This window comes from Urocitellus parryii, chromosome 6 (assembly GCF_045843805.1).
Source record: "Urocitellus parryii isolate mUroPar1 chromosome 6, mUroPar1.hap1, whole genome shotgun sequence".
Lineage (NCBI taxonomy): Eukaryota > Metazoa > Chordata > Mammalia > Rodentia > Sciuridae > Urocitellus > Urocitellus parryii.
In genome coordinates, this window is record NC_135536.1 from 173,897,705 (window position 1) to 174,185,057 (window position 287,353).

The window sequence follows — 287,353 nt, forward strand, 5'->3', positions numbered from 1 at the left end:
GTTTATTGATCTTTTTTTAAAAAAATAATGAATGTTGACAGTGGTACCATGAACATGTTCCTCTTTCAATTTTTAAAATCCGCACAGGGTAGGGGCAAGTCGCATAAGAGGGAGCACCACAGAGAGGAGGAGAGGGGAGGAGAGGGGAGGGGAGGGGAGGGGAGGAGAGGGGAGGGGAGGGGAGGGGAGGAGAGGGGAGGGGAGGGGAGGGGAGGAGAGGGGAGGAGAGGGGAGGAGCTGAAGGATTAAAGACAAATGTCAGAACAAAATAGGAAAGTGTAGGAAAGAGGGGAGTCATGCCCCTCAGAGAAATGCAATGGGATTCCTGAGCAGCCTGAGTGTTCATCCTAAGAGTGACATGTGACTCTAACGGGGACCTCACGGGCTCTGTGGTTCCATCGTTCATCAAGCACAAGACAGAGTCATCCCGCTCCAGCCAACTGCCCAGGGTACCTGGACTCAAAGGTTCTAGCAGAGGAAAGAGCTAAGCAAGGGTTCAAGGTGGGGTGGGGACAGCAAGTGATTTTCAAAACAGCCTTGCTGGCAGGTAATACAATCATTACCCAGGTGGCCCTTATTAAGCTCACAATGATTTGATTCATATTTCTTCCCCTGGGAAATAAATGGTCATCCAACTTCCTCAATTATCTATTTTAATCTTTGCTATTTTTACCGGCTCCCTTTTATCTTGCACTTCATGGAATTTTCTGGAAGTTTCCAGTCTAGACCTTCCATCTCTTTCTTCCGGGACAAGCATTAACCTTGCTTCTTCATTTCTTGCTGCTATGAAAATGTTATCTTTTGCCTTCTTCCCGAATAATTGGGACAGTCAGGGACCTACTTCCCAGGAGAAGCAAGACCCCTTCAAATTAAAAAAAAAAAAATCCAAGTCAGCCCTAGTCTTATACAGGGTGTAGAGATGCACCCGAAAATCAGGAGTCCAAAGTAGACCAGTCTTCAAGGATCTCAAATGAAGTAACACACCAGGAGATGGGGGGTTGAAGAGGCCATCTGTGTGGTCTGCAGAAGTGCCCAGGAGCCACAGCCAGACAGGACACGGTCTCAAAAATCAAACCCACCGATACAGAACCATAGTTTGCCCTGTTCCGAAAACAACATTAGGGACTTTCCCAGTTGATAAGGGGCAAATTCCAGGTGGCGAAGGACAAACTCATGCATAGAACAGTCGCTAAAGTAGCCTGTGGTTATCTTCATCAGCAGAGTAGCAAAATCTCACCCAGAGTGGGGACTTGAAATGGCAGTGAGGCTAGCATCCCATGAAGAAGCTTGACACAGGACACAGGCCAGCTGAACTCCAGCTCTACAGGAGAGGACATACTCCACGATGCCATCTGTCCTTTGTTTGAGTCAGCCTGGGATTTCTGGGCCCCAGTGCTGTCTCCCTTGTGCTTAAGCACAAGAATGAAAAGCCTTATTTCCCCCCAAGTTGTGCCTTTATTTGATTCCTCTGGTGGTGGCCACCAGAACTCAGTGGGGACAACCCTGTGCTTGCAATCTCAGTCACCTGATTTCTTCTGTGCCCTTCTCACACTCTGTCGATTCTTCTGGCCTTCGTTGCTGTCCACCTCTTTTGAATGATTCCCTCCAGATTTGCAGTCCAGGATTCAGCCACACGCTCAACAAAGTTGTTGTTGTTGTCTTTCTTTTTGGTACTGGAGGTTGAACCCAGGGGCCCTTAACCACTGAGCCACGTCCACAGCCCTATTTTGTGTTTTGTTTAGAGACAAGGTCTCACTGAGTAGTTGCTTAGCGCCTTGCTGCTGCTGAGGCTGGCTTTGAACTCGCGATCCTCCTGCCTCAGCCTCCTGAGTTGCTGGGATTACAGGTGTGAGCCACCGCGCCCGGCTTGATGCAGCTTATTCAACAGGAGGTAGCACTGGTCTCTGTGGCAAGGTGACAGTTCAGCAACTTGAAGAAGGTGAGGGGATTAGTCACACAGGGATGTGGAGCAAGTGCATTCCAAGCAAAGGATGCAGACCTCCATGGGTGGAGCAGGTTTGAGGACTAAACTAGGATTACAGTAGTAGAAGATGAGGTGTGAGAGGTCCCGGGCTCTGGACACTGCTGTGCATGAAGAAGGGACCATCTCAGAATTAGGGGCAGAAAAAGTACATGATCTGATGTCCATGTAAGCAGGTCCCATATGATGCTATCTTGACAATAGATGTGGTGAGTAAGGGTAGGACAGAGACCCACGAGGAAGTTGCAGCAGTCACACAGGTAAGAGATGCTGGCGACCGAGTCAGTGTGATACCTGTGCAGGGGGAGGAGCCGCTGGACTTGGGATGTCCTTTGTAGATTAGGCTGCTTGGTAGAAAAGGGTGGTGTAGCAATAGAAATATCAAAGATAAATCAAGAGTTTGGCTCCATCCACAAAAAGATAGTAATTAGGAGTAATCCCTAACTTACTGGATTTTTCCCCCTAGATTGACAGTTGTCAGTTTTTCAAAACTCTGCAACAACCTGGCACTACTATGTTTTTAGGACAGGGGATCTTTATCACCCATATCTCAAAACCCAAATATTAGAAAATATGAATGATGATGGTCTATTTTCAGACAGGGAAATCATCTGGCCAAAGCATAATCAGGTATAGAATCAGCCAGCATCAACTGAAATACATTTATTGATAGATATCCAATGATTGACAGGTTAGCTTGGTAAAAAATTTGCTTCAGAAACCACTCAATGCTATATCACCTAAAAACATATCATGCAGCTCAGAGAGACTAAATCATTAAATTTCAAAGCAAGACCTAGAAAGAAAAATAAAAATGAAACTATATAAATCAAGAGGAATTCAAACAGATCCTCCAAAATAAAATGGCAAAATAGGCAGAAACAGACTATTTATAGAAAAGTTGAAATATATAGTGAGTTGTATTGGAAGTTTGACTTCTCTATCTCTCAAATATATAAATGAAAATTAAATAATCCAATATAATCTTTCACTCATGGGATTTGCAAATATTTTAAATTTGATAGTACATTAAAGCAGACAGGAAGAATGTCTTTCTAGGAATTTTATGTTGATTGATTTATGGACAAGAAAGTTTTTATTATCTACCCTAGTATTTTAAACTTATTTATGCAGAAATACTTGGGATATATAACTTACACAGCATCCATTTTATGAAATTTTATATAATCATTAAAATACAGTTTTTTGAAAAATATTTGGTAAATGGGAAAATACCTCCGATGCAATGGGAAATTTATAAATAAGCTATACATTTTTATTCAAATGATAAACAGAGAAACTAAAGGAGGGCCACGGCTCAAAACTTTATTCTTCCTTCCTGACAAATTCCAAAGTTTCCAAAGTTTCAGCAAATAGTTCATAATCAGAAATGAATTGTCGATATGAATTGTTTAGTTCACTCACTACAATAACGTGCGCACAAGATAGCTCATTTATAATCACTTCATGGAAGTGAAAAACATCTTTCTAAGCAAATTATAACCCCGTTAAGATTTAAAAATCAATGAGAAGGAGTTCAGAAATCTTGTGGGATAGATGTTTAAAGTCATTCACAATTAAGGGGCCAAGAAGACGACACCATTTTCACCTATCAGACTATAAAACTTGGAAGCATATAATAGAAAAAACCCCGATAACCTGGTAAGTTTCTGGAAGCTGACCCTCTCACAACAGCTGACAGGAGTCAGTCTGTAGCTTTTCATTTGACAGTTTGGCAGTGTGTGTGTGTGTGTGTATGTGAGTATGCGTGCATGTATGGTCCACTTATGGGTCAAAAGACATATTTGTTTATGAATTTTCTGGCAGAATTGTTTGTAAAAATAAAAAAATCTGCTTTACAATAGTAGTGAAGCAATTAAATAAAGAGATCCACTCCTCTTCTCAAAATTTCATCTGATAATTAAAAATAACAAGCTAGGCTTATTATTAAGAAATCACTAAGACAATGTTGCTTGTACATTTCAGAACAACCCACGTGGTTCATTTACAACTGAATTTTTTAAAACTCCGAAGGGTATAAACATGTTCAGACAGATGCACATACACCACCACCCGACCATGCATATCTGCTAGGACCTCCAAGAAATTATTCACATTGATTGATTCTGGAAAAAAAAGAGACCACTCAATGCTCTATCACCTAAAAACACATAATAAAGTATTCTTCCTTGGATGTTTGTTTTTTAGTTGTAGTTGAACACAATACCTTTATTGTATCTATTTATTTTTATTTGGTGCTGAGGATTGAACCTAGGGCCTTGCACATGCTAGGCGAGCGCTCTACCTCTGAGCCACAACCCCAGCCCCCAGGAGTTAGTATTCTTGAGTAGAAGAGTACCTTCATTTCCTTACATTTACATAATCCTATCAATTGCCTGATGCAAGAATCAATTGCAAGTATTATTTTTCAATAAAATAGGTCATTTTCAAAAGTAGAGTTATTAACAAGAGGGAATAAGCTCCTCATTGGCCACTTGGCCCTCCACCCTGTCTTCACTCCTCTCATTCCTGCTTCTCCCCCCAAACTGAAATGTTGTCTCTTCCACGTGCAGAATCTAGAGTGTCCGTGGACTTGGCTACCATATCTAACATGAAAATGAGGGCCTGCCTCTGAGGTATTTTTAGGTCCAAGACGAATTCAAGATGGTAGGACGCATTGGACAAAGGGGACACAGGAAAGAAACAGAAGTGAAGTGGGGGGCAGCTAACACCAGATGGTCGTATAGACGGCGAGGACAGCTCAGGGCATTCTTGGCGTTTGGAGAGCTCTCTGTAGGCTTCCACCAGTTCTCAGGGGGCAGGGGCACGGGGCAGCTGACACAAGGCCACTTCTCTTCTTCTCGATCGCTCCAAGGCTTTTTCTGTGGGACTCTCTTTCCCCCTCAAGACACTAGGAGAGCCTCGGTGCAGCAGCTCTCCTAACTCCACAATTGCTACTTTATAGGGTCCCATTACCTGTGGTCACCTGAATGAGCAATCCACACACAAGGAAGATGGGCATCAGGAAGCGCATAGCTCTGGTGGAGAGGAGGCTCTGTGTCCTGAGGAAGCCGAGCACTCTTTGAGCAGCTGGGACTCCAAGTGGTTATCTTTACTGGCTTATCATGGGTGATGAACCAGAGAGGGCAAGCATGTCATGCCACCCAGATCACCAGACCATTGATTTACATCATGGAACCTGCGTGACACGGTGATGCCTCAACTGAAGCCCTCTGAGATGAGAGATGAGATAAGGTCACACAGAACGGCAGGGTCTGAAGCAAAGAACCCTCACAAGGAAGCATTGAAACCAAAGCTGGGTCCAGGGCTTCTGCTCTGTTCACATGCTGCGCCTGATACATACCAAGTGATAGCAGAAGAGTGTGTGATGACCACTGGCAGCAGACCAAGAGTTTACAATATCCAGGAAAGTAGCGTGTTTTCTTCTGGGAGTTAGCCCATTATGAATCCTCTTGAAATAAGGAAGACATTTTTTTTAACTGCTAAGTTCTTAAGACTCTACTACTGATGATGAGGGGAAGGAATCTGGAATGAGGAGTGAAAATAGGAAAATAGATTAAAAAATTATTTTAGTTGTAGATGGACATACCATATCTTTATTTATTTTTATGTGGTGCTGAGGATCGAACCCAGTGCCTCACACATGCGAGGCAGGCACTTACCCCTGAGCTACAGCCCCAGCCCTAGGAAAACAGACTTTATTTAAGCTGCTCAGCTCCGGGCAGCCAGGAAGGAGAGAGAAGGGAAGGGGCCAAGTAGAAGATAAATTCTTCCAGGACATGCCCCTGTTACCGACTCCCTTCAACTAGGTCCCACCACCCAGGAGTCTATTCAGCTGTCAATGCACCAATCTACCAAGTGGATTGATCCACTGATAAGGTCAGAGTCTCCTGAGCTGATCGTTGACCAGAGCCCACCTCTAAACCTTGCTGCATTGGGGACCAGGCTTTTAACACAGCTTTTGGGGACATTCTAGATCCAAACCATAAGACCCTCATTCAGAAATACCTACTGAAAAGACATTGGGAGAGAGGAAACATTTAAATTCAATGATTTAAAATTCTACATTAAGAGATAAGAGAAATAAAGGAAATTTAAACCCAAAACAAACAGAAGAAGTTAAATATTAAAAGTCAGAGCAGAAATCGTGACACTGTATAGACACAGTGACAATATTTAGTAAGTCTACTCAAGAATAGCCTTCTTCCTTTTATATCTCTCTATATATTTATAATTTCTTTATAGCTATCAAAATAAAATATTGATTTTTTTTAATGGTAAAAAATTTAGTGTGTGTGTATGTGTGTGTGTGTGCGTGTGTGTATAATGATTGAACCCAGGGGTGCCTAACCACTGAGCAATACCCCCAGCCTTTTTTATTTTTTATTTTGAGACAGAGCCTTGCTAAGTTGCTGAGGCTGGTCTTGAACTTGGATCCTCCTACCTTAGCCTCCTGAGTTGCTAGGAATATATGTGTGTGCCACCATGTCCAAATAATAATTTTAACAAATATAGAAATATACTGTGCTCAGAACCAGATCTTTAAGTTTATATATTATAAAGTCTCAAACCAAAAAATTTTAAAATGAAGCATTTTCAATCACATATTGAAATATTATAACATATTATTAATGTTGATGTTTTCTTTTATATCAAGATAGTTTGAGAGGGCAAATTATTATGTTATAGTAATAAAATGGTGTTTAAAATGTTTGATTATATTTTTACTTACAAAAAGATATAATGGCATTGAAAATAGGAAAACCATAGAGAAAAGCCAATAAAACCAAAAGCTGGCTCATTGAAAAGACACACTTGATAAATCTCTAGTCATGCTAAGCAATAACAAAAAAAAAAAAAAAAGAAGATTCAAATTACCATTACCAAGATTGAAAGATTTTCACCACCTATCCCTGGGACATTAAAAGAGAAACAATGAATACAATGAATTATATATCCATGTTACTTATTAAACAGATGAAATAAACCAATGTCTTGAAAGATACCCAAACACTGAAATAGATAACCAGAATAATTTTATGCATAATGAAAGAAGACAACGCAATAGTCAAAATCTCCCAAAAAGAAAACTTCAAGGCCCAGATGACTTCACTCTTGAATTACAATAGTAATGATACCAACTCTACACAATATCTTCCAGAAACCATGAGAAAGAACTTTCCCAACTCATTTTTTTGAGATCGGCATTACCCTAATAACAAAACTGGACTAAGTCTTTACAAGAAAATGAACTGCAGACCAGTATCTCTCATGAACACAGGGGTGAGAACACTTAACAAGACATTATCAAAAGAATCCTGTAGCATATAAAAAGCAATTTAGATTCATCTCAGGATTGCTGCACTGGCTCAATGTTCATAGTCAATATAATCCACCATACTAACAGACCAAAGAAAAAACAACTTTGTGAGCATGTTAATAGATTCAGAAAAATAAAATTCAACAAGTGTTAATGCTCATTCAAAATAAAAACTTTTAAAAGCCCCCAAAATCTAAGGCTAGAGGGACATTTCACTAACCTAATACATAATACGAAAAAATATTTCAGAGATGGCATCATCTTAAGGGAAAGGGACTAAACATTTGCCATCTAAACACCAAGAACAAGGAGCTGGGCTGTGGTGCATGTCTGTAATCCCAGCGGCTCGAGAGGTTGCAGGATTGCGAGTTCAAAGCCTGCCTCAGCAATTTAGCGAGGTGCTAAGCAACTCAGTGAGACCCTGTCTCTAAATAAAATACAAAAAAATGGGGCTGGGGATGTGGCTTAGTGGTGGAGTGCCCTTGAGTTCGATCCCCTGTACAAATAAATAAATAAATAAATAAAATAATAAGTGCTGTATCAGAAGCCTTAGCTAGTTCAGTAAGAAAAGAAAAATTAAAAATTGGAAAGGAAGAAATAACATTAATTTTATTGACAGATAAAATGATTGTGTATGCCCCCAAAGAATCTGAAAAATAACATAAAACAAAAATTCCTGGAATCAGTTAGCAAGGTCCCAGGTTCCAAATCAAAATTCAAAAGTGAATTGTTAGCCAGGTGTGGTGGTACATTCCGGTAACTCCAGACACTCAAGAGATTAAGGTAGGAGGAGCACAAGTTTGAGGCCAGTCTGGGCAACTTAATGAGACCCTGTCTTAAAAAAAAAAAAAAAAAAAAAAAACAGGGCTTGGGAATACAGCTTAGTGGTAAAGTGCACTTACCTAGTATGCACAAGGCCCTGGGTTGACCCCCAGTACTGCTACATAAATAGAATAAATAAATAAATAGAATTGCTAGAAAGATATCCCCTGTTCATAGACTGTAAGGCTTAAAAAAATCTTGTTAAAATATAAATACTACCAAATTATCTACAGATTCAATGCCATTTGATCAAAATCCCCACAATTTTTTGCAGAAATAGGGAAAAATCCTTAAAATTCCCATGGAATCCAAGGGAACTGATTAGCCATAAATTTTTGAAAAAGAAAAACAAAGTTGGAGGTTTCCTACTTTCTGATTTCAAAACTTAATATAAAACTAAGGAATTCAAATCTTAATACAAAGTTAAAATGCTCAATGTAATAAAAAAAGCATAAAGTATTCAATATGGAGCTAACATAAAGAGAAGTATAGATCAATGGAATAAAATAAGGAGCCGATAAGGAATCCTCACATAAATGGTTAAATGATTTTTGACAAGGGTGCCAAAACTCTAAAAGAAAACATGGGAGAAAATCTTCATGAAGTTGGATCTGGCAAAGATTTCTTTAGTTAAACAAAAAGCACAGGAACAACCAAAAGAGAGATTGGGAGATTCAAGATGGCTGAGGAGAGGGGCCCAGCACTCATCTCCTCTACAAAGAAGAATCCAAGCAATGGTCGTGTAGCTGCATTTTGAGGTGGGTGCCCATGGTAGAATACTGGAAATCAGCCAGGGAGAGACTAGAAACTTGAAAGGTTTAGAGACCTTAGACAACAGCATAAGAAAAACAAAACTTCCCAGCAGCTGTCACCCCAGATCCACAGTCAGGGGAGGGGGAGTCTCCCCTTCTCAGGGGCAAGGGTGAAAGATAAAGCCCCAGCATACTCTGTCAATGTGGATCCAGCATTCTGAGCTACAGTTCTCACAGTCTTGCTGCCCAAGTGGCTAAGTGATGTGAAATCCACTTTGAAAAAGAATCTCACGTCAAGTCCCAGCAACCCCCAAGGGGTGGTACCCAGGAGCCATCTTGAACCAGGACACCACTGTCTGAGTTTGGCTGCTCTAGAGGTCAGAAACCCTTGCATATTGCCATCTCCGGGACCCCACAGGCATCCCACTGTGCAGGCTTGAGAAAGGCTACTTTGGGAACCCAACTTGTCCCGGCAGAGAGATAATGACCTAAGCCCACTGGGTGCCCTGCTGGTTGGGGACACAGAGGAGAATGGAAAGATCTGCCCTGGAGAACCAAGAGATCAGGGTCTTGCCTTCTGAGGCCAAGACTGTGGCCAGCTGCATGTGGACTTGAACCAGTGCTAGGACTGAAGGCAGGCGCCACACAGTTCCCGCCGCCCTTCCCTCTGCCTGGCTGCCTGTTACCAACAGGATGAGGAGCAAACACCATGACTTTCATTTCAGTTCATGCTCAAGCAGCCTCGAGCACCTCTGTGATTCCAGCCAGCCACCTGCCTCCAGGGATGCATGACCAAAGGTGCCTCACCCCTTGAAAAACTTTGCTCAGCTCTGGTTGTGCTCATTCTTGCCAGTAGGCATTGTCACCAAAGTGGCAGGGAAGAGCACCATGGCTCCTGCCACCCCTCAGACATGGTTCCTACTGCTGCCCTGCCCCCACACCTGGTCAATCACACACTGCTGTCAAGACTGGTTGTGACGGTGCTGTGGTTACTGTCACTGCATTTCCTGGTGTAGCACCTGGGCCTGTCCCCTGGCCTGGCTAGAGGACTAGGGCTTCAGGTGTCTCACCACTGCTGGGGCTGCCAGTGCCAGAGGCCCTTGCTAGGAGCAGAACTAGCATCAGTGGTGCCCAGGAACCCTCATTGCCTGAGAGGGTCCAGTACTCCTATTATCAGAGCTACACAGTGAGCTCCTCTTACAATAGCAGCTCCCCATACCGTTTCTGTCTGCGTCACAGCTGCCTGAACAGCTAGAGTGTCCCCACTCTTGTGTGGTCTGTAGAGGCAGTGGGCCTCTCTGATTCTGCCATGGCACACACCGGGGCCAAAGTCATCAGCCACAACTGAAGAAGATATAGGGAGGAGACACTATGGTGCCCAGCTGGAAATAAAGCCAATTGCATAACGAGCTGACAGCCAAGATACGTCTCCAGGTAAAGGATAGTTACTCAGAAGGCTGCCCCATAAAAGTGATAGACATCCAGCAAATAGGGAAATCTGAATATAGGAGCAGAAAAAATATGAAAAAAAGGTAATATGGTACCTCCAAAAGAACATAATAGCAACAGATTTCCGACAACAGATTCCAAAGAAACTGAAACACTGGAATGCCTGATAAATAATTATATAAAAAGTTCAACAGGGTCCAAGAGAATACAGACACATAATTAAGTGAAATTAGGAGGCAGGATATGAGTGAGAAATTCAACAAAGAGATGGAGATTTTGAAAAAGAATCAGACAGAAATTTTGGAAGCGAAGAACTCAGTAAGTCAAACATACAGTCAAAACACACCCAAGAACAGACCAGATTGAGTGGAAGAGAGGATATTTGAACTTGAAGGTCAGTCTCTTGAGGAATCCCAGGTGAATAGAAAAGAAAAAAATTTAAAAAGAAAAAAAATGACGTATGGGATGTCATTAAATAAGCAAACACCTGTATGTTTTGAACAACCAAAGGCAAGAAGAAAAAAATTAAGGGCACAGAAAAATTACTGAATTAAGTAAGCAAATGGCAGAAAACCTTCCTAATCTTGGGAAACATATGGACAACCAAGTCAGAAGGCTTCTAGGACCCCAGATAGAAGCTACCAGAAAATATCTTCAACACCATATATTCTAATCAAACTGTCGGTCAAAAATATGAGACAAACAAAAATTTCTAAAATCTGCAAGAGAAAGGGGCCAAGTCACATATAAGGGCATCACCATTAGACCAACAGCACATTTTTCAACAGAAACCCTACAAGCTAGGAAGGAATGGTAGGACCTAGTCCAGGACCTGAAAAACATAAACTACCAGCAAATATTAAGACTATTCTTCAGAAATGCAGAAGAAATATAGACCTTCCAAGACAGGCAAAAACCCAGGGATTTCATGACCACCAGACCAGCCCGAACAAAAGATGTGTAAAGGAATCTTACACTCAGAAGTGAAAGACAGGTAACAGGTGAAATGTAACTTCCACTAAAAGAGTAGATACACAAAAGGGAAATAGAAAATAATCGAACATTATCAGAGCAATAAACCATCAAACCACAGAGATGAACCAGAGAGGAAGAAAAGAACCAAGAATATGTAAAAACAATTGGAAAAAATAAACAAGATGACAAAAGTTAAGTCTTTACCTATCATTTATAAACTTGCCCGTAAACAGACTTCTCTAATGAAAACAGACTGGCTGGATGTATTAAAAAAATGGTCCAAATTCTACACTGACTATATGATACTCACCTTGCTATCCCACTCCTCAGTTTATACCCAAAGGACTTAAAATCAGCATACTACAGTGACGCAGCCGCATCAGTGTTTATAGCAGCTCAATTCACAATAGCTAAGCCATGGAACCAACCTAGGTGCCCTTCAACAGATGAATGGATAAAGAAACTGTGGTACATATATACAATGGAATATTACTCAGCCTTAAAGGAGAATGAAATCATAGCATTTGCACGTAAATGTATGGAACTAGAGAATATCATGCTAAGTGAAATCAGCCAAACCCAAAATACCAAAAGCTGAATATTTTCTCTGATAAGTGGATGCTGATCCATAGTAGGGCAGAGGGAAGAATAAAGGAAATTTGGTTTGTATAGAGGGGAGTGAGGGAAGGGGTGGGGTTTGGGGGATGGGAAGGACGATAGAATGAGACAGACATTCTTACCTCATATACATGTATGACTCCTGGGGTGTCTCTGCACCATGTACAGCCAGAGGAATGAGAAGTTGTGTTCCATTTGTGTACAATATGTCAAAATGTATCCTACTATAAAATTAAAAACAGAAAAAGAAAGAAGATACTCACTTCACCAGTAAACAGACCTAAAATGAACGGATGAAAATGACAGTCCAAGCCAATGAAATCCCAGAATGAGCCGGAGGGCCTGTGCTTGTATCTAATAAAATCGACTCAGAGACAAGGAAGGTCACTGTGCAATGATCCAGGGATCAATTTAACGAGAAGATCTGACTGCGAATCTCTATGCACCTAATGTGAGAGCCCCCCATTTTATAAAATAAATACCACTAAACCTCATGGGAGCAATAGGCTCCAACACAGCAGCAGTAGGGATTCCAACACTCCACTTTCACTGGTGAAAAGATCATCCAAACAAAACAAAACAAAACAAATCAATAAGCATCCAGCCATGCTCTAGTCCAAACAGACCTAATAGACATTCATTCAACAGCTGCAGAAGGTTCATCCTTTTAAGCAGAGTGTGGAATTCTGTCTGGAATAGACCATATGTCAAACTACAAAACAAGTCTTTTTTTTTTTTCATTTTGTAAATGAGGTTTACTTAACACACTTATTTCTCCATATTACATATTTGGAATATATTTGGAAGCTTTTACAAATTTAAGATGTTCTCTTCCCCCCCCCCTTTTATTGGCACGTTATGAAAAAAACAAGTCTAAGCACGTTTAAAAAAAAATCAAAATCGTATCTTGTATCTTTTCTGATCACCATGGAATAAAACTAGAAGTCAACAACAAAGACAATTTTAGAAATATACAAATGCATGGAAACCAAACAAGACACTTTTGAAAGAACAGTAGGTCACTGAGGGAAAGGGAAGGATGGGAAATTGAAAAATTTATTGAAACAAATGAAAATGGAAATACAACATGACTCAAAAAACTACTACACAATAGCAGAAAAAGAAACAGAAACCCAAGGAACAAATGTCAAAAGGACCTGAATAGACATTTTACCAAAGAAGACATGTACAGGTAGAGAAAAATGGTGTTCAACCTACCAATCATCGGGCTGGGCTACAGCTCAGAGGTAGAGTACTTGTCTAGCATGTATCAGGCCCTGGGTTCAATCCCTAGACACACACACACACACACACACACACACACACACACATACACACACACACACACTAATAATAATAATTCCAACTCACCGATCATTAAGGGAATGCAAGATAACCAGCATTGGAGGTGATAATAGAGCAAAGGAAACCTTTGTATATTGGTGGAAATGAGAAATGGTGCAGTCACTATGAAAGCTCTTAAAAAATAGATTTATCGTCTGATCCAGCAATCCCACTTCTGAGTATCTATTCAAAAGAATTCAAGTCAGGACCTAGCATATGTGCATTCTTACATACATTGCGTCAGTATTTATATTAGCCAGGATTTGAAAGCAGCCCAATGCCCATCCAGAGTCAAATGGATTTTTAAAAATATGATCTACACATACAGTAAAACAGTATTCATTCTTAACAAAGGATGAAAAATCTGTCATTTGCAACAACACAGATGACTCTGAAAGTCATTATGTGAAGCAAATATGTCAGTTACAGGACAGGGCTGTATGATTCCACTCATATGAAGTATCTAAACTAGCGATGCTTACGGGCACAGAAGAAGGAATAGTGTTTGCCAAAGGCTGGAGCAGGTAGAAGGGGTAGTTGTCGTGCAGTGGGTTTAAAGCTGCATTTCAACATGATACGTAAGCTCTGGCAACCCGCTGCAGCAGTGCCTATAGTTAAGCGTATGGTATTGTGCACTGAAAATTTCTGGACAATAAATATTATCTTAAAGGTTCTTACCTCCACAAAAGTAAAGAGACCCAAAGAAGTTTTGGGAGGTGATGGATGCATTTATTACCTTGACTTTGTTGATCATCTCACAGGAATATACATATTTCAAACTCATGCGTATGCTGTCTCTGCAGTTATTTGCATATAATCTGCATCTCAAAGCTGTGAAACAGAGAAAAAGGGAAGCATCAGAATACAGAGACAGACAAAAACTTCACCACTCCAACCAAATACACACTGCATCCTAACCACCCCACCTGCCAGCAGAGAACCTCCTGTTATATGCCAGATAGTCTGTGCTAACAGTGGGATGGATGGTGGATGCTTTGGCTCAGAGCAGCTTGTGTGGGAACCACATTCCCAGACGCCAGTGGAGATCTTGTGAACATCCCGGACTTTTAACCTGTGCCCCGCACACCACTCCTGCTTCTTGCTAAATCAGAGTCAGAGAGGCCTGGTGGACAGTCAGAACGTTAATCATCACCGAGCAGAGAGGATGGCATTCCTACCTTTGTGTCAGAAGAGACCATCCCAGGGTGGGAGCAGTGAAGGTCCAGTGGAATCCCAACCTCTGCCGCTCAGTATCTACGAGTGTCCCCCATTCCCAGCTGTCGGCAGAGGCTGAGTAAAGAATCTATAGTCCACCTGACCTGGCATCAAAAATGCAGTGGCCCTTTCCTCTAAAAAGCACTGGACAGAGACTTGCTAAGACATAGTTCAATAAAATCCAGACTATCATAACATGCTACCCAAAGGTCTGCATTTCAATAATTTAAAAAAAATCACTAGAAATTCTAAGAACAAGGAAAACCGCAAATTGAATGAGAAAGGACAATCAAAATATCAATACAAAGACAAGATGTTATAATTACTCAACAGGATTTAAAAAATTACCATCACCAAAAATGCTTCAACAAGTAGTCATGAATACATGTGAAACAAATGAACAAACAGATTCAGAAATTTTTATTTAACATAATGCTGGAATTTCTTGCTAGTGTGGGAGGACAGAAAAGGACATAAGAGCCATATAGATGAGGAAAAATAACACCCCTATTTACAGATGACAAAATGGTCTCTACAATAAAAACCTAAGGAATCGAAAAGAAAATTCCTAGAACAAGTGAATTCAGCAACATTGCAGAATGCAAGATGAACATACTGAAATAAAAGCTATTTACTTAGCAACAAATGTAAGAAGACTCAAATTAAAGATAAAATACTATTTATAATCACTACAATGAAAATTAAATACCTAGGTGTATACCTAAAAATCACGCACAAAACTTATGGGATGAAAATGACAAAACACTAATGAAAGAAATCAAAGATGATCTAAAGAAATAGACGAACATATTATGTTCATAGATTGGGAGATTATTTACTGTCAAAATGTCAGTTCTTCCCCAACTGATATACAAGATTAATGTAATTCTTTTCAAAATCCCAGCAAGGTGTTTTTTAATGCATAAAACCTTATCCTGAAGATATATGGAAAATTACTAAAACTAGAATAGCCCAAATCAATCTGAAAATGAAGTGGGAGGAATCACTCTTCCCATAGTGAGGCTTACCTTGGAGTGAGAGTCAGGAGGATGCGGTATTGGAGGAGGCCTAAATACTGAGCAGTACCTCCCCCAGAGAGAGGTTTTGTGCCTCAGCTTGTGGAGGCCACCCTTGAGCCCTAGACTCTCCTTCCTGAGAAGAGCACCTTTGTTTTCCTGGGAACCTCGGCACACGCTGGGTAGTCTCTGCTAACCCTGTGATCGATGGTGGGATGCTCTGGGCCATTTGGTCGCAGTCTGACCCCTGGGGAGCTGGGGCCTAAGGTCAGCCATGCGTGGTGGTCAACCACATTTCTGTAAACATGTCCTGGACTCGAGGCCTGGGTGAGCGCCCCGGCTGGCAATGCCTACTGTGCTGGCACGTGGCTGTGGGAAACAGGTCTTGCCTGCTCAGCTCGGCTGGGAGAGAGCCGGCCGTTGGAGGCTCTGCCCCCTGCTTTCTGCATCCTGCCCCAAGTGTCTTCCCGCTGCTGATGTTTATCTGTGTTTTTCTCTGTTATAAATGATAACCATAAGTAGAAGGGCCTTTCTGGGTTCTGCGAGTCCTACTGGTGGATTAACCAATAAGCCCTGGGGCAATCTTGGGACCCGTAAACCAGTGAGGGGGATCTTGGAGATCTCTGAACTTGCAGACACGCAGATCAATGAAATAGAAGAGAGGATGCAGAAATAGGTCTCCCGAATACAACCAAGGGACTGATTTTGATCAAAGTACAAAATCAATTCAATAAAAGAAAGATGGTCTTTTTAACAGCGTCAGAACAACTGGACACCTAGAGACAAAAAAAAAAACACACACACACACACACACACCTCAGTCTAACTCAATCTAAAACCTTGCACCTTAAAAATTAATTTGAAATAAACCATGGGTGTAAATTTTGAACCTAAAGCTTTGTGAAGAGTTCTCATACATAACACCAAGAACATGATTCTTAAAGAACAAACACTAAATTGTACTTCACCACAATTAAAAACTTTAATAAGTAAAACTGTCATTAAAAACCCTGTGAAGAGAATTGAAAGGAAGGCTGAGATAAAGAGATAATTAGCAAAACACATATCCATCAAAGAACTCAGACCTTAAGGAAAGAGCTCTCAAAATTCAGTAATTAAAAACAACCCATTTAGGGCTGGGGATGTGGCTCAAGCGGTAGCGCGCTCGCCTGGCATGCGTGCCGCCCAGGTTCGACCCTCAGCACCACCTACCAACAAAGATGTTGTGTCCGCCGAAAACTGAAAAATAAATATTAAAACAATTCTCTTTCTCTTAAAAAAATGAAAAAAAAAAACCATTTAGAACCTGGATGAAGAGAATAACAGACATTTAGCCAAAGAGGATAAATTGATACCTAAGTTTATGCAAAGATCCTCAGCCTCAGGGATAGACACAATAATCTCAAAAGGCTACATACTGTAAGAGTCCACTTAAATAACATTCTCCAAATTGGGAACTTGTAAAGATGGAGAACAAAATAGTAGTTTCCAGGGGTTACAGGAGGTGGAGAGGTAAGGAGTTGAATATGACCATAAAGGGGCCTAAAAGGAGCTTACTGGCTCTGTGCCTTCATGAAGGTCAATTGACCTCTCTGAACTTTAGTTTTCTATTCCACAGAATACTCCGTATCAATTCTCTAGCACAGACTTTAGCCATTTGTACGTGAATTACACACTTTTATTTTTGCCATATCATCTATAGCCTGTCATATTACTTAATTTTTTAATAGAGATCAACACAGACCATTTCATTAAATCTGAATCAGCCCAAACCTAAGTGACATTACTAAAAAGTCACTAGATCAAGAGCTAGGGTTTTGGGGTGTGGTGTTGGGATGAATCCTGGGGCACTTTACCACTGAGCTACATTTCCAGGCCTCTCCTGCCTTTTTTTTTTTTGAGTCAAGTTCTCACCAAGTTGCTGAGGCTGGCCTCAAACTTGTTATCCTCCTGTCTGAGCCTCCTGAGCATACCACCACACCCCACTAGGAGCTAGTGATGTTTTTTCCTCAAATGAGCATTAAAATAAACATTCAGAACCATATACTTTGTGCCACCTAAGTAATCACACATGCTGCCAGTGACTTGGGCCACACATTTCAGGAAACACTGGTTTAGCCCCAAGTGCTTTACTTTTCAGATAGGTACAGTGACATGTCCTAGACGGAAATGAACTTTCAGATTTGAAAGATCCCTTTCAACTCTTCATCACATTCTGAATAAGTTCCAGAGCCTTGGATGAGGCCCCATAATCCCTGACACGGGCGCTCTGCCTGCCTGGGGGTTCGGTAGCTCTGATTCATCCTCTCCCTTACTCCCTCCAGCCCCCCTCGATTTCTTGTTCTTCAGGATGCCTGGCACTGACTTGCCTTGGGGCTTTGCGCTTCTTGTCCTTTCTGCATGGAAGATTCTAGATACCTAGGCGGCTCAGTTCCTCAGTACATTCAGGTTCTCCTTAATGTCATTTCCTCATAGAGTCCTCCTTGACGACCCTGCTCAAAACAGCACCCCCGTGTAGGTGTGCCTTGCTATTCTCACCCCCCCGACTGTGTATCTTCCTTTAGAGCGTTTCTCCCTGGTCTTAGGTGTTTGTTGTCGCTCTCCCCAGCTAGAATGGCAGGTGCCTAGAACTGTGCTTAGTGTGTAGCCCCACATCCGTTCCATCCAGCAGTCCAGCTCAGAGGAGCTAAGGAGAATGGTCAGTAGCTCCGTTTGCAGAGCGCTGGGACCCTGGCGGCCACCACCTCCCCAGGAAGTCCCACCATTTTCCAGAGGTGCCCATCATCTGAGGTCTTTCCGGTGAGATTAAACCTGCCCCCTGCCCACCCAAGCAGGGCTTCGAGTTCCGCTCTCTGGGCCTCTGCAGAACGTGCCCTTCAGCTACTTCTAGACAGAGGCCTCGATGGCGCTCAGCGGGTGGCTGCTTCTCAGGGTAAAGAGGCCCCTCCTTCTGTCATTATCCAGAATCCTCGGGGACACATGTTCTTTCTGTTTACCTCTGGGGACAGGCCAACCAGATCTGGGTTGGACCCCACCCCTCCCCTGGCCCTGCACAACCCTGAGCAAAGCTCAGCAGCCTACCAGGGGTCTCAGGAGGGTCCCGGGGGCCCTGTACACACAGCACCTAGAATCGTTGCTGACAGGACAAATTCAGTCCCTGCCAAGGTCCTGCCCCAGATCCTGGGGACAAAACAAGGACTCATACCTTCAGGAAAGAGACGTCAGACAGCCCCTGCCACCTGTTTATAAGGAGAGGAGAGTTGAACAGAATTCTGACCCATGAAGAGGCATAAAAAGACCAGGAGACAAGACCAAGGACCCCCAGAAGAAAGCCCAGCAGCCTACAGACAGCTCTCCTAAAGGAGCCCAGGAAGTGGCCTCTTCTCCACCGTCTTGCTCTTTGGGGATGGAGTCCATGAAAGGCCCCCAAATGGCCAACATTAAGAATCTGGGGTCGGACATCAGGAGGGAAACGCAGAGTCACAAAGAACTGAGCTGCATGTTGGTTGGGTGATGGGGGCTTCCGCTGGCCTGTTTCTCTCTTGTTCACCGTGTGACCTTGGGGGGTGCTTTTTCACCCCGGGAGCCAGCCCTGAGACCTATGGGGGTACCGTGGGAATGGTGCCCATGTGCACCCCTCAGTGTTCCAGCCCTCGCCCGTTGCCTGCTCAGGACCGACAGGAGTGACAGCCAGTCCCAGGCTGCCAGGGCCTCACTGTTGAAAGCTGCCCTTGAAGTTGTCCGCCGGATAGGAGAACGCACTAGAAAATACTTTGGTGCCTCAGGAAAAACACTGTGCAGAAAGAAAGAAGCAGCCAGGCTAGAGCTTAGGAGGGGGCCGAGCTCCCCGGCAGAGGGCAGGACAGTGTGGATCCGTGGCCTCCACCAAGCCGCGGCCTCCCCTGGCGCCTTCCCCTTCCCAGAGGAGGTCCAGAGCAGGACCCTGGACACCGGGTGACCGACTGCAGCTCTGGCCTGCAGGCTACCATCTGGGTGGTGGAACACTGCATTTCTCTGGTTTATTGTCTGTGACTCAGCCCTACCTAGGCCAATAAAACCCTGAGCGACACCCCTGGTCCCCAGCAGGCTCAGCATGCTGCCGGACCGCTCCTCCACTCCCTCAGGAAGCATCAAACTCTTGTTCCTGGCCCTAGCTGTCCTCGTGGTCCTGGCTCAGACTTCCCCAGGTAACCAGCTCCGAGGAGAAAAGGGAAAAGAGAGGAAGAGTGGGATCCTGGGGGAATCACGGGGAAACCCAGGGTGCGTGGGAGGAAGGACGGCCCACACGACGGCTGCCATCGGGTGAAGGGCTGAGGATGGACGTGGCCCTGGGATGGGCGGTGCAGTCAGTAGAAGAGGGTTTGCCCATCACACAGGGGCCCTGGGTTCAATCTCCAGAGCAACAGCAACAACAAAGAATATTCCTCCCAAGGGAAGCGCCAGGCCATACTCCATCAGGAAGCCTGGAGAACCCAGCAGACAGTAGGCGTCTCCTGTGAGGTCCCTTCATATGCAGACACTCCCTGATGTCCTGACTGCCTCTGCTCCAAGTGCCAATAGTCTCATCCCACCTGTCTGTTGCTTTAATCCCACTTCAGCTGATGACATTTCTTGCAATAACCCATGTCTTCATTTCGCTTCTCCATTCTGGTTTGGCCTTGCAAGCTCCTTTATTTATTTTCTGTGTTTTTTCTTTTTCTTTTTCCTCTCTCCCCTGACCCCCCAACTGGTTGAGCCCAGGGGTGGCCTTCCTATTTTTTTTTTTTTTTTGGGACAGAGTCTTGCCAATTTGTCCAGGCTGGCCTTGAACTTGCAGTAAGCCTGTCTCAGCCTCCTGAGTCACTGGCTTGAATGCTCCTTTCAAGCCAGCAGAGGAAGTCTCTTGTTCTTCTCTTAGAATGAGTGGTGAAGGGATATGGTTCCGTGGTAGAGCACTTGCCCCTCATGGGCGAGGCTCTGAGTTTGGTCTCTGGCATTGCAAAAAAAAAATAAATAAATAAGTGGTAAAAAACTTTAGGTTGATATTGGGTATCCACAGGTTTCTACAAATAGTCTCAAGATGTGCATCTGGGGGTTGCAGCAGGAGGGTCTGCATTCCAGATTGAATGTGGTCAGAGCGCTCCAGCAAGAAAGCAGGCTTCACTGCTGGGTGGTAAATAACTTTCTAATGGAAATGTTTCCCCATAGGTTTCCCTGTGACTTTTAATTCTGTGATATCCTTTGGCTCACTGCTGTTGGAAATCCCAGCCTATCCTGGATGAGCTGGGGCTGAGTTTGAGTTGGTTTCAGCTTGCCTTAAACTCTGATGATGGAAATTGCAATAGAGCAGGAATTATGGATGTGAGATTATTAGATTTTGGAGAAAGAATCAAGATAGTGGCTCACGGATTATTGAAACAGAAAAGCCAGTCAATCTGATGGTTTTTTCCAGTCTGAATGTCTTAGTGAGAGAGAATGGGGATTATGTCTTAGGAGAAGATTTGGTGAAAGGGTAAGTGGAGAGAATCTGTCGTTGAAACGAACATACCATGATTTCTCAGCTGATCTCCCAACAGGCTGGGTGAGCTGAGTCTGCACTTAGAATTTTATTGATCTAGCTAGGGCTAAGTCCTAGATCAGAAATCAGAGAAAGACAGAGTGTTACACTCCCCAGGATGTCAGCCTGAAGGTCAGCTCTGTCATCTCCTCAGTAGCAAGCTCCTAGAACTGTGACTGGCATGTAGTAGATGCTCAACAAACTGCTGTTGAATTAAGAAAGAATGGAGAGGGAAAAACAGATCATTGGAAGCTCAGGGCTCCTCCTTGGCAAGCTCCTAGATTTAGAAAGGAAGTGGAACTAGATAGTAAGTCTGTGAATAATGACAGAGAAGGAAACATCATTGGCAGGGGAATAAAATTCATTGTTAGTTGAGGGATGGGAAATAATGACTCACATCCAACCCATGCAAAGACCAGCACTGTGTCTTCTCCATGCAGAGAATCAGAGCGTCCCAAGATGCTAGTAGATGTCAAGATCAGTGTTCCCCCCGACGGTCACCACTGTTGCTATTACCAATGTCTTTAGCATCCTATTATTTGCCTTTTTTGTGTGTACTTATATATTCATCTCTTTGTTTATTTTGATAGATGGATGGCTTAAAAAGTGCTATTATGGCCTGGGAAGATGCAGGAAATCATGTAAAGAAGAAGAGAAGAAGAGAGAAAAATGTGGGAAAACTCTGACTTGCTGCCTCCTATCAAAAAATGCCAAATTATCACATTTCTCCCCAAGACCTGTAACAGGTGAGGCTCTATATCTATTGGAGATTTCTGAATGCAGAAGACTCATTATATATATTTATATTTTAAGAATCATTGTGTAGATGCATATTTTCATATATAAATTTTTAGAGTCATTATAATGAGTCAAGAAATGGGTGTCCAGGATCCTTAAATCCCTGGTGGGTCTCCACAGATCCATTAAAATACATTCATTTCGGCTGTCAATGTGCCTCTTTAGTGGCCTATGGCCCAACAACTTTCACGGGTGTCCCAGGATATGACTGACAATATTAATCCTCACGTTAAGAGAATGTTAGAGGATCTGGATCCTGGATTTCAGGGGCTTCCTTTCTCCTTCTTTTTCTCTTTTGGTACCAGGGATCAAACCCAGGATGCTTAACCACGGAGCCACATCCCCAGCCCATATTTTATATTTTATTTAGAGACACAGTCTTGTGAGTTGTTTAGGGGCTCACTAAGTTGCTGAGGCTGGCTTTGAACTTGTAATCCTCCTGCCTCAGCCTCCCAAGCCTCTGGGTTTACAGGGGTGCGCCTCTGTGACCGGCTTCCTGAGCCTTTGACTGGGTCCTTGAATGTAGAATCTTTCCAGGTTAGTGTGAATTGCACCTTGGTCACAAACTGTCATTGTCATATTTCATCCTGGAAAGTTGAGATAGGCCCATGGGACCCAGAAGGTCTCCCCTCACCTCTTTATCTTGAGGTTTGGCTCTGGGCTCTACGTTATGGCCCCAGTCTTGGAATTTATCCCTTACAACCCAGGTCCCTCATTCCAGCTGACTTTCCAAAGATGGCCTGTCCACTGACCAGAAGGGAACCATCCTCCCAAAACCAAACAGAAGAGAAAAAGAGTAAAAAGGAAAAAGTCTCAACTTTTATTGAAGACATTAGGTACAAGATCTTGTCCTGGGCACTTCACAGACAGAAACTCACTTTGTTCCAGCAGATCTATGAGATAGGACTAGTATTATGTCCCTTTGCCAAGAGAGGCTACTCAGTTGCAGAGAGTGGCAGAGAGAGAGCTAGTTCAGCCACAGGCCTTGGAACCTTCATGCCTGAATCCCGGCACAGCACTTCTCAGAAACAGCTGAAGTAAGAACCTCACTTCACTCTTCCCACCCAGAACCCACCTTAAAGCAGAGAGTGTGGCGAATGAAGAACCTCTGGTACTCTGACAGCTAAATGTGTAGCAAACTCAGCCCTAACTGATCTACGCAGGCACCCAGGAGGCCACCCCGGGGTGGCAGTGCAGGGGGAAGTGGGTCCGTTCAGAGGCCAGGATCCATCAGGTCGTGTATATCCTCTTGGCTGGAGGACTTAGGCCCACAGATGAACCCCGGAGGCTTACAGAGTTGTGTCAACGTGACTCCAGGTCCATGACCCCAAAGAAGTGAGAAGGGTGCAGAGGACATTCAGATGCATTCAGAGGATATGACTAAGTCACAGACACCACTCTGAGCCTCGGTTTGACCATCTCCAAAATGGAAGTGTCGGACCGCCTTTCAGTCCTAAGACCTTCCTCGTTCTTTAAATTAGGGTAGAAATCCATTTCCTTGACTTCAGAAGGTGGCATCTGAGAGAGTCAAGGCATGGGGGATGGAGAGAGAGGGAGAAGAGGAGAGAGAGAGAGGAAAGAGAGGAGAGAGGGAGAGAGGGCGGGGAAATAAGAAATGACCTTCAATCTAAGTACTCATGACCTTCAGACACACACAGAGCCTTCCTGTTCCCCACTGCCCAGCCCCCTGAACACCCCAGGTCAGCCTCAGAGGCCTCCACGTCTACCTCCATAGCACCTGCTCTCCCTCCCGTCTCCACTGCGGTCGTTCAGCTAATCTTTCCTTGACCATCACAGTGGACGGGACCTCGTTGCCCTACTCCCCAAATGGATATGTTAAAGCCCCCAATCCCCAGCCCCTCAAGATGTGAGTGCACTTGGAGACAGGGTCTTTAAAGAGGTCAAGAGGTTAAAATGAGGTCCTGTAAGAAGGGATGACAGCACATAATCATTCTCGAATCATTTTGGCACACAGGAAATTGTTAAAATCCAAAAAGATGATGGCGTCTGCGAGCCAAGGAGAGGAGCCTGGGAAGAAACCAACACCACTGACATTTTGATCTCGGACTGTGAGACTCCAGAATTGTGAGAAAATAAATTCCTGTTGTTCAAGCCACCCACTCTGTGAGACTTTGTTACGACGGCCCTGGCAAATGAATTTGCGAACGTGCCAGAACATTTGTATCTTAAATGTTATCCTGAAATTCAGGTATTTTCCATGTTTTGGAAATATTTCTCAGTCAATCCTATTTTTCTTTTCCAACTCTTCAAAAGCTGTACAGCTCACACCAGAACTGATTCTGAACAACTCTCTCCAGAATAACCCCCAGTCCACCTCTGCTTCTCACCTGTAGCCCCTTCTCCCTGAGCTCCCACCATGAATCTCACGCCCAGCTTGTGATCCTGGGAGATATTCATCCAATTTCTCTCCATTCTTTTTCTAGGCTGTTCCTTCTGCCTGGAGGGTTCTTCTTGCCAATCGGCCCATCCCAGCCCCTCTGATAAGAGGTGACCCAGGGAAGAAAAGCCATATTGATAGGATATTATTCAAGCAAACACTTATGAGCAATGGTACCCCATCCCCAAACACCCCACTCCTTAATGACCTTATTACATTATTACTCTCTCCAAATCCAGCAGATCCATGTCTTCCCTGGGCTGACTGTGAAAATCCAAAACATGGTCTGCAAATTATCACAAAGTGACATTCAGACATAGCTCCATAGGCAAGGCTTTTTTCCAGATGTTGATGGTCATGTTAGAAAATCGCTCTGATCACATACAAAGCCATCGATAAACGAGGGCCATCAGAATTATAGCAGTTTTACATCGGAGAAAATTGGCAAGAATGACAATACACTAGGTACTTTGAAAACATTGCTCGACTAACAAAACGTAAGTGAAAACCTTTATTTTAATGAGAACACATTGGAAGTTAGAATTTTTTTCCCCCAAATAATCAGGATTATGCAACAAAAAGGTAAACCTATGGGGAAGTGTCTCATGACAGGCTACCATAGAGATTTTTGGAAAATTAAAAATACACAAATGAACAACTCCATTCCGTAGAGGTTTAACTATTTTAAAATAAAATACACATACACAAAACTCAAATGTAAGTTTCTATGAAATTTGATCATCTCACACCCCTGCAGGCAAGAAAAAGAATATCACTAGCAGTCTGATGATCCCCCCACACTTCATACCTAGGCGGTAACTATGATCCCGACTTCTTCTTCTTCTTAAGCTCTTTCCTTTTATTTTGGGTGAACAGATATTAATTGAACCGTCCATTGTGCTATTTCTGGTCCATTGTGATATTTCCATACATGCATGTGCACGGATCAAATCCAAGCTCTCTTTGTTCTCCTCCCTGCTCCTTCTAATCCCAAGTAAGTACTATTCTACATTCAGGTTGACAGTTATTTTAGCTTTCACATATGAGAGAGAACGCATAGTACTTGTCTTTCATATTTCACCTGACGTACTATCATCCAGTTCCATTTTCCTACCAAGGATAGCATTTCATTCCTCTTCCTGGCTGAATGATACTCCACTGTGTATATGTACCACATTTTCTTTATTCATTCATCTGTTGATGGGTTCCTTGGCTGATTCAAATCTTAGTTCTTGTGAATGTTACACTAAATACGGGCATGCAAAAAACTCTTTATGATACCTATTTAATTTCCTTTGGGTACACACCCAGAAGTGGGATAAGTAGGTCTCATGGCAGACCTACTTTTAGTCTTTTGAGAATCCTCTGAACTGTTCCCTACAAAGGCTACATTAACAGCCACACTAACCATGGATCAGCCTTCCTTTCCCCCCACAGCTTTGCTTTTTTGCTAGTAGCTGTTCTAACTGGGGGAAGATGATGTCTCCTTGCCGTTTTGGCTTTTATTTCCCTGATGGCTAATAACAGGAGCATTTTTCCATGTATTTTTGGCCTCTTTTACTTCTTCTTTGGAGATGCGTCTCTTCAGATCATTTGCCTATTTTTTAATGGATTTTTTTTTAATGGACACAACACAATGCCTTTTTTGTGTGTGGTGCTGAGGATCGAACCCGGGTCCCACCCGTGCTAGGCGAGTGCTCTACCGCTAAGCCACAGTCCCAGCCCTTTAAATGGATTTTTAAATTGTTGTTTTTTGTTGTTGTCCTTAAGGGTTTTTTTTTTTTTTTTTTTTTTTTTTTTTTTTTTTTACCTATTCTGTCTTTTAGTTCCATCACATGAAGTGGCGGACACTGTGCCCACTGTCATGTTGTCTCTTCACCCTGCCGATGGCTTCCTTGGCGGTGAGATGCTTTGTCATTTGATTTCATTCCAGTTGTCAATTTTGCTTTTGTCTTCGGTGCTGTTGGGCTTCCAGCTGGAAAGCCATTGCCTGTCCCAGTGTCTGGAAGGGTGGCCCCTGTTTTCTTCTCGCCGTCTCAGACCTTACATCCGGGTCTTCCATCCATGTCTAGTTAGCATTTGTACAGATTAGTCAAGTTGCAAGTGGGTGTCCACTCTTCCTAGCACCATTTCAAGAGACCGTCCTTTCTGTCATGTCTGTCTTTGGCCCCTTTGTCAAGACTCAGTTGGCTGAAGACACAGGGGCTTATTTCTGGATTTTTGCTCTGTTTCATTTCTCTGTTTTATTTTTTCTAGTTGTAGTTGGACACAATACCTTTATTTCACTTATTTATTGTTATGTGGTGCTGAGGATTGAACCCAGGGTCTCACATGTGCGAGGCGAGTGCTCTACCGCTGAGCCACAACCCCAGCCCCTCTCTGTCTGTTTTTATGCCAACGTCGTGATGGGTTTTTTAAAAAAATATTTAGTTTTTAGTTGTGGGTGCACACAATACCTAGATCTTATTTATCTGTATGAGGTGCTGAGGATGGAACCCAGGGCCTCGCACTTGCTAGGTGAGCGCTCTCCCACTCAGCCCCAGCCCACCACCTGCCGCCATGCTGTTTTGGCTCCTGTGGTTTTGTGGTGTCCACCTGTAGTTTGGATGTCCTTCCCTGCCCACAGGAGCTTGCTGAAGGGGACCTGAGCACCTCTTGCGGATCTCGCTGTCCCTCTGTCCTGGGGCATGCATGGTGAGGTGGCGGACAGCCACTTTGTCCTCCTCTGACTAGTTCTGGTCTCACTCCAGCTGGGCATTACAGCTGAAGGAGTCGGGGGAGAAAAGTCCCTGCCTTTGGCCCACCTCCAGATAAGCACAGAAGGCCTCAGCACAGGAACCGTGCCAGGCTCTGGCTGAGGTCGCGATCCTGGGGAGGGTTGCTACTGAAGCAGCAGAGAGGAGCACCCGGTTCCTGGTGCTCCCCCACCTCTGTGGGTCCCGCCACTGCCCTCACTCTCTGAGTCTGGCTTATTTCACTTCACATAATGCTCTCAAGTCCCTCCATTTTCCTGCAAATGACATAATTTCATTCTTCTTTATAGATGAAGAAAAATCATGGTGAATATATATCACATTTTCTTTATCCATTTATCTGTTGATGGATACCTGGGCTGATTCATAACTTGGCTCTTGTGAATTGCACTGCTATAAACATGGGTAGGCATGTATCACTCTAGTACGCTGGCTTCAGTTCTTTTGGAAAAAGACTGACAAGTGGTACAGCTGGACCATAGAGTGGGTCCATACTGATTTCCATAATAGTTGTGCTAATTTACAGTCCCACCAACAGTGTATGTGTTCCCTTTACTCCACCTCCTCTCCAGCATTTGTTACTCAAATTCTTGATGATTGCCATTCTAAATGGGGTGCAATGAATTTTCAGCTTAGTCCCCCCCCCCCAAGTACTGGTAAGCAAACCCAGTGAGCTCTCTTCCAAGCCCTTTTTATTTTTTCTTTTGGCACAGGGTCTCACGATGTTGCTGAGCTGACTTCAAACTTGTGATCCTCCTGTCTCAGCCTCCTAAATCACTGAGGATTACAGGGGTTCACTGTGATTTTGATTTGCATTTCCCTGATGGCTAAGGATGATGGACATTTTTAAAAAATTTGTTTGTTGGCCATTTTTATTTCTTCTTTTGAGAAGTTGGTTCATTTGTGCATTTATTTGGCTGGATTATTTGTGGGGGTTTTGGTACTAAGCTTTTTGAATTCTTTAAACATTCTGAATATTAATCGTCTGTCAGAAAAGTAGCTGGCAAAGATTTCCTCCCATCTTAGAGGCTCTCTTCATGCTCCTAATTATTTCCTTTGCTGTACAGAAGCTTTTTAAGTTTAATTACTGGTTTTATCTCCTGAGCTTTAGAAGTACCATTGAGGAAATCACTGCCTGTGCCTACATGTTGAGGTAATGACCCTGTGTTTTCTTCTAGCAGTTGCAAAGTTTCCATTATAATTCCTAGGTCTTTGATCCGTCTTGAGTTGGCTTTTGTGCAGGGTGAGGGATGGGGATCATTATGGTTTAGATGCGAGGTGTCCCCAAGAGTTCATGTGAGAGACAATGCAGGAAGGTTTAGAGGTGAAAGATGGTTATGAGAGCCTTATCCCAATCACTGAATGAATCCTCCAATGGGGACTAACCGGGTGGTAAATGAAGGCAAGTGGGGTGTAGCTAGAAGAGCTGGGTCCCTGGGGATGTGCCTGTGGGGTATATATTTTGTATCTGGAAAGTGGAGTCTCTCTGCTTCCTGATCATGTCCGGAGCCACTTCCTTCCACCATACTCTTCCGCCATGATGTCTTGCCTCACCTTGAGCCCCAAGGAATGGAGACCTCTGAAACTTTGGGCTCCCAGATAAACATTTTCCTCTAAGACTGTTCCTATCAGGTCTTTTGGTCAAGCAGTGAAAAGGCTGACTAAAACAGGGATTTAGTTTTATTCTTCTACATATGAATATCCAGTTTCCCCAGCACCATTTGATAAAAGGCTGCCTTTTCTCTAATGTGTGTTTTTGGAAACTTTGTCAAAATCAGATGACTATTTGTGTGGGTTTATCTCTGTCTTTTTTTTTTTTCCTGCTTCCTCTTATCTACTGTTAAAGTTGTCAATTGCATTTTTTATTTCATTTATTGAATTCTTCAGCTCCAAGATTTCTTTCTTTCTTTTCTATGGTATTTACCTCTTTGTTAAATTTCTCTTTTCATTCATGAGTAGTGTTTCTGGTTCCACAGTTTATCTGCATTCTTTCATCTCTCTCTTAGTGTCCTTAAGATCATTATTTAGAATGCGTTTTCTGGCACTTTGTAAATTCCCTTTTTTTCTTGCAGTCTGTGCTGGGGCATTGTTGGGTTCCTCTAAAGGTGTCAGGTTGCCTTGCTTTTTCATGTTTCTTATGTCCCTGTGTTGGGATTTGTGCATCTGATGGAACACATCATCTTTACTGATTTTATAGAGTAGCGTTTGTCTTCTTTGTTTTTGCTTTTTGTTGGTGGTGGGTTTTCCTGTACATGGGTGCCAGGATGTTGGCTGGGCCAGGTGCAATGGCTTGGGTTCTGGGTGGAGGCCGCATTGTGGTTTCTGTGCTGTGTCTTCATCTGTAACTCATGTCAGTGATGTCTGGGTGTCAGTGGCCTAGATTCCAGGAATTTGGGGCAGTTTGTTGAACATGAGGAACTGGGCTAGTTCTTGGGCTCAGAGGATACACACAGGGCAGGTCTTCTGACCTGTGAACTCACCGGGGGTAGGGTCACCAGCCTAGCTCTTGCACTAGTGTCACATGTGCACAGTAGGTCAGCTGATCAGGGTTGCTTCCCTCTATGCAGGATCTTCTTTTCTTTGGATGACTTGGAAACTGGGGTCCTGGTCATTCTGCTGGGCATAGACTTTGAGTATCTGGGGTCATAGCATTGCACCCACCTGTGTAAGTGTGCTGGAATAGTGGGGTGACTGTAGAGACGCAGAGTTTCTGTGGCTCGTGGCTCCCAGAGTGGATGCATTCTGTCAGTGGCTCTGGTTTCAAGGTGGTGCCATGCCATAGCATCTTGGATCATGGGAACTGCACGACGGGGCTCCTTCTCTGGAGAAAAACAACCACATGAACTCAGGCAATTCCCCAAACTGAGCTCAAAGCTTTTAAGGGCTGCAGGATTTTCCTGTAGCAAAGACTAAAGATATCTTCTGTGGTAATGGGGCTGCCAGGAGCCTCACACTTAGCTTTTCCTTGTAAGGAAAAGGTCCTGGCTCTGGGCCCCTCCTGGCAGGAGAGGTGGGTGGCAGAGGCAGGGTGCAGTGCTCCCCTCTCGGTGCTGCCGTCCTGGTTTGGCACGCTGCAGGGATTCCACCCTCCTTTGCTGTATTCCAGCACTCTTCTTCAGTCCCTCCTGTTGCAAGATGGTTGTTTATTCGGGGTTTGGGTCCTTCTCTCTGGGGAGTGCCGGGCTCCTCCTGTCAGTCATTTGCTCTGCCCTCACATTCATCTTGCTCAACAGTTTCTTCTTTATAGCATCACAGACCTTGTGGATTTCTGGAAGCCTTTCTCTCAAGCCACGAGCCAGGGGTTATGATCTCTTGGCGTCGTGTGACTCCAACGTCTCAGAAAAATTGACTTGAGTCAGGAAAGAAGCATGGTCTTAAAGAAGCAGGCATCCTTTCTCCCCCTACCCAGGGATCAGGATTCAATGTGTTGCCCCAGCCTGACCACAAAGAGGGAGGAGCATGTTGCCCTCTAGGTACTCGGAATAACGAATGGGATTGGCAAGCACGGTATGTGTCACAGGATATGACCTCATTTCTGCTGCCATTTTCAGGTCACAATGACCCCGATTAAACTCACTAGAGCTTAACCACATCCCACCACCACCTACCTGCATTCAAAGCCAGAGGAATATTTACCTGACACAGATGATATCAAAGTCCTAATAACATCCGTTAGGACTTGTTACCTTTCAAAATATGAAAAGATTACCTATTTTCTCCCTCTCCCCAACACGCTTTATTATTTTCATGCCCCTGCTCTGCCAGAACCCTAATACCATAATGCCCACTGGGCATTCATGCTCTCTTATTTCCATTTGTTCCATCTTTCTATTCAACAAACTTTAGGGAGAGCTAGGATTGGCATCTTCCTGCCTCCTGGGGGAAATATATTATGAGGGTCAGAATCTTGAATTCTTATTTTCTAACCAGAAGCTACTAGGTCCCAGTGTGCATTAGCAACTCCTGCCTACACACACACACACACACACAACACACTTCTACTCCATAAAACTTACAGGCTTGAATCAGTCATTTGATTTAGTTCATGATTCTGTGGTTAACTTGGCAGTTCTTCTGGCCTGAGCACGTCTGGCTAATCTCTCCTGGATTCTCTTGTGCGTTTGTGCTCAGCCAGCAGCTGACGGTTGGTTGGTGGATCCAGGACAGTCTCACTCACAGGCCAGGCATTTAACCAGATGCCGTGCAGGATATCTTAGTCCTCCTTTATACAACTTCTGAACTTTTAACAGACTAGCGTCGATCCATCTATTGGTGGATTCAGGGTCATAGTGCAACAATAGTGGGAGACCCCATGCACGGAACTCTTGAAGCCTGTGTCTGCACTAGCTGCTAAAGTCACCTGGCAAAGCCCCTGTCAAGCAGCGGCAAGAAGGCTTTACCTCTTAATGGATCTGCCAGAGCCCATTTCAAGGTCACTGTGCAGAGAAGGAAAGGATTTATAATCCTTTTATAAAGAATTACTGATCCTCTTACCACCTTCATAGAGTTTTCTCTATAGACCATCTTCACTTTCATTGATAGGCTATTAATATTTATTAATAGGTCATTTTGGGGCCTCAATTCCTGAGGGATCAGCAAACCTTCCATATGTGAATAGATTATGATTTCAATGTCGGTGTCTCAGTGTAGCCTGGATTTGCTAGAAGGTTGCAGGAGTTAGCCACCCCTTCCTGGATAGAATGTCTGACTGACATCCATGCAGAGAAGTATCAGAGACATCATGCACTTGAAGGATAGGACTGTAACAATCAGAGGTCAGTATCCTGGCTACAATGCCCAGCCCCACTCCCTTTTTGAATAATCACATTCATCAAAGTATAACATCTTTAAAAAGTACAAAAATCACGAGGACACAATCATAAAATTCCACAAAATGAAAAAGCCCATGAAACCATTACTCAGGTCAAACAAATAGCACTGTGACAGCCTTATCGAAGTTCATACTGGGGAAGGAGATGGGCCAAGTGACATTATGTGCATGGGTAAATATTGCAGAGTGAATTCCACTGTGATGTGTAACTATAACACACCCATAAAAAATAAATCAATAAAACAGATAAGAAGAGAGAGAAATGTGATTAATGTGATAGAAATTTTTAGACATTTTACCTCATTTCCCTCTGCAGAAGTTACCGCTACCCTGATCTCCAATGCCACATGACTTTTTCTTTTTAATCTTTACATAGAAAGACATTGTGGCTTTCTTCACTCACAATCCTACTTGTGGGATGGATCGATGTCATCCTGTGGAGACACAGTCTTCGTTTTTATTGCCACAGAGGGTAGGTATTCTCTGATACTTCTGCGAAGAACTTGTGCATGCCTTTGGTGAAAATATATACTTGTTCTTTTTTTTTTTTTCTTTTAGTACTGGGGATTGAACTCAGGCACTTGACCACTGAGCCACATCCTGAGCCCTAGTTTGTGTTTTATTTAGAGACCGGGTCTCACTGAGTTGCTTAGTGCCTCACTTTGGCTGAGGCTGGCTTTGAACTACAATCCTCCTGTCTCAGCCTCCAGAGCCGCTGGGATTACAGGCTTGTGCCACCACACCCAGCTCAGACTCATGCTTAATGTACATGCTTACAAGTGGATTTTGTGAATCATATTGAATGCGTGTGTACAATTTTTCATTTAGATAATCACCAGTCGTATGAGCATTCCAATTCCTCCACAGTTCCTGGCAAAGCACGGGACTGTCATGTGTGCAGCCATTTGGGCATACATTGAGAAATATCGTATTGAGGTTCTAATTGGCTTTTCCTTGCTAGCTAATGAGTACTGGCAACCTGTGGTATATTTAGTGGTCAACTAGATACCCAATTTTGTGAAGTGCCCACTCACATCCTTTTTTCTTTGTGCAGACATCAAGGTAAAATAGAAGCTCCCTCCCTCTGTTTGCTCTATATCTCTTGAGATCTCTCAATGTTTTATTTTCTTTGTTGGAGCCTTTAAAAAAAAAATTTTATGGCTCTTGCCCAACTTTTCTCTTTCAATCATGAGTCTTCTTAAAGTAAAAGACAGATAGAGGAAGTGAACACACATTTTATGGTCAAAGTATTTGAGGAGGAAGATTTCCCCAAGAAAGAAAAGGGTTGGGAAACTTCAGAAATAAAATATGCTTGTGGTCTCAATTTTGCTAGCCTCAGTTGTTTGACTAATGGCAGTTGGAAATCCAATCATACAGCACTTTTTGCGGTTCTCACAGTAGTAGTTCAGTTCATTTTCAGGTTTTCTGCATTTCCATCTGCATAATCCTTGGTCTTCGGCACACGAGATCTCATATGCCTTCGGTCTTGGTGGGAATTGCTTCAGGCTTCCTGGGGAAGACATGGCTGTGGTTAGCATCTATCCATTCATGAGAACACAGGCTGTACAAGGTTAAGTGCAAAGAAGTTGGAGTCAAATCATCTGAAACCTGGGTTCTGTTGTTTACTGTGTACATCTCACACTTTGAGCAAGTACCTTCATCCATCTGTTTCTTCACTTGCCTCCTATGTAGGATGGACACAGTAAACCAGATCATGACTATTAAACGAGATAATGTATGTAAAGTGTTTAAAATAATGTCTCACATTTAGTAAGAAGTAACCAAATGACAACCTTTGTTGCTTTTATTCCCACTGTTATTATTATTATTAGTGGGTAATGGAGATGAACTCAGGGGCATTTGACCACTGAGCCACATCCCCAGCCCTATTTTGTATTTTTTATTTAGAGACAGGGTCTCACTGAGTCGCTTCGTGCCTTGCTGTTGCTGAGGCTGGCTTTGAATTCACCATCCTCCTGTCTTAGCCTCCAGAGCTGCTGGGATTACAGGTGTGCGCCACCGCGCCTGGCTACTATTCATGTTATTCAGGGTCTTTTCCTAAGAGTTCAGAACTGCGAGGGTTGCCTCTGTGAGCATTGGCCTGCACAGATGAGTGTTCTTATGTCTGACTCACTGTGTATAGCCAAGATTTGCTCCAAGGAGGGACATACACATATCAGTGCGCCTGCGTGTCAGTGGCTCCATGCTTTGAAGGAATAAACCAGTACCTTATGTGCAACCCCCTGTGCCTTGGATTGCACGAAACAGGTCCATGAGCCACATTTTGGCATGGACAGAGGCACATAAGCACAGCTCAGGTCATTCACAGATCCACAATCACAAAAAACAACTGAAACAGGCATCGGTGCTTACTATGGGTGACTTCATAACAGCGTATCAGGGTACTCACCAACCACCTAGTAACTTAGGCATACGCATGAGCACACAAGACCTTTTGCCCCCAAATACTTCAGTAATTACACTTAGCACCACTTGCTCCAAGAATTTTTATGTGAATGTCGATGAAAACTTACAATAATCTATCATCACCTCCATTTTTCAAATGAGAAATGGAGACACAGCGAGGGACAGAGTTCCTGCAATGGTCCCCAAATTACTGAGGGTGTGATGTAAGATGTCACTTCCGATCTGACATAACTGGAATTCTGCAGTGACATCAGCTCTTGGTGGACCAGGAAACTCTGTCCTCATTTCCCCATGAAAAACACCAACATCCACATCCAGACCAAAGGAGCTTGTGGGGCCTGGTGAGGAGTAGGTGTGACATGTTTAAGATTCTTTTTTTCTATTTTTGTGGAAAAGGTAACTGAAATTTTAATAGTGATTGTCTTGAACCTGTAGATTTCTTTGGATCATAGGGACATTTGGACATATTAATCCTCCCAATCTGTGAACACAGGATGGATTTCCATTTATTGATACCCTTTTCGATTTCTTTCCTGGGTGTTTTTACCTCTCAGCCTACGGGTCTTCCCCCTCCTTGATTAAACTTATTCCTAAGTATTTCAGTTTTTATTTTATTTTTTAAATTTTTTGGAGCTACTTTGGGATCGTTTGCTCGATTTCTTTTCGTGGAAAGTTCATTGTGAGAGTCTAGAAACACTACCGACTTTCTGAAGTTGATTCTGTGTCCTGTCATTCCAGTGAATTCATCTATTAGCTCTGAGTCTCCTGGTGGAGTCTTCAGGGTTTTCTATACGTAACATCATGTTGTCTGAAAACAGGGGCAGTTTTAATTCTGGATGCCTACTCTTGCCTACTTCCTCTGGCTAGGACTTCTGGTTCTCTGAGGAAAGTGGTCATCCTTGACTTGTTTCTGATCTTAGAAGAGACACGTTCAACTTCTCATTACTGAGTGGGATGCTAGCTGGGGCTTATCATATCTGCCTTAGTGTGTCGAGGCACACTGCTTCTACAAATGAATTGTTGAGCATGTTTATAATCAAAGGGTGATGAATTTGTCAGGCGATTTTTCTGCATGACCTATTGAGATGATTGTGTGTTTTGTGTCCTTGATAATGTCAATGTGGTGTATCTTGTGCAGTTTTATGTAGGCTCAACCGTGTTTATGCAAACACGGTTGGGATAAACTGCCTCTTGATTGTGGTGAACAGTCCTTTTAATGTGCTCTTGAACTTGAGGGTGGTTTTCTAATATTTTGTTAAGGATGTCTGCATCAAGGTAATTTGATTTTGGCATATTGTTTACTTATTTATTTATTAATTTATTGGGTAAGGTCTCTGATTGGCCTTCATATCAAGGTAATGCTGGTCTCGAAAAAAGAGTTTGGATGTGTTCTCTCCTCTCAATGTTTTTGAGAAGTTTGAGAAGGATTGGTGTTAGTTTTTCATTAAACCTTTGGTAAATTATGGATCTTTTCAGATTTTCCATTTCTTCACAGTTCAATCTTGATAAGTCTGTGTTCCTAAGAATTTATTTATTTATTCTGTGTTATCTAATTTGTAACTGTATAAATTGTTCATAGGAGACTCTTTTGATCTTTGGCATTTATGTGGTTATCAGTTATAAGATCTCCTCTTTAATTTCTAATTTTATTTATTTGGGTCTTCTTTTTTTACATAGTTAGTCTAGCTATGACAGTGTTTCGTTGATATTTTTTAAAAAACAATTTTTACTTTCATTGATCTTTTCTATTGGGTTTTTCTAGTCTCTATTTCACTGGTTTATTAGACACTGTTTTACTTTTAGTGTCTTTTATTTTAACTGAATTTTGCTTATAATATATCCAAATTCTAATATACCCAAAATATCATTTCAGAATTAACGGACATAAAATTATTGGTGAAATATTCTGCAAGTTTTTAACCTTTTTTATCATCAAAATCCATATGACACTAATACTCACATCTCAAATGCTCAATAGTCACGTATGGCTACAGTCTGTCACACTGGACAACATATTTCTATACTTAAACTTACTTTTGTATTCTGGAAAACTCTAGATGTCAGATGCAGTAATATTTTTAAATAAAAATATGAAATAACGTGTTAAAAACGGCATCCTAAAGGTCCGAAGTTGATTCTGTGTCCTGTCTGGCAACAGGAAAATGCAGACCCTCTCACCAAGTCTGAAAGTCTCCAGATACTGGGTGTGGTTTCAGGCAATGCCACCACATTGGACAACGCCAACCAGAGTCAACCCAACATCCAGCCTGTCTACAAAAAGAGTCTATGCCAATTCCCATCTCTACCTAATCTCACTGCCGGATCCATTCAACCACAAATGTAACCCCCAACTCAGTCTTTCCCAAACCATCAGCCTAGTCTAATTCCAAAATACAGTCCTCCTTTTCCGGCTCATCCCTTTTATTTTTCTACCATTACCCCAACCCAACAGTCAGATTTTTTTCTGCACCATAATTCACTCCCTAATCTCCAAAGTAATTCCTGATTTACCTTCAAAATCCTTGACTTGAGCTCAGTTCCTCATACCTAACCCATATTCCAAACTCTCAACCCAAGGACTTTGCTACCCTGCATTTTTTTATGCAGTCCTCTCTACCACTCTACCTGGAGTGTCAAACGCTTCATTTGATATTGGAAGTACGAAGCCAGTAAGAGATTTAGACACGCTACGAATCTGAGGGTAACATTTCTTAGCTGCTTCATACCAGGTCACCAAAATTACAATACTATGTGCCGATCCCAGAAGCATAGAAAGAGGTTTGAATTACCTGCAGTCTTATGAATGAGGATCAGAGCGATGGCAATTGTTAATACATAGGACTTCATGACTGACGGTCCTGAAGGAAGGAAGGACAGTGCGGGGACTGGGCAGAGGTCTTTGTGGCAGGGAGTGCTTTGCCTTTATGAGCTTCAGGAGTGGGCCAGGGGTGTGGGCAGGAGTGGGGGTGAAGCATATGCTGAGGTCAGCCAGGCAGAAGGATGACATATCTTGTCTCAGTTGGGCACCCGAGCTGAGCGTAGGAGCTTTGCCAGCACCCACACCAAACTGGGCCTTCCTGCCTAGTAAGAAACAGAGCACATTTAGAATATTTGTGTAAGACAAAGAAGAATGAATGAGTGGATCCATCAGTTAAACAATCAACAAACCAGCAAAATAGTCAGAAGAAATGAATAAACGTTAAAAAAAATTATCTTCATCCCCCTGTCAGTAAGATATCCCATAAATCTATAGCATCTTGTACCCAGTTCTTTATTAGTCACATCAATTCTTTTTTTTTTATTGGTACCAGAAATGGAACCCAGGGATGCTTAACCACTGAGCCACATCTGCAATTTTTTTTTTTAATTTTGAGATAGGTATTGCTAAGTTCCTTAGAACCTCGATAAGTTGCTAAGGCTTTGAACTTGCAATCCTCCTGCCTCAGCCTCCCGAGTTGCTGGGATTACAAGTGTGCATCAGTACACTCAGTCGTCATTAGTTTTTTTTTTTTTAAAGAGGGGAAAAAAGGTGGGGGAAATTTAAATGAGGGATGTTGGAATAGAGGGGGAAAGAGGGAAGGTAATAAGCAAAAGTTAAGTCATAGGTACTCTGATTTTATTATAGATCAACCTGTACAAAATGCCACAGAACAAACAATTTAAGTTTCACTAATTCCCTGTTCATTGATGCAGTAGTCTAGATGTTCAAGGAAAAGGAAATTTAGAGGACAAATGGGAATTCAGAGAGGAAATTAACTTTCCTGTAGTCACACAGCTAGTGAAGAGTAGAGCCCAGAGAGAAATGGATCAGCATTTATGCAAATTCTTTTCATAGGCAGAGAAGTAAAGGATCATATAGGTGAGTGGTTGAGGATGTAAATGGGGCAGGGAGGACACAATGAAGCCTCATCCTATAGTACTGAAATCCCATTTTTAAGATTCTCAGGTTCTCCCCCCCAACCCCTCCTGCCCCAGTGCTCCACCCCAGATCAGTGTTCCCTCCAACACTTTCCCTATCGGGATCCTGCCTCTGACATAGGAAACTCATGGATCCTGTGTGCTTAGTGTCCCTTGCTATTATAATCACATCCTCAGCCTGAGTCTCAGTGCAGTCAGTGTCCGTGATCTCTGACTGTGGGAAAAGAGTCTGCTTTAAGCTGCCGGAGAGGACTTCTAGATTTCAGAACAGAATGCGTTTGGGCCATTAGTTGCTTTAAGCCTTTCATTTTCTTTTTTCAAAAGTACGATCCCTGTCACAGCTCCACACCACGATTCTGATTGCCACCCTCCCTGTACTAGTCAAGGAGAGCAGCCGCTTGATCTTGCGAGTGCTTGCATTGGCCTGTACCCCATCCCCATGAACCACAGCTGAAAGGCTCAAAACAGCCCAAGGGCTGTTATCACCCTGCTTGTCACCAACAGTAGGGTTCCTGTCCTTTTCATGGGGGCGGAGGAGTCAGCTCCAATCCCGTCCACTGCTCTGCTTCCCAGGACTGCTCTGGAGACCAATCATCTCACATGGGTTGCCTGAAACCTAGGGTCCTCAGAGCATGCTCCAGTTACGTCAGCATCACCTACAAACGGATTAGAAAGAAATACAAATCCTTCCTCTGTCCCAGATGGACAGCATCAAGAACTCTGGAGGCAGGCCCAGGAATTAGGGTCAAACCAACGACCGAAGGAGCCAAGCAGGAGGCAAGTCCTGTGTCCTACCACTCCCTTGGTAATCCCAGGGCAGAGTGGCCACAGCCAAGCAGAGCAGCACATGGGGAGTGCGACCTACCTGTGCCTCCTCCCCTCAGGTCTCCTGCTCTTCCACCGGCCCCTCAAGCAGCCACTGCAGAAGGTCACCTGATCCCCACCATGGAGCCCTTCTCCAGAAGGCCGGCAGAGGCTCCGGGGATCTGCTCAGGTTGGGCCCTGTGCCAAAGCTGTGTGAAGCAGGCATTGCGTGGGATCCCAGCCCTCATTCCAGAGAGAACGGCTGACATAGGGTGGGGTGAAGGCGGTGGTAGCCAGGCCTCTTCTTGGAGCAAATGACCAAAGGCTGGAGAAACAGACAGGATTGGGGGAATGTGGAGAGACACAAAAAATAAGGTTATTTAACTCAGTCCAGTTACATGCCATGGTATTGTACTATGCCTTGAAACTGTACTGCAACAAAATTGAATACACCAAGGACTCTGACAGCGCCTCACTTCTGACACATCCTTTTCTCTGTATGCCTGCAAAAAAAAAAAAAAAAAGAAAAGAAAAAAATCAGATCTTTTGGAACAATCTCATTCTTAGATATCCTTTCATAATTTAAAATGCATATAAGATAGCTAGGTGCAGTGACACATGCCTGAAAACTCAGTGATTGGGAGGATGAGGCAGGAGGATTGCTGGTTTGAGGCTAGTCTCAGCAATTAGTGAGGCCCCAAGCAACTTAGCAAGACCCTGTCTCAAAATAAAAAATAAAAAGGACTGGGGATGTGGCTCAGTGGTGAAGCACCCCTGGGTTCAATCCCTAGTACTCTAGCACCAAATAAACAAACAACAACAAAACAAAGCAAAATAAATACATAAGACATCATGAAAATATCAAGCTAGAAGGTTTAGCCCTGGCAATTATGCATAGGATCATGTTTTCAAACTGCTTTTAAAATCCTCTATAGTGATCTTGACCTGTTTAACAATTTTGGGATCAACAGTACAATTTCAAAGCATAGTACAATACCATGGCATCAGCTGTATTTCTCAACTTGATTGAGCATATCATTTTCAACTTTTTCTAACATGTGTGGATGAACAAGTCCTCATATATCAGACCCAGGGCTAATAAACAGAATCATATTTATCACACATAGCTGTTGTTAAATTTACAAATGCCTCACATTTATTATTATATTTGTCATGATTGATTGATAATCGCTAACTTTGTTTCAATGGGATTTTCCTTCCTCTTTCTAGAACCTAAAAACTTGCTGGCAGAAATATGGAGACGGCAGAAAATCCTGAAAAGTTAGTGAAGAAAAGAGCATAGGAAAAAGAAAAATTTGTAGCATAGGCCAGTCCACAGGCTGCTCTGAACAACCTCGGGATCTCCCTGAGACTCCACCAGGCACCCATCCAACAGAAAACTCCTTCAGGAAATCGTAAATTAAGATGATCCGACCCCTTCCTCAGAACATGCTTAGAAACCCAGGAATCCCGAGTGGACGTACGAACAGAGAACAGCCCAGGAGAGTCTCTCTGCCCGTTACAGGGATGCAAGGAACAGCCCCGTGGATCACAGAATAATCAATTCTGTTACCGCAACAAACAGTGCCAAAGACCTCATTGGTTCAATGTTTAAAACGCGAACGTCTTGCTCCTGTCACATTCCACCACTGGTCCACTGACTCTTCAAAACTCAGGACAGTGGTGCCGGGTTGTGATCTGCTCTGGGCTCTTTCTGTTTTGTGACTGGGCCACCTTTAAGTGCTGTGCTCCCAGCTGCACAAGTCTGGGATGGGAAGAGCTGATGACTCTGCAGAGCTTCTAAGAGCAGGACCTTCAATGGTGTATTTCATTTTGCTCCTGATCCACCGGCAGAACACTTTCATGGTCTCAAGTTAACGGCAAAGGAGCCTCGGATGTGTGGTCTTAGCAGCTCAGGAAGGAAAAAGAGAATTTTAGATTATCCAGCCACTCTTTGCCAGAGGGCTGAGGGGAGGGAGGAGGGCTGGGAAAAGGGAAGAACGGTGGAATGACTCTAACTGAACTTCCCTAGGTACATGGATGATTATGCACAGTGAACTGCACCTGTATCTTTATCCATAATGCACTAGTTTAATATATATATAAGAGACAGAGAGAGAGAGAGAGAGAGAGAACTTCAGTAGGAGTAGAGGAAAGGGCACAGGGGAGAGAGAAGAGAAGGGAAAGGGACAGTACTGGGGACTGAATGGGAGCAAATTATCTTTCATGCTTGTATAATTATGTGACCCCAAGCCCGGAGCGGTGACACATGCCTGCAATCCCAGCAGCTTTCAAGGTTGAAGCAGGGGGATTGTGAGTTCAAAGCCAGCCTCAGCAACTTAGTGAGGCTAAGCCACTCAGAGACCCTGTCTCTAAATAAAATATAAAAAGGGCTGGGGATGGGGCTCAGTGGTTAAGTATCTGTGGGTTCAAGCCCCAGTACCAAAAAACAAAACAAAACAAAACCAACAATATTAAGTATATCTATAATCTATATCTATAATGAACAAGGGCAGGGTCTCCGGTAATTCGAGTCCCCACCATTGTTCCTGAGTGCACTTCCTCACAGCCTCTCCTCTTAGCCCGGTGGCCTCCAAACCAAAGGCAAGCTCCCCGCCACCCCCAACTGCCCCACTCCTGATTTAAAACAATAGCGACAACCACAGCAAGGACCCCAGTTCAGAAAAGGGGAAAAACAGACACGTCATAGTCATTAAACCAAATTCTACAATCCAAATAGGCACACGGTGAAGGGGGCAGATTTTACTTAGGAAACGCAGGTTCTCGGGGGGAGGGGGGAGAATGTTCTTGTGGTCTCTGGGCCCACCTTCTAGGCACTTCCACCTCGTCTTGTGTTCTTGGCTGAGTCGGAGGTAAGGGAGCTGACCTCCCACCGAGGGGGTGCAGTGAAGGCCTTCCCTGCTCAAACAAGAGGGAGCAGGAGTTGATTTTTAAAAAATTGTTTTAGTCATTGACGGACCTTTATTTACTTGTTTGTATGTGGTGCTGAGAGTGGAACCCAAGGCCTCACAGGTACCAGGCAAGTGCTCTGAGCCACAACCCCAGCCCCACTGAGGTTGATATTTGTGTGTGTGTGTGGTGCTAGGGTTTGAACCCAGGGCCTTGTGCATGTGAGGCAAGTACTCTACCAAATGAGCTACAGCCCCAGCCCAGGAGTGGTACTAATGATCAGAATGTCGAAAAATTTCAGCAGAGGCTTGTGGTTTCTTGGCCATACAATTCCAATCAATGATAAAAGGAGAGAAACGGCAAATAACACTTTTGAGCTTGGCTAATGGCCTACATTCTCTTACCTTTCATAGCCTTGGAAACCCAGAAGCAACCCTTGAGATGGGGGTTCTTCTAGAGGTCATAAAGAAATCCTAAATAAGTGGAGATATAGTCTGCGATCATGGATCTTAAGATATAATTTTGAAAAGATATTACTTTTTCCCAAGTTGCTCTACAGATTTGATGTAGTGCCAATCAAAATTACAACATATTTTTATAAAATGTTTAAAGAATGAATAAAAATTATATCAAGTATAGAAGGCCAAAAATTGACAAGAAAATTCTGAGCACAAATAATGAGGAAGGTGAGTGAGTCTACTAAATATGTGAACTACTTACACGATTATAATTGCTAAGACAGATATCTTGATGCCGGGGGAAATACCAGTGCCACAAAGTAGGAAGCCCAGAAACTGCTCGCTTATATAGGGATTTTTTTTTTTTTTTTTTTGGAGAGGGGGCTACCTGGGATGACCTCAGGGGCACTCAACCACTGAGCCCCATCCCCAGCCCTACTGTGTATTTTATTTAGAGATAGGGTCTCACTGTGTTGCTTAGCACTTCACCCTCAGGATCCTCCTGCCTCAGCCTCCTGAGCCCGTGGGATTACAAGTGGGAGCCACTGCCCCTGCTCGCTTATACAGGGAATTTTGATACTTGATGAATGCAGATAGAGAATCAGCAGGAAAAGAGGGACAGCTGGAAAATTTAGTACAACCTATTGGGAAATGCAATCGTAGTCCTGCTTTTCACAAAAGTAAGATAAATATGCTCCACATAAATAACCTAGTATAAAAACTTAAACTTCTGAAAACAAAACAAAGTGAGAAAATGTTCATTTCTTTTTTACCCACAAAAACATACTGAGGGCCAACGTCTTCTAGGCTTCTGGGAGCAGAGCAGGTGTTAGGATGAACAAGACATCCTAAAATATTCAGAAGATACAGGCTAATATTTTTCTGTCCTTATTGTAGGAAAAGATTTCTTTTTCAAAATGCAGAAAGTGTTACCCTTGAATAAAAGATGGATCAATCTGACTGTATTAATAGCAAAATGACCCATCCTATGAGGGGACCCTGATCTTAGGTTCAAATACTTCAGTGGTTCTTGATCTGTGACTTGCTTGTTTCAGGCCCAAATTATGATCTTACAGGCCCAAATTATGATAAATAGCTTGTATTTATCATTGTTTCTATGATGTGAAGAAAAGCACTAGTCACCTAAAAACAGTTTATATAATCTTTTCAAACTAAGATATTTGCCATTTCTCCACTTTTCTCGCAAAAAAAGTCACGGGATAGAAAATATAAATTCTACACATTTTATGCTTTAATTGTTACGTGTCTTTACTGTGATGAAGTATAAAGTATAAATCATAACATGAAGATGCTAATGTAAAAAAGTGACACATGTGAATATCAAATAAACAAACGGCAATGATTGCATTAAACTCATGAATAATGAAGAAGCCAGTAAGATATTTGGACTGGTTTTCAGAGGAGAAGTGATGATATAAATGATCAAAAGGATTCTGGAACCAATTTGCAAACCGATGTAAACCTATTTGACATCCCAAAGGGCAAGGACATGCAAAGGTACTGTCCTGCCAGATGGAAAACGAGGGGATTCAATGGCATTGATTCCACCGTGTCCCTGAGCAGCGTTAAGTATGGGGACAGTTTGCACGTCCTTCAGATTTTTTTAAGACATCAGTTTTTTAACTTGTAATCTACCTCTAGAAACTTTCAAAATAGCCTAGTGTCAGATTGCTCAAAGGTGTGCAGCCCTAGTGGAATAATATAATCCTAGGAAGATCGCTAGAATTTGTCCAACATTCTATTAAAAAGATACCTATCTTTTTTTTTTTTTTACTTATTTTCAAATTTGGGGTTCTTTTTCTTAGCAATTGTTTGCTAGACTGGTCCCTTTCCAAACATCATTTTAGTTAAAAACTTAGAATGCATATTTAATGCTTTTATTTGGGGATGATGCTTTATTATATAGATAAAGGAATAAATCCCTTTAAATAAATAAGATGTATAAAGATAGATAAAGGGATATATTCTTTTATCTATAGAATAAAGATTATCTGATATGTTAACACAGAATTGCTTAATGTTGCAAGTATTTAATGTTAGAGCTTGTTAGAGATAATAAATAATCAGTCAAAATAAAATAAATTCCTCTTATTTCCTTACCATTTCTAATCCTAAATATAATCTGAGAGGAGAATTCTCTACTGTTCTATTTTATGTTTTGGTCAGCAGAAGAGGTTTTTTTTTTTTTTTTTTTTTTCTGTGCCGTGGATTGAATCCAGAGCCTAGAACAGCTAGGCAAATGCTCTACCACATGCTCTGCTACATCCTCAGACCTTTTAATTTTGAGACAGGGTCTCACTAAGTCTCCGGGGGCTGGCCTTGAACTTGCAATCCTTCTGCCTCCACCTCCTGAGTAGCTGGAATTACCAGTGTGCAAGACAATGCCTGGTTAATTTCTATAAAGTAGAGTTCATTTGGTGAAATATCATTGGTATATTTGACCCAAGTAGAATAGTTTGTATTTATCATTATTTCCAGGGTGTGTTCTTTTATACACTAAGAAATTTTAGAAAGAATGCTTTTAGGACTCACTCTTATATTGAGGCAATTTAATAGACTTTATAAAATCTCCATTTAAAAAATTGGAGGTATACAAACTCTGGGACCAGGTTGGTTTTCAATTGTGAAAACAAAACCAAATGTTTTCCTTCTTTCTCTGTCTCTCTCTTTCTCTGTTCTCCCCTTCCTCCCTTTTGCTCTCCCACCTCCCTCTCCCTCCCTCCCTCTCTTTCTAGTGGGCTTTTACATGTATCTGAAAAGGCTTCGAGAGTCTTTTTTTCCCTTTGAGGTTCATTGATGTTTTTCAGTCTCTCAAAGGCGTACCTGCAAAGGAGAGAGAGAATTTTTATTTTCTTTGTGAGTCTCCTTTTTTCCCTCACAAATATCATGACTGCTTTCTGGCCCAAGAGGTAGACTTCTAGATTTTTCTTTTAAATATTTGGGGACATCCTACCCTCAGGATAAAGCAGGAAATAATACCACTAGTTGGGGGGTTATCGCTGGTCACCAAGTACAAATCTTATCAGGTGATACCACAGGAGTCTAAAATAAGCCAAGCAGATGTGACTTTTTTTTTCTTGACCATTTGACTGAAGATGCCACAGAGTGGGGTGTAACTCAACAAAAGTGACCTGATTTTCCCCAGGTGTAGGTGGTCGGCCTCAGTTACTCATCTCTACTGAGGTGCAATGGGTTGCTGAGCTCGAGGGTGGGGTCAGGCTCTCCCTGGGGAGCAGAAGGTGGCCACAGAAGAGGATCTGAAAGCAAAGCCAGGTGTGAACTCAGTTCACTTCCTGTACTCCACCTCCATCTTCCCAGCCTCTCACAAACTGTGCCGAATCGTTTTGCAAGACTGATCAGACTCAAACTCTGTAAAGACACATTTGCCATTTAGTAGAACTGTTTTTCAGGAAGGAAGGAGAAGATGCCCATCAGCCAGGAACTGAGAACCACCTTATTTCCAGTGCTTCACACACCCAAATCAAAGGATTTTTATGACTTCACATGCCCCCAAATCTCTGTGGAATTTGTACTGAGCCATGCGTGTTGGCACCTGTGACCCAGCAACTCAGGAGGCTAAGGCAGGAGGATCTCAAGTTCAAGGCTAGTCTCAGTAACTTAGCGAGATCCTGAGCAACTTAGCGAGACCCTTTCTCTAAATAAAACATAAAAAGGGCTGAGATGTGGCTCAGCGGTGAAGCACCCCTGGGTTCAGTCCCTGGTGAAAAACAAAAGATTTCTGTTGGATGAGGCATGGAGAAAGTGAACTTGAGTACGAAAAAGTGACGCTACGTTGGAGAGAAGAAGACAGACCTTATGAAATTGCAGACCTCTAATTGGTACAAGTTCTGATAGCCATCAAAATGAAGATAGACAAATGTGTATTTTTTTCAAAAGGGAATCCCATGATTTGTTAAGAATATGTCATCAGCAGGTCCCTAAAGGAACAAAAATGTGCATCTGAGGGAATAAAACAATCAGCTGAGATTTTTCATGTTCTCTGGAGCAAGTCCTCTATTTTTAATCACACAAATGCCAATTGCATCATTAAGTTGAGATTAGTTTAAGAGAAGGGGCTAAAAGCACATTTGATGGTTTTGCCTTGATGACTTGAGATAAGTTGGGGGGACATGAGTGACTTCCAAGTATCTGAACTGAGCCACGGGACAAACTGTAGATGCTAAATACTAGGGAAGAGAAGATGATAAAAGGCTGAGGGAACAGATTTAGGGTTCAGTTGAGGTATTTTGCGTATGAGATGGTAAGACATCCCAGAGAATATATAAATACGTAATTCAATACTTGAGTCTGGACCTCAAAGGTGTGATCTGGACTGAATAGAGGAAGACAGATTCTGCTCAAGATTGCAGAGCTGCTGGGCAGTGATTCAGGAGAGGGACGAATCCTTCCAACTCTGTATTCACGGGTCTTCGTCTGACACGTGGATACCAGGGAAGTGGAATTTGTGCTTTAAACCTGGAGTTCCAGTCATCTTTCCTGACTGCTGTGCAGAACCCAGAACCAATATCTTATTCCCAATATTAAATCATATTTCTTTTTATCATGTGACTTGTGCCAGCAAATTTCTGTGTCCTGCCTTGAAACCCAGCTTCTGCTAAGCCCTCGCCCTCTGTCCCACCGGTGTGTCTGAATGTCAGTGAGTCTCAAAGATGTAAACAGAATTAAACTTTACCACCAGATTGCTAAACCACATGCAAAATAAAAGGCCACTGCGTATTCTGGTACATGTCCTTTGATCCGTTGGCTTGAACTGGGAATGTCCATTGTCTAATAATGAGCAGTGTGAGGGTGAGGAAGGGAGAGAGAGGAACTGAGAGAGAGAAACGACTGTAAATATCATGGAGCAGATGGCAGAATAAATTCTAAAAATAACTAAGAAAGAGCACCCAGAAGTCAAGGCAAATAAGAACTTAAGAAAGGACCAAGAAATGGTAGCAAAGTCAATGTTAAACGCAAAGAATGGGCTTGGGATGTGGCTCAGCGGTAGAGCATTCGCCTCACACGTGCAAGACCCTGGGTTCTATCCTCAGCACCACATAAAAATAAATAAGTGAAATAAAGATATTGTGCCCAACTACTACTAAAAAATAAATATTTAAAAAAAAAACGCAAAGAATGCTTACATTTTTCAACATGGGAGGCAGTGGTAAACGAAACCAAGGCCACTTCAGTGGCGTGGTCAGCACAAAACCCAGATTTCTCTTAGCCGAGGCGGGCTTGGGAATCTAGAACTTTGAGACCTTACTTAAGAACAACAGTTCTAGAAGTTCATAGTCAAAGAGACGGAAAATGCAACATTAGCTACAGAAGAAGAGCCACCTTGACAGTGACATGTCACTCATGCCGGTGTGTGGGTGTGTATACAGGTTCTTTGCTGAAAAATACCCACACAATTCCTGACACTTAACCAGAATTTAACACAGGGTGAATGGGAAAAAACCCATTTATTCTACTTTCTACAGCTGTAGCAGAAAGTTTTACCCTAATTTGCCCAACAGATTCCTGCAGTCAGTTCTATCCATCCATCCCGTTCGGTTCCTCTGGAGATCACTGCAGCGTCCTAAACACACCATGTTAGTTCTCTGGATACCAAAGGCACCTCTCTCCCCAGCTGATGTTTTCTAAGAGGATTTGAATTCATGGCCTATCTGTGCACTAGACTCAGTCCAGATGTCACCTCCCCTCTGCAACCTCAGCAGAGAGGAGACCCCTTTCCTTCTCAGCACTCACTGCAGGGCTCCTTCCTCTCCTCGTGTCTTCCCAGCTCCCAGGCTAACCTCTCCTGTCCTGCCCCAACTGCTCCCAGATGAAAGACACACACGGGAAAGGGAATGCATTTTTATGGGCAGGGGTTGCAGGATGGGGGAGGAATGACGACAACAAGCGGGAGACGTTGTTGATCTTCAACTTGGAGCGGAGCTGGACGTGTTTGCAACTGGCGAGCTGGAGTTGGGGTCAGAATTGGTTAAATACGTGGAGATTTTCAGGCAGCACTTGAGGTCCGGGAGGCAGGAGAGGTACTGAATTTCGTCGTGGCCGCAGGCGGCTCTGCACTTGCCTCCTCGGTAAAGCTCACACGGATTCCAGTGCTCCTTCTTGTTGGTGGATCTGAACAGGCCGCCTGGGAAAGACAGCCACGGTCAGTTTCTGCGAAGCAGTGAGGACAGAGGTGAGGAAACGTGAGCAAGAGAGAACAAGCACATTAAGTCACAGGACCTGGAGTCAAAACCACCTGCATCCAACCAGGGGCTCAGTCACTTACTAGCGCCATCTTTGGTGAGATAATAATAGAGCCAAGTTCCTAAAGCTTTTGTGATGGCTAAATTAGCAGATAGAGAAAGCTCAGAAAGGCCTCTGGCATATAATAATTAGATATTAGGTGGTGCTGATAGGAATGTCTTTCCTGAGGATCCAGCACTTCAGTGACGGTCACTGTGAGCCCATGTGGGACACATTCCAAAGTTCCTATAGGGATGAGATCTCCTTACACACAGCTCCTCAGAGACACCAGGGTCAGCTCAGAGACAGGACACACATATCTGAACCCTTAAGCATGCAGATCTTTACGCTTTGAAACACAGGCACAAACACGGTCCACACACATCTCTTTTTCTATATTGGCCCCAGAGAAACAGGTCCCAGGCAACACGAGCAGGGCAGTAGTGCATACGGGACCCCAGGCACAAGTCAGATCTTTCCACAGATTCACATTCACACATAAATGAAGTGTTTACACATGTGTTCACCCTAAAGACCTCTACCATGTGCCTTCCATATATGGCTAAAGCACCAGGCTTGGTGGTGCACACCTGTAATCCCAGTGGTTCAGAGGGCTGAGGCAGGAGGATCGCGAGTTCAAAGCCAGCCTCAGCAAAGGCAAGGTACTAAGTAACTCATTGAGATCCTGTCTCTAAACAAAATACAAAATAGGGCTTTGGACATGAATCAGTGGTCTAGCGCCCCTGAGTTTGTTAGAGTCTGTAAACAAGTCTGGATGGCGCCTGGCATTTTGCCAGAGGGAGTGGTTTATGAAGTAACGCTAGCGAGCCATTAAGTGTGGAGATTCCTTATTGGTTGACTGCTGTATCTAGTTTATGTTAATTAGATAAGCTGTGTGGAATGTATAAATACCTCTGTTGTCCTACAATAAACGGCTCCCACTCCTGCTGTATCAATGTACACAAGTTGTTCGTCACCCCCCCCCCTGTTATTTTGCTGCAGCAGGACTGCAGCATGAGTTCAAACCCCAGTACCCCCCCCCCAAAAAAAAGGAAAGAAAAAGAAAATCCATATATGGCTAAAGCCCACCCTGACAGCAACATGTCACTCATGCAAGTGTGTGTGTGTGTATACAGTTTCTTTGCTGAAAAATATCCACACAATTCCTGACACTTAACCAGAATTTAATAAATACTAGTCACCAATGGTATTAGTTAGCTCTTCTTTTCCAAAGACAAAGGAGCTATTAGAAAGTGATATTAACCATCCATTACGGTATGATCCAGAATCTACTATGTATCGGGTATTCTACAAATGATATCTCACTAAACCCACATAAAACCCTGCTATAATCTCCACTGTTTAGGTAAAGATCCTAAGGTTCAAAGAGAGACTCTGTTCTGTCCATATTCCCACAGCTCATACTCGACCAAGCCAGTATTCAAGTCCCGGCCCACATGCCATCAAGCCCAGGTCCTTTCCTCTGTGACACATTCCACCATGCGGCCAGCACAATGGTTTCATTAATGAGGTTCTTGGCATAAAAGTTAGCTAGCAGAGATTGAAATAAAACACACAGGCTCAGTTACCTTATTTCTATGACCAGGTCCGAGACGGCTCCCCTCTCTGGTTCCCACCTCTAACCGCCTGGCAGGGCAGCAAGGATTACTCAGGGCTAGCAGGAGAGAGAGAGAGCAAGCACGCCAGGGAGTAGCCTTTTATTGGGGAACAAGAAATTCAGGGGAGAATTCCATCCAATGAAGGTTGAGGGGGGGCCGCACTCCAAGGTCAGGGTCAGGGTCAGTGATTGGGCCCCCGGGGTCAGTGGTCAGTCACACCCCCACACCGATAGGTTCTCTCATCAGGAGAGGGCCGGGAAAGCTCCGACACAGCCAGAGCACCTCAGGCCCAAACCGGGAGTCGCCCAGTCACGTGTGAGAATGGCTCCCCACAACACATTCCTTCTCTATGAGAGGATTTCATGGGTAACGTCTCCCTGCGTCATGTCTGAAAGACCCGGGGCCTTCTACAGCTTGTTCAACAGACAATCCCAAATCCTCAGTTCAGTATTCAAGGACTCTTTCAAACATCCCCCCATCTGTCACCCCCACAGCCATCATCAACACTGACTCTGTGCCAAGCCACCCCATTTCTAACCGCGCTGAGGGCTCCAGTTAATAAATAAATTGATTCACTATTAACTTTAAGAAAAGTGGGACAGAGAAAGTTTGATGTTATGACCTGCATGGAAAGAGGAGCCCTGTGCCAATGTTTTCAAATTCAGGGGAAGCTGGAGAACAGGAAGGGAAATAAAGAAGAAAAGAAAAAATGCCTTGGTGGTGCCTTGACATCTGGGTGCTGGTATATATATATAAACTGCCCCCCAAATCCAGAGGAGGAACTGGACTATTACATCAGCAGCCGCTGGTTAATCAGAGGGAATCAAAAATGGCACCCATCACTTATTCTCCACCATCGGGGTACCTCTGTGTGTCCCACCTTGATCCTCGCCCCCATCATGGGGCCTGCTCTTTGTGTCCCCCTCTCTTTGTTCACAGGAAAAGGCCTGCAGGGGTCCTCCTTAGAGTGACACCCATGTTCTTCTGGCTGCCACCTGACCTGGGGGACTTCCCCATCTCCCAAAGACACAGAATGGAAGTGAGGACACACAAGATCCCCTCTCTGAGGTTACCAGAGGGACAGGTGGGGACACTGAAGATCTGGCAAGCTACCCTTCCCTTAACCCCTCCACATGGCAGCCCCCAGAGGATTATACCTACAGTGGTATGAAAAAAAACTTTGTAAATAAAGTTTTTGTCATAAAATTGTATCACTTCTCACTCCTAGGTCATTTCTAACCCATTTCTACTTTGTCCTGCGTGGCCACAGATTTCAACACCCACGTGGTAGTAACAGCACCTTGGTGTCACAGGAGACCTCTCCTACATCCCAGCATGGTCCCTGCTCCTCTGTCCCATGTTCAGTGTTAGCTCCCTGAACTTAGTATCCCCGTGTGAGGAAGGGGAACGGCGGAGTTCGCACCAGATCAGAAAATCTCAGCTGTGTTTGTGATGGAGGCAGTCAATACTTGATGCTGTGTGATGATCTAGGGAATTTTAAGGATACCCACACGGTGTCTCTAGAATTTCTGATTCAGTCAGCCTTAGAAGAGGCCAGAGTAAGGCTGCTTTGCAAGAGGTCCTCAGAAAACACTCTGGGCTTCTGCTTGAACGAGAACCATGTCCTGCAGGGCCTTCTTATGTTCAGCCATAGACATTGCCCAGTGGAAGTGTTTTAGTAGCAAATTAAACTATCATACACCAACCAAACAAACAAACAACAAAAGATATGCCCTGGGCCTTCCCAACAACTCTGTCTGGGCCCCAGACCAATGGGAGACATCATTTCTGTGCTCCCTGGGCACTCAGACATGATCCTGCCCCATCCATGTATGTCTGTGAAGCCGTCTATATATCCACTCATTTAATAGACATTCATTAAAATCAACTCTATGAAAAGCCCTCCACTCAATATGGGGAATACATCAATTGAAAGACAGAAATTTGGCATTCAATCAATTCAATTTCATAAGCATATGTTTGGGCTGATGAAAGGGGGGAAATGACTTTGATTGCCCTGGTAGAAAAGATTGTCCAGAACAGTGCCTTCCCATAAATTCCGCCAGGTGATAGTCGTATATGTAGTTATTAAGGAAGCGACACCGTGTTCCGCTTTTGAAGCGTGGAACACTGCCTTCATTTTTGTGGTGGTGTTTTTTTTCAAATCCACCTGTGGTTATCTACACTCGTCCAACATGGAACTGAGTCTACTGAGCCTGAGAACAAGAGTCCCTCCATAAGGGGATGGGAGAAGGCGAGACCTGTGTGGGGAGGAGGACACAAAGCAGGAGGAAGCAGGAAGCAGGAAGGAGGAAGGTTGAGGGAGAAGAAAGTGGAGGAGTTTTAAAAAAAAGAAGGAAAGAGAAAGAAAACCTCTGAACTCACTTCAGGAAAGCAGCAGCCTGGGTTTCCCCAGGGCAGGGCGGAGGCTGCTCCCATACCTTCCTCTACATGCCAAGGTTGGAAAGGAGACCTGGAGGACATTGCAGCTACTTGATTTGATTTATCTTCACTTCCTACAGTTGTTCTTCAGTTTCCCCTGGAAATCACACTGGAGAAACTTCCTCAGAATTGGAAAATATTGCTGGATAGTTTCCATCCAGTGTTTACACTTCACATTTCTTTTTTAAAGAAATGTTTTATCGGACGTGGTGGTGCACACCTGTAACCCCAGTCAATCAGGAGGCTGAGGCAGGAGGATCACAAATTCCAGGCCAGCCTCAGCAACTTCGCAAAACCCTATCTCAAAATAGAAATTTAAAATGGCCAGGGATGTGGCTCGGTGGTTAAGTGTCTCTGGGTTCAATCCCTCATGCCAAAAAAAAAAAAAAATTATTGAGGTGCAATTGATATGACAAAAAATACCTGTGCAGATTTAATTTATACATCTTGATGAGTTTGGAGATAAATATTCACCCACAAAATCATCTTCACTATCTATACCATAAACCCATCCATCACTTCCAAATGTGTTCTCTTGTCCTCTTATTTATTATTTTTTGTTCATCAAATCTTGTGTTAAGATCTACTCTCTTGGGAAACTTTAAACATACCATACAGTACTGTCAACTATCAAGCTATGTTGTACAGTAGATTCTGAGCACCTATACACAAAAGCCACCCTCCCCAATGAGTGCTATAGGGTTATCTACGAAATTGGACCCTTATCTTACACCACACACAAAAATTCACTTGAAATATATTAGACTTACAAGACCAGAAACTCTAAGAAGAAAACCTAAAGGAAAAGCTTCCTGACATTGGTCTCAGATGATTTCTTGGATATGACCTTAAAAGCACAGGAAACAAAGATAAACGGGATAAATAGGAGATATATATATGACTTCTGCACACCCAAGGAAATTATCCAAAAAGGAAAAAAAAAAGCAGCCTCAAAATGGGAGAAAATATTTGCAAATTATGTATCTGATAAAGATACATAATATTCTCCCCATTTTGATAGCCATAGACCTGCTAAGATGAATTCAACTTTCTTACTCAAGCTAAACCACCCCAAAACCCAGGATAAGCAGCCCCAACCAAGATCAGCCCCGCAGAGACCCTGCCTAAGACACCCACTTGAGTCAAACACTCAATTTCAATTCCAGCCTCTCTCTTCTGATGACACCCCAGGCCCAATGACACAACATAACACAAACACAGCACCATGAAAACCACTCAATACCAAGCCACTCTCCACTCTCCACCTTCGTCCCTCCCACAGCTCCCCAGCTTGGACCCCATCTCTCACGCCTAGACCACGAATCAAGCTCCATCCCCATGACAGCTCTACCTAAAGTGACCCAAGCTTTGATTCTCCACAGGAACCACCACCTCCTAGATCTGCCTGGGCCGAGAAGAACCAGAGGAGACCTCAACACGTGAGGAGCCTTGGGGACAACACCTGCAACCTGAGGCCAGAGAAGGCTTAAGTGGTACCTACTTCACATGAGTTGGAGTCACCTCAGAGGCCACCAAGATGCCAACACTACAGGCAAGACCCCAGAACCTTTGAGCAGGTCTGAGTTACCTGGAGACTTTTGAACGAGAGTCAGAAGGATGGCCATGGTCATTAAATAGGGCTTCATGACTGACATGTCCCAGGAAAACAGAGGGCAGCGTTGCAGGTGACTGAATAGGAATCACTGAGGCTGGACAGTGTTCTGCCTTTATTAGTTTGGGAAAAGGGCCAGGATTGTGTGCAGTGAACTAAAAGGGATGGAGACAGTCAGTCAGTCAAGCAGAAGGACGACATGGGCCACACATCTCAGCTGCACACTTTTTTTTTTATTAGAGCCTTATATTATACATAGTAGTTGGCTTTATCCCAACAGACTCCTGCAGGCATGGGGTTCCATTTCAGTTCATGACCCTCCCCTTTTCCCTCTCCTTTCCCATTCTCTACTCCACTTGACTTCCTTTTGCTCATCTATTAAATTATATTTGTTTGATTCTTTATATCATCCTATTTTTCCCTCTCCATCTCCTTTATTTTACTCTAACTTGCACAATTGAAAGAAAAGGTTTGACCTTTGATTTTTGTGAGTCTGGCTTATTTCACTTAGCATGATGTCTTTCATTTCCATCCATTTACCAGCAAATGCCATAATTTCATTCTTTTTTATGGTTTAATCCATTAAAAAATAATGAAATCAATCCATTCGTCTATTAATGGGGCATCTGGTTCGAATTCATAATTTAGCTATTGTGAATTGTGCTGCTATAAACATTGAGGTAGTTACATCACTGTAGTATGCTGATTTTAGGTCTTTGGGGAAAATACCAAGGAAGGGGATAGCTGTATCATGTGGTAATTCTATCCATGTTGTTTTGAGGACTCTCCATACTGCTTTCCAGAGTGGTTGGACTAGTCTGCAGTCCCACCAACAATGTACGAGTGCACCTTTTCTCCCACAACCTCTCCAGCATTTATTGTAGTTCATATTCTTGATCATGGCCATATTCTGACTGGAGTGAGATAAAATCTAAGTGTAGTTTTGATTTGCATTTCCCTGGTTGCTTAAGGTGTTGAACTTTTTTTTTTTCATATATGTGTTAGTCACTCGTGTTTCTTCTTTTGAGAAGTTTCTGTATACTTCTTTGTTCACTGATTGAGATTGATTGCGTTATTTGTTTTGGATTTTGTTTCATTTTATTTGTTTGTTTGTTTTTGGTGTTTTTTGAGTTCTTTGTGTATTTTGGATATTAATCTCCTCTCAGAGGAGGAGCTGGCCAAGATTTTTCTCCCGTTCTGTAGACTATTTTCATGCTCTTAATTGTTTCCTTTGCTGTGCAGAAGCTTTTTAGTTTGGTGGCATTTCACTTATTGATTCTTGGGTTTTATTTCTTGCCCTTTGGGGGTCTTGTTAAGAAAGTCTGTGCCTGCACCTTTATAATGGAGTGTTGACCTACATGATGGTTGTTCTTCTAGCAGTTGTAAAGATCCTGGTCTAGCTCCTAAGTCTTTGATCCACTTCTATTTGACTTTTATGCAGGGTGAGAGAGAGGGGTCTAATATCATTTTTCTATACATAGCTATTCAGTTTTCCCAGTCAGCTGCACACTCTGAATTGTGGAGATTTCCCAGCAACACAGGTGCCAAAGTAGGCCTGCCCTCCCAGGGAGAACCAGAGGCAAGTTACAACCAGTTGGCACTTTGTGTGACATAAATCTGAATGAATGCATGATTCAGCAAGCAAGCAATGAGAAAATTAGTGACATAAGGAAAAGGATGACATAAAAACATGAGAAAGTCTAACAATCCTTAGTGGAGCAGACACACAAAAGAAAAAGAAGAAAAGAATCAAGCCTTATCAATATAAACCAAAAAACCACAAAGGTAAACAAAAAGAAAAGAAATAAAGGATACGGGATACAACCAGGAAAATTTTACCAAAATAATAGGAGTAAGACCTTACCTATTAATAATGCCCTTGGGTGTAAATGAATTAAATTCCTCAATTAAAAGATTTACCCTGGCTGAATGTATTTAAGAAAAAATAAGACCCAATATTACAAGGAACTCGTTTCAACAATAAAGACACACAAAGACTTCAGGTGAAAGAATAGAAAGATATTCCACATAAAGAGAAGCCAAAAGTGAGCAAGAGTAGCTACACTTATCTCAGGTCAAATAAGACTTCAGGTCAAACACTGTCAAAAGAGAGGTCATTATATAATGATAAAGAAATCAATTCAACAAGAGGAAGTAACAATTTAAAATATATGTGCACTCAATGCCAGGGCCCCCAATTATATAAAGCAACATTATTAGACCTAAAGGGAGAGATAGACCTCAAAACAAGCCAACTTGGAAATTTAACTGCCCCACTGCCTCAGTCTGGCTGGGCACAATTCAGGAGCCACTTATCAAGCAGAAAGGAACTTTATTTTTAGAACACACACCACAGGAGCTATTCAGAAATTCCTTCACAGCCCAACTGCCACCACCGGCTTCCCACAAGCCTCTCTCCTCCCCCTCTCCTCCTGCTCTTGAGGCCAATTGGCTGGGTCGTGTTGGCGGAGCCAAACAAAGTCCCCCAATGAGCAGCTCCATGGTCTGAAAGGGCAGGGAAACAGCCCAATGAGCATCACTGCAGAGGAGCCAATCAGCTGGCAGCTGGAAGTTTGCTGAGGCCACTGTGAGCCAATCATCAGCTGGCAGCTGGAAGAAGTTTGCTGGGGCCCCTTGGGCTGTGGCTCTCAACATCCCACTTTCAGAAACTGATAGAGAATCCAGACAGAAAATCAACAAAGAAACAGAATTAAACTATACTAGAGGAAATGGACCCTACAGACATTTACAGAACATTTCATCCAACAGTTACAGATTTCACATTCTCATCAGCAAGTGGAACATTCCCCGAGACAGACCATATTGTAGGACATAAATAAGTCTCAGTGAATTTTACAACATAAAAATCATGGCATGCATCTTTTCTGACCACAATGGACTAAAACTAAAAATCAAGAAGAGGAATTTTAGAAACTACAAAAACATAGAGATTAAATGTGGCTGATGACCAATGAGTCAAAGAATAAATCAAAAGGGAAATTAAGGAATTTCTTGAAACAAATGAAATAAAACATGGAAATAAAACATGCTGAAACCTATGGGATAGGGAAAAAGCCATATTTAGAAGGAATTTATAGCAATAAGTACCTACATTTTAAAAAGGAAGAAAGAGAGAAAGAACAGCATTGAATGCCCAGAAATAACTTGACACATCTCTCTCCCCATCTGATTTCTGTCAAAGATGCTAAGAACATTCACTGGAAAAAGGACAGCCTTTAAAACAATTGACTAAGAAGAAAGAGTGTTCATATGCAGAAAAGTAAAACTAGACTGCAATCTCTCACAAATTAAAAAAGTCAAATGGATGAAACACTTAACACCTGAGACTATAAAACTACTAGAAGAAAACAGGGGAAATACTTCAGGATATTAGAATGGGCAAGGATAATATAAAACCCCAAAATCCCTGGAAACAAAGCCAAAAAATAGACAAATGGAATTACATCAAAGGAGACAATCACGAGAGTAGAGCGACACTGTACAGAATGGCAGAGAATACTTTTAGACTATACATTTTTACAGGATTAATATTCAGACTAGATAAGGAACTCAAAAAACAATAGCAAATGAAAAAGAACAAAAGATTAAAAAAACAAAACCACCCAAACCCAATTTAAATATGGGCTAAACAGACATTTCTCAAAAGAAGTCATATAAATGGCAAGAGATAGGTGGAAAAACTGCTGAACATCACTAATCATCAGGGAAATGCAAATTTGAAACCACAATCAGCTATGACATCATTGCAAAAAGAATGGTTGTTATTAAAATCATCAAAGATTGGGGCTGGGGATGTGGCTCAAGCGGTAGAGCGCCCGTCTGGCATGCGTGCAGCCCCGGTTCGATCCTCAGCACCACATACAAACAAAGATGTTGTGTCTGCTGAAAACTAAGAAATAAAATATTAAAATTCTAAAAAAAAATAAATAAAAAAAATAAAATAAAATCATCAAAGATAACAAGTACTGATGAGGATGTGGAGAGAAGGGAACAGTTTCACCCTGTTGGTAGAAATGTACATTAGTACAGTTATTATGGAAAATAATATAGAGGTGCCTCAAAACATTAAAAATAAAACCATTATCCAGGAATCCCACTACTACTGGGCATATATCAAAAAAAAAAGCATAATGCTGAAGAGTCATCGGCACTCCATGTTTATTGCAGCACTAAGTATACTAGCAAAGAAATGGAATCAACCTACGTGTCTACTAACTGATAAATGGATTAAAGAAAATGTGGTCCATATACACAATGGAATACTAGGTAGCCATAAAAAGAAATGAAATCCTCTCAATTGGAACAATGTGGATGGAACTAGAGATCATTACGTTAAGAAAAATAAGCTAGACACACAAAGACAAGTAACATATGATCTCACTTGTACATAGAAGATAGGAAAAAAGTGATCTCAAAGAAGTTGAGAATAGAATGGTGGTTATCTGAGGCAGGAGAGAGTAGTGGGGAGGAAGGGAAGGGGAAAGGATGATCAGTGGATACTAAATTGCAGTTACTTAGGAGTAGGACTCTCTGGTATGGTATTACACAGCAGGGTGACTACAGATAACCATCATGTCCAGCGTCTCAAAAATCTAGAAGAAATGATTTTGAACATTTTCATCATGACAAATTGTTGAGGAGACAGATATGGTTAATCTGATTGAAACATTACACAATGTGGACATGTACTGAAACATTGCATGGTACCCTATGGACATGTATCACTTTTAGATGTCAGTTAAAATCAATAATAAATATATATTTAAAATACTGTATTCTATATTTGAATTTTGCTAAGAGCATAGACTTAAGGGTTCCCACCACCACCCACCCACACACACACACTCACACACACTCACAAAATGATAACCAATGTGAGGGAATGAATATGTTAATTAGCTTGGTTTCAGCGATTATTTATATATATATATATATATATATATATATTATACATATTATATATAATATAGAGAGAAATATATCATATATAATATTTATATATATTATATATATAGCATATATATCAAAGCATCAGTTTAAATGTATTATATATCTTTGTGTCTCCTAAATATTTTCAATTTCTATTACTGAATTATACCTCAAGAAAGCTAGGTATGGAAATGGGCAAAGAACTTGAACAGACATTTCTCCAAAGATAAATACATGAGAAAATCTAACAACTTAATCCTCTACCTGAATAGATGAGAAGACTCCTATGATGACCTCAAATGATACAAACTTAGAGATTTCAAAACCAGTAATAGAATATCTTACTAATTGAGAAAAGAAAAGAACTTAGCAAACACACCAAAATCTTGTGGTGAATGTTACATTTGTTCAAGGAACTTTATATTCCCCTTGAAATTGGAAAGAAGCTCTTTCTTTGGTTTCAAGATGGCAAAATTGGGGCTGGGGCTGGGGCTGGGGCTCAGCGGTAGAGGGCTCGCGCAGCACGTGTGAGTTCCTGGGTTCGATCCTCAGCACCGCATAAAAACAAATAAACGGAATAAAGGTGTTGTGTCCAACTACAACTGAAAAATAAATATTTTTTTTAAAGATGGCAAAATAGAGGAGGTCACTTTCCTACCTGCTTCATGGGGACCTTACTGGGAATTAATCCTGGACATTCAAGACAGAAGGGGACTCAGAAGGTTGGATACTATGCAATAAGGAAGAAATGCCCAGCACCACCGCAGCCAGCACCAGCCAAAGCGTCCCTCCACCAGCAGAGTGGACAGATAAGGGAACCCGCATTTTTAGGAGGCCTGTGGCACGTGTAGGTATGGAGAGATCAGAGGTCCACGACACTGCCCGACTGACCTGAAAGGCGCGCTGCCCACTACCCTTGGGGGGAAGGAAGGCTCGTCTCTCACAGCAGCCGGGAGCGGAGAGGCAGCGACCCTTCTGCAGCTGGGCGTGGCCGCCAGCAGCTGTGGGAGCTGATCCCCGGCCAACCTGAGCAGGGCCCAACACACGGGTCTGACGGACCCACACCGCAGGACAGAGAGTGCCTGAGTGACAAGGAGAGCATCAAAGGCAGAGGCGGGTTTGCCACGTGGTTGTGGAGCCACCTGGCTCCCCGCTTCCCCTTGAGTCTGGTGGCTCCAAGCGCCAGCTGGGAGATACACACATGAAAGGGCGGGGTCGGGAGGGATTGAGTTTTGGAGACAGCCCCACAGATCGGGAAATGTGGGGTGCATGGGTGACAGAGAGGACACAGGATTGTTTCCTCTGCTGCACAAGTGGAACCCATGGCAGATTCCTGGGGTGCAGTCCCCCAGTGTGGACCTGCAAATGCTGGGCCCTGGAGGTGCTCTGATTTAAAATCTTTAGAACAATCCCCATTCAGCAAAGGACCTGGAGCCTATCTAGGCCTAAACCTCCAGGAGCCCTGCTTCCAGGAGCCCCGCCTCCAGAAGCCCCGCCCCCCTCCAGGAGCCCCCCCCTCCAGGAGCCCCGCCCCGCCTCCTCCCATACTCCAGCGACCCCACCCTCAGGGTGGAGGAAGACACTACACTCAAGCCCACCCCAGCAAACACTGCTGAGAAGAGAAGTTTGTGAACTCCAGTAGAAGCAATTCTTTCTTCCCCCTGTTTAATTGTGACCTTAATGGGTCATGGACACTTATATATGTTTGTTTCTTTTTTAATCATTTCTGGCACTTTTTGAAGTCAGTTATTTTTCATGTGTCAGTATTTGAGGGCTTGGGGTTTGATTAGGATATTTTGGTTTGCTTTTATATAATTTTATTATTGTTGTTTATTTTTAAGTTTGTATTTATTTGGTTATTTTTTAATTTTTATTTTACCTATTTTTTCTCTCACTTATTTCCCTTGATTCAAATTCTCTCTTTACTTCTGCTAACAACTAAAGTGTACTGTTCTCTTTTTCACTCTTCATTTAATTTTTTACTTCTATTTTCTCTCCTCCTCCCTCATAATCTTTACACCTTACATCTCTCTGTTCTCTCCTGTAAACCATTCAAGATTATTAACCTTTTGCCAACTTACTGATTTACTTTGGGGAATAACTAAAAACATCATTTCTGTTTATTGTGACAATTAACATTGTATATGTCATAGCAGGAACTACTTGGCTTAATGCTATATATTGTTTGCATTGGTTGTTATTATTTGTCTCCCCCTAAACAATGGGGTGCTAGAAACCCTCAGGGATACTACAAGTACATAGGGTAGAAACACAATTGCTTCAGACCCATTCGGTTAGATGGGTGGACACACAAACAACATGAAAAAGCATAGGAACAATTCACCCCAAACCAAAATACTTCAACAACAGAATCCACCGATACTACAGTGAAGAAATGTCAAAGAAGGTGTTTAGAAAGGGCATGGTTAAACTGATCTGTGAGGTAAAGAATGGTGTAAGGGGTCAAATCAGAAAGAAAATACAGAAAGTGAAAGACACTTCAATAAAGAGAGAGGGATTCTGAAAAAAAAAAACCAAACCCATGAAATGGAAATCTTCAAAATGAAAGAATCAGTAAACCAAATTAATAATTCAATGGAGAGCATCACCAAAAGACTAGAGCAGCTGAAAGATAGAGTTTCAGGCAACAAAGACAAAATATATAATCTTGAAAATAATGTTGACCATGGAGAAAAAATGTTAAAAGACCATAAAGAGAACTTCAAAGAAACAAATATAAGATAACATGAAAAGACCAAATTTAAGATTTATCTAGATAGATGAAGGCATGGAGATACAAACCAAAGGGATGCACAATCTTTTCAATGAAATAATATAGAAAATTTACCAAGCTTTGGGAATGAAATGGAAAATCAAATACAGGAGGCATACAGGACCCCAAATATACAAAATTACAATAGACCCACACTGAGGCACATTATTATGAAAATGCCAACATACAAAATAAAGATATAATTTTAAATGCTGCCAGAGATAAATGACAGGGCAGATTTAGAGGGAAACCAATCAATATCTCAGCTGATTTCTCAACTCAGACCCTAAAAGCTTAGAAGGTCTCAGAATAATATATACTAACCTCTGAAAGAAATGGATGTGAACCATATAGGAAGTGAATACTATATCCAGCAAAATTAAGCTTCAGAATTGATGATGAAATAAAAACCTTCCATGATAAACAAAAGTTGAAAGAATTCACAGCTAGAAAGCCTTTACTTCAAAACATAATCAGTAAAATATTTCATGAAGAAGAAATGAAAAATAAAATTGCAACCAGCAAAGGGAGGAACTATACAGGAAGGATAGTCAATTGAAGGATAAGCTAAGTTAAAAAAATAGAAATAAACCAAAATGACAGGGAATAAAAGTCATTTCTTAATAATAACATTGAATGTAAATGATCTAAACTCATCAATTGAAAGACATAGACTGGCAGATTGGATTAAAAAATAAGACCCAATCATATGCTGTCTCTAAGAGATTCACCTCATAGGCAGAGATATTTACAGAACAAAAATGAAAGGATGAGGAAAAAAACATATTATTCACATGAATCTTATAAACAAGCAGGGATTTCTATTCTCATATCAGATCAAGTGGACTTCAAGCCAAAGTTAATCAGAAGAGACAAAGAAGGTCATTTCATACTGCTCAGGGGAATTATATATCAACAAGATATAAGAATCATAAATATTTATGCTGCAAACAGTGGAGCATCTGTGTACATCAAACTAACTCTTCTCAATTTTAAGAATAAAATAGACCACAACACAATAATACTGGGTGGCTTTAACACACCTCTCTCATCACTGGATAGATCTTCCAAACAAAAACTAAATAAAGAAGCCATAGAACTAAAAAATACAATTAACAATTTAGACTTAACAGACATATATAGAATATTTCATCCATCAATGACTAAATACCGTTTCTTCTAAGCAGTACATGGATCATTTTCTTTTTAAAAAATTTTATGTTATTTATTCTAATTTGTTGTACATGACAGCAGAATGCATTTTGATTCATAGTACACATATAGAGCACAACTTTTCATGTCTCTGGTTGAACACAAAGTAGAGTCACACCATTCGTGTCTTCATACTTGTACTTAGGGTAATGATGTCCTTTTCATTCCATCATCTTTCTACCCCCACACCCCCTCCCCATGGATCATTTCCTAAAATAGGCCACAAAGTAACTCCTAGCAAATAAAAAAATAGAGATAATACTTTGCATTTTATCCAATCATAATGGAATGAAATTAGAAATCAATGATAAAATGAAAAATAGAAATTATTATAACACTTGGGTATTAAGTAATATGCTATTGAGTGGCCAATGGTTAGCAGAAGAAATCAGGAATGAAGTAAAAAAAATAGTTACAGGTAACTGAAAACAGTGACAGAACATATCAAAATCTCTGGGAACTACAAAGGCAGTTATAAGAGGAAAGTTCATAGCATTGAGCTAAATTTCATGACTTTATTTATTTCATGACTTTCTATTCTTTTAATGAAACAAGAATAGAAAGTCATGAAATAAATAACCTAACATTATATCTCAAAGTCCTAGAAAAAAGAAGAACAAATCAATAGCCAAAACAGTAGAAGACAGGAAATAATTAAAATCAGAGCTGAAATCAAGGAAATTGAAACCAAAAAACCGAAAAATCAACCAAAATTTAGTTCTTCGAAAAAAATACATAAAATTGATAAATACCTAGCCAATCTCAAATTACCAACTCAAATAACTCAAATTATTTAACTCAAATTACTAAGAAAACTCAAATTACTAAAACTCAAATTACTAAAATCCATTATGAAAAAGGATATAACCACGATGGACTACTGAAATACAGACAATAATCAGAAGCTATTTTGAAAATTTATACTCTATTAGAAAGTCTTGAAGACATCAACAAATTTCTAGAGACATATGACCTACCCAAATTGAGGTAAGAGGACATAGAAAATTTAAACAGATCAGTTTAAAGCAATGTCCACAAAAGCTGACCAACAAAGAAAAGCCCAGGACCACACAGATTTTCAGCCAAGTTCTACCGGCCTTCAAATGAAAACTAATGCCAATCCTCCTCAAATTATTCTATGAAATAGAAAAGGAGGGAAACCTTCCAAACGCATTCTATGAAGCTAATATCAACCAGATGCCAAAACCGGACAAAGACACATCAAAGAAAGAAAACAACAGACCAATATCCCTGATGAACATACATGCAAGAAGTCTTACTAAAATACTGGCAAATTGTGTATAAAAACATATTAAAGAGACAGTGCACCATGATCAAGTAGGGTTCATTCCATGGATGCAAGCTTGGTTCAACATATGGAGATCAATAAGGTAATTTATTGACTTAAAGATAAGAATCACATGATTATCTCTATAGGTGCAGAAAAAGCATTTGACAAAATACAGCATCCAGCTAGAGAAATCAGACAGACAAAAGAAATTAAAGGGATACAGATAGGAAAAGAAGAATTCAAATTATCACTATTTGCAGATGACATGATTCTATACCTAAAAGATCCAAAATATTCCACCAGAAATCTCCTAGAACTAATAAACGAATTCAGTAAAGTAGCTGAATATAAAATCAACACCCATAAGTCAAAGGCATTTCTGTACATCAGTGACAAATCCACTGAAAGAGAAACTAGGAAAACCACCCATTTCCAATAGCCTCAAAAAAAAAAAAATACTTGGGAATCAACAAAAGAGGTGAAAGACCTCTACACTGAAAAAATACAACACACTTAAGAAAGAAATTATAGAAGACCTTAGAAGATGGAAGGATCTACCTTGTTCTTGGATAGGCAAAATTAATATTGTCAAAATGACCATACTACCAAAAGCACTATACAGATTTAATGCAACCAAATAAAAATCCCAATGACATTACTCATAGAAATAGAAAAGGCAATCATGAAATTCATTTGAAAAAATAAGAGATCCAGAATAGCCAAAGCAATCCTTAGCAAGAAGAGTGAAGCTGGTGGCATTACTATTTCAGACCTTAAATTATACTACAGAGCAATAGTAACAAAAACAGCATGGTATTGGCACCAAAATAGACTTGTAGACAAATGATACAGAATAGAGAACACAGAGTCTAACCCACATAACTACAGTTATCTTATATTTGAAAAAGGCACCAAAAACGTACATTGGAGAAAAGATATCCTCTTCAACAAATGGTGCTGGGAAAACTGGAAATCCATATGTAGGTGAATGAAATTTAATCCCTATTGCTCACCCTGCACAAAACTCAAAGTGGATCAAAGTCCTAGGCATTAGACCAGAGACCCTGCACCCTGTAAAAGAAAATGTAGGACCAACTCTCCATCATGTCATCTTAGGGACTGATTTCCTCAAGAAGACTCCTAAAACACAGAAGTAAAATCAGAATCAATAAGTGGGACAATATCAAACTAAAAAGCTTATTCAGGGCAAAGGTAACAATCAAGAACTTGAAGACAGAGTCTTCAGAATGGGAGAAAAATCTTTGCCACCTGCACCTCAGATAGAGCATTGGTCTCCAGGATATATAAAGAACTCAAAAAACCTAACACCAATAAAACAAATAACCCAATCAATAAATGGGCAAAGAAACTGAACAGGCATTTCACAGAAGAAATATGAATGATCAATCAATGTATAAAAAGTTCAGCATCTCTAGCAATTCGAGAAATGCAAATTAAAACTACACTGAGATTCCATCTCTAGTCAGAATGGCAATTATCAAGGATACAAGTAACAATAGAGGTTGGCGAGGATGTGGGGGGAAAAGATACACTCTACATTGCCGATGTGACTGCAAATTGGTGCAGCCAATATGGAAAGCAGTATGGAGATTCCTTGGAACACTTGGAATGGAACCACCATTGGACCTAGTTATCCCACTCCTTAGTATATACCCAAAGAACTTAAAATCAGCATACTACAGGACCACATCAATGTTCATAGCAGCTCAATTCACAATAGCTAAGCTATGGAACCAACCTAGGTGCATATCAACAGAAGAATGGATGAAGAAAATGTGGTAGGTATATACAATGCTGAGTAATGTTCCATTGTGAATGTGGTATGTATATACATATGCAGCTATAAAGAAAAATCAAATTATGGCATTGCTGATAAATGGATGGACCTGGAGACTATCATGCTAAGTGAAGTAAGCCATTCCCCAAAAAACAAAGGCCAAATGTTCTCTTTGATATGTGGATGTTAACACACACAAGGAGGGAGAGGAAGAACAGAAGTTCATTGGAGTGGACAAAGAGAAATGAAAGGAAGGGAGTGGGTGGGAATAGGATAGACAGTAGAATGAACTGGACTTAACTCGCCTGTGTTAGTGTATGAATACATGACCACTGAAAGCACATTATATATGTACAACCCCAAGAAAGGGACCCTAATTAGAATGTTATACTCCATGAATATTTAATATGTCAAAATACACTCTACTGTCATGTATATCTAAAAAGAACAAATTTTTAAAAGAAAGAAATTGAAGGAAAACGAGGATTCCACTAACTGCAAATATACCCTCTAATATTGCAGTGGAGAGCCTGGCCCGCGCCATTAGCAAAACACAAGTTGGTTTTTTAGCTCTTTCAAAATTGACAAGGTAATGCGAAGATTTATGGAAACAAATGGACAGAGAACAGCCAAGACATTTAAATTTGTTTTTACTTTTCACCTTTTATTGGTGCATTACAGTTATACATAATGGTGGAATTTGTTGTTACATATTCATAGCGCACACAACATAACAATATATTTTGGACACTATCACTCCCCAGCACTTCCACCGGCCCTCCATAACCTCCACCCCCTGCTCCCCATTTTCTATTCTACTGACCACCCTTTGATGCCAAGATCATTTTGAAGAATAAAATTATAGAAGTTAAATTTCTGAAAACTGAGATTTATCAGAAAGTCATAGTGATTAGGAAGATGTGCTTCTGATGCAAAGATCAGTAAACCCAGAGAACAAAATCTTCTGAAAACAGAACTAGTCCTTCATGATTACATGAGACAAGAAGCACATGGAGTAGAAGGAGAAAGAGATTTTTCAATAAATGGTTCTTTGTCAGTTGAGGTACAACAACTGTCTCCTTGAATGACAGGCACCCATCTAGCCTATTTGTTCCATGTCAGTATAGGAGAACACTTATATCCTTCACCCAGTAATACCAATGTTCAGATTTCTTATCTATGCTGGAGTCATCTTTTTAATATATCTTCCTTGAACTTTTTCCTACTACCCTGCCCAACACCTAATTCAGATACAAAGGGCTTGCTTGATTCCCTGGGCTCCTTCCGCCATCGTGTGGCCAGATTATGGAACAACACCCTAAGGAGGCGTCTTACCAGGCTGATATTCAGGCAGTTTCCATAGCAACGGGCTGGGTGGTCATCATGCTGGAATGGCCCTTACTACTCATAACTCACACCAGCATCAAACTGAAGGAGCGGCAATACAGGACACACGCTTCCCACACGGACCAGCACCAGTGACTGATTTTCCTTGTACACAATGAGCTTTACCATTATGGAGAATTTTTTTTTTAATATTTTTTTAGTTGTCAATGGACTTTTATTTATTTATATGCAGTTCTGAGGATCGAACCCAATGCCTCACACATTCTAGGCAAGTGCTCCACCACTGAGCCACAACCCCAGCCCCCCCCCCTTAAGGAGAATTTTTACTGAAGGAACTAGGGTCATGGCTGAACCTACGTTAGGAGGGCTCAGAAACAAGGCTACACGTATTAACTCTTCTGATTTAGAAATGCTGACAGACCATGCTTTAAAGCAATTGCAGAAACATATAATTCATATAAAATCAAAATTAGAATTAGATTGGGGGATAATTTGGAACTAGACACCTAAAAATTTTGTTGTAACAAAATATAGATGAAAAATTGCCATAAGCTGTCACCTCTGTACACTAACAAGAAGTAGCCATTGGACAGGTACAGGATACACTCACTAGTACCAAACCACGGGATGGAACCTAGTTATGGGAGCAATTCAGTACTGGGCATGGAACCATTTATGGAAAAGTTAAAGGCAGTTTTACCTATATGAGGGCCGACTCCACCGTAGCTGTGCAATCTGAACGCTGGTGTTACAGACTGAAACTCCTGGTGACTGGACCCATATAGCAAACTTGACTGAAGGATGGAAGTGTTCTCCCATACCCACATGGAGCAGATAGGCTAGAGGGTGCCTGTCATTCAGGAGACAGGTGTACAGGTCTGCGACTCACCTGACGAAGGACCATCTATTGAGAAACCCCTGTCGTGCCCCTGGTACTCCACTGTGCTCCTTGTCTCCTGTGATCATGCAGAACTAGTTCTGTTTCCAGACTCCCTTTTGTTTTCCTCATTTATTGATCTTTGTATCAGAAGCACATCTTCCTAATCAATATGGTCTTCTAATATTTCTCAGTATTCAGAAATGTAACGTCTATAATTTTGTCCTTCCAAATGATCTTGGCTCTTCTTCACCCACTTGTTTCCATAAACCCTTGAACTAGCGGTCCATCTCCCCTTCACTGGAGATTCAGCTCTGCTAATGTCCCGGGCCAGGCTCTCCTCTGAGATATTAGTGGGACTCCTTGTTGAAAGGGAGCTCCCAGTTCCTTTAATATCTGTAACAGTCACCACAAACTTATGGCATTTAATTTGCAGCATGTGTGGTGAGTTCTTGCCTTTTCTCAATTAGCTATTTGCTATAGCTGGATTTTGAAATTTCTAAGTTTGTCTGTATCATTTGAGGCCACCACAGGCGTCTTTTCATCTGTTCAGGTAGAGAGTTACATTGTTATATTTGATGGTATAATATCTTCGCAGTGTTCTATAATGTATTGTTAGCTTAATCTTATTCATTAGTGTTTCCTGATATCATCTATCAAAATGGCATTTTTAAATCTCCCACTTGAATTGTAGGTTCATCTATTCCTTTGTTTATTTCTGACTCTCTCTCTCTCTCTCTCTCTCTCTCTCTCTCTCTCTATATATATATATATATATATATATATATATATATATATATACACACACATATATACATATATATTTTTTCTATGCTATGTTGTTAGGTATAAAAATATACTTAGAAACATATTTTTGTAATTAGATAAACATTTTATTAAAATAAAAGTAAACGGTTTATTTTTCATCTTGAGCCGGGGTCTTACTAAGTTGCCCAGGATGGCCAGGAACTTGTGCTCCTCCTGCCTCAGGCTCCCAAATAGCTGGGATTACAAGCATGCACCACCAGGTCTAAATGCAATGATTCTTTTTCTCTGAAAGTCTATTTTGTCTGGTATTAAATTAAACAAAGTAAAGAAAATGGTGTAAGCTGATGGGTATGCTAATTACCTTGATTATGATAATCATTCCACTAAATATATATATATATATTTTTTTTTTCAAAACATCAGTTCATGCAACTTAAATATATATTTTGCTAATTACACCTTAGTAAAGCTGAAAAAAATAGATTTCATTATTATTATTCAAAAAAATCCTTTTGTCTTTTTTGTGTGAAACACAAATGGAACAATGGAAAGTTTGGGGGTAATTTACTTTTTAACTGATACATAAAAACATACAAATTGTCCATATTGATGGGTACCATGTGAAGTTCCCATAATGTGTATACCATGTTTAAATCAGGGTGAACATATCTGACTTCTCAAACATTCAACATTTTCTACTGGTGAAAACATTCAAAATCCTTTCTTCTTTTTGAAATATATAGATTATTGTTAAAGAAAAACAGTAAAGGGCTGGGGTAATCATGCTCAAGCCCCAGCACCACATAAAAATAAAATAAAGGTATTGATGTCCACCGACAACTGAAAAAAATAAATGTTTAAAGAACAAAGACAAACTTTAAAAATAATCCACTGCCCCGGTTCTCCTGCGGGGAAGGAGTCAGGAAGAACCTCCCACACCTTCAGCTGCGCCAGGCACTGTTGAGACAGAGAGGCCACAGGTGGGAACAAGAACCGGGGGCAGTGACCTGCGTCCACCTCTATGCTAAGTAACGGCATGTACAGCAATGACAGAGAGAGCGGTAGAAGGGGAGGTTGGAGAAGGAATAGGGCTGACTCTCCCAAGGTCATGCAGCTCCTGAGAACATGGGAGGGAACAGATCTATCTGAAGTCTCGAGCAGAGTCTGTTTTCTTCACAAAGATGGGGTGTAAAAGGATACGGTTGTGTCCATATTTTCTTCATGGCCATCATTAATTCAAAGGAGTCCAACATTTGGATTAGATAACAAACTGCTGGGGTCATTTCACTTGATTAGTTCTTGGGAGGAGTGGAAAGGATCCATGATCCCTTTCTGACTTTCTGATCTTTGAGATGAGATGGAAGTGACTGGTGTAATAGATACGACAACCAATCGCAATCCTACACATCGTGGAAGGGAAGGTTAATTTCACAGGACACCGCAACATTCGTCTTCATGAGAATAGTTTATCACCTGAATAGTATCTGCTTTTCTAACAGACTGCATAGGAGGAGGGAATGTTTTACCACTGTTGAGATTTGTTTCACTCACAGTGAGTAGGATGTATATCTCAAGGAACAATGCTGGGATACCAATGATTACTAAGAGTGGGAGGGAGACACAAGTTTAAAATTTATAATACAGTAGAAAAAAGAGAGAGAGATTTTAACAAATAAAATATAGGGCATGCAATTTCATCAGCATTGCATGTGTTCAGAAAGAGAGCAGCAGAGTCCCATCCTGAGAATCAATTTCTGCCATTAGTCTTCTTCCAGCCTCCCAGACAGCACAAGCTTTGGCCACTCTTGCAGTTTTTCCCGATGTCCACTGGATCAGAGTGCTCAGCATTGGGTGCTTCCAGAAAGGCCTCAGACTGCACATGAGGGTGCACCTCCTGGAAGCCTTCCCCCAGCTGCTGGAACTGCTGGCAATTCCCAGAGGGAATCGTACTAAAAGAGGCTGCTTATGGGAGGAGAGAAAGAAAGAAAGAAAATTAAAAAAAAAAAATAGCAGATAAAGACGCTATTATCAGCCAGGTGCAGTGGTGTGTGCCAGTAATCCCAGCAACTCGGGAGGCTGAGGCAGGAGGATCACAAGTTCAAGGCTAGCCTCGCCAACTTAGTGAGGCCCTAAGTAACTTAGCAAGACCCTGTCTCACAATTAAAAAACAAAAATTGGGCTGGGAATGTGGCTCAGTGGTAAAGCACCTCTGGGTTTCAATCCCCAGTCAAGAAAGAAAGAAAGAAAGAAAGAAAGAAAGAAAGAAAGAAAGAAAGAAAGAAAGAAAGAAAGAAAGAAAGAAAGAATTATCAGTAGAGTTTAACAAAAAATAAAAGAAAAAGACTGCCAGATTCATGTGTCAGCCTTGCCCCAGGAGTAGCCCTGTACCCAGTGTCTGCTCAAAGAAGGGGTGTGAGGTCTGCCTCCTTGCTTCCACTGGGGAGAACCCCAAAGGGCCATCCCAGCTCTAGCTGAGGCTTCTGCTGCAATTGGACTCCAATTTCACTTCTCCCTCTGCCCAATCCTGCTTCCTGTGTGCCCTGTGGATGCCGGATGACCCTCCCTGTGCAGATCTCAGCCTGTTTTCAGAGACACATCTCTTGGGAAAACGTCTCAGTGGTTCAGAAAGTCAAGAAGCAGCTGTCAGAGAAATGTTCTCAAGGCCCAAAGGCAATGGTAAAGGTCAAGGTGATCAATCAGGCAAAGTGGAGAGGAGGGAATAGCCAGGGCATGGGGAGAGGCAAGGAGGGGGTCCTCCAGAACTGGGCCGTGGCACACACCACTGAGATGCTACACTCTTCCGGGAGTTTGGCCAAACTCCTTTGGCTGAATTACATGGTAGGACCTTGTGGGTTGCTAATGGATTCACCAGGCTGTGTTGGGGGATATGTCTCAAGTATGGATTTACTTCCTGATGAGAAAATGAGAAAATTATTAGCAGAAAGTGACTATATAGTTACAGGAGAAGGATGGGAAATTGCAATGTAAATTTTTAGGAACAGACAAGAGAAGTCTAAAGCAAGGTCAACAGGGACACTGAATGCTCTCCCACTGGGAGCTTCAGAAGTTGTTAGAAAACTCTGCCATTTTAGTGGCAAGGGAGTCAAGGGGATGGCGAGTCTGCAGCTGTCCACGTAACTTTTTTTTTCGTACCAGGGATTGAACTCCGGGGCCCCTGACTACTGAGCCACATCCCCAGCTTTATTTAGAGACAGGGTCTTACTGAGTTGCTGAGTGCCTCGCTGTTGCTGAGGCTGGCTTTGAACTCGAGATCCTCCTGCCTCAGCCTCCTGAGCCTCTGGGATTGCAGGGATACGCCGCTGTGCCCAGCTGTCCCGCTAATTTTAAGAGGCTACCGGGAACTTCCTTGAACCGCCATCACTAAGATTTGGGATATTTCTCCCTGTGCCTAAGAGAAGAATGCAAATTAAGAACAAGATGTTGTTAAGTAGATAAAGCACACACTTTCTGACAGTGGGAGGCAGATATCTGAAATAGACCGTCCTGGGCCGGACGCCATAATTAGAATTAGCTCTTGGGGAGGCTCTTGGGGAGGCGCCTCCCAGTTCAGAGCAAAATCCAGTGAGGAAATGATGTGAAATTCACGGCCAGGTGTATCCAATGGCATGCTCTCTCGTGTCCGCTGGAGGGCTTGTGATTGTGAAGAAGCCTGGATATATTTCTTTAGTACTTTGAAATAATTTTGCTCAAGACTCTCTACCACCAGGATTCCTCTTCTCCAGGAGTGGAGAAGTTTAACCACTAATACCTCCTGGGAAAGGCAGGAAAGCATTGTTGGGGGCCAGCTACCTTCAAGAGATGAGAGAATTATGGAAGTCCTTCTGCACACAGCGACTGCACCCATCTGTGCATGAGGGCATGATGCCACCCTTCTGAAGTACACAGAGTCATCCCGACATTTAGCTGGACCACAGTTTACACGTTCAGAGATCTATCTAAGTAGCTACAGAGGGCCTCTCCGTGGAGGTATGGGCCTCTTTCTTCACCTGGACACACTAAAATGAAACTGCTTTTATAATACTGTTGAGTGACACTGAAAGAATCTGAAAGACTCCCAGCAAGCCTAATTATTACTAAGATGGTCTTTCCTTGTTTCTCTGTGTTACATAATCTCTTGATGGCTGTAACTTCTCTAGGTTGGTTTAATTCATTTTAATTAATTTGAAGATCAAAATAGTTTGTATCAATAAGAATACATAAGATAAAGATCTCTAATCTTTGCCATAATGTTGAATTGTTCTGATGATCCAAGAGCAACAATGAGTTTTAGAAAATATATTGGCACTAACTTAAAAGGATAATGAAACCACCGTTCATATACCACACTTTGATAGAGAAACAAGGACATCATATCATATTATGTTCGTATGATATAAATGGTGAAACTAACAATCCATGTCAATGAAATATTGCCTGGAGTTTACAAGAACCAAATTTATAAAACACCATATATTTAAATTATGACTCACTTGAAGAGCTATGTTTATATTTACATGTTTCTGCTATAATTACTAGGAATGTGTAAGGAAGGGTAAGGGATTTTTAACTATTTTATAAAACAATAAATAAAAGCCGTAGACCCATTAAAAATCTCATATTTATATTTTTCTTCCCAATGAGGTAAATTCAGAGAGTACGTGCAGACTTTAGCTCAAAACTTCTTCAAAAAAATGGAAATGAAATGTCTCCCCTGCATGGGAGTATTAATGGGAACATGATATAACTTCAAAAGTTCTTGCTCAACCAAATAATATCAAAAACTTTACAGAGGAGTTAATAAGCCCTTTTTATGGTTACTCTATAAGCCTAGAGATCATTTGCATCTTTTTTCTTCCTCTTATTGTACTCAGCCGGAACTCTGAGGTCATTTAATTTAAAATTAGATTTTCTCTTTTGTCATCCAAAATATATATTTTTTTAATTTTTGGCTGGAAATGGGAAGTCTGAACAATTCTCTAACTATAAGCAAATAAGATGCTGGAAGTCTCAGACTAATAGTCAACTATTCTGTTTTTATACTCATCCCATGTAGTGTCACACTGGTGAATGCCTTTTATAATTGTAATATTTTTAAGTGGAAGGTATTCATAATAGAAAACAGGAACACCATTAAAATGAATTTTAAGATCTTTGTGAATTTGGCAGGTTCTTTATACATTTGTTATTTATGTACATTTTATTTTACTCCCCAAAGAGTATAACATCCCTTCTTCTAATATTTTGGGGTGCCATTTTCAGCTTACTGCATCACCTATATAATTTTTTAGAAATTGTAATATTTACGCAGTACACTGTGATGTCTTGATACATTATACTGAAAGAGTATAATAAGATTTCAAAGATTTTTTTAATTCAGTACTTTAATTTCTTCACTTGCAACGAATCTTTTCAAGTAGAAAGATTATATCTCTGAAACTTATTGAATTTGCATGGTATGTATAAAATTTGATTCCTGGCTCAGTTCCTCAAGTGCTTGCCACTTCCCAGGCTGGAGAATTATATCAATCCCTTTCTTCCAAGAAAAAGAAAGAAAAATAAACTGTTCCGAGAACACACCGGCTGCTCTGAGCTCAGGAATGGAAACTCGACCTCTAGGGGGCAGCAGTTCCCTGACACAGAGCTTGGGTGGTACTTGGAGGCTTTAGTCTCTGGGATCTTTTTGCAGGCCAATACTTGTTCCCATTGAGGCACATTCTGACAGAGGAAGAAAATCTCATCTGCCTTGAAGCAGATAAAATTCGAGACTATTCAACAGTCCAACCCAAAACAGTCATTGCAAGAGGACAGAAACAGATTCCCTTCTCTGACGCCATTACCAGGGCTTCCCAAGTAAAACTCCACCCATACACCTGTGAACGTGCATCAGGCAAAAGGTGCAAATTCACAATCAACAACTACAACAGTAAAATAAAACAACTCAATAACTGTAGATTCCTGGGGAAATTGCTCTTTAGAAGTGTTTGTAAATCCCAAAAGGGAAATAACACCTCTCTCAACAGCTCAGAGTTCTCAGCTCCAAATTCTCTGCTTGGTTTAGCCAGTCTACTGGATGGCATTGTTTAAGAGTTAAAGTCTCTCAACACTTCGTTGAAATAAAAACCAGAAAAATCATCTTATTTGTTTCCTCCATTCGTACGGAAAAATAGAGAAATGCCAATAATTTTCTTCCTCTATAACAAAGAAAAAAAAAACATCAGATTTATATCATTGAGAAAACATTTGTTATTTCAGACATTAGGAAGCCAGCTTCTGAAATTTAATGGAATTGAAACAAAAGGACTCAGGAGCCAGCTCCAAGGGCATATACTATCCAAAGCTATGACAATTTGAGCATCAAAAAAGAATATTGATGCTTTAGGTACCAACCAAACTAAAGAAAATTGACTGCAACCTGTCTCTGCCTCTGATTAAAATCCTTAACTCTGAACAAAATACAAGAAGCTGCTACCTGAGAAACAGAGAAGTGTTAAAAAATATTATTAGGAATGAAAGCCAAAGTCTAAACGATGCCTTTAGAAGGATTTTTCTCAGGATATTTTCCCCCTTTTATCCCCCGGCTTTGATTTAGAGGCAGCCGAAGTACGAATTGGACAGGCAACTGGGGACTTCCACTTTTTCTCTGTTCCTGCCCAACCCCAAAGCAGCCCCAGGTGTGAGGCTGCAGGGCAGCTGTGGTAACAAAGGTGCACTCACCTAAGACCCTAATTCTAAAGGCTCATCTTTCTGGGCAAAAGAACCACAGAAAAGAAGATTCTGTGATCCAATAAATAAGGAAGTTCAGGTATTTTTTCTCACCATGTGGCCCCACAGGTGGCCTAAGTCGTTCATAACTGTGCAGTGGCATAGACAGCTAAAACTTGAAAAACTTTCTAGCCAGAAGACCATCAGGGATCCTTGGGGCACATCTAATAGTAGGAGAAATCCCAGAGTGAAGAAATGTTGCAAGCCATCCATGGGCTGTGTGTGAGCTAGGAGCATTTGAGCTAGGAGGGACTGGTCTGCTGTTGGGCACTGATTGGGCTGTGCACGCCTTTCCTCTCACTCTGCCTGTGATCCCACACAGCACCTGAGATGGTGACTTGCCAAGATGTCAATCAATCTGCTGACCACAAGACATCACCAAACGAGATTCCACCTTTGAAACCCTATTCCCTGGCTTATTTGGTGGAAAACATTACGTGGAACCTCCTTTGTGTGTGTCCCCACTATAAAATAAAAAGAATCTGGGTGCACGCTCTCTTTTCCAGTGCTGCCCAGAGTGGAGCTGACCCTTGGTGTCACTAAGCAGTCCCAATCTCGACTTAGAAACTCATGTTCGCGTCTTGCTGCATCCAGCTCCTTTGAACCCAGCATCTCGCCAGCCCAGCCAGTTGACAACGAAGAAACTTGGATAAGAGGATTTGCCAGCACTGTACACGAATTTGCACAAATCCCAGACTTGCCCACAAGCCAAATATATGCAGAAGAGGCCAACGCAGAATAACAAAGTCTTGAAAAGGGAATTTTCCTATAAAGCACTACTCAGTTCCTAGATTAACCTCCACGAAGTGCAAATGCAGGACAGATGCCCAAAGCAAAGGCTTTGAAAATGGAACTGACATGGAAGCCACCACCCACAGAGGGAAAGACAGGATCTTCGCAGTCGGAACCCAGGCAGGATGGTTGCCTATGAAAACAAAAAAAAAAGATAAAGATTCTCTGGGGAGTTTTAACAGGACCCAGAGTCTCACAATATAATATTTAAATGCCTACCGTGTAATCAAAACTTACCGTCCACACAAAGAACTAGAAAAATGAGAACTATTCTCAAAGGAAAAGAGATTATTCAGATGTTGAAATTCTCAGGCAAATATTTTCAAGTATAACCAGGCTCATAAATCTTACAAATGAATGGAAAGATGAACGTTCTCAGAGAAATAAAAAAAAGTATTTTAAATGTAAAGTTTAGAGATGAAAAAAAATACATCTGAAATTAAACATTCTTTGGATAACGAAAATAGAAGAAGAAAAGGGCAGAGGAAAAAGTCAATGCATTTAAGAACAGAGCAGTAGAAATTGTCCCATCTGTGAAACAAATGAGACAGAGAACCAGGGACAGAGCCGCAGGGAGCTGTGGGACAATAGAAAAAGACCTCACATTCTTGTCGTTGGAGGCCTAGAAGAACAGAAAAAGTTCCAATATATATTTGGAATTTCTCTTTTCCCACCAATGCTAATCAATGTTTACAGTTGTTGTTTGATTTTCCCGCGGTGTGAAATGATTTGCTGTGTAATGTTGTGACGCATAGAGTATCCCCAAAAAAACCTATAAATCCTCACTGAACTAAGAGTCAGGGCTCACTCCTCGGGACCGCTGTGCTGGGAAAGGTGGTGAGTCCAGGCTCGAGCTTGCAATAAAGACTCTTGTGTGATTGCATCGGATTTGGCTCCTGGAGGTCTACTGGGGGTAGAATCTGGCACGAATCTGGCATTTCAGTATGACAGAGACCTTTCCCTTGGAACCAGAGCTGGTTCATTAAGAAGCGAGGTGATCTGTAATCCCAGTAGCTCAAGAGGCTGAGGCAGGAGGATTGGGAGTTCAAAGTCAGCCTGGGGGGGATGGGGGGGGGAGAAAGCAAGGCACGGAGCAACTCAGTGAGACTCTGTCTCTAAATAAAATTTTTTAAAAAATAGGGCTGGGGATGTGGCTCAGTGGTCGAGTGCCCAAGTTCAATTCTCAGTACCACCCGCCCCCCCCCCAAAAAAAAGAAGGGAGTTGGACATGTGCAGAGGGAGTTAGCCATGTTTATGTTCCCCAAACTCACTTGGCTCATTTCCACCTCGGGGTCTTGGTTCTTGACTTTTTCACTCCCCTTTGTCAGATTTTCATGGGAAGAGGAATGGAGATCTACCACCATTCAACACCAGCTTGTTTGCCTTGTGAAAGAAGAATCTCCCGCTCCAGGTGAGGAACCTGCAGCTGCAGCTGATGCCAACGGCAGGCTCAGGAGAGACCACAGCCGGAATCCCCCAGCCCAGCCCTCAACACCTGACCCACAGAAAAAAAAAACAGAGATATGAGTATCCACTGTCACTTTAAGAAACTAAGATATTGGGGTTAGTTATTATGCAGCAGCTAATGATTAATAAGCCTGTCGTACCCTGGATATTAGGAGCCTCCGTTTGGTAAACCTCAAGTGGAAGGAGAAGGTGCTCCCTGGTGACCCACTGCCATGACTCTGAGAGGAACTTGGCAGGGAGCAGTGATCTTTAGACTCTACCCATAAGCTGGAAGTTAGCACCAATGCTCTTGTAACTACGCTTGGTAACTGACCTTTGCCTCCGTAATGGAAAACACTTGTGTTTATGGAGCATTTGGTCATTTATGGAGCCTATGGTCATTTATGGAGCATCTCTTGTGATTAATCCTCACAGTGAAATAATTCTGTGGTTCGGCAAGGAGATGACTGACTCCATGTCACACAGTGGTTGAGGGAAAGTACTCTGGACTCCTCAGAGCCCAGACAAGGACAGTGAGCAGAAAAGGAACTAGCCCTGGGTGGGGGAGGCGGGGGGGGGGGGCACAGTCTCTACTTCAAAAAGTTGAAGGTACAAAGTGGGGAGAGGTGGACCAAGGGCCCAGCAGAAGCAGAAGGTGATGGTGTCAGGAGACTAAGGGGGAATATTGCCTTGGGGAAAAAAATGAATTCTCTCTTTTCTTTAAAAGCATGAGTATTTCACAGAAAGTACATCACAGTGATTAAGACCAAAGTTGATGTCGCACAGACTTGGGTCTGAATCTGGCTCTGCCACTTCTTAACTAAGGATCAGTTGTGGTCATTCATCTGCTTTAGATGCCCCAAATGTGCATCAATTTATGTTTGAGTGACCCCCTGCCTTATGAGACTGAGTAAGAGAGCACATCTCCCTCTCTGAAGACAGAAAGACCATAATTTTGCTTCCCAGACCCACTAGGACAAGGACATGTGACCTGAAGTCCCAGGGTTTTCTCTGCTCAAGATCCCAGTTCCAGAATCAGCTCTCCCACCATGGCTCATGGGCCCTCATCAGTATTTGTGGAGTTATTTTCTGTGGTTTGCAGTTCCCCCAAAGGGTCATGGAGTACAGACAAAAACAATTTACTCCTACTACATCCTCTTTGAAGTGAAACTAATAGAAGAATCAGATGAAAATTTAAATTTTTGTCATAAGACTTTCAAGGACGTAAAATTGGAACACACAAAAAAGTCTTTCTGGAACTCAAAGCAGTGTGATCAGTTTAAAATTGTATTCAGGAAATGAACAAAAGATTATCTGTAATAACAACTAAATTAATGATCAATCAGATGAAATGGAAGAGATATTTCATCACGGGAAAGAAAAGACAATGAAATGAGAACTGTTCTCTAGGAGGCTATTTCCTGCACTTTCCTCACACTTTGATGAGAGGACTTCTGCACACCCCAAGAAGAAAAAGTCTTTTCAAGAATGCTGCCACGCCACCTCTCAAATAATGAGCTCAAGAATTTGAAAAGAAACATGCCATGTTGCAATTAGAGACATACTAGAAGAAAAATTCTCAGAACTGAAAAAAAAAGTGTGAGTGTTTTCGATGGAAAGGATTCACCAAAATCCAGGCATACTCATGAGAAAAAGCACATATCCAGACACCCATTGCTTTTCAAAAAAATTTACATTCCCAGAATAAAAAGGCAATATCAGGATCTTCCAGGAACATAACCAAAGAGGTGAATGATCTCAGCAATGAAAACAATGAAACACTGATGAAAGAAATTGAAGAGGAGACACACACAATGGACTTTTCATGTTCATGGACTGGAAGAATCAATATTGCTAAAATGGATGTGTCGGGGATCTCATAAAGAGGGAAGAGAGACCAAGAGAGTAGAGGAAAGGGCCCGGGGAAGGGAGGGAAAAATTGTTAAAGTGTCTATATTACCCAAAAATCCCTATCAAAATTTCAATGACATTCTTCACAGAAAAAGAAAGAAAAAAATATCTGAAATTTGTATGGAAACACACACACACACACAATCAATCAATCAAAGCAATCTTGAGTAAAAAGAGCCAAGCAGGAGATGTGAAGCTGCCTGACTTGAAAGCATACTACAAATCTACAATAATCAAAACAGCATGACACCACATCAAAACAGTCATATAGACCAAGGGAACAGAACAGAGAGCTCAGGAATAAACCCACCCGCCACACTCAACTGATCCTCCCCAAAGGTGCTATGAACACATGCTGGTTAGGGTCAGTGACGGGAAAAGTGCAGAAGAATTGAAAATAGACCCCTGCAGATCACAAAGTACAAGAGTGTGAACTCCAAATGCATCAAAGGCTTCAATATAAGACCCGAACTCTGAAAGTACTAGAAGAAAATAGGAGAGGAAGAGAGTCTGGAGGTTGAAACTGAAGGACAGAATGTTGTGTGAGTTAACCTGGCACAAAAAGATCTCACTCATATGTGGAGTATAAAATAGTTGATCTCATAGAAGTTAAGAGTAAAATAGTTTCCAGAAGCAGGGGAGCTTAGTGGGCAGGGAGGGATGATGACAGGTTGGTCAAAGGATATTCAGTTACCGTTAGATAAAAAGAAGCAAGTGTTGGTGTTCAGGTGCACAGGAGTGGGGCTACAGATAACCATAATGTACCCTACACTTCAAAAAGGTGAGAAGAAAGGACTTTGAATATTTTTACCACAAAAAGAAATGAAATGGTAAATGAGGAAGTAGATATGCTTACCCTGATTTGAACATTATATATATATATATATATCAAAGCATCATGTGGCACTCCATAAATACATATAATTTTATGTGATTAAAAATATTCCTAAGGCTGAGATTGTGGCTCAGTGGTAGAGAGCTCGCCTAGCAAGTGCGAAGCCCTGGGTTCAATCCTCAGTACCACATAAAAATAAATAAAATAAGATATTGTGTCCAACTACAACTAAGAAAAATTTTTTTAAAATTTTTTTAAATTCCTAAAATATATAAGAAGCATAGAAGAAACTTATAGGCAAAAGATACAAGACACTAATAAAGGAAAGAGGATCCAACCAGCATCAGACTCCTCATCTATAATTCTGACAGATGGAAGTCCAGTACAACAATTTGAATAGACTATTGAAAGGGCTGCCAATGTTGGAACAGATTCGGAGCCAGAGAACAACTCCTCTGTTAACCAACACTGAGAGTGGAAGTGGAATTCAAGGGGGAAGACAAGTGGAATGTTAGGTAAAATCATATGTCAAAATCCACACAGAGGGCTGGGGCTGTAGCTCAGGGGCAGAGCGCTTGCCTAGCATGAGTGAGGCCCTGGGTTTGATCCTCAGTGCCACCTAAAAATAAATAAAATAAAGGCATTCTGTCTATCTACAAGTACAAAAAAAAAAAAAAAAAAAAGATGGCTGGTGTCACCTACATCTAGGTGGTATCACTAAATTAAAAAAAAAATCCACACAGAAACCTCAACAAGTCATAAAAATCATGCACTGCAAAATAAATCAGCAAAATAAGCGTGTAAGTAAAAACTACTAGAAATACAAGGAGAACTGGATTAGCTATGTAATCCTAGCTGGGGAATTTTAACACAGCTCTCTGAATAGTTCATACTTCAAATAAATAGAAAATAAATGATACTATTGGGATTTAATTAAAAGGGTGAAAAAGCTTAATTGAATAGAAGACTTTTGTCCAGATCATATCAAAGATCTAGATTCTTTGATAAAAAGAAAGGATTACTAAATTCCCCAAACTAAAGATGAACAGGTCCTAGTTTTGTGTTGTTGTTGTTATTGTTGTTTGTTTGTTTGTACCAGGGTCATACCCAGGAGCTCTTAACCCCTGAGCCACATCCCCAGCCCTTTCTAACTTTCATTTTAAGACAGGGTCTCACTAAGTTACTTAGGGTCTCACTAGGTTGCTGAGGCTGGCGTTGAACTTGTGATCCTCCTGTCTCAGCCTCCAGAGTTGGGATTACAGGCGTGTGTCACTGTGCCAGCAAGGTCCTAGATTTTGATAGTCATCCATTAATACTAGAAATTAAGCATGAAATGAGAAATCAATTGATCAATCAATCACCTAGAAATTTCTCCAGAACAAGAAAATTGGGCACTTCCTTTACAGCTGTATGGTACTTCCGAGGCCAAGAAGGATGTGGGCATAGGTTGTGTGGCTCCTTCTGCAAGGGCTGATCACAGGGTGAACAGGGAGCCAGGGAGAGGCAAGACTGAGGTAGACCGGAGTGACCTCGGGTCCAGAGTCGATCCTGTGTGGGGATGGCTCCTGGACTGGCTATGCCCTCTCTCTGGATGCTTTTTGTTGAGCAGCAACCCTGGCATACTTCTCTACCCTGGGAGGTGGGCATTTCTGATGGTATCTGTCAGATCAGGCGGGGCGGGCAGCGACCAAAGGAGGCAGATTTAAAAAGGCCGCTGATCGAGGCTTTATTGAGATGTCACGGGCGGAATGCGATCAGACCCACAGAGGGGACAGGAGAAGGGTCTGAGGAGAAACCGAGTGGAAGCTTGACCGGACTGGACTTTTATGGGGCTTACAGCAGGAAGGGAAGGGCTTGGGACAGGAAAAGGTGTTTTTAGGGTCCCTTGCCCCCTTGGAGTTGGTCAGGGGAGTTGGCTGAACTCCAGGATTGGCCAGGGGGTCCTGCTGATTGACAGGCGATAGTCAGGAGATCCCGCTGATTGACAGGCGTTTCCACCGACTTCTGATGGATGTTCTTTTCCCATGCAGGCTGCTTTGTTCTAAATAGCCACGAAGTTGCCACCAAGTCACCACCACCGACCTAACAGTATCTGTCCCCAACTCTCTTGCCTGTGAGTCCTTCCCCTTCTTTCGACCTAGGGTTCTCATCTATAAAACAAGGTCTGACCTACTTAATTTCAAAGACCCTGATTGTAAGAGTCCCCAGGATTATGCATTGTATAAAAAAAAAATGTGTTCATTCTCATCATTGAAATATTTCTTCTTGAGCCCCATAAGTTTAACCCCCTAGCCCTTGAAACAGTTGAGAGACTGTTTCTGCCCCGCTACCCCACCAAGAGTCTTCAGTTGGTCCCAAGGCAGTGTGAGAAGTGTTAGGACAGAGAGGGAGGGGTCTGGAGCAGAATGATCTCAACACACCATGGGGGCAGGGAGGGGGCAGCAAGCCTTCCTGGTGTGCAGGTGCTCCATCCACACTAGGAGAGAGCGAGAACAGCGTGCTGAGCCGTGAATCATCAGTTAGTGCTACTGGCCAAAGGACCCACATTCCTTTATACCTCTCTGCGTTGCTCATCACCCATGGCTACCCTCTGGACTCCACCCCCTAGAGCAAATAAAAACCTAAGTCCAGAGCCCCACTGCAGAACGTTCTAGACTCCTGCATCTGCCACATCCTTCTCCAAGACCATGAAATGCTGGCTGCTGACTCTTATTGTGTTTTTGGTCCTGTTCCAGATGTTCCCAGGTAAACAGAACCAAGGAAGCCAGAAAAGAGAGCAGGTTGGGGAGCTTCATATATTTCCATCTGCTTAGACGGGGTTGGCTGGGGTGGCTGAAGTCGCTGATCATAGCAGAATGCTTTCCTCTCAGGACAGACCCGAGTCCCTCTGTTGGGAGTGTATCCGGCCCACAGCCTGGAGCCATGGAATAGGGCAGTGTTTTCTGAGGAATCCCTTTGGTATCTGACTGCTCCCCTTGGTACTTGGCATCAATCAGTGACCCAACTGAGAGGCTGCTCTACCTCGGCAGGTTTTCCATCTCTACCAGGTGGTGAGCCCTGAGCCTTTCTTAGACATTAAGTTCTGTTATTGCTTCCTACAACCCCCCCCCCTTCTCCTATTCTGGGATGGAAGTATCTTCGGGACAGTCGTGTGGAAGAAAGTACAGACTTTTCTGTTCCTCTCTAATCAAAAAAAGTCTGTGATTTTGTTAATGATTTATAATAAGATTTCATAAACAAATGGTCAGAGCTTTGAAACTATTTATAAAGACCTAAAGACCACTATGATTTTTTAGACAAGGTATTATTCCCCTACTTCTGAAATCTAAAACCTTTTCTTTATGTATATATAAATCCATATAAACTTGTATGCACCTGTAGTTTTAACCAAAAAAAGGTAATTACACATTATGCTCAAAAGGTTTTTAATTCAGCAGTTATGTGCTTGACATCTTCCTTGTCAGTACATAGAAATCTGCCTCATGGCTTCTAGAAGTCATTGGCTATTCTATTAGATAGGTAGATCACAGTTTTTAGATCTAATATCCACTTAAGGTAAAATGGGACCTTTCCAACTTGCACACTTGGGCAAAAATTTCTAAATAAGTTCATAGAAGTCAACTTGTTAGGAAAAGAGTAAGTTTGTAGTTTTGGTTTTCATAAGCATCTTTTCTAAGTGTCCTCTGAGTCATACATACCTGGAAGAAATCATTTGCTTTCCAGAGCAAAAGAGCTTTAGAAAACTCAAATGAACATTTGTTTATACCAACTCAAAACCATCTGGGTGACGTCAACTTCTCAACTATAACATTATTGTGAAAGGGAAAAAAATACTTTGAACGGTGAAGGAAAAGAACTTTGAAGCTAGAATGTTATATCCATCACACTGCTTTTTAAATATAGGGACATAACAAAAATATTCTCAAGCATATAACATCTCTAAGGTTTGTCACACAAAGATCCACTTTGTAAACACTCATGGAGAAAGAACTCAGATCAAAAGAGGAAAAAATCCAGAAGGCTGTTGGAAAAGGTGTAATGGGTAAGAATTATGAATTATTTCTAATTTTATAGTTGACTTTAAAAACTAGGCTAGAGGGCTAGAGATGCAATTTAGTGGTGAAGTAATAGAGGACAAGGGGTAGTGTGGAAGGGCCCAGCACCACAAAAAGAACAAAAAACACAACCAAACAACAACCAAACACACACAAAAAAAAAAACACTAAACTAGACTAGAAAGAAGGAGAAATGATTCCATAATTGCTCATAAGTTTCAGATAATCAACATGGTCAGAAGAGAAGGATCAAGACTCACTGAAGAGAAAGCCAACAATATGACCGCTGCTCAAGTACTTTGTGAAGGGGTGAGATGTAATCATGGAAAAGTTTCAGAAATCAGTCATAGCCCAGGGCTTTGCACAATTGCTTATGGTATAAAAATAAAAATAAAATCAGTACACTTTAAACCAGTCGAGGGAACCCTTATTCAGCTAATTGAAAGTAGTAAACAAGTAAATAAAATTATAATAGAAGATAAAATTACAGAAATAAGTATTTTTAATTTTAATTACAATAAATATAATCGAGTTAAGTTTACTAAATAAAAGCTCACACACACTCTTTAATGAGCTAAAGAAAGCTCAAATTATATGCTGCTTAAAAGACACAGACACATTTGATATTTAAAAACTATGGAAATATTAAAATAGTAAAGTGCCATTCTAGGCAAATATTATCTAATAGAAATCTGGAGTATCATTTCCCAGTGTATTTATTTCACTTTTCTTTAATTAAAGGACACACCTTTACAAAATGTATTCTGTGCAGTTTTGATTTGCATTTCTCTAATTGTTAGAAATGTTGAACATTTTTTCATATATTTGTTGATGAATTATTTCTTCTGTGAAGTGTCTGTTCAGTTCTTCAGCCCCATTTATTGATTCGGTTATTTGGGGTTTTTTGTGTTAAGTTTTTTGAGTTCTTTATGTATTGTGGAGATTAGTGCTCCATCTGAGGTGGCAAAGATTTTCTCCCATTCTGTAGGCTCTCTCTTCACACTCTGGATTGTTTGCTTCTGTGTGTGTGTGTGTGTGTGTGTGTGTGTGTGTTGCTGGGGATTGAACCCAGGGCCTTGTGCATGCGAGGTAAGCACTCTACCAACTGAGCTACATCCCCAGCCCCTGAATTATTTTCTTTGCCATGAAGAAGCTTTTTAGTTTGGTACTATCCCATTTACTGAGTCTTGATTTTATTTCTTGCACTCTAGGAGTCTTGTTAAGGAAGTTGGTTTCTCAGCTGACATGATGGAGAGTTGGCCTACATTTTCTAGTCCTGTATATCTAAGAGAAAAACAAAAACAAAAAAAATTCAGATTCACTTAAAAATCAACAGCCACATTGAGACAGATAGATGGTTGCTGGACACTTAAGTAATGAAGCCTTTAAAAGTAAAACTTGTTGGTTGTCCTGACTCTATCTTATGACTTACTCATATGTTTTCTATAAAATTACCCAAAGGTCTTTCACAAATCTTTCTCAAAAATGAAACAAAACATATCCAGCTAGTCATGGGGATGTTTCCTCCTCAGATTCTTTCAACTAATTGGTTGAGAGTTTATTAAATGAGTAGATATCATCTAAAGATATTCCAGGCTTTATTTATGAGGCACTGATTGTCCCAACCAGCAACATCAGCACCCTCTGGGATCCCATTAGCAATGTTAATTTCCACATCTACTGAATTAGAAACTCTGGGGCTGGAACTCTGATTTGTATTTTAACAAGCTCACCGGAGAGACTCTCATGCTTGTTCAGGGATGAGAACCAGTAAATAATCCACTACAGCTGTGTTTCTGAAGTCTGTAGCTAAAAAACAGGACCAAAAAAAAAAAAAACACTTTTTTTTTTAGAAATATAATTGATACACAAAACACTGTATATAGTTAGTGTATAAGACTGGAAGAGTCTGGAGAAAAGTATTCACACATAACTATTACAAGTTATGCCATCTACCTGTCCATCTCCTTTAGAAGATTCCTCCTGCGCAGACCAATTGCTCTAAGTATATTTTAAGTGAAAATTGTAGGCCCAACTTAAATTGAAATCCCTGGGTCTGTGGTTCAGCAAATGCAAAGAACTCAGCTGAGGTGAAATTGAATGAGCCTATTTTGAACAACTAATTTGACGTGATCATTATCACTTCTCACCCAATAACCCAAGTTCCCTGTTAGCCAGCAAGTTTCTTTCGACAATGATGGTGAGATGTTTGGACATGCGCCAGATCTTCCTTCATCCACATAATCTCCCTTAACCAGCAAGCACAGGGCTTTTGAGAGTATGGTCACCCCCACATCATGACGATGAGCACCAACAGCTTGAGGTAATTGACTGCCTCTGTTTGCTCTTCTCAGTCCACAGGAGCCAAAAATCTTGCTGGGCCATAAAAGGACATTGCAGGAAAAACTGCAGATCTGGTGAACAGGTGAAGAAGCCATGCAAACACGGTAACTATTGCTGCGTTCCCAGCAAGACAGATTCTCAACTGCACAGACCCACCAGGGAGACCCCACCCATGGTGCTGATGATTTCGTAGTAACTATCCAAGATGAGTAGAGAAGGAAGTAAACAACTAGGGTGAGTCTTTCAAACAGTTTGTCTGTGAAAGGAAGAAGAGGGTTGAGATGTCAAAGAGGGCAACGAGTATGCCACCATCTGCATGACTTTGGGTGACTTGAGGAAAGGTGACACGTTTCCAAGGACAAAAAGACTTAAGTGTTGTTAAATTCAGTCCCGTCTAATGCAAATCATCTTTGCACAAGTATCACCACTCCTGTGGACAAATTCTATAAGTAGATTATGAGGGGGCTGCAGAAAGAAGACCAATCATTTAACTGCGTATCTGTGTTGAAAACCTCACGTGGCCCACCTTAACGACCTGTGATAAAAATGAATGAGGAAGAAAAGAACCATCCCTGCTCCCACATCTTGATTCCCAGACCCATGGTTTTTTTTTTTTTTTTTTTTTTTTTACTATGGGAAAAAAAAAAAAAAAAACACCATACTTTAGAATCTAGACCTGAACATATCTTCAGGTTATGCTTATTAAACGTAGCAAAGTCTTGAAATTATTTGGGGATGTAAATTATGTCTTCGTAGGTCTGGCTTTGTAACTGTCACTCTGGGGCATGTTGAAATCCGACTCTAGAGGAATTTAGCAGCAAACTCAGGACAGACCACATTAGGGTCTGCAGGCAACGGAAAGCTACTCAGACATAAGAGACGGGGTCCTAAAAAATAAAGATTCAAAATTCTCAGTTCCATCTGATTCCACACATTTGTCAAGTGTCAGGATCCTAGTCCTTCTTAATCAATACTTTGATTTTGACATGATCAAATATGTAAATCTGTGAACTAACCTGAAGTTGAAATCTACAAACTGCAAAATTAAATGCGGAGTCTGATTTTCAACAAGCCTGATCCTCAAGCTACAAAAATGAAAGTTTTTGATTTTGACTTCTGTTGAGAGATTAAAGCCTTGATCTTGTTGGGTTTATTCTGTGAGTTCTCTCCATTGTTTCCAAACACCATCACACCCCGGGGGCTTGGGAGTCATCTTCCTACCATAACCATCCAGTTCTGGGCTCTGTTTGGTCCCCAAGAACTTGCGTTAGTAACTCAGTCTCAAGCAACAACAATAGTGATTGAATTAATTATGATACCATTGCATGCCATGGATTATCAGTGTATCACTTGTCCATTGGAAGGTTACACAAACCCCACATGTGAGGGTCTAGTCCCATTATCACTCCTGATACCAAGTTATTACACAGTCAGACCGCCGCCCCCCCCCAAGGCATTTTGACCAAGATGTTATACATTGGTTTATCAGCTGTTGGAGGACAAACAGAGAAAAAGAGAACCCCCAGGTAGCCCAAGAAGACAAATGCAGGGAGTAGCTACCACCTCAGAGTTGACAGGAGGAGTTTGAAGTCACCGTGACCTAGGAGCTCAGAGGACGGAGGCTGCAACGGTGGGCCTCCTCTTTCAGACAAGGGGGCGATCCTCGCATGTTACAGATTCTTTTTTAAATATTTATCTTTTAGGTGTAGTTGGACACAATGCCTTTATTTTGTTTATTTACATATGGTGCTGAGCATTGAACCAGGGCCCCACACATGCTAGGCAAGTGCTCCACCGCTGAGCCACAACCCCAGCCCTGTTACAGATTCTTATAAAGAGGCACCAGGGTGGAAATTTATTTGAGTATTAAAAAACAAAAAAAAAAAAAACTAGAGACTAAAAGTATTTGCTGCTCCTGGGGCAAACAGCCACCCTGAGGCAAAGTACCAGTGCTGGAGCGATAGAAAGACACAGGTTATAGGAGGGCAGTGAGCTCTCCCTTCCTGATCCACCCCTGGTGCCTCTCATAGCACAGAAGGCCAGATGGCAGAGTGCCCGGGAGATGTGCGCAGAGTCCTAGCCCCGGAACCCAGAAGGAAGAAGTCGAGAGACGGTAGGTAAATGATCAGCCTATGTGCCCACAAGACAGGGCCACATCTGGAGGAAAGCGTTTGGAATGGAAAAGCCAATTAAACCTGTGCAACTGCTATAGTCTCCATGGTCCCCTGAATTCATGGTCAAATCCCCCCAGTAATGAACAACCATGAAGGCCCTGGGCCAAGAGAAGTTCATTTCACACAGACTGAAGTCCCTACCAGCCACAAAACCTGAACCTTCCGCCAGCTATTGGGCGCCTTCCTTGAGGTGAACCAAGGGTGGCGTTCCATGGAATAAGATCAACCTGCAATTGCAGACTGAATTCACACCTGCGCTGCAGCCCAAGGCAAATTCTGCCAACCACCGACATCCTGTCAGGACAAGGCGTTGTTGTAGTTCTTGGTGGCACACATTAGGGCACTTGTCCATGAAAAGTCTGAGCGATCCTGATTCAAGATGGCAGATCAGAGGCACCCAGCACTTGCCTAAGCAGGTGCCTCTCTTCTCCATGAGATAGAATCTAAACCACTGGAACGTCACACCTGGTTCACCTGAAGCTAGGCACCAATCGCTGAGAATCCCATGCAGTGAGGTCTCCATAAGGGAACAGAGGAAGCTTCCCCTTTGAAAACCTGTGGTTGGGGGAGTCCGCGGTGGGGTCGTGGGGTGGTTGAGCAGTCCTTTGTGATTCTGCCTGGGAGCTCTCAGAACACCAGAGTTGTGGGTGGGGGATTGTGCAGGCCTGTTGCCACCACTGCCACTACCCGCTGCCCCAGCACAGAGAGTCACGACCTCCTAGCCTCTCCCCATCCTCAGAATGAGCAGCACAAAAGACGACAGAATCCTTGACCCATCACAGCTCCCTTTCCCCACGTCAGTGGCCTTAGAGTGCACAGCGCAAAGGGCCCCAGAGGGAGCTCGGGCCACACAAATGCATGCCATGTAGCTTGGTGACACACTGCAGTGTCTGTCTCCTGGGATCTTGGAATGCCCAGCCCAAATAACTGAGCCAATCTTTGCCTGGTGCCATAGTTAGGTTACAAGGTGTCCCCCAAAACCTCCTGTGTGAATGCACAAATGACCAGAGGTGAAAGGATTAGACTGTGAGAGTTGTACCCTATTTAGTGGATTAAACAATTGGATGGATTAACAATTTGAAAGGACAACTGTACTGGGTGGTAACTGTAGGCAGGTGGGGCGTGGCTGGAGGAAGGAGGTCTCAGAGGAGTGTGTCTGTCCACCTGGCTCCTCCTCTGTCTGCTTCCTGGCTGCCAGGAGAGGAGCCGCTCTCCTCCACCATGCCCTCTCCCCACTGCAGGCACAGAGCAATGGAGTCAGCTGACCATGTATAACCTCGGCCTCTGCTCTCGCCAAAAGATGCACTGTCTAAGCAGATATGGAAAGAAGCTCTCATTGGCTTAGGGTGCAAACATCCAGCCTCACCTGCACAATTGAGCACCTTGGCAGTCAGGACGTTTTTATTTCTAATAATACTTTTTTCATTATTGCTGTTTTTATTTGCATATATGTTTCTCCCCCTCCTCCTCCTCTTTCTGCTCCTCCTCCTTTTTATATTTTTTTCTATTAATTGAAAATGACTTTTTTATTAATCAATTGTAATTAATCATCTGTGCAATTTTATTAACCTATGTTTATTTGCTGTTTATTCCAAATTGCTAGGAGTGAATTTTGATTTCCAGGAGAATACTTATGTATATCCAGAAAAAAGGTTATTTTTTGTCTGTTTGTTTTACAAGTTTTATTGAGAGCTGATAAATAAAATTGTGTAACTTTATTTTATTTTATGTTTCTGATTATATTTAATTTTTTTTTCTTTTTTCTTCTTTTTTTCTGCTTTACTTTCTCCTTCTTTCTGCCTTTTTTACTCTTTTCCTAATTTTTGAATTTTTTATTCTTTATTTTTTCTGGTTTTACTTATTTTATTTTGGTATAATAAGGGGCACTTGATCACTGAGCCACACCCCCAGCCCTGTTTTGTATTTTTATTTACAGACAAGGTCTCACTGAGTTGCTTAGCATCTCACTGTTGCTGAGGCTGGCTTTAAACTTACGATCCTCCTGTCTTAGCCTCCAGAACCACTGGGATTACAGATGTGTGCCACCATGCCCAGCTACTCATTTTATTTTTATTATTATCATTTTTTAACTTTTTAGTTTGTCCTGCAATGTTTTTATCCCTTCCTTTTCTGTTATTGATGTTGTGGTAATTGTGTTGTTGTTGTTGTTGTTGAACATGGACACAATACCTTTATTGCACTTATTTATTTATTTTATGTGGTGCTGAGAACTGAACCCAGTGCCTCAGGTGTGCAAGGCAAGCGCTGTACCACTGAGCCACAACCCCTGTGATTGTGGTTTTTATTTGATTTTTTAACATGTTTTTTTTTTAACAAGTTTTAAAGCATTTTTCTATTCTTTTTTAATTTTTTCTTTTTAGTTATACATGACAGTATTTTTGGTTTTTACTTTATTTCTTTATCTGGCTTTGTTGTTGTTGTTGTTGTTGTTGTTGTTGTTGTGTTGTTGCTGCTGCTGTCATTGCCGGTTTTCTTCTTTCTGTGTGGTGATGGGGATGGAGCCCAGCACTTCAAGCATATTGGGTGGGTGCTTTGCCAACGGAGCTCCATTTTCAGAACAGCTCAGAGAAACTGCACCTGATTTCAGCCATAACCAGCACCACTCAAACTTTGGTGGATACTTTGATTTAAAGAATACAGGAGATAAAAGCCTTCAATCACTGACCCTTGCCCAAGTAGGCATGGTTGGAGGGAATCCTGTAGTCCTAATCCTGAACATCCACCCCATAGCACCAACAGAGAGAAATAATAAACTGGTCATGGATACCACATCTCTGAGGACCTCAACATAGGTGTCCCATTCCCTATCAGACTGCACATTACGGACAAGACTGGAGGAGTAATCACAGAGGGTACAGCCCATGTGTCCTGCTGTCTACATCTGCCTGAATTGCCAGAGGGACCCCACTCTCTGAAGACCTGCAGAGAACTCAGGTCCATTAGGTCCAACACAGTATGCATTGTGTCAAAACCTACTAATCACAACCAAAGCAGTCACAGGAAAACATTACGAAGTCCAATTGTAATTAACATCAATAATGCACAACGAACTATGTCCAGGGCACATCAACAAGAGAAGACTGCTTACTAAAAGGCCCTCACGTAAGAGTGGAAAAGCTATCCATCTCAACAGGTGTGAAAATCTCAACAAAGAAATATGAAAAATGAGGCAAATGCTATAAACATTGATGTGGCTATGTCAGTATAGTGTGGTGATTTTAAGTCCTTTGGGTCTATGCTGAGGAGGGTAACAGGGTCAAATGGTGGTTCCATTCCAAGTTTTCTGAGGAATCTCCATACTGCTTTCCATATTGGCTGCACCAATTTGCAGTCCCACCAGCAATGTATGAGTGTGCCTTTTCCCCCACATCCTCGCCAACATTTATTGTTACTTGCATTCTTGATCATTGCCATTCTGACTGGAGCGAGATGAAATCTCCATTTAGTTTTAATTTGCCTTTCTCTAATTGCTAGTGACATTGAACCTTTTCTCATACTATTTGCTGACCTTTTGTATTTCTTCTTCTGTGTCCGTGCCAGCACAGACTACTTTGAAGTAAGCATCAAAGACAGAGTGGGTGAAGAATCTGACAGGAGACTGGGAAATCAAGACCCATCCCAAAAGTTCATCCTCACCCATGACTTCTCAGATGTCACCCACACATCTTCAGAACCACGGACGGTGTCATGTACAGAAGGCACTGAAAACACCAGGTATCCACCCTCAGCCCCACCCATGTGTAATTCCAGATGAACACAGCTGTGCAAAGAAGCTGATCTCTGATTATAAATTCTTCAATATTCTTCTTGAGTTATCGAGTATTTTCCGCAAGAAGATTTAACCCATCTCTAGCGTTTACTACTGGATTATCTATAGCCTTAATCACTTAGTTAAGTTCTGACACTGGTCTTTCCATGTGTCCTTCTGTCCTTCCAACAAGTGTTTTGGGCACATTCCTTGTGTTAGTCCTATCATCCAAAGGGATGATGGCTTAAGTGGTCAGAATTTTTATCAGAATTCTAAGTCTTTACATTTATGAAAACAGCTACCAGGATGCCAAAAGCTTTCTTTACGGAGCAGCAGATATTTCAACATGAAAGCATCCAATTCCTACTAACCTTGGCCTTGAAGCCCTGTTTTATCTCGCTGTAGGAAATTGGCTGCCCTGGGTATAAGCTAAAAGATTTCCTTTATTAGCCCCAGTTGCTTCAAGATTGGAATAGAAGCAATTGAAAGGCTGGCTCCCTGGACCAATCCTTGGTCACACAAGGACATCCAAGGGTACCAAGGGCCCCCAATTGTGGGTGGGAGGGTGGGTGATTTGCCAGCTTGTTATTTAGAGCTTATTTGTCCCCTTCTGATAGCCTACAAATATCCTCCCGTCTGCCCCCTTTCAGAGAGGACCATGCATACAACTACCCAAGTCTCACTGCTACAGATCCTCTAAGCTTGCTCTCTCCAAGTTCCTAGACAACCCTGCCACCCACGTCCTCTCCTGTGAATCAACCACAGAGCCATGCTCAAGTCCTCCCTCCTTCGATGGAAGGATCTCCTCACTGACTCTCGGGGCCACCTCCACACCAGGTTGTCACACAGCACAAATAAACCTGACCTTTTTTTTTTGTGTGTGGGGGTAGTGGGAACCAGGGATTGAACTCAGGGCCACTTAACCACGGAGCCACATCTCCAGCCCTATTTTATATTTTGTTTAGAGACAGGGTCTCCCTGAGTTGCTTAACGCCTCGTCATTGCCGAGACTGGCTTTGAATTTGCAATCCTCCCATCTCAGCCTCCTGAGCCTCTGGGATTACAGGCATGCGCCACATTGCCCAGCTTACTTTTTTTCAGTGTCAACAAACCTGACATTTATTTTCCTCCTCTGTTAGCTAACCCTAGAAATTCCTCATGACGTCATTGGTGGGTGGCAAAGCAGGTACAATTAAAGCAGGAAATGGTTCCATGGGCCACTGAACTGGCCACTTCTGCAGTCCATGTTTTTTCTAGGCCTGGTAAGTCCCGGTTTTGAACATAATATTTCTACCTCACTTGGAGTGCTTCTTTGCAACTCTGACTTTAGTATTCAAGAGGTTAGATAGGAATTCATGATGGAAGACTCAGGTCTCCTGAATTTAGGTTTTTGAACTTGTCTCTTATAACTGGTAATTCTGATACTTGAAAGTCCTTGGAAGTCTCCGTCCCTGGTCTGTGGTTCCTGCTGCCTTAACTCATGGTGCCCTTTCCTTATATGCTTTGTCATTTGGGGTCCTGACCTGTGCATTTTCCCTGGAACTTTGTCCAATTAACTTGATTGAGTCTTGGGTTCAATGTCTACTCTTTCATTTGCTTCTGTAGGACATCTTTGACGCTACGAGTCCTGGGACAAGTTAAGCTAAATTATAAACCACTCAGGTGAAGACTGGGGTTGTGGACAGTGGTCAGCACTTGCAGAGCATGTGTGAGGCGCTCTGCACCACACAAAACAAAATAAAGGTATTTGTCCATTTAAAAAAAATGTTTAGAGATACATGATAATATATCTTGTTTTTAAATTGCTAGATTACAAGAATTACAATTCTTAATTATAATACTCAATTGCTGCCTAAATTTCAACAGATAAATATACTCAAAACTTAATTAGGCATAATTGAACATTTAGTTTACTTCTGATTTTTTTCCTATGATGTTTCTTCTTCTTCTTCTCTTTTGGGGGTGGGTGCTGGGGTCTGAACCCAGGGCCTCACACATGCTACGCATGAGCTCTGCCACTGAGCTACACCCGCAATCCAAATAAGTACATTTTAAAAGTCACTTTTAAACTGGAATTTTCAAGCAGTCTTCAGTATTTAAAAGAAACTGATCACTTCAGGAATTGAATTTTGAAAGTACGTAATTAGGGTACAATTTTCTTTACTAGCCATTATTTATATCTCACTTCTGATGTTATCATTAAGTAGTTCCCCAACTTAGTGGCTCCAAATCCCTAGTAGCTTTCAAAATTGTTGCCATGCCCCCGTGAACAATCACACAGCCACCATGCACAGACTAAAGGATGGATAACCATATGTCCCGTATATCATGTACCTCTAGGCGGCAAACTTCTGAAGATACTATGGTGATTATTAAAATATAAATAACTTGTCACTCTGTAGGTTTTCCACCAATACAAAAAGTACAACTGTTATTGTGTAAACATCAGTTAAAAAGGGTGTGGGGCGCAGGGTAAATAAAAAATACTGCTGATAATGGTGAGAAAAACCAAATGTGGGGAGGTTAAACTTTATTCCCATTTTATTTTATTAACAAAATAATATATTCAGATATAATTCCAATGACAAAAATTTAACTCATTCAAAGTATACAATTCAGTGGTTTTTAGGGTATTCACAAGGATGTACAACCATTACCACAGTCTAATTTTAGAATATTTCATTCCCATAAAAGAAACCCCATTAGCAGTAATTTTATATTCCTTTTCCAATTTGGCCCCTGTCAACCTCTAATCTACTTTCTATACCTATGGATCTGCCTATTCTGGATATTTCACATAAATAGAATCACACAATATGTATTCTTTTGTGACCGGCCTCTTGGCATAACGTTTTCAAGGTTTATCCATGTTACAGCATCTGTCTATCAGTACTTCATTTCTTTTTATGGTTGACTAATATTCTACTGTATGGATATACCACATTTTGTTCATTCATTCACCTCTAATTGTACACTCATTCACCTCTAATTGTACATTTGGCTATTATGAAAGATGCTTTCATAAATACTTCTGTACAGGTGAAAAAAAAATAAACCACTTAAGTACCAAAAATTCTAGCTGAGACTACATGAGGACCAGTTTAAGGTTGTAAATTTTCAATGGAGTTTTCTTTTTTTTAAACTGTATACCCAGCACCAAATTCAGAGCCGGGCAATTTTCCTTGATAACATCTTGTAAAGAAGGACCATGCAGCTGGTTTATCCTTTCACAGCGGATGTAACGCTTTCAGGACTGAGATGTATGTCAGAGTCTCCTACTAGACACAGGTTTTCAAATCCCAGGCACGGTCTCCTTTCCGGTGCCCTCACCTCCCTGCTCAAAGTCCAAACCCCAAGGTCACCTGATGCACCAAATGCCTCCAAGACAAAGTTGGGATTCGGGAACTGCCTTCAGAAGAGTGCCTGCCTTCCCCTGGCCTTAATATTCTTCATCTTGTTTTCTTGCAAGGTCAAGGTGCTCAAGAAGTTTTATTGTATATTTTAACCAGTTTTATTGTATATTTTATTTTATTGTAAGTTTTATCGTATATTTTAAATTGTTTTCAGTGAGAAGTTCAGCCCAGGTTCTTAGACCTACATTCCCCCCCACACACACACAGATTCGGAACTAGCATCTTTCTCCAGATCCTAAGCTTTGTTGGTGAGGTTCTGGGTGGCAGCATCAAAGGAAGGAGAAAAGGAGATAATCCTCAACGGATGAACCCACCACTCAGTGTCTAAACCCAAGATGCTGAAACAGCCACTTCCTTAAATACAGGAGGACCGTGCTGGCCAGGCACAAGCTCTGTATGCAGAGCTCGGTGTTGAGCTTACGTCGCATTTGGAAGGAGCATTTGGAAGACCTGTGTTGGTTATAGATGTGAGAATGGGTTGGTGACGCTGTGTACCCTGAAGCGAGCTCTACTGATTGCAAAGTCATTTCAAAACATAATACTGCCGGGCGCAGGGGACAGGGGCTGGTAGGGGGCACACCTGTAATCCCAGTGGCTTGGGAGGCTGAGGAAGGAGAATTGCGAGTTCAAAGCCAGCCTCAGCAACAGTGAGGCGCTAAGCAACTCAGTGAGACTCTGTCTCTAAAAACAATACAAAATAGGGCAGGGGATGTGGCTCAGTGGTCGAGCGCCCCTGAGTTCAATCCCCAGTACCTCCCCCACCCCCTCCAAAAAAAAAAAGGTGATTATGATGAAGAATCAGAAAAGTAGAGAAAGATAATGAGTGAAGTGTGGCTTTGAAAATGTAGAACTCAACAGGAAGAAAGAAAGAAGATTAGTGGAAGATAAAACATAAAAAACAAAATTAGAACTTTTGGTTGAAACGCTAACATTGGTTGTCGTGGCGGGTAATAGCCTCCTAGATTTTTTAGGACTTAAAGGATTTCCGCAGTCACCAATGACAACCGCATGTAATATTCAAATTCCTCAGTGATAACCAACCAACAAACCCCCAACCTCACAACCTGAAACTTTGACAGGATAGTTTATCCCACATTCATTGGCTCTCTCTTAGTTCCATAAACTGAGCCCAAATTTGTCTACAAGATTTCCACCTACTGCCTTACGACCCATCCCACGAGTCCCAGTCCCCTCTGAGTCCTGGCTCGGCTGCACCCTTCAACCTTCCCTTACTGGTCTCAGCTTCATTCTCCCCCTCCCCCTGCCCATCTTCACTACCTGGTCCAGGTGCTGTCTCACAGGGCTGAGTCCAGAAGGGACAGACAGCTCACCACACAAAGCTCAAGTCCCTTGCTGAGAATTCCCACGGAGGAAAGACAGACCACGGTGGCAGGTGCATGAATTTTAATGAAGGGGAATGATGGCAGGTCTGGGTTTCCAGAGAGTCTGAGGAGGGTGATCACCAACATTCAGGGTATCTTGGGCCAGTGCTTTGCATAGGACAAAACACCAGGTTCGTCTTTGCCAGCCACGTTGATCCTCATGAAGGACTGGAGACAGCACGATTGGTAATTTCTGCAGTAGAAGTAGGTATGCTCTATCTTCCTGCAAGCTGTCCTGCAGACGCCCATGCTGCCCATGCATCGAAGGAGGGAATGTCTTCCTGGACAAAATAGAAAATAACATGACAGTAATAATTAATTTCCACTCAGCAGTGACATAGATCTGATGTGTCCGGGAGCATCATAAAAACCTAAAGGTTGACAGAGACTTCCACTTCCAGAAAAACAGTGCCAAAGTCATTTTCTCTACTTGTCTTCTTAAAACCCTGGCATTATACATAAATATAAGAATCCTCTGAAAGGTAAAGAGAAGTCAAGCCAGGCAGGGAACACAAGACCTGAGGAACGATCTCATAGGTTTGATTTTGCCTCATATATTCCAGGATGGTGCTGGAGAAGCTGGCAATCTGGAAATACATATGGGTGCAGAGATTTTTTAGAAGAAGAAGGAGGAGGAGGAGGAGGAGGAGGAGGAGGAGGAGGAGGAGGAGGAGAAGAAATCCCCAAGAAAATTCTGCTCTTTCTAGTCCAAAGACCAGGAAAAGGACAGCCTAGCAAAACAGAACGTTTTAGACAATAGCCACTTTGCTCCAAAAAAACATAGAAAAGTCTACAGCCCCATTCATACCTCTAGTAAATATGGCCGAGTGGAGAGCTTAGACTTCCGCCCTTTCTAGAGTGAAAAGAAGCGCTGCCTCCAAGGATGGTAGCTGAGAAACCTGAGTGACAGCCTGGACCTTGCCCCCTGCTGGGCAGTAACCACCACCACCAGGTCAACAGAAATCACGTGGGAGTCTCAGCTTCCCCTGCCAAGTGGGAAGAGGGCATCCCATCTTGCCTCAGGCAACAGTTACAGGGCCACCAGCCCCTGCGATGTCACAGGCAGGCCACGTGGGGAACCAGGGTGGTGTCGGAGGAGGCACACCTGGGAGCTGGAACTGGGCGGTGGCAGCCTGCAGTAGTGAGGAGCCCCCTCCCCCCTCCTACCTCCGTGTCAGAGGAAGCCGGGTGCAGACACTGGACTTCTATCCCTCCTGGAATAATGGAGGCCCTCCTGCTCGCCTGGCCACAGCAGTGACAGAGCAGGCGGGCTAGCACTGCTCGGATCCTTGGAACAGGACCCAGAATCCCAGAGCCTAATGCTCAAGGTTTCCATCAGAAATTATTCATTCTACTAAAAACCAGGAGCATCTCAACTAGAATGGACAAAGGACAGTCAACCAAACTGGGCCTCCCTCCAAGGTGTCTACCACTAGTTCCCCCTTTTTAATTCTCAGTAATACTCCATAGTATGCACGGTGCACAGTTTACTACAGAGGGCGTTTTGATTGGTTGCTTCATTTTGGTTTTGTTTGTTGTTTGTCTGTTTGTTTGTTAGCGGTGCAAGGCTTGAGTCCAGGGTCTTATGCCTGCTGGGCAAGCAACTGTTCCTCCAAGGTACCCTCTCCTAGCCTCCAGGTTTTTACTACTAAAAAATAAAACTGCTATGAACATTCGCCTACCAGCTTTGGTGAGAATGTAAATTTTCATTTTTTTTTAAATAAATACCCTAGATTATGTTCATCAAATGGTATGGTCAGAGTTTATTTTATTTTTTTAAGAAATGGCAAGGGACTCAGGATATGGCTCAGTGGTGGAGCATTTACCTAGCATACACGAAGCCCTGGATTCAATCCCCAGCACTGCCAAAAAAATGAGAAACAGCTAGACTATTTTCCAGAGTGTTGGACCATTTAACATTATTACCAGAACTATATGAGAGACACAGTTTCTCTGTAAATCCGATGGCATTTGGTATTATCCCTGTTTTTAATTTTCACTGTTTTATAGTTACGTAGTAGAATCTGTTCCTAGTCTTAATTTGCATTTCCCTAATGGTTAATGAGGTTGAACATCTTTCCATATGCTAATTTGCCATCTGTATAACTTCTGCAGTGACATGACGTTTCGTATTTTTTGTCCATTTTCTTATTAGATTTTTTTTACTGTTCGTTTTGAGACCTGTCTCTGTACTCTAGTATAAATTCATTGTCTAAAACACAGTTTGCCAATATTCTCACCCAAATGTAATTTATCTTTTCCTGAGGTCTTTTGTAGAATGAAGGCTTTAAATTATAAATCCAGTTTATTATTTTTTTTCTTTTATACATTGTGCATTTTTGTATCTAAGAACTCTTCACCAAGACCTAAGTCTGAAGGTTTTTTTCCCATGTATTCTTCTAGAAGTTTTATAGTTTTGTATTTTATGCTGAAAGCTACAATCCATTTTGAGTTCATTTTTATATAAGGTGTAAGACAAGGTTTATGTCAAGGGTTTTTTGTTTGTTTATTTGTTTTATTTTATTTTTTCCCTATATTTTTGGGGTTTTTTTTTTTTCACCTGTAGATGTCCAATTACTCCTGTGCCATTTGTTGAAAAGAACAACTTTCTTCCATTGAGTTACTTATGTACCTTTATTAAAAAATCATTTGTTGCTTTATAGATACACACACAGGGAAATGCACTGTGGTGGATTCATATATATGAACATCACATAATTTGGTTGATTTCATTCATTCAGTTCCTCCCTTTTCCCGTCCCTCCTCCCTCCCCTCTAACCTCTTCCTCTCCTTCCTAATTAGCCCTTGGTTCATGGAATCCCCGACTTTCCCCCTTATTTTCCTCTAGTCTCCAAATATGAGAGAAAACATCCAACCCTTGACTTTCTGAGTCTGGCTTATTTCACTTAGCAAGCATCAATTTTTTAAAAAATCTTACAAATAAATAGAAAGAAAACCAATAGAGTGGAGGAAGGGGGTGCAGGAAGAAGAAACACCGGGGACTGAAGTGGAGGCAATTATATTCCATGTATGTATGATTATGTCAAAAAGAACTTGACTGGGCTGGGGGTATGGCTCGGGCGGTGGCGCGCTCGCCTGGCATGCGTGCAGCCAGTTCGATCCTCAGCACCACATACAAAGATGTTGTGTCCGCCAAGTACTGAAAAATAAATATTAAAAAAATTCTCTCTCTCTCTCTCTTTAAAAAAAAAAAGAACTTGACTATTATGTGCGATTACAATGCACTTATAAAAACATTTCTAAAAATCAGTTGGCAGTACTAGTGTTGGATTTCTGGGTAGGTCCCTGTTCTATTCCATTGATCCATGTGCCCGTCTCCCCACCAAACCACAGCCTTGAGTACTACACATATAGTAAATCTTGAAATCTGATAGAATGATTCTTGTAATTTTAATCTTTTTCAACTTTATTTTAGTTATTCTCATTCCTTTGCAAATTTATCCTCAGACAAAATAACTGAATAATCTTGTCTATGTCTATAAAAACATCTTACTGGAAATGTGATAGGAATTGTGTTAAATGTATGTACCAATTCAAGGAGAATGGACATGTTTGTTAGTTGAATCTTACAACATATAAACACCATCTCTTCATTTATTTTAATCTTTCTTTATTTCTTTTGTCAGAATTCTGTGGTTTTCTGCACACGATTTTTTTTCCCAATATACTCCTAAGCATTTTATTTTTCTGGAGTGATGTATTGTATTTGTGTATTGTTTATAATGATGTTGTATTTCTAATTTCAGTGTCTACATGTTCATTCTATTCTACAGAAATACAATTGATTTTCGTATGTTTATCTTGTATCCTACTACCTTGTTGAACTTTTTTTTTTTTTTTAAAGAGAGAGAGAGAGAATTTTATTTATTTTTTAGTTCTCGGCGGACACAACATCTTTGTTGGTATGTGGTGCTGAGGATCGAACCCGGGTCGCACGCATGCCAGGCTAGCGCGCTACCGCTCGAGCCACATCCCCAGCCCTACCTTGTTGAACTTATTAAAGTTCTACATGTTTTCATTTTGGTAGATTCCTTGAGTCTTTCTACACAAACCATGATGACATCTACAAAATAAACAGTGTTATTTCTTTTTTATTTCTTTCTCTTGCTCCTTTTTGTTTGTTTGTTTTGGAAAGTGCTGGGGATAGAACCCAGGGCCTTGTGCATACTAGGCAAGTACTCTACCATTGAGCTACATCCCCGGCCCTCTCTGCCTTTCCTTATGTTGTTTTGAAACAGGGTCTCACAAAGTTGCTTGGCCTGGCCTCTGAACTCACTGTCCTGCTACTCAGGTTTTTTCCCACAGAAAATGATTTTGTCAAAATCACCAATAAACTCTACATTGCTAAATTCAAAAACCAATTATCATTGGTCATTTACCCCTTCTCAAGTAGCTGACATTACAAGCATGTGCCATCACACTGGGCAAGACAGTTTTATTTCCTAATCTCTATGCCTTTTATTTTCTTTTTTGCTTCTAGAATTTCTCAGAAGTCAAAGGAACAAATTTGATACAGCTTGCTGCATTAAAAAAAAACTCAAAAGTTCACATATGATTCTATTTTACAACAGCTTTAAAAAGATGAAACTATAAAGAGGGGCTGGAGGGTTATCTCAGTGTACACCCCATGCTCTGCATGTGCTGGTCCTGGGTTTGATCCCCAGCACAAAAAGAAAGAAGCAGAAGGAGAAGAAGTGGCGGTAGGGGAATGAGGAGGAAGAAGAGGAGGAGGAGGAGTAGGAGGAGGAGGAGAGAGGAGAAGAAATTCATAGTTACCAGGAGTTAAATTTAGTGGCAGGACCAGGGAGAAAAATCAGTGCAACTACAAAGGAGTATGGGGAGTCCCATGTCTTGATCATGGGCCCAGGGGTGGGGGGGGGGGGGTACATAATCTACACCTGTGACAAAATAGCGTAGAAATTTATACACACATTGTACCAATATCAGATTCTTGGGTTTTATTGTAGTTATATAAAATAGAACTATAAGAGGAAACTGGGTAAAGGGCACACAGGATCTCTCTCTTGCAACTTCCTGCAAATCTATTTCTGTCCCTCTCTCTCTCTCTTACCCTTTTCTCGTCTCTACCATGTAAACTGTAATAGTATTTAACTCCTAGAACCGTCAGGATTAAGGACAGTAAATGGAAAGCAATGAGGGACTAGCACAGAGTAAGAACTAAGCCAGTGTGATGTGTTACTGTTGTTCTTATTAGGAGATGAAGGGTCTTTGCTGGAGGAGTCATCTTTTCCTAGACTTCAACTATGAACAGTTTGAGAGGATTCCCGTGAAGGCTGGGAGTGTAGCTCAGTGGTAGAGCGCTTTGTACAAGACCCCCCACTCAATCCCCAGCACAGGAGAGAAAATATTCAATGACTTTAGACAGACAATAGTCCCTTAGTGATAGCCAGAGATTCTGGGGTGAGACTGAGCCCATGGAAGAAACAGAGACGAGGTTCCTGCTCTGTAGTAGACACTGGAGAAATGTTAGCCATTAGCATTATTATTATACCCCCCTTGGGGTTGAGTCCTCCAAAACACAAATGATCCTTCATCAAAAAGAAAATTGAAATAATGACCATTACCATTTACTGAGCATCTACTATGAGCCACTGGATCTGTGCGAAGTCATTGAATCCCTCCAACAACCTTATGAAGCACACTCCTTCATTTTATTTCCTTGCTTTATGAAATCAAGACTCAGAGAGAGGCGATGTTCTGGCAAAGGCTCCACAGCTCTTAGAAGCAGAGCAAGGACTCCTGTACACAAAGCCCATACTCTAATGCATAGTGCTTCCTGTCTGCATGTTAGGCCCCGGCTGCATTGGTTGGTGACAGCTGAGGTCATGGTTCTGGGTTTCTTCAGTGTCAAAGCCAAACTTCCGAACCTGGTATTCAAGGACCTTTCACTCATTCCACAAACAGTTGTCAGCACCTGGGATTTGCAGGCCTTAAACTTGGCATTAGGCACACAAGGGCCCTATGTCCCAACGGATTTAATACACACAGCAGAGGCTGAGTTGAGCTTCGGTCTCCTTAGCAGGCCTGCTGGTCACTCCCAGGGAGGATCCAATGCAGAGGCCTGGTCTTCCCTGCTTTGAGAAAATCATTCTGGGAATGCCACTAAACCCTCACCCCAGGTGGGCTGGCTCTCTGCTGGCAATGTCCCATCCATCCTTGTCACCCCTCTGCCTACAAGGGAGGCAAAGGGAGATTCAAGGAAGCCTTACAAAAGCAAAGTCGCCTTCTATCACATCCTCTAGAGATAAGGTCCTTCCCTTCTGCCTTGAGGACAAGGTTCCATCTGCATCCAAAGGTGTGGCGAGCAGACCAGCCAGCCTGCTCTGTGATTTCCCTCTGAAGAGAGGCCACGCAGCCCCAAGCAGGGATTTGAGAGTGAAGACGTTGGTCAGGGGCTTTGCCACTGCTGAACACATCCCCACCCTTTGACTCTGTGACTCTTTGGGTCTCTACTCACCAATTACCCACAACTACTGCATGCCACCCTCGATGCGCCTCCCTCTTGCCAGAAGTCGAAGAAGCTGCTTCATTAATCCCAGCATTGTCTCCAACTTACAAAGGAGCGTCAGCCACTTCTCCCCGCCCTCCCCAGGCCTGTGTTCCCATCTGTGAAATGGGAAAATAAGGAAAAGTTGCCTGGGAGCCCCACAGTTTTGAGGGCTATAAAGAATGTAGGAGGTGTAACAGGGGGATTGAGGGGTGACACCTTATCTCCCAAAGGAAGAATCAGAGGGAATTTCTAAAATTCCACATGCCCAAATCCCAAATCCAGACATTCAGGCCCAGGGTTGACTGTCATCTAAAAACTTCCTGGGGCTCGATGGTGACATCTGAGCCTTCTGTCACTCCCTGGGGTCACCTCTGTTTTCCCGGTGTTAAGCTCAGAGGAGGCACCAAGGAATGATTCAATGAATGAATTTGGTGGGGGCTGAATGGCCACACGTGGGCAGGTTACTGCCAGGCCCCAGATATTGAGGAACCTTGTACCGCCCCAGGCCACCTTCCACACTGTGAAGTCTGTGTTTCAAGAGCAAACCAGCTGAGAAATAATACGAAGCCCCAGGAACTCCTCCACGTCCTAACAGTCCTGGCCAGAGTCGTATCTACCTGACGCAGTGGCCCTCTGCCCAACAAGGATCCCAACGGGTTCCTGGAGCCCGACGCCAGCCATTTGTGCTCCCTCCAAACGTGCTCAAGCTTTCGCTTGTAAATTCGCTGTTCGTCTGTTCAGTCTGTCAAGAAACACTCATGATGGCATCCTTGCTGAGCCCTGGGCTGCACGCTAGGTGCAAGTAAGATGTCCCAGCCAAGTTTCAGGGCTTGGTGGGAAGACACAGTGATTCAAATAATTGCACAATAATGGGACACATGCTGTAACTTCTTAAGAGTGGCCATTTGGGAAGCCAATCAGAACTCAATTTGAACCCACCTACAGAGGTGAGATAAAAATCTAGGGTAAGAAGCCTGGAACAAGGCACATGAATGTAATCCCAGCGACTCAGAAGGCTGAGGCAGGAGGATTGCAAGTTCAAATCTCGCCTCAGCAACTTAGCAAGGCACTGAACAACTCAACAAGATCCTGTCTCTAATAAAACATTAAAATAAGGACTGGGGATGTGACTCAGTGGTTAAGCGCCCTTGGGTTTAATCCCTGGTACCAAAAATACGTGTGTGTGTGTATATATATATATATATATATATATATATATATATATATATTAAGAAGACAAATGGAGGCTTTGTATCATATGTCTGAATGCTTCAAAGTTATGAAATGAGTTAATGAAAGAAAAATGAAAAGTATTCTGTCCCCTTTTATGAAATAGTCCTTTGTAATGACCTGAAATGTCAGACTTGGATTTAGATTCTTGGCTTTCTCAGAGTTTCGTGCACACACAAGGCATGAGGGCAGCCCCCACCCCACTTCTACCACATGCCAGCCCTGCTCCCCACCATGAAGAGCCTCACACACGTGGACATGGGGCTCCAGCTGGACCCTCCACACTCTGCCCAGGGCCCCTGCAAACAGGAGTGCATGCTGGCATTCCCTTGCCTGGGCTGCACCTTGGGAACAGGCTCCTGCTGCCCCTGGAAGCAGGCACAAGAGTTCTGCAGGCGCTTGAAGCCCAGTCCAGAAGCAGGGAGGGCAATCGCAAGCTCTGGGCGGACATGTCCCTCTTGCCCCAATAAGTCCTCATCCCACTGGGAGAACCTCATTTGGAAGAAGCCCAGGATAGGACCAGGATCAGAGGAGGGGTCTTTCTTTCCAGGGTCTCAGAACAGAAATATTGAACTAAAGGCAAATGATCTTCCTACACCAGAGTGAATTTCTTCCATCTGTCTCTAGGTGGTGGCCCATGTTTCAGAGCACTCCAGGTCCCAATGTCAGTCAGCAGGGAACCACTGTGTGGATAACTGAGGCCCTGATCATGGAATCTGAGATAATAACATCTGGGAAGACACCCAGGTCTGCTAGGCTCCCAGTCAGGATTCTTAAGGATTCCCCCTGAGAGAGTCTCCCTGGGGCTAAATTATCCATTCGAATGAGTCGGGCTCTGCCTCCCCCAGTCTAACGGCAGTTGAAGAGCAGGCAGCTCGTGTTCCGTGAATGCCTAAATAAATCAAGGAACGATGGCAACAGCTAGCATTTATCAAGGACTCACGATGCATGGGGCCTTGTACATGACCCCGTGTCATCCCTGCCATGACCCTGAGATGGATCATTACTCTAACCTCCCTTTGGGGAAACTGAAATTGTGAGGGGTTTGGATACACCGTCTGCTAGTGCTGAGTGGCAGACCTCACCTGAACGAAAGAGCAAGTCAATGCATGAAAGAATGTTTTTAAAAATTGAATAATGAACAAATTCATATGTAAATGAGTAAATTCAGGTACTTTATCATTTTTTAGTACTTGGGAACCTTCTGGCCCCTGGGGCTGGGGACTCCGGAGCATCCCCAAGGCCTCTGAGCTTCCATTCCTAGAAACCCGAGGACTGGGGCTCACCTAGCCCCTGTCTACCCCCTCCCCTCTCCCCTCCAAGGTGGACCAACTCTTCCGGCCTGAGGGTTGTCCCACTTTATAGTCACCTGAGGTGCCTTTAAATCTCTTGCCCTCTCCCACACCTGATGCTACACCCCCTCCCGGGGCCGCCAGATAAGGAACCATCTTCAAAGCTACCATCATCACCATTTGCTCTGACCCAGCCCTGATGACTCTCTCTCCTAACTCCCGTCCCTTCCTGCCATTTCCCCTGCCTCCATCCGTTTGGGGGACCCCTCTTTTTGACTGACAGGACACAAGCAGCCCATGTGTGAGTTTTAATGAAGCGTGGAAACTAAGAAGTCTGAAGCAAAATCAACCCCGGCCATGTTTTTTGTTTTTCTTCCTTTTGCGGACGGTCGTGGGGACGGTGGTGGGCACGGTAGGTGTGGTCCAGTCAAGGACGTAATCGATTGTTATTGGTTTCATTGTCACAGAGCGACTAGGGACACAGCACCGTTTGCGATTTACGCAGCGTAAGACATGATCCTCGTCATCGTTGCACACCAACCGGCAGTGTCCGTGACTCCAACACTCCGCTTCTGGGCGCGGGAACAACCAGGAAGCAGATGTTAGTATTGCTAAGAGAGAGACCGAGGCGGAGGAGGAACCGAGGGAGGGGAGAAGGCCAGAGAGAGGGCTGAGTAAGCCCTGCTGGACGCGGTCCCAGGAAGTGGGAGAGGAGACCTTGGGAGAGGAAGGAACTGAGCGATGATTCCCACTGGGAACGCCAGAGCTTTCTGGAGGACAGTTTCCAGACTTCCCACCCTGGGTCTCCCGACCCCTAACTCCTGCTTCTTACTTAGGGATCAGTTGATACAAATCAAGGGAACAAAGCATGGGAACGTTGGGAACAAGACAATGTTCACCTCTGACACTCAGGGATGGAGATTCCCTCACATGAAGCAATCCCAGCTCCTCATCCACAGCCTGGCCCTGTAACAGGGCCCAGCAAAACTCAGCTCCAGCCACAACCCAATGTCCAATCCTTCTGAGCCCGGATTCTCCCAGTTCAAGCTCAAATGCAGTTGACACCCAGCCTTACCCTGCTCAGTGCCCACTGAGCCCTAGCTGCAAACCACATCCAAATCTAATCAAGCCACCAACCGCAACTCCCAGCAGATGCCCATCACCAAGCCAAACCCAAGCACTCTGCACCCTGCGGCACTGACTCCCAGCCTCAGGTCAAGCCCAGCCAGAGGCCCAGCACCAGCACCACTCAAGCCAAAATCCTGTTCCCTCTCCAACTCCCCCAGACCATGGGGAAGCCCCCTCTTCCAGGTCATCCTAATATTCCCTTTGCCACTGCAAGCCCACAGCACAGGTCTCCCTCACTAGGACTCACCCCCAGCCTTCATCCTAATCTCCCAGAGCCCCCGACCTGCACCTTCCTGCCTCAGCCCTCTCCCCCAGCTCCCACCAGAAGGCCATCCTGCCTTGAAGCACCTGATGCATTAAACAGCTCTCATCCCCCCACTCAGCAAGAGAGCATCGGGGAGATGTGAACACGAGAGGATCCTGGGAAACCCTCCCAAAGCGCCAGGAAATGAGGAGAGACTCGGGGGCTGCCCACAGTGAGAAGAGAGCAAAAGGGGACAAGCCCATGCCCAAGATCCCAGGCCCGAGAGAGAGCCCCAGTTACCTGACATCACGGGTTCCACAGCCAGAAAGATGGCTAGGAACAGGAGAAGCAGCTTCATGGCTGTCAGGCCCCGGGAGAAGGTGGTGGCTGAGCTGCGGGGGACACAGACGGAGCTCTCTGCAGCAGAGATGAGACACTCTTTATCACCAGGGCCGCGGGCAGTGAATCAGAACAGGAGGGAATCTGTCCGAGGTCAGCCGGGCCAAAGGACAGTGTGTAGCAGATGTCTCAGCACATCTCAAATAAGAGCATGGGACTCGGGCCAGCACCGTGCCAGGAGGGGTGAGCAGGCAGGTGAATTAAAGCCATCTGGCCTTTCGAGACCCACGGAGGAATCCACTGACTAACTGATATACGAATACACGTCAAGAAACATTTAATGTGAAAAATGACTTACCCAGCTCTCTAACAGAAGGACACAAGTGTCAAAGTCTTCCTGGACCTTGACCTTGCCAATCTCATTTCCAGTTCAGGGGAATGGGATTTGTCACTTGTGGTCCATATAAGTTCTTCCTCTGATCTTCCCACGGATGGCTCCTGCTAGTCATTTGATCTCATCTCAAATGTCACCCCTTTGGAGAGGCTTTCATCAGTCACTCTAGAAGACGGTGCTCACACCCTTCATTGTTCTGGTTCACAATAGCTTGTTTGTGACCTGCCTGGATTTGCCTGGGTGGTTTTATTTGCTTTACATGGTTAACTTTTGTTTCTCTCATTAGAATCCGAAACTTGTCTTGAGTGAGGGGGATGTGATTTGAGTGTGTTCCCTGAAATCTTCACATGCTGGAAGCTTGGTGCCCCGTGCGGCTGGGCTGAGAAGTGGTAGAATATTTAAGAGGTAGAGCCTGGTGCAAGGTAGTTAGGTCATGGGGTACCATCACCCTTAGAAGAGATCTCAAGGGACCCTCGTTAGTTCCCAGAGAGTGGATTGTTATAAAATAAAAAGTGAGCTTGACCCCTAAATCTCTCTGGCCTCTCCCATTGCCGTGTGATCTCTTCCTCATGTACTCTACCATTGGAATACCATCTACCATGAGGCCTTCACCAAGGGTAGAACATACGGAGCTGCCTGATCTTGGAATTTCCACCTCCAAAATGCATGATAAATTAACTTCTTTTCTTTATAAAATATCCAGCCTTGGGTGTTTTGTTATAACAACAGAAAATGGACTAATACAGCTAATAATACTAGTATCCACCACATCACCTGGTGTAGTGAGGTATTAATTCAGCTGTCTTATTAGATGTTGCTTTCAAACAATGGTGCCAAAATACATCCGTTGATTTCTCTTTCATGTAAAAGTCTGTGTGTGCACTTAATTGCAGCAGCTTCACAATCCAGCAGGGAGCTAGGCTCCTTTTGACTTCATGGTCCATCTTCAACAGGCAGCTTCATTTGATGACCCAAGGGCTAGTCCAGTTCCTACCATCAAGTCCCCATTCCAGCCATCAGGAAGGAGGGAGAGGAGGAAACAAAGTGTAACAGTGTTTTCTTTAGGGACACCATTCAGAGGTGGTACACATTGTTTCCACCCCAGTCCAGTGGCCAGAGCTCATTCCCAGCACACCTACCTGCTGGACATGTTCTCTTTAATCTGGACAATGACGGCTAGCTACAGTTCAGGGGCTGCCCAATCAAGATGGGAGGACCGACACCAGGGAAGAGAGAGCCTTCTCTGACATTCCTGACATGAAATATAAAATAAGATTTAATCACATAACAAATATGAGTAGATAGTAAATACTAAATGTCCATCATTGCAGTAAATAATTGCAGACAATAATAAATAACTTAGACTGAGTAAAAAGTGACGTAATGGGGACACAACCCCAGTCCTGTCAGAGAACACGTGGGATGGGGGTGTGGCGCAGTGGTGGAGCGTTTGTCCAGCATGTTCAGGGCCCTGGGCTCCGTCCCCAGCACCACCAAAACAGAGAGAGAGAGGACACACGTGGACTGTGCCCCTCCAGCCAAGTGTCTGGAGAATCTGGACAAGGGGCATATTTTGGGCAGAACTAAACTAGAGACTATGAAGGTGGATAAGGGAAGAAGAGAATCCATTAAATACTTGCTGAGTGCCAGGCTTGAAGCACAGGTTTGGTTTAGCACAGACTTAGACTGTGCTCGGCCCTGACTCTCGCCACCTGGAGACCTTGAGGAAGTTGAATGTTCTGATCCTCCTGTAATTAAAAACAAGTCATAACTGCACCTGATTTAATTAACTGGGGTCATTTCTGTCAATTGCTTGGCCAAGTCCCCAGCACAAGAGAAGTTTGGAATAATTATTAACTACTCTTATAATTGTTTTGGATTCTCGTTATGATGGTCATCATCGTGGACCATCAGTATTATCTTCAGACCAGAGCTGAGAAGTGGACGTGGTTCACCCCCACGCGCATGTGACAAAATCGAGACTCGGTTGGGTGCAGGGACCTGCTCAAGGGATTTCCAGGAGAGATGAAGAGCAGGAAAAAAAGAAAGCAGATTTCCATGGAAAAGGATGGAAGAAATGGTCAGCCAACAGCTGTGGTTGGGAAGGTTTGAGCCAGGAGGGGAGACCTAGGAGGGGAGACATAGGAGGAGGTGAGATTGCATGACCAGATCATCACATGGGGACTTAAAGCCATGCTCGGGGCTCAAAGGTGCATCTCATAAGTGATGGGGTGTTATAAGGTTTTTTTAGAGAGGACCCTGATGGCATGTTCAGATTATTTATATATTTATAAAAATCTGACAACCCACATTGAAGATCATCCCTGGGGCAGAGGCCAGGGAGGGAAGATTAGTCAGGAAGGTATTTCAAGTCCCCAGGATGAAATGACAAGGCCTGAGAGGGGTTGGGAGGGGGGCAAACATAAAGGATGTGAGAGAAGAAAACCCATCGCCGACCGCTGGAAACTCCCAGGGCCACCCACCAGGCTGTGGAAGAAGCCCTGTCCAGCTGCTGGGCACTGACCTTCTGCTGGGCCTGGTGACCGGTGTTTCGTCCCTGTCCTTCTCATTTCCTCCTCCCCCTAGGTTTTTCCTCTGCACTGGTAGGAAAACAAAAATCCAAAAGGGCAAATATTTGGCTCAGGTGATAATAAGGGGGAACCCAGGATCTGAACCCAGGTCTTGATGGCTCCCAAATGTAAAGCTTTGAATGATGACTTTTCAACTGGGACCCGCCAAGTGAGGAGGCCAGTTGGAAAGATTCTTGCTGAGAAGGATTTAAGAAGTTTCCGCAGCATTGAGGAGGGGGCTGGATCAGAGAAATGATCGTCAGTCGCCTTCATTTCTCTATAACATTTTTAGTGAAGTATTATTTACATATGATAAAATCTCCTCATTAAATGTAAGTTCAATTATTTTGAGTAAATCTACAGAAGGGTACCACCATGGCGACAGTCTAACTTTAGAACATTTCCATCACCCCCACCCCGAATATCCCTTGTGCCCACTGACCATTCCCTGGTCATTCCCACCCAGGGGTGGATGGAACTGATGTTTATAATATCATCAACTTCGCTTCCTTTTGGGGGGCTGTTCCTCACAAGGTGGTATGTGTGACAAAGGAAGAGGCTGTGGCCTTCAGAGATGGCGGGAGGAGCCAGAGCCACACCCACAGGCAGGACTCGAACTCAGAGCACTCTCCAAAGGAGCCCGGGAGCAGGTCCAGAGGAAGTGGATTTGAAAAGACATGGGACTTGTAAGTAACCCTAGGCTGAGGGAAAGACATTTCGGTATAAATCTAAACGTTCAGAGACACTGAAACCCCCAGTGAGGGGTTTGTGGATGGAGGTTTTGAAAGTCCAAGAGGAGAAGAAGCACGTGGAGTCGAGAACTCGGAGGAAATGCTGAACTTCAACAGGTGGATCTTCTCTTTGGAAAGGAAGGGTTTTTACAGAATGACTGCGCAGCCTTGTCCTTGAATCCCCACGTTGTGTCAACAGAGCTGCCCGGGAATCCCGTGGGCACCTGTTACCTGTGTGGGCACCGGGCGTGTTGGGCTTGGTCTGTGGGTTTGAATTGGTGCTTGTCCACCTTCTTCATCCCCTTTTCTGTTTGGAGAAGGAAACCTGGGAAGGGGCAGTGCTGCCTCCCACCCTAAAACTGGAAAAGTTCAAATACGCGTCTTCCTGTGTCACCTGAAGCAGGTTGTGAGCCATGGCCCCGGCCCAGCCACCCAGGGACCCCACCCTAACCTTTGAACCAGGTACCCAGGATCCCAGGAAGGGGATTAATGGGGTATTTACCTTAGCAAAGGCTCCAGAGTGAGGCCAGTGTCCAGGGGCAAATGAGGACAGGGATCAGTACAGTGTCATCGTACCCTCCCTGGACAGGACATACGGGTGATTTTTCACTCTGCTTTGTTTCCCCCGCCTCCCTGTCTCCCACCGCTATGCTGAGCCTAGCTCTGGGATTTCTCTGAACTTCAAACAGCCAAAGGATTTCCTTGGCTAAAAATCCTAATTGAGCCAGGTGTGGTAGTGCACACCTTAATCCCAGTGGCTTAGGAGGCTGAGACGGGAGGATCGCAAGTTTGAGGCCAGCCAGTTTGAGGGAGACCCTGCCTCACAATAAAAACATAAAAAGGACTGGGGGTATCCCTCAGTGGTAAATCCTCAGTACCCAAGGAGGAGGGAAATATGAATAGAGGCCGTGACCCTGAGCAAGTAGATTAGCCCATTTGAAGAAGATGATAACGTGTGTCTCATACTGTGACTTTCAAGTGATAAAGTGTCCACCGCAGGACTGGCAGGAAGTAGTCAATACATTGTAGTTATGATTTCTGTGTTTGGGGGTGAGGGAGGAGACCGGGCCTTGAACTGTCTTAGGGAAAATGCAGCTGGTTCTTCTGCGGGGTAGGGGTTTAGGGCTGGAGAAGAGGGGGGAGGTCTAGTGGGGGTGAAAGAGGAGCACTGGACCTGGAGCTACCAAGGTGGGACCTGTGAGCAGGGCTGGAGGCCCCAGGAGGGAACCTGAGCACATGCACGGGCCACCAGCAAGGCGGGGGCCAAAAACACAGTCAGAAAATCTAAAGCACCCCTGAACTTCAGCTTAGAGGAACGGTCTATACCGCTTCCCAGGAGCAAACTTTTATTTCAGAGTTGGGTGTTCTTACGTGGAGCTCAGCTTGGTAGGAGGTCACTACGGGTAGTGGAGAGGATGGGTTTGGTGTACAGTGGAGCTGACCAGCTCGGGGAGTCCGAGGGGGACACCATCCCTCAGTGTGAATGGGACAGGTGTCTGATTGAGTCCAAGACTGAGCAACTTACCCTGTGTCCTTCCACATGTCATTCAACATCTGCAGGACTCCGTATGGATTGAGACAACACAGAGAGTGAGCACAAGCCTATATTCTGAAGTTAGCCTCCTGGCTCTGTCGCCTTCTAAAAGTTACTTATCTTCTCTGAACCTGTTTTTTTTACCGGAGGCTTTTTACTTAACCTTTATGAACCTGTTATAAAATGGGAGTAACAATACTTTGAAGAGCTGATATGAGGATTAAATGAGTGAAAGCATATAAAGCACTTTGAATACCTGATTCTTGGAAGCTGTAATATAGTGTGTGTGGCTGTTATGCTAGATCAGAATCCCCCACCTGGAGATTCCAGGCATTCCTGACCACAGCTTTTCAATATTTCTTACACCCTCTGTGTTCACACAGATCTGCACAGAGAGCACCATGATGATTCAAAAAAAAAATGACCTTGACTGATAGAAGAAACCAAAAAAAGATGATCTGTTGAGGAGCATTTATGTGGGGGTGTCTGGGTTTACATTTGAATTATATTTTGTTCCTATGTCCTTGGCGTGTGTGTGTGTATGTGTGTGTGTAATTTTATGCACAGACGTGCATGCTCAAATTTTGTGTTTTCTGTGGATTTGTGTGTGTCATGTACATGTGTTTTGTGTGAGTCTGTGAGTGCACACCTGTTTATTATTTCATGCAGTTGGTGTGTAGATCCACAACCAGCATGTGAGTGTGTGCTTGTGTAATTTTTTAGTACCTATGTGAACACGTCTCTGCTCTCAGATCTTCTAATGCCACAGGGAAGAGCTCTGTGCAGCCCCCCACCCCCACACTCCCCACAGACTTCTGACTCCGTGACCCGGGAACATGGATTCCCTTATGGAGCTGGGAGATCTGGGCCAAGGCTAAGGGAAGTGGCCAAAGGAGGTGTGGGCAGCAGGGGCCAGGAGATAGGGAAGGAAGTGAGCTTTAGCCAGAGAGCCAGCTCGTCCTGTCATGGTGTCTCTGGGACCCGCCAAGATGAGGACAGACTGCAGCTTCCGACGGTAATGTCTCCCACACTGGTATAGCCTGGCCCGGCCGGGTCTGAAGGCGTGCACCACCCATACCCTCAGATCTGAGCAGCTGCCTCTTTTAATTGTTGGAAAGCCTCCCTCCCCGGCCTCCAGCCTCCAGGGCAGGGGAGGGGAGCCACCTAGCCTGCTCTCAGGGATGCTCCCAGCGAGTCAGCACCCCAGCCTTATTTCACGGATTCATTCCGCTAATCCATCAGGTTAGAAATATGACAAGAAGCTCCGTGCAGTGGTGCACGCCTGTGACCCCAGCAGCTGGAGAGGCTGGGGCAGTAGGATCACAAGTTCAAAGCCAGCCTCAGTAATGGCGGAAGTGCTAAGCAACTGTCTCTAAATAAAATACAAAATAGGACTGAGGGTGTGGCTCAGGGGTCGAGTGCCCCTGAGTTCAATTCCAGATATATATATGAATATGACAAGAAGGTAAAAGGAATAACTAAAATCACAGCCTCCTGCGGACTTCTGTGTATCACGTCATCTCCTCGCCTCCTAGGTGGGGTCTGGAGCTCAGGGAAGCAAACATGAGGCCCAGGTAACCTAAAGGTGTGGCAAGGACACTACAGAGGGGCTGGACAGTGGACCAGCATGTCCCCCTGCAGCCTGTTCCAGGCATTCCCCAAGAAATAAACAGAGGGGGAATATTTCCTCTAGGATTCTTTAAAATATTAAGGGAAATATGAAAAGTAACCACCACACCCAAATCTCAGGAAATGCTGCATTTATTTGTTAGTTTAAATCCCGGCTCTGAACCACCACTCGCAGAAGCTGGTGAGATGTCCGATGTCCGTTATTTTGGGGTCTCGTGCCTGATCCCACAGGACCTCATGTTCTAGGAAACGAGGAAGGACCTGGTCCTATCAGTAACGATGACCTTTGTTCCCCTAGCTTCTCATGGTCAGGACGCTGCTGATGAATTCCGCCAGCTGTTCACTGTGCAGTGCTGAATGGCTAGAGGATCGCTCTTCACCACGGTCATCTCCACCCACCAGACCAGCCATGGAGGCCTCTGATGCTTCTCTTCTCCACAGTGGTTACCTTCCAGGTTACCCCATCCACATTCCTGCCCCCTTGGGGTGCTTCATCAAACACCCTTCGAACCAAACCCCTATTTCCTCTCCCATTCCAAGGAGATCTGATCCCCTCCTCCCAGATGCCAGGACCTTCCTCTCTCCTGTCCTTGAAGAAAAAGAAAACCCTCCTTCTCCCAAGACAAGTTTCAATAGCCTCCTTGTTCCTAGGTTTTCCTAGCAAAAATTGGATAGCAGTCAGGGTTGGCTCCAGGAAAGCTCCCAAACACGTCTGCACCTGCTTTGAATTCTGCAGCAGGAAAAGAAGGCCAGGCTCAGAATGGAAAGTCCAGGCTTCCCCTCCAAAAACAGCATAGATAAATCTTTTTTTTTTTTTTTTTTGCTGATGCTTACTCAAGTAAAATGGAAATATATATATATATATATATATAACAAGCAATTAATTGCTACATTAAATTCTTTATACATCACCTTCCCACAATTTTTGTGTAAAAAATAAACTTACTACTTTATGTAGCTGACCCTATTAATATATCCTATCTTGCTCTTAAGAATACCAGACAGCCAGGCGTGGTGGCGCACACCTGTAAACCCAGCGGCTCAGGAGGCCGAGAAAGGAGGATCACAAGTTCAAAGCCAGCCTCTACAACAGCAAGGTGCTAAGCAACTCAGTGAGACCCTGTCTTTAAATAAAACACAAAACAGGGCTAAGGATGTGGCTCAGTGGTCGAGTAAGCCTGAGTTCAAACCCCAATACCAAAAAAAAAAAAAAAAAAAAAAAAACCACCGGTCAGTGAAAGAAGAGATCACCTCATTCCCAAGAGTGTGCCCTTCAGCCTCCTCATTAACAATCGAAGGACTGACCCGTGACCATGGACCTTTGCAGCAATGGATGAGACCCCCACTCCATCCCCACTGTCTTGTCCTTTCATTTCAATCTGTATTTTGGTAGCTCTGGCAGTTATTACATATCAAACACTTTTACTATTCCCATGAGAATGTATACCTACAAGGAGGAACTTTCTTATAAGATCATTTTTGCTATTTTAAGCAGAATTTTTGTCTCCTTAAGTCAATTACTCAACAAATACTGATTGAACACCAATATCTGCACCAAGGCTGTTCTGGGTACAGAAAATAAAGCAGTCATCTTCATGAAGATTGTCAGGAAGACAGACACTGAGCAAATTTGCTCTTTTGTGTATTGGAGACGGGGTCTCACTATGTGGCCCAGACCAGTCTCCAACTCCTGGGCTCCAGTGATCCTCCAACCTCAGCCTCCCGAGGAGCTGGAGCTGCAAGGTGCTCAGCATTGCACCCTCCTGGACAGATATTAAGTACAGGTGGCTGGGTGCTGCCAAGAAGTGCAGAATGCAGCTGGCAGGGTCGGGATTAGGGGGAGGAGTGACAGTGCCTGAGGAGTGACAGTTAAGGACACATTTGCACAACCCTGAGAGTGAGTGCCTCTTTGTGTGTGGCATCCCTGGCACCCCCTCTCCTGGCAATCAGAAAGGTCAAAGTGGGAGGGAAAACACTCTGCAGGAAGGCGAAGGCTCTGGGTGACAGTCCCTCTAGTGGTCATGTGCTGTGTCTTTGGACACTTGGCCTCATTCCATCTAGAAGTTACTCTCTGTTCTGTGGGTCTTGGTGGAAGAGAGGGCTGACCTTCCACCACAGGGAGCTCTGAAGGTGGATACTCTCTGGGGGGAGTTAGCAAACAAGTGTGTGCTCCTGGCTCAGCCAACGGGACGTTCCAGCAAAGGACTGAATCTCAAAGAGCTCAACCCAAATCTCAGGGGAACTGGGAAAGTACAGCAGCAACGGCAAGAGCCCAGGTGGGATGATGCCCGTGCCCAGGGCCAAGGTGGCAAAGCTGCTCTAGGACCTCTTCAGGCCAATACTGCTGCCCACTCTCCCTCAGTTCTTCCAATCAACTAGACTTCCAGTCGATTCTATGAGGCACACCATATCCTTCTAAGAAATAGCCTTTCTGCTTAGGTTGGTCCCTGATGAACTCTAATGTCACAAGCAATAAAAAATTCTAGGTGTTTCATTGTCAACTATGTTGCAGGAATGTTGCTGAATTCCAAAAGGATTGAAGGCTAGAAAGAGGGACCACCTAGCCAGGGACATTAGGGGAACAGCAACAAAACTCAGGGAAGGCCGGGACAAGAAAGGAGGAGAGGGGATGCTAGTGAGGGACAGAGAAGCCCCCAAACAGCAAGGCTCGCACAAAAACAGAGAAAGAGTCAAGGGGCCTCAGTGGCTCATGGGAGAAAACAAGAGGAAAGCATCGAAAGTCTCAGGCGTCGGGATGGGGTAGAGCTGCCACAAATTCTTGAATGGCTACCAAAGGACAGACGAACCTTCTCTGGGTCAATCAGTTGGAAAGAAGTTGATGTTTGAGAAGTCTTTTAAAGATGGAGCCGCCGGACTTGCTGATAGATTGAATTCAGTGAGCCCGAGCGAGGAGTCCAGGAAGCGGCCCTTGTTTGGAGAAACTGGGCCCGAGTTGGTACCACTCACCAAGACGGGAAGAAGAAAAGAGGTAACAAGGCTTGATGAGGTGAGGTCCCCACCAGGAGTTAGGAGGCACTGAATGGAGATGTCATTCAGGGGAGCAGATACGCCCGTCCAGGGGTGATAGACAGCTTGGAAGGGGAGACATGAATGTGAAAGTGATGGGTCTATAGAGAGTATTCAAGGTATCTACTAAAAAAAAAAAAAAGGAGCAGGCAGAGAAAAGAAAAGACATATAAACAAGGCCTGGCATTTGGGAAGGGAAGGCTGAAAAGCAATAGCCACATATCAAAACGGAGGATGTAGTACCTTAGAAGTCAACAGAAGAAAGCATTTCAGGGGCTGGGGATGTGGCTCAAGTGGTAGAGCGCTCACCTAGCATGCATGAGGCACTGGGCTCGATTCTCAGCACCACATAAATGTAAAATAAAGATATTGTGTCCACCTAAAACTAAAAAATTTTTTTTTAAAAAAAAGAAAGCATTTGAATGAGGATATCGTGGTCCACACGTCAAGTACTTGCTCAGAATCAATTAGAGGAAAACGAGGGACCCTTCTGGGATTGGCAGTGCGGGAGCTGGCTGGGAAGCTTCATGGGAGAACTTTCAGCGTCACATGAAGCGCAGCTGGGCAAGCTGGAGAAACAATTGAGAAACTTAAAATGGATAAAGCAATGACACACCTTTTAAGGTTTTCTTTGAAGATCTACAAAGAAGTGAGGCTCTGTCCAGGGAGAGAAGTGGAATTGGGAGATGTATTAAAGCAGGGAAGAGGGTATTCGATTTTCTTGTTTTGGGTATGAGTGAAATGGTCTGGCACAGAAGAGAAAAATGAAGAGGATCACAGAAGGTGAGGTGGTGGACCCAGCCTAATTCCATTTTAAGATTGGGAGCCATCTCGTCACAAAGTCATGAAAAGTCAGTTTCTGTTTTACTATAAATTACTGTGATTTCTGAACTTGTTTGGAATTCCTGCCTGTGCCTTGAACTCACTCGTGCCTGGCTCCCCCTGACCAGATAACAACCCTCTCTGACCTCAGTGGCACCTCATAAATTCTGATGCTGGGATCTGAATTTACTCCCCACCTTGAACTATCAAGCCATGTAGATCATTAACCTGTTATCTGCCTTTGTATTGTGCTTGTCAACATCCTGCTATCTGTAAGCTCTCAAGACACCCTCCTTTGCAACTTTTTGTGCTTTATTATAAAGCCCTGTCCCTGGAAAGCTGGGGGACCGATCTCTAGCCCAGGATTTCGGGTGAGACAGTCGCTGGCCAGCCTTTGTGTACACAAATACAAGCTTGCTTTAATTTGATTTCACATTGGAGTCGGTGATCTTTTCTTTGTGTTGGGATTCAACAGAGGTCCTGGAGTAGGAAGGGGAGATGGGGTGTGGGCTTGTTTCTCAGGATGGATGTTCTTTAGTTGGAAACAAAAGCAAGACAAGAGTTACAGACAGATGCAGGGGAGCATAGGCTTAGTAAAGAGATTATGCATTTGCTTCTGGTGGTTTCTATACTCTTGAGAGTGATATTTTAGAGGGAGAGAGTGATAGAAGATTGAGAAGAGGGGAAAATCATAGAATAGCCATTTCAGAGAGTGAGAAATGAAGCTTAAAGAGAAGCAGGAGACGGATCAGGCAGAGTTGAGGCCCTCAACTTGAAGGCAAGGGGGGCTATTCTTTCATGGTTAGGAATTTGAGATTGACACCATGCAGAGAGGGGAGAGAGAGGCCACAAAGCAGATTGTGATACGGAAGCCGGGTGGGGCAAAATGGAGGGTGAGATAATTAGAGGAAAAGTATGGGGTCGGGGGCCTCAGATCAATTCTAAGAGGGATTGACTGTGGAAATTAAGAGTTGGAAGCAAAATGGGAAGGAGGATCCTAATTTTTTACAGGCAGAGAACTGCTAGGCAGGGCCTGAAATGATAAAATTGGGGGATGAGATCAACCTAGATTCAATTTGCATTTATCAACAACCATAGGTAGCTGGATGCAGTGGTGCACGCCTGAAATCCCAACAAGTCAGAGGCTAAAGCAGGAGGATCACAAGTTTGAGGCCAGCCTCAGCAACTTAGTAAGCCCCTGTCTCAAAATAAAAGGGATTGAGGATGTCATTTAGTGGTAAAATGTCCTTGGGTTCAATCCCCAGTAAAACAAGAAGATGGAGGAGGAGGGGGAAAAGGAGGAGGAAGAGAAAATGTACGCTAGATTCTAAGCTGGGCATTTTCCTATCTGCTCTCTCCTTAAAGCCTCATGACAGCCTGTGCCTTGAGTAGAACAGGCCCCCAGTTTGGAGATGAAAAAAAATAAAGCAAATAGGGTTAGGTGGCTCACCCAGGGTCCTGCAGCTGACACGAGAGGATTTGAACCCAGATCTTCTGATCCTGAACTTAACACCCTCCCCTCGGCAGCTTCCAGAGGCGGGCAGGGGGTGCCAGAGCCGAACAGTAAGGCTCAAAAAGCTCTCATACCAGAGGGCTGGATAGGAGAGGGGCGTTCAGGATGAAACTTCCCGGCCCACGGTGAGGAATCCAGTTCTTTCTGGTTGGTCTGATAAAGGTTGGAGATACTGGGGCCATGATGACCCAGATCATGGGGTGAAAAGTGGCCAAATTCCTATTTTTTTTTTTTTCAGTTCAGGATCAATCCTGGAAAGGAACTATCCTATGGTCCAGTGTCTGGTGACCCAATTAGAGGGGAAAAAAAAAAAAGATGGAGCCCAGGACCTGGTCCCAGCTCCCTCCAGGGTGAGGAGATGTGTCAGAGGCAGGATTCTGGAGTCCCTGGAGGGACGAATTGCCCATATGATCAGGAGAAAAGTGAGGCCGTTGTTGGAGAAGCAGAGAGAAGGAGTGGGCCAAGAATGAGTTCTGGGGCTGGAGCTGGGGCTCAGAGGTAGAGGGCCTGCCTACCTTGCGTGAGGCACTGGGCTGGATCCTCAGCACCACATAAAAATAAAATGAAGACATTGTCTCCACCTATAGCTAAAAAATAAATATTTTTAAAATTAGTTTTGTGTTCACCCTGGATTCTTGCTTGCCTCTTTGACTCCCCTGAAATACCCAGGGATTTGGGTCTACAGCCTGCCTCAGCCTAACGTCTCTAGACTCTAACCACATGTAGCTATATATTTAAACATAGATTACATTAAATTAACTTAAAAATCCAGTTCCCCAGTCACACTACCATATTTCAAGTGTTCAGCAGCTACATGCAGCTGACTAGTAGCTATCATATTGGACAACCAAACCTGGAACATTTTCATCATCTAGAAGGTTCTATGGGTGTTAGTCTAGAAGAAAAAAAAGAATTAAATGAATACGATGAATATTCCTTATTAATATCCTGTGGACCAACTAGGGGCTGGCAGGTTGGGAATTATTGCCAAAGGATAAGACTATTACTACGTACTGTTTCATCCTGTTCTTTCCAACACACACACACACACATTTTCCTTCTCCGTCTCCAAGTTGAACTAGATGGAACTGTCAGTCAGAAACAGGGAACAGCCATGAATGATTTAATAGAACTGTGGTTTCCAATGCTCCTGAGACTCAAGGTCGGAAGAGAGTCAGTTGCAGAAGTTAATTTTTGGTTCCCAACTGGTTCTTTAAGGTCTTCGGTTTAAATCGGACATACTTGGGGTGCACACAGCACTTACCCTCTTCTTTGCACAATATATAGAATACTTCACTGTCTTTACAGTTCTCTCTGCACCTGCCAAATGTACTCCAACACTTCTTGACTGAAAGCCAAAGGGAGAGAGGGAGCAGGGTTAGACCTGAAGAAAGCAAAGGGTTGGAGAGGGAGAAGCTAAATTCCAGGACAGGAAAGAGCACTGAGGGTGTAGCGGCACCTGCTCCTCCGCAGAAAATCTTCACGGAGCTTCTCCAGAAACCTTCACTATAATTGATCTTCGGACTATCAGCCTATTTCCTGTCTTACTTGGCCGCCATCCTCGAAGAGATCAGCCCCCAGGTGCTGAAGGCCCCTTTCCTAGGGTAAAGGAAACACACTTTTGCAGAAGTGTGTTTGCAAACGCAGAGAGTGAGAGGAAAAACAGATTCTTTTAACTAGGCCTCTGACCTTGGGCCTGAGCTTTGGAGATGTTTACATTTCAAAGAGAAGAGAAGAGGTTGCAAATTGGGCTCCATGGTAACAGCTGGCAGTGGGAGGGAAGAAAGGGGAGAAGAAGCTCTCTCCCTCTCCCGCGCTGTCCTTGAAGGGTTAACTTGCCCAGAATAGCGAAAGAAAAAGCTGCTTTTGTGTGAATTTCTGCAGACTGTGAACTTCTGAGCCCCTCCACCTACAAGCCGGGTATAAAGTTCTAAAACTGCCTGAACTCGGGGTTTGGGGGGATTTATTGATTACAGCGAAAGCTTTGCCCTATAGCCAAATAAACCTGATTCCTGTCCCTGGTGTCTTGCCTCATCTGTCCCCTGTAACAAGAGAAATAAGATCTGTGGGGTAGAAGCCCATATGAAAATACCAAGGTTTAAATGAGATCATAGATCTCTGTCCGTCCCTTCTCCACTCTGTCCTCTCCAGTCCCTTTCCACTCAGGCTTCCCCTCCTTGGACAGCTCCCTTGGGAGAGGCAAGAGGACCCCTTTTCTCCGGGGTTTAATCTCCCCCATATTATACGATTCCCAGTTACTAATATCAAACAGCCACAGTCACCCCCTGCCCTTTGGCACCTCCACTGGTTGTACTAATGAAAAGGAGCAGGAACCTGAGATGAACCCAGTGGAACAAATGTGAGTCCTCTCTGACATCCATAAAACTCCCGAGAATTTCTCACTCCCTTCTCTACAACATCCTGGGACTTCTCACTGGCCTTAACCAGTCAAGAGAATTGGGAACCACTTTGGAGAGAAACCAATAACCTAAAGTAGCCCCGACAATTTGGACCTGCATGAAAAAGTAGAATCAGAATCTTCAAATACTTAGAATTTAGGAGACAACAACTTAGAATGTTGTTCGTGGAGACAAGAGTAGATCAAAATTCAGATCCTCTGAAAGAATGTATTGGGAAAGCCACCACGTTCTCTATACCCCATACCTCCGTCTCTCTCTTTGACCCCAACCATATCCCTGGGTCATCAAGTTCAACTTATTCAGAGCCAATCAGAGAAAGGTGGTCAGAGGGGTCAAATAATGAGAGATGGAAAAATATTTGGTGCTAAGAACTAAAACTTCCCTTAAGACTGTCCAACAGCCTCCACGGAGCCTGCCAGACCACGCTCCCGGCCTCAGCCGTCAGAACCCCCAAGGTTCCCTGAACATGCATCAGGTCCCCAGACACACACCCCCTGGGAGAGAGCCTAGTTACCTCGGGCACCCTGGGCCAGGAGCCCCATGACCGTCAGAAACAGGAAGAGGAGCTGCATGAGTGGCCGGAGCTGCAGAAGGGATAGAAGCTTATAGACTGCAGAGCAAGCAGAAGTCTCCATCCTGGGCAGTCCAGGCTGGTATTTATTGCCCTGAAGAGTGTGGAGATCCATGATCAGTGAACCAAAAAAAGGAACAGTCATTAGAGACCAGACGACCAGGCGAGCGATCAATCACACTCGGTGGGCAGGCCAGGAGAGAGGGAGGGAGGGAGGTTAACGAGAGGGCAACTTAGCCTCTGAAGAGTTTTATAATACAGCTCAGAAGAATGAGAAGGGTACAAATGGTTTTGTTCTTTTGGGTACCAGGGATTGAACTCAGGGCCACTCGAACACTGAGCCACATCCCCAGCTCTATTTTATATTTTATTTAGAGACAGGGTCTCACTGAGTTGCTTAGAGCCTCACTTTTGCTGAGGCTGGCTTTGAACCCTTGATCCTCCTGCCTCAGCCTCTAGAGCTGCTGGGATTACAAGCGTGCACCACGGCTCCTGGCCCAAATGTGTTCATTATTAATTGATTCTGATTAATGAAGAGAGAAACACCAAGTAAGACTGAAAAGAAGTGAGACTTCTGTGTGCCTTGGGTTCTTTTCAGTAAAGTGGACATCTTTAGCTGTCCCATATATTGGTGGCTCATTGTAAGGATATAAAAGACAGAAGCAAAGGAAAGTTCCTTGATAGCTCTGGGGCTGTCACCAATGGAAAAGAGACTGTCAGCATTCACAGAATGCAATGAACAAGAAAGCCACAGCCTTGCCTTTAGCAGATCATGTTTAATAGGAACAGGTAGCATCCTCCCTGATGGCAAGAAAACCAATACGACAACCGCAGTATTTCTAAATCCACGTACAGTGGATTGCAACCTTGACCCCAATTCTTCAGTCACGCTTGAATCCACATCCCGGGAGGAATGTATTTCACTATCCTTTTACTGGAGTCTTTGCATATGACCTGCTTTGCCCACCAGAGGGCCCAAGGGACATTAGTTCTGAGCCCAGCCATAACAAGTGATGTTCTCACTAGCCCTTCCGTGCCTCTGCGGTCAATGTGAGAGAAGCCCGTGTCTGAAGAGGATGCATGGGGCAGAGCCTCTCCAATGGCCCACAGATTGACACAGAGAGAGAGAGAGCTGCCCTGGCCAAGCCAGCCTCAAAGAGCAAGCCAGCCAAACCCCTGCTACCTGCTGACACTGAGTGACAGTAAAGGATCGCTATTTTAAGCCTCTGAGTTTGGGAGTGAAATGTAGTATTACATGGTAATGGCTAGCTACTACCTAAGGCTGGCAGAGAGATCGGAAAAGAGTCGAGTGCCTTTTAGCAAAATAATGGCAATGTCTATCATTTCCAAGACATGCTACCAAGAGAAATACCTTCTTCCTGACATGGAGTAAGATTTATGTCTCCAAGAAAAATTAATGCTGTAGACTGAAGGTCAACAATTTTTTTTTTTTTTTTTTTTTGGTCAAGGGCCGATGACATGCTTCAGGGTTTGCAGACCATATTGTTTATCTCAGCTACTCACCTGTGCAGTAGTGGCACCAAAGCAGCTGTAGACGGTATGTAAACAAAAGGCTGTGAATTAATCCCAATAAAACTTGAGTGATAGACAGTGAAATTTGAATTTCATATTATTTATGCATATCACTAATTATTATTCTTCTTAGGTTTTTCAACTACTTAAAAATGTACAAACCATACACAATGGAATATTACTCAGCGATAAAAGAGAATAAAATCATGGCATTTGCAGGTAAATGGATGGCACTGGAGAAGATAATGCTAAGTGAAGTAAGCCAATCCCAAATAACCAAATACTGAATGTTTTCTTGGATATAAGGAGGCTGATTCTTAGTGGGGTAGGGAGAGGGAACATAGAAGGAATAGACGAACTCTAGATAGGTCAGAGGGGTGAGAGGGGAAGAGAGGGGGCATGGGGTTGGAAATGATGGTGGAACGTGATGATTATTATTATCCAGAGTACATGAATGAAGACACGAATTGGTGTGAGTATACTTTGTATACAACCAGAGATATGAAAAATTGTGCTCTATATGTGTCATAAGAATTGTAATGCATTCTGCTGTCATATATAAATTTTAAAAAAGAAACTAAAAAAATATACAAACCATTGTTAACTCAGGAATCACACAAACTCAGGTGTCAGAATGGATCTAGACTGGCACACTTTTGAAATGTGAAAACTGTCAAATATTTGGTAATAATGTCAAATGACATTATTCTAAGAATAGTCAGACGCCGCTGGTGGAGTGTGGATCAGAGCTGCGAGGACTGTGACTCTCATGAGGGTTCAGGGCTCCTCCGTTGCTGGGAGTTTAAGAATGCTCTAAGTAGGGAGAGGAACCAGATTGCAGCCAGAAGCCTCTAGCAAGAAAGCATTTCAGGGAGACTACCTAAGGAGAGCCCAGTAATACCTTGTGAATTCTCATTTTATTCTAAATACATTTATCCACTTTTGTACCTAATTCTGTATTCTTCTTTAAAAAGAATCTAAACATGATGATTGTGTCAGACACCAGGATCTTCCTTTGAGAGGGAGATAGCCTTCCGGGAAGAATCTAATGACACTTAGTCCAATTTAGGTAAGCATTTTATTCTGATTCAAAGTTCCACTTTAAGTATATATACCAAAGAAATCCCCATGTGTCCACTAGGGAAATGTTATACATTTAGACATCTTATAGATGTCTGTTAAGTTGGGGGCTGTGGGGCACACCTGTCAACCCAGCAACTTGGGAGGTTGAGGCAGGAGGATTACAAATTCAAGGTCAGCCTAGGCAAGTTAGTGAGACCGTGTCTCAAAATAAAAAACAAAAAGGGGTAGGAATGTAGATCAGCAGTTAAAGTGTCCCTGAGTTCAATCCCATGTGTGTGTGTGTGTGTGTGTGTGTGTGTGTATAATTTTTTTAATGTCTGTTAAAGCAAACTTCATAGTGTCAGGAAATTGAAGATGACCTAGATTTCATCTGCAAATTGGAAGGTAAATTGTGATGGATGCAGTTGGGTAAGGTAGCACACACCTTTGATCTCAGCAACTCAGGAGGCTGAGGCAGGAGGATCTCAAGTTCAAGGACAGCCTAGGAAACTTAATGAGACCCTGTCTCAAAAATAAAAAAGGGCTGGGGATGTAGCTCAGTGGTAGAGCATCCCTGGGTTAAATCCCCAGTACCACACACAAAAATAAATAAATAAATAAATAAAAATAAGTGCTGCTTACACACATCATGGAGTGTTCTGCAGCATCAACAAGCTGGAGAATTAGATATACATGAACAAACATAGATCGACATTAATAACTATTGCTGACTGCAATGGTATGACCATGCAGGAAAACAGCTTGACGGTTTGGTATAAAGTTAACCATAAGTCTACCATACAGCCCAGGAATTTGTTCGAATGCATTTATCCAAGAGAATGAAGACCTCTGTCCACACCAAAACTTAGGTTTCCATTGCAGCTGTATTCTTCATAAGTGGAAACAACCTAAATATCCATCAACTAGTAAGCAAATAGGTCGTAGTGTAGCCATGCAATAAACTAATATCCAGCAAACAGGAATTAACTACTGCTTCACTCTATATAAATGCCTCTAAAAGCATTAGACTGAGTGAAAGAAGCCAGACCAAAAGAGAACATGTGGAATAGGTCCATTTATATGAACCTTTATAAAATGTCATTCTGATCCACAGTGACAAAACCTTAACAGTGCTTGCCTGGGGCCAGTGGGAGGAGATGGGCATTGACTGAGATGGGTCCAGTGATGAAAGTGCTTTCTTGGTACCCAGGGATCAAAGTCCATCATCAATTTCACGGTTAAAATGTTATTTTATGTAAATCACATCTCAAGAAAGTTGACTTGGTAAAAGCTTGTACTGATATATACATATAATATAGGGTACACGTTAAAACATCCAAAGAGGTGTCTGTGGAAGACGCATGAGGGTTGATAATGAGTGGAGAGCCAATAAATCAGTTAAGTAAAACAACAGGAGGACCTTGCATAACACCAATAGGATAAATTTGCCATAGATAATTAACTCACCCCCTACATCAGAGGACACAAGAGAGAAAAAGTGTTCTATTGACAAGAGACTCACTTCTAAGGATGACTAGGGAGGAATCAGCCCCCTGGAATGGAACCTTCCAGAAAAGGCTGCAGAGAAGCTGAGATACCCTTGGAAGGAAGGAAGGAAAGAAGGGGAGAGGGAGGAAGGGAGGTAGGAGGGAAGGAGGGATGGAGGAATGGAGCCACAGGAAGGAGGGAGGGCAGAAGAGAAGAGAAGGAGGGAGGGAGGGAGATTGAAGAGCCCTATCATAAGCCCTTGCATTTGTTTTAGAGGTGCTGACTAGCAAAATAAGCTTCCAAAATAAAAGAATGACCTGAATCCTCTGTGTTTATTACTGATGGGAATCCACAGCAGTGTTCAGCAGTACAGAGCATGCTCTTAAAATACCCTCTCCCTCTCTGGCACAAGAGACTATGAGACAAAATGTCCTGATGACTCTGCAGACTAAAGAGAGACTCCCCTACGCGTGAATTATCTCCATCTGCGTCTCTCAGGTATCTGCCACTTTTAATGGTCCAGGAGATGGGACCTCCTGACATGGCGGTGGTAGATTCTAAGCCCATCAGTGAGGGCAAGCACACAGGCAAGGCTTTAATGGAAGCCGGCAGAGGCAGGGGAGTTCTCCTAGAGGAGAAGGGGGGAAATCAGGTTGGTCCCCATAAATGAAGGGGGGACACTCTTGCCCCTCCCAGGCACACTGTGCCCAGAGTTTTGAGTCTTTCTTTCACTTTATTTTAAATAAAATTCCTACCTGCTTGCTTTAAAAAAAAAAAAAAAAGAGGAGAGCTTCTACCCATGTTCAGGGGATTGCAAGGGTGGGATCTTTCCACTGGTCGGGCATTGTGCAACCGTCCTGGCCTTGAAGAGTGGACGGTTAGTCGGTGCCAGGAACTGTTGCATTCCCTCTATGCATGCCACTGTCCCACACTAACATCCTGGCCTGGGATAAGGCCAGGCTTTTGTAGCTGAGAGAGCACTCAGGTGGGGTGGAAGAAAACGTATACCATGATTTTAACCAGTGATGGGTGAAGGGTAGTCCCCACCATTCTCACCTCACCTTGTTTATTCTTAGAGACTTTATAGTAAAGCCATCTGGCTTTCATGATGCACCTCGTGTCTGGTGGATAAGATTGTTGAGGGGCCTAGGGAGGGGCGTGCATGCCATAGTCCTAGTGGGTAATAGATCATGAGTTAAGACCTTGGGAATGTACCTGCCCTCTATCCTCATAACGGTCCCTGTCCCTTTAAAGTTCATCTTCTCTTCTTACTATACAGAAATGGCTCAGAGTGGGATTTTAAATCTTTGTGTTAGTGACTAGAATACACTTGTATTTGAATTGTTTTTATATTTGAATCAGACAGCTTCTTGTTCTAAGTAATAACTCCTAAGTTATTGGAACTAAGGACAAAAATAGCCTATTATTGTTATCTGGGGTAACACTTTGTTTTCCAGATTCATGAGAAGAACCCAGTGGATTTTCTTTGTCATTTATTTATATCACAGAAGATGAATATGAAGATTGCTATTTAAGATTAGTAGCCAGGCGCAGGCGCACACTTGTAATTCCAGCAGCTCCGGAGGCTGAGGCAGGAGGATTGTGGGTTCAAAGTGAGACCTTGTCTCTAAATAAAATACAAAATAGGGGTGGGGATGTGAGTCACTGATTGAGGGCCCCTGAATTCAATCCCTGGTACCCCTCCCCCACCCTCCAAAAAAGAATAGTAGACCATGTCTGAGGTTTTACAAAGGAATTTGGAATTTATTCAATAAATTTGCAATATATTCAGCTATGTTTCTGTACAGTAAGTGCTGTACTACAGAAGGGAAGAAAAACTTGGATTGAAACCCCTGTTCTGCCATGTGTCAGCTATATGGGCTTGGATGTGTGGTTCAACTTTTATAAGCTTCATTTTCTTCTATATTAAAAAACCCCAAAGGGGGCTGGGGATGTGGCTCAAGCGGTAGTGCGCTCGCCTGGCATGCGTGCGGCCTGGGTTCGATCCTCAGCACCACATACCAACAAGGATGTTGTGTCCGCCAAGAACTAAAAAATAAATATTAAAAATTCTCTCTCTCTCTCTCACTCTCTCTCCTCTCTCACTCTCTCTTAAAAAAAAAAAACCCAAGACAGTGCAATGGCACACGCCTGTAATCCCAGCAGCTTGGGAGGCTGAGGCAGGAGAAACACAAGTTTGAGGCCAGTAGCCTGGCTCTGGGGCCAATCCAATACGCATCGCCCATTCTGCAGTGGCTTGGTCCCCCTCTCAACACGGTTTCTCAGCTCTGGCCTAGGAGAAGAGAAGGTGGTCCCTGAGATCCAGACTTAGAGGCATGACTGACCTCTCCTGCCACTAGAAACTTCCAAATGTGACAACCCATGGAGCACAGAGATGACAATGGGGACAAGCCCTACAGGCTAGTAAAGGCTCAGTGTGTGAACGAAGGGAACTAGGCTTTCCTTTACCAGCCAATCTCTGTAAAATGTCTCTCAACCGTGGCTAGAGCCTGACAGGCAGGGGAGTGCTGGAGGAATGAGTGCGGGATAAAGCCCAGCCTCTCCTGAGGTGTGTGTCACTAGGGCTTTTGCACAGTGCCTTTTCATCCACAATCACCAAAGGACACCCCATAAGGGCAGTCGGGAAAGGAGTCAGGGAGAAACCTTTGAGGTTCCCAGGGAGTGGCCCCAGCCAGACTCTTGCAGTAGTTGCACCTTCTGTCTCCACGCATCCAAAGGCAGACTGGGAATAGAGACGCTGCACACTCCTGCCGGACACGCTTCAAGCCAGGGTAGGACGGATGACCTTGGCTGAACCCACCATGCCTGACCCGCAGGACAGGTGAGTAGGAAGCACCTAGGCTGTGAATCCTGTCACCCAGAGTCTTGGAGAATGACAACTTGCACCAACTGTTTAATTGGCCAATGGGTGCCCATTATTGTCCTCCATAAAGAAAGGCCGAAAGGTGCACCTCAGAGAGATGTGGGTGCAGAGGAGCTTACCCCTGTGACAATCCCTGAAGCGCTCCCATCTGAGAATCCTGAAAATCAGGATTGGGTCTCATTCTCCCAGTGTTAAAGATTGAACATCCAAGAAATGCTGAGGCAAGAGCAAAGTTTTATTTAAAGATTGAAGAGAGAGAGAGACACTCCTCTGGAAAGGAGGGTGGTCCAGAGCTGGTATCTAAGGGAGTAGGGGTGTCCTGCACCTTTTATAGATTTCAGGTTTCCTTTCTTCTCATGTCCCTTCCTCCCATCCTGCCTATGTGGCCAAAAGGCAGGAAGGGAGCAGCCCAGAGGGTGCTTACTAACAGCTCTTAGCTGGGAGGAACAATTCCCTGGAGGCAGGTAACCTTAGCAACAGTTTGGAGGAGGGGGAAGTGCTCTGGAAGTATTAGCATTTTATTTCCTTTTGAATCAGCCTCCATCTTCCTGACCCAATCCTTCATCATCTACACTGACTGTCCTTTTACCCCCATCTCAATGCCATCAGTCCTGATCTATTTTTAATCAATTTCATTTCCTTGGCCAGGTGCAGTGATGCATGCCTGTAATCCCAGTGGCTTGGGAGGCTGAGGCAGTAGGATCACAAAGTTCAAAGCCAGCTTCAGCAACTTAGTGAGACCCTGTCCCAAAATAAAGGAGGGCTCAGTGCCCCTGAGTTCAATCCCTAGTCCAAAAAAAAAGGTGTGTGTGTGCGGGGGGCGGGGGGGACTACATATGAGCATTGGACATCTGGGCAGTTGCTACATCTCAGTACAGACTTCTCAGTCAGTCAGTGGTAGCAGTTCTAGAGTGAAATTGGTATCACCTGAAACACAGGCCTCCGTAATCACTGCAAGAGAAGCCACACGTATTTGGCTGTTTTCAGCTCCAATTGGGATGGGGAAATGGTTTCTTCCCCTCACCAAGACTTATAGTGGGAAGAATATACCAAACACAGAGGGTTTCAGGCACTCAGTGGACAATACAATGACACACGTCAGGATAATAGAAACCCAGTTATTTTCTCATAATATGCAGCTCAGAGGGAGGCAGTTGAGGGATTGGAGTTTACGACAATGTCACAAGTTGTGTCTGGGTAGCATGACTTGTTACCTAAAGGGTCCCAGGTCATACCCCACCCAGCAGAACTAGCTTCAAGACAGAAGGGGAACGGAGCTCTGCCAACTGCATCATCTTTCCTTTTATTGAAAAGGCAAAAACTTTCCCAGAAATCCTCAATGGACACTAGCACACATCTCTTTAACTAGAATTGTGTGACAAAGCACACCCTGGAAATTCGGGAAACTGGGAAGCTATTTAGTCGGGTAGATTGCTAACTCCTTCCCCAAACTAGGACTCTATACAACAAAAAGGAAGAAGTGGAGCTAGGATGAGCAGCACTGCCTGCTTCAGACAGCACTGGGCCTGGAAGGGTAAGAATCAGCCAACGTCTCCCCATCTGTCTCCCCAGAGATCATATTATATGATCTCTGTATTAGCCTGCTTTCTGTTGCTCTAACAAAATACCTGAGAATGGGTACTTTATAAAGAGATGAGGTTTATTCAGCTTAAAGTCCAAGATTTGGCGACTGACTTCTTGCTCTTTTTACACCAACCCACTCTCACAGGAACTAATTAGGGCCCATGAGAAGTATATTACTTCCTCCAAGGGCCTCATCCCCAGGAACTGAATTACCTCACATGAGGGCCCACTTCTCACAGGTTTTACCACCTCAACACTGCCACACTGAGGACCCAGCCTACGGCCTATGAACCTTTGGAGGACAAACCACATCACATCGTCACAAGCTCCAACAAAGCCAACATCGTAAGAGGAGGATGTCCCAGTCTACAACATGTGTGTATGTGGGGGTAGGGGAGGGTCCCTGGAAGCAGCCAGAGCCCCCATTCCAGAACCTCTGTGATGTCACACTTGATACTTCTTTCCTTCCCTGATATGGGTGCCAATCCAAAGGGAGGAAACTGGTGGCTCTCATGTCTCTGAGAACAGGAAGCCTGGCCATGCTGTTCTCAAAGGATGTCATGCCCAGCCCAGCCCCCGGTCAGACACTTCTGGTTTCTCCCAAGTCTCATTGCTTCTTCAGTGTGGTGCTGCTGGTCACTTTTAGTGGCCTCTTCTTTGCTTTTCCATGAGTCTCCTGTGCAAGGATTCAGGTTTCTTACAAAGAGATAGAAGGAGAATAGACAGTGACATGTGCAGAGGGAGTGACAGCGAGAGAGAAGCCTCTGCGCCCGCACAGACGTCTAGGGTGCCTGGTGACTTAGGGAACTGCCGGTGGCTGGTAATGCTGGTGACATTTGGTGGCGTCTCCGTGGTCCGTCTCTAGCCTGGATATTCAGATCTGCCCTTAGGCCTGTGAGTCCTACCTGAGGTGAGCCAGGCCTTGTGGGGAGCTCTGGTTGCCCCAGACTAGAACTGAGTCTGGCTCTGGTGTCAGATGCAGATGGCTGGCCCAGAACAGGGAGGGGGCCTCTCCCATGGTGACCGGCCTTCTGTTTCTCATCACCTTCTGCAGCCTGGTTTCTCTCAATTTGTCAGACCCTGGTATCTTACATCGAGGTAAGGCCTCAGACCCCGGGTGGAGGAGGGGGCACCCAAAGGGCTGACGCCTTCAGGGTGATTTCCAAAGTGCTAACCCACCTATGGCTCAGGATCCCTTCTCTCCATGTCATCATTACTTAGACCGGGGGCACTTCACGTCCCAAGCCACTGAGGTGTGAAAAAACAGAATCCTGGACGTTTTCCAGTTGCTTTAGAAGGGAGGACCGGGAGGCTGGCGAGAGAGGTCAGCAGGCTCTTCCAAACCATGTAGTTCACTCTCCCTCCTTCCCATTCACACACGATTTCAAGCACTGATCAATCACTATTGTGAAGGGTGGAGCTCCTCTGGCTGGAAACCCCCTTCTCTTTGACTGCCCGCGCATCGGAGTGGTCAGCTTGCTCAAAGGGACCACGATTCCCCTGCCCAGCTCCTCCCTGCCCTTCCTGTTGCCCAGTGATGCTATGGGGCTGCCCCGAACATCAGAGTGATGGAAAGACCTCCTGCCAATGCCAAACCTCTTCCCATGCCAGGCTCCTTCAAACAGGACCCCAAGACACCATATGTGGCACGGATGTACTGCAGGGCTTTCCAAATGCCATGGTACCCAAAATGCTATTTCCACTGCCCACTCTGGACCTTCCACTGTCCCTCATGCAACATCTGTGTGGAGGTGAGTAGTACTCCTCCCTGTCCACTCACCAACCCATCACCAGGTACATGGCCAGGACCAGGAAACTCCTATCATAGGCGGGGGCCAGGGGTGGGTTTGAGACCGTCTTCCCAGACTGCTAAAAGTGACTCTCAGCCACTCTTGGTCACTTACATATGTTATCGCCTCTGTGTCTGCACCTGTCCTGAGAGACTGGCCTTGACTGCACAGGTGCTGACTTGCAAAGGGCATCACATCCGTGCAGAGCCTGGTGGAGTCAGGGGAAGAAGAGCCAGCCCCTGCCCCATCCCCTGGCTTGCTGATACTCTATGCCCAGACCCTTAGGCTGGCTGCTGCCCTGTTCTGGGGATCTTTGCTTGTCCGCCTCTGGGTGTCCAAGTTGGAGGGTTTCTGGGTTCTGAGTGCTCTCCTCACATGTGCACACCCTGCACGGGTTTCCAGGTGCAGAAGGCTGGCTGGGCAAGGGTGTTCTTTTCATCTTTATCAAGTATCTGAGAAAACAGAGGCCCAGAGTTATTCCATCTCCTCCAAGTGACACCAGGCAGGTCTTGTCTCTAAAGACCTCACTCATGACAGGGAGGGGGAACCTGATGAGCCATGGAGTCCTGTGCTCTAACAATGGAAATGCCAGGTTCTCCCTGAGGTGGGAGCCCGTGTGTAGGGCCAAGAGCAGGCGGCCTAGAGGGCCCAGATGGGGAAGGCCTCAGTATTTGGAGGTGATGGAGGCCAGGCCAGATAGAGCCTTGAGGCCTGCTTCCTCTCCCCTAGGAGTCTGACCACCCCTGCAAGTGGGTCAATAAGCATCTGTCAATAAACTTCCACATCTTCCCAGCTGTGGCTGGTGTCCCTTTGCCTCTATGCGAGTGCCCTGCTGGTTACCTGCATGATACTCCTCCTTCAGACAAGACACACGTCCTTCTCCCTGGACAAAACCATGACGTATCCACACAGTCCCAAGGGTCCGCAATGGGACCAGTGCCGGTTGTGGAGAGGATGGGCCGGGGTAACTGAGGGCGGGTTTGACGTGGGCGTGGCTAGAGGGAGAAGCCACTTGGGAGGACCTGTGAAGGACAAGTCAAAAACAATAAATGCAAATGGACAAGGTAGGACGCGCAGTGGAGTTAAAAATCTAGCAGAGCCACGGAGTGTGTCGACAGCGCGGCCGAGAGAGGTTTCTCTTGGGTGTACTGGACTAACGGTCAGTTCAGGGAGGAAGAGTCGGTGGGCGGGGCTATCTGGGGGCGGGGATAGGAGGGCGGAGTCGGGCGAGGGGCGGGGCCAGGGAGGGAGGGGCCGGGTCAAGGGGCGGGGCCACGGAGAAATTGGCCCTTGGGCTTGGCTTCTTTGCCAAATGGATACCATCGTGGGTTCTCCACCATGACCAAGGTTAGATCAGTTTTATTACCCCAGAAAATTCTTTCGTTCATCTTTTTTGTTGTCACTTTCTCTCCCTATGTCCTGATTTTATTTTCCAGGATCACATATAAATGGAGCCCTTCCGTTTTAGTCTGGCTTCATTCATTTAGCACAATGCATCTGAGATTCATCCATGTTGTTGCTCATATCAGTGGTTTATCTCTTTTTTTTTTTTGCTGTGTATTGTATGGATGCCCTACAGATTATGTGTGTGTGTATTTTATATATATATATATATATATATATATATATATTTTTTTTTTTTTTTTTTTTTTAACAACTGAAGGATTTTTACATTATATCTCTGGTAGTATTTTTGTTTGTTTTGTTTTGTTGTACCAGAGATTGAACCCAGGGATGCTTAACCCCTGAGTTACATTCCCAGCATTCCCCACCCCATCCCCTTTATTTTTTTTTTAAATATTTATTTATTTATTTTTCGGGGGACACAACATCTTTGTTTGTATGTGGTGTTGAGGATTGAACCCGGGCCACACGCATGCCAGGCGAGCGCGCTACCGCTTGAGCCACATCCCCCGCCCCGCTTTATTTTTTCTTTATGATTTTTTTTTTTTTTTTGAGACAGGGTCTCACTAAGTTGCTTCAGGCCTTGCTAAGTTGCTGAGGCTGGCTTTGAACTTGCAATTCTCTTGCCTCAGCCTCCCAAGCCACTGAGATTATAGGCGTGGGCCACTGTGCCCAGATAGTTTGGGGCAGTTATAAATAAAACTGCTACAAACATTGGTGTACAGGCATGTGAACCTAAGTTTTCATTTCTGTTGGGTAAATTCTTAGGGGTGGCATTGCTGAGTCATAAGGTAACCATGTGTGGAGCTTTATAGGAAATTGCCAAATTTGTCTTCCAAAACAACTGTACCATTTCTAATTTCTACCAGCAAGGTATGAGAATTCCTGTTGTTCCATATCCTCACCAATATTTGACACTGTCATTTGTTGTTATTTTGTTTTTTAATTGTATCCTAATAAATGAGTAGTGGTATCTCATTAAGGCTCCAGTTTGTGTCTTCATAATGAGTAATGTTGTTGAACATATTTTTAAAAATACTTTTTAGTTTTAGTTGTACACAATACCTTTATTTTACTTATTTTTATGTGGCACTGAGGATTGAACCCACGGCCTTGCACGTGCTAGGCGAGCACTCTACCGCTGAGCCGCAACCCCAGCCCCAATGTTGAGCATATTTTAATGTTTTCTTGGCCATTGGTATGTCTTTGGTTAAAGTGTTTGCTCCAATCTTTTGCCCATTAAAAAAAGGGGGGGGGGTATTGAGTTTTAAGAGTTCCCTATTAGATCTATGAATTGCAAATCTCTTCTTGTGATCCATGGCTTGTCTCCTCCTTTTCTTCCCAGCACCTTCCAGAGAGCAGGAGTTCTAAGTGTTGCTGTTTTCCCATTTCTGGGGATTGAATCGGGGTGCTCCTCTGCTGAGTGCCGTTGTTCATGCTACATGGAAAATCATGTCCTCTGTGAAGAACAGCTTTGTTACTTTATTTCCAATCTGTGTCTTTATTTCTTTCTTCTCAGTGTTGAATAGGAATGATAAGAGTGGGCATCTTTGCCATGGGATTCCTTTAGTACCACAGTAACTTGACTAAAGGCTCTTTCAGGAAGACTGTTGGGCAGCATCAGTGGGGGAGGGGGAGGGGAGGGGAGGCTGCTGAAAAGACAGAGGAGCCTCTCTGCTCATCACCTCCCACCCTTTCAGTCACCAGCCCACCACTGCCATATCTGATTCTCTCCCACGTGGGACTCCTCTGCTTGGCCCTTCTTCCTCAGCCCTGTGGTCTGCCTGTCTTCTCCTCTCTCCAGCTTCACTCCATCACTGTGTTTGCCTGGCAGCCTTTTCCCTTCCTCCATCCTGTGATTCTTCCAGCCCCAGGTCAGGCCATAGGCCATTGCCCTTCCTCCCATGCTCAGAATGAGGCCCTCCACATCCAGGATCCCCAATCTCAAAGGACCAAAATGTGGTCGGCCCTCTGGGATTCACCAGACAGGGTCCTTTCCGTTACTTGCAGCATCCATGACAAGCATTGATTCCTTGCTCCAACTTTCATTCCCTCCCTACTCCGTTCCCTGACTGCAACTCCTCCTGGAGTCACTTGCTTGGTGGCTGGACTCTGGAACCAGTCCGCATAAGTCCAAGTCACAGCTCCACAACATACCAGCAGGGAGATGTTGTGTGTGCTATTTAGCCACCTGGTCGCTCAGTGCCCTATCTGTGAAACAGAGAAGTGTGGGTGAATTCGCAAAAGACACATAGAACAGTGGCTGGTACCAGAAAGTGCCCTATGGGCTGCTGTTACACTCACTATCATTCCTTCCCGGGGTCATCTACACATTTGTGCCTCATTCTCAAAGCCAAGCATCCCCCACCCTTAATGTCCCAAGCCCACCTGTTGTACGCTCTGTGCCTTATTCCCTGAAAGAGCTGACCATGCTCACTAGCCCCACCCTTCACTTCATAGCCCACATCAACCCAGCCCCTGCCCTTGCTGTCAGGATGATGCTCTCATCGATGGCCAAAGCCGGCAGACATTCTTCAGACTTCTCTTTCTGGACTGGACACAGCCTCTGAAACCGGAAGTAGCTGGAATAGTCCTCTTCAGTGTCTTAGCACTTAACCCTCTGGGCTTCTTCTCTGCATGTGCCTGGGTGCTGTGGGCTGGGTTGCCTACCCTCTTCTGTCTACGCCACCCTAGCCACTACCCACGGTGCACAAGGCCTTGTGTTGCAGCTGCCCTCACCATCCTAAAAGTAGACTGGCCGGGCTGTTTGCAGTGCTTTCAACCCCAGTGCAGTACTGGACTTTAACTTTATGTATTGAACCCAGGGGCACGGTAGCACTGAGCTACATCCCCAGGGTTTTCAAACAGGGTCTCACTAAGTTGCTGAGGCTGGTCTCGAACTTGCAATCCTCCTGCCTCAATGTCCCGGGTCGCTGGGATTTCAGGAGTGCACCACCATGCCCGGCTTGACTAAGACATCTTTGATGCCTGAAATATTTCCGGCTGGGAGTGTATCTGTGAGGTCGAGCATGTGCTTCACATGTGCAAGGCCCTGGGTCTTCCATCCCCAGCACACAAAGAAGAGAAATCTGAGTAAATGAGTGAACCAACACACAAAAGAATCAACATTGGGGGATAGAAGAAAAGAGAGAGAGGAACAGAGAGAAGCCTGGTGCCCTGATCCCCTGGGATAAGGGGAAGAGGCAACAGGAACTTGGGCAGAGAAGATGCCACTTGATTTGGGTTGGTCCCATGGAGTGTGAGTGCATTGAGACACAGAATTGCAGCAGGAACCCAGGAGTGGAGCCAGTGAGAAAGGCTGGTCTAGGTGCCTCAGAGCTGCTGGATTCTATTCGTGTCGGATAGAGATCCATGTGGGGAGAGGAAGGTATTCAAATGTACTGCTCATACATTTGAATACCTTAAAGCATTTTTCTATAACTTACATATAATCAACCTTTTCTATACTTTATACACATCTAACCAAAAATTGTTTACCTAAATTTAAAAATTCTGTAAATTTTTTAATACTCTGCCATGAATTAATTTATTTTTTCTGGTACCAGGGATTGAACCCAAGGGTGCTTTACCATTGAAGCTGCAGCCCTAATCCTTATGATGTTTTGTTTTGAGAGTGGGTCTCACTAGGTTGCTAAGGGCCTTGCTAAGTTGCTGAGGTTGGACTTGAACTTGTGATCCTCCTGCCTTAGCCTCCCAAGTCACTGGGACTACAGGCGTGCACCACTGCACCTGGTAGGATACTAGTTTCTTAAGTGCTGTAGCACCTTAAAGGAGGCAGAACCTCATAGAGTCCAGTGGTTCGTGTTGCTTTTTGGACATGGTGGGATGTTCCAGAGCTGTCCTGATGTGGAATCCTAGTTCCTTCTGGTGGAGAATAGGGTTGAAGATCAAGGTTTTCATGCCTGGGCCCTGGGAGAGTTGTGGGTGGACAGAGGTGCTGCTGGGCCACTTCCCATCGTTACAGAATATTTGCTAGCTAAAGCTCTTGAAGTTGTGCTGAGACTCATCTTGGTCTGGGAGGAGGAGGGGATGAGGCCGATGGATGGAGTGGGGGGGAGGAGAAAGTGGCATAAGGGAGAGGAGAGGCCAGTCAGTGTCCAGGGGAGGACTTGACCTTTGAGCTTGACCTTTACTGCTTTGGGTACTGAAGGTCTTCAGCCCAGACTTTCCTGGACCATGTGATTTTGGACTAGGAAAATATGATTGGACATCCCCACTGCCACTGCCCTCCCAGGTAGGGAAATTCAATTAAGGCACATTTTTAGAAAAAAAAAAAAAAGATGTGGGAAAGTGAAGTGGGAGAGGGGTGGTGACACTGTCTTTGGAGCAGCTGAACAGCACAAGGAAGCTCTTGGGAGGTGCCAGGCAGGACATGGCGGGAGGACGTGTGTGGCCAATGGAGACAGAGCAGGGGTGTGGCACAGGGAGGGACAAGGTGATGAGGAGCCCTGAGAAGGCAAGAGGGGTGGGTGCCAGGTCAGCACTCATCTGGGGAGAGCTGCTGCTCACAAGTGGGTGGCTGGAGCTCACTCTCCCTGGGAGCCTGGGGAGACAGGAGCCCCTGGGTCACTCCAGGGCTTCCCCACCCCAGGAGTCTTGCTCCAGGCCTGGGTTGAGCCCTGGCTTAGCTGACCAACTTAGGCAGGGTCCCTGGGAGATGGCCTTGCGCAGTCCTGCTCATTCTGAGCTCCTCTTCCCATGCCCACCTCCTCTAGGGGATAGCCTTCAGGGGGACAACCCCTTCGACCAGGGCTGTGCCAGGACCCAAGTGAGTTGGTAAAGCAGAGGCTCAAGTGGTGGACCCTGGGGCTGGAGGGTGGGGCGAAGCTGAGTCCTCTTCCCTGGTCCCTTCCCCAGCTCCCGGGCCCTGACACTCACGGTTCCTTTCCTTTGGGCTTTTCTCCAGGGCACTCTGGGAGCCTCTGGAAACTTCCCTCTGCCTTGCCTTGCTAGGTTCTTACCCCGAGAAATGAGGTTGAGGGAACCCGCAGCCTGGCTGAGAGCCCTGGGGTCTGTGTCCAAGCGGAAGGGTGAGGGGGTGACCAGGGACACCAGGCCAAGGTGGGTAGTGACCCCTTGCATCTGGCCTGTCGCTCCCCAGGTGAATGGCTGTAGAGAGGGAGGAGCAAAGTGGGATCCCACGCAGGGGCTGCACTCACCAAGATACTCCCCCACACTCCGCCCCCCCAGACCTTCCTGGCCCAGGTCTCAAACTCTGGGTTTCAACACGGGGGGAGGGCCCCCCAAGGAGTGGCCAGGCTGCGGCTTTCTAGGAGGTGAGGAGCAGCGGGGTACATGAGGAGAGGGGTGTCTGTGGGGGTGCATTAGGAGAGGGCTGTCCATGGGTTGCACACATATTGGGGAAGCTCCTAGGGTTGGGTTGGCCCTGAGGCTGGAGCCCTTGGAACTTAAGGAGAGGGATTATGGACCTGGAGGGTGCAGGGTCCAGGACCCAGGGCTTCAGAGCACACCCCGGAGTCCTGGATAGACAAAGAGAAAAGATGGCACCGCTAACTTACTGTTGGCCTTGGGTTAGTCCCTTACCTTCCTGGGCCTCAGTTTCCTCAGCTCTTAATGAGGACTAAACTAGTCCAGTCGTTTATAATGTTTTAAAGGAGATTCTTTTTTTTTATTTTTTAATGGAAATTTTCACTTGAAGTCCCATGGGAAGCACACGGAGTGGCGCATGGGGAGTGCAGTGGGGGGGGGGGTAACCACAGTGCCCCCCAGGGCCCCAGCAGTGACTTGTGGTACCACCCCTGTCCTTTGTCCTGCCTCCAGGGGCCCAGGGACTTGACTGTGAGCTGCATGGTAGAGGTCAGGGAGAGCCCCTGTGTCCTAACGGTGTTTAGCTTCTCATCAGCCCAGTGCTGCAGCGGGAGGCCCCCAGAGGAGGCTCAGCCTCCCATCTACCCCTCCCCACCCAGTGATGGGAGTGCCAAGCCCCCCGGGCCTGTTGTATACTCGTAAGTACTCATAAATGTTTTTTGCTGCTTCCTACAGCTGCTGTGCCTGTCTGTTCTGTATTCAGAGAAGCATGTTTCCTGGCAGTGTGGGGAGGCTCCCAGGGGCTGGGACCAAGGCCTCCTGGAAGGGAGGAGCCTCGCTCTCTGGAGACCCACAGTGTCTGGCTCTTTGACCTTAAGAAAGACACTTAGCATTTCTGTCATCTTTAAAATGTGGCAACACTAATAATCACAGCGACTGACCTGGCTGGCTTCCTGGCCAGGGCTGGAGAGGAGAGGAGAGAAACCCCAGCCTGGATAACACCAAGTGCACCTCAAACTATGCCATAAAATAGAAAGAGAACTTACTTATTATTAGTTCTAATTGTGCATGTACACGTGTGTGTATTCTTTAGGATTCTCGTGTGTGTGTGTGTGTGTGTGTGTGTGTGTGTGTGTGTGTGTAAGACAGAGAGAGGGAGGGACGGAGAGATTGTGTGTGGTACTGGGGAATCAAAGCAAAGCCAGGGCCTTAGGCATGGCAGGCAAGCACTCTACCACTGAGCTACCACCCTAGCCCTTTTTTATTTTGGGACATGATCTCACTAAATGGACCAGGCTGGCCTCCAACTTGGGATCCTCCTGTCTCAGCCTCACACATAGCCTCCCAAGGTGGTACTCGAGTTCACTGCCATAACCGGCTTAGGGTTTTCTATGTGTAAGATCTTGCCATCTGCAGATAGTTTTTCTTTTTCTTTCTCAAGTGAACACTTTAAATTTTCTTTTTCTTGCTTAATTTCTGTGGTTATAACTTTTGATAAATATGATGTTATTATTTTTTTTTATAAATGCCCTTTAACAGGTCGAGGGAGTTCCTTTTGTCTTTGTGTGTGTGTGTGTGTGTGTGTGTGTGTGTGTTTTCCTTTTTTAATCATGGAAAGGTATTAGATTTTATCAAATGCTTTTTCTGCATCAAATGATCATGTTGATTTTTTTCCTTCATTATTAATGTGGTATGCTACATGATTGACCTTATTCCAAGCTTTAGTGTTTAATAATTAACAGCATCAGGGCTGGGGTGGTGGCTCAGTAGTAGAGCGCTTGCCTAGCAGGTGTAAGGCACTGGGTTCGATTCTTAGCACCACATAAAAATATATAAAATAAAGATCTGTTGATGAATAAAAAATATTTTTAAAATAATAATAATTAATAGCATGACTGTCCAGATCCAAGACAATACTATGTTCAAGAAACTGGAGAGGGGGATCATTCTACAAATTAGCTACATAGTATGTGGTAAGAATGCTCACTATAGTATAAAACCTTCTACACATAGTAACCAGCTGCAAGAAACCATTCTTAGCTCAGAAAATGATGCTCCAGATGTCAGTGTTTCAATTTGCAGTCCCACCAGCAATGGAGGAGTGGGACCTTTTTTCCCACATCCTCGGTAACATTTATTGTTACTCTTATTCTCGATAATCGAGTAGGCAGTGTTAAATCAAAATTTATGCACACACACACACACACACACACACACACACAGATAAAACAGTAGGGCAGATCATGGGATCGCCAAAGGCCGGGCTAGCCAAGGGTCCATGAAGGAAGGCCTTTTCTAAGCCCTTGAAGGAGAATAGATTTCAGAGGAACAGTGGAGGAGGGGAGTGTGTAAGAAAGTGTGCCCAGGCTGGGGGGACACAGGCTGGGGGACACGTGTGAAGGAAGAGTAGAGGCAGGAAAGCTCAGGAGCTGTTACCGCTCCCTGTATCACGTAGGGAGGGGAAACTATGTAGAAATAAGATTTTTAAGGTCTTGAGAGCAAATGGAAGAAACTCAGACTTGGGTTTGGGTCAAAATTGGGGATCTGGAGGAGTCAAAAAAAAGGCAGGGCTGTGCACCCCGGTTCCACTTAAGCTGATCTGTTTGATGTACTGAGTTTCATGTAGGTTTTTGGTTTTTAAAAAGTTTTCTGCTCCTCTGATTATTTTCTGTACAGAGCAGGAAACTTTCCTTATTTGATAATTATACATTATATGCACGTATTGAGTTATACCACGTTTCCTATAAATAAATAAAAATAGTGTGTGTCAATTAAAATTCATTAAAAGGTAAAAAGGCAGCTTTATTCTTTTCAAAAAAAAGTTTGAAAACCATTAATTCGGGCAATAGCAGGTTTGGGAAACACAGAGCCATTTTTGTCTTGGAGTTTTTGAGCACGGATTCTTAGAATTAGAAGTTGTTGTACCTGATGTGCATCAAAAGACTCTCCTCCAAACAGGCTTTGCCTTCTCTCCTAGAACACTTCTAGAAATGGAAAATCAGTACATGTCCACATAGGACCCTCCACCACTGGGCCCCTCTAACGTTTAAGAAGGGGGTTCTGTTGGGCCAGAATTTCCCTTTCTGTCACTCTACTCATCATCCTCATTTCTGTCCTTTAACAACTACAGAGAATGAGTCCAAAAGCAATTCAGTGTCACATGCTTGAAGACAAAGTCTGTTTGGTCTTTTCTTCTTCAGATTAATCATCCCACGTTGTTCTCCCCACTTTCAAAGTAGAGCAGCTTGTTCTCTCGTCATTCTGATGGCCCCTCGACATGCCCCATTTATCCTCCTCTTCCTTTCTGAAACCAGGGAGACGGCTTCCAAGTAAACACCTAAAAGGAGGCGTGTTCAAAACAACGCCTCGTTGATTGTCTATCTAGAGCTTCTTTCAAATTAGAAAAGAAACATCAGAAGTCATGAAAAGCACAAAGTCAAAATTTCCAGAAATTAGGAGGAAAATGATAAGAGAAAATGTAAGAAAACTGGAGAATCAGCTGGGGAGTCCAATATCTGAAAAATGAGAACTCCAGAAATGGGGAACTGGGAAAACAAGAGCAGGAAATTGTCCAAGAAACAAGCCAAGGGAAAAAAAATGGCCCTAGAATTGAAAGACATCAGTGTCTGGAGGGAGAGGACGCACTGTGTGCTCAGAAAAACTAATTTAAATAACTCCATGTGGAATGTTTGAAACTCGGAGACAAAGAGAACATCTTAAACGTTTACATAGAAAAATAACAGGTCACACACAAGAACCGTGACACCAGAAATTGAAAAACAATGGGTAATGCCTTCAAAAGATTATTTCCAATATGGAATGATCAACCAGACCAGTCAGTGTGAAGTTCATACCTAGAAATCAGACATCTTCAGGAAGCCCCCGGGAAAGGCACTACCCAAAGACTGGAGTAAATCAAGAAAGAATTAGGATTAAAGAAAGCAGGGCATTGGTCTCAGAAGGAAATCAAAGAGATCCACAAAAAGTTATAAATGGTGGCCCAGGATAACACCTTTAAATTTAATTTTAACTTAAAGGTCCAAATGCCCAGGGGGCCAGGTGTCTGGGAAGATAATTGGTAAAATATCTCATGATTCTGAATATGGTCAAGGGGGCGAAATACAACTAAATCCTAATTTTTCATAGCGGGACTTCAATAGAAAGATACGCAAAACTGAAAAATTAAGCAACAATATAATCATATTAATTAATGCTAATGGAAAAAAATGGAATGCTGATGGAAGAGATGAAATTCAAAGAAGCAACCAAAAGACCGTCAAATGAAGAAAGGGAAGTGAGTGGCTTCTGTATCTTATTATAGTCTCTTATCCAAAGGTGATTCTTAAAATTAGGTGGATATGTGGTTTGATGAAAATGTAAACTAAATATGAAAATTAAAAAAATACAAGGATTTAAAAAAAAAAAAAGCATTATTGCAGTTGTAATTCCCTGGTAACTAGGTCACTCTTTAAATTTGTAATAAAAATTTGTAATAAAAATTCAAAAAATAACATACTGAAAGAGAAAGAAAGGGGCTAAGAACTCAAAAGTTGTTTCCTACTTAACTCCTCAGCTCCTATGAGAACTTCAGAAAGTAAGACCTAACGTGCCTAACACTGTCTACCCCAGAATTTCATTTGAGAGATTCAAATTAAATACAAGGAACACTTCCATTTACATCGCTGATGGTCTAGGGGACAAGGAGCTATCTGCAAGTTTACATCCTCTACCATCTCCTTTGTGTCACAGAGACCAGCATTAGATCCTGACCACTCTTCATGTTGCTTATGTGGGTGGCACTGAGTGAAGCTCTTTACTAGTGTGAGCCTCAGTTTCCCCATCCATAACCAAAAGCAATGACAATAACTATCTCTCAGTTTGGAATAGATGAATAGGAATAGATGAACAATTAACTATTCAAAAAAGACTATTTAATCCCATTTATAATAACATGAAAAAAGAGTAACGAGTCAGGCACAGTGGCACGTGCCTACCATCCAGCTATTCAAGAAGTAGAGGCAGGAGGACCACTTGGGCTCAGGAGTTCAAGACCAGCCTGGGCAACACTGTGAGACCAGGTATGAAAAAAAAATAAGCAAATAAATAAAAGTTGCAAGGACAACATACAAAACAGTATGTTTCCACACATTAACAATGAATTGTCAAAAAAAAAAAAAAAGAAAAAAGAAAGAAAGAAATCAAGTGGTACTCTCCTGTAATCCCAGCGGCTAGGATTTTCAACAAAAGTGCCGAGAACATGCAATGAGGAAAGGACAGTCTCTTCAGAAAATGCTTTTGAAAAAACTGGATATCTTCCTGCAGAAGAATGAAATTAGACCCTAGTTCTCACCATATTCAAAAATCATGCAAGCTCCATGCAATTTGTACAGCCAATGCTTTCTTTTTTTATATACATGACCCCAAAAGTACAGGCAACCAAAAGCAAAAACAGACAAGTGGGATTACAACAAACTAATAAGTTTCTGCATAGCCAAGGGAGTGAAAAGGAAACCTGGAGAATGGGGTAAAATAGTTGTAATCCATACATCTGATAAGGGGTTAATAACCAAAATAACAAGGGCCCAAGCAACTCCATAGAAAGAAAACAAAGAATCTGATTTTAAAAGGAGCAAAGAATCTGAATAGACATTTCTCCAAAGAAGACAAACAAGCAGCTAACAGATATATGAAAAATACTCAGAATTACTGGTCATCAGAGAAAAGCCTATTAAAGCCACAATGACCTCAGCAATTTAGGGAGCCCCTATGTAGCTTAGTGAGACCCTGTCTCAAAAAAATTTTAAAAATGGGGCTCAGGATGTGGCTCAATGCTTGAGCACCTCCAAGTTCACTCCCTATTAACACACACACACACACACACACACAGCAACAACCAAAAAAAAATGAGGTATCACTTTGCACAAAGTATCTTTATATATATCAGGGATTAAACCAGGGGTACCTAACAACTGAGCCACATCTCCTGGCCTTTTATATTTTATTTAGAGATGGGGGGGGGGGTCTCTAAGTTGCTTAGGGCCTCGCGAAGTTGCTGAGGTTGGCTTTGAACTCACACACCTCCTGCCTCAGCCTCCCAAATCACTGGATTACAGGCGTGCGCCACCATGCCTGGCAAGGTATCATTCTTACCAGAAGGACGATTATCAAAGGTGAAAGGCAGGTGCTAGAGAGGACGTGAAGAAAAGGGAACTCTCTACACAGTCAATGAGGAGGTAAGTCAGCGCAGCCATTATGGAAATAATATCAGTGTATCTCAAGACATTAAAATAGAGCTACCACACGGCCACAATCCCACTCAGGTATGTGTCCAAAGGAAACGAAAGCCATATGTTGAAGAGCGTGTGTCGGAATTCTCACACTCGCTGTAGCCTGGTCCCCAACAGTCCAGATATCTGGGGACCCGGTTGCGCGAGGTCGGACCGCGCGCGCACGCTGCGCAGCCCCAGGGTGGGGTGCGCCTGGGCAGTGTGCCTCGCAGCCTAGTTGTCCCCTAGAGTCGCCTGCACAGGGCTCGGGCCGCCGGCACCCTGAAGATCTGGACCTCGGAGCTCGTCTTCGACCCCCCTGGGAAACCGTCGCAGCAGCTGCGAAGCACAAATACCCAGACCTGTGTCCCCAGGGGGTCGGGGTGGACTCGCTGGGCAGCACACGGAGCCCTGGGAAAGCTTGAGATGAAGTGTAGACGTGACTTTTGGTGAAGACAAACATTCAAACCACTACAGAGACTACAGTGAACAATACCGTATTGCATATTTTGTGTTTTAGTCAGCTTTTTTCTGCTGGGACTAGAAGACCTGATAGGAACAATCCGAGTGGGGCTCATGGTTGCAGAAGTGGCAGTCCATAGACGGCTGACTGCATTGCTCAGGTCCCCAGGTAGGTGGAACATCACGGCGGAACAGTGTGACAGAGAAAGAGCTCAGGACTCACACCAGGGAGCAGAGATTCCCTCCACCACAGACAAAACATGTACCCCAAATCCCTCGCCCAGGGACCCACCTCCTCTAGCCACACCCTAGCCTTCAGTTACCACTCGGTTAATCCCTATCAGGGGAAGATTAATCCACTGATTGGGTTAAGACTCTCATAACCCAATCATTTCGCCTCTGAACCTTCTTGAACTGTCTCACACGTGAGCTTTTGTAGTCTGTACATGTCCAAGACAGACACAATTTTTCCCCAAATATTTTTCATTAGCAGATGGTTGACTCCACTGAAACACAACCCACAGACATGGTGGACCAACAGTCCTTCCTTACCCACACCCCTTCCCCTTGATCTAGACTCAAACACAGAAACACAGAAATCAGAAAAATGCTTTTTAATAAAGTTCAGGAATCTAGTGAGGTTAGACTTAGGGATGGCTTATTTTCTTCTACATGGCCTTGAACTTCGAAGAACTAATTCAATGCCTTGACCACTCTGGCACATCTAAGAGCTTCACACAGCACAATTTGCCACTCGGGCAGAAGATGTAGACCCTCTCATTCTTGATGCATTTTTCACGGCAGGAGCCACGTTGACTCCAACATCTTTCAGTAACACCTAATACAAAGAATAAAAATAAAGGAATTTTTATCAGTCATGAGGGAAAATAGGCCTTGGGTTGAGAAGAGAGAGTCAGGTGGTAAGAGTGTAATGGTCAAAAGAAGAGTCAGTTCTAGATATGCAGGGTAGTGATGAAGTCTCACATGCTCACTGGACACCCCATCTTGATCCCAGTCCCTCACGAATATTCCTCTCTGCAATTCAGTGGATCACAATGGTCAACAGCATGGACCACAGAAGCCCACCAGCCAACACTTTGAGTAGCTTACTTCCTGTCTCAGAGCATCAATTTCCTCTTTTCTACAAAGAAGGTATAACACCTACCTCGGAGAGTTATTTTAGGGATTAAATTAAATTAAAAAGTGTAAAAAAAAAGATAGTGTTAAATAAATTCATATATAAAATGATAGACTCTCAGAAAGGATTCAAAATTTTTTAAAAATCATTTCACAAGTAAGAACTCAACTAGAAGGAACACATCAGTAAATACCAACCACAACAGATAAAAACTTTGAAAAATAACAGCAGATGAGAGTTTAATCAAAAAGAAAGGAAGAAAGGAATTTGGAAAGTAACAAATACTGATGGTGGGCAGAAATGCAATATTTTTTTAAAAAATGGAATCACCGAAGAAAAAATAAGGAAACAGAGCAAACATTACAAACTACATTCAATAAAATTTCCTGGAATAGAAAAACATTTGAAAACACATACTAAATGCCTGAGAGCACTGGCCCAAAATAAGGTATATTCTAATAAAAAAAAAATGCTTTGGACATTCAAGTCACACACAAAAAAGCAAGTGACATAAGGGGAAGAAAGTCAGACAATGATGCTTTGTGCCAAAAAAAATTATTGTCACATATTTAAGATACACAAGGAAAGACAAAAGTAAGCAAATAATGTTCCATCCCACAAAACTGACTTCCAAGGACAAAGGGCAAAAACTGTCATCAATACTGAGACTTGCGGAATATTGTTACCATGTACTTTTCCTAAGGAATTTAGCAAGGAAAGCACTTTGGTGTTGTAAATTTTTAGTTCTCTCTTTTTGTGGTACTGGAGATTGAACCCAGGACTTAGTGGCTGTGAAAGTACTCTACCACTGAGCTACATCCACAGCCCAAGGAAAGCACTTTAGACAAGCAAATGAGGTGGGCATTGGCCCAGGGCTAAATATTAAAGACAGAACTACTTGTAGAAATAAAATGAAATGAGGATTTAAGCTGGGCACAGTGGCACACTCCTGTAATCCCAGAGACTTGGGAGGCTCAGGCAGGAGGATCACAAGTTCAAGGCCAGCCTCAGCCTCTTAGTGAAGCCCTAAACAACTTAGCAAGACCCTGTCTGAAAATAAAAAACAAAAATGGCTGGAGACGTGGTTCCGGTGGTTCAGCACCCCCCAGTTCAATCCCTAGTACCAAAAAATGAGTTTAAAATAAGGGCCTAGAATATAGGTATAGTATAATATAAAATGGGAGAATAATGGTGAGAACATATTGCAAAAATTTTAACTAGTTTGAATAATATGCTATTGTAGTAATATTAGAATTCTTATACTGACACTATTGTATATGTGATGAGAGATAAATGACTTATTATAGAATATTTTGATTCGATCATCCTATGTGACCTTGAGAACTAGAATTCTCAATATTAAAATATATATATCAAAGTGATGTAAGAATTGGCTCTTCATCTGAGTTCTGAATTTGAATTGAAATATTGCAATGAACTCATGAGTGTATTTTATTTTTAGATAGAAACAAGAATGATTGCTATTTTTCCAGCTCTGGTCTATAAAAAAGTCTTCACCAACCAATAGAGATTAGTATCCCTAAACCCTACATTGTAGTCTTTAATATTATCTCCCACAAAAGTAAAAGATACTAGTGCTGGGAGATATGGCTAAGTCCAGTTCTGGGGCAGGAAATTATAAAACAAGTCCAAAACGTTCTGTTATACCAGATACCAGGGAAGCTATCAAAGACTAGAAGAATGTTCTCTCTGATATGTGGATGCTGACTCCCAACCAGGGAGGGGAAGATTAGAAGCTCATTGGCCTAAACAAAGGGGAATGAAGGGAAGGAAGGGGCATGGTGATAGGAAAGACAGTAGGATGAACCAGACACTTCTTTCCTATCCTCATAGATCAATAAATATATGACCAATGTCACTCCCCATCATGAACGACCACAACACTGGGATCCTAATTGGAACAAGTTATACTTATTCTATAATATTTAAAAATATATTCTGTTGTCATGTAAAAAATAATAATAAGTGGTGGGGAAAAAAAAAAGACTCAAATTGAAGAGTCCCCCAATGACCAAGAGGAGGACACTTTCTACTTCAATAGGGACAATGAGTGCAGCAGACTGAACTCATGGCCTAGCACCATGAATTCTCAATAAACAATACTGAGCAAAAATGAATTTTTCACCCTCAGAGGTTGATAGAAAATTAATAACTTATCTGGATTATCAGTAAATACACTTGCAGCAAGCAGTTTAGCTCATAAATGGTCACTGTTACCAACATGTGTGCGGGGCTCAACCATCTCAACCCTTTCATGTCACCTCTTACCCGGGGGCATTTTCTTAATGCCCCGTTCCAAATTGCAAACTCCCTTTTCCTGGTACTGTTACCCCCTTCTTCTCTATTTTGCTCATTGCTTTCTCCAGTAGAATTGTAAGCTCCAAAAAGATGGGGATTTGGGTTGGGGGGTTGGTGGGTGGGGCTGGGTTCACGGCTCTATTTCCAGCACCTGTCCCAGTGCCCAGCACATGAAATCCACTGGACAATATTTACTAAATGGATTATTTAACTAAGTGATGGTGTATCCACTCTCTCTTCCATCCAGCTGCCATTATGGGAATAAGAGGTTGGGGTGAAATTAGAAAATACTGAAAGACTCAACAGTTATTCAAATCAGATTGAATAGATCTAAGAAGCTGTTTTAAATTTTGAAATACAGATAGAATTGTCTCCTGGCTTTCTGAATGGCCCCTATACCCTCTCCAACCCCAACTTTTGCTATCAGCACATGGGAGTTCCTGGGAACATTCAGATGCATTATAGAAAATAGTGCCGGGGATGGAACTCGGTGGTAGAGCGCTTGCCCAGCAAGTGCAAGGTCCTGGGTTCAATCCCCAGCACTGGGGTTTCGGGGAGGGTGATTATAGAAAATAAAGAAGCTACTTCTATTGCATACCAACACTTCAGCATGTCCAGTGTTGACCCCTCAACTTAAGTAGTTATTTAAAATCAAGAAGAGTAAGTTGATATCAAAGGAGCCAAATGGTTTTCTGGGGGTGGCACGGAGCTAACCAATGTTGGCACAGGTTCTAACACAGGATCCGAGGGCTCACCCTGTCCTCTTGCCACCTGCCTGGCCAGCCTCCCAGGCCCCAAGGTGCTGTGACTAAGAGTCATTCTGCACCCCATCCCGTGCCTGAAGAGGTCTAGGTTACCTGGAGTGATCCGGGTCAGGAGCAGCAGCACAGCCAGAGTTAGCATGAAAATCTTCATGACTCCACGTGGCCCACAGAGCCGGCCCAGACGAGAGGTGACAACACAATGGGTGAGGGCTCTGGACACTGCGCCCACTAATAGACTGGGTCACATGCCACCGCTATGTGCCTCAGCCTCCCACGTGTGCCGTCTCCCCCAAACATCTGCCTTCCTACTATCGTGTTCTCAGATTTAAAGGGAACTGTATCCACTTTGTCCTTTAGTAGTCACACAGATATCATTTTAAATAGAATGTCAGCCCTTGTTCAAACCAAGCTTAAAATCCTCCAGAACACCACAGTCTTCTCTCTGCCCCACAAAGCCCTACATTACCTGGGCCAGACGTCCACCCTGGACGTGAAACTTGATTTAAACAAACTTCTTTTTTTCAAATGCACTTTCCCAGTCTGGGAACTGGGACAAGGAAGGGAGGACACCATTAGACTTTCACTCCGCACAGTGTGTCTATTTCTAAGAGAGAGAGCTCCGTGGCCCTGAAGGCTCAGTGTTAGGAAGGATTGGGGCGTTGAGGGCAAGACAGGGCAGAGAAGAAAATATTCGGCTCCTGGTCCTGGCTGGCCTGCTTAGTCACCTTGGGAGAGTCATTCCCCTTTCTAGGATTCAGTCTCACCCGTGAGCAGACTGAAGCAGATGGGATGTAAAAATCAACCCAATCCTCATATACCGAGGTTCTCTGGGGGCTGGGCAGGCACAGGACATGTGATCCTGCAGGACTCCGGTTGCATTTACACCTGAGGAGTCTCACTGAGGACTGTGACTGTCCGTCTCCACTGTCTCACCCATGGGGTCCACGGCCTCTTCCCCTGACACTTACACCCAATATGCTTTGTGGCCCTTGCTAACCATAACCCCCCTTTAAGCCTCTTTCTCAAACAGTCAAAGCACAAAGACTTGCTCTGATTGTTACAAAAGGTTTAATAGTCTCTCCAGGGACCTTGGCAGGTCTTATCACCTGCATGCATGGGATCAGCTAAGGAACGCACCTGTGATTTCCCTCCATGGAGCTTGACTTGCGCTGCAGGGCGGGAGGGCTTCCTCTGTGCTATCGCAGGGGCCAAGAGAGAGTGTCCAACCAACCACAGGAGGTGCTCTGACTTTGTATGACCAAGCCCTGGAAGCATCCCTTCTGCTGAACTCTGTTCGTGAAAACCCGAGAATGCCTGGATTCCAGGGGAGGGAAACTCTTTTCCTCAATGGGAAGCATTTCAGATTTTCAGTTGTGATCCAAAACTGCCTCAGATCTGATAGACGTTCAGTTCTCTGAGAGAAGATAAAGAGAGAGAGAGAGAGTACTTCTCACCTGTTTTATTTTTTGAGGCAAGGTCTTGCCACATTTTCTTGTGGGCTGGCCTCGAATGCCTGGGCTCAAGAGATCCTCCTGCCTCAGCCTCCTGAGTAGATGAGAGAACAGGTACACATCACTGGGCCTGTCTCCCCACTTTTTTTGAGGCTGGTATAATTTGACTCTAAAGCCTGAAGAGGATAGGATTAGAAAGACCAATCTCACTTGGGAACACAGATTTGTAAATCTTAGACACAATATCGGCATAGGAAATCCGGGAATACGTAAAAATGTTAATACTTTGAGACAGGTTGAGTTTTTCTTAAGAATGCAGGTTTGATTTGAAGTTATAAAATCAGTTAATATAATTTGTCATATGAATGATCTCTGGTTAAAAAGATCAAATATTAAAAAAGTGAATAGCATTTTACATTAGAGCTTGATAGTAAGTTAATAGCATATTTAAGGCATCAGGAATAAAATGAAAATATGGACTAGGGAGGTGGCTCAGTGGTAGAGTGCTTGCCTAACACATGCTGGGCCCTGGATTCAACCCCAGTATAGCACTAAATAAATAAATAATGTGACATCTACATATACAGATATCAGATATCACCTTATTGGATATTTGGGTAAACATGGTGGATTAAACATAAATCCCTTTAGTTAGTCAAACCCCAAATCCCACTTAAACTATAGCAACTACAGGGATTTAAAAGGACCTCATAAACCAATAAATCAGAGAAAATGAAATAGAGAACACAACAATTTGGAAGCCAGAGAGCAGACTGACGAGTGGGAGATGAATCAGCAGATCCAAGGACCCGGGACGACAGCTGGCAATGGGGAAGACAGGGATCCACTCACTTCAAACCACAGAATAAACAAGCTTAGAGTCTGGAGGTTCCATAAACACCTAGGCACAAAGAGAGTTAAAATAAGGAGGTGGAGAATCGAGGGTTTCTGACCTGAAGGGTCCCAAGCAACCCTGAGGACAAACTTGGTAAGTAGAAACCAGAAGGACTTGCAGAAGCCTGGCCCTGGCTGCTGGGAAACTCCTTAATCTCCAGCCTTCATTCCCCATGTACCTCCCAGAATTCCCAGCGGGAGATTAGTAGAGAAGTAGCAAAAATCTGAACATATAGACATCGGTGTTTCTCACTAAATGCCACTGACCAATCAGGCTCGTTGTCAGAGCCACAACTGGCAAGTCCCACCAATGTACTTAATCAGCATTTGAGTCCCGCATGCTTCAATATTAACAAATAAATGTTATCGTCAGTTATCTCTTAAGAAAGTTAAGAGACCAAAACCCCACAGAACAAAAGTATTCATGGAGTTTCTGAGCTTTTCAGTGGCACACAAATATGAGTAAGCAGTTCAGGATCATTAGCCCTATGATTGTTGATTAGAGGCAAACATCTAACATAAAACACACTAACCAACCAACCAGTTACAGGAGTTAGATTATGCAGAAAGGGAAATATCATCAAAGGCTTCAGAGAAATCACAGATGCAACTGTGAAACAAGAATAGGGTACCATAAAAAAGGAAAAGTCAGGAAATAAGTAAATTAAAAAGATGAAAGCAGGGGGGTACAGAGATTGCAGCTGAGGGAGTAGGTGGCTCGGGAGGCCGTGCAGCTGAAGCCTGGACCAATCCCTGAATCCTGGGCCACAACCCTGATCCTGCAGTGCAGTGAGAAGCGAAACTGGCCGGATGGGCCGCTGAGCCGGAGTCGGGGACTGTGCGGAGCCCCCCTGAAGCTGAGATCAAGATTTTCGGTTTCATGAGGGACATGGAGCCTGAGGATCCCATGTTCTTGATGTACCCCTTTGCTATTCACCATCAGCATATGAGCCGCATGTTGTCAGGTGGCTTTGGCTATAGCCCCTTCCTTAGCATCACAGATGGCAACATGCCAGGGACCAGGCCGCCAGCCACAGGATGCAGGCTGGGGCTGTCTCCCCCTTCGGGTGCTGGAAATGTTGGGTGGCTTCATGGACGTGTTTGGGATGATGAATGACATGATTGGGAATATGGAGCATATGACAGCTGGGGGCAATTGCCAGAACTTTTCATCCTCTGCTGTCATCTCCTACTCCAATACTGGTGATGGTGCCCCCAAGGTCAACCAGGAGACATCAGAGATGCGCTCAGCACCAGGCGGGATCCTGGAGACACGGAGGACTGTCCGCGACTCAGACAGTGGACTACAGCAGATGTCCATTGGGCATCACATCCGAGACAGAGCTCACATCCTCCAGCATTCCCGAAATCACATCCAGTCTCCGGCAGCAGCGCCCTCTGGAATTTCAAAGGCATGAGGCATCTGTGAGTGGGGGTCGAAGGGCCGAGGGGCCTCCCCGCCTGGCCGTCCAGGGACCTGAGGACTCCCCCTCCCGACATCCCACCACTATGACTGGTGAAGGCCCTAGGTCCTCAGCCTTTCATGTACAGGCGAGAGGCTCAGAAATCATCCCCTGAAAAAACTTTTTCCTGTCCAACTCCCACCCCCAATTTAATATTAAATCAACAGGCAATCTGGCCCCCGCCTCTCCCTGGGGGTCTCAGGGAGAACCTTACACTGCCCTCCATACTTACATTTTCTGTCTTTAATCCCCCTACCCCAATGACTCCACTTGTCCTATTATCCACTAACTTGATGGTTCATTTTGCTGCTCCATCTTCAAACCTCCTTTTCTCCATTGTACCCCTACCATGCGCAGAAGGGGTGAGCTCTGGGTCTAGAGGCCTCCTCCATCCCTTAGCTACCCTGGATCTTTGCCCACCTGTTCCTCAGAGCACTTACCACAGGAGTCATAGTCCTGTCCTCCTCCCCACGCTCCTATCCTCACACATCACAAAAAACTTCCCGAGCCCTCTTTGCCTTTATTTTTTGATTTGGGCAACTTGTAACTAGGTGTTTATGGAATAAAGGAGAATGAGGGAAAAAAAAGATGAAGGCAGAACATGGAAAAGAAGGAGCAATAGATAGCTTAGAAGATAAATTTGTTAAAAATTCCTCATAAACTAAAGGGGAAAAGAGGACAATGGAATAAAAATCAGGAGGAAAAAAGTTGAAAAAAAATAGAGCCTTTTTATCCAGTGCATGGGGCCCAACACCCGAAGAATAAGAATTGTAGAAATCGGGGGCAGGGGATATAGCTCAGCAGCAGAGTGCTTTCCTCACACAGGCGAGGCACTGGGCTCGATCTTCAGCATCACATAAAAATAAATAAAAACACTGTGTCCATCTACAACTAAAAATAATAAATAAAAATAAATTTTTAAAAAGAATTCTAGAAAGTGATAATAGAAAAACAAAATGAGGGGAAAGAGATGATAATGAGTGGAAATAATCCGGAGGAATACTTCGGGTAAAGGGAATCTCAAACACAATGCCCTGAGGTAGGAGGGAGTTTAGTGTGTTCCGTTGAAATAAAGCAAGCTGGCATGGCTGAGGAGTGGTGGGTGAGGAGAAATAGGTATGAGTCAAGGTCAGAGAGATGTTCCAACCAGATGAGGGAAGCCAGGGAGAAGAGTTGGAATTTCACCATAAGTGCAAAAGGTAGCCATCAGATAAATCAGATATATTAATTTTTTTTTTTTTTGGTACCAGGGATTAAACCCAAAAGTGCTTAACCACTGAGCCACATCCCCAGCTATGTTTATTTTTTTATTTTGAGACAGGGTCTTGCTAAGTTGCTTAGGACCTCACTAACTTGCTGAGGCTGGCCTCAAACTTGCAGTCCTTCTTCTTCAGCCTCCCAAGCCACTGGGGAGGCATGTGCCACTGTACCCAGCTCATTCAGATTTTTAAAAGATAAGTCCAGTGGAAAATGGAAAGTCCAAAAGCAAGATGAGAAGCCCTACCTGAATCTTTTGAGCTGAGAGCAAAGGAGGTCCAGCACCCTAAAGGAAAATCCCAGGACTGCCACTAGAAAAAAGGAAACAACTGCCAATCATGTGGAGGCTGCTACCCGGTTGTAGAAGCAAGGCTGCTGGGTTGTAGGGCAGCTCTGTTTTTGAGATTCAGGTATTGGCAACACCCTCCAAAAAAAAAAAAAACGATACCCCCGTTTGCATTTCCAAGATCAAGGTACTGCTTTTTCCCATAGCCTACATATTCTAGCCCATTTGATTGACAAAAGATACCTCACTGTCTTTCAAATTTATTCTTCTTTGATTCCTGATCAAGCTGAGAAACTGGCCTTCTAACTCTCCATGAATAAGCTGTGACGTTGAGACACAGGACAGGGTCCCACTCTACCTCCTCTCCAAGCCCCTTTGTTCCCTGTCACTAAGACAGCCCATGGCGATGACACCTATAACGGGTGCTCCGGGAGAATAAAAAAGGCTTCAAAGGCAAAGTTAGTGCATTGAAAACGCAAGGAGCTGGCCCACACTGTGTCACCAGAGCCACACAGCATATCTGGGAGCTGGAGTCAAGGGCTGAGAGCTGTGACCTAGGTGTTTCAGAGACTCTGTGGCTGAAGAGGGGAGCCCAGAGAACCCAGAGGTGAAAATACAGACACCCTGCTTTATTTTGGTAGCCTGGATTCTTGCATCCTTTCCCCTCTGTGTCTTTTCATCACCTAAAGAAACACATAAGTTGGCAGAAGCGTGGATCCCACCGCCCAGGTGCTCCGAATACTTGATTGAAGAGAGTGAGACCCAGAAAACAGTGATTCTCCCAAGGTCACATAGAAAGTGAGTAGCAGAGTCAAAACTTGTCCCTGACTCATCCCAGCTCCTCCTCTCTGTCCCTGGATACAGAAACCCTCCATGAGCTGGGCACTGGGCAGTGAGGGTGTCTTCTCTCGGGGAGAAGAGAATCCAACAGGTTCAATCTCCCTAAGAGACATTGAGTGTCTGCCGGGCCCCCAGCCCCGACTGCAGTATTATTTTGTGGAATTCTACATTTTTCAACTTCCTTTCCCAGATGGAATCGAGTGAGGGTTTGTGGCCAACTTTTCTTTCTTTTTTTTTTTTTTTTTAAGAGAGAGTGAGAGAGGGAGGGAGAGAGAGAGAGAGAGAGAGAGACAGAGAGAGAGAAAAAAAAATTTTAATATTTATTTTTTTAGTTCTCTTCGGACACAACATCTTTGTTTGTAGGTGGTGCTGAGGATCGAACCCGGGTCGCACGCACGCCAGGCGAGCACATTACCACTTGAGCCACATCCCCAGCCCCCAACTTTTCTTTTTTCAATTCATGAAATCTTAATCAGAGAAATGAAGCTGTGGTCGCCATGCTCTAAGGTTGGCACTGATGGAGGTGGTTAGGGACAGACGCCGGGCATTTGGGAGCTGGGGTTGATCCTCACTAGTCCCTGACCCAGGACAGCTCTGCTCCCCAGCTGCCAGCCCTCCTGACCAAAAGGACCCCCAGGGGATGATATTGGTCAAATCATATTGTTCCATTGTGTGCACGTACAAACGTGGGGCAGCAAATCCACCATTATGCACAACTATAATGCATCAATTTAAAAAATATGGGCAGGGGGCGGGGCTGGGGCTCAGCGGTAGAGCACTCACCTAGCATGTGTGAGGCACTGGGTTCGAGCATCAGCACCACATAAAAATAAAGAGATAAAGTAAAGATATTGTGTCCACCTTTAAAAACATATACATAGGGAAAAATGACCCCAGGGTCCAGGTTCACCCCTGAACATTTTTCTATGAATTTAACAGTACACAGTAGCCTCAAAGGGCCGGAAATCGTCTACAAACTTGCACACCAGCTCCCTTATTGGTCCCACTTCAAATGCAGATGTGTTTTGTGTCCTTGGCCCATTTGCCTGTGTGAGGTTGGTTGGTGACTGTTCTCTGATCCTTTTCAAATCTTTGCTTTCACAGCTCCTCCCACAAGGAGCTATTATTTTTTTTACAATAAATTCCTTATTCTATAAAACTAATAGTGGTTCTGCTTATCCAGTGGAGCCTTAACTAATGCACGTTTGAACAACGAGGGTCCTTAACAGAAACGAACTTTATCTTATCAACCCTATGTAAGTTTTCACTCTCCTAGTTTTGGTTTGGCTTGGGTTTTTGGTTTTCTTTGTTTTATTTTTTTGTTTGATTTTGGGTTTTTGTTGTTGTTGTTGATGTTGTTTGGTTTTCTTTGGATTGATACTAAATCACTCATTTGTTTTATGTGATTTTTCAATATCTGGGATTCTGTGTTTTATTTTACAAAGAAGATAAGGAAAAAACCATAATTTTAACAGCAGCATCTTGGTTTTTAACTTGAGTGTTAGGATGAGCTATTGGTCAGGGAGAGAGGAAAGATACTCAGGTCTTTTGTTTTAGCCTCTTTGGAGGTTATTTAGCAAGAATCTACACATTTTAAAAATATGAATAATCTTTACCTTGCAACTTCCTTTCCAGATACCTATAGCCACAGATATAGACCAAGAGGACTTCAGGGAGCAGGTACAACTATCCCTGAGTTAGACACCCACCCTCAGAGAACTTCTGGTCTAGTGAGGGGAAGGGGGGAAGAGAGCTGAGTGTGGTTCAAGTTAAGAAGCAAGAACTGGGTGCTCCAGGGTCAAGGGTCAGGCTGAGGGAGCTTCCTCCCAAGGTCCCATCTCGCCCACAGGAAGTGGAAGGGAAACAATTGAAGGGGGCGTAACTACTGAGCTATATCTCTAGCCCTTTTTATTTTTTATTTTGAGGCAGGGTCTCCCAAAGTTGGGGAGGCTAGCCTCCTGCCTCAGCCTCCCCAGCCATAGGATTACAGGCATGTCCCATGGTCCCCAGCCACACTCGACCTCTGTATCAAGCAGGATCCAGCCAGGAAAGAGAAGGCACATAAATAGTTGAAACCAAGATTTTAGTAGAGGCAACGGTTACAACTTGTTTGCTGAAAGTTTGCAAGAACAAAAACAGGACCCCCAGGCGACACATTAGTAACTACAAGATGCAGCCCCTCCCACCCAAAAGCTAGGGGACCAGAGGAAACCCCGTGAGTTTTCACACCCTGGATCCAGAGGAGGATCCCGAATCGCGGGTTCTTGGGTCTCTGAGGAAAGCGCAGGACCTGGCGCCCTTAGGACGGCCTTGGCAGTGGGCGCCCGGCTCGGTGGGCAGGGGCGGTGCTCGGAGCCTCCTCTCTCACTGCCATTGTCCTCTCCCTCTTCGCCGCAGCTGCACACTCCTCAGCCTGGAGCCCCATTCCGGCTGGTGGCTGTAGCTGGGGCGTTTACTCTTCGTCCCCTGCTCCGGGCGCCTCCGCCCCAAGTCTTCCCGGAGCCTCCGGAGTCTGGTTCGCGGCGCCCCCTCGTGGTCACTGGGTGCCGGCGCTTTCGAGCTGGGCGCTGTCCGCATCCTTGACCTTGGCCGAGCACCCTGCTGTCAGAAAGATACAGGGAGGCTTATCGGCAGGGATGTGTGACCCACACTGTGGACTTTGGGCGTGGGACTGTCCCCATGGGCATCTGAGTTCCGGGCGATCAGAGGGAGTGTTGGCCAGAGACAGGGCAGTCCCCCAGCCCCCATTAGCTTTGCCACGGCTCTGCCCGGCTAGCTGCTCTGCCTCGAGCCGGCTCCAACCATGAAGCTCCTATCGCTGACTTTGGTGGCTCTGCTGCTCTTGTCCCAGCTCACTCCAGGTAACCTGGACCCCTTCTGGGGAGGGGCAGGATGGAGAGACTGAGGTCCGGCCTCCAGGGCAGGGAGGACTGATTCCCTGGGCCAGCAAGGGGCCACCATTCAGGGCCGTGCAGAGGAGGTCACTGGCCAGCACCAGGTTGCAGATCCCAGGTACCAACTGCAACATCCAGAGTTTCTCCCCAGTCACTCCACCCTCCCTTCCCCTGCTCAGCTCCAGGAGCCTATGCAGGTGGCCTGGCACGTGAGGAAGAGTGGGACAGGTGGGTAGCAGAAGCCAGGAGGAGGACAGGGCAATAGCAGAACCTTTGCAAAAATAGTCCCCAGGAGAGATCTCAGCTGCCTTAATGGGAGAGAAAAGCTTATATTCACTTTGCTGTCTCTGCACTGACTCTGTGCTGGGAGCCAGGACCACAGAGATACATGACATGGCCCTGGGGAGACGGCTAAACAGCCCTGCCCACCCAGGCGGTGACAGGGGGAAGCAGGGGACTAGGTACACCTGGGAGGGGCCAGCCCAGGCAGAGGGCAGCACAGTCCTGGAGGGATACCTGGTCCTGAGAACTGAGAAGAAAAGAGAAAGGGAAGGAGAAGAGGTAGGAGAAGAGGTAGAGCAGGAAGGGTGGTCTAGGCAGAGGTCAGCTTGCTCTAGGGTCCAGGCGTGGGAGAGAGCACGGTGCCTTCAGGGAACTGTCCCAACTGTAGGTTGGATGGGGGAAAGCTGAAAATGTGTCCACGGTCCAGATCTCAGCCTCCAGTGCCAGGTGAGGCTGTGGGAGACTTAGCCAGAAAAGGGCCCTGGTCAGGTCTGCCCACCCCAGCCTAGCACCAGCCACCTGCCAGCTCCTGCTCACCTGGCAGAAGCTTCTGCCCTCCCCAAGGTCCACACTTCCCATTCCAGAGTCCGAATGTGAGAAATCCCTAAGCAAGTTCACCTAGGTCCTTGCATCTGTCTGTGGGCGAAACACCACCCAGAACCCAGGGGAGAGCCCACCCTGCTGTTTTCTAACTCTGTGGCTCCCAAAGCCCCTCAGATGCTCCCAGGGTCAGTCTCCTCACTTCTCCCAAGGTCTGACAGCATCGTGGGTGCACAGTGATAGCAGGTTCAAGGAACAACAATGAACACATTGAAATTTTTTCTCTGGGGGAGAAAAAAAAAAGCAGTTTCTTTATTTTCTGTGACTTATCTGAAAGTTCCCAGGAACTTCTGTTCTGATAATGGAGGAGTCAGTGGGAGGAAGGAGCAGGAGAGATTGCACAGGGGCTTTTAAACTCAGCAGCTACATGTTTGTCTTTTCTTCTTTTAAAAATGTATTCATTTAGCCGAGCGCAGTGGTGCACGCCTTTAATCCCAATGGCTTAAGAGGCTGAGGCAGGAGGATCGTGAATTCAAAGCCAGCCTCAGCCATGGCGAGGCACTAAGCAATTCAGTGAGACCCTGTCTCTAAATAAAATACAAAATAGGGCTGAGGATGGGGCTCAGTGGTTGAGTGCCCCTGAGTTCAATACAAAAAAAAAAAAAATTATATTCTCTCTCTCTCTCTCTCTCTCTCTCTCTCTCTTCCCAGTACTAGGGATTGATCCCCAGGCCTCACTCATGCTAAGCAAGTGTTCTACCACTGTGCAACACCGCCCCCCAGCCCTTGCTATTTTTCACGTTGAGATAGGGTCTGCTAAGTTGCGCATGCTTTCTTTGAACTTGTGATCCTCCTGCCTCAGGCTTCCAGTAGCTGGGCTTACAGATTTGTGCCACCATGCTTGGCTTCAGTCTCTTGAATTTGGTCTTTTGGCATGTCTTCTTTCTTATGCCCCATCTTCCCCTTCCCAGGATTCCATCTGGGTTTAGGAGGAAATGACTGGATATGTCATCAATGAATTAATGAGTTGGTTCCTTCAGTAAATACAGTTGAATGGATTTCATGTGTCAGACTCTGTGATAGGTTCTAGAGTGACCAAAACAGAACAAAGCAAGATGAGCAAAATCTATGTCCTCTTTGACCTTACATTCTACTGGCCCAATGAATTTTTTAGAATAATAAGTGAAATTTGTAGTATGTCAGGTGATGAGTTCAATGAGTAGAATAGGTAGGAAAGGGGACAGCAAATACCAGGAGGTGGATTTGCCATGTTTAAGGGAGTGCTCGTGGCATGACTCTATGACCTTAGGAAGCACAAGGAGTAAGTGATGAGGAAGAACACAGAGGCTTCAGGGAATAGCAGGTGCAAAGGCCCTGGGGCAGGAGCAGGAGGTGGTAATTAAGGCCCTGTGCCTGATCCTCACTGACTTCTGGGATAGCTCTCACTGGGTGTGGTCAGTGAGTGTTCTAGTACTTGCTACCAGATCCCCTGGTTGGTGAAATCCCCTGGCCTTGTCAGGGGTTGGTCCCCATTGATTTGACCCTTCATTTCAATCAATTCTTCCATGTGGTTTCCAGATTAAGGCTATTCCCACCTTCTCTTCCTGCCTTCCTCATTGGAGTCTGCCCTTGGCAGGTCCCTCTGGATCTCAACTCCCGTCACCTCTTTCCCTGTCTTCACCAGAGACAAGAGAATTTGCAGACTTTCCAGATCCATTTTATGCGACAGGAGAGCAGAGGGAAACATTTGATAGCATCTCTCAGCCATTTCAAATCCCCCTTCAGGCGGTCTCATGCCATGCTGTGTCCTCGCAGCAGACAGAAATTTCTCTAAATCGCTGGCAATGTCCCTGAGCAGCAGAAGACCTCTGTGTCCAGCTTGTCCCCACCGGGCTGGCAGAGGGAGACTGAGCTCTACCAGGGCCCTCAGGCCTGCTGCTGCGGCTACAGGAAGTGAATGGAGACTGCCCAGTGCCCTGGAAACAATTGCAAGTGTTTTCCTTCCACTTCCTGTGGGCGAGATGGGACATTGGGAGGAAGCTCCCTCAGCCTAACCCTTGACCCTGGAGCACCCACTTCTTGCTTCTTAACTTGAACCACACTCAGCTCTCTTCCCCCTTCCCCTCACTGGACCAGAAGTTCTCTGAGGGTGGGTGTCTAACTCAGGGAGAGTTGTACCTGCTCCCTGAAGTCCTCTTGGTCTATATCTGTGGCAATTTTCCTGGGATGGGCATCTGGAAAGGAAGTTGCAAGGTAAAGATTATTCATATTTTTAAAATGTGTAGATTCTTGCTAAATAACCTCCAAAGAGGCTAAAACAAAAAGCCAGAGTCTCTTTCCTCTCTCCCTGACCAATAGCTCATCCTAACACTCAAGTTAAAAACCAAGATGCTGCTGTTAAAATTATGGTTTTTCCTTATCTTCTTTGTAAAATAAAACACAGAATCCCAGATATTGAAAAATCACATAAAGCAAATGAGTGACTTAGTAAATGTGATCAGGTGCTCGTCCTATAACCGTCTCACCCAACGAAGACAGAACTGGGTTTGTCTTCAGACTAAGGGGAAGGGCTGAGTCTGACTTCCAGACAAAGCCGAACCTCGGCACAAGGTGGACAGGGATTCACAGCAGGCCTCAGGCTGAGACATGGCTTCAGGAACCCCCATTTCCACGGAAAGTACAAAACTAAGAAATAGGTGGAATTTTGCATCCCCAAATTCCTTATCTGACAACTTTGCACCTGACAGAAATCCAGGGTACTTTTCAGAAAGGAACCAGAAAGACCTGGTTCCTCGGAGAAGAATGATAATGATTTCAGTACAAAGTTCCCAATACTGGTGACTTGAGAAAAGAGGAATTCTCAGCGTTTGGTCCTTTTATTAATGAATGGAAGCGATTTCGTGGTGCAACAAAATATTCTAGTCCCATCTTGTACAATTCCTGCACCAGATCTTGAGCGAGCTCTAAGGTTTGTAATAGCCAATTTTATCCTTGCCTGGTCTGCCTCAGAGTCGTAATTCCCGGGGAGTGGAGCCTTCAAAGAGCCCACTTCCATGTCCGCCCCCAGGCCTTTGTGCTTTTGCTTTACATTTCACTTCTATACCTGCTATAACCCCACAATGCATTGCTCTCGTTTTGCTTTAAACGATCATCTTTTTCTTCCCAGTGCTGGGATTGAACCCAGGGCCTCGCACATATGAAGCAAATGGTCTTCCACTGCATCTCCAGCCCTAAGCAATTATCTGTTTAAATGAGGACAAATGTGGTTCACTTTTGCCCACATATTTATCAATTCTGGCTCTCTTTACTCCTTTATGTAGACATCTAATCTTCCATCTGATACAATTTTTCTCCTGCCTGAATAACTTCTTTTAACACTTCTTGTAGTGACAGCTTTCAGTGATAAAATTTCTCAACTAAAGTTGTAGCTCCCCATTTTTAGAGGACTTATGCTGTGTAAAGAATTCTGGGTTGAGTCAGGCATGGTGGCAGACACCTGTAATCCCAAAGACTCAGGAGGCTCAGGAAGGAGGATCACAAGTTGGAGGCCAGCCTCAACAATTTAGTGAGGCTCTAAGCAACTTAGTGAGACCCTGTCCCAAAATAAAAAAATAAAAAGGGCTGGGAATGTGACTCAGTGGTAAAGGCCCTCTGGGCTCAATCACCTGAAAGATTGGAAGAAAGGAAGAAAAGAAGGGAGGAAGGGAGGGAGGAAGGGAGGAAGGAAGGAAGGAAGGAAGGAAGGAAGGAAGGAAGGAAGGAAGGAAGGAAGGAAGGTAGGAAGGAGCTGGATTGGATTAAAAACCCAGGGGCACACTCCACTCAGATACACCCCAACCCTTTTTGCTTTTATTTTGAGACAGTCTCCTTAAGTTGCTAGGGTCTTGCTAAATTGCCAATGTTGGCCTTGAACTTGTGATCCTCCCACCTCAGCCTCCAAAGTCGCTAGGCTTATAGGTGTGCCCCCACACACACACCTGGCCTGGGTTGAATTTGTTTCCTTTCGTTACTTTAAAAGACTCTCTCTTTTGTCTTCTGATAGTGTGCAGTTTTTGATGGACTTCTGTTATTATCATCATTTTCCCTGTGTATTTCCTGTGTCCTGTGGCCCTCTCAGATTTTTTTTTTCTTTAGCATAATTTTTAGGATTTGCTATGACATGCCTCTGCCTGCTTCTCTTCAGGTTTTATTCTGCTTGGAATTCACTGAGGCTCTTGCTTCTGTGCATTGACTGTTGTTGTCAACCTTGAAACTTCTTTGCCATTATTCCTTCAAGTGCAGTTTCGGTCTCTCCCTTCTCTTCTCCTCTGGGGCTCCGGCTGGAGGTAGGCTAATCTGCTCATTACGTCTGCGCTCTCTCTCCCTCCCTCTCCCACCCTGGCTCCCCCTCTTTGTTTCATGTTGGTAGTTTTGGTTGCTCTGTCTTCACCTTCATCCATCTTTCCTTCTTGAGTCTAATTTGCCCTTAATCTCACAAAATGAGCTCTTCGTTCACTGATGTTTCATTTCAAGAATTTCCGTATGGATATTTTTACACCTTTATTTCTTCTCATCATGCCCATGTTCTCCCTGTACCTTTTTTAGCCTGTGGAGCATATTTAAAATGTCCATCTGCTAGTTTCATCATCTTTGTTATTTCTGGATCAGTGGATTGATTTTCTCCTGGTTATGGGTCATATTTTCCTGACGTTGTTGTTGTTGTTGTTGTTGTTGTTGTTGTTGTTTTGCCTGGAAACTCCACTGGCAGCTCTATACCCTGTCAAATTTCCACTCTTGGTTGCTGTATTTAGTTATATTCCTTTAAAGAGTGCTGGATCATGTTCTGCCGTGCACTTAGGTCACTAGTCATCAGATGGACAATCTTAGAACTGACTGTTAAGCTTTTTCAGGGACCTCCTTTGGTCTAGGGCTAATTTGGCAAAACCCTCTGGGCCTTTCCCCTCAGGGAGGTGGGCACACAGAACATTCCCAGACCCTCACTGTCAGGGGGACTGTTCTCCTACTTCCTTTCGTGGCTCTTTCACTGGCCTTTGGTAGTTTCTTCAAACCTGATAACTACTCCCAAGACTGGGGGCTCCCCCACGCTCTTGCTCACCCCTCCCTCCCTCTCTCTCTCTCTCTCTCTCTCTCTCTCTCTTTCCCTCCTCTCTAATCCCATGACCCACAGATTCCAGCGGAGTTAACTCCTTGAACTTGAGTTTCTATTCCTCTATTACTCCACCCTGGTGAGACCACGAGGGATTCCCTTTCCTAAAACCCAAAACTCCTCCTCTCTCTCCTTGGTTTCAGGGGACGCCTTGAGGTGCTGGAACCTTCATGGCAAATGCCGCCAGAGGTGCTCCAGGAAGGAGAAGGTCTATGTCTACTGCACAAACGGCAAAATGTGTTGTGTGAAGCCCAAGTTCCAGCCCAAGAACAAGCCATGGCTGCTGTGAGCGCCCTGCAGCCTGGAGCCAGGAAAAGGCCCATGAAGTCACCCAAGATTTGAGCCGGGGGACTCTTGAGCCTTTTGTCAATAAACATCTGTGGCTGAGCCCCGTGTTCGCCTGATCGTGTACCCCAGGACCCGCAGGAGAGCCCCGCACAGGTGGTTGGAGAAGTCAAAACTACTTTCATAACACGACACTCACTCTCTCACCAAAGCTCGGTGGAATTTTCTGGAATCTACAAGATAGGGTGGCATAACTGTTCTGGCAGCTAACCAAAGATGTATTTGTGTGTTCTTCTAGAATTTTTTAAGGTAGAAAGCTTAAGATAGAAGGATGTTTCTTTTCAGAAATTAACTCAGTACTAATTCTGTTCTCACACTGTCCTTGGTTGCATTTTTCATCCTGGTGCCCTCATCCTTGTGTAGTGAATCATGAGTTTGAAATCTCAAAACTTTCCTTGAACAAAAAATAAGTACACTTTATGTTCTTGGTTTGCTGAAGCATATTAACAACCAGATTCAACCGCCTAAAGAAGGAGAATGTTCTCCCTGAGGGAAAAATAATATTTATTCTAGTCCCTAACTAGAAAAGATAAATAATATCTATTCTAGTTCTTTTAAATACAATTTCTGGCATCTGTACAATTTAAAATTATAAGACATTCACAGAAGCAGAAAAAAATATGACCCACAATCAAAAATAAAAATAATCAAATAGAAGCAGACTCAAAAACAGTCCATTAACAACTTTAAAATAGCTATCATAAATATACTAAAGAATTCAGAAGAAAAGATTATTTTAAAAAAGATGATAGGGACGGGCACAGAGGCACATGCCTGTAATCCCAGTGGCTTGGGACACTGAGGCAGGAAGATTGTGAGTTCAAAGACAGCCTCAGCAAAAGTGAGGCACTAAGCAACTCTGTGAGACTTGTCTCTAAATGAAATGCAAAATAGGGTTGGGGATGTGGCATCAAAATAAATAAGAAAGATGATAGGATGGAAAATTAAAACTAATATATAAGAAGGTATCTGTTTTCTACTGCCATATCGCAAAGCCATTCTAAAACTTAGAAGATTAAAATACAACTTTTTATTATTTCTCACAGTTCTGTGGGTTGAATGAATGTTTCTTCTGATTTTCTCACATAGGGTCACTCATGTGACTACATCTCTCTCCACCAGGCCTCTCCATCTCAAGGAAGTTACTTTGCCTTCTTATGCAGAGGCTAGTTCCAAGAGGGGAAGGCCCAATACACAGCATCTGTCAATCTTCTGTTTGTATTATTTGCTGGAGTCTCATTGGCCAAAGCAAGTCACATGACCCAGGGTCCAAAAACATGAACACTTGATAGGATCCATTGCAGATCATCACATAGCAGTCCCTCAAGTGGAATCTCTAAGAATAAATTGAGCATTTTAAACCAAAAAATATATGATCTAAAATCAAGAATAATACACTAGATGTGCTTCACAGCAGACCGAGTGCATAGAAGAAAGAATAAGTGAATTCAAAGTAGATTAATGGACGACACACAACTCAAACCCCAGAGAGAAAAGAAAGAATGCAAAATAAACATAACAAAGCACAAGAGGCTGGAACAATATCAAATAGCCTACTGTGCGCCTAAGTGGAGTACCATAAGAGAAGAGGGGAATAAGGAAGAATACAAAATCTTAAAAGATAATAACTGTAAATTTTCCAAAATTATTGAAAGACATCAATCCACAGACTCAAGAAGTTCAGTGAACCCAGGTGCAGTGTCATCGCCCTGCAATCCCAGCTACCCAGGAGGCCGAGGCAGGAGGATCTCAAGCTCACAGTCAATGACACATGCAACATAGTGAGACCCTGTCTCAAAAAGAAAAAAGAAAAGAAAAGAAAGGAAAGGAAAGGAAAGGAAGAGAGGGAGAGATAAAGAAAGGAAGGAAGAATATAGAAAGCCTAGATTAACAGACATAACTATGTTCATGAACTGAGTCTCAATAAAGAACTCAATTTTATATTTATTGTTCCTAAATTCAATGAAATTCCAAAAAAATTTGTCCCATACTTACTTGTTCAACACTGTGCACATATAATCAAATTTTTGTTAGGGCTATAAACACAAGTAATAAAACTATCAATAAGCTAAGATGATAATAAACACAAATTGAGATTAGTAGTTACCTCTATAGGAACAGAGTGGGGTAATGTGACTTTTTTTTTAATTGTTGGTAGATACTGAGGTGTTGGTTGTCTTATTCTTTTTATATTTTCAAATTCTCCCCCCCCCTCTCAAGGCATTGAACCCAGGGGTCCTTTGCCACTAAGTCACATTCCCAGCCCTTTTTAATTTTTTTTTAATTTTTATTTTGAGACAGGGTATCACTAAGTTGCTTATGGACTTACCAAGTTGCTCAAGCTGGCCTTGAATTTGCAATCCTCCTATTTCAGCCTCCTGAGTCACTGGGATTATGGGCATGCACTAATGCACCCATTTTATAATTTAATATATTTGGGGGGGGGTTGTACCAGGGATTGAACCCAGGGATACTTGGCTACTGAGCCACATCCCCAGCCCTATTTTGTATTTTTATTTAGAGACAGGGTTTCACTGAGTTGCTTAGCACCTTGCCATTACTGAGGCTGGCTTTGAACTCACGATCCTCCTGTCTCAGCCTCCTGAATTTCATATGTTTTTGAAACATTCTTTTATCTTCTCAGTATATGACAAAAAAGTTTTTTAACAAATAAAAGTTATGAGCATTAAGTGCCTTAATTAATGCAAGGCCAGAAAAATTGAGAAAACTAAATCAGTCATAAAGACCTAGAAAAGAAAATATTTAAAAATGAATGTCATGGGCTGGGGCTGTAGCTCAGTGGTTGAACGCTAGCCTCACATGTACAAGGCACTGGGTTCAATCCTCAGCACCACATTAAAAAATAAATAAAATAAAGATATTGTATCCATCTACAACTAAAAAAAATTTTACATGAATGTCTTATTAAAGATTTTTATCCAGAATATGTAGAGTTCTCGAAACTCAATAAAAAGAAAATACACAATCCATGAACAAAAAAGAGCAATAGATTTGAACAGATAGTTCACCAATAAAAAGATACACACCATGGCAAAGAAATGCACAAAAATCATTAGTTATTAAAGAATGCAAATTAAGACCACAATAAAATACCACTATACACATTAATTAGAGTGTCTAAATTAAATTGAAGGGCTAGGAAGGCAGCTCAGTGGTAGAGCACTTGCTTAGCATGCACGAGGCCCTGGGTTCAACCTGCAGCACCACAAAAACAAATTAAAATGACTGACCAAATGTTGATGAAGTATGAGTTTTGACAGCTGCAACTCTCACACACCTCTGCAAGGGATGTAAAATGGTCCAGCCTCTCTGGAAATAACTGGGCAAGTGAAACGTACATCTATCATACAAGCCAACTGTTTCTAGTCCACCCAAATGACCCCTTGCCAAGCTGCAAGATACTATTTCTTCCCAATCAAAGCCCTAATTTTCACATAAACCATTGAATTGGACCAACAGAATTCCACAGCGTGAATATGGAGATTGAGGGTCTGGTTTTCAGCCTCTCTTTCCTGCAGCTACAAGAAATTAGAGGTTCTCTGAGGACCACATCGACCTCTGTTATCTTCTCTGAACCTGACTCTGGCTGGGAATTGAAAACCCTGTGTTGTCACTTTCCTTCTGTCAGCTCTTGAGCGCTGTCAGAAATCCCCGGTCACCCACAGTCCCCGCAGTCATCCCTCCTTCCCAAAGTAAAATACAGCAGCAGCCACCTGCTCTTCCAGAACCTGGCCTCCATTGAATACATCCAGCCAAACCACTGCAAGTGGTGATTCAAATAAATGTGGTGCCACCACATACCATAGGTGACCAGTGACCTATCTCCCATGGCCCATGAGATCATCATTACGTTTTGATATCAATACCCTTCAGGAATCCCATCTTAGCAGCCCCAGTTGCTGACACCACTTCTGGTACCTGTAATCCCAGAGGCTTGGGAGGCTGAGGCAGGAAGATTGTGAGTTCAAAGCCAGCTTCAGCCAGGGGTAGGGAGTGACCCAGATACTGCCCACAGTGTTGCTTCCTGATCCGACTTTCAAAAAGTCTGAAGAGGTTCGGTGATGTTCTAACCAAAACTGTATTGCCAGACCGTGATTTACACAACAGTTTCATTCCAGGAAAATTCAGGTGGAAAGAAAAAAATGTTTGCAAAACAGCCTTCATTCTGGGCTCATAAAATTATAAATGGGCTTCTCACCTACAAGTTTGAGGAAACAAGTCGGTACTTCTTCTAGGACAGTCTATCACACTGCATGCCAGATAATATGCCTAGCCCCCAACCCCCTAAATTGCAGTAGGGAATTGACAATTAAAAATGTCCCTAGCAATATCCAATAACAACCCCTAGAGGGCAGTATCTCCCTTGCAAATCACCGGTCTCACCGTTGACTGCAGGCCTGAAAAAATAATGCGTCTCTCTCTCCCAGGATTTCCTGCTTTGAGGGCCATAAGCAGATCATTTACACGAATCTGCAAACGTGTGCTGAGAAAAAAAGACACGTCAAGAAAACAGTTCTTGGGGCTGGGGTTGTGGCTCAGTGGTGAGCGGTTGGCTGGCATGTGTGAGGCAGTGGGTTCAGTTATCAGCACACATAAATAAATAAATAAATGTCCATCAATAACTAATTAATTAAAAAAAAACAGTATTTTTTTCGGGGTTTCTTTTTTATTAAACTTTTTTTCTTTTTAAATCCATTTAGTTTTCCTTTCCTAAACATCATGTAAAGTAGAACCATTCAGTGTGTTCTCTTTGGTGTATGACTTCTTTTCCCTTAATGTTTCCGAGATTAATTCAGTTGTGTGTTATCAGGAAATTAATCTTGTGTATTGAGTACTGTGGCATCGTGTGGATATAATTCAATGAATCCATTCACCAGCTGAACATTTGGGTTGTTTCCACTTGCGGGCTATTACAAATAAAGAAATGTCTTTATGTAGACCTATATCTATTTAATTTAATTAACTCTGAAATTGTTTTCCCAAAGTGGTGGTCTATGTTACATTCCCATGAATAACCTATCAGATTTCTAACTGTTTCATACCTTCACCAACCTTGCTATCCTGGGTCTTTTTATTTTAATCACTTTCATGTGTATAGTGATTTTGAATCTCACTGTGATTTTTTTTTAATTTTTTTAGTTGTAGATGGACACAATACCTTTATTTTATTTATTTATTTATTTTTATGTAGTGCCAAGGATGGAACCCAGTACACCCCCAGCCCTCATTGTGATTTTAATTTGCACTTCCCTGATGATTAATGATACTGAACATCTTTCCGTGGACTTTATACCTTTTATTATTGTTAAATGTCTATTTAAATATTTGCACTTTATTATTGAATTGTTTGTCTTTTTCTTATTGATTTGTAGGAGTTCTTTATATATTGTGGATATAATAAATATGCATACTATATAAAATGAATTTCTACAATATGTTTGTCACTTACGTTTTGAAAACCTGTGCACCCCTGTGTCACGTCTATGTTTAGCAAATGTGAACAATTACAGGCCAAATATGCTGGAGGATTCCCTCCTTGAACCAGTGGTGGCCCATGCCTGTAATACCAGAGGCTTGGGAGTTCCAGATTCAGGAAGCAATTTAGTGTTAAAAATCTTGTCTTGGGGCTGGGGTTGTGGCTCAGAGGTACAGCACTTGCCTAGCATGTGTGAGGCACGGGGTTCAACTCTCAGCACTGCATATAAATAAATAAAATGAAGGTTTATTGAAAACTAAAAAGTATTTTTTAAGAAAAATCTTGTCTTGAAGGAATAAGCATAGTCACAAATTGTTGTGATATATCAATAAGTGGAAAAAAAGAACATAAAAGTTTGACTTCATTTTAATTTGCATTTTATATCTTTTTTTTACTTGTATTTCTGTACAGTGAAAGTACTGATGATTTTAGTTTTCTTATGTGTTGTTCTTAGTTTTCTAAGTTTTTTCTATAAGTATGCATTATTTTCACAATTAGAAAAAAATATTATTTGAAAAGCACAAATAAGAGTGACTCTGGAAGACAAAATGGATGCCAGAGAACCAAAGTAGAGTCCCAGCTCCACTGCTTACTAGGGTTTGAACTGGGCAACTCCCTTCAGTAAGAGCCTTGGTGACTTTACAGAAAAAGCAGAGATACTAATATATATGACTGTGAGAATTAAATGAGATGATGTAGGTAAAGCAATTGGTACTTAATAAAGGGTAACCGATATTATCATTATCTCAATCACTCAGTGACTCCTTGGAGAAAGTCTGTGCACTGGATGGTATTTCTAATCACCCATTCAGAGCAAGCAGCCTTTGTCTAATGTCCCCTATCTGACTGGTACACCTTACACACCTGCAGTACCAAGGAGCATCCCCTTCATACTGACCTGTCCTACCAATGTGTGGCTATCATTCTACCTCAGAGACAGCCTTGGCTTCACATCCAGAGATATAAGTTCAAGTCCTGGGCTCTGTCCCTGGGAACTGTGTGGTCTGAGACAAATTACTCTCCTTCTCTGGGCTGGTGAACCTCATCTGTGAGGTATTTTGAGGAACCTCCCACCCTTGAATTGCCTCATCTCTTTCATCTCTTGGGTGTGTTCTTACGACTTAGGAGGTTGAGTATAAGCTTAGATGAGAGTCGTTTGGACACTGGGTGGGAAATGGCCATGTGTGTGTCAGGTTTAAGTCTGGGAGATCCATCTCGTCTGTTTGTCTTGGCTTCAGCCCTCGGAAAGCCAACAATGGCTGTCTCCAAATGACACACTGAGAGATAGCACTGCTTCTGTAGCATCCCTGCCACGAACTCAGGGCTGAATCCAACCACACAGCATCATCACCAGAGAAGCTCAGACGGAGGGACATTCCACAGAATAGCTGGCCGGGACTCTTCAAAACCGTCAGTGTCAGGAAAGCCTGAAGAACTGTTCCAGGCTCCAGAAGATCAAAGAAACATGACAACTGAACGTAAAACGTGACCTGGATCTTCTTTTGCTACAAAGGACTTCATTGGAGCAGCTGGTGAAATCGGAATATGTTCTGCAGACTAGAAAATTGAATTTTGTCAGTGGGTATTGCCCTGATTTTATAATCATATTGTGTATGGTCATATAAGAAAATGTGTTGTTGTTGTTGTTGTTGTTTTCAGGGAAAGCCTGCAGATATATTATTTAGGCATAAGAGAGCATCGTGCCTGCAATTTGCTTTCAAAGAGTTCAGAAAGATGCACGCTGTGTTTCAGTATATTTTCATGTATATATAGACAGAGAGGAGGTCAAAGTGGAGAAAAGTCACCAGGTGCGGTGGCCCACGCCTGTCATCCCAGCGGCTCCGGAGGCTGAGGCAGGAGGATCTCGAGGTCAAAGCCAGCCTCAGCAACAGTGAGGCGCTAAGCAACTCCGTGAGACCCTGAGTTCAAGCCCCACCCCCCAAAAAAATATGGTGAAATGTTTATATCTGGGGAACTGAGAGAAACATCTGTGGGAATTCTTTGTACTTTTCCTGTGACTTTCCCACAAGAAAGTGAAATCATGTGGAGAAAGAAAAGAAGGCCAGTGTCGTGCTCCTTGCTCAACAGAATGACAGCCACTGAAGCCCCTTCACCTACTGAGCACTTACCCAGTGCCAGAGGGTTGTCCTGATGCCTCTGGACCAGACTTGCCAAGTGACTTGTACCAGGCCCCACGACCTGAGGCCCATGAGCAGCAGAGTTGGAGTATGAACTTGAGTTGCCTAAGTCCCCACTCCCAGAAGTCGTTATCTTCACGGCAAGAAGGTCACAAAGCCTCACCCACTATTTCTGAGGCTGTGCAAAACAAAACCCTAGCTGTTGGTTTCTTTCTGAGATGGAAGGGGAGGGTCGGTGCCATACATTTGGTTGGGTCCCGTTTGAAGCTTGGTTTGATCCGGTGAATATTCTCTTGGAACCTCTTGAACGCAGAGAAGTCGGGTCTCTATGGAACGAGTGCCTGGTCTCGGTTCCTCGTCTCCCACCTGCGGCCCGTGGCTGGTGAACTGCCCTGGTCCATCTGACTCCTGGGGGCCTAGCGATGATACCAGACTCACGTGGCCTCAGAGCGGCCATGTGGCTCTGTGGACCCCTCCAGGTTCTCCTCTACCCTCTTGGTAGCCTCTAGACCTCCACTCCCACCTCGGCGCCCCCTCAGTGGGTGCTCCAACAGTTTTGCCCAGGAAATGAGGGAAGCAGCACCGAGATCCAGATGGTGCTCTTTGTGATTAACGTAATTCAGCATTTCCGTTCCGGTGGGTAAACAGCTGCTCTCAAGTCCCTCGGGTGCCCCTCCTCCAGGCCAGCTACCTGTGGCATATCTGAAGGTGGTTCTCAGGCCAGAGACGGAAGGGTGGCCTCCAAGACTCTGCTCCGGCCCCTCATCAGCACCCCTCCTGCTGGGGAGTATTTTGAATGTCTTTGCCCCTTTCTTAGCCTGACCAAGCAGGGTCCCCTCTCCAGTCTTATTCTTGGGCTGGGGCCAGGGCCACCCAGGCCATCTCTCTCTTCTCTGAATGGACAAGACCTCCCTGCCCCCGCCCTCAGTGTTTCCCTCGACTCATCCAACATTCATGCCCCTTTCTGGGCTCAAACCCAGGGAAAAGGTGGGCAGAGATTCCCTCACTCTCAAGTTCAAGTTCATTTCAGAGGCTAGAAAAACAGAACCCCTTTTATTCCCAGTCTGTCTTACATCGGGAGTGACCATGTGACAGAGTTCTGGCCCATCAGATAGGAACAGAAGTCTTGTTGCATCACATGACTAAAGGATTAGTGTCCCTCCAAGTGAATTTGGGGAATCAATAAAGTCACAGACACAGAAAGTAGCTTTTCTTTGGGTTCAGTGACCACTCCTCAGCTGCAGCTCCCACAAGGGGGGCAAGGCAGGCCAGAAAGAGAGAGCAGCACGTGCCGAACCCTTTTACTGGGGAGAAGTCATTCAAACGAGGCAAGGGATCAGGTTCACAAAGGAACGGGTGAGTGTAAGAGAAGCGGTAGCCCATACCAACACTCCTCAGAGAGCCTCTTCTTGCCCTAAGCAAGGACATGAAGCCTAGAAGTGTTTCTGTGGGGTTGAGGGGGAAGACTGGGGATTGAACCCAGGGCCTTGGGCATGCAAGGCAGATACTCTACCAACTGAGCTCTATCCCAGCCCTGAGGCCTAAAGTCTTGATCGCTATTTGTGACCCAAGAGAATCCAAAGATGCACAGTTTTCATCTGCCTCCAGACCTCTCTCCCCGACCCTGGCTCAGTACTAGGGATGGACCTGGCCTGCTGGGCAAGTGCTCTACGACGGAGCTACATCCCCAGCTCCCCAGGCTTCTTTTTATTTGAGAGAGAGAGAGAGAGAGAGAGAGAGAGAGAGAGAGAGAGAGAAAGAAGAAGAAGAAGAAGAAGAAGAAGAAGAAGAAGAAGAAGAAGAAGAAGAAGAAGAAGAAGAAGAAGAAGAAGAAGGAGGGGGGGGAGGGGGAGGGGGAGGGGAAGTCTCTACCAACTAAGTTTCCTAGAATTTTTTGGCTAAATATGATCCTAATGGATACATCGCAGTGGAACCATGTATCTGTCTACCTCCCTGATTCTGTTCACGTTCTCTCCCTGCCTTCCTGTCCCACAAAGTCTCAGGCCCAGAGGAGCCGTGTTTCCCTCTAGTGTCTATTCTTGCTCATATGATAACTACTTCCATAAAACTCTGCCGGTCCCACCTATCTGCAGCCTCTTGAAATGTCCAAATAGCAAGTAAAGGAACAGAAAAATCTTTCTTAGTCGGGTGCAGTGGCGCACGCCTGTAACCCCAGCAGCCAAGGAGGCTGAGGCAGGAGAATCGCAAGTTCAATGCTAGCCTCAGCAACTTAGCGAGGACCTAAGCAACTCAGTGAGACTCTGTCTCAAAATAACATACAAAATAGGGCTGGGGATGGGGCTCAGTGGTTAAGCCCCCCTGGGTTCAATCCCTGGTGTACCAAAAAAGAAAAATCCTTCTTCTCTCAATAGAGCTGCCTTGCGTTCAAACACACCACCCCCTTCTGAATGCCAGAAGTTTATTACTGACTATTTTATCATTCATATCATTAATTCTTATTACTACGACTCATCATTAGCTCTGATTCTTAACTCTACCTTGGTTTTTGCGTCCTTCTGTCAAGTCCTAGTCTCCTGTTATAATCTCACATCCTTCCTACGGATGAGGAGGCTTGGGGGAGGTGGGCTCTCGGAGGTGGAGTAACTTTTCCGGAGTTGGACAGACAAAACATGCCATGGCCAGGACCAGAACCATCCACAATGGTCATTAATGCCCACTCTCCCTGGGCACCTTGTCTCCCTCCACCAACCACCCCTCCCACACCCTGGACTTTGTCCCCTTTCCTGGGGGGAGGGGAGCTCGGTGAGAGAGCAGAACAGACGGAGCTGGCCGAGTATGATTTATTGGACAGCCAAGGTGGCAGTGCCTGGAGCCGCTAGGTGTGGTTAGGCTTGGGACGTGGCAGCGGTTTGAGCGCGTAGGCGAGACAGCACAGGGACGCGTCTGGGCACAGGTGCATGAAGGACTCCTGCCTCGTGCAGTAGGTTCGGCAGGCCCCTTGGCCCTTCCAGCACCGTTTGAACTCCGTCCTCCCTGTGCAGAGAAGACTACAGGTCACAGAGCCGCACATGGGTCAGAGGTCAGACCAATGGTCACAAGTGAGGCCACAGGTTAAGCCATCTAGTCATCGGCGAGAGTTCTGGTTACCACTGAGGCTACAGATTTCAGTCCTGGTTAACCCACAGGCTGTACCACTGTGAACAAGTTCTTGTCCACGGAGAAACCGCCCAAGGTCACACAGTCATTAAAAGCGGATCCAGGATTCAAACCCAAGCAATCTGCTCCAGAGTCTACACTCTGAACCATGACACAAGCTGCCCTGATATAAAGGGGACTGTTTAAAATTAGATTATAATGAGGAAATTTCCAACCCTGGGCCACAGAAAGGACAAGGCTTAGAAAGAACAGGTCCTATCCACCCCCACCCAGTGGTCTTTGGTTATATGGCCTGAAATAGAATCTCTCCTTCGGTTTATTCATTTAACAAACATGGAGTGTCGAGGGACCCACAATGAACAATATGGCCATGGTCCAGGCCCTTCCCACAGGCAGGGAAAGCAACTTAAAAGCAAGCAAGTGGCCAGGCCTGGGGGCACACACTGGTAAGCCCAGCAAACCAGAAGGCTGAAGCAGAAAGATCACGAGTTCCAAACCAGCCTCAGAAATTTAGCAATCTTCAGTAATGAAGTGAGACCCTGTTTGAAAATAAAAAGGACTAGGGATGCGGCTCAGTGGTAACATATCCCTAGGTTCAATGTCAGTACTACCAAAGGGGGGGAAAAAAAAAAAAGACCCTCTCTCAGAATGAAATCAGAGTCTGGGGATGTAGCTCTGTGGCAGAGCACTTGCCTCGCATGTTCCAGGGCCTAGGTTCAACTTCTTGTGCCACAAAAGACAAGAGACAAGCAAATAAATAGATGGAAGTGATCAGGGCTCTCTGATGGCCAATTTGAGCAAAAATTGGAAAGTGAGACAAGATTAGAACCACCGAGGCTTGTCTGTTGTGCAACATTTCTAGACGCATGGCTTCAGACAGGCAGAGAGCGAGCAACACAGAACTGGGACTGAGGGGAGGGTGGAGGGAGAGGCTTGCCTACGTCTCCCTGGACTAAAGAGATCCCACACAAACCTCAGATGACATCTTGGAACCATCCACAGGTTCCCCTAGCCCTGACGACTAGCCCATCCTGCTATTTGTCCAGGTAGAGAATCTCAGGATGATATAATGCTGGCCTCCAAATCTCTATGGGACAGAGAATCTGTACTCTGACGAGGGTACGTATCACAGTGATTAACAGTGATGTGACCTCAGCTCAGAACTCCTGAATCCCAATCCCAGCTCCATCATTTCCCAGCCGAGTGACTTTGGCCTTAGATTCCTCAGCTCTATGGCTCTCTTTCAGAGGAAAGTTACAGGATCATTTTATCCCAAGGCCTGGCAAATAGTGAATGCTCAATTAGTAGAAGGTGAGATTATCAGAATAACAGCTTAGTAGTTGGAGCTCCCACAATCCATTCTAGGTAACTCTCCACTATCCAGATAAAGAAAGGAAGGGACTTGCTCAAGATCGATTAGCTGCTCAGTGGTGGGTCTCCATAGAACCAGAGCCCCTAACTCTCAGGCACTGGCCATTCCTAGAATAAATACTCTTAGCACATCATCACATCTGGGTTTCCCAAGTACCCAAGACCCAGAGCTGTTATTTTCTGGAGGATGATCTGCTTTCCCCTCCCCATGTCTTTGACAAGACCTCCCACACTTTCTAGTCCCCATTAGTCACACGGGGCCTCCATGCTGTTCCTCACACCAGGCTACCATCCTCCTGCCCCAGGGCCTCACTCCTTGACGCTCCCACCACCTGGAAAGAATGATCTCCCCTGCATCTCACTCGATTCAGAACTCGGTTCAGACCTACCTTACAGTACAAAACAAAAACACCACGGAATGTACTTCCGATAACTCACTGGAGCAGAGGAAAAGGCCAATAACAGAACCAGCTTGGTTCAAGTTCAAGGTGTTCTCATTGGGTGACAGGTACTAAGGAGTGCTTTAAACTGGTTTTTTTTTTTTAATTTGTTTGAAATTTTCTAAAATTAAAAAAAAAGTTGCTTTTAAAAACTCAAATCATTACACTAATCTGTTTTGCATAAATTTAAATTTTTTCAGAATAAAACATTTTTTAAAAACTCACCTTCTGGAGCTGAGGGTGTAGCTCCATGATAGAGTACATATGTAGTTAGCATGCTGAGCATATGTGAGACCCTGGGTTCAATCCCCGGCACCCCCTATAATCCCAGTGGCTCAGGAGGCTGAGGCAGGAGGATCACAAGTTCAAAACCAGCCTCAGCAATTTATCAAGGCCCTAAGCAACTCAGCAAGAGCCCGTCTCAAAAATTTTTAGAAAATTAAAATAAAGGGGCTAGGGATGTGGCTCAATGGTTAGGTGCCCTTGGTCTAATCTCTGGTAAAAAAAAAAAAAAAAAAACTCACATTGTTCACTATTCTATTTTCATGTGTACTTGAGAATTTTCTAAAATAAAAAAATTGTTTAAAGCCCCATTGGATTTCTTCCTAGACCATCCATCAGCTTGCCCATCACCCCCTGCTGCTCTCACCCCTTACCTTGTTTTTATTCTTCTTATCACAGACACATTATGTGTTTTTCTTTTTTCTATTTCCACCAAATAAAGTGTTAGCTCCATGAAAGCAAGAACTTGCTTTCTTCCAGTCAAAATCCCAGCAATCGTATCAGTGCCTGACGCACAGGATTGAAGAAATCCCATTTTACAAATTAGGAAACTGAGGAGCAGCTGATTTAGCCATTTGCTCTAAGTCAATGGTGTGGCTAGAGTTAAATGTTGATCTTGGCCCTCTGTCCTCCAAGACCTGGGAGCCTATCACACACACACACACACACACACACACACACACGCACGCACGCACACTCACTCACACACACACATGTGTGACATTACCTGGTGGCACATGACCCAGGACCAGGAGAGCCACAGTGAGTAGTAGTAGCTGTGCCATGGCTACAGGACTCCTGGGGAGGCTGCTGGGGAGGACTCAAGAGGAGAGGAACAGTGGTTGAGCCTGGCTGCCTGCGGAACAGCCTTTATGGACCACAGATGAAGGCAGGGCCGGGGACAGTGGTGGGAGTATGAGGCCATGTTGTCCAAGGCTGCTTGGGATCTCAGCCAGCTCTGTGGGAACCGGTCAGCCACACCCTCCAGAGGCTGCTCAGCTCTGAAGCTGGGGGCTGAAGTTCCTGAAGCCATGCCTGGGGACAGAGACTGGACACCTTCCTTGTATGGGTGAGTGAGAAAAGCCATCACTTGAATCAATCCCACGATCTCCCCCTAGTGTCTGGGAGACTTTGGACAAGTCACTTAACCTCTCTGGGACCCCAGCTGTGGTCTATGAAATGATGACGAGCCTCTTTTACAAGGCTTATAAATGAAGGTGTCCCTTCCTAGTGGCCAGGAGAAAGGACCAGAACACCCTGGCCCATTCAAACAAGCAGGCATTGACACCTACTCTAAAAATGGGAAGAAACCTGCCTCGTAGAGAGTAATAGCTACCCATCTCACTTATGGCATTAAATGAAACAATACATGATTCTCAAAATGTGGTCCCCAGCCAGTAAGTACCTGGTCTGAACTGGAACTTGCAAACTCTCCGGCTCTGCTCCAAACCTCTAGGGGGTGGGTCCCAGGAAACCACAGCTTAAGAAGACTTCCAGGCGATTCTAACGTACCACTAAGGTATGAGCACCACTAAGATAATATACATGCCTAGAGCCTGGAGTCGCGTCTGGTAGTCAGGTATCCAAGCTGCATTGTGAAAGATGAGTAGGGAAAAGGGTATCCCAGGCAGAAGGGACGGGGAGCACCAGAAAGAGTGGGTGGAGCAAGGCTCTGTTGAGAGGAGAGGCTGAAATTGACCCTGCAGAGGACAGGAGCGAGGGCACAATGGACCTTGAATGCCAAGTTCAGCCTTTCGTATTTTCGACAACCCTAAGTTCTTAGTGGGGGTATAACCTGTTGAGGGTACAGTTTTAAATAAAGAAACTGAAATCCAAAGAGGGGAGTTGACTTGACTGCGGTCACCCAGCAACTGAGTTGCAGAGCTGGCCTGGAAGCTAAGTCATCTCACTCCCAAATAAGGAAGGGTGGTGTCTTACCACAGGTGGGAAACGGAGGCCAAGAGGGTCATGCCTAGGAAGGAAGCCAGGCATGAGGGGTTTGGTGTCTACCCAAGACTTGCGGGGGCTGCTGTAGGAGTTGTTCCAAGCTGGACAGCTGAACCCCTCAGCCATGACAAGTTCCACCCACAGGTACAGCCTGGTCTCCAAGGTCTCCCACACATATGCACCCCAAAGAGTTACAGGAAACCAGGCACAATGGCACATACCTGTAACCCCAGAAACTTGAAAATCTGAGACAGGAAGATCACAAATTACAAGTCAGCCCAAGAAACTTAGCAAGATTCTGTTTCAATTTTTTTTGGGGGGAAGGGGTTTGAAATCAGGGACACTCAATCACTGAGCCACATCCCCAGCCCTATTTTGTATTTTATTTAGAAATAGGGTCTCACTGAGTTGCTTAGTGCTTAGCCTTTGCTGAGGATGGTTTTGAACTCGAGATCCTCCTGTCTCAGCCTCCTGAACCGCTGGGATAACAGGCAAGCAACACCGAACCCAGTCTCAAATTTCTTTAAAAAAAATAATAATAATAAAGAACTGGAGATGTAGTTAGAGGGATAGAGCAGTAACAATCTCCAGTAACACTAACCTAGACACACACACACACACACACACACACACACACACACACACGGCCCCACAGCCAACTTCCCTACCAAGATCAGTGACTCTCCTCCTCCAACATACCTGGGGAATTTTGTTTGCCTTGTTTTTAAGCCATGAACTATTATGGAAAGGGACAATAGGCTGAAAGGCAGAGTCCCAAGCCCAAGTAATCCTCAGCTGGTGAATAAGCAAAGAAATGAATGACAGCAAAATCAGATATTCAGAAATCTTCAATACAGACTTCCAGAACTCTCTCTTCCCCCAAGCGTTTCCCAGCATTAATCCTCCCTCCAAAACAGAGTTTCTCCAAGTGGAGTGCAAGAACGATCTGCATCAGGATGTTTTTGGGAGTTTGTTTAAAACATTTATTCCAAAGCTGGGATGTAGCTCAATGATAAGAGTTGCTTGACTAGGGTGAGGCCCTGGGTTCAATTCCCAGCATCCCAGAAAAATAAATAAAATAAAAAGATCCCCGAAACCCTGGGACCTACGAAACTGAACCTTTACCAAGCGGCGGAGTGGATTTTGTGAAGGCTGAAGTTGGTGCCCCGCACTGATGGATTGGACCGATGCGGACGCAGAGGGGCATCCAGGCCCTTCCTCTCTCTTGTCGGCTACCCCGACACTGTCACCCCGACCTCCTGCAGGCCTGGAAGCGGCGGGTCACCAGGGGATCTGCAGTCTTAAAAACGCAGCGCGGCCCAGGCTCGGGGCGGGGACCCCGGGGCTCCCTGCCGGGGCGGGGCTGGACGGGGCGGGGTCGCGCTCCTCCCCGGCCCGGGGCGGGGCGGGCCGGGCCCGAGGGGCTGCTCGCGGAGGCGGGCGGTCCAGCCTGCAGCACCCAGCGGCTGAGGCGGCGGGGACCCGGACCCCTCCCCGGCCGAGGTAAAGCTCCGCGCCGCCCGCGGACAACTTGCCCAAGTTGGAGCGGAGTTCGCGGGGCGCCTGCTGGGGGGGTTCTGCGGAGCCGGCGGGGGCCGGGGAGCTTCGAAACCGCGTGCGGGGTGCGGGTCCCCAGCCCTGGGGCCGGGAGGGTCCGGGAGCCGCCGACCTGGAAGCCCCCTGCCCCGCGATCGGGGCCCTGACACCCGGGACCCCGGGCTGGGAAAGCTCGGACCCAGCCTCTGAAAATGGCACATGCGTTCCCGGGCCCTGTGGGCTCCCCGCCTGTCCCCCGCCGGGACCCTGTCCTGTCACCAAACCTGGGGCCTGGCGAGCTCGCAGCCCCCGCCTTCCAGCAACAGCTGGAGGCCGTAGCGCCAGCCGCTCCTGAATTTTTCACGCTGGGGGCGGGCCGGACACGCCGTTCCCATGACACCAGGGCACTCGGGTTACAGCCGGAGGGATCCCCCGGCCCCCCTCGCCCTTCTGGGGCACCGACCCCGTGGGATCCGGCAGCTGAAGTAAACCCCCCAGCGGCCCTCAACCCTCCTGGGCACCCCCAACCCAGAGCGTGTGGAAGAGACCAGTGGGAACAGGGCGGATGACGGCTACTCGGATGCCTTTCGTACCAAGGGTCTCATGTTCTAAAGGAGGGGCAGGTTGTGCCTGGAGGGGTGCAGGTATGGACATCCACCTAGCTGCGGTCTGTCACCTGGGGTGGGCCATCCTTAAGGCATGGGGCATGGCCTCTGGGTGTGCACGTTCGTGTGTTCACAGCCTGCCGACTCACCCCTTCCAGGTGACCTTACCCTGGGCCTGAAGCCAAACCCCCACTCCAAGGAGCAGAGGTGCCGCCTCCCGTTCAAACAAGAAAGGACTGTGGGGGAAGCCTTCTCAACCGCTCCTCAGGACCCTACAACAGAAAGAGGGGCTCAGAGCAACTGCCCATCCCTACTTCATTCAGGGGGAAGGAAGAAGGAGTGGCCCTTCCCTCCCAAGGATGACATTGAACACCCAGCAGGAAGCAAAGACCCCCCTTCGACGGAGAGCCAGCACTCCCCTCACCTTGTCATCCCGGGGCCACCAGCCTGGCCGCCTCTGCACAGCAAGCCCCAGTCAATCCCAGCATCCCCGATTGGGCCAATCATTCTCCCTCAACCCTCCTGTCCGGAAACCTTCACCTGCCCCAGATGGTTGGTCCTCTGAATCCAGCGACTCGGAAGGCTCCTGGGAAGCCCTCTACCGAGTGGTGCTGCTTGGAGATCCTGGCGTAGGGAAGACCAGCCTGGCCAGCCTCTTTGCAGGGAAGCAAGAGCGGGACCACCATGAACAGCTGGGAGGTAGGGGCCTTGTGGGGTGGGGTGGGATATGGCCAAAAGAGTGAAAGGCCTGTCACCAGGGGGCAGAGGGCTGCCAAGAACAGTTGTAGGAGTCATGCACTGTTCAACTCTGAGCATCATTTACGCAGACTATGAAGTGAATGATGCTCATCCGGATTGTGCAGGAGGCAACCTGCATGGTGGTCTAAAGGAGGGAAATCCTTAAATAGAATGAGAAAATTTGCCAAATTTTCATGGATGATTCATCTTCATATCATAAGGGGGGGGGCAATTCGGAAAACTGTCAAGAAATGGTGGACTTTCATCCAACTCAGAACTCCCATTCGGAAGTCCCCCTGACTCTCTGATGCCCCAGACCCATAGACACCCAACGATGGCCACCATGACCTACAGCAAAGTCTCTAAAGTGGAGACTCCCAGATCCCCAGAACTGGGTTGCTTTATTCCCAAGAAATGCAGTGAGCTCACAGGGCCAGGGGACCCAGGATGACTGGATATGGGGACAGAGGAAATGAAGACAGATCCCTGAGGGACTGGTTGGGAGGACATAGAGTGAGTGAGGAGGGGGTTTGTTAAAAGCAGAGAAGAGGTGGGGACAATCTGGCCCTGCTGTTTCTGCAGCCTCAACACTCCTTAGAGTGAGAACTCACACAAGGGGCATATAGACTTACACCTGCATGTGTTGTGAATAGGCCCAGAGCTTAACATGACCTGCCCGATGCACATGCTAAGTCAGAGACTGTGGGGCCAGGAGGGTTCCCAGCCCAGCTTTAACCCCACCACCCCAACCTTTCAATCCACCACACTTTGACCCCACCACCCACTCATTCAATCCACCATACCAACCTTCCTGGCACATACCACGTGCCAGGTACTATGCTGGCAGCCAGGGAAGCATGGGCTAATCATGGAGTTTCTTGATCTACCAGGAAGGACACACCAAATAAGTGTGGTGAGCACTCCCAAGGAGAAGTGGAGGGGTGATGTGACCAGAAAGGGGGGCTAGGGAGCCCCACATCTCCCAGGCCGGCCCCTCCTCCCTGAGATACAGTCTTCCCTTGGTTGCAGAAGATGTGTATGAGAGGACCCTCACGGTGGATGGCGAGGACACCACACTGGTGGTCATGGACACCTGGGAGGCCGAGAAACGGGTATGGCACTGCAAGCAGGACTTGGAGGACAAGGTGCTGAGCGTCACACCACACTCTTATTCTCACCTGGGACATACAAAGCAGGGTTTGGGGCAAGGGCCATTCTGAGCACACTCCCCCAAAACCTACAGCTCCTAAACAGCCTTTCCAAAGACAGAGATCCTCACAATCCTGATCCCTTCTCTCATTCCGTGGATCCTCTCCTGGCACCTACCCCAAGATGTGCTTCTCCCCTGCAGGCCTCCCCAGCATCATGACCAGCCTCACCCCACCCACCTACTCACACAGTGCAGGAGAAGGCAGGCTGCATTTGGCACCAGGATGCCCAAGGTTGAAGCCCCCTTTCTTTTACCTACTAGTTGTATAGCTTTGTGCAAGTGACTTGCCTACTGTGACCTACAGTTTTCTTCCCTGATGAATGGTGAATTGTTCCAGACGTTCCTGTCATTCTGTCTTCCTCAGCTGACTTCTGTTGTTGTTGTTGGGTGGATTTTGGTGCTAGGGATCAACCCAGGGCCTCGATTAGGCAATATGCTAAGCATGTGCTCTACCCCTGAGCTGCACCTCCAGCCCCATCATCAGCTGATTTTAAAACTTCCTTAGGCAGTTCCAAGAGGTGAGCCTAGTCTGGAACATGAATAATAAATGCTGAGCAGGGTGGAAAATTGTATGTGATAATTCTTATAAGTTACAACTAGGTAGCTAGTGAAAAAGAAAACCAAAGGGATCCTTCCTACCCACTTCCAAAGGAGGAAATGGACAGCAAACAGGGACATGTCTCTATTATGACTTTCCTATCTTCTTGGGGTTTTATATGGTAATATATGCCTATTGTTGACCTTTGAGGAAATACATGTAAGCAAAGAGAAGGATCCAAAAGTCATCTGAAATCCGTCTTCTTAAAGGGTAGAACGTTTCCTTAACTCTCAAGGAGGCTCCACCCTATGGTAGTATTGAGTGATTGACTAGAATGGTGGCCAGTTCCACCCATAGGCCCAAAGAATGAGAATGAAGGCGCTAAGTGGTCAATTTCTCTTAACAAGCTTAAAAAGTAGTGCAGGTCCAAATGAGCATAATAATGATGATTCTTACAATGACAGCTGACATTTATGGTGCACCCTCTTTCACTGGATGTATGACATTCAGGCAAAACCAAAAATATACAGTTAGGATTGATTCTCATTCTACTGATAAAGAAACTGAGGCTCAAAGAAGTTAAATCAGGTGTCCGAATCTCTGAAAGAACAGATAGGATTCCAGGCCAGATCTATGCGGCTCCATAGCCTGTGCACACCAGGACTGCCCCTACCTGTGTCCCTCGGGAGCACCATCTTCTGAACCTTCAGCTCATTCATTCATTCTAAAGCACTTAGTGGGTGTCCGTCATGGGCCAGGTGCTGGAGATGCAGCAGTAAACCAGGCAGACATGGCCCCTGGCCTCAAAGAGCTCACAGGTGGGTGACTGCAGGTCTATTTTTGGATGCAGTTGAGGATTCCCTGGGCAGGGTCCAGTGAACGAAGAAGAGGGGTCAGAGAAGGAGCACTGCACTGAGGACAAGGGGGAGAGGTTACTGGGCCAGAAAGCAGAAACTGGAAATCTGCACCCAGCTTGCTGTGAGGCCTTGAGAATGTTTTCTCCTCTTCTCTGGACTTTTGTTTTACTTTTCTATCCATAAAATAAGGAAAGTAAACCAGTTTCCCCATTCAGTGCCTGTGAAGGGAGTTCCCAGAGCAGGCCCAGCAGTAGTAATCTATTGGAATAAGCACCTGTCCTTTCCACTCTGGGCTGGATGGTACTCTGATGTCAACAGATAGAATTGGACAGAACAGTAGTGCCCTGCGTTGGCTGACTATCTGATCAGCTGGAGAGGATTAAAAATCAAATTCCTAAGCTTCACCCCTAATGAATAAGAACCTCCAAAAGTAGGGTCTGGAATCTATATATTGAATCATACTCCCAGTTGCTTCTCACCCACCAATCCATGCACCAACTGGCTATTGGTGATCACCTGTCAAATCTCCATAAATATTTGTATAATGAATAAATGGTCAAGCCCCACCCTCTCATCCTACAGATGGGGACAGGGACCTAAGGGAGGAAGGAACCCATCCATAGTCAAGGTTGAGAACTCACCTCACTTGGGACTCTATCCCAAGCTTACTTGGCCTGAGGAATGATCAGTGTGGCTATTGAAAATACATCTCTTTGACAATGATGTTGACTATGGATCTGATACTTTCCCATTCAAGTATCTTATTTGGTTACCAGGAAACTCTTCTGACTTACAATCAATGCTTTCGCCACTCTCAGCCTTTCCCACTCCAGACCTAAGCATCAAAGTTCTCTTTGTCTGGAACCTCTTCTCTCCTGCTTGGCCTGCTTACCTTTCAAACCCCACTCACTGGTCCACTGGGAAACCATCCCACAATCTGCTGACCTCCGCCCCACCTACCTAGCTCCTCCAACCACTTGCATATGGCCCTCTGGAAGGTACACACCACACTGCATTAGAACTCTCCATTCCAGCTGGGTGCAGTGGTACACACTTGTAACCCCAGCTGTTCAGGAGGCTGAGGCAGGAGGATAATGAGTTCAAAGCCAGGCTCAGCAACACAGTGAGGCCCTAAGCAACTCAGTGAGACCCTGTCTCTAAATAAATCACAATAAAAGGGGTGAGGATGTGGCTTAGTGGTTAAGCAACCCTGGATTCAATCCCCAGTACCCCCAAAAAAACTCTCCATTCCACTAACATCTGTGATGGTTTGGATATGAGGTGTCCCCCAACAGTTCCTGTGTTAAGACAGAAATGTTCAGAGAAATGACTATATTATGACAACTATAAGCTCATGAGTGGATTAATCCATATGCTGGATTAGTAATCTAAATGGGCCAGGTGGTAACAGTAGGCAGGTGAGGTGTGGCTGGAGGAGATGGGTCACTGGGGAGGTGCCTCTCTCTGCTTCCTGGTGCCATGTCCTTCTGCCATGATGTTCTTGGGCCCTTAAGCAATGGTGACAGCAGACCATAGACTATACCTCTGAAACTATGAGCTAAAATAAACTTTTCCTCCTCTGAGTTGTTCTCGTCAGGTATTTTGGTCACGGTGATGAAAAGCTGACTTTCACAACCCCCCTTCTACACCAGGAGCTTCTGGAGGGCAGGAATATGTCTAATTAAACACTTATAAATTTATTACCCAGGTGATCCAGTTTCAGAATGCAGTCCCTGGCTAATGGCCCCCATCCAGAATGGAATATCAAAATCACTCCCGTTCTTTCCTTTCCTTGGCCAAACAACTTGAAAGGACTCAACTTTGTTTGTTTGTTTGTTTTAGTTTTAGGTGGACACAATATCTTCATTTTATTTTTATGTGGTGCTCAGGATTGAACCCAGGGCCTCATGCACACTAGGCAAGCGCTCTACCACTGAGCCACAACCCCAGCCCCAGGACTCCACTTCTTAAAGGGAAGGGGATGGACATTTCCTCTGAACTTACACTCCACAGTTGCTTTTTAGCCCCTTTCACTTCAAAACTGCCTGAATAGGCCTTCCCTGAAGTCCACCTCCTGTCCTCATTTCTCTCTATCTCTCTCTGTCTCTCTATCTCTATCTCTTAATTCCGGACTGCAGGCATCCTACAGAAATGTCTAGCAAAGCCAAACCCTCCTCTCCTCAGAAACCAGACAACAGAGCGGAACAGGCAAAGCCAGACCACCCCCTCTCCCTTGGCAGGAAAAGGAACCAAGTCCTTCTCTGCCCCCAGTGCCCAGCCTGTGGACGTGATCAGTGAATGACAAAATCAAGTGATGCAGTGTCCACCCAATTTTTCAAGCAGAGAAACCCAGGGTCAGAGAGGATCAGGGGTTTTCCCAAAGTGACACAGGAAATTATGACAGAATTTGTTCCCCAAACCTGTGCAGAATGTAACCTCAACCCTAACCCCTCCCACTAGACCAGACCAGCCTCTTTCTCAGCCAGGGCCAGGCGCCCTCTGAGCACGGGCCTGGGGTCCCTCCCTCCCCTTCAGGATGAGAGCTGGAGCCAGGAGTCGTGCCTGCAGATGGGCAGCGCCTACGTCATCGTGTACTCCATCGCAGACCGGGGCAGCTTCGAGAGCGCCTCTGAGCTCCGCATTCAGCTGCGGCGCACACATCGGGCAGACCACGTGCCCATCATCCTCGTGGGCAACAAGGCGGATCTGGCCCGCTGCCGGGAAGTCTCCGTGGAAGGTGAGCCCTCCACCCACCCTCCTCTCTCCCTGGACCCCACTGCCCCTCCTCCATGGCTCTTGCCTGGGGGCTCTTTGCCCTGCCAACCCACCCCCACCCTGCAGCTTCTTGACTGAGCAGAAAACTGCCTCCTCTCTCCCCTGGGAAGAAGTGAGAGACCTCAGGACTTGGTCCTCAAGTCCTGCCAGCCCCCTTGCCTCTCTGCCCCGTCTTGGCATCTCCCCTTGGTCCTAAGCCCCTTGGTCCTCTACTTCTCTAGCCCCTACTCAATCGGTCCTCCTTGCCAGCGGCCAGAGCTTTTGAGAACCAGAATTGACCTCCTCATTTCTTTCCTTTCGAATTTCCCTGTAGCTCCACATGCCCTGAATCAGGGACACCTGATTCACCAGTCAGAGGCCCAGGGCCTACCTGCTTTTGAAGGGCTTATGTTTGAGAAATGACCATTATTGGCTCCAAAATGAAGTGAGAAAATGATAAATTTAAGTTTTCCAAAGCTTTAATTGTCTAAAAGGAACATAATATTGTGTCAACCAGCATCTACAAACCAAAACTTTTTAAGTTATCTATCAATTACATTTACAGTGGGATGAGAATATTTTAATGTTTCATATTTCTGGTGGGGCCCATAAAGATCTTAAAATGGCCCTACTTAAAGAATAAAATCTCTAAAAATATGGAAACTGAGACTAAAAAGGAAAAGAAAGCCAATTTCACAAGTCATCAGCCATGAAATACTAGAATTCAGGCCCCTGTCTCACAGCCTAGTGCATCCCAGAGCTGGAAGACCATGTACTTTGTGGACAGGCACCCCCAAAATCCGCAACATTATCCGCAGGAGATTTTGTTAAAACACAGGTTCCCAGACCTCATCCCAAACCTACGGGATCAGAATTCCTGAGGGTGGGCCCAGGAACCTGCCTTTCCACACGCTCCTCCAGGTAATTCTAATGCCCAGGAGATCAGGCCTCAACCTGGCATTCAGCCTGGTCTCGACCTGCTCCTAACCTCCCTGTCCTCCCAGCCTCATTCTGCCATCTGTATCGGTCAGTAGACTGTAAACTAACTCCTCAAAGCCTCACATGATTTATCTCTTAAGTCCCCTGAAACTGCCCTAGGTATGGGCACAGGCAAGATGGCTTCCAGTTGACACTGATCCACCTCTCCCTATCTTTGTCTCCGTCTGCCTGTACGGCTCACCTGACCCCGCCCCTCAGAGGGCCGCGCGTGCGCCGTGGTGTTCGACTGCAAGTTCATCGAGACGTCAGCCACTCTGCAGCACAACGTGGCCGAGCTCTTCGAGGGCGTGGTACGCCAGCTGCGCCTGCGCCGCCGAGACAGCTCCGCCCAGGAGCCCCCTGCACCGCGGAGGAGGGCTAGCCTGGGCCAGCGCGCGCGCCGCTTCCTGGCCCGCCTGACTGCCCGCAGCGCCCGCCGCCGGGCACTCAAGGCCCGCTCCAAGTCCTGCCACAACCTGGCCGTGCTCTGAGACCACCCGCCCTTCTGGAGGTGGAGGGACACTGGGTACATTCTGGCCTCCACCTAAGGCAAAGGTGCAGTTGCATATAGTCCGCATCGAAGGCCTTTCCTATCTGCTGCCCTGATGGCAGAGCTTCGAGGACCCTTCGACCTCAAGGAAGCAGTGGACAGACTATGGGTCCAAAGCCTCACTGGGCACAAAGTAGAGGGTTTTTTTAAGTGGTGGGTATCTTTTGGTAAAAATCTTTCTTGTCCCTGGGCCCTGGGCAAGCCTTAGAAACCCTCCATGATAAACCTGTCCAGAAGGATGCCCTGTCTGAATGCCCAGAACGGCCCTTCTGGACTCTTCCAGGTGTCCCCACCTCCTGCATGCCCATCTACACTGACTGGTTTAGCCTACTGGCCTGGATGTCAATAAAGTCATTGAATCAATTGTGTTCTTAGGCTTTTCTCCCATCCACAGGGTATAGTCCCTGACTCATGTATTTAGGAGAAACACAGTGGATCACAACTAACCACAATTCAGTGTGACCCACTGAATTAGATTATAGAGTCCCAAAACATGATATGGAAGGAATATCGGCACTCATTCTAACAACATAACAGCTGGCGTTTGTGGGAACTGGCTATGTGCTAAGCCATCAGAGATATTAGTGAATATCTGTCCCTCCCCACAATATCCAGAAAGGTGACCATTAACCTGCTTTGACTCTTTAGGAAACTGAGGCACAGGGACAGTAAGGGCTCACACACAGGATCATAGAACTGCTATAAGTGATATTGCCAGGATTCCAAACCAAGCTGGTTCCACTGAGTCTATACCCAAATTATCCACAGTCTTCTTGAAGAACTTGGCAAAATGGGGCCGTTGCAGTGGTGCATGCCTGTAATCCCACCGACTCAGGAGGCTGAGGCAGGAAGATCACAAGTTCAAAGCTAGCCTCAGCAACTTAGCAAGACCCTTGCTATCTCAAAATTTAAAAAAAAAAAAAAAAAAAAAGGTTGGGGATGTGGCTCAGTGGATAAGCACTCCTGGGTTCAACTGAGTTCAATCCCCCCAGGCTAAAAAAATAATAATAATAATTTGGGAAAATGGCAATGTTGTTCAGTAGTAGATGCTTTCCTAGCATACAAGAGGCCTGGGGTTCATTCAGGAAAGAAAGAGAAAGGAAGAAAAGAATGGAATAGAAGAGAAATATTGTGGGGAGGGACAGATTTTCAAACACAACTTTGCATGCAATTTAAGGCGGGAATGATCTATGAACATGAAACTCAATCCATTAATCTCCAGGATCCACCCCAATTTATTCCAATTCATGCATTTTCCCAACGTAGAAACTCAAGTCCAGCCAAGGGAAGTGAGCACCTCAGGGTCACCCGGCCAGTGAGGACCCAGGGCCCAGGCTTCCCTTTGCCCATGAGAGCACAGAGGTAGTGAGGCGTCCAGCCTGCCTAGGGACAGGGTGCATGTTGGGAATCAGGTCAGGATTTCCAGCCAGACGGACAAGAAGGGGTGTCACTGCTTTGAGAGGAGAACGAGATGCTAACGGTTTGGAGGTTTGGACCTTCGTCCCTGCGCCTGACACCCCTGCCCCCAGCCAGCAGCCTGCCCAGACGCCTCAGCCCCGCACGTGGGCCACCACGTTCCAGCCGCCCAGCAGCGAGACCTGGAGAGCGATAACCTCCAGCGGCGCCCCGTCCCCCAAGTCTCGCCAGCGGGTCACTGATGACACCTTTTCCCCCACTCCGACCTCAGCGGGAGGAAGCGAAGAGGAGGAGGGTCTTCCCCCGCTCCAAGCTGTCTCCGGCCTGCGGTCGGGGGAGGGCTCTAGCTGTGGAAAGTTGGCAGAAGCAGCCGGCAGCAGCCGGGAGAGTGGAAAAAATGATATCAAACCCGGAAAAATGCAGGCCGGATGGAGGCCGGAGCCTGCGGAGTCTGCCCGGGGAGGTGAGAGGAGGGGGGAGGAGGGACAGCTCGGTGGCCAGGCTGAGAAAGGAAGAGGGGCCAAGGGAGTTCAAGAGCAGCTCTAGAAAGCTGAGGAGGGTGGCCCTCCATCCCTCCTTTCTCCATCCATAAATATTTACTGAGGATCTTCTAAGTGCAGGGCACCGTGCCAGGCGCTCAGGAGATGCGGTGAATCCCGAGGAGGGTGCCCGGTGCTCCCTGGAGCTGCCACAGCCTGATAGGGCAAGCAGAAAACAAATACGTGAATGAAATAACCATACACTGATAAGAGACAGGGAATCAGGGTCGTCAGCGAAGGCCCTGAAAAACCAATCCCATCCGGCTCCATTCACAGATGGGGAAACTGAGGCCAGAGGGCGCTGAGCCCAGGCCACTCAGAATGTGGAAGAAATAGCTGAGACCAGGGTGGGATAGGGACAGTATGCAGCCAGCTCTGGCAGGATAACACAATGGTTAAGGGCACCTGCCCTGAACCAGAAGTCCAAGTTCAACCCTCTTCCCCTCCACATCTCTGTGCCTTAGTTTCCCCATCCATAAAATGGGATATGTGATGACAATTGCCTCCCTCAAGGTTCACACGAGGGTCAGATGATTTAAGATATATAAAGTTCTTAAAATAGTTCCCTCACCCAGGAAGTTTCAATAAATGTTGCTTCAGATTTGGGGGGAACCAAGGTTTGTTAAGGGCTTTGTTTTATTTTGTTTCAGGTGCTGGGATTGAACCCAGGGGTGCGCTACCACTGAGCTACATTCTCAGCCTCTTTTTTAAATTTTATTTTGAGACAAGGTCTTACTAAGTTGTCCAGGTTGGCCTCATTTTGAAGACCTGGGAGTCTTCCTGACTATGACATGGAAGGACTTTAGGAAAATCCCTTTCCCTTTGAGCCTCAGTGTTCCCAAATGCCAAATAAAGGGGTTGAATCTGAACTTGTATCATATATTTATGTTCTCACATGTGTATTGGCTGCCTCCCCCACAGTAATGAAATCCACAGGAGGGAAAGGTCCTAAGTGCTGCTGTGTCCCTACCACCCACCACAGTGCCTGGTTCAAAATGGCTGCCCAATAAATATACGTTAAATGGATTAATTAACCAACCTCTCCTGACCTCTCTGATTCTAAGTGTGTGTGAACAAGATGTGGCTGGGAAACCGTGAGGAAATCCATAGTATTCTTCCCAGGGACACAGCTCATTACGGTTTAAAAATTCTTTCTTATCCATCAAAACAAGTAAACAAAAATAGATAATTGTTAAAAGCACTTTCTATATGGTAGTATTGATCCTATGCTACATGCTTCTCATTTCCTCTTTAGCACAACCCTCTACTTAATAGGTACATTTAATAAATGAGCATAGAGAGGCTAAGGGAACCCAAGAAATAGATCCTAGGCCACCCAACAAGGAAGGGCCATCGGTTCAGCTCAGAGTGGTTGTCGAAGCAAGAAGGAATTGCTGTCTTCTTTTTAAATTTGTTTATTTATTTTAATCAGGTATATATGACAGCAGAATGCATTTTGATTCATTGTACACAACTGCAGCACAACTTTTCTCTGGTTGTACACAATGTAGTGTCATACCATATTTGCTGTCATACATGAACCTAGGGTAATGATGTCCATCTCATTCCACCATCTTTCCTGCCCCCATACCCCCTCCCCTAAGAATTGTTGTCTTAATTATATGGATTAGGGAGAGGAGATGAATCGTCCTAGCTCAAGGTCAATGCAATAAAAACAGCAAATAGTTGCATCCCTCTTCCTATGTACCAGGTGCTGTTCTGAGTGCTTTTCATAATTTGTTAAATCCTCAAAACTGATGACTCAACCACCGTATGCCAGTTTTCAGGTGGAAAAACTGGAGCACAAAGAACCTTCGACCCAAAATAGCACCATTAGCACATACATACCAGACCCAGAATTCAGATCAGGGAAATCTAGTCTCTCCGCGTTTAGGGCTCACCTATAGGGCACCGTTTGTTGATAGGACAAACCCAGAGTGGACTGGTACAAGAGGGGAGCAATTTTTGCCGTACCCTGCTCCCTGTGATGGAGGCTGGGCAGAGAATAAAAACACTTCAAGAGTCCTGAGCCGCCCACCAGCTGGGACTTTCCACCTTAAAGGGAGGATACTGTTATGGAAAAAAAATGATAAAAGCTCTGGAAAGATGAATATCTCCCCTGAGGCCCCCCAATCTCTCCAGAGTCCCCCCCCCTCTTGCTGTGGGGGAGGGTTATGAACTGTGCTAGCCTGGTCCACAGGAGATGAGGGCCACCTGGCTTCCAAGACGCCCCAGCCAGGCTGCTCAGACTCCGGAGGATCATTGGCCTTGGTGGAAAGTTTCAATTTCTCAGCCAGAAGCATGGGATTTCTGCTTGGAGAACCTGAGGAATCCAGTCCAGGCTGCAGCTCCCAGTCCCTGGGTGGTGGGAAACACACGTCTCATTTCACTCACATGGGGACAGACTCATAGCTGTGAAGGAAGGTAAGGAGCACAGAGGTCCCAGATGGCAGACACAGGAATGTCCAAGTCCCTGCCCTGGCCAGGAAGGGAGCGGAAGGGTAAATGAGGGCTAGAAATTTTTTTTTCTGCAAATGCTTTATAAAGATGAAGAATCTCTCAGCTCTGTCATGAGCAAGTGACCTTAGACAAATGAAAATATACAGAGCGAAGAGATTTGGGTAGAATTATCCATGTGGTTGTCTCTATCTCAAGACCATTTGAAGATTCTAGTCCAACAGCTTGAAAAAATATACAAGTTTGGTTTCAATTTGAGCACTGTTTCCTTCTGTTCAGTTCAGGGTTCAGTTAAAAATAATACTGATGATGGGCTGGGAGCTTTGGGTTCAGCAATGCGTGCAGTTTCCCCCAGTTCCATCTGGTTCAAGTTCAAGGGTAGGGTGTGTATGGAGGGAGGCTAACATTCCCATGCTTCCTGAATGTGACAAGACATTGGCAGAAAAGCACAGATTTTGGAACTAGAAAAAAACTCATGTTCAATCCGATCTCAGGCACCTCGTTTGGATTCCTTTCCTTCACCTTGAAATGAGAGGTGGGGAGCTGGGTTGTAGCTCAGTGGTAGAGCCCTTGCCTAGTATGTGTGAGGCACTGGGTTCGATCCTTAGCACCACTGAAAAATATAAACAAATAAAAGCATTCTGTCCATCTACAACTACAATAATAATAATAATAATAATAAAAGAAATTGGTAGGAATTCCTATTCCATAGAATTAAACGGGACTTTTAATATTTAGGAATGCACTACTGTATGCCACTGGGTAACTGACTTTCTCCCTGTGTGCCTCAGTTTTCTCATCTGGAAAATGAGAATATTAATAACATTCTCTCTCTCTAAGGGTTATGGTGAGAATTTAATCACTTTGTTCTTTGTTAGTACAATGCTTTGCACACAGTAAATAAACACTCCATGAATTACAGCTGTTAGTATATTCTATGCATTTCTTACTATTTCCTACATCTATGTTCTGTGAAGCATAGTATTGTATGTTTCTAAACTTCACTCAGATATACTATATGCATCCTTTAGCTTTATTTTTCACATTCAATTTATATTGTAAGATTCATTTCTGTTGAGATATGTAAGCTTACTACATTCTTTTTAGTATTTCGTTATACAAACATACACAATTTATTTTCCTTTTTACCCTTTGGGCTTTTTCTTTTTCTATTATTATCAGTGCTGCTATGAACACTGTACATGTCTCTTTGACCACATGAGTAAGAGTTTCTCCTTCCATCTTTCTATTCTGCCATCTTCTAAGTCTCAGCTTGCCCTGGGCTGGTTACCCTTAGGGTTCCAATATGGCCACCCCAGTTTTAGGCATCAAATGTGGACATGACAAGGGCCAGCGGAAAGAAGGCTGGTTCTTCCTGGTTCTCTCCCAGAGACCTCCAGCAAACTTCCTTTCATTTCTCATTGGCCAGAAATGGTCACTTGACCACCTTCAAACCCAATCATTAGCTTAAGTTAACCAGTATTTACCCTCGAGGGTAGAATCCAACATGGCCATCCCAAGGCTACCTGAGGGAAAAACCACATCCCAGACAACAAAAAAGGCTGGGAATGTTTGCCAGATAGAGGGATTATTCTAATTACGGTGCTGCATAAGAATCCATCCCATGCACACACACACACACACACACACACACACACACACACACACCCCACCCCAAAGCTCAACAGCAGGAAAACATTTTCTTCTAGGTGGTGAGAGTCAGGGATTTGGGCAGGGAAACATTGCTACAGCCCATCTCTGGAGTCTCATTTGAGAAACTCAGACGGGGGGAGGGGGGTGACTGGGCAGCTGGGCAGAGACCATCTGGAGGTGTCATCCCTCAGCTGTCAGGAGGCAGCAAGCTACACTGTCACCCTTCCGAGGCCCTCCCAGGCAGCCTGCAGTTTGCTTCCTTTTACTGCAAATCACCACAGATTTAGTGACTCCATACAGCACAAATTTATTATCCTCAATTTTCAATTTTGTAGGGTGGAAGTCCAACATGGATCTGATTGTGCTAAAATCCTAGTGTCAACAGGGCTGTTTTCTTTTCTGGGGATTTAATTTTTTTATTTATTTATTCATCTTTGGTGTCAGGAACAACCTCTGAGCCCCATCCCCAGCCCTTTTTATATTTTATTTAGAGACAGGGTCTTACTAAATTGCTTAGGGCCTCACTAAGTTGCTGAGGCTGGCTTTGAACTCACGATCCCCTGCCTCCACCTCCTGATCCCCTGGGATTGCAGGCGTGCACCACTGCACCTGGCCTTTCTGGGGGTTTTAGAGGAGAGTCCCTTATCTTGCCTTTTCCAACTTCCAGAGGCCAGCTGCTTTCCTTGGCTCATGGCGCCTCCCGCCATCTTCAAAGCTGGCACTGTCAGGCCACGCCATCTCTCTGGTACTCTCCGCCTCTGCTTCCATCCTGGCGATTACAGGGCCCACCGGGATAGTCCAGGATAATTTCCTTACTTACTCATCTGATGAGCAAGCTCCACTCCAGCCCAGTCTTAACTCCCCTTTATCATGTAGCATTACACATTCACGCCTTCCAGGGATGAGCACCTGGACATTTGGGGAAGCCGTTCTCTGCCTACCCTGGTGGAAGGGAGAAGGGCGGGAAGGAGGGTAAGTTTACGTCTCCACTCCTACTCCTCTCTCCAGCCTTTTCTAATGAATACACAGGAAAGGCCCCACATTAAAGGGCTTCTCCCACCCCGGGGATGGCGGGTGCTGGGCCACAGTCCTCGGAGGCTGATCTGGCCAGTCCTCCTCAAGGCCGGCTCTTCTCCAGGAGCATCAGCTTCCCTGAGTCTTCACCTTGCAAATGTCTATACCCATCTCTCAGAAAACTCTCCTGTCTCCCCACAGCTATGGGATTTGCCCCTGAATGATCCCCCTCTCCCAGCAGTATGTCATCAGAAGTCTGAGTCACTAGGGTAGGTGACACCCCAGGTGCCCCAACAGGGCAGTCAAGGGTATTCTTGGATCTTAGCTCCACCATTCTGACAGCAGTTCTGAGTGAGGGCGACCACTGCAGAGTCCGTCCCCTGCAGCCTCTGCCCATCTACTGAAAGAGAGTCGATACTTTGCACATGACCGTCTATAAAGCTGCGGTGGACCGTCCACACACCGATGGGACGCGCTGCACTAATGCAAAACCACAACCACAGGCTGCTGCCCGAAATGCCCAGAGTCAAACGAGCAACACAGCCAGTCAAGTGGGACTGGATCAAGGACACTAAGGAGCATCGAGGCTTGTGGCAAACTGAAGGCTCCTGAGATGGAGCCCAGGGCCTCACCTGGTAGGCAAGCCCTCTCCCACTGAGCTGCGTGCCCAGCCCCTGCTCTCCAGAGATGATCCCAGCTGCTGCCAGGTGTTATGTCAGTTGCTGCTGCTATGTCAGTTTTTTTTTTTTCTTTTCTTTTCTTTTTTGGTACTGGGGATTGACCTCAGGGGCACTTGACCACTGAGCCACATCCCCAGCCCTATTTTGTACTTTATTTAGAGACAGGGTCTCGCTGAGTTGCTTAGTGCCTCACTGTTCCTGAGGCTGGCTTTGAACTCACAATCCTCCTGCCTCAGCCTCCCAAGCCACTGGGATTACGAGCATGTGCTACCGAGGCCGGCTGGATATGTCAGTTATTCTAAAAAAAAAAAAAAAAAACCAGGAAGTCATATCTTTATGAGAAATAGCTCAATGCTTACATAATTATTGTTAATTCCAATTTTAAAAACCCTGGGCAGGACTGGCCTGTAGCTCAGTGGTAGGGTACTTGCCCAGCATGGGGGAAGACCTGGGTTCAGTCCCTAATTCCACCCAAAAAAAAAAAAAAAAAAACAGTGAAATAAAAACCCTGGGTAGAATAGGTCCGCCCAGCCAAATTCTGACAAGAGGCTGACGTTTTATAACCTTTGGTCTAAACCCAAAGAGTGAGAGGGAAATGTATTCTCTGCCATTCTCCAGCCTGCAAGGCCCCCTTACCCCACACAGTTAGTGCATAATTAAAAGAACGGCTTGTTCCCCTCTTCGACTTCTCTCTCTCCCTCTTTCCAAGAATGCCTCTCTTTCCCTGGCATTTGGGATACCAAGGATGCCAGGTGGTGTATTTTTTTAAACTGAACTTTGAATCATAGTAATAATATATTTTCATTATAAGAAAAAAATCAAAACAACAGGGAATATATGGTAAAAAAATTTTAAAAATGCATTTATCTGTGAAGTTGCCTACAGCTCCACTCGATAGGAATCCTTATAAGAACATTTTCTAACAAGAGGTCCGGAGGTAAGCAATTCTAAAGTTGATTCATCGGCCCTAAAATGTCAGGACATTGGTCGACTTCTCTAGTCATTTCCCTCAGGGTTATAATTTGACTACCACAATCCCAAGCACCACATCCTTCTACTAGCATCCCAAGTAAGAATAGAAGGGAAAAGGTCAGAAAAGGATTCTTTTCTTTAATAGCGGCAAAATTGTTGGCCCAGAAATTTCCCTTCCTATTTCACTGGCCAAACTGGGTCTTGTGGCCGACCCCAGCTACTCGGGGGCCTGAGAAAGCAATCATATGGCAGAAAGGAATAACATCGGCACTCCTGCTGGGGGGGAGGGGAGAGGGGCAAAATCATTTTTATTCATTGTTGATGATTTTTTTAATATTTTTTTTTAGTCTTAGGTAGACACAATATCTTTATTTTATTTGTATGGGGTGCTGAGAATCGAACCCAGTGCCTCACATGTGCTAGGCAAGCGCTCTATCACCGAGCCACAGCCCCCGACCCTGGCCATTCTTCTTTTCTTCCACACTCTCAGAACCACAATTTTGCTGTTGTTCTCCTTTTCTCTGTGGAATCCAGAATAAATCCGGTTTGCTTTAAGCCAGACAGGGATTTAAAGGGGGACTTACAACCCAGCTCTGGCCAATGAAGTGGGATCTAGAAAAAGCTTCTTTCCTCTTTTAAAAAGGACTGAATACAAAAACCACAGTGGAAGGGAACAAACACAACCCCCCCCCCTTTTTTTTTTCTTTATTGGTCACTGGAATCTATGAATGTGACGTCTGGAACTGTAGCCACTATCTTGTGATCATGACAGGATCTAGCCACAGGATGGCAAAGCCCAAGGATGGGAAGCACCTGAGCTCTGGAGGAAATCAAGTTACGGAGCTCACCAACCCTGAAGCAGCCCCACCCCGGGACTCACTGTTATGTAACCTGTCCTTAATGCTGAAGCAAATGGTCTGGGGGGAAGGTGGTTACAAAGTCAAAAATCACACACATATATTTCTTTGTCCACCCCCACTGTCCCCTGCAGTACTGAGCTACACCCTCAGTTCTTGCTTTGTTTGTTTGTTTTGTTTTGCTTTTAAACAGAGTCTCACTAAATTACCCAGGCTAGCCTCAAATTGGTGATCCTCCTGCCTTAGCCTCCGGAGTCACTAGGATCACAGGCATTTGCTTTTTCACATCAGTGGGTTCGTGGTCATATGCATTAGAATTGAGTTCAGTTGCAAGAAATGAAACCCAAAAGAATAGTGATAGAAATAAGATAAAAGTGTATTTCCCTCTCAGGTACAAAAAAGCGCAGAATCGCTTCCGAGGCTTACAAGTACAGGAACCAGGGACTCCTTCCATCTTGAGGTTCCACCACGTCCAATACAATAGGCTACTCCGTCTGCAGCCATCGTGTGCACATTCCAGCCAGCAGGAGGCAGTAAGGAGCCAAAAAGTCCCAGAAGACTCCTACATGACTACCTCAGCTTCCATCTCATTGGCTAGAATTTAGTTCCATTGCCATGCTTAATTGTACAGGAATTTAGGAAATGTACTTTATCTGAACAGCCATGCACCAGCTCCAAATAGGCATTGAGGGACAACAAGCAATCTTTGCCACAATGCGGTACATATCATTTATAATTTGCTTTTCTCACTCCATGTATCCTGGCTTTCTATCTATGCCAGTGCATGTAAATTCACCTTATTTTGAAAGTTATTTCGTTTTTCTACATTCTTTAGATAGATGATTAGATCACTTATTTGAGACTTTTATCTAATGCTGAACCCAGGACCTCATGAATGTTAGGCAAGCCCTCTACCACTGAGCTACACCTCCAGCCCTTCTCTGCTAATATAAGTATTTAAAACTAAAAAATTACCTTCTAAGCTCTAGATGCATACCACACATTTTAATATATTTTTTCTTTCATTATTGTTCAGTTCAAAATATTCTCTGAGTTCCCTTATGATTTCTTGTTTCTATTCATTATTCAGATGTATGCTATTTAATTTCCTGATACTTTCGGGCTTCCTGTATACTTTTTTGTTATCTATTTCTAGCTTAATTCAATTGCAAACTTGAGACTTGTCCCATAATTCAATTTATGGTCTATCTTGGTGCATGTTCCACAGACACTTGAAAATAATAGTATTAGGCTGCTATTGGGTGTAGTGTTCCAATAAAGTCAGCTCACACAGTGGCACACATTTGTAATCCCAGTGGCTCAGGAGGATCATGAGTTCAAAGCCAGCCTCAGAGATGGCGAGGCACTAAGCAGCTCAGTGAAACCCTGTCTCTAAATAAAATACAAAATAGGGCTGGGGATGTGGCTCGGTGGCCGAGTGCCCCTAAGTTCAATCCCTGGTACACCCCCCCCCCCAAAAAAAAAAAAAAAGAGAATTGAAGTCTCCAACCATAATCGTACATGTGTCTATTTCTCTTTTCAGTTAATTTTTTTTTTCTTTACCTTGTTCTTTTTCACGCCACAAATTATTCCACAGTATGAATGGATGGACCATAACATGTTTCACTTATTTATGGAAATTAAGAGGAATGCAAATGTTTTGCCCTCACTCAAATCTGCTAGTCAAAGGGCATGTATAACCAGGCATGCCGGTGCATGCGTGTAATCCCAGAGACTCGGGGAGCTGAGGGAGGAGGATCACAAATACCAGGCCACCCTCAGCAACTTAGCAAGACTCTTATCTCAAAATAAAAAATAAAATGGACTAGGGATGTGGCTCAGTGGTTAAGTGCCCCTCAGTTCAATCTCAAGCACCAAAAAATTTAAAAAAAGAAAAGGAAATCTTCCACCATGATTTTGTGTGGCCCTTTCCTTTTTGCCAATAAACTTTCTGCAGGTATTTAAGATGACAACATCAGATGTGTGCATATTTACAATTGTTACCTCCTCTTGGTTGGCAAAAATGCTTTATTACTTTGAAATATCCATTTTTGTTCCTAATGATTTTCCACATTTTCTGATATTCCGATATTCCATGTTTTCTGTGATATTATTATAGTGATAATTGCTTTGCCTACATTTGTAGTCTCTGGAACACACTTTCATTTCCTTTTAATTTCAACTTTCTGTATTCTAATAAAGTAGATCTTGTTCAAGCTAAAAAAAAAAATTAGTTTAGACTTACTTATTCCACACTTAATTCACTGCCTAGATAGAAGTGTCCTTTGGGGTGTGTAAAGCACCCCAAAATAACAATTCAGAGGGAGGGTACTGGGGATTTAAACCCTAGTGCTTTTACCACTGAACTACATCCCCAGCCCTTTTTAGTTTTGAATTTTGATAGAGGGTCTCACTAAGTTACTTCTTAAGGTCCTCTTTAAATTGCTGAGGCTGGCCTTGAACTTGCAATGCTCCTGCCTCCACCTCCAGTTGCTGGGATTATAGACGTGTGCCACCACGCCCAGCTAGCAATTAATTTTTAGTAGGTGTTTAGTGAGCATTTGCCACACTCACTGAGTGAAGCCCTTTCCTTGATTTACTGCATTAATCCTCCCAACGGTAAGAGAGAGCACCATTTTCCAGATGAGGAAAACTGAGACTTCAAAATGTCATGTAACTTGCCCAAAAGTTCTCAGTGAGTAATGAGCAAGGCTAAGGATGAAATCAGAAATGTCCCACTGCTAACTGAGCCTGCTTCCTCAGGTGGCCAACTCCTTCCACAGATCAGAACACTGAGGCCCAGGGAGCGAACGACAGATCAAAGTAAATGGTGGAAACATTTTTTAAAAGTTTTTTTTTATATGGTGGATGAGCAGCTGCGGGTTGGCCCAACAGCCCCTCCCCCATTCTGGGTCTGGGTGACCAACTGGAAAGAGAGCGGAGACAGCGGAGCAAGGACAGCTACCCAGCAGAGGAGTCAAGAGCATGGAAAATGTCTCTTTCAGCCAATTTTCCTGAGGAACCCTGGCTGGGGCTCAGGCTGGGAATGGAAAGTGTGTGGGGAGGAGGCGCAGCCGCGTCCATCCATCCATCCGGAGAAACTGTTTGCAAAGTCCTGCTGGGAGAGGCAAGGAGGGGGGGGCTCTGGGCTCGAGGCGGGGTGGGGGAGGAGCAGAGCCAGGAGGCCGAGGACCTGGCAGGAGCCCAGGCCGGGTCTCCTGGGAGAGGAGCAGGCGTCCTGAGCTCCCGCTTCCTCCGGGGGCTCCCAGCTCCGCTCTGCCAGCTTCTGCAGCGCCCTGCCCACTTGTCTGGGTACCGGCCGCCCTGGAACGGAGACATTGGCAGACTCCACTCTCTGGGGATGCGCACAGCTGACTCAGGGAGGGTGCGGCCACGGGGAAGGATCCATCCTACTCAGTCTTGCCCAGAGCTGGACTTGAGAGCCACCCGCTAGGCCACATGCATCCTGATCTCCAGGACGTCAGTGTGGACCCTCTGTCCAGATAATCTCCCTAGCTCCGCTCAGTGCCCATAATCCCACCATCAGAGACGGGCAAGGCTGGTGCCGAGCCTGGTGTTTGGTAGGCAGAAGTAGAGCCAGGCCAGCTGTTAAAACATGTGGATACCATCTTGCTAGTTGTTAATAACCAAGTGCCCTCCAGCATAATGTATACTCTGGACTCTCCTCTGGGAACCCCCAGGCCTTCTCACAGTTACAAAAGAGGTGACACCTGCTGTAGCAGGGCTATCCAGGGTGGTGCGGATCACCAGTGAGTGACAGAAAGGTTTTTGCCACTTTCCATATGTCTCCAGAAACAGCCCTTTGGGTTACAACTTGTCTCCTGCATGGTAGAAACTTAGAAGTAAAGGGACCTTGTGTAATCTCATAACTTTCCAGATAAGGAAGCAAGGGCCAGAGGGAAGCAGAGACCAGCCCAAGGTCACCCAGCCTGACCTAAGAACACGGGTCCCTGACTTGTCACTCTTTCTTTGGGCATCACTCACTGTAACTGGCCCCACAAACGCTGAACTTCAGCAGATGATAGTAGAAAGGGAAGGAGAAGAATCTGTCTCCAGGCAGAACTGACAGCCAATCCCTTGCCTCTTGTACCTGGTAGGCAGAGCCATGGCAACAGTTTCCTTGGTCACTATCTCCATAGAGATAGTTGCCATGGCGATCATGGGGGGCGCCAACGTCCTGACACCCAAGAGCCTTAAGATAAACCCCGAAGCGAACCTGTTCCACAGCACTGACCCAGATCAGAGCTCTGAGGAGGAGGGAGACGTGCCCGACGTGGCCCAGCAGACTGGTGGGGCGGCCAGGTGCCCGTCCTCAGCCCCAGGCTCACACAGTGGCCTCCCTTTCTGCACTGACACCCCCACTCCCCACCCCCGTTTTTCCGCCTGCTTGGTGCTTCCCACATTCCTCCGGCCTCCGTCAGGATCTCCTTCCCACGGCATCTCACCCTTGGCTGCCTGCAAGCCAGCTCATCCTCCTGGGAACTGGCTGACTGAGCTTATCGGAGGACGCATCGAAGGGGTTTGCAGCTTTAGCTGGGGCTCCCTGAAGACCGAAAATCGTTCAACACCCTTTGCCCTCCAAAGGAAATGACCTGGGGGGGGGCTGCCGGCGCTGAGCTCAGAACCGAGCTGTTTTTGAGGTGGTCAGACCCCAACACTTGTAATTGGCAGCCACACAGAGCTGCCAATCACTTGCCTCTTATACCTGGTAGCTATCGCCATGGCAACAGTCTCCTTGGTCACTATCTCCACAGAGATAGTTGCCATGGCAATCATCACCCAAGGCTACCAACCTCTTGACAGGCAAGAGCCTTAAGATAAATCCAGTTCCCCTTGTAGAAAGGGCCTGGGCTGGGAAGCCAGAGGCCTCCTTCCCACCCCACTCTGAGCCTGGGCCGCTCTTTGGCTTTTCTCAGGCTTGTCTCTGGGAATCCATGTCTCCACCAGAGAGATGGGGATGAGGGTTCTGTTCCACAATCACCTCCTTCACCTCCAGCTCCAACTGGGCTGCTGGACCCAGAGGCAATCTAATGTTCTGGCATCGCTCAACAAGGCCTGACCACGGCTTAAAGGGCTGGCCTGTCTTGCTAGAAACTCTTAGAATAATGGAATGTCAGGAATGGAAGGAGGCACCAAGCACAGGGAGCAAAAGCAGGGTGACTCAAAAGAATCTCACAAACCCATGAGGAGTCAGTATATGTTGAAGGTAGGCACGAGTGGGCAAGAGGCTAGAAGGAGAAGCCAGAGTTATTGGAAAGGACCAAGAATCAGTCCCAGGGCTGAGGAGTTACCCTGTGATCCTCAGGAACTCATCACCGAAGGCTCTGGGCAGTCTCCTACCCTTCAGGCTGTGCAATTCTATACTATGGCATATAACTGTGTGGGGTGAGACATTCTGGGGCAAAGGAGACCAGGGTGCACACTGGGAAGTCGAACACTCATCCCATTCATTGTATTCTATTTAATAGACACAACCCAAGCTGTGTGACCTTGGGCAAATTACTTAGCCTTTCTGTGCCTCATCTTCATGTATAAAACAAGGAAAATAAAGATGCTTGCCCAAGAGGTGACCAGAGAGCACATTCCCCACCTAAAAGGGGCAGCCCAGGCTCAGAATGTGGCTCAGCGGTAGGGTGCTTGACTGGCAAGCATGAGGCTTGGTTCCCAGCATGAATATTAAATGAGTTAGTGAATACATTTAAATATTAAGCACAATGCATGAAAGAGAAGTCAGTACTCCATGAAAGTAAATTACCATTAGCCTGACAATTATTGAGCATATGTGTGTGTGTATTTCATAAAGACAGAAATAATTTTTAAAAAATAGTTAAAATTTGTTCCATCAGATGAAAATCTTAACTCCCAAAGTCAGGTATGAAAGAAATACTCAATTCTTTATTTTCTCAAATATGAAGTTAAATTCCACTCCAACACCCATCTTTCTAAATGGGAGGGAAATTCAACTCCATTCGTAGTGGAGGCTCCTCCCTGCCAGAGGACAGGGAGGGAAGCCAGGGGGCAGTCTTGCTGGAGGCTGGAATGATCAGCCTGGGTCCAGCCTCCCCAAGCACACCCTCTCTCCGTCCCTACAGTCTGGCCATCTCTTGGGGCAGGAAAATTCCCTGTCTGGATTCCACCAACCTTCTTTCCCTCCACCTCGTCTGAAAGTTCCTTTCTCTTTCCCTGTTCTTGCCCTCAGAAGCAAACAGCACTCTCTGTAAAATCGAGTCCCCAGGAACCAAGCAGGTATACAAAGAAGCATGCAACTTGGTGACCAGAGAGCACATTCCCCACCTAAAAGGGGCAGCCCAGGGGCTCAGAATGTGGCTCAGCAGTAGGATGCGTGCCCGGCATGCATGAGGCTTGATTTCCAGCACCACCAAAAAGGGGTGGGGGTGGGACAGTCAGCAGCACAATTCAGTCACCAAACTGCTGTCAGGCAGTGGGCCTAGTAGCCAGGGGTCTGCACGCTAGATAAGCACACGGTGCTTCCTGGCTTCAATCTCTAGTGCTGTTTGCTGTCTCTGAATCCTCATAATCCTCTGTACCTGTTTCCTTAACCATGAAAAAGATTAACATTTGTACACTCATCCCATTCATTGTATTCTATTTAATAGACACAACCCAAGCTGTGTGACCTTGGGCAAATTAGGACAGTGCCTGTCATTAGTACATAGAACTCAGTAAGTATTAGCATGTTATGAAAATGCAGGGACCTTCTAAATCTTTAAGAGAAGCCAAATAGCCAGGCATGGTAGAGGCTGCCTGTAATCTCAGTGGCTCGGGAGGCTGAGACAGGAGGATTTCGAGTTCAAAGCCAGCCTCAGCAAATCAAAGTGCTAATCAACTCGGTGAGACCCTGTCTCTAAATAAAATACAAAAAAAGGGCTGGGGATGTGGCTCAGTGGTTGAGTGCCCCTGAGTTCAATCCCCAGTACCCACCCCCCCCAAAAAGAGAAGAAGCCAAATATGGTTATTCTGAAATTGCTGGACAACTAGGCAGGGGCAGCATACATGGGCCAAGGTGAGGAGTGTGAAATTACCTTGAGGGGAATGGGGAGTCACTGAAGGGCTTCTAGCAAAGAGGTGTGATGGAGAAGGAACTCTAGGAGAATTAGGAATCTGTTGAAATAATGCAAGAAAGATGATGCGGCTTGGATTGGCCAGCAGCCTTGGACAGGGATGTGCCCAGGTTTCTTTGGAATCAACGCCAAAGTCAAAGGTTAAATTTGAGTCTTAGAGCAGGTCTACTGCTGCTCCATAGCCCAAGCAGTGGCTGTCCCATTGTGGGAGTTCCTGGGCTCATCTTGGACACAGCCACACCCTTGGGGGTTGACCCTGTTAACTGGCCTAGGCTGCCCCCTGCTGGAGGGAGAGAGCACTACCGCAAGTTCTGTAGATGGGCAGAGGAAGCCGGCCAAGGACACCCTGCTTCCCTGGGTCCTCCCATCTCCTCATTCAGTGGGTCAATTCAGGAACCCAGTTGTCACACTACCCCCTCCATTACACCCCAACAGTGAGTCCTTTTCATTTTATTTCCTAAATAGAATCCTAATACAGAAATGTCCCAACTTCATTTTAATCATGTCCATTTCTGTTTCCCCTGGCCCCACCCCAGCCAAAGCCACCATATTTCTCCTTTCATCTATTTATTTAGTTGTAGATGAACACACAGTATCTTTATTTGTTTTTATGTGGTGCTGGGGATTGAACCCAGTGCCTCATAATGAGAGGCAAGCGCTTTACCCCTGAACTACATCCTCAGCCCCTATTTGTTCACGTTTATTCCTGTCCCGACCAATCCACATCTCACTCAGCAGCCAAAATACTGTGGTATCCTCTGATTCCAAGATCCTCTCTCCTCAGTTTATACCTCCTACCACTCAGCGTCCATGGAGATGGGAAATCCCTGATGTGCTCATACTCCCATGAACCAGGACACTCCGGGACTGTACTGCCCACAGGGTCACCAGATGGCTCATGTGGGAGCCTCAAGCAAGGCCCTGGGCTACCCACGCTGGCAATGCTCGCCTCTCAGCCTAGAGTCTCGGCCTCATGCTAGAGATACCTCAATGGCTCCAACCTTCCTGCATCCTCCCCTTCTTTCCTGGTTCCTCGTTCTCTGCCTCCTACAAATTCCAGTTCCTTCCTAATGCAAAGTAGAATGGCCATTTCATCCCTGGAACCCAGGTCCCTTAGGTTCTTCTGTCCCCTTAAGGTCAAGGTACCCTCCATACATACACTCCATTCCCTCCCTAGGAATACACCTGTGCTCGATGACGACATTCACCTGGAGATGCGTACGTGATGCTAACAGTATGACTCCAGTGTTCCATCATGCAACCTCTTATGGCCGAGCCTGAGCTGGTGGAAACTCTCGCCAGCAGACCCAGTAATGGAAGTCTTTCCCACTCTAGAGGCCTTAGAGCTGGCTACCCTGGAGACCCCTCACCAAGCTAAACCAAGGAGGCTCAGACCCAAGGAACTCCCAGGTTCTTGAGGCAAATCACAACCTGTTAGCTCAGTCCATGGAGTCTGCCATTTGTAGCATGCAGGTTTGCTGTGAAAGAGGATAGACAGTAAGCAGATAAAAGCAAAGAAAGGATGCATGGATGTCCTGGCTTCTAAGAGTTCTCGAGGCCCAGCGCCAGCCCTACTCATTCTGGGCAGGGGGTTCGCTCTTCACCTCCTCCTTGGATATGTTCTCTGCTTTACCTAAAGTGCTTTGAGCCAGGCTTCCAGCCCTGTCAGCCAAAGAATGCTGATCCACTATCAGAGAGGCACTTGCCATCTCTTTGTAAATCCAGCCTCCATCTCAACCCAACAAAGAACAAAAGGAACTCAAATGGTGAATTTCTCCTGAAGACTTCAAAGATCTTCCATGGTCTTTTTTGAATGTCAGGAAGAAAGGGTTAAGTTCATTATACTCACTCCTGAGTCAGGCATGTGGTTCACTGGAGGAGCACTTGCCTAACCTGTGTAAGGTCCTGGGTTTGATCCTCAGCACTGGGAAAAAAAATAGAAATAAAAATAGAAAACCACATCATGCTCATTCCTAGACTATTATCAGCACTTTTCACAAGATCCCTGTTGTATCTTACTTCTGCACATAGTTCTTTGTCTTAATCCCCAGTTCCCACTCTCATTCCCATCCCCCTAATAGGCAACCACTTGAATGTGCTTGGCAGGAATTCTTTCATAAGTGAACGTCCTGGGCTGGGGATATAGCTCAGATGATAAAGTGCCTTGCATGCACGAGGCCTTGGGTTCAATTCCTAGCACTTCAAAAAGTGTGTGTGTGTGTGTGTGTGTGTGTGTGTGTGTGTGAACATCCTTGTTAGATGGAGTACGAACTTCCACAAGTATCATATTGTACACTTTTCTCTTCTTACTGCTCAGCTTATTTGATGAGATCTGCCCATGTGGACGAGGCTGGGTGATGGGAGCCTTCCTCTGACTCGGTGAGAACTGGCTGAAAACCACTCAGCTGCCACCTTCTCTGGAGAAGTGCCCTTGGTCCAACAGGAGCCAACCATCCAGGGAGATGAGCCTGATCCCCTATCCCCTGGCTGTGGCCAGTAATTGACAGATGCAGGGGTCAGAGGGCTGGGCTGGAGCCCCTGCCCCAAGGTGAGAACACCTCTGGTTCAGTTTGTGCCCCAGAGCTCCCCTTGGGGGAACACGCCTCCAGTTGAGACCCTGTCACCTTCCCTCACTCCCTGCCTTCTAAAAATACTCCCTTCTCCCCAAAATTGCAGGCTCTGCTTCTAAGGACCCTGATCTACCAACCATAGATTACCATCCACACTGATATACTTTTAAAAAAAAAGAGTTTTTTTTTTTTTTACCTTTATTTTTTTTTTATTGTTGGTCGTTCAAAACATTACATAGTTCCTCATACATCATATTTCACAGTTTGATTCAAATGAGTTATGAACTCCCAATTTTATCCCGTATACAGATTGCTGCATCACATCAGTTACCCTTCCATTGATTGACATATTGCCTTTCTAGTGTCTGATGTATTCTGCTGTCTATATTATTCTCTACTATCCCCCCTCCCCTCCCCTCCCCTTTTCTCTCTCTACCCCTTCTACTGTAAATCACTTCTTCCATTTGAATTATCTTGTCTTACCCCTCCTTTCCTCTTATATGTCATTTTGTATAACCCTGAGGATCGCCTTCCATTTCCATGCGATTCCCCTTCTCGTTTCCTTTCCCTCCCACCTCTCAACCCTGTTAATGAAAATCTTCGTCTCAAGCTCTTCGTCCCTACCCTGTCCTTGTTTCCTCCCCTTATATCAGAGGAGTCATTTGGTATTTGTTTTTTAAAGATTGACTAGCTTCACTTAGCATAATCTGCTCTAATGCCATCCATTTCCCTCCAAATTCTATGATTTTGTCATTTTTAAATGCAGAGTAATACTCCATTGTGTATAAATGCCACATTTTTTTAATCCATTCATCTATTGAAGGGCATCTAGGCTGATTCCACAATCTTGCTATTGTGAATTGTGCTGCTATGAACATCGATGTAGCAGTGTCCCTGTAGCATGCTCTTAGTTTTTTTAGTTGTAGATGGACATAATACCTTTATTCTTATGTGGTGCTGAGGATTGAACCCAGGGCCTCACACGTGCCAGCCAAGCACTCTACCGCTGAGCCCCAGCCCCAGCCCCTAATATACTTTTGAGAGTGAAAAGGGGCTCTATAATCAGACCAGGACAAATGGCATAAAGCAGGACTGCCCTGCCTACACCAAATGCAGCGTCATCCTAACTGGCCATGCACTTGCTTCTGCCTGCTGTCCCACTGTGAGCATCTGGCACTTTGTCCATCCATTCCCCAGTAACATGCATTAACGGGAGCCCACAGCCACACCCACATAGAGTAGGACAATCCTGGGTGTGTCCCCTGATCAGCCCATGTGCAAATTTCTCTAGGATCATGAAGCTGAAAACGCTGTATTAGATACATCTCCACATAAGCATTTGGGGCCTCTAAAAAGATTTTCCCAAATGAGGATCTCAGTCCAAACACAAGGAATTAAAGGGGCAGAGTTTTATCCTGGTTTCTTTTCTCTTATAAAACTCGTATGGTGAGGAGAGTAAGTGGGGCCAGATGGGAGCCGCTGTGACTTTGCGTATTCTGTGATGAGTCAGGTGACACTGAGTCTCTTTGGAATCTGTTGTCAGACGTGGCCCAGATGAAGGAGCTATAACCCAAATCTTTGGTCCCCTGGTACACCAGGACCACGTGTCCCGGGATGAGGCACTGGACTATAATGATAAAGATGATGCAGAAGATGAACATAAAGTGGACCATCTGCAAAACAGCCAAAACATCCTCTAGCTATGACTTTTATGAAATTTTAAAACTGCTACTATATCCCAGTTATCAGACCCTGATATTTAAGGCACACTTATGCTCCAGTTTGGAAAGCATTTAATTTGTTCCCCTGGGAAAAGTTCGTCAGAGAGAAAACTTGCTTCCAGTGAGGATGTAGCTCAGTGGTAGAAAGCTTGCCTAGCATAGGCAAGGCCCTGGTTCAACCCTGCCCCACACTTCACCATGGGGTACAAAAAACAAATACATAAATAAATAAAGGGCCATGGCTGGGGGTGTAGCCAATCCTAAGCCTGCCTACCTGGCCTTTCCTGCAAAAGCACAGTAAATGTTTAGGAAAGAAGTCTGTTTTCTTGAGTGAGAAATTTCAGGCCACAGAAACAAAATAGAACACTTGGGAATGTCTAAAATCCTCCAAGTTGGCAACTGAATTTTTATCATTGTTTTCTCTTTTGGAAACAGTCATTGAATTACATTGTGTGATGTGTACAACTTTTAGATTCTGTTATGCAAAGAACATGTTCTGGATCATAGGCAATAATATTTCAAAGAACTGATATAAGCAAGTGGCAAAATTTGGCTAGTAAATGTTGGAATGTCAATTCTTTGAAAGTAGAAGGAAAATAAGGGAATAGAAATACCCAAGAGAGGGGCTGGAGATGTGGCTCAAGCGGTAGTATGCTCACCTGGCATGCGTGCGACCCAGGTTCGATCCTCAGCACCACATACAAACAAAGATGATGAGTCTGCTGAATACTAAAAAATAAATATTAAAAAAAAGAGAAATACCCAAGAGAAAGGAGAGACCTTGAGGGGGACCCAAGGAAATGCTGGTTCACATCTATGCCCTGTGTATAGGCATCCACAGATGATCCCACTCGGTGTGGATCCATTCTCTGACTTAGCTGGTACCTTGAGGGAGCAAGGGAGGGGTGGTGTTGTGCTATCATATGGTATATGTAGAAGTACAGAAATCAGGCCTGAGCAAACCTGCCGCAGCCCGGCTGGCTGGGCAAAATAACCGGGGGGTGAGGAACAACTTGTGTACGTTGATACAGCAGGAGTAGGAGCGGTTTATTGTAGGACAACAGAGGTATTTATACATTTTGCACAGCTTATCTTAATTAGCATAAACTAGATACATCAGTCAACCAATAAGGAATCTCCACACTTAATGGCTCGCTTTTGTTACTTCTCAAACCATTCCCTCTGGCATTTTGCCAGGCACCATCCAGACTTGTTTATGAACTCTAACATTCCCCTGGCAAAATACCAGGTGTTATCTTGACTTGTTTACAGACCTTAACACAAACCAGCCATATTGATGGTACCTTAGATGTTTCCTCTCCACCTAGGCCATGCTGTGGTTTTACTTAACAAAGAACTGTTGAAACTTTAAAATATATATATATATATATATATATATATATATATATATATATATGAGCTGGGATTGTGGCTCAGTGGTAGAGCGCTCTCCTAGCACAGGCGGGACCCGGGTTCAATCCTCAGTACCACATAAAATAAAAGTATTGTGTTGTGTCCATCTACACCTAAAAAATATATTTTTTTTCCTTAAATAAAATAAAACTCCTGCGGTACTGCCATCTCCATCCTGCTGGGGATGGGGGCCTGAAAGGCTGTGGGAGGGTGGAGAATACTAGGAGGAGGGAATAGTATATCCATCCATTTGTACGCAAATATTTATTGAGCATATAATTTAAAGGCCCTAAGGCCTTGGCAGCAAGAAGAACAAACACTTATGCAGAGTTTTACTGCTTTCTAGCAGATTCTCTCACAAGGATCAAGAACATGGCATTTCAAATGAGGAGTTCTCCTGCGTCTGCACTGCTCAAACTGAGTGTGCACATGAGTCACAGGGAGACAAAGCAGGTCTCCAGTGGAGCCTGAGATCCTGTATTTCTCAGGCAGCTGGATGAGGTCGATGCAGCTAGCCTGGGGACCTCACCTTGGACCACAGGTCCTACAGAACCACAGATTACTATCCACAAGAGATTGTCCATTGATGCAATAATATCATTTTTATAACTTTATTTTATTTACTATTATTTGTATGTTGTGCTGGGGATTGAACCCGGTGCCTCACACCTGCTAGGCAAGCGCTCTGCCACTGAGCCACAACCCGGCTCCAATATTATTATTTAAAAAACGATCCATATTCACATTTCCCTACTTGTCTGAAATTTTTCTTTATAGCAATAAAAAATATGTTGTGGGTCTGGGGATGTGGCTCAAGCAGTAGCGCGCTCGCCTGGCATGCGTGCGGCCTGGGTTCGATCCTCAGCACCACATACAAACAAAGATGTTGTGTCTGCCAAAAACTAAAAAATAAATATTAAAAAAATTCTCTCTCTCTCTCTCTCTCTCTCTCTCTCTCTCTCTCTCTCTCTCTCTCTCTCCTCTCTCTATCTTTAAAAAAAAATATGTTGTGATCCACAATTTAATCAAGGGAGATACAGGGAGATATATTTGATTTTCACTTCTCTTCAATTCTTCTCATCTAGAATAATCTGTGGTTTGTTTTTGCTTGCTTGCTTGCTTGTTTTGGTAGTACTAGGGATTGAAACTTGAACTCAGGGCCACTTTACCACTGAGCCCCATCCCCAGCCCTTTTGATTTTTTTTTTTTTTTTGAAACAGGGTCTCACTAAGCTGCCCAGGCTGGCCTCAAACTTATGATCCTCTTGCCTCAACCTCCTGAGTTGCTGGGATTATAAGCATACCCTACCACACCTGGGTCTAGGGGGTTTTGTTTGCTTTGGATTTGTTTGTCTTTCAAATCAGTGATTTTTTTTTTTAAGTTCCAGCTAATTGCCTTGTATAATAGGCCGCAATGTGGATTTTGGGGACTTTTCTTCATCTTTCCCATTAGTAGAACTCAGGTTAACAGGGTCTGGCGTGTCTAGCACTATGCAGGTGATGTAGTCCCCACGACCCATTGAATCTTATCATTTTGTCCCATTATCGATGCTGCCAAGCTTGATCACCTGGTTAAGGAAGTGTCCACAGATCACTTCATCGTAGGAAACTTTTCCTCTTCATAACTTGTAAGCCATCTGTGGGGTGGCACTGAGGCTGCATGAATATCAGGTTCCTCAACAACCTTTGTCCCAGTGGTTTCAGCATCCCCTGATGATCCTTGTTTGTCATTACAGGAACAATTCAAATATGTAATAGTACATGCGTGGGTGTGTGTGTGTGTGTGTGTGTGTGTGTGTGTGTGTGTGTGTGTGAATGTATATGAGGGGAAAAATGGAAAGTCTGATATCCATCCATGGTACTGGCCACAGCAATAAGTGGGAAAATGGAAGCTGGGTCTTTCTTTGGAACAATGTTTGGTACTTTAGCTATCCCAGACCTTAACAGGTTTCATTCTTGACCTCAGCTCAGATTTCTTCCAAGAAAGTAACCCCATATGGAGACTTCACCTTAGAGCACTCACGCTCCGACTGCCTCCTTCCCATCTCCAGGGAATATCAAGACAAATGGGCTCCCAGCCAGCAACCCAGCCCTCCACGCAGAAGCCTCCAAGGCTGCTTTCTGAACCCAGGTCAACTCCTTGATTCCCTGGGTCCTGTGCACAGTCTCCTGCCCTGAAGTGTAAGGAGAGGTGCCAGATCTGCTCCAGGCCAAACCAAATTAAGGGAGCAGCCCAGCAGGAAGCAGAAGCGTCTCCAACTTTTAATCCTCTGCTCTCGGATGAGAAGACTCTTGAGTCTGACTCCTGGGCAGATTCTATGGCCTGAATTACTGAATGTGCTGGTCAGTTTTCCATCACTGTAACAACAACAACAACAACAACAAAAAGAACTCTGAGAAAATCAACTTAGAGAAGGAAAGATTTACTTTGGCTCGTGGTCTCAGAGGTTTCAATCCATGGTCATTTGGGCTCCAATCATCTCCTACAGATGAAGATGCATAAAGTTACTGCTATGGTGCACGACGTCATGGCAGGGAAAGCAAAGCTGCTTACTTCAGGGAGGTCAAAACACAGCGAGAGCGAAGAGAGGGACAAAATATCCCCTTCCAGGGCCCATCCCCAGGGACCTACTTCCTCCTGTTAGACGCACTTCCTAAATTGTCTACCACCTCCATCCAGATAGCCTGGTAAGCTGTGAATTCATCAATGGATGAATGCATTGATGAGGGTAGAACTCTCATGATCCAATCACTCTCCAAGGTACCAACTCTAAACACTGCTGCCCTGGGACCAAGCTTCAAAACATGAATTTTGGTGGGAGGATATTTCAGAAACAAACCATAACATATGAATGCACAAGGCAGACTGCCTTCCACTCTTCTATTCAAGCCATGTCCATCTTATCGCAAAACTGAAACCACACCACCCGGCCCAGATCAGCATTACTCTCTTGGGTCCAAACTCCTTAGCCTCTGTGTAGCTGGAATGTTGGAAAAAGCAGAGGCTTGGAGGCCTACAGACCTGTTCAAGGTTCTGCTCCTCCTTTGCTGATTTTGTGACCTGGGCAGGCAACTTTGCCTCTCCGAGGCTCAGTTTTCTCATCTATAAATTGGGACCAATCATCTCCTACAGATGTAGATGCATAAAGTTACTGCTATGGTGCCTGATGCATGCTGCCTTGCCGGCCTGGTTTAGGCCACTGGATTTTACACCATCTGTACTGATTATCAAGTTACTGCCTCAACTTAATGGCTCAGTTCTAAGTGCCCTCTTTTTTGCCTACTCTGTAATAATCCACCTAAGCTCTGTAAATATTTCCCTTTGGCAGCTGACTGTGTTGAGCCTTTTCAGTAGTGTATCTTCCCTTCCGAGTTCCAGGCTGGCTTGCTGTCAGGTCCCCGAGGGCAACTTTCTTCTCCACTGCTTGGCCCAGGGTTTCTCCAGTGGCAGGTCTCTTAGGGCGGCAGGTTTCTCCGGTTTTTCCTCCACCTGCTTTCACCACATTCCCTTAGGTAGAGCAGCAGTAGCATAATCAGAGGCCTCAGGAATTTCCTATTTGTGTCAATTTGTTTTGAAAATCAAAAGAGCCGGGCATGGTGGCGCACGCCTGCAATCTCGGAAGGCTGAGGCAGGAGACTCACGAGTTTGAAGCCAGAATTGGCAATTTAGCAAGCACTTTATAGAGACCCTGTCCCAGAATTAAAACATTTAAAAAGGGCTGAAGATGTAGCTCAGCAGTAAAGCACCCCTGAGTTCAACCCCCAGTACCAAAAAAGAAAGAGAAAAAGAATTAAAATTATATGTTTATTCATTCATTCAGCAAGTGCCCACTAAAGCCAGGCATGATTTCAGGTGCTGGAAATTCATCAATGGATGCTAGAGACCTGGTGTCTGTTTGCCTCCATGGAGCATAAAATCAAGCAGAGAAAATAGATATTAAGTAATTACCAAATGAAAGTAAGGATGTTGTGCTAGTCGGCTTTGTAGCACTCTAACGAAATCCTCAGGAAATCAACTTAGAAGAGCAAGTTTACTTTGACTCACAGTTTCCGTGTTTCCAACCACATCAGCTGGCTCTAATGCTTTTAGGGATGAGAAGAAGCAGAAACATCTCGGAAGACAGGTGTGGCAGAGGAAAGCTGCTCGCCTCGTGGTAGCCAGGAAGAATGGGGGAGAGGAGGACGAGATGCAATAAGGTCCCACCTCCAACAGTCTTCACCACCTCCAATAGGCCATCCAGTTCCAAATCCACCCGTGGATTGAGCCATTGTTGGGATCAGAGTGCTAGGATCCACTCACTTCCCAAAGCCCTATATTGGAAACTGGCTGTACTGGGAACTAAGCCTTCAATACATGAGACTTTAGGGGACATTCCAGATCCAAAAATATATAATTTCCCTGCATGACACCCTAGACTATCTTCACATTTCTCTTAGAATAAAATCCATGCCAGTCAACCAGGCCCAGTGCACCATGATGCACACTGGCCAATCTGACCTTGTTGTCACCATTGGCTCTCTTTCCCCTTTCCTCCAAACATCATTTGGTTCCTCTAACTTATAGCGCCTTTCCTCACCTGAGGACCCTCATACGCATCTTTACATTGGCCGGCTCCACCTTTCCCCTTTAGGTGTCAAATCTTCTTTGAGCACCAACCTAAGATGGTGTCCTTGTGTTACTCACTGCACAGGTCCATGTTCATCTCATGAATAGCCCTACAGTTCCTAGAGTTAGGCAAAGCACTACCTGTGTGCTAGATACGCGATACTGATTTGTTAAATAAAAGGATCAGCAAATTGCTTGTAAATGCACAGGAAGGTTCTAGAATGATACACAAGAGACTATTAAGGCTGATTGCCTTCAGGAAGGTAAGGCAGAAACCTAAAAAAGGGAAGGAGTCTTTCTTATCTTTGTGTACTTTTGAATTTTCACTTTGTGCATATATTTTCTATTTTAAGAACCACTATTAAAAATAACTTAAATAAGTAATTTCTTCTAATTGTGATAAGAGCCATGATGCTTTAAACTATATAGGCTTATAAACTATAAAGGGATTATTATTTCCTAGCACATGGTAGGTACTTAATACATTGGAAAGCCCTACCCACTCTCATTTTTACTTTATTTTTCTCCAGATTATTTATCTGCTTTTACATGCTACCATACATAATTATACACGGCATCTTTGTTTATTTATTTACTTGGTACCAGGTATTGAACCCAAAGGGTCTTAACCACCAAGCCCCATCCACAGCACCTTTTTATATTTTATTTAGAGACAGGGTGCCACTAGGTTACTGAGGCTGACTTTGAACTCGCGAATTCTCCTACCTCAGCCTTTCAAGCCGCTGGGATTACAGGCGTGGGCCTCACCCAGCTCCATCTTCAAAGGTTATATTTCAGACTTTCTATTTTATTTATTTCACTTCTTCTCTTCCTAACCCCCCCCCCACACACACACACTTCACTAAAATGCAAGATTCATGATAATAGGGACGAGCTTTTGCCTGTATTGTTCCCATCAGTGTCTCCAGATCCTAGGAGAGTGTCTGGCATATCGTGGGACCCAATAAATATTTAAGAAATGAATAAACAACGGAATATTGGATGAATGCACACATAAATAAACAAGTTTTTTAGTTGGAGACGAAGGTTTGTGGAGAACAGAACAGTGTGGGATTGAAGAAATCCACTGGAACTAGGAAATGAGTGCTCAGGTCTCTCTCAGGATGGACGACGACTGCAGTGGTCCAGCGTTCCCTTCCCCGCCGCCAGCAGGTTGCTCAGCAACCGGCCTCTGCGCCGGCCGCCGCCGCTAGAGGGCGAGCGGGCGGGGAGACGAGGGCGCGCGCGCGGCGCCGAACGACGAGGGGGGCACGTCACTTCCTGTTTCTTTAGGGGAACGTGGCTTTCCCCGCAGCGCCCGTCCCTCCGTCTGCGTTCCTGCTGCAGCGGCCGGAGCTGGAGTGAGAGCCCGAGCGCAGCCTCGCCATGGACTCGGCCCTCAGCGACCCGCACAACGGCAGCGCCGAGTCAGGCGGCCCGGCCAACGGCACGACGCGGCCGCCCTCCACGCCCGAGGGCATCGCGCTGGCCTACGGCAGCCTCCTGCTCATGGCGCTGCTGCCCATCTTCTTCGGCGCCCTGCGCTCGGTGCGCTGTGCCCGCGGCAAGGTAGGTTCGGCAGCTAATCCGGGCCTTCCCACCCTCATGGCTGGCATGGACCCTTCCCATCCGATCCTTTCTTGGAGGAACTCCTCGCCGGGGTCACTAACCGGCCCTAGGGTTTATCACCACCGTCCCCTCCACCCGCGCCCACATTCCGGGGCTGGCCTTTGGCGGCGTCCTCGGATCTGGGCACCGACCCTCTACCCCACCTTCCTCAGAGTGGAGCTAATTTCTCCCCCTGCTTAGATCCTGACACATCCTTCTCTGTCTGCATCATGCGGCAGCCACGGTCAGCCGACCCTCACACCGCCGCTCCGGCGTTGATTGTTCGCTCTGGGCCCAGCCCCCACCTTCTGCTGTCGCTGGTCAGCAGCAACATATACTCATCCCAGCTGGAACAGTCACCCCATCCAGGGCTCTGGGTCAACCCCAATCTGTACCTAATGAGTAATGGTCCTGAGAATTGAGTGGTATCATCTCTAGTCATCCCTCTATCAGGAGCCCTGCCTTACCCACCCCAGGGCTAATTCTAGCATCCAGACCCATATCTAGGCTCTGTCTCCTGTCTCACTGAAATCATATCATGTGGGCACTTACATGAAGCTCTCCGATCAGGCCCTAGCCCCTGCCATGAAAAAATGAACCCAGGAAATAGCTCCATTTTAGCATCTAGACTATTGCTTTACTTTCTGGAACCAGTTCCAGCCAGCTCTTCAGACCTGGCACCTTGGTGCCTCTACTTTTTAACCAGGCTTAGACCACTTCTTTTGTTGGCTTCCTCTAACTACCACTCAAATTTGTCTTTAGCTAAAACCCAGTCCTTCACTCTGTTCCCTCCCAGCCCCTGACCCTACCTCAAAGCATCCTTTCTCCCTGTCTCCCCTAAGACAGTCCCTCCATCCAGTTGGGCCTACCTGCTGAGGAACTGAGCCAGTCCCCATCCTTGGCCTTCCTTAATATTTGTCCCATTGGATACCCAAGAGGACTCTAGCACTTTCCTTCTCCTTCCTTCCTCTCTCCCACCCTCCCCACCCCCACTTCTTCCCTATATTAAGCCCCCTCTAGTCCCTGGAACCAATGGCTTCTGACTTCCTGGCACCCTCTCTCCTCCTTAACAGCCTCTTAATCTACAAGCATCCCCACTGCTCCTCCCCCACCAGACCTGAAGATGGACCCAAGCGGAAGCAGGCCCACAAAGGAGCTGCCACTTTTGAAACTGCTCCGGCTCAGGTTCTCAAAACACTGCCCAATTTAAGCAGTAACTGAAGGCTGCCGCCTTTTTTCCCCAAGAACAGAGAACCCACCACTGGCTCTCTGTGGTCAGATGCAAAGGAGAACTGTTAGGGCTTGGGTTGAGAGGTTCAGTGTGACCCTGTTTTTCTTTCTATTCTGCCTTTGCTAAGCAGAGTACAGGTGGCCTTATCCTCAATACCAGGCCTGTTAGCAAACCCTTGGTACAGAGAGGAGTTCAGAAATAGACCAAGACAAAGGACCCAAAGGGCAGTGTGGCAGGAGGTTGAGCAGCTTGATCTGAGTAGCTCCCAGACTGTCTGAACACTTCTCCTTAGCACCTTCTGCACAGGGATCGCTGGTCTCTTCCAAAAACACCTCCAGGAAATAGTGTTTCCCGAACTTCTGCCATTGTCTACAGTGGAGGGATGCTACAGGGATGTGTAGGTCAGAGCAGTGTCACCAAGGAGTTCAGGAGTGTGGATGAGGGAAGGATAACTAGGTCTGTGACGGTAATACCAGCAACCGCAGGGTTTGCAGAGAAAGAGAAAGGCTGTGCACGCATGTCTGGAGCAGGGCATGGAGGCTTTGTGTGGAGGGAGGCCCAAGCATTGATGGAGAGGTAGAATTCCAGCCAGGAGAGGGCATTCTAGCAGAGGAAAGTGAGAGGTAGGAAGCCTGGAAGAGACAAAGCAGTTACAGAAGCACAGAAGGTCTGGTGTGGCTGGAGCAGAGAGTGTGGATTAAAGTGCTTTTGTCTAATTGCCTCTCCGAAGCATCTCCTGCAGGGCTGGAAAACTATGAAATTTACAAATGGGGCCTGACCATTCACTGATGGCCTCTCCCTCCAATAACCAGGATGCTCTAAAGTTATAAAATCTTTACCCACTTCAATACTAGAGACCTCAGTGTGGCAATTAGAGCTAGTTTTATTCCCACTGTACAGAAAAATAAATCAAGGGTCAAAAGAATGACTTGTTGGGCTGGGGATGTGGCTCATGCGGCAGCGCGCTCACCTGGCATGCATGCGACCCAGGTTCGATCCTCAGCACCACATTCAAACAAAGATGTTGTGTCCGCCAAAAACTAAAAAATAAATATTAAAAATTCTCTCTCTCTCTTTAAAAAAAAAAAAAAAGAATGACTTGTTAAGATCATTATACCACATAGGGGCAGAACCAGGCGTGCCTTGTCTCAGATCAGGACACTATCTTTGGATACAGGTGTCTCTAAAGTCTTACACAAGTAGCATTTTGGCCTGGGGAAAGTCACTTTTTCACCCTGCATCATTTCCTTGGTCATTTGGCAAGGAGGGAGAAGAGTTAGTGTGGGGGCCCAAGAGTTTTGGGTTTCCACTCATGTTAGATCATAAAGCCACCTGAGAGAGGGCATATGAAGACAGACTTGCCCTGGGGTCTATGTGTCCAGGGCACACTGTGAAATCCCAGGAAGAAGGTGGAGATGCAGGAGTGCTGTGAAGAAGTGGCCTACAAGGGTCTGTGGCGGTAATACCAGCAATTGCAGGATTTGCAGAGAAGGGCTGTGCACGCCCCTGTCCAAGATCTGTGTTCCTGAGGGGAGCAAATTCTGTCCAAGCAGCTGATTCAGCAGCCTTGGCCTGTAGAACAAAGCAGCCCCTCAACTAACAGGACAAGGCATCTGCTCTGAACCAGGTCCCAGGAGTGCTGAGCCTTCCTCACAGACCTCAGTCACCAGTAATGCACAGGTGTGTGCTGAGTCAACTAGATTGAGCCCTCGTGTGTCTCCTAGGGGAGGCTGCAGTTGACTTTACAGGAGTAGGTGAGAATTCAGTAGACAGAGCAGGCACAACAAAAAGTGTGACCTGAGGCCAGGAGAGGGACACGGATGCCAAGACAAGATACCCAGGGAACATAGCCTTTCTGAGGATCAGAATCCCAAGGCAGTGCTTAAACTTGGTAGTGACAAAAATAACTATAAACTTGTTTAAAAAAAAAAAAAAACCCTCAAGCAGTACAGAAACATAATGGAAAAGCCTCCTCAGTACTATTCCTTGGAAGTAGCCCACTTAGCTGTTTGGAATGTAACCTTCCAGAGCATTTTTATTTATTTATTTATTTTAATTTATGGTGCTAGGGAAGGAAACTAAGGCCTTGCACTACTACTAAGTAGTAAGTACTACTTGCTAAGTACATGCACTACCACTAAGCTACCTCCCCAGCCCACCTCCAAGAACTTTCTCTGTGTATATTCAAACTTAAGTATGTGCTTGTGTATATATTCATGGTAGGTTTATTTTTATAACAACGGCATTATAAGTATTGCTTTGCAATTTGATTTTTTTTCCTTTATCAGTATATATTAGTCATTTTTCTACATCAGATCTACCTTATCCTTTCATGTTAGGAAGGGCAGATAATGCTTGTCCCTGGTACAAAATTTAGAAGGTATCCAGAGGTGCACAATGAGTTTCCCTCCACCCCAGCTGCCCAATTTCCCTCCCCAGAAGCAGCCCCTGTCACCTGTTTCTTAAATATCCTTCCAGGCAGACTGTACAGTAAGTAAGCATGTGTCCCCATTTAGTTATGTAACTGTTATATTTTATTATGTGTGCAGTCTTTTCTGCACCTTGCTTTCTTCATTGAATATATTTTGGAGATCTAATCATGTTAGTATATTATGGTCATGTTCTCTCTCTCTCTTTTTTTTTTTTTTTTTTTTTTTTGCTGCTGTTATTATTATTGTTTTTGTTGTTGTGCTGGGGATTGAACCCTGGAACACTTTACCACTGAGCTGCATCCCAGACCTTTTTATTTTCTATTTGAGACAGGGTCTCAAATCTGAGTTGAGAGGCTGAGTTGCTGAGGCTAGCCTTGAATTTACAATCCTGCCTCAGCCTCAAGTTGCTGGGATTGCAGGCGTGCACCACCACATCCAGTTTCATGTTCTTCTTTTAACAGCTGTGGTGTACCACCTGCACCTCTCATTTTGTTTAGAGCACTGGTCTCAGAGGGTAGTCCCTGGACCTGCAGCACCAGCATCACCTGGGATCTTGTGAGAAATAAGATTCAGAATTAGAAACTCAAGGTGGGCCCAACAGGGGGTGTTTTAACAGAGCTTTCCCCCCCCACCCCATGATTCTGATACACACCCAAATTGGAGAACATTGGCTTAGGAGGCCTGTGGTCATTTAGGTTGTTTGAGTCTTTGGCTGTTACAAACCCTGCTGAAATTAATATCTTTATATATATTTATTATTTCCCATTATTAGCCAGACCTTATCTCAAAATGAAACTTTAAAAGGGGCTGGAATGTAGCTCAGGGGTAGAGTACCCCTGAGTTCAATCCTTTGTACCACAAGAAGAAAGGGCAGAAAGGATTAGCTAATTCTTACCTTCAGCATTCTGTTCCTTAGGAAGGTCACAGGCTTCCTGAGCATCTTTTTATCACAACTTTCCAGCAGGCTTTTCCAGATAGGAAAGAGAGAGGTCGACTAGTAAAAGGTAGCCAAGAGCCTGGGTTCTGGAAACAGACCACCACAGTTTGAATCCTGGCTCTGCTGCCTGCCATCTGTGTTACACTAAGCAAATTTTCCTCACTTGTAAAATGTACCTGTTTTGTGAGGATGAGGTCATGTAAAACACCAAGAACACCGCTTGGCACACCGAAAGTTCTCAATAAACGTTATCCTTATTAGTAATATTGCTGGTCAGATTTGATGTCTCCCATTCTGACTCACCATTGCAGCATGAGATATTTATAACAGTCACCCACAGAGGAGACCAGATTTCTCTGATAGGTGGAGCATCTGCACAACCTTAGTTTGTCATCAAATAACGTTAAGCCTCTTCCTCTCCAGGTATTGGCTGAATTGGAGGGAATCTGTGAAGATGAGCCTTAACAATGGTTTATAGGTGAAGTTACAAAAGCCCTTGTGTACTTCCCAGCCCGGGGCCTCTGTATATGCAGATCTCTGCTTGATAAGTGCTTCATTTCCTTGTGCACAAAGCAAACTCCTCAACTCAGTCAGTTCTACTGCATACCTGACTCTGTACCTGGCTTTCAAGCTGCATCTGCTCTGGCACCACTGACACTCCTTTATTTCCCTATATACTCATGATTCCCTCATTCATAAAAGTGATATGAATAGTGTATACAGCTCGGGGCTGGGGTTGTAGCTCATTTGCAGAGCACTTGCCTTGCATGAGTGAGGCACTCAGTTCAATCCTCAGCACCACATAAAAATACATAATAAAGATATTGTGTCCATCCACAACTAAAAAAAGAAAAATTTTAAAAAATAGTGTATACAGCTTGAATGATTACTCAAGTACTTCCTATGCAGAAATGGGAATCCTCACAACTCATTTTACAACTGAGGAATTGAGGCTCTGAGAGAGAAAAATCACCTTCCAAGGTCCCATAGCTGGGAAGGAGTGCAATTGGAGTCCCGGTGGGACTTCTGACCTCAGCCCTCCTTTAACCACTTTGCACTCATACCATGAATCACATCACACATCGGTATACATGTTTTGTTTTGTTTTATGTCACTGTACTATTTACCTGTCAAGGTCTTGGCCTGTCTTCCTGGGAACTCCGAGGTCAGGAGCTGTCTGGTTTATTTTGTACCTACTCTGCTGTCACACAGGAATCGTATTCAATTTGTGGAGGTGCACAGAGAGGCTGAGGCATTTGCCCAAGTCCCACCACAAACTGCTGCCAAAAAAAAACAGAAATTAAGCCAGGTATGGTGTGTCTCATGCATGTAATCCCAGCTGCTCTGGAGCTGAAGCAGCAGGACCACAAATTCAAGGCCAGCCAGGGCAACCTAGAGATTCTGCCTAAAAATAAAAGGGATGGGCGTGGTGACACATGCCTATAATCCCAGCAATTTGGGAGGCTGAGGCAATAGGATTGCAAGTTCAAGGCCAGCCTCAGCAAATTAGTGAAGCCCTAAGGACTTGGTGAGACCCTCTCTCAAAATAAAACGTAAAAAAAGACCCTGGAATGTGGCTCAATGATTAAGCAACCCTGGGTTTAATCCCCAGTACCAAAAAAAACAAAAATAAAAGGGCTTGGAGTGTAACTCATTGGTGAAACACTTACCTAGCATATGTAAAGCCCTGGGCTCAATCCCCAGTACCACCAAAAACTAGGAAAGAAAGAAATTTAAAAAAAAAAAAAAACAGCCTGGTAGAAAAGAGGGAAGGAAGGAAACTGGCCTCTTGGTAATGGTATTGCTCACTCTCCCCACCCCCACCTCCTGGCGAAGCTGCTGGAGAGTGATTCACACAGAGCTCCCGGCTCCAGAGGGGAGGGCCTGCTGCCCAGCCTACACACAGCAGTTTGCAAAGGGGCTCCTCACTCACCTCTCCCTAGTAATCACAGCCTCCTGTGATCACAGTACTTTACAGTTTGCCCACCTCTTTGGCATTACACATCTCATTTGGTTTAAGCCTCTTTGCTCTTTTTTGAAGTAAGTTAAGAGGGTGTCCTCCTGTTTGACAGATGAGCAAATTGGTACACAGAATGCAGATGACTTGCTTCAGTCACCAGCAACCGATTAACAGCCAGGAATACCTTGGATGTACTTCATAGGCATCATTTTGCTGGTATGAGAGTTTCATCTGTAAAAAAAAAAAAATTCTCAGAAGTATATTTGTTTGATCAAAGGGTCCGCGCATTTGTGGTTTGGTTTTGACATGTGTTGCCAAGTCATCTGTACAGAAGACCAAAAGTGGATTTTTTTCCATTATGAGGAAAAATTGAATGTCAGTGTACTTCAATTTCAGGTTCACTTATTGAGAGTGAGAGGTGGGAGCTGGGCATAGTGATGCACACCTGTAACCCCAGCAGCTCTGGAGGCTGAAGCAGGAGAATCTCAAGTTCAAGAGTGAAGGGCTGGGAATGTATCTCAGCGGTAGAGAGCTTTCCTAGCATGTGAGTGGTCCTAGGTTTGATCCCCAGCACTTCAGGGGGTGGAAAAAAGTGAAAAATGAACTTTTTTCTATGACTAAAAAGTCATTTGTAGTTCCTGTTTGTCAATCTTTTTATTTCCTTGGGCATGTGCAAATTATGATTTGACATATTCTGCCAAATTGCCCTCCCCAAAAGGCTGGATAGGTTTGTACTCAAGCCAATGATGCAACACACCGCTGTTTCCCTCCCTCTCCCAGTGATGGTTTCCTGGGCTGCTACCCTGTACTCCCATCTCATTCCCCTTCTGCAGTCTTCCACCTTGGGGCAGAAGAACCTCCTTGAGCCAGAATCCCCCTCCAGTAGCTCCCCTCTCATATTGTGTTTTTTTTTTTTTTTTAAACGTGTGTGTGTATTTTAGTTATAGATGAACACAATATCTCTTGTTTACATATTTTTATGTGGTGCTGAGGATCGAACCCAGTGCCTCACATGTGCAAAGCAAGCTCTCTGCCACTGAGTCACAAACCCAGCCCTCCTGTTGGTTTTTAAGAGCCAGCACTGAGCCAAACTCTTGGCAAGATTCCACAGCTGAATGGCATCCCTTCTCCAAGGAATGCTGGTGCCTTCTTCACGAGATGGACGTGGCAACAGTGGAATATTGAACACTGTGACGAGCCTGTGGCTGCTATGGAAAGAATTTCACCTTGGCATGGGTGTCTCTTTTGCCTTTGCTAGGATTTTGGTGGTTATGATATGAAATAGTTGGGAGTTGGCTTATCCCAGTGGGGGAATCTGGAAGGGCTTCATGGCAGCAAGTGTTTTCTGGGCCTTTGAGGACGGTGAGGAAAAGTCTTTTGGCATTAATTCTATGAAGCTAATTTAAATCCTATGTTACACTGTTACTCCACTGTCAGTTTGATTGCATTCAGTTCTTTTTCATGTAAATATCATTCAATGGTCCTGTTGCCTACATCACATTCTTGCCAACAGTAGCATCTGCCGTTTATAAATGTAATAGTGTTTTTTTTTTAACCATATTCAGTTCTCTCAGTGGTTCATTTTTTGCGTGTCCCCCCACCCCACACCTTTGTGGTGCTGAGGATTGAACCCAGGGCCTCCTGCACGCTAGGCAAGCGCTGTATCCCCAGCCCTGTTTCCTTTTTTTTTCTCTCTCTCTGTCTCTTCTAACCCCCTACCCCTTCTCAGTTGTCACATGCTTTAACTGCCTCTGCCATGGCTCTTCTCCTCAGACATGCCACACATGCCCTGGGTTCTTCTGGATGGTCTTCACCACAGTCCAGATGTCCTCAATGGGAAAATGAGGGGATCAGATTATCTTGCCCAGGGCAGCAGGACTAGCATAAGCAAAAGCCTTGAGGCACCAGATGAGTTGTTGGAACACCGAATCCCATCAGCAGCCAGCCACAGAGGACAGACAGACCAGAGCCCCACTCAGCGATGCCTCTCTTCTCTCTTCCAGAATGCCTCGGACATGCCTGAAACCATCACCAGCCGGGATGCCGCCCGCTTCCCCATCATCGCCAGCTGCACACTCTTGGGGCTCTACCTCTTTTTCAAAGTAAGTTGTTTGCCACCTGTGATGTCATTTGGTTTAAATAACTTTATTTTCTTTTGTTTTATTTTTCTCATCACAGGAGCCATGCATGTTTGATTCTAGAAAATAAAGAGCAGGGAGAAATTAAAGATTTACGTATAGACCCACTACCCAGAGACAGCTATTGTCCATGTTTGGGACCTTTCCTGCCAGTCTATTTCTTTTCTCCATGTAGTTTTTTTGTTCTGTTTCATGATACCAATTTGGTTTTATTGTACTGTATGTGTTGGGCTGGGGTATAGCTTGTGTCTCTGACATTACCTCTACCATACTAATCGCCTTTTTTTTTTTTTTTAATTTATCGAGGTTTATTTTCCCAATAAAAGTTACACAGGCTCAGTGTTGCAAACCTGGAATACACAGAAAAGTAAAAAGGGGGAAACAGCAATCATCCAAAACCCCACTTCCAGAGACAGTCACAGTTTCCCTTTGGAGGTGTGTCCTTCCGCGTTCTTCCCGTGCATGGTTTCTCCATGGCTGTGACCACGTGGTGTATTCAGTCTGTAGCTGCTTTTCTCACCTCACATTGATAACATCATGAGCATTTTCTCATGTTACTGCAAACTCTCCTTGAAACTTTTTTTAAAAATATATATATATATAATCGAACTATTTTCTGGGGCTGGAGGTGGGCTCACTGGTAGAGTGCTTGCCTAGCATGCCCAAGGCCTAGGTTTGTTTTATCCTCGGCACCTTAAAGAAGAAAGAGAATTTCAGACTAAGGGAAGAAAATACAAATGAGCCATAATCCTCTCCTCAATATTAGTTTATTGTGGCTCTGTTATACATAGATCTAGGATTATATTTTTAGTATATTTATCAAATCTACAGCTCTCACCATGAAAGTATTTTTATATCAACACAGTCCAATCCACCTGATTCTTTTTAAGCTGCCCGTGGTTCTGTTATATGATATACCCCTGAGGATGTGTGTCCACTGTTAGAATATCAAAGTAGTGCTGCTATGAACGTCTTCCTGCACATATTTTGGCATGAAGTATTTGGCACATGCACAAATTTTCTTCAAGTATGTCTGCAGTGTTCCCAGGTCAAGCAGAGGCTTGTTTTATAATTAGATAGTACCAAAATTGCCCTCCAAAGGGGCAGTTTTCCATTCCTACTGGCAGTTACAAGTGTGCTAGCTTCCCTGTGCTGTCCACTGTGTTAGGTAGCATCCACGTTTTTGGGTTTTGCTATTCTGTAAATGAAGCAAATGCCTAATTTTTCATGCCTGTTTCCTGTTGCATCACTATCTCATTGTTCAATCATAACTACTGTTTTTAACGGTTTCAGAATATGCCTACAGGCAGATACATCACAGTTGACTTACAGTACCCCCGTCACTTCAAACAGAAAATGTCATTCTGATTTTTACTCTGAAAAATAAGGATGTACCAAAGAGCATTGGCTATTTGCTGATCCCCCCCACCACCCCTTTTTTTCCCCTGGACCTCAGGTGAATATCTTATCAAATGCCTTGGTTCACGGCATACCACCCTCAGGTGCCCCATCTTGTTTGTTCCCCTACTTCACCCCTAATGTCCGCCTCCATTTCCCACCTTCATCTCCGTCTCCACCAGAAGTGCCTGCTCTAGTGTGTCTAGTGTGTGGTGTGTTTGTGTCTGAGTGAGTCGAGCTGCTGTAAGTAGAGCTGTGCAGTGTGTCTCCCTCTGCTTCCTTTCCTCTCCCTCTGCCTCAGAGATCTCTGTGGCTCTGGGCACAGCGGGCCTGTTGCTTCTGACTTTGCTTTTGGCAGATTTCTCAAGACTCTGTTGTGCTCAGTGCAGGAAGACACCAAGTCCCTTGCCTCAAGACCGCCTAATATATTTAGGATTTAGGATTCTTTCCTTAGGCTAGATCCCTCCAAAAGGAGTATCTGACAGCAGAGGGTGTGAACCATTTTTTAAGGCAGGACTGCCATTGCTCAGCCAACCCTCCTCTCTGGGCGGGAAGCTCCCTTTCACAGTCCCACCTCTACCCCCTGCCTCTGTAGTGTCCACGGGGAGATTTCTGAAAGGCAGTTGTGGACAGGGCAGCCACCAGGCTCCTCAGGAATCTCAACCTGATAGCTAGTTGGCTGGTTGGTTTAACAGCAGAAGCACCTACCACAGGGCTCTTACTCCACTTCTTCCTCTGACTTCTCATTGCTGTACTGGCATTTGAAATTGCATTAGACATTCTTAGAATTTTTCCTGAAATGACAGCATCCCCATAGTCAAGCTCAAAGCATCCTGTCCAGGTGACCAGGTGTAGTTAAGGCTGGTCTCTGTCACCACTTCCCACTCCAGCCCTCCCCCCTGACCTTGATGTCAAGATATTCAGACATACCAGTGAAATCCCCTCCAGTCTTTTGTTTGTGTGCTCTGCCTTGACCCCATAAAGGCACTTGCCCAAGAGTCTCCCTCTCTCCAATCTCTGAGTGTAGTAGATCCTTTCATTTCATATGCCTTTCTGAAGGGCTTACTGCCTGGTTTAGAATGTTCCCTCTTGTCCTCAACTGTGTGATAAATGGGGAACTCCCCCTTGCAGAGTCTTTAAGGATCATTCCAACACAGCCAAGGAACTCAATTCTCAGAGAGGCGAGTGGAAGTACAGGATCTATTATACTCAGAGGCCCTAGAGAAGGAGGCACCGCACAGCACACAGGCACCCATGGGGGAGAAGTCCCAGCGAGCAGATTTAACTGCAGGTGAGAAGAAGGACCCCTGGGCAGGTGCCTGCACTGGAGTTCAGTGCAGAGAACACAGGCATGAGGGGATCATTGTCATTGGTGTGTTTAAATGTCACAAGGGCACAGTCTGGGGAGGGAAATAAGGGGAACTTGTGTAAGGACCAGCCTTATCACACTGCTGCCTCTGTTACCTGGGTGGGGTGCTCACTGCCTGTGTGTGGGGATGTTGAGGCATTAGGAAAATATGAAGTTTGAAAACACAACAGCATTTCTCAACATGATAGCATTTACTTGATCTCCTCTCATTTACCCAATTGCTTTTAGGCAGCTTATAAAAATAAAATCCAATGGCATGAGAAAAACAAAGGGGTGAAGAAAAAAGTTGAAATAGGAAAAAACAAGTCTTGGGTGAGGACATTACCCAGACCCTGTGGCCTAAAGACTTGTATTCTTGCCAGAAATGGACCACAGTTGTGGCTCTAACTTTCTGGCAGCCAAAGCACAAAGCAAAGTTCGTCTTAGTGCTCAATTCCCATAACCACACAGTCAAAAGTAGCCAGCTTATGAGTGTGGCCTGAGCAAGCTTTTTTCCTCGGAGCCCACATTGGAAGAACACTGCGTGAGGCACAGAACATCTCCACAGATGAGGCCTAATCCAGGTGCCTCCTCTACAGTAGTACTCATCCAGGCAGGCACTGGACTGCTCATCCGCTCAGTCCTTCTACATTTATTGAGTGCCTGCTACATTGGGCCCTGTGCCTGGGACACCACCGTAGCAAGAAAAAAGCCAACCCCCCCTGCCCTCAAGGAGCATCTTGTTGAGTAGTGGAGACAGACACCAGTCACATAGAGAAATATGAAGTTAAAGCTCTGAGAAGGGGTGTGAAGACAAGGTCCCCCAGAGGCAGGAAAGCACAGAAGAACCCGCCTAGGATGAACCCTGCTCCTGCCCAAACCTCCATCTAAGACAAGAGCACCTCTGTCCACCTAGCTGCTTGGCCAAAACCCCGGGAGTCCTTGTCCTTGATCCTCTCATCCTTCATATCCAGTCCCTGTGCACTTCCTGCGATCCTGATTCCAGAACAGATTTAGAGTCTTTTGCTGTTCATCACTTTACTCCATGTCCCCCAATGCAGGTCACTGTATTCCCTTTGCTGGATTTGTAGGGCCCTCCTCACCCACTGGGCTCTCTGCTTCCACTCCTGTCCTTCAGGGTCTCTGTTCTGCATAGCAACAGAGGAATCCTGTCAGACAATCAGATCATGTCCCAGCACATGCCCAAGTGACCTGTGGGTGGTAGTGTGGCACAGCCATCACACTGCAAAAGCCCTCAGTGCCGACCGATCTCACTTAGGTGAATCTGAAATTTTTCGTGGTACTGCAGGGTCTGGCTCCCTCCTGTCTCCCTAGCCTCACCTCCTGATGCTCCCTTGTTCCCTTGCCCCAGGCTTACAGGCCCTTACTGTTCCCTACACACACAAACAAGCACCCACCTCAGGATCTTTCTACCTGCCCTTCCCTCTGCCTCAGGTGCTCTTCCCTGAGCATCTCCACAGCCTCCTCCCGCTCTGAGGGTTCTATTCTAGTGTCCTCCCTTCTGAAGGCTTTCCGTGGCCACTGTCTGAAGTAGCAGCTCTCACCCTATGTCAGTCAGTTTTTCATCACTGTGACCAAAATACCCAACAAGATAACTTAGAGGAAGAGAAGTTTATTTGGGTCTCACATTTTCAGAGATTCAGTCCATGGTCAGCCAACTCCATTGCTCTGGACCTGAGGTGAGGCAGAACATCATGGCAGCAGGGCACAGTGGAAGGAAGGTCCTCAGCACATGGCAGCCAGGAACTGAGAGAGCGTAGAGAGCCAGTGAGAAAATATAATCCCCAGGGCACATCCCCAGTGAGCTGCTTCCTCCGGCCCCACCCCACACACAGTTGCTACCCAGTATTCCACTCAAATTGATCCATCGAATGGATTAACCCATTTATGAGGTTACAGCTCTCATAAACTAATCATTCCACCTCTGAACATTGCTGCATTGGGTATCATGTTTACACCACCATGAGCTTCTCAGGGGGACACTTAATATCCAAACTATAACAGCCCCTTCACTTAACCCCTTGCCCTGCTTTGCTTTCCTTAGCGCCAGCACACCTAACCGTACGTTATAGATCATTGTTTCTTTTGAGATTCTTTCTCCCTCGCTGGCAGGTGAACTCCAAGCAGGCACTTCACATTATTGCTAGCTATATTCCTAGTGTTCAGCACAATGTCCTGCCCAGCGTGGTAAACCAGTAAATGTCCATGGAATTACTGGGGGGACTACCTGAGGAAAACTTGGCCTGAGGAAGGATGAATAGGGCTGGCGAGGTGAAGGGAAAAGAGAGCAGCCCAGGAGTACATGCCCAAGTGACCTGTGGGTGGTGGTGTAACACAGCCATCACACTGCAAAAGCCAGTGTGACTGGGGCACATAGAAGAGGAGCGGAGAGGTCAGTGCAAGGGTGTGGGCCTCCAGCTTCTGGGAACAGTGGGAAGCCACTGCAAGGATTTAACCAGGGGACTACTGTGATCAAGTTGGCATTTAAACACATTCCATCACAGCCTTACTTGAGAGCAGAGGGCCAGTGTCCCCGCCCTTCGCAGATGAGCACATCATTCCCTCGCAGTTAGACCATCACAGTAGCAAATTCAGCAAGGATACAGCAAGTGTGGAGGAACATGACATAGCCAAGGCCCAGACTTAAAACGTGACACTTGAGTTTAGAACGTTTGACAGAGAATATGTCCTGTTTCACCTGACAATAAGGTGGCCAGGATGTGACTATCAGGGCCTGCTGTCCCAACCTCCCACCACAGTTATCAGGAGGAGTTATCAGTGGAGTGGACATGGAGAGTGGGGCAGGGCACCCAGATACTTTGCAGTTAGCATGATGGTGGCTGTAATGGCCACTTTGTAAGGGCTCCTGGGATTTGGGGACAGGGAGAGGAGATATGGAAGAGCAAGTACTGCAGCTCCAACAGCTCTCAGGTTTCTGTGCCTTGGGCTCCCCATCCATGCAGGACCACTCTGCAAGACTCTGGACACAAACGATAATTGCCTGTTTCCAGATAATGCAGTCACGGGCACACGCCTCTAGACTCCTTTGGGAGGTACAGGATGGGGCTTGGAGTCCCACCCTTTTTTCTCACAGCCATAGAAAATAGGAGTGCCCTGATTTTGTCTGAGGTTTCTTCCCAACTGTCCCCTGACTCCAGGGGCATGAGACCAACCTCCAGAAAAGAAGCTGGGACTCTATATATAGTTTCCTTTTGGCCACAGGCATCCTAACTTCCTGTTTCTTTTTGTATTTCTGCCTCAGATATTCTCCCAGGAGTACATCAACCTCTTGCTGTCCATGTATTTCTTCGTGCTGGGAATCCTGGCGTTGTCCCACACCATCAGGTCAGAAGGCATCTCTGCAGCATATGAAGCAGCTTTCACAGGAGCCAGAACAGGGTTTTGGATATGAACATGACCTTTGGTGTCATTCAGAGCCGGGTTTGGCCCAAAAACCCAAGGGAATCTTTCCTTTGTGTCACTAAAGGTGACCTAGGACTAGAACTGTAACATGTCTGGGCTACAGTGTCTTTATAGGGACCTATAAAAGTAACCGTGGATGTTTCCCACTGCCACTGTTGTTGGGAAGGTTGTTTGTGAGCAGTAACATCCTGGTGTTGTCAGAGTACTGAGATGAGTAACGCCAGGTACTGTGGCCTGCCAAGCATCTTGACGCGTGGTCTTTTTTCATGAGAGAAGCAGTATGGGGAAAGATTAGGGAGGCAAGCTCTGGAATCTGACTACCTGACTTTAAATCCAGACTCTGCCACTTAATAGCCCAATGACCTTGGGCAAGTTATTTAATCTCTCTGGCCTCAATTTCCTCACCAGTGTGGTAGAAGATAATAACATCTTCCTTCTGGGGTCATGTGGAAAGCTTTTAGCTTGGTTTCTCGCACTTAATATGTTCAATAACTGTTAACTTTGTTACTATCTGTGTTAACGTACCAGAGAAACTTGCATTTAGCTCTTTCTTTTAATCCTAGGTTAGTCAGGGAAACAGAAGCTCAGAGAGGTTAAGAACTTTGCTCTGTATCAGGTGTGGTGAAGCACACCTGGAATCCAAGTGACTCAGGAGGATGAAAAAGGACTAGGGATATAGCTCAGTGGTAAAGCACCACTGGGTTCAATCCCAGTATCAGGAAAGAAAAAAAAAAAAGTTCTGGTGATACAGCTGATAAGCAACAGCGCCAGGATTCAAACTCAGGTCTGTGTGGCCCCAGTACCCATCTTTCTGCCACCACCTCCCTGCTCAGACCACCTCCTCATGGGGTGAGCGATCTGAACCAGTGTTCTCAGGACAGGGAACTCCCATTGGCGTTCTCCCTGTGCGGGGCTAGCCTGTGCACTGCAGACCTGTGGCAGCCTTGTTCCACTCAACAAGTGGAACTTGTACAGCTTCAGGCTGAAAACCATTGGTAAGACTGAGCAGTGGCAGCAGACCAGGAAAAGTTCCCAGAAGAAAGGAAGTCAACCTGAACTAAGCTTTCAAGGGTAGGAGGACTGGAAGAGGTGCCGAAGAGAGACCAGGCCAGGAGCCAGAAGGACCATGCCTATTGAGGGTTCACTGTCAGGATGTTCCCAGAGTAGTCAAGAGAAAGAGCAGGGTCTGCCTCTGTAGACAATGGACTCCCACCTGGGCGTGGCCTTACTCTCCAGGAATGCTGACCGGACAGTGGCGGTCAGAACGTAGGCTCCAGAGGCACCCTGGGACCAAGGCCTGGCTCTGCCAGCTTTGTAATTAAGTTACTCAAGTCTCTGAGCATGAGTTTTTCCACCTATAAAATAGAGACTATAGACTGTCCTCCCTCACAGAGGTGCAGGAAGGATCAGAGTAGCCACGCTGTGTGTGGCTTGCCTAGGGCTCAGTGTCAGGTGGCACTCGGGTAGTAGAGAAGCTGGCCCAAGGTTTTATAGCTGGTTTTTCAGCTATAGTTTTGAGACTGAAGTCAGTATTGTCTTTACTTCACTGACCCTTTACCCAAAAACTCTGCTTCTAGCCAACTCAGGAGATCTCTGGTCCCATTCCCCATCCTGAAAAACCAAGGTCCAGAGAACCTAGCAGTGTCAGGACAGACCTCTGAGGTCATGATGAACCTGGGGAACGAGTGGGAAGCCATCATTCCAGCCATTCTTTCCCACACTGATGAAGACCCTCCCTGCAAGTCTAGCTCATCCCACCCTACCATCTGTAAAAGCCTTGACACCCCAGATCTCCCCATAGCCCAACTACCACTACACAGAGAAGGAAGCCAATATATCTTGAAAGCCACTGCTAGACTGTGTGCTGAGGAATTATTTCACTTTATCTCAGCAGCCCTGCAAGAAAGGTCATTTTTCTATCCAACTTCCCAAGCAGGGTGTTTAGAACCTTTATCGTTTTGACACCAAAGACATTTTTTTTTTCATTTAGAACAATAACTGAGAGACATTGTCCCAGATTTCTTACAGATTAGCCAAGAAACAATTGTTTCTCTGTCTTCTAACCAATTCACTATTATTAGTGATGAATATTGTCAATAGAAAAACCAAGAGAGCCAGGTGCGGTGGCATATGCCTATAATCCCAGTTACTCAGGATGAGCAGGAGGATTGCAAGTTCGAGGCTAGCCTCAGCAACTTAGCAAGATCCTATCAAAATTTAAAAGGGCTAGGGTATAGCTCAGTGGTAGAGTGCATGAAGCCCTGGATCCAATCCTCAGTACCACTAAAAAGAAAAGAAAAAACCATCAGCTTTGCTAAAACTGCACATTGTAAAATTTGTTAATGACTAGAAACTAACAGAAAAATCATTTTCTTAATAAAACTTAGAGCAACAAAATTTGACCTGGGAAAATTAGATCTTGTTAAAATAACGGATGGCTGCGGGTAGAAGTGTGCTCACCATTCAGGGTCAGAACTGTGCACTGAAAAATCTGATAGGAACCAAAGACTGTCCAATGAATGAAAATGTTATTGTGAAATGTATATGGAAAAGAAATTAATCCAGTGAAATTTTTTTGAAAATAATTTTTAATAAAAAGGGGAAATACAATTAATCATATTTTTTAGAGAGTTGATACAAAGATTCAATTGACTGTTCTTCAATTAAGTTGAATTTTCTTAAATACTTTCCTCAAAGAAAGTCACATGAGCTTCCTCGGGATTCTCATAAGGTGCAAAAGTTCAAGATGGAAATGGAGCTCAGAACGGGGGGTGTATGACCACCAGGATTTGCAGCTGATAAGAGCAGAGTTAGGTTTTGAGCTCTGGTCTGTCTGACTCCAAAGCCAATATTCTTTTCAGTTTGGGCAAAAATGAGGGAAAGGGAGGCTTAAGGAGGGCGGACCTGTGTTGTGCTGAGAGTTGGAAAGGAGAGGTCTGTGGAAAGACTGAGCAGAGCTGAGCCCCAAGCCATGGCAGCCCAGGCAGCCCAGGCTGTGCTTCCTTCAGGATCCCTCCACCCATCTCAGGCCTCCAAGAACAAACCACAGCTCCCTGTCCTGGGGAAAGGCAGGGACCACAGCCTGCCTTCAGTCATCTATAGTCACCAAAACTCAAGCCCTAACCAAATCCCAGACATCCTCCTGGCAAGGGAACTTGGGCTTATTTCTTGTCACCGCTGACTGAGCTTATATCCCAAGCAGCTAACTCTGAGAGAACAGAAGGCCCAAATCTGCCACCCCAGGAGGAACAAGCCACATCATCAGTTTCACTAACCCTTACCTTCCACTCCCAGATAAGGGCACCAGGATGTGGTTTCTTAGCAGGAAGCAGTGACCTTTAGGTTTAATGTGAGCCATCAAAGACCAGAAAGAATCTGTGCCTTCTACGAAAGTGCATTCAGAGTTGTTCTGCAAGCATTTACCAGTGTCGAAAGACACCATGGCTAGCCCAGATGGGTCAGAAATGATAACCTGGGCCCCTACCCTCAAGTTTATAGACTCACACCAGCAAGATCATGTGACTTCCCTTGTGTTCTATAGTACTTGGGATTGAACCCGGAGGATTCTACCACTGAGCTACATCCCAGCCCTTTTTATTTTTTTTAAAATAAATCCTCTCAATCCTCCTGTCTCAATCACGAATAGCTGGGATTGTAGGCATGTGCCACCATGCCCGGCAGCCCATCTTTGCTCAGTAACAAAGACCTGAGTCTAGGGGCCAGTGGTATTCCTCAATGGTAGAGCACTTGATCAGCATGAATCAGGTCCTGGATTCATTCCCCAGCATTCACTTAATTCTTTTAATATTTCTATGAGAAAGCTATTGTTGTAGTGTTTCCGATGAGGAAAGAGAAGTTCACACTACTATTATGAGAACTGAGACTTGAATCTACGAAGTGTCACTCCAGCACTCGTGTTCTTAACCATCCCTACTCTCCTGGTTGACAAGTGGAGCACTAACCTCCCAAAGAAGACGCCAGTCCCAAAGAAGAGGTGAAGGTCTTAGCTCCTCAGGTCACCTCCCTACCCATACCTACCACACACACCCTGATTTTAGACTTCCCGAAAAGCAATTTCTGCAAACTGAGCTGAAAGTAGCTTGTTAGTTGGGATTTGCCTTCCTCATTACCAACTTGATCTGATGTCACATGCTTTCAAGCTGAGGCTCTAGAAGAGTGCACCATGACAGAAGTTCACAGTTCTTCAACATCTCTGCTGCAAGACCCAGGGCTGGGCTAAACCACTCATCTACCTGCTTTCTATCGTCACACAACCATTTGAGACAGGTGGTATTATGATCTTACGTACAGGTGAGGAGACTGAAGCCCAAGAAGACTCTGCCACTGAAGTGGTTCTCCCAGGACCACACGGCTGGTGTGTGACAAAGCAGGGTTCAGGCCTGGGTTGCCAAGGCTGGTAGCCGCTCCACAGTATTACCAATCCCAAGACCAGGCTGGGCCAAGAGGCCTTTGTAGGCTATCTTGCTCTGAAGATGGTGTGGAAAATAACATCTGTTCCCTGCCTGGCCAGAAAGTGGGGCATGCTGGGTAATCATGAGGCCAGGCTGGTCTTGAGCAAGAGAGGCCTCATGGAAGAACTGAATATGGGGGTAATCCTGCCCTGGGGCTATGATTCATCTGGCTGATCAATTCCAGCTGTATTTGTAAAACTCAGCCTGTTGCTGGAAAGTAGGATAGCAAATTCTGGAGTGTGGTGGGGTGACTATCAGGTCATCCGACTTGGTAGGTGTAGAAAGGAGCCCAGAAATGAGCTTCTTGAAAAGGGGCTCTCTTATAGGTGGTGTGGGGGCCAGACTTGGGAATGCCTGACTCATCCAAAAACTGTTTTACACAAAAGTCTGTCTGCCTAAACTCTGTATCTGTGTGTGGTAAAATAAAGAGGTGATATAGAAGTTACTAAGAGTTCAGACCCGTAGGTTTGAATCTCGGCTCAGACGTTATCTCCCTGTGTGACCCTGGGCAAGTTACCCTCTAAGAACGTGGGTTTTCTCATCTGTAGAGTGAGAAAATAGCAACTACCTGGCAGGGCAGCTGTGAGGGTGCCAGGAGATAGAGCTTTAAATGGGTCTTGGTGGGGGTTATGAGAGCCATGGTCGCCCATGGGGGCTGTGTTTGCCGACCAGCTTTGTCTTTCCTTCCAGCCCCTTCATGAATAAGTTTTTTCCAGCCAGCTTCCCAAATCGACAGTTTCAGCTGCTCTTCACACAGGGCTCTGGGGAAAACAAGGAAGGTCAGTGCCACCCACTTTCCCCTGTGGTATGTCTTGGGTGTCTTCCCTTCCACTCCCCTTTGTCTTTCCAATATTGGGTTCTTCAGTAGTGTAAGCGATGGAAGAGGCTGGCTCTGGAATCTCATGGCTTAGTTCATATCCCAGCTCTGCCACCACCTAGGCATGGGACTCTAGGTGAATGCCTTACCTCCCTGAGCACCGGGTGATTTTGTTGGGGATTTTTTGTTTTGTTTTCCCCTGCCATTTATGAAGTAAAAATGATAATTTAGCACCTTCCTCATAGGCACAATTATTAGGAATAGGAGTAAATTAGTGGAAAGCACCCAGCACACTGCCTGGCTCACATAAGCACTCAGTAAAACCCCTCTGTTGGTGACCATTTTATAGGGTCTATTTTTAGTGTGATTACGGTCACACCTAAAATTTTGGAAAAGGAGTTCCACAGTTTTGTTTTGTTTTGGTTTGGTTTTGTATGTTTGTTTTAATGAAAACCATGGGGACCTTAAGAGAGGCTGGGATTAACAGGTTATTTACATCCTGGGTTCAAATACAGCAAGATCATCAATGGCTTCACCAAATGGAAGGTCTCCCCCCTTTCTTTCTCGTCCCCCATCCCCCGAAATTCTAAGCTTGCAGAAGGTATCATTCTCTTGGTGCCTAGCGTATCCTGCTTTGTCCCTAGAGCACAGCGATGTTGTGATCCCTCTCTGCATCTCTAGTGCATCTGTGCCAAATAAATGATTGATGGGGTTTTCTTTTAAAAAGCTAAGCTTGCCCCGTAGAGTCTGTAGGGTCTCAAGCCCCATCTGTCTCAAGCTCTGCCATACTCGGTGGTGACCCCCCCCCCCCCGGTCCGAGATGTCTACCATCGGTTCACACTGCAGCCAGAGGGAAGGACAGGCATCCCTGTCGTGGGCTCATTAGCTACAGAGGGTGTTGGAGAAAGGTGGAGAACATGACCTGAGCGGGTCAGCCTCGTGTCCAGTTAGGAACCATCAGCCGCGTGTCCAGTTAGGAACCACCAGCCGCGCCCCTGGAGTCTTCCGGCCACCTGACCGGCTGCTCCGTCACTCCTTCCTGCCCACGCCCCGCCCTTTCCGCTGCCCCCACTGGAGTGGATCGCTAGTGGGAAGAACATCCGGCAGAGCGCTGACGTGGGGTTCAGAGCAGCGGAAGTAGTCCATTTTACGGGGCCGTAAAGCGCGGCCGGCTGACCCGTCTTCCGGTTAGCGACAACGGCCGCGACCGTCCGCACCGGCCTTCCTGGAGCACGGAGATCATCCGGACACTGGCCGCATCTCATTTTTTCTCGTTGCTGCCCACCCCAGTCGGCACCACTTCCTTCGCCTTGGATCATGTTCAAGAAATTTGACGAAAAGGAAAATGTATCCAACTGCATCCAGTTGAAAACTTCAGTTATTAAGGGCATCAAGAACCAACTGATAGAGCAATTTCCAGGTATCGAACCATGGCTTAATCAAATCATGCCGAAGAAAGATCCCGTCAAAATAGTCCGATGCCATGAGCATATGGAAATCCTTACGGTAAATGGAGAGTTACTATTTTTTAGACAAAGAAAAGGGCCTTTTTACCCAACCTTAAGATTACTTCACAAATACCCTTTCATCCTGCCACACCAGCAGGTTGATAAAGGAGCCATCAAATTTGTGCTCAGTGGCGCAAATATCATGTGCCCGGGTTTAACTTCTTCTGGCGCAAAGCTTTATCCCGCCGCGGAAGATACGATTGTTGCGGTCATGGCAGAAGGAAAACAGCACGCTCTGTGTGTTGGAGTCATGAAGATGTCTGCAGAAGATATCGAGAAAGTCAACAAAGGAATCGGCATTGAAAATATCCATTATTTAAATGATGGCCTGTGGCACATGAAGACATATAAATGAGCCTTAGAAGAAATCCACTTGTGCTAAATATGGATATTGTGTCGTATTTGTGTTTTGTGTCTGTGTGTGACAGCATGGTGACGATGCCTCTGTGGTTATGCTGAATAAATTCAACAGATGCCTCAAAAACAAAAAAAACTAGGGTGCGCTTACCACAGAGGAGAAAACAAATTGGGGGACAAGCAGCAATCTGCTGCACTTGAATTTGGAAGGAGTGACTGCACCCTGAGACCCTGGCCAACCTCCACCACCTCTCTGGGCTTCCTCATTAGGAAGCTTGGAAGCAACTGAGAATGGGTCTGACATCAGGATGTCTACCGGGGGCTCCCGACAAGAGCAGCAACAGGAACTCCCTCCTGCCTTTTCTCCAGTCCTCCATCTCTTTCCTTCTTCTTCCTCTGCTAGTGAATTAGGGGTGCCAGTAACCTTGATTCCTTTGATAGCAAAGTAGAATTTCCAGAATGTACTAGGACCTTGCTAAAGACCAGTAACAGCTGGCATTGATTGAGTACTTCTGTGTACCCCACACTGTGCTAAGGACATTGTAAGGACAGACTCACTCCCATAGCAGCCCTATGAGGGAGGTGCTATTGCCTTTTTTCACAGATGAAGCTCAGAGAGGGAACTGCTTTCCCTAAGGTTACCTAGCTACCGGTGGCAGAGCCTGTGCTTCCAGCACCATGGACCACTTCCCACTAAACCTGTATTAAACCCGTACTCTCTCTGGGTATCTTTAACCTTCTCTAGAAAATTGGGGGACTAGGGGAGGCTCCAGTGAGCTCTCTCCATCATAATATTCTCACCAGTCTGGGGCAGCCTCAGCTGAGCCCCTGGGCCTGAGGGCCTCTGACAGTGCCCACAGCCATGCCCTCCTCAGTCCAGAGGCTGACATATGGGAGGGACAGTCCCGCCCTGGGGAGTGGACTTACCTGGCTTCTCTGCCCAGAGATCGTCAACTATGAGTTTGACACTAAGGACCTGGTGTGCCTGGGCCTGAGCAGCATCGTTGGCGTCTGGTACCTGCTGCGGAAGGTAAGTAGCTGGACCTGAGCAAAAAGGGAGGCTGGGGTGAAGGGGGCACAGCGATCTGGTCTCACCCCTTCGTTTCCCCAGCACTGGATTGCCAACAATCTTTTTGGCCTGGCCTTCTCCCTTAATGGGGTGGAACTTCTGCACCTGAACAATGTCAGCACCGGTTGCATCCTGCTGGGTGGACTCTTCATCTACGACGTCTTCTGGGTGAGTCAGCAGGGACACCGAGGATTTCCAGCTTTAACCTCCTACCTCCCTATTCCTCTGCCTCTCTGGCCCAAATGGCAGTTGTCTGATAAAAGTCAGTTCCCCAGAGCTGGTCCTCTCAGGGGCAATCTGTAAGATCACACTCAGTGCCCAGGGACATTCACCCACCCTCATGGCCCTGGCAGAAGTATAACTTAATCCCACATCTCTGTAAAAAAACAAGTTGAGGCTCAGGGATGTTCAGACAAGGGCAGTAGAATGGGTCCATCAAGGTCTCTGACCTAGAGAACAAGCCGGCTGTGCTCTGGCTGCACACCAGCCCTGGGCTTCAAGACTTAACACATTCACTCTATGAGGCCCCACTGAGGGACTGAGGTCAACCCGGCTCAAGCACACTTTCCCTGGACCCAGGTGGTCTCTTCTCCCATGGGGTGGGTTGTGCCCAGGGTTTTTAATCTCTCAAAAGGGACAGAACCCTGAACAGACAGGCTACCTGGCTGGTGCAGTCACCTTTGAAGTTCTTCTTTTTGTTGCTCAGAACCAGGATGAGTGGTCACCTTGCTCAACCTCAGCTCTGCTCTGGGCCTGCCAGCCCCTGTCCCATTCCCCATACATGTCAGGCAGCAGCACATCCAGAAGTCCAAGGACAGCTATTCTTTCCCGTCTAGCCCCTCACCTCCCTTCAGACTCCTCTCTTCTCCCTCCAGGTGTTCGGTACCAACGTTATGGTGACTGTGGCCAAGTCATTTGAGGCGCCAATAAAATGTAAGTGATCAACCCCACAGTGGGGAACACACCCTGCCCTCCCCAGTTGGCTTATGGTCCCTGTTTTGGTCAATACTTCTCCCTTATCTCCTCCTTACATACCTCTTCCTCCTCCAAGATCTCATGGGTCTCTCCAGCCTGGTTTCCTTTTCTTCGTGTATTCTCTTGGCTGTGTTCATGAGTAGCTGCCTTCTGCCCAGGCCCTGACCTTGGGCTGCTTGGTAATGATGCAGTGTAGTGGTAAATGAGCAGGAGTGGGGAACAGCCTGTTGGGAGGCAGACAGGGGCTTTCCAGAACAGGAGACTTCCATGCTGAGAACTGAGAGCAGTGTTCCCCATCTCACATCTTACACAGCCTTAATTTTGTTCTTCAGCGTAACCATTGTTCATAAGTGTTTCTCCCCAAATCCCCCTTTCAGCCTCCTTCATGTTTCACTGACCAATATTGGGATTTAGACAGACCCAAGTCCAAATAGGTGTGGGGGTGAGGGGGGTAGCCCAATGATAGAGCACTTGCCAAGTATTCACAAGACCCTGGACTTAATCCCCAAAACAGCTAAAAAGAAAAGGGTCGAGGGAGTCCAAACTATTGGCAGCGTTAAAGAAGGGGGAAATTTGGTTATACTACAGCAAGCCCAGGTCTAGGAAATGTCAGGGGTGGGTTAATGACCCTCAATGGAGTCACCAAGAGCCAGGGTTATTTTGGTTCACCCAACCCACCAATCTCCGTATGTCCACTTGTCACTTGGCTCAGTCCTTCATGGTTCCTAGATGGGATGACAGTTCCTGGCATTGGCTTCTCACAGGCCACGTTCAGAGGCGCAGAGGGGAAACCGTGTCCCATCAGGGAAGGGGTCTTTCTCCTCAAATCCCCCTTTCAGCCTCCTTCATGTTTTACTGACCAATATTGGGATTTGGACAGACCCAAGTCCAAATTGGGCTTCAGAAAGGGGGATAGGAAAAGCACGATTAGCTTGGAGTCTCAGCCCTAGACTAACCATAAATCACCCTCCAGGGTCACGAGGCTCAAAGGGGGCCTGAACCAGTCAGACAAGATAGCAAGGAAGGAGAAGATACTATCGGGAAGGTGGTCAACATTCCCCAGGCCGGTTTACTGTCCTCTCCAAGGCCAGGAGTCAGAGTATGACTTGGCAGCCTCCAGAACTAAGTTTATCAGGGAAAGGAGGACTGTTCTCTAAAGTAAGGACACAGATACTGGGCAAACCACGTGAAATTCATGCCCCACAAGCTACGATGGGTGAGCCCAGGGATGGGGAAGCCTGGCGATGCCAGCCAGGATGTCAGGAGCACCTTTCCTGGGTCACAAAGAAGAAATGCTCATTTATCAAGGATTCAAGGGTAGCATGAGTATTTGAGAAGAGTCTACCACTTCAGCAAAGGGCTAGAAGCAGGAAAACGCATGGGACACCCTGGGAGCAAAGAACTACAGAGGCACAGAGAAGTGCAGCTGAGTTCAGCAGGGCCGCAAGGAAGGGACTGGAAAGAGGGAGACAGGCCAGATTTGGAGAAGCCAAGATTTCCTGCCTAAGAACTTGACGCTGCCCATTAAGCAGTGGACGAGCCATTGTAAGGCTCTGAACAGGGAAGTGACACTTTCATGTTTAGTTTCTGGTGCTTGGAATCTGACTTTCTAGATTGGGGAGATCTGTAGTCTTAAAGTTTGTTGGTTGGTTTGTTTTTGCAGTACTGGGAATCAAACCCAGAGGTGCTTTACCACTGAGCTTCATCCAAACCCTTTTTATTTTTTATTTTGAGACAGGATTTTGCTGAGTTTACCAGGCCAGCCTTGAACCTAACAATGCTCCTGCCTTAGCTTCCTAAATAGCTAGAATTATAAGCATGTACCACTGCACCTGGCCTAGATCTTGTCTTCTAGAAGTGAGGCTCAAGAGCTGAATGATTAAGAGCACAGATGCTGGTCAAGCATAATAGCACCTGTAGTACCAACTATTGCAGAGGCTGAAGCGGGAAAGTCACATTAGCCCAAGAGTTCAGGGCCAGCATGAGCAACACAGCAAGACCCAATCTTCAACAACAATAGCAAAGCACACATGCTACCGGGAAGGTGGTGCTGCTTGGGAGGCTGAGACAAGAGGATCAAAGCCAGCCTCAGCAATGGCGAGGCACTAAACAACTCGATGAGACCCTGTCTCTAAATAGAATACAAAAGCCCAGCGCAGTGGTACATGCCTGTAATCCCAGAGGCTCGGGAGACTGAAGCAGGAGGATTGCTAGTTCAAAGCTAACCTCAGCAACTTAGTGAGGCCCTAAGCAATTCAGTGAGACACTGTCTCCAAATAAAATATTTAAAAAGGGCTGGGGATGTGGCTTAATGGTTAAGCACCCCAGGTCCAATCCCCAGCACCAAAAATAAAATACAAAATAGGACTGGCAATGTAGCTCAGTGGTCATGTCTTGGTACCAAAAAAAAAAAAAACAGCACATATGCTGAAGTCATACTAAATGGGTTCGAGTCCCCGTTCAATGAGGGAGACGTAGACAGGCAGGGGATATCTCTGCATTTTAGCACAAGCCCCAGGGCACCTCTGTGTGCATAGTGTTGCCCAGAGCTGAGTCGTGTAAATACCCCTAGACACAAAGAAAGGCAGGAATTCTGGAAACAGGATTGTCCTCTTTGGCATAGTCATACACCACATTCAAACCACCACCAGGAAGATACAAAATCGGGGATGGGTTAGTAGAAGACATGGCATAGCAGCCAGTACTGTGGTTCAGGTTATCTAACCCTCAGTACCACCCTGTGGGAGTGCTTCCAAGTAAGAAAACTAAGGCAGCCGAGTAACCTGTGCAACAAGATAGCAGAGCCAGGCGCCAGTCCTAAAGCCCACTTATAACACTTCCCTGCTAACAGCTGCAGCAGGATTCTGAGTAAGGGACGTTAATCAAGGAATTTTCAGTGGCATGGCCTTTTCTCCCTTGGTACAGAAAGAGTCCATAGCCCAGGTTCACACTACTGCTTCAGAACAAGTACCACCATCTGTCCACACTCCTGTTGTCAGATGGAAAACCTATGGATGTCAGAACTGTGTGGTCAACAAAGGCATTAAACCCTCAGCCTAGTTGACCCCAGATTTCTCCACACTTTAACCAGCTGTGATTCCAGATGGAACTGTTGCCAGCAGGCCTGCAATCATCAGCCCCCTGCCCCGAGAAACACAGATGTGTGCATTTCATACAGCAGGGGTGGGGGTGGGGAGTCTGGGTAAGCTGGGGCTCCAGCCAACTCCTCCCCCATCTCTCCCTGCAGTGGTGTTTCCCCAGGACCTGCTGGAGAAGGGCCTTGAAGCAGACAACTTTGCTATGCTGGGACTCGGAGATATCGTCATTCCAGGTGACTTCTGGGGCGTGGGCTGTGGTGCAAGGGTTCTCTAGAACAAGGAGGAGTACTGTGAAACACAGCTGTACTCTTTGGGAAAGGAAGTGAGAAAAAGGTCAGCCCAGGGTTTAATGAAGGATCCCACCTCAGCACACATTTTGGAGTATGAGTCATGTGCCAGGCCCTGAGCAGAGCCCTGGGCAGACAACAGCAAGCAAAACTGTCCTTATAGAGGGCCAAACACAACGGTGCACACCTGTAATCCCAGCAACTCTGGAGGCTTAGGCAGGAGGATCACAAGTTTGAGGCCAGCTTCTGCAACTTAGCAAGGCTCTAAGCAGCCCTGTCTCAAAAAATGAAAAGGACTGGGGTGTGGCTCAGTGGTGATAAAGCACCTCTCAGTTCAATCCCTAGTACAAAATAAAAAAGAGAGAAATGCTATCCCCATGGAGCTGTGGTCCAGTTGATAACTCAAGAACTACCAAAATAAGACTGGGGATGAGCTCAATGGTAGAGCACTTTCCTAACATGTATAACCCCTTGGTTCAGTCCCATTCCAGTACTGCCAAGAAAAAAGAATAAATGTACAATGAAAGACTAATACAGATTAAGATACACTCTGGGAAAAAGCCCATCCTAGGACAATCTTAAAAGAACCTGACCCTCTTGTGCATACACATTCCCAGTATTTCCAAGGATTACAGATGTCCTAAAACTGTCAAAGTCCCCTTGCTCCCCCTCCCCTGTTCTGAGAAGCCTCAGGGAGAGCACCTGCATGCATAGAGATGTACTTTGTTGTACAAACTAGCGTTTGAGCCCTGTCTCTCTCTACATGTGGGTGCTGGTCAGTGTTCCCATGGGATATGACATAGGGGCCTTGTCCACAGTTCCAAGCACAGACATGCATCCCTCACATCATCAGCTTGCCTCACCCTGGGGCACCAGCATCCCAAATTCCCAGGCCAGAGCCACACTCCCACTCAGGACTGCTGAAGGCGCTGATCTCTGGAGGCAGTTTGTCTACAGACCTGGGCTGACTGACAGCAGAGTGAGCACCAGTGGCCTTACTGGTTTCCCTAGTATCAGGTTCAGAACTGAAGAGGGTCAGAATTCAGAGGATTGGAAGCCAACTAAAAAGAATAACACATGGAACAAATAAAAAGCCAACTTCTTTCCCATTGTAGGAAGTAATAACAGTTCTAATAACTAAGGATGTGGTATGTAATTCTGTTTACAATTCTTTCATCCCATGAAAGATATGTGAAGCAGAGGCTTACCCTGTTTCACCAGTGAGGAAACACACTCAGAAATGAAGGGACTGTTAGAAATTAACATGTTTGTAAGCCAAACTCAAAAAGTCAAAGATCAGGTTTTCTCTCATATGGAAGCTAGAGAGGATAAAGAAAAAGAAAGATGGGGGTTGATTGTTATAAAAAGACCTGTAGAGTGAGAGGAAGGGAACCCTTCCTCTTAGGTAGGATGAGGGGAAATACTGGGGAACAGTATTGACCAAATTATATTGTTAAATCATGAGCATGTATAGATATGTAACAATGAGTCTCACTGATGTCTATAATTATAATGCACCAGCTGGGCACAGTGGCGCACGCCTGTAATCCCAGCAGCACTCAAGGCTGAGGCAGGAGGATTTCACGTTCAAAGCCAGCCTTAGCAACTTATCAAGGCCCTAAAAACTCAGCAGACGCTGTATCAGAATAAAATATAGGGCTGAGGATATAGTTCAGTTAGTAGAGTGCTTGCCTTGCATGCACAGGGCCCTGGGTTCAATCCCCAGGGGGAAAAAAAAGTTTACCATTGGAACTGTACTTTTTTTTTTTTAATTTTTTTTTCTTTTAGTTATAGATGGACAGCATGATTTTATTGTATTTGCTTATTTTTGTATGTGGTGCTGAGGATGGAACTCAGTGCCTCACACACGCCTGGCAAGCACTCTGCCACGGAACCACAGCACTGTACTTTTTATTTTTTTAATTATTTTTAGTTGCTGTTGGACACGATACCTTTATTTTATTTATTTTTATGTGGTGCTGAGGATGGAACCCAGGGCCTTGCACATCCTAGGCAAGCACTCAACCACTGAGCCACAACCTCAGCCCCCCAAAACTGTACTTTTGATAGTAATAACAATAACTATAGAATAATCATGACAGCTGCCAATTGTCAAGCACCTGCTGTGTATCGAGCACTGAGGCAGGTGCTGTCTGTCTGTTGTCTTCACTGCTCCTGGCAGCCCCATGAGGTAGAGGGTCCATTGTACAGACAGGAAAACTGAAGTTCAGAGAGTTGGTTCCACCTGCCATGGCCATGAGGGTCTGAGGGTGTGGGCTGGAACTCAAGGATTTCTGCAATTTGCAGTGCTATGAGGAGGGGTGACTGGCTTCCCCCGTAACCAGGAGAAAGCCACTCCACCAGACAGAAGAAATGCCATCCATTGAACCATTTGGCTCACCAGAGGATGATCTGTCACAGGCACCCCCCACAGAATTCTCCAGTGTCCTTGTTGGTCACAGTCCTGGGTTTAAGGCAAGCACAGGATATCTGAGTGTCTGTCCCTTCCAAATCCATATATATCTACAATCTTTCAGCAGCCACAATAAATGTAACTTGATCACGCCCTCACAGTCCGAGCGGAGCCTTGTTTTGAAGACCAGATGGACTTTAGGAATCAAAGTTCCACTCTCTGTGTAAGCCCAGTGACTCGGGAGGTCAAAGCAAGAGAATTGCAAGTTCAAGGCCAACCTCAACAAATAAGCAAGACCCTAAGCAACTTTCTGAGATGCTGTCTCAAATTTAAAAAAAAAAATTTAAACAGCTGGGCACAATGAGGGGATGAGGATAATGGAAGTATTTTGTACTAGACAGAAGGGGGTGTAGGGAGAGGAGGGGGCATGGGTGTAGGAAGGATAGTAGAATGAATGGACATTGTTACCCTATGTGCATATATGATTACATGACCTGTGTAACTCTACATCATGCACAGCCAGATGAAGGAGAAGTTATGCTCCATTTATGTATGATGTGTCAAAATGCATTCTACTGTGCTGGTGTTGTAGTTCAGTGGTAGAGCATTTGCCTAGCCTGTGTGAGGAACTGGGTTTGATCCTTAGCACCACATATCAATAAATAAAGAAATAAAATAATGGGACTGGGGAAGTGGCTCAAGTGGTAGTGCGCTCACCTAGTATGCGTGAGGTACTGGTGTTGATTCTCAGCACCACATAAAAATAAAGTACTGTGTCCACCTAAAACTAAAAAATAAAATAATTTTTTAAAGAAGAAATAAAATAAGATTCCATTGACAACTAACAAATATTTTTTTAAAAAATATTTAAATGCATTCTGCTCTCATGTATTTATTTAGAACATGTAAAGTAAATAAATAAATTTTAAAGGGCTGGAGATGTAGCTTGGTGGTAAAGTACCCCTGCATTCAATCCCCAGTATTTAAAAAAAAAAAAAAAAAAACCCTAGCCCAGAGCCCTGGACCCTCTGTTACACAGGAAACTTTTGTAGAGTTCGGCCACCAGGAGGCGCAGAGTGTTGCCTCTTTTCAGAAAGCAGCATTGGTCTCTGTCCACCACCTTCCTCCTCACAGAGGCTTCACTGTGGAATGACTTATTTCCCTCTTTCATTTCTTTATTCATGGATACTAGAGATTGAAGCCTTGGGGGCTTAACCACTGAATAATATCCCCAGCCCTTTTTATTTTTTATTTTATTACACTCACACAGATGCTGCTGTGTGTGTGAGTGTAATGGCTGGAGCAGCTGACCATGTCTCAGGGATTTAGCGGCCTCTGGGTGGGAGTGTGGTTTTGAAGAGTGAGTAGGAATGCGGAGGGTGGGCAGAACTGCCCTCCTCTCCTGAGCTCTGCAGAGCCTCCTGATTGTCAGCTTCCTGCTCCCTTCTCCCGCTTCCTGCAGGCAGCTGCACAGGAGTCTTTTTCAAAATCTGTTTTAGATTTTCTCCTCCCTAGAACTCTTTTAGTGTGTCTCCTGCTCAGGGTGTAGACCTGGCTCATCCCCATAGCCTGGTGCCTTGCACGGCTAGCCCAAGCCTGCATCTGCTGCCAGCCTTACTGGCCCTCCAGTCCCTACCCACTCCCCTGTCAAGCCCTCTTTCCTGGGGTCTTCACACACAGAATCTCCTCTCCTGAAGGGTCACTTCCAAGAAGCCCTCCTTTATCCCCCTCTTCTACCAGCAGGCTGGGTTCATCACAGCACATCTCCCCGTGACACAGGAAGCACCCCATCACAGTTAGAAGCCACACTAACTTTTGTCACTATTTGAAGTATGTCACAGCATGTCTCACCTCTGCTCCTTTGGCTGAACTCTGAGAGCTTAGCCATTGTGCCTGGTGCTTAATAGGTGGTCAGTAAACATTGGGACAAGAGACCCAGTGTGACATAGTTTGGTGCTGTGAGATGCCCAGTCATTGTAGTCCAGGGCCAAAGCAAAATCCCAGGACTTGACTTATTGTTCTAGGTTGAAAATGGAATTTCCACTGGCACTTGTAGCATCAGCCACACATTTGACCCCCAGTAATTGCTCCATGACTGGGAATTCCAGGTTGGGGACCAAGACCAGTCTCCTGTTAGCTCGAAGCCTCCACCCATGCTCCCCTCTAACTCTGGCTCTCTCCCGCAGGGATCTTCATCGCCTTGCTGCTGCGTTTTGACATCAGGTAAGCGCGGGAGGGCCTGCTGTGCACTAGGGTTCTCCCAGGATTCTCCAGCGGCTTTCCAGAGCCCTGAGGAGGGACCTGAGGGGACCAGACCCTCCAGCCCCACAGCAGCCAAAGCAGTTCCGATTTCATCTACATTCCGAAGTTGTAAGCATGCCAAGAGCCCACGGCCAAAAGTTTTTTGTTCGGTTTGCTTTGTTTTTAATTTGAGAATCATAAGCCAAGAGACCTGGTGGTACTTGTAGTGCTTTCTCACTGTGTGCCCTTGGCAAGTGGCCTGACCTTTATGAGCCTCGGGTTTCTTATCCTTAAGTGAGTGAAAAACGAGTATCTACCTTAAAATTACCCTGATAATGGAGAGGGGAGTGCTAGGCACAGGATGACCTCGGTGGCTCTGGGGGAGGTCAGCTATGGTCATTATCATTGTCCTCAGCCTCATTTATCAGCCTGGGGTCAGGTCATCATGTCCCAGCTGCTGAAGGTGTTCCTTGCCCTCTGCTTACTGAGATTCTTTTCAGTGTAACGTAGAAAGTGAACACATGGGCTAGGCTCAGTGGTTCCGCCTGTAATAACAGCAACTCAGGAAGCCAAGGCAAGAGCATTGCAAGTTCAGGGCCCATCTCAGCAACTTAAGACCCTTCCTTACATAAAAACGGCTGGGAATGTAGCTCAGTGGTAGAGCGCCCTTGGGTTCCATTCCTAGTATCAAGGAGAAAAAGAAAAATAAAACACAAAAGAAAAGGGGCAACCTGGGTCACCACCTAAAACAAAAGGTCATGTTGGAGCAAAATCACCTGGGTAGCTGGGCCTCCTGCCAGCAGTAGGTACATGTGACTGCGCCGTCATTTTATGCTCAGTCCTCCCAGCTATGTGTATGCACTCAATTTTGAGGTAGTTTGTGAATCTTTCATCACCTCACACCTAGTAATTGCAAAAACACAGTACTAGTGTTGACAGTGGTAATGACAATTTCAATGCTAGCATCATTGAAATTCTATTCAGAGGCCAGGTGCAATGGGACACGCCTATAATCCCACAGCTCCGGAGGCTGAGGCAGGAGGATTGTGAATTCAAAGCCAGCCTCAGCAACTTAGTGATGCCCTAAGCAACTCAGTGAAACCCTGTCTTTAATTAAAATATAAAAATGGGCTGGCGATGTGGCTCAGTGGTTGAGTGCCCCTGGGTTCAATCCTTGATACTAAAAGAAAGAAAATTCAGTTTGAGTGGGCCTCTGAAACACACAGGCTGACAGCCAGCCTTTGAAGGGCTCTGGCCAGGTGGTAAGTAGAAGTGCATCTGGACCAGCCAGTTCTATTCCTGGCTGTTCTGAGTTAAGACAAAGAGAAACCCACAGAAGTCCCTTGGCTCATTTGCTGCAGACACATTCAGCTGCCAACACCCTCAAAGGCAGAATTCCTTCCCACCATGAGCCCTCAGGGTAAGCAAGCCCCTCAGAGTGGTTCCAGAATCAGTGCGGTGTTCCCAAAGGGAGTCACTTGTACCCCATCGCTCATAAAAGGATCGTGTCAGTGTACTTGTAGCTCAAGACTTTAGAAGCAACTAGGGCAAGGAGAGGGGAGTCAGAAGTATCCATTCATTCCACAGATGTTAACCTGAGCCTCTAGTACTTGGTGGGCACTGTTCCAGGAGCTGAGGACACACAGAGGTTATGTAGCTGGCATTGTAAAGGGAAGTCAGGTAATGGCAATGCCAGGTTGAATATGACTCGTGTGTTCTGAAGGGAACCTTGGATGAATCACCTCCAGGAAGCCACTGGCATGCAGCCAGCATCTGTTTAGTACCCACAAAAAGGTTGCTGAACCGTAGCATCCACTGCACTGAAAAGCAATAACTCACCTGTGAAGTTTGTCTTATTATTTCTCAAAGCTTGAACTCGGGATGGGGATGTAGCTTGGTGGGATAGTGGCTGCCTAGCATGAGTGTGACCCTTGGCTTAATCCCCAGCACTACCTACCCCCCAAAATTAAAAGGATCCACTTGTATCAGATTCACCTGGGTTGTTTTCAAAATGTAGGTCCCGTGCCTCGCCCTAAGCTCATCAGATCACCCTCCCTGCTGGGTGTGGCAGCAGACCCCTGTAATCCCAGCAGCTGAGAAATTCAAGACCAGCCTCTACAATTTAGCCAGACCCTGTCTCAAATTTTTAAAAGGACTAGGGATGCAGCTGGGGTTGTGGCTCAGTGGTAGCGCACTTGCCTAACATGAGTGAGGTGCTGGGTTCGATTCTCAGCACACATGTAAATAAATAAAAAATAAAGGTCTGTCAACAACAACCAAAAAAAAAAAACAAAAGGACTAGGGATGTAGCTCAGTGATAAGGCACCCCTGGGTTAAATCCTAGTACCCAAAAAACGGTCACCCTCCCTGGAGACTGGATCTAGAGCCCTACTTTTTTTCCCTTCCTTCACAGCTTTCTAGATGATTTTTTATGCTGACTAAACTTACAGCCACTGTTCAAAGTTCTTTTATTTGATATTCACAACACCAAGGAGACAGGCTCATGGTTTTCCTATTTTGCAGATAAGTAAACAGAGACTGAGAGAAAGAATGTGACTTGTTCAAAGATACGTAGCTGGGGGCAGTAGTGAGTGCAGCACGGAGCTCTGCCAGCCCCACAACTTACAGGGTCTCCCCCAGCTCCCTCCTTGGAAGGGTTACTGCCACTCCAGTTCCTGCACTAACTCCCTCTTTCTTCCCATGCCTTCCTGGAAGCTTGAAGAAGAACACCCATACCTACTTCTACACCAGCTTCGCAGCCTACATCTTCGGCCTGGGCCTCACCATCTTCATCATGCACATCTTCAAGCATGCCCAGGTGAGCAGGACTTACAGAGGGCTTATCTGTCATAGGTACAAGCTGTCCAGAGGCAGGTACTGCCAGTGGTATCAGCAATCCCGTTTGTGATTCTCTTGACCTTTCACTGGTGGTTGCAAGGTAGCTGCCATGCTCCAGGCAACACTCACACTCCAGGGGCAAGGGAGAAGAGAAGGCCTAGCAGTCATACTGCCCACATCGTCAGGAGCGCAGGAACTTTCCCATAGCCCTATCAGCAACTTTCTGCTCACTTCTCAAAGGCCATTTAGATCGGTATCACATGGCCACCCTGGGAGCAGGAGCATGTGAGGAAGAGGACTGTGCTTCTGAAGCTGTGTAGTGGAGGCAGACGGAGAAGGAGAGGATGGGTGGGTGTTGGGTGTCCATTCTGGTGTCTACACAGATGAGATGTAAGGTGCTGAGGCTTCCCTTCCAGCTCCTTCCCAAGTTAGCCAAGGCTCTTCGTCCTCCTTCCACCAGAGTGAAGCAGCATAGCACGAGGACTAGGAAGGAAACAGAATACGTGATCGCCTCCTCTCTGTTGGCAACAAGAGGAGCTCATAATTGTTTGGCATCCCACATGCAGGCTCTGAGCTCATGAGGGTCCCCTAAGAGCAGATGAGAAACTAGAGCTCAGGTACCGCACTGAGTATGTGTGTAGTGGAGCCAGGATTCAAGCCTGGATCGACTTGCATGCCCAGGCTCTGCCCTGGCAGTAGGAAAGGCCATGCGCAACAGGCTAAGGGAGCTCTGCTAGGAATCCAGACAGTTGACTCTGAGACTGTGGGCAGGTTGGCTGTTATGCTTGGTTTTCCTCATTCATTCATAAAACCAGAAAAGATAGATAAATAGCCACCTTGCGGTGGTTTGAAGATGAGTTAATATAATTGAACTCCCCAGAGACACCTGGACCAGTTAACATCAGCTGTCATCACAGTAGTCTCCCCTCACCCTCCTACAGACTTTTGCTGTGGTTTCAGATACCCAGAGCTCAAAAACATTAAATGAAAAATTATAAAAATAACTTGTAAGTTTTAAATTGCATGCAGTTCTGAGTATCATGATGAAATCTCTCACCATCCCAGAAGAACCATCCCTTTTTCAAGGGATGTATGCACATTGTATGCACCACCCACCCATTAGTCACTAGCCACCGGGGTTTCAGACAGGGTTCAGTGTTACCCACCTTTCAGGCATTCACAATAGGGCATGGGGGTGGGTACTACTGTACTATTGTTGCCTTTCCTTTTCCCCCTCCCCATGACTCAGCCACAGAAAAACTGCCTTTGAATTACTACAGAAGCTTTTTATTGATCACTGTCAGGCACTCTGCTAAACCCTTAAAGAAGTCCCTTAGCCCATAGGTGGAGATACCAAGAACCCTTGCAGAACCACCTTGCACTCAGTTCTGTTCCATATGTCCTCAGGGGCCAACTTAGAATGACATGCACTTGGCAAGGGGATCACAGAGTGAGTAGATCTGGGTTGGGTGACTAGTTCAAAGGCCTTTTGGAGGTCTCTGCTCCAGTTCCTAGCGTCAGAACTATTCCCTTGGCAGCCACCAGGTGGCAGGCTTGCCTTCTGGCTGTCAAAGAAGGATCCATTCCAAGCTCTCACACATGTAGGGAGCAGGAGTAAGAGATGGTCCTCTCCTTTGTGGGGAAATTGCAACCCTAGGAGGAAGGGAGACTTCCCCAAGTCACACAGCAAGTTGAGCTGGGCCCCTACAAAGCCCTAGACTCTGGTCCCTGGCCCCAGACCTGTGCTATACTCCAGCTGCTGCTCAGCCGTTTTGCCCAATCATCCAAGTAGGCATCACCCTTAAAATGCTTCTTGGAAAGGGCATCAAGGACACCAGGAGAACCTGTTCCATGAAGCCTCCCCTCTCTAAGACACAGGTAGTCCTGGTGCCAGCATTGCTCTAGCAAGGAATCACTTGGGTGTCCTCTGTGAGAAGTTCAGCTTATTATCCTCTTTCAGAATCCTGCTTCAAGCCAGAAAGCCAGCAGCCTCCCCAGGAAGGCCTATGGATATGTTTGAGTCTAATGTCATTTTGCAGAGGGAGAGACAAGCCCAGAAAAGGAAGCAGTTTAGCCATGGTGACATAGCAAAGCCAGTGGAAAGCCAGGAGCCTGCCCTAGCTCATTGCCCTGAGCTGTACAGCCCATCTTCTCCTTGGCACTGACTGGTGAAGTTCCCTGGATCCTTGAGGGGAAAATAAATAGTACAGACTGTATCCCTCTGATAATAGTGAACCTACTGCTTCCTAAAGGAGCCCTTCCCATTGGTCCCTGAAACCTCTCAGTGACTGCCAGTTCCCAGGTGAAGCTGCCTGCAAGGGAAGAGCCAACTTTCTACCTCCTTGCCCTAGAAACCCTCTCTGCCCAGTCTGGCTTTGGTGAATAGAACGCACTGGTCTTAGAGGCAGAGGAACCTAGGTCCAAATCCTGGCCAACTGTGATTTTTTTTTTTTTTTAATGATTTTTAGTTGTAAATTGATTATTTATTTATTTATTTATATGCAGTGCTGAGGATTGAACCCAGGGCCTCACACATGCCAGGCAAGTGCTTTACCACTGAGCCACAACCCCAGCCCTCAACTGTGATTTTGAATGGGTCCTTCAATTAGTCTTGCTAATTGCTGAGGCTGGCTTTGAACTCAAAATCCTCCTGCCTCAGCCTCCTGAGCTACTGGGATTATAGGTGTGTGCTGCTGCGCCAGCATAAATCTTTCTCTTGTGTACCACTTGGCTGCTTCTTACAGTCGTATGGTTTGTTTGTTGGTTTGTTTAAGTTGTAGATGGACACAATACTTTTATTCTATTTTTATGTAGTGCTCAGGATGGAGCCCAGTGCCTCACACATGCGAGGCAAGCGCTCTCCACTGAGCTACAGCCCCAGCTCTTCTTACAGATTTTAATATGGACCTTTGTCATTTTGTTATTGTTTTGTTTTGGTTTTTGTTTATTACTTTTGGCTCGAAATCTAGTACACAGCAAAGATCTAATGCCAGTGGAAGAAGCACAGCTGTCCAGAGTCAAATCCCAGCTAACACATCTATATGACCTTTGGGCAGGTCATTTCCTCCTGAGCTTCAGTAACATCATCTGTAAAAACCAGATCCTAATACTTAGGGTATTAATAGATTCAAGGATAATCTCCATAAGATGTGGTTCACAGCCCACCTGGGCAGGTGCCAAGAAATGATCTGAAGATCTGACTGGAGAGTGCAAAGGGAAGAGAGAGCCCTGTGCTCCCCAACTGCCGGCTGCTCTGCACCAAGGATAGTATCTCCGAGACACCCTAACTTCATGAACACCCATGAAGAAGCCGGTCACTAGTATTTATCAGGCCCTGATTGGCTGATTGGTAATGCAGCATGAACAAGACAGCTGGGCCCGCACTGACCCAGGCCACAGTCCCTCAGGGGAGGGAGACACCAGTCAGCAAGGGCCCAGGACCATAGATTGACCAGGAAATGCCCTAAGGGTGAGAGTTAAGAGGGCTCTGGGAGCACGCATTAAGGAGACCTGTTCCCTTGTGAGTGCACGCTCCCAGGGAGGAGAGGTACTATCAGCTGAGGGCTGAAGGAAGAAGGACCTGGACAAAGGCGGAAACAACCTCCAAGCCGCAGAGACAGTACACACAAAGGTCCTGGGACTGGCCAGAGCAGGCAGGGTCAAGTGAGGGTGGAAAAGGAAGCAAGAGCCGCATTTCCTGGGGCCTTCACACCTGGCCAGCACTAGGGAAGGGTGAACTGTGGATCCATGTCTACCTTTCAGGTGCTGCAGGGGGAACGGCCGGCATGTCTGGGCTGTGGAGATGGGCTGAGACATGCCAGGGAGGTCAGCTGAGGGCCTTCACTGGGCATGAGGATGCCCTGAGGGGCTCTTAGTATACTTGTCCTTTCTCTTAAGCCAGCTTTACCAGGAGTCTCAGCACAGACTTTTGGGGCCAGATTGCCTGGGGGTAAATCCTGGGGAGCCAGTGACCGCTGGGTTACCTTCACACAAGCTGCAGCAAACTCCGAAAGCATAGCAGCTATGTCATCATCGTCCCCATTACAGAAGCATCCCCCAGAGCATTTGCTGCAATTCGAGCCACCTACCCTAAGCCTGGGCAGCAAGGCCTCTGAGAATGAGAGTGCCCGGGCAGCTGCAGTTTGGAATCTGGTGTCTGAGTGGTTCACACTGCCAGCCAGACTCCCGGGACCCCTTGAAGCCCTGCATCCTTGAGTGTCTGTGTTTGCTGCAGTCCCTCCAAGTGAGGATCAGCTCTGGTCTAGGAGTCTAGGAACCTGGGTTCAGGTCCAACCACTGCCTATCCCATAGTTAAGCCCAGGAGAGGGTTGGGGTACGGGCATGGCCCTGAGCAGATGCCCTGCCCAGCACTGCCTGACCAGCCTCTCTCTCACAGCCTGCTCTCCTGTACCTGGTACCTGCCTGCATTGGCTTTCCCGTTCTGGTGGCGCTGGCCAAAGGAGAAGTGACAGAAATGTTCAGGTAAGGCTGGGGGGGGCAGACATTCACTTGGACCCAGGTGCACCTTCAGGTGGCTAAGGGGGTGGCGGTGCACATCTCCAGAGACCACTGTTCCCTCTCCGCCTGCTCCACCTCTCACTGTCTTCCAGCACCTGAGCTATGGCTGTGGACACCAGTGGAAGCCTTTCCCTGGGCCAGGAGCTTAGGAGGGTGAGGCCTCGTGGCCTCATGGCAGCTGGTCTTAAGAAGGGGACACTAGTGTGGGTTTCTCCCCAACCACAGCCCAGAGTCCCAGGTTCTCAGCCTGGCTCTGCCATCAGATGACTTGAAGCGTGTCTTTCTCCTCCCCCAGCATCAATTTTCACACGTGAGCAGTGAGACGGGATGTGTGGGAGAAAGTGCCCTCTGTTCAGAGTCGCGTGTTGGTCCCTGTTAGCCGCCTCCATGGCCTTCACTGCACAGCTCACTGCTTGCTCCCCATCTCAGCCTGTCTCACTCACATACCCCTTCCCCAGGGCCACATCCACATTTGCCACACCTCATGCACAGCCCCACCCCCTACCCCAAGGCCTGCGTGACTCCAGCAGGTGTCCGCTCCCTAGCACCACCAACCCCACCTGCCAGGGACCTAGAAATAGCTGCCAGCTGCGATTAAGCTGCCCACTCGGGGGCTTCCACCCAGCTCCACCTGCCTGGTCTCCATGTTGCCCCTCAAGTGCCTGCCAGGGCCTCCTGTGCACCTGGCTGCCCGCAGGGCAGCCTGTGACTCACCCCTCCCCTGAACCTGCCTCTGCCCTCCCTGTCCCGCCTGGAATCCCAGCTCCCAGCCTGCGTGCGTATCCTCCTGGCCTGGCAAAGCCCTGTGATCTCTGAGGCAAGTTGGGTGGGGAAATGAACTTGAGGACAGATTTGGGGACCTTTGGGATGAGGCATGGCACCTAATCCCCGAGTTCAGCATCTCACTCATCCAGCTTCAGGCCCTGGGGTCACCTCCCTAGCTCAGTCCTGTTAGGCTCTCAGCAGCCAGAACTCTGCCCAGCCAGGCCAGGAGGCACCTCCCTTTGTGATCCTCAATGCTCTGGTGTCCAGGCAGCCTGCCCCACCTCTGCCCCCGCTCACCCAGGAGGTCCTTGGGGAAAGGTGAAAGACAGGGGGTCTTTCTCTCTCTCCATCCTGTCCTCTCCTCTCTTCTTCTCTTCTTTTTCTTTTTTCTGTGGTGCTGGGGGTTGAACCCAGGGCCCTGCGCTGCTAGACCTTCCGCTGAGCCACACCCCAGCCCTGCTCTCTTTTTATGTCCTTTCCTCTCTCCCCCTGACTTTGCACTTTTTGCTTTATTTTTTTCTTTTATTATTATTATTCTTTTTTTTCCCCCCCATGTGTGTGGCGGTGGTCGTACTGGGGATCACTCAGGCTGTTTCACCACCAAGCTACATTCCCAGTCCTTTGAGACAGGGTCTTGCTAAGTAGCTGAGGCTGGCCTCAAACTTAGCGATCCCCCTGCCCTAGCATCCCAAGTAGCTGGGATTATAGCATGGGCCATGTCACCTGGCTCGTTTATTTTTAAATTGTTTCAAAATTTGGTTTAAACATGGTTCAGAATTCCATGGCTATGAGAGGGAGAACATCCTCCTGCCCCAGCCACCAGAGGCCAGCTCTCGAGTACATTCAGAAACACCTGTGATCTGAGATGCAAATATGTCTCGATGATGGTGGCATTCTGCGTCTTGATTTTTTTGCACGTGTGTTTTTATGGTTTCCTGGTGCTGGGGTTCAAGCCTCACACATGCTAAGCATACCCAGCGACACTGCCAGCCTTAGTTTTTATCTGAGAGAGACCTCGGCAGCAGCACATGGCACAACCAGGGCATTCTTGCTCTTCTGCTCAGCTGCGTGAGCACCTGTCCTTGTAGAGGTACGCCTGTCCTTGTTCTCCAAGTAAAACTGGTCTCTTTTCACAAAGTCTGAAAGTGCAGAGCAAGATATAAATAAAATGGTTGTGCTCCTTGCCCCTTGGAAACGCAGTCTGTCTCCCTGAGTCTTTCCCTCTCCATCTCTTGTTCTCTCTCTCTCTCTCTGTCTCTGTCTCTCACACAGCTACGAGTCCTCTGCGGAAATCCTGCCTCATACCCCGAGGCTCACCCACTTCCCCACGGTCTCGGGCTCCCCTGCCAGCCTGGCCGACTCCATGCAGCAGAAGCTAGCTGGCTCTCGTCGCCGGCGCCAGCAGAATCCCAGCGCCTTGTAATGCCCAGCGGGTGCCCACCTGCCCGCTCCCCCCACTGCCCCGGGCCCAAGGTAGGGCACACACTCTAGCTCTCCACGGCCACCAGCACTCTGCACACCAAGCCCTTTGGGGAGCAGGGAGCCCCAGAACTTTGGAGTATTCACCAATATTATGGGGCTCATGTGAGAGGGTGGACATGAGTGGTCAGATAGTGGTGGATGCTGTGACCGCTCACTGTGTGCACAACCCGAGCCACGATGCTGCTGCTTTCAGAACCTTTCTTTCTTCATCTGTAAGTGGGCACATTCCTGCCTCACAAGGTTAATCTGGTGAGGAAATGTGTGTATTGTCCTTGGCATGTACACAGTTGCTCAATAAGTGAAGTCCACAGTAAGAGTTAAGCCAAGGTGTCCATCTTCAAGAACAGTCTCCACCACTCACCCCTGAGGCTGAGCTGTTGGGCTCCTGCCATGCATCCTGAGAGGCAGCCCATCCCATCGGCTCAAGTTGGCTGTCTTTCCCCATACACACACTCTTTAGCAGAAGGTTCAGGAAGCTTAAAGATGATCCATCTAAGCTCATGCCCAACCTCTCCTACTTGCTGCTGTTCTTGCTGCCTCTTGGTACCACGAGGGTACAGAGAAGGCAGAGTCTGGGGAGGGCACCTTGGGGCTGGGGCCAGGTACTGGCAGATACTGGGCAGTGATACAGAGCTGATGATTCTTATATGCCCAGGGGTTTCCTGGGATGGCGGGGGGGGGGCCGGGGGGCAGCAAAGTTCTGTCTCCGCCTCCGCTGAATGTGTTTTTATTGTCTTTTTTCTAATCAGTTATGAGGAGTCAAATCCTAAGGATCCAGCAGCAGTGACCGAATCCAAAGAGGCCACAGAGGCATCAGCATCGAAGGGACTAGAGAAGAAGGAGAAATGATGCAACTGGTACCCGACCCCCTCAAGGCCAGACCAGCCAGGGAGATGGGCTGACAGGCGTGCATGGGAGAGGGTTCAGGACACTGCTCCAGGACTGGGACGGGGGCAGCAGGATCCCTCCAGCTAGGTCTCTGTGGCCTCTGTTTTCCTCTCCCCCCTTCTGTGGCCCTCCTCTGCTCTCCTCATCCCCTGCAGGCAAAGGAAACCAACCCCCAGCTTCCTCCCTCCCCCGGAACCAGGTGGGAAAACTGGGTGTGATTTTTAGATTTTTGTATTGTGGACTGACTTTGCCTTACATTAAAAACTCATCCCATGGCCAGGGTGGACGCTGTGCTTCTGTAAGGGTCCTCTGCACATGCACCCAGTGCCTTGTCCTGGGTTTACTAAGTCTCATCTGCCCACCCAGAAACTTCTGCAAGCGCTCTTCTGAGTGCCCGCTCTGGTGCTGGGTCAGTTTAGCACCCCAAGAACACCCTGTGGCCAGCAGTGGGGGGCCCACAAGCCCTCCTGAGCCACAGGTTTTCCTCATCACCTGCTTCTGGATACTTGGGGCAGTAAGGGTGCTGGGCAGTCACTCACCTTGGTGAGTGGTAGGGGAAGAACCAGAGGCCAACCTGACTCGGCAAGGGGACCAATAGTTATAAAGCCAGCCTGCCAGCTCCCGTGGACCCAGCGTCCATATGGCTTCAGCTGGTGACCCACACTCTTGGCTGCCGTGGAGTTCAAGGCCCCATCTCTCCCATTCTGCCCATTCTGGGTTCTTCCCCAAAAAAGCAGCCAGTTACAACACAAAGGCTGGTCCTTTAGAGAGGCTGGAGTGCAGAGGGGACTCAGTGTCTCTTAGGCCATCTAGGCTCAGGAGCTATAAATACCAGGACCAGAGTTTCCCTAACCCCTGTCCTGCATGAGAGCCCCCAGTGGACTGGGCAAGAAGTGACACGGCCTGCATCCATGTGCCTGGGAAGGGGTCACTGGGTGGGGCCACAGAGACAGGAGGCTGTGGCCATTGTTCTCCCTTGCCCAAGCTCCAGGTTCACAGGCTAAAAATAAGGGCTTCCAAAAGACAAGTGTGGCCAACGCCTCAGAAGTGAGACCAATGACCACAGTCTTAGGCTGTAGGTGCTGTTGTCAGCCCAGCGTGCAGGTGAGGGAATGGAGGAAGCCTGTCCACAGACAGGGATTTGGCCTCAAGCAATCCAGGTGGGAATTGAGAGTTCTAAGGACTGTTCCACTGCTTTCCAGACCCCTGGGACCGAGTCTCTGTAGCTAGTACGCTGGGCCCCTCTGAGCGAGCCACCCAACTTCTCTGGGCCCAGGATACTATGAAAAGGGAAGGAAATCTCAGGCTTCTAGCCAGGGGGTCCTTTCAGGGACTTCAGGATCTCTGCAGATTCCAGCTGCCTCTAGAGGGAGGCCGTGTGGTCCTGGAACAAAGCCCCTCTGAGGGCGGCAGATGGGGCAGGCAGCCCAGGCACACAGCGTGGTTGGCTCTGTGGCCCAAAGCCCACAAAGGCCCCATTGAGTCACCGCCGGCCCCCGGCGGAGGCTGAGGTGGCAGTGGCGCCGGGCGCCTGCCACCTAATGACCATCCTGGCCTGGCCAGATGTTCCACAGACCTCGGCAGGGCCGCCCGGCCAGCCGGCACCGCAGAGGCCACTCCAATTCCAATTAACCAGCTTCAGCTGAGCAAACAGCGGGCAGCGGGGCCCAGCCCGGGCGGTAGGCCCAGCCTGCAGAGCCTCCGAGTCTAGACTCCAGATGTGAACCACCACCGCCCGAGTCCCATGGAAAAATGGCACCAGGCCGGGCACGGATTGGGTCTGCACTCTGGGCGGCAGGGGTGGGTGGCTGGGCAGGGCTAAGGTGGGTCTGGTGCCAGCCTCTCCCTGGGGTGGGGGCAGATTCTTGAGAAGCTACTCTACTGCCCCTGATTGTGTCCTTGTCTGCCTCAGTCTCCCCTGACCACAGTACAAGGGGGCTCCAGCCCCACGGAGAGCCCCAGTACAGGCTTGGTAAGCAGCAGTTTCACGTGGGACTAGCATTATGCTGGCATCTGAAAATATTTAATCGTTGGAGTAACTCTTAAGATACCTCCCACCCACCCCCTTGGTAATGGCGATTGAACCCAGGGGTTCTTTACCACGTCCCCAGCCTTTTTTTTTTTTTTAGTTGTAGATGGACATAATACCTTTATTTTATTTTATTGATGTGGTGCTGAGGAATGAACCCCAGGCCTCTCGCATGCTAGGTAAACGTTCTATCACTGGGCCACAGCCCCAGCCCTCCAGCCCTTTTTTTATTTACTTATTTTTTCCTTTGTGATCATGGGGATTACCTTTTTCTAAATTTAGAGACAGGGTCTCACTAACTTGCTGAGGCTAACTTTGAACTTGTGATCCTCCTGCCTCAGCCATGAAGCCCCTGAAATTACAGGCATGGGCCACCTTACCTACTGCAGCCAGCTGCAGGTGGCCTTGAACTTGCAATCCTCCTGCCTCAGCCTCACTGGTATCACGGTGCCCCCGTGCCTAGCCTTACTGTTTTTTACAGATGAGGGAAAGGAGGCAAAGAGGCCTTAAGTACCAAGGGAGCATTTGAACCCAGGGTGCCTGATTTCCATGACCATGACAGCTGACCATGTGGCATCTGACATAAATTCGAATTCTGGATTTCCTGGATCTCTTCTTGGTTCTGTGGACGGGTCATTGGGTGCAACCTAGAGTCACAGTGCAGGGCTGGCTCCTACAACGTGACTGAGAGCCACCACGCTGTCCTGTTTCCCCAGCTGTGAAGGAGTAAAAATCTCCTCCCTAGGCGAGTTTATCTTCTCAGGTGGAAAGCCTTGAGCCCTCTATGGGGCCCACTAGCAGGAATGTAAGACACCAATCAGGTGGTTGGGAACAGCAGGGTACACGAAGGTCAGATACCCACTCACCCTGAAGGGGATACAGGTTATGACAGCACAGGAATGATGCCTCGGATTGCCCTGATCCTGTCCCATCCCGAGCAGCAAAGCAAAAACCTGTGCAACCAAAGGTCAAAGTCCTGGTGTGTGGCCCCGCGCGGTGGCGCTAGCCTGTAACCCCAAAGACTGGAGGCCCAGGCAGGAGGATCAAGGAGTTCAAGGCCAGCCTCAGCCACTTACCAAGACCCTGTCTAAAGATATACAGGGCTGGAGGTGTGGTTTAGTGGTCCAGACCCCACTACCAAATAAAGCTCAGCTGTCCCTGCACCAAGGGGTAAAACTAGCCCTTGGGGGGGGGGGGGGCTGGGATTGTGGCTCAGCGGTAGAGCGCTCGCCTAGCACGGGCGGACCCGGGTTTCCATCCTCAGCACGACATAAAAATAAAGGCATTGTGTTGTGTTCATCTACATCTAAAAAATAAGTATTAAAAAAAATAGTCCTTCCCAAGACAGCAAGACCTACAGAGTCACAAAGTGAACATCCCAGGTGGAGTCTGCTCTCTTCCCGCCCCTACCCCGTGTGACTCCCCGCGGGATCCCAGGCACAGTCGAGGGAGGCGGAGGCTGCATCCTGCCGGGCTCTTCAGGAAGGGCCGAGCGAGCGGGAAGGAAAGCACCACCTCCCGCCCCCGCCGCAGCCACACCTGGGCTCTCCGCGCGGGCAGGGCCCCCCCCCCCGCTCCCCGGCAGGCGCCTGGCTCCAGCGAGTCTGGGCCGCCTCCCCGCACGCCCAGTGGGGGCCGCCAGATGGGCCAGCCGCCCGCCCAGCGACGCAAGCAGGAAACTGCAGCCAGGCGGCCCGGAAGGCGCGCGGGAGGGAGAAAGGGGCGGGGCCGAAGCGGGCCCCGCCCACCAGGGCGCGCTGGGACTGGCCGGCTGGGCGCGGTCCAGTCCGAGCCCTGCGCGCCCTCGCCGGTTTCCTGGAACAAGTATTTTGCGTCTTGTGACTCGGTTTTCAAACCTGTAAAATGGGACTGCTAATCTCAGCTCGTATCACAGTGTGACTTCAGGGCCATTTCTTTCCCTTCCGTTCTTGGTTTTCTTACCTGGAAGAAGGAGAACACATGTACCTCCCTTCTCCAGGGCTGTCTCCACTGGAGTGTAAAGTCTGGGAGGGCTAAAGCCACGTGTTTTCCTCTCCACGATATAACACCCGGCTCAGTGCCCGAAACATGCAGGCATTCAGTATTTGTTAAATAAATGAATATAAAGGTCTGGGACAATCCTGAGTCCAGGCACATTAGTGGGCCCTTGACAAATGGACACATTTGCTTTGCTTGGTGCAAATGCTTGCCAACGGTGTGGCTTCCTGTCTACTGAGTTTCATTTTCCTCCTCCACCTTCACGGGTGGGTATGAGGACTGAACAATGATCCAAGGACAGCACCTACAGTATGTCCTCAGCAGATGGTATGTGTGTATGGAAGAGTCTTCAAGGTATGAAAAAAGAGACAGGATTTGGTAAATTTGAAGGCAGAGGAATTGGGTGTCTTAGGAAATATATTCTGTGAATACAAACTTTTATATATTTTGTATTTTTAAGATTTTGAGCCAGATGAATCTGTTCTCAAAAAAACAACACCATTGCCAGAGGCAGTGGCCACACCTATAATCCTAACCACTAGGGAGGCTGAGACAGGAGGATCATGAGTTCAAAACCAGCCTCAGCAGTTTAGCAAGGCCCTAAGCAACTCAGCAAGACTTTGTCTCTAAATAAGATATATATTTTTTAAAAGGGCTGGGGATATGGCTCAGTGGTTAAGTGCCAATGGTACCAAAAAAAAAAAAAAACCACCAGCACAATTGCAATAAAAATGAATCTAGCCTTAGGGGAGAAAAGTATTATCTGCATATGGCATAAGGAGGAAAGGAGGCATATGAAACTCGGAGAGGGTCTGAGACCTGCCCAGGATCACAAACAGCAAGGAAATGGCAAAGAGGAGATTTGGATGCAAATTCAATGGACTCCAAATTAAATACAAGGAGCAGAAGGGAGAAAACTCACCTCCCTCACTTGCCTTTCCTCATTTCCACCAAGAGGAGGCACTTGGCCCCAAGGAGAGGCAGGAGGGAGGGAGGGAGGGAGAGAAGCCAAAAAAAACTAGATGTCAGGTGAGCAGATCCCAAGGGCCAGGCCCGGGAGCCCAGGTTCGACGCTGATGGCAATGGGCAGCCAAGAGAAGAGTGGCACAGTCCTCTTCCCTCCGTGCTCTGGCTGAACCAGGGCCTCGCCCATGCTGGGCAAGCGCTCCGCTCCAAGCTGCTCCCCAGTCCTTTCTTTTTTTATTTTGAGATGGGGTCTCCATAAATTGCCTCTGTGGGCCTGGAATTTACAATCCTCCTACCTCCCCTCCCAAGTCTGGATTTCAGGCAGGCACCACTGTGCCCAGCATCCTCTCTAGAAATGGAGAAGGTGCCAGGCACAGTGGCTTACACCTGTAGCCCCAGCCATTTGGGAGACTGAGGCATGAGGATCACAAGTTCAAGGCCAATCTGGGCAATTTAGCAAGGCCAGAGCAACTTAGCAAGACTCATAAAAAATAAAACAGGCTAGGGATATAGCTCAATGGTAAAGTCCCTGAGTTCAATCCCCAGTACCACCTGTCCCCAAAGAGAAAGAAATGGAGTCAGTAAACCAGGAACAGGGCTTCAGGCCAGTGATGCTGCTGCTCCGAGTGATAAAGGCGGGGAGGGGCCCAAGAGGACGGTGAACTGGAGAGACCAAGGACTGAAAGCAGGCTAGTGTGAACTCAAGGTCATCCAGCTGCTCCTCCGTAGCAGGGTGGTGTCATAAACCCATATCCTGACTCCACTTACCGATTTCCTCTTCCTCAGGGATGATTCATCCTGCACCACTGCCACCTGAAATGCCCTGGAGCCAGGAGTGACCTTGCACTCCTGTCATCCCAGTTGCTAGGGAGGCTGGGGCAAGAAGACTGCAAGTTCAAAGCCAGCCTCAGCAATTTAGCAAAGCCCTAAGCAACTTAATGAGACAGTGTCTCAAAATAAAAAATGTTTAAAAAGGACTGGAGATGTGGCACATAGCTGAGCACCCCTGGGTGCAATCCTTGGGGCCAAAAAAGAAAAAAAAAAAAAAAAAAAAAAACCCAAGCAGAACTGGGAGTGTAGTTCTGTGATGGTATAATGGTATAAGTGCCGGCCACAGATAAGGCCCTGGGTGCATTCATTTTTAAAAGGCTGAGGGGTAGCATTTCCCTAGTATGCCTGAGACTGAGGCCCTAACTTTTTTTTTTTTTTTTAACCAGGGATTGAACCCAAGGTTGCTTAATCACTGCTATATCCCCAACCCTTTATATTTTGGGACAGGGTCTGGCTAAGTTGCTGAGGTTGCCTTTGAACTTGCAATCCTCTTGTTTCAGCCTCCTGAGTCTCTGGGATCACAGACATGGGACACCGTGCCCTGCTTCAAGTGTTTATAGATCTTACATTCTGTGTGTGTTGGGGGGTGGTACTGGGAATTGAAACCAGAGGTGCTCTACCAATGAATAATATCCCCAGCCCTTTTTAGTTTTAGTTTTTAATTTTGAGAGAGGGCCTCGTTAAATGGCCCAGGCTGGCCTTGAACTTGTGATCCTCCTGCCTCAGCCTCCTGAGTAAGTGGGGTTACAAGTGTGCGCCACTGTGCCCAGCTTTACCTCCTTCACCCTCACATAACCCTTCCCTCACAATATGCTCAGTCTTCATTTCACAGATAAGGAAATAAAGGCCAAGAGAAGAAGGGACCTGCCCAAGGTCACACAGCAATCAAGAGCCTTCCCAAACCCAGAGGATGGCACAGGCAGAAGGCTGAGACAGGAGGATTGCGAGTTTCAGGTCAGCCTCAGCAATGTAGTGAGACCCTGTCTCAAAAATTTAAAAAAAATAAAATAAAAAATAAATAAATAAACAGGGCTGGATATGTAGTTCTGTAGTAAATTGTCCTTGGGTTAAAGCCACTGGGATTGCAGGCATGGGCCACTGCCTGGGCATAAAGGTCTTAATTGACTCCCGTCCTCCCCACCCCCCCACACACAAGCCCGGGACTGGGAATGGAACCCAGAGCCTCTGGCCAAGTGCTCTGCCACTGAGCTACACCAGCCCTTTGCTGACTTTTATTTGTGACTCAGTACAAAAAAAGTTGGGGAGTGGGATAAATAAACACCTTCCTGCCACCCAGAAATTCCTGCCATCAATGTTTTTCAGTTGTCTCTCTGCTTATTACATATTTTTTAACCCAAATCAGACCTGCAGCGCATATTGTTTTGACACCTGTTTCGTTTCCCCAGCCAACTACCTCCTTCCCATGTAAGCAGCCTTTGTCATCCTATCTAATACCCAGAGAGCAATCAACCTTTGTCATTTTAAGGAAGGACAGGTGGGACAAACAGACATCTGCATGGGAAGGCAGACACCTGCCTCTGAGGTGAGCCAGCTACAGTCTTCCGTGGGAGATGGGCCCCTCCTACTGCTTCCTCCTGCCACTCCAAGGCTGTGGAGTGGTCCAGCCCAGTGTCCCTAGCTGGGAATACAGGTGGGGACTCGGACCCTAGGTTTTGCATTCAAAGCCTCCAGGTGCCTGTGCTCCTCAGGCATGCGGCCTGGCTGGCTCCAGGAGCTGGGTGCCCATTCTGTTTCAGAGGAACCCAGGGCTTAGCGGGGTGGGGGGTGTAGAAGCCCGAGAGCCTCAGTGTCACAGATGGGGGAGAAGAGAAAACCCCAGGAGCAGGCTAAAGAGCCAGATGCCTAGGTTGGAGTTGGGGGAAAGGGCTAGCCCTTGCTGCCTGACCCAGGTCCTTTCTGCTTTGACAGGTCCGCTATATGATTATGAGAGCCTGTGTGTATGTGTGTGTGTGTGTGTGTGTGTGTGTGTGTGAGAGAGAGAGAGAGAGAGAGAGAGAGAGAGAGAGAATGGAGAATGTATTCTTATGAGAATCTGTGCAAGTGTTTGGGTTTGGACTAGTATGTGGGTGAGTAAAAGGGTGCTGAGATCTGAAATCTGTAGGGCTGTGTTGTAGATGTGTTTCTACTTGGTTACAAAAAATTTAAAGTTTGTTTTTGTAATATTGGAGCTTGAACCCAAAGACCCTTTACCACTGAGCTACATCTCCAGTCCTTTTTATTTTTGATTTTAGGACAGGGTCTCACTAAATTGTTTAGGGCCTCTTTAAGTTGCTGAAGATGGCCTGAAACTTGTGATCCTCCTGCCTCAGCCTCCCAAGCCCCTGGGATTACAGGTGTGGGCCACTGCCTGGGCATAAAGGTCTTAATTGACTCCTGTCCTCTCCACCACCCCCCCCCACAAGCCCGGTACTGGGAATGGAACCCAGAGCCTCTGGCAAAATGCTCTGCCACTGAGCTACACCAGCCCTTTGCTGACTTTCATTTGTGACTCTAGAATTGGCCTGCACATCATTCTATAATTCAGTGAGTGTTCCCATGAACTAGGCACAGGAGCCTGGCTTCATCCACAGAGAAGGGCTGAAGGAAGCAGAAATAACAAACGCTGGATTGAGCATTTCGAAATTATTTATGGTAAGGTTACAGCCAGGGGACTTTCCTTTTTTACAATTAAAAAAAATTTTTTTTAGTTGTAGATAGACACAATGCCTTTATTTTGTGTATTTATTTTTATGTGGTGCTGAGGATTAAACGCAGTGCCTCACACATGCTAGGCAAGCGCACTACCACTGAGTCACAGCCCAGCCCCCAAAGGGGCCTTTCTTGCCAAGCACGGGTAGTGCACACCTGTAATCCCCAGTACTGCAGAGGCTGAGGCAGGAGGACTGCAAATGTGACACCAGCCTCAGCAACTCAGAGAGACCTGCCTCAAAAAATAAAAAGCTCAGTGGTAGAGCACCCCTTAGTTTAACCCCCAGTAACAAATAAAAAAAGGAGGGGGGTCTTCCTTATCAAGCCAGTATAACTGACCTGTCTGGGGATTTATCTTTTACTTGGAAAGTCAGATAAACAGCTTAGTTTGGGCTTGATGATGTGGACCTTCAGCATGAGTGACTCCATTTTTTTTAAAAATATTTATTTATTTATTAGTTATTGGCAGACACAACATCTTTGTTTGTATGTGGTGCTGGAGGATCGAACCCGGGCCACACGCATGCCAGGCGAGCGCGCTACCGCTTGAGCCACATCCCCAGCCCCAGTGACTCCATTTTGGTTTGGCGCTTTAGGCCTGGTGCAGAAGCTCAGTCCAAACCAAGGACTCCTATGGCTTAAGTGTGGTAGTGTGTTTAGGAGTGCATATTTGTGAGAATGTCTGTGAGCAAATGGCTGCATTGGTGTGTATGTGAGGAAGAGAGACCATGTCTAACTGGGGGAGTATTGGGGTTTATAAGGGATTTGCGCAGCTTTGCTTGTTCATGTTGGTGAATTTGTGCACTCTGACCTTTCTGCTCAAATGTGAGTCAGATTTTTTTGGTCTCTGCTGCCCTTTGCCTGGGTCGCTCCTGCTCCTAGCCTTGGTGTCTCCCTCTTTCTCCTTGAACCTTCCTCTCTTCTGGCCTCATGGAAGAATTCCAGAAAGAGCACAGACTCTGGAGTCCAAGAATCAGGTCCTGGAATTCTGACTTCCTTCTCTCCCTGTGTGGCTTCAGTCAGTTGACTCCAAGCCTCAGTTTCATCATCTGTAAGATGGGCATACAGTCACTGGTTATTGTTATCCTGACTAATTCTCTCTGTTTACTTCCTGCCTCCTTTCCAAATACCAGAATCTTTTCTGCTCTGGCTAAATTGATGACACTTTTGGTTTTTAAGCCTAAAACCAGCTTCTGCAAATTTGTTTAGCAACTAATCATTCTGGATTTACCTAGGACATATTATAGAGAAGGAAGAGCTGGTGGGGAAGAGCAAGCTGGGAGTGTCCCTCAGAGGTGCTGGTTTCTGCCAACGCTGGGAAAGGCTCAGCGCTTCTGTGCAGGCCCCAGAGCACAGCTCCATCCATCGGTGGGAAAGTTGCAACTGAGTGAAAAAACAAAAGGGTTTTTTTTTTTTTTCCTTCAAAAAATTTTTGATTTCAGTCTGCGTCTGTTTTAAGCCCCACCGGATGGAAATGACCTAAAATAAGAAATTAAACAGGAGGGGAAATCCCATTATCTGGGGTTTTTTAAAGGGCCCTCAGGATTCCTCGGACCCCTCTAGCTGCTGTGTGGTCCCCTGCCCGCCCACGCCCACCCACCTCCAGCCCAGCGCGCTTTCCCAGGATTCACATGGTAATGAAAGCATCCATCTTCTCCCAGACACACACTGGGCCCTCCTGACCCTGCGGCCTGCACAATGGCCCAGTGCCTGCGGCCCCACCACCTGTTGGATTTTCCCAGGGAAGGAGGGAGGGCTGGAGGACAGGAGCCCCTTCCTCCCAGCCCACTGTCCTGCACCCTGGGCCTGGGAGCCGTCCTCGCCTGAGAGTTCAGCTCTATCAGTTTCCTCATCTGCAAACTATAGGTTACAGGGTGGCCGGGTGAGGACGAGCATGCCTGCGTGGTGGTGACTGAGGGCAGGGAACTGGGAACTGCCAGACAAATGCAGAGTGGGGTCCATAGGCTGGCGAGGTAGGGCGGTGGTAGAGCCTGGCATCCAGGAGGCCTGGGGTTCCCTCCCCAGCCCTGCAAAAACAAAAATTGAAAGTAATAATAATAAGGGGTTTGCATCTAAAAAGAACAAATTAAAAATTAAAGTTAAAACTTTAATAAGGGGTTGGTTTATATGTTTGTTCTGTTCCTAGGGATTGAACCCAGGGGCCCTCTACCACCATTATCTCGCTAAATTTCCCAGGCGAGTAGCTGGGATTGCATGGATCCCATTGACTGGCCTGGATCACGGAGCCTGGCAGTTTTTCTTCCTTAAACCTAAGTGGTGGCTTTCTAGACACCCTGCCCTGCAACCTCCTTTGCTTTCACTTATGTCCCTCGGATAACAGTGACCTTCCTCATCTCCTATGGCATTTTTCTTTCTTTCCTCCTTTTTTTTTTTTTGAGATGGAGTCTCCTGATATCATTCAGGCTGGTCTGGCCTCAAACTCCCAGGTGGTGGATCTTCCCACCTCAGCCTCCCTGGCAGCCAGGACTGTGACTTCTGGCCACACACCCAGCGATTTCTCATTCCCTCTTGCAGCTGCGCAGAAGGCCCTCCTATGAGGAACGACCTTTATTCAACCAATGCTCTGGTGGGTGGACACACAGGGTTTTTTTTTTTTTTTTCCAATTGGCCGCTTTTCCTGTACTTAAATCACTTCTCACGTTTGAGTCTATTCTTAGGATAAATGCCTGAAAGTGAAAGTGCTGTCTCTTGATTTCCCAGGGCCGCAAGGAATTTCATAGTTTATTTAGCCTTTTTCCTTGTGGTGCACATTTAGTTTGTTTCTAATCGGTTGCTCTTACGAACACAGCTGCTGTGAATGCTTCGGATATCCCTCCCAGACCCTTTGGCAATGTGTTAGAAACTGCGGATTCTTTTCCAAAAAAAAAAAAAAAAAACACCATCAGTTCCCCCAACTTTGAACTCCACCCAGGAGCTTTAAGAAACTGATCTGCTCTAGTGGCCGCGCGTGTAACTGCAGTTACTGGAGAGGCTGTGGCAGAAGGGCAGCAAGTTCCAGGCCAGCCTTGGCAACTTAAGGAGACCCTGTCTTCAAATAAAATGAAAATTTAAAGATGGGCAAGGGAGGGCTGGGGTTGTAGGTCAGTGGTAGAGCACTTGCCTAGCATGTGTGAGGCACTGGGTTCGATTCTCAGCACCATATATAAATAAATAAAACAAAGGTTCACTGACAACTAAAAAAAAAAAAAAAAAGATGGGCAAGGGAGGGCTGTTGCTGTAGCTCAGTGGCAAAGTGCTTGCCTAGCATGTGTGAGGTACTGGTTCGATCCTCAGCACCATATGGAAATTAACAAATAAGGGCATTCTGTCCATCTACAACTATAAAAAAAAAATTAAAAAAAAAAAAAAAGATGAGCAAGGGATGTAGCTCAGTAGTGGAGTGCTTGTCTAGCCTGTGAGAGGCCCTGGGTTCAATCCCGGGAACTGCAAAAAAAGAAGAAGAAGCCTGCAGTAGCACACCCCTGTCATCCCAGCAATTTGGGAGGCTGAGGCAAGAGGATCACAAATTCAAGAACAGCCTCTGAAATTAGTGAGGCCCTAAGCAACTTAGCAAGACCCTGTCTCAAAATTTTAGAAAAAAGGGTGGGGGCGGGGGGTGCTAGGAATGTGGCTCAGTGGTACAGTGCCCCTGGATTCAATTTGGTACCAAACACAACCCCCATGACTCCTATCTCACTCAGAGTAAAGGACCAAATTCTCACTGTCGCCTACTTGGGCTCACATAATCCATCCCTGCCCTGCCCCACCCACCCCTGATATTTCCCTGACCTTGTTTCCTCCTTGCTCATTCAGCTGCAGTCACACTGACTTCTTCCACACCCCAGGCAAGCACACCTCTGCCTTAGGTTCTTTGCACTGGCTGTGACTTCTGCCTGGAATGTTTCCTTTCCTGAGTAGCTGAGGGAAGGCTGGGAATGTAGATCAGTGGCAAAGGCTTGTGAGTATTCAGGAGGCCCGGGGTTTGATCCCAAGTACTACAAAATAATAATATGCTGCGTGCAGTGTGTTCACTTGTAATCCCAGCAATATGGGATGCTAAAGCAGGAGGATCTCAAGTTCCAGGTTAGCCTGGGTAATTTAGTAACACTATATCTCAAGATAAAAATTAAAAATGACTTGGGGGGTGGGCTGGGGCTGTGGCTCAGCAGTAGAGCGCTCACCTAACACATGTGAGGCCCTGGGTTCAATCCTCAGCACCATATAAAGAGAAGTAAAATAAAGGTATTGTGTCCAACTACAGCCAAAAACACAAAATACATTTAAAGAAATGACTGGGGGCATAGCACAGTGATGGAGTGCCTTAGGTTTAATCTCCAATACCTGCCCCACACACACACACAAAAAAAAAAATGCTGAGGAAACAAGTTCTTTATTGAAATATCACCTTTCTGGGGAGCCTTTGCTGACCTCCACCCAACACTTCATTTAAGAATGCAACTAGGCAGGGCGTGGTGGTGGTGCACACCTGTAATCCCAGAAACTCAAGGCTAAGGCCCAAGGATCCCAAGTTCCAGGCCAGCCTCAGCAACTTAGCCAGACCTTCTGTCAAAGCAAAAATGAGGGAGGAGGGAAGGGGAAAAGGAAGCACTGGGGACTGAAATGGAGCAAATTATATTCCATACATGTATTATTATGTCAAAATGAGCCCACTATTATGCATAATTATAATGCACTAATAAAAACATTTAAAATTAACATTGAGAGAAAAAAAGGATTGCAACCCACTCCCAATCCAGCTTTCCTACTTTCCAGACTTGTCTTTCTTCATAGCACCAGATGAGGGGACACACACACACACACACACTATACCCATTCCAACCTCACAGGACACGATTCCTGTTGATTCTGTTCAATATAACATCCGGCCCAGAGCTGTTGGAGTAGGCCCCTGCAGAAAACTTATTGATTCAAGGAAGGAATAAGGTTTGTAAAAGCATCTTGCATACAGGAAGCTAAAGGGGGTGTGGTGTCCAGGAAACCACAGGCTTTGCAAATCCTAGACTCCAACTACAGCTCCCTCTATTACTTGTTGTGACCTTCAAGGAGTCGCCTACCAAGTTCCCGGTCTTGGAGGTGATACTTACACAGGGCAGCCTTGAGAATTCCATGAGATTAGAGAGCGCTTGGGGGCTCTGGTAAGTGCTTAATAAGTGTCAGCATCCTGCTGCTTTGGGGACAGTGACGGCGGTGCAGCAGGTGCGCAGGCTACCTCCTCGGGCCACGTACTGCTGATACCAGGGGTGGGAGGTGGTCACGTGGGCGGATTCCTGAGATGGCTATCTAGTACTTTCCGGCTAGAGGGAGGGACGGCTGATGTGGTGGGGACGCGCTCAGGTACAAAGCTTCCACCTGGACAGCCCTGCGACCCGGTCCTGGGCCCCCTCCCAGGTGCCCGCCCGGGCGGTGGCCGCCGCGGCCGCACCTTCCTCGCAGCTGCCGGGAGGACGGCAGGAAAGCCGCCGGGTTTTCCCAGGCTTCCGCCCCCGCCCCCCGCGAACATCTGGCCGCGAACATCTGCCCTTCGCCTGGGTCCCGCGGCCCCGGGCCGGCCTCGCACCCATCTGCCGCCCCCGGCCCCGCCCATCTGTGCGCTCCCCCGGGGCGGCTCCCGGCGCCCCGCCCCCGCCCGCCAGGCCGGTTCCCACGGGCCGAGCGCGGGAAGCAGGGGCGGCCCATCTGCCGCGGGCTGCTGCCTGGCTCGGCGGGTCCCGCCGCCAGCGTCCCCCGGGGGCGGGGCGCGGTGCCCAGGAATGCCTTTCAGGAGGTGCGCCCCGAACAAAGCCGGTGCCGGCCTCTCCTCGCCCAGCTCGGACCAGAGTCGCGCCAGGGGCTGCAGGGGCAAAGGGCGTCATCGCGCCCCTGTCGCCTCCCTGGATGGAGCAGCGCGCCCTCCTGCCCGCTGCCCTCCTGCCGCTGACCCCAACTCTCAACACGCTCCGGCGTTCCCTCCATCACGAGCCCCCAAACTTGCAACCTCCTGGGTCCTTCTGTCTGATGCCCCTTGCCCTCCTTGCTTGCCCAACTTTTTCTCCGCCCACCCTCCCCTACTGGGGATTGAACCCAAAGCGCACTACCACCCAGAACTTTTCATTATTTTGAAACAGATTCTTGCTAAATTGCTGCGGCTGACCTCGAATGGGTGATACTTCTGCCTCAGACTCCTGAGTCGCTGGGATTACTGGTGTGGCCACCTCGCCTAGTCCAACTCTATCCTTTTACTGCACAAAAACGTAATAACTTTGCTCGTGAATGATTTTCTTAAAAAAAAAAAAAAAAAAAGAAAAATCTGCAGAGCCCAGTGGCCCAGGCCTATAATCCCAGAGATTCCAGAGGCTGAGGCAGGAAGATCACAATTGAGGCCAGCCTCAGCAACTTAAGGAGACCCTGTTTCAAAATAAAAAAGGGATGGGATGTAGCTTAGGGGAAGAACATTCCTGATTTCAATCCCCAGTACCAAAAATAAAGAAAAAAAAATCGTTCTGCAGTTCTCCTAAGCAACCCATTTGTGCATGCATCTAGCACAATGCACACATATCTAGCTCATTCCTATTAAATGCTGCAAACTTGGCCATCATCATTTTATTTCTCCATTCTCCTGTCCTTGGTCGAGGAGGTGGTTTTCCATTTGTTGCTGCTGTAGAAGCGACTACCAGGCTCCAGTCTGCCTGCGTCTGCTGTGTCTTACGTGCAGAACTCTGAGCGAATGTCCGTGGGAGTGAACTGCTGGGTCATAGGGTGTTCGAATGTTCACTTTTACTTGATATTGCCACACTGAGCTCCAAGTGATCATACCAGTTTACACACCCACCAGCAGTGGATGAGAGTTTTTATTTTCCCACATCCTCACCAATGTCTTCAACTACCAGACTTTAAAGTTTTTTCCCCCGAGGGCTGTGGCAATTGTCCCCTGCAGACATCCCGGGCACACCAAAGTTAGGGCTCAGGAGCACCTGCCTCACTTCTCTGGCCCCCCCTTTTTTTTTTTTAATCTTCTTGCATTGTCTCACAATGAGACATGAGACATGTGTCTCACACATGAGCTTTTTTTTTTTTTTTTTTTTTTTTTTTTTTTTTTAGAGAGAGAGAGAGAAATTTTTTTTAATATTTATTTTTTAGTTCTCGGCGGACACAACATCTTTGTTTGTACGTGGTGCTGAGGATCGAACCCGGGCCGCACGCATGCCAGGCGAGCGCGCTACCGCTTGAGCCACATCCCCAGCCCTCTCTGGCCCTTTTTCATAGGCCAGGAAGACCTCTCTAGCTGAGGGACAGTCTTTCTGGGCCACTCTCCTGTGTGTAGCCCCTTGTGATTCCCTGTCACGGCAGCCCTGGGAACTTGGTGGGGGCAGGAGACTGACTGCTCTATGACAGTCTGCCTGTCACACCAGGCCGCGAGCTCCCAGACAGGAACCACATTTGCAGGGCCATTGAACAGGCTGCGAGGAGGCACAGCAGCTAGGAATTACTACATGCCATCTCTTTTTTTTTGGTACCGGGGATTGAACTCAGGGACATTCAGTCACTGAGCCACATCCCCAGCCCTATTTTATATTTTTTTATTTTGGGGGGGGTGGGGGGGCCTCTTTCTTTTCTCTATTTTTATTGGTGCATTAAAAGTATACATAATAGTGGTATTCATTGTTACATATCCATTCATCAACACTTTTCTTCCCAATTCCTACAAAGGGCCCCCCTTGGGATAGCTGCAGTCCACCCTCTGACAGCGCCTGTGTGTCCCTGTCTCCAGCATGTAGATACAGGCACCAGGAAGCAATCACTTGGTGGAATTTATTCCCATTTGATCACCCCCACCTGAAAGTGGTTTCCTAAAAGCATGAACCCAGGTCCTGTTCTTTCCCCTGGGAACCTAGCAGAAAGTGAGTGTCTGTGATTTGCCTATGGAATGAATGACTGGCATTTAATGGCTCTATTTTATTTATTACTTTCTGTGTGTGTGTGTGTGTGTGTGTGTGTGTGTGCGCGCGCGGGTGCGCGTATGTGGTGTGGTGTGCTGGGGCGTCCCCTGTGCTTAGCAAGTGCTCTACCTCTTAGCCACACCTCCAGCCCTTATTGATAAAGTTCTGTAATTCAGTGGTGGAGCATATCCCAATTATTTAAAATTAATGACCTCCTGGAGAATAGTCACAAGAGTAATACCAACTCGCGTGTACCGAATGCCGACTGCCAGGAGCAGTTCTGAGCTCTTCGTGGGACTTGTTTAACCCTCAGAGGTGGGAGTTCCTACCATCCCCACTTTCACAGATGAAGAAATTGAGACAAGAAGAGGTGACATGACGGTCAGTCACACAGTTTGCAAATAGTGAAGCAGGAACGTGAACCCAGGTTTTTTGGCCCTTTGAGAGACCCACTCTGCTGCTTCCTAAGGAGAAGGGTCCCTTTCTTTCTAAAATGTTTCTGGATGTCTTAACTTCCTTTTAGCCAGAACTTCATTGCTTTTGCCTCAGTAAAATAAAAATGATAGCTAGGACGGGGTGACACACACCTGCAATCCCAGGGGCTTGGAGGCTGAGGCAGGAGGATTGCGAGTTCAAAGCCAGCCTCAGCAACTTAGTGAGACCCTAAGTAAATTAGTGAGACCCTGTCTCCAAATGAAATATAAAATGTGGCTCATTGTTTAAGCGTCCGTGGGCAATTCCCAGTAATAATAATAATAATAATAATAATAATAATTTTTAAAAGAGAATGTAAGCAGAGGTTGTCCTCCGTCATCACAGTAGTTGAGGAGTATAGCTGTGCTTGTGGCCTGAGGTGAGGGTGTGGCTGGAAGTGCCGCCCCCTGATGACAGGGTACTCAGGGTTGAGTTGAACAGGGAGGGTAGGGGTTGCCCTGGGTTTGGCAGGTTCTGAGAGACTTGGCCTCAGCTGGTTCCCGGGTTCTGGGCCCTCAGGCAGTGGGAGGGGGAGCAGGTGTATGGGACGTGGGTGAGTCAAAGGAGGGCCATGCAGGGCGCGGCAGGGAAGGTACTGCTTCCTAGGACAGAACCTCTGGGACCTCTCTCTGTCCCTCAGTGGGCCTATGGGAAAACCACTGGACATCCCAGCTGGGGGTCTCTTGTCCGGTCTCCCCAGGACCACTGGTCCCACTGCAGTGGTCCAGAAGGGCCCTTGCAGCTAGAGCAGTGGTCTTTACTGAGCTCTGCCTTGGGGTGTGGCTAACTGGCCTTGGGGCACTGCTGCCTCCCTGACTGCCAGGGTCTGACCAGCTCCCACACCTCTGCCCTGGCAGGGCCCAGGCCTGCATGTGTGGGCGTGAGACTCCAGAGGCCTGGGTAGGTGTGGTGCTGTGTCCCTGGGGCTCCTGCAGAATTCTGGATTGCACGTGCTCGCGCCCAGGGAGGCGCAGGAGCTTAGTGGTGGGTGCAGATGAGGGGATCAAAGGCCTGGACAGTGAGATGCAGCTGGAGACTTCAAACTGGGTGGGGGTGGGCCAGGTGTGTGCGGGGGGTTGGGCACCAGAGGGAGCCGGCCTAGCCTCTCTCCAGTCCTGGGCATGTCGGTCAGTATCTTGGCGTGGCTGCAGTTTTGCTGTGAGCAATACCGGGGAGGTGCGTGTTGTGTTGGTGTATCGGTGTGTACGGACCTGTGTTGTGTGTTGTCTGGGTTGTTATGTGTTGAGTGTGTTTCTGTCATGAGCTTTGCAGTGACTCCTTGCTCTCTAGTTTTTGGTGATGGCTGTTGGGGTTTTGGTGTTCTGGTTGTGTGTGTTGAGGGTGATGCGTTGTCGTAGATGATGGTATATCTTGTTGCACGTTCTGGCAGGTTGCGCTGTTGGTTTTGTGTGTCGGTGGTGTGTGCTGTCATGCTGGATGTGTCACTTGTGTGGAGTGTGCATTTGGGTGCTGCTCTGTGGGTGTGCAGCAGCATGTCTGTTCAGCCCTGCAGGTTTGGCCTGAACTGAATAACCCCTGATCGGAGCTCCCGGGTTTTACTCTGCCTCTCCCCAAGGCCACTGGACACCAGGGCAGCAGGGGCCCTTTTTTTCCAGCCACAGGAAGGCTCCACCCCTCCATCTGCAGGGGACCCTGGGAGGGGCCCAGACTGCCAGGCTCCAGCCTCCTGTCCATTGTTCTAGAGCCTCTTTGGAAACAGGATGGAGGGAAAAAGGTGGATCCAGGCCTGGGTCCTCACACTCCTGAGGACCCAGGAACCCAGAATAGAACCCTAGGGTAGAGGCCAGCTGAGGTAGGTAGGGAAACTGAGGTCCAGAGTAGAAGACTTAGCAGAAGCTTTATTATTTTTTTTAAGAGAGAGTGAGAGAGGAGAGAGAGAGAGAGAATTTTTAATATTTATGTTTTAGTTCTTGGCGGACACAACATCTTTGTTGGTATGTGGTGCTGAGGATCGAACCCGGGCCGCACGCATGCCAGACGGGCGCGCTACCGCTTGAGCCACATCCCCAGCCCTTAGCAGAAGCTTTAGAGCCCGTTAAGGGTAGAGAGATTAAAGACCCCACACTCTTCATGTCCCGAGTCCCCTGCTGAATTTGAAGGATAGAAAGATGTGACCTCAGCAGGTGCAGTGGTGCACCCCTGTAATCCCAGCAGCTTGGGGGCTGAGACAGGAGAGTCGCAAATTCAAAGCCAGCTCAGCAACTTAGCAAGGCCCTAAGCAACTCAGTGAGACCCTGTCTCTAAATCAAATATAAAATAGGGCTGGGGATGGGGCTCAGTGGTCCAGTGCCCCTGAGGTCAAGTCCTGCTACCCCCGTAAAAAAAAAAAAAAGAAAAAAAGAAAGAAATTGTCTACCCTGTTCCCATTTTCAAGTGCTTCCCTCATACTAAGTACTGAAGCATCATAACACTGGGGGTTAAGTTCAAATTTTGACCCCATTTTAGCCCAGTGCAGTGATGCACACCTATAATCCCAGGAACTCAGGACACTGAGGCAGGAGGATTGCAAGTTCCAGGCCAGCTTAGGCAATTTAGCGAGACCTTGTCTCAAAATAAAAAATAAAAAAAGGACTGGAGATGTAGCTCAGTGGTAGAGTAACCCTGAATTCAGTCCTCAATATTGAAAAAAAATTTTTTTGTCCCCATTTTGCACACAAGGAAACTGAGAACCATAGGCAATAATTCATTACTCAGCAGATATTACTCTAAATATTACTCCTGTCCAAATGCTATACTGTGTGACTTTGAGCAAGTTGCATACCTTCTCTGGGCCAGGCCCTTCTTCAGCTCTAGTCATAGCTGTGACCAAAGGAGACATGGCTCTGCTTTCTTAGAGTTCACAGCCTGGGAGGAAAGGGATGGTGCAAGGAATAAACAATATACCAGAAAAGTAAGATTATTTCAGAGGGTAATAAATTAAATGTGTAATTTGAACGCCAGGGGAATGTGAAAGAAAGGGGTTCTTCGAAGGCATCTGAGGAGGGACATTTGACCTAGGACCCGAAGAATGAGCTGGTGGACAGTGCTGTAGACAGAGGGAGCAGCAAGGGCAAGGGCCCTGGGGCAGGACCAGCTGGTTCAGTAAAGGAAGCCAAATGGTTGGTGAGAGAAAGGGAGGGGCAGGAGACGCGGTTGGTGGTGGTGGGCAGGGGCTGCAGGCCGCAGGAGGAGTTTGGATTTTATTCCCAGTGAAATGGGCAGAGATTCAGTGTTGGCTGGGCAGGAGGCTCTGGGTGGGGGGGCGCCTGTGGTCTCCTGTTACAAGTGTGGGGGGGTGTGACGGGGACACCAGAGCCAAAGGTCTCTCCCCCGCAGCTCAGGCAGTCCCAGCCCAGAGGCGCCGGCCTGGCGGCTGGAAGACTGCACTGTGGGCACATCTGGGGAGCAGCTGCCGGGCCAGGGCCAGAGTGGGTCACGTGGCACACAGGACAGGCTTACCCTGGAGCTTGCAAGGCCAGGCTCTGGGCAACACGCTGCAGAACTCTGCCGAGATGTGCTCTGCAGCCCCCGCCCCCTCCCAGGATCCAGGCGGCCTGGGTTCAACGCCACCTTCGCCACCTTCAGGCTGGGTGATCATGAGCAAGCCATTCAGCCTCTTTGGCCCTCAGGGGCCTCAGCCCTACAGAGAGGTGACATTACTACCTGGTCCATGGGCTGCTTCGCATTTAGTAAATATTCCCTGAGTTCCCCCCACCATGTGACAGGCATTGCACTGGGCTCTGAGTGACAGCACTGAACAAGACAGCTGTGGTCCCGCCCTCCTGAGCTCCAGGCCTGGGGTAACAGTTGGAAGAATGCTGACACTGAGTGAGCTCTTTGTCAATCTGAGCCATTTGCCTCGAGCCCTGGAAGCCAGAGGAAGCCCAGGAGGGCAGCCCAGGGGCAGGGACCATCACGCAAAGGCCTTCCCCAGCCCAGGGACCCTGCTACCCAGGAGGCCAAGGCAGGAGGACTGCCTGAGCCCAGGCGTTCAAGACCAGCCCGGGCAATATAGGGCTGGTCCTCAAAACACAAAAAAGCAAAAGGCACCCCAGTCCTCACTAGTGCTGCGCCCAGCTCTGGCCTGGCTTATCTCACTCTGGTGCCCACTCTGTGCTCTGATGCACGGATGAGCAAACAGAGCCCTCCAGGGGCAGTGAGAGATCTGGTGGCCTGGGGAGGGAGACCGCTCTAGGGCCCTGCATGGACCTGGGCTGGGAACTGGGGCTGCACTAAAGGAGCCCTCCCAACCCCGCTGGCGGCCAGAAGTGGGCTCTGTTTTCCTGAGCTGACCTGGCACTTGGAACCAGAAGGAAAAGCCTCCCCACCAAGAAGAAAGCAGAAAAACGCCCAGGGGACAACAGGTAAACAGTCTTCATTTAAACTTCTTTCAGTCCTTAAAAACGTAAGAGATAGCTGGTGTGGTGGCGCACACTGTAATCCCAGTGATCGGGAGGCCTGGAATCCCAGCAGTTGGGGAGGCTGAGGCAGGAGGATTGGGAGTTCAAAGCCAGCCTCAGCAAAAGCAAGGCAATAAGCAACTCGGTGAGACCCCGTCTCTAAATAAAATACAAAATAGGGCTGGGGATGGGGCTCAGTGGTCGAGCCCCTGAGTTCAATCCCAGGTAGCTCCCCCCTCCAAAAAATTAAAAAGGGCTGGGGATGTAGCTCAGTGGTCGAGTGCCCCCGGGGTTCGATTTCCAGCACTCCCCCCCCCCAAAAAAAAGTAAGAGATAAAAATGAGCACATGGGAACACTGACAACATTCTGGACCAAAATAAAGGCAACTTTTCACAGACCTAAGATGTGTGTGTATGTCGGGGTGTCATTATTTCAGTAGGGAACTTTGAGGGGGGTGCAGTGAAGAGAAAGGTTCAGAGGCTGTAAGTCTATCTAGCAAGGCTCCCTTAAACACCCTGGAAGCAGCTGGGTGTGGTGGTACACGGTTGTACTGCCAGCAGCTTGGGAGGCTGAGGCAGGAGGATCACAGGTTCAAAGCCAGTCCCCGGCAATTTAGCAAGACTGTAAACAACCGAGTGTGATCTTATCTCAAAAAAAAAAAAAACCTTGGAAGCAGCCAGGCGTGTTAGCACACTCAAGTCACTCCAGCTATTCAGGAGGCTGACGCAGGAAGATCACAAGTTCAATTTACCAAGTCACTGTCTCAAAAATAAAATAAAAAGGGCACAGGACAGAGCACCTGCCTAGCATGAGGCTTTGGATTCAATCCCTAATACTGCAAAAAAAAAAAAAAAAAAGAAAAAAAAACTGAAAACACTGGGTGCAGGGTGCTGGCCTAGACGTGGACACCTGCTATGACTCCACCATTTATCTGCTGGGTGCCAAGCCCCTGCAGGCACTGGGCAACTCCACCCAGGAATCCAAGGAGGTGGGAGTGTCTATTCCCTTGATTTGGTACCAGGATTGAATCCAAGGGCACTTCACCACTGAGTCACACCCACAGCTCTTTTTTGTATTTTATTTTGAGGCAGGGTCTTGCTGAGTTATTTAGGGCCTCGATAAATTGCTGAGGCTGGCTTTGAACTCACAATCCTCCTGCATTCGCCTTCCAAGCTGCTGGGAATACAGGCCCCGTGCACCTGGTTCTTTCTTTGTTTCTAAGGTAGCTAGGAGGAAGAAACTTTCATCCTGTGGTCCTTGTGTGAGAAGAATTCCTTTCTGTGGCCCCTGTGGCTTGCACAAGCCAGGCAGGCAGTAGATGCTCATGAATGTTTTTATTTTTTTTATATTTATTTTTTTGGTACTGGGGATTGAACTCAGGGGCACTAGGCCACTAAGCCACATCCCCAGCCCTTTTTTGTATTTTATTTAGAGACAGGGTCTCACTGAGTTGCTTAGTGCCTTGCTTTTGCTGAGGCTGGCTTTGAACTCCCGATCCTCCTGCCTCAGCCTCCCAAGCTATTGGGATTTCAGGCGTGTGCCAACGTGCCCGGCTCCTCCTGCGTGTTAACTGTGCTTCCCTGGGGGACTCTAATTGTCTTTTGACTTCTTTTTCTCCTATTTGTCTGCAAAAGTATCCTTAGCCTTCTACTTCATCCACACCAGCAGTCAGGCCCAGAGTGAGGTACAATAAACACTTAGAGTTGACTTATTACACAAAGTAGTGCATGAATATTCTTATTTCCTTCTTCCTTTCTTTCCTTCTTTTTTTTCTTTCTCTTTCCCTCTCTCCCTCCCCATCTCTCTTTCTGTGCTGTGGTTCTAACCCAATGCTTCCTGTATGCTCAGCACTCACTCCACCCCTCCAGCCCCTGAATGTGCTTCTGTTTAACAGTGTGTTCATGTGTGAAGGATCACAGGCTTACAGGGAAACCTAAGGCCACAAAACATCTGAAAATACAGGAGAGAATCTTTGAGATTTAGGATTAAGCATGAATTTCTTAGACATGACAATAAAAGTATGATTCCATGATTTTTTGTGTGTGGGGGTGGGGTGGGGGTAGTGTTGGGGATTGAACCCAGGGCCTTGTGCATTTGAGGCTACTCTTCCAACTGAGTTACATCCCCAGCTCCCATGAAAAATTTTAATAAATTGGACTTCATTAAAATTTAAAACTTCTACTCTTTGGGTTTTTGTTGTTGTTTGTTTTGTTTTGAGCTATATTCCCAGCTGTTTTGTTTTGTTTTAGGGGGGTACTGTGGATTGAATTTGGGGGCACTTGACCACTAAGCCATATCCCTAGTCCTATGTTGTATTTTATTTAGAGACAGGGTCTCACTGAGTTGCTTAGGGCCTCACTTTTTGCTGAGCTGGCTTTGAACTCAGGATCCTTCTGCCTCAGCCTCCACAGCCCATGTGATTACAAGCATGTGCCACCTGGCCTGGCCATTCCCAGTTCTTTGTGTTTTTAATTTTGAGACTCAGTCTTGCTAAATTGCACTTATAGAGTCTGGCCTTGAATTTGTAATCCTCCCACATTAGGAGGCCCTGGGTTTAATCCTCAGTACCACAAAATAAACAAATAAATAAACAATCCTAATGTCCTTCAATGGGTGAATAGATAAACCTATGGTGATATATAACTATTTGGTGTAATACTATTCAGCAATAAAAAAGAATGAACATAGATGAATCTCAAAATAGTTATGCTG

At 45.7% G+C, this 287,353-nt stretch overlaps 10 protein-coding genes and 1 pseudogene across 13 annotated transcripts in view; 6 read left to right on the plus strand and 5 right to left on the minus strand.

Annotated features, from left to right (window-relative positions):
• Defb125 (defensin beta 125) overlaps nucleotides 1-5,015 on the minus strand; it is a 6,585-nt gene extending 1,570 nt beyond the window's left edge. The window contains exon 1 of the mRNA XM_026402089.2: nucleotides 4,958-5,015. Coding sequence (XP_026257874.2) covers nucleotides 4,958-5,015 — 58 coding nt within the window. The remainder of the gene's footprint in view (nucleotides 1-4,957) is intronic.
• Nucleotides 5,016-19,606: 14,591 nt separating this feature from the next.
• On the plus strand, nucleotides 19,607-38,617 carry LOC113192084 (beta-defensin 115). The gene is made up of 3 exons (XM_077800171.1): nucleotides 19,607-19,700; nucleotides 21,640-21,795; nucleotides 38,499-38,617. The coding sequence occupies exons 1-3, from the start codon at nucleotides 19,607-19,609 to the stop codon at nucleotides 38,615-38,617; spliced, it is 369 nt and encodes a 122-aa protein (XP_077656297.1).
• Nucleotides 38,618-48,291: 9,674 nt separating this feature from the next.
• Defb116 (defensin beta 116) lies at nucleotides 48,292-54,323 on the minus strand. The gene is made up of 2 exons (XM_026402091.1): nucleotides 54,257-54,323; nucleotides 48,292-48,509 (listed from the first exon to the last, which is right to left on the minus strand). The coding sequence occupies exons 1-2, from the start codon at nucleotides 54,321-54,323 to the stop codon at nucleotides 48,292-48,294; spliced, it is 285 nt and encodes a 94-aa protein (XP_026257876.1).
• Nucleotides 54,324-98,265: 43,942 nt separating this feature from the next.
• LOC113192087 (beta-defensin 119-like) lies at nucleotides 98,266-107,403 on the minus strand. The gene is made up of 2 exons (XM_077800172.1): nucleotides 107,310-107,403; nucleotides 98,266-98,459 (listed from the first exon to the last, which is right to left on the minus strand). Exons 1-2 carry the CDS (start codon nucleotides 107,401-107,403, stop codon nucleotides 98,266-98,268), a joined length of 288 nt encoding a protein of 95 aa, XP_077656298.1.
• Nucleotides 107,404-107,577: 174 nt separating this feature from the next.
• LOC113192088 (beta-defensin 121-like) lies at nucleotides 107,578-108,962 on the minus strand. The gene is made up of 2 exons (XM_026402093.2): nucleotides 108,905-108,962; nucleotides 107,578-107,801 (listed from the first exon to the last, which is right to left on the minus strand). Exons 1-2 carry the CDS (start codon nucleotides 108,960-108,962, stop codon nucleotides 107,578-107,580), a joined length of 282 nt encoding a protein of 93 aa, XP_026257878.2.
• A 22,076-nt stretch (nucleotides 108,963-131,038) lies between these two features.
• On the plus strand, nucleotides 131,039-156,002 carry LOC113192089 (myeloid leukemia factor 2-like; annotated as a pseudogene).
• A 5,129-nt stretch (nucleotides 156,003-161,131) lies between these two features.
• On the plus strand, nucleotides 161,132-167,479 carry Defb123 (defensin beta 123). The gene is made up of 2 exons (XM_026402095.2): nucleotides 161,132-161,189; nucleotides 167,334-167,479. The coding sequence occupies exons 1-2, from the start codon at nucleotides 161,132-161,134 to the stop codon at nucleotides 167,477-167,479; spliced, it is 204 nt and encodes a 67-aa protein (XP_026257880.1).
• Nucleotides 167,480-178,006: 10,527 nt separating this feature from the next.
• On the minus strand, nucleotides 178,007-181,165 carry Defb124 (defensin beta 124). Its single transcript, XM_026402096.1, has 2 exons — nucleotides 181,108-181,165; nucleotides 178,007-178,164 (listed from the first exon to the last, which is right to left on the minus strand). Exons 1-2 carry the CDS (start codon nucleotides 181,163-181,165, stop codon nucleotides 178,007-178,009), a joined length of 216 nt encoding a protein of 71 aa, XP_026257881.1.
• Nucleotides 181,166-183,743: 2,578 nt separating this feature from the next.
• Rem1 (RRAD and GEM like GTPase 1) lies at nucleotides 183,744-192,456 on the plus strand. 2 transcript variants are annotated; one of them, XM_026402103.2, is made up of 5 exons: nucleotides 183,744-183,830; nucleotides 184,627-185,167; nucleotides 186,236-186,351; nucleotides 190,347-190,548; nucleotides 191,763-192,456. In XM_026402103.2, exons 2-5 carry the CDS (start codon nucleotides 184,828-184,830, stop codon nucleotides 192,032-192,034), a joined length of 930 nt encoding a protein of 309 aa, XP_026257888.1. In that variant the 5' UTR covers nucleotides 183,744-183,830; nucleotides 184,627-184,827; the 3' UTR covers nucleotides 192,035-192,456. The 2 variants fall into 2 exon arrangements, with proteins under 2 accessions (XP_026257888.1, XP_026257889.1); XM_026402104.2 differs by having other exon boundaries at nucleotides 186,236-186,318.
• Nucleotides 192,457-220,372: 27,916 nt separating this feature from the next.
• On the plus strand, nucleotides 220,373-263,586 carry Hm13 (histocompatibility minor 13). 3 transcript variants are annotated; one of them, XR_003301979.2, is made up of 13 exons: nucleotides 220,373-220,662; nucleotides 229,265-229,363; nucleotides 235,429-235,511; nucleotides 240,752-240,840; nucleotides 243,688-243,773; nucleotides 243,855-243,980; nucleotides 244,688-244,745; nucleotides 248,035-248,118; nucleotides 252,772-252,808; nucleotides 255,542-255,644; nucleotides 260,061-260,146; nucleotides 262,220-262,420; nucleotides 263,179-263,267. XR_003301979.2 is itself a non-coding variant. In XM_026402172.2 (13 exons), exons 1-13 carry the CDS (start codon nucleotides 220,480-220,482, stop codon nucleotides 263,276-263,278), a joined length of 1,281 nt encoding a protein of 426 aa, XP_026257957.1. In that variant the 5' UTR covers nucleotides 220,373-220,479; the 3' UTR covers nucleotides 263,279-263,586. The 3 variants fall into 3 exon arrangements, 2 of the variants coding, with proteins under 2 accessions (XP_026257957.1, XP_026257956.1); XM_026402172.2 differs by having other exon boundaries at nucleotides 262,220-262,366; nucleotides 263,179-263,586; XM_026402171.2 differs by lacking the exon at nucleotides 262,220-262,420 and having other exon boundaries at nucleotides 263,179-263,586.
• On the plus strand, nucleotides 242,083-243,681 carry Mcts2 (MCTS family member 2). Its single transcript, XM_026402173.2, has one exon. It carries the CDS (start codon nucleotides 242,196-242,198, stop codon nucleotides 242,739-242,741), a length of 546 nt encoding a protein of 181 aa, XP_026257958.1. The 5' UTR covers nucleotides 242,083-242,195; the 3' UTR covers nucleotides 242,742-243,681.
• Nucleotides 263,587-287,353: the final 23,767 nt, after the last annotated feature.

Coding starts and splice junctions, on each gene's coding strand:
- Defb124 (XM_026402096.1), bottom strand. CDS start 181,165: ATGGCACAGCTACTACTACTCACTGTGGCTCTCCTGGTCCTGGGTCAT. Junction 178,165..181,107: donor CCTGGGTCATGTGCCACCAG/GTAATGTCACAC, acceptor TTCTCTGCACAG/GGAGGACGGAGTTCAAACGG.
- Defb116 (XM_026402091.1), bottom strand. CDS start 54,323: ATGTCAGTCATGAAGCCCTATTTAATGACCATGGCCATCCTTCTGACT. Junction 48,510..54,256: donor TCTCGTTCAAAAGTCTCCAG/GTAACTCAGACC, acceptor TGTCTTTCCCAG/GCGGCCTGTTCAGATCCACC.
- LOC113192087 (XM_077800172.1), bottom strand. CDS start 107,403: ATGGTAGCTTTGAAGATGGTTCCTTATCTGGCGGCCCCGGGAGGGGGT. Junction 98,460..107,309: donor GAGATTTAAAGGCACCTCAG/GTGACTATAAAG, acceptor TATTTTGTCCAG/GAAGACATTCCCTCCTTCGA.
- LOC113192084 (XM_077800171.1), top strand. CDS start 19,607: ATGCTGCCGGACCGCTCCTCCACTCCCTCAGGAAGCATCAAACTCTTG. Junction 19,701..21,639: donor CCTGGCTCAGACTTCCCCAG/GTAACCAGCTCC, acceptor TTATTTTGATAG/ATGGATGGCTTAAAAAGTGC. Junction 21,796..38,498: donor CTCCCCAAGACCTGTAACAG/GTGAGGCTCTAT, acceptor TTTTTTCAAAAG/TACGATCCCTGTCACAGCTC.
- Defb123 (XM_026402095.2), top strand. CDS start 161,132: ATGAAGCTCCTATCGCTGACTTTGGTGGCTCTGCTGCTCTTGTCCCAG. Junction 161,190..167,333: donor CTTGTCCCAGCTCACTCCAG/GTAACCTGGACC, acceptor CCTTGGTTTCAG/GGGACGCCTTGAGGTGCTGG.
- Mcts2 (XM_026402173.2), top strand. CDS start 242,196: ATGTTCAAGAAATTTGACGAAAAGGAAAATGTATCCAACTGCATCCAG.
- Hm13 (XM_026402172.2), top strand. CDS start 220,480: ATGGACTCGGCCCTCAGCGACCCGCACAACGGCAGCGCCGAGTCAGGC. Junction 240,841..243,687: donor CTCTGGGGAAAACAAGGAAG/GTCAGTGCCACC, acceptor TTCTCTGCCCAG/AGATCGTCAACTATGAGTTT. Junction 244,746..248,034: donor ATTTGAGGCGCCAATAAAAT/GTAAGTGATCAA, acceptor CTCTCCCTGCAG/TGGTGTTTCCCCAGGACCTG.
- Rem1 (XM_026402103.2), top strand. CDS start 184,828: ATGACATTGAACACCCAGCAGGAAGCAAAGACCCCCCTTCGACGGAGA. Junction 186,352..190,346: donor AGCAGGACTTGGAGGACAAG/GTGCTGAGCGTC, acceptor CCTCCCCTTCAG/GATGAGAGCTGGAGCCAGGA. Junction 190,549..191,762: donor CCGGGAAGTCTCCGTGGAAG/GTGAGCCCTCCA, acceptor CCCGCCCCTCAG/AGGGCCGCGCGTGCGCCGTG.
- LOC113192088 (XM_026402093.2), bottom strand. CDS start 108,962: ATGAAGCTGCTTCTCCTGTTCCTAGCCATCTTTCTGGCTGTGGAACCC. Junction 107,802..108,904: donor TGTGGAACCCGTGATGTCAG/GTAACTGGGGCT, acceptor CGCGCCCAGAAG/CGGAGTGTTGGAGTCACGGA.